The 237190-nt window shown below is 42.8% G+C and overlaps 8 protein-coding genes across 27 annotated transcripts; 5 read left to right on the top strand and 3 right to left on the bottom strand.

Moving 5' to 3' along the window:
* Nucleotides 1–2765: 2765 nt before the first annotated feature.
* Nucleotides 2766–28811, bottom strand: CCP110 (centriolar coiled-coil protein 110). Of its 9 annotated transcripts, XR_006572537.1 has the most exons (16): nt 28627–28811; nt 25607–25777; nt 23054–23182; nt 19549–21166; nt 18299–18426; nt 17266–17470; nt 16450–16586; nt 15874–15990; nt 14384–14485; nt 14064–14180; nt 13447–13526; nt 12353–12415; nt 10478–10537; nt 9797–9879; nt 3990–4115; nt 2766–3810 (listed from the first exon to the last, which is right to left on the bottom strand). XR_006572537.1 is itself a non-coding variant. In XM_044980549.1 (15 exons), the coding sequence occupies exons 2-15, from the start codon at nt 25742–25744 to the stop codon at nt 3758–3760; spliced, it is 3030 nt and encodes a 1009-aa protein (XP_044836484.1). In that variant the 5' UTR covers nt 25745–25777; nt 28627–28809; the 3' UTR covers nt 2766–3757. The 9 variants fall into 9 exon arrangements, 8 of the variants coding, with proteins under 8 accessions (XP_044836484.1, XP_044836485.1, XP_044836487.1 ...); XM_044980549.1 differs by lacking the exon at nt 3990–4115 and having other exon boundaries at nt 28627–28809; XM_044980550.1 differs by lacking the exon at nt 3990–4115 and having other exon boundaries at nt 25607–25756; nt 28627–28809.
* Nucleotides 28812–30845: 2034 nt separating this feature from the next.
* Nucleotides 30846–40015, top strand: GDE1 (glycerophosphodiester phosphodiesterase 1). Its single transcript, XM_044980763.1, has 6 exons — nt 30846–31157; nt 32582–32757; nt 33592–33697; nt 34510–34602; nt 35717–35928; nt 36614–40015. Exons 1-6 carry the CDS (start codon nt 30921–30923, stop codon nt 36759–36761), a joined length of 972 nt encoding a protein of 323 aa, XP_044836698.1. The 5' UTR covers nt 30846–30920; the 3' UTR covers nt 36762–40015.
* A 2258-nt stretch (nt 40016–42273) lies between these two features.
* On the bottom strand, nt 42274–95205 carry TMC5 (transmembrane channel like 5). Of its 8 annotated transcripts, none has more exons than XM_044980519.1 (24): nt 95142–95205; nt 88738–88865; nt 75425–75592; nt 74417–74607; nt 73533–73640; nt 72981–73097; nt 71463–71562; nt 66138–66228; nt 65522–65770; nt 63998–64149; nt 63211–63355; nt 60416–60571; nt 59721–59884; nt 58685–58763; nt 58010–58107; nt 57539–57634; nt 55388–55463; nt 54232–54365; nt 52490–52663; nt 50900–50978; nt 48104–48202; nt 44428–44529; nt 44043–44085; nt 42274–43032 (listed from the first exon to the last, which is right to left on the bottom strand). In XM_044980519.1, exons 3-24 carry the CDS (start codon nt 75496–75498, stop codon nt 42917–42919), a joined length of 2643 nt encoding a protein of 880 aa, XP_044836454.1. In that variant the 5' UTR covers nt 75499–75592; nt 88738–88865; nt 95142–95205; the 3' UTR covers nt 42274–42916. The 8 variants fall into 8 exon arrangements, with proteins under 8 accessions (XP_044836454.1, XP_044836453.1, XP_044836451.1 ...); XM_044980518.1 differs by having other exon boundaries at nt 95138–95204; XM_044980516.1 differs by lacking the exon at nt 95142–95205 and adding an exon at nt 95109–95132.
* A 1915-nt stretch (nt 95206–97120) lies between these two features.
* Nucleotides 97121–123773, top strand: TMC7 (transmembrane channel like 7). Of its 2 annotated transcripts, XM_044980090.1 has the most exons (16): nt 97121–97431; nt 100681–100936; nt 106681–106829; nt 109544–109711; nt 109871–109956; nt 110462–110607; nt 111506–111653; nt 113626–113799; nt 114726–114883; nt 115806–115920; nt 116573–116670; nt 116960–117143; nt 118058–118188; nt 119221–119376; nt 120819–120897; nt 122342–123773. In XM_044980090.1, exons 1-16 carry the CDS (start codon nt 97389–97391, stop codon nt 122399–122401), a joined length of 2151 nt encoding a protein of 716 aa, XP_044836025.1. In that variant the 5' UTR covers nt 97121–97388; the 3' UTR covers nt 122402–123773. The 2 variants fall into 2 exon arrangements, with proteins under 2 accessions (XP_044836025.1, XP_044836026.1); XM_044980091.1 differs by lacking the exons at nt 97121–97431; nt 100681–100936 and adding an exon at nt 105296–105411 and having other exon boundaries at nt 122342–123772.
* A 2686-nt stretch (nt 123774–126459) lies between these two features.
* Nucleotides 126460–144974, bottom strand: LOC123344186. 3 transcript variants are annotated; one of them, XM_044980087.1, is made up of 10 exons: nt 144884–144974; nt 143510–143600; nt 139879–140058; nt 139457–139506; nt 138232–138349; nt 135335–135492; nt 133182–133282; nt 130724–132132; nt 128757–128896; nt 126460–128017 (listed from the first exon to the last, which is right to left on the bottom strand). In XM_044980087.1, the coding sequence occupies exons 1-10, from the start codon at nt 144970–144972 to the stop codon at nt 127912–127914; spliced, it is 2442 nt and encodes an 813-aa protein (XP_044836022.1). In that variant the 5' UTR covers nt 144973–144974; the 3' UTR covers nt 126460–127911. The 3 variants fall into 3 exon arrangements, with proteins under 3 accessions (XP_044836022.1, XP_044836023.1, XP_044836024.1); XM_044980088.1 differs by having other exon boundaries at nt 133182–133258; XM_044980089.1 differs by lacking the exon at nt 144884–144974 and adding an exon at nt 144822–144842.
* Nucleotides 144975–145115: 141 nt separating this feature from the next.
* On the top strand, nt 145116–152969 carry COQ7 (coenzyme Q7, hydroxylase). The gene is made up of 6 exons (XM_044978806.1): nt 145116–145241; nt 146256–146455; nt 148012–148126; nt 148210–148349; nt 151474–151542; nt 152326–152969. The coding sequence occupies exons 1-6, from the start codon at nt 145172–145174 to the stop codon at nt 152401–152403; spliced, it is 672 nt and encodes a 223-aa protein (XP_044834741.1). The 5' UTR covers nt 145116–145171; the 3' UTR covers nt 152404–152969.
* A 31663-nt stretch (nt 152970–184632) lies between these two features.
* Nucleotides 184633–193715, top strand: LOC123344330 (palmitoleoyl-protein carboxylesterase notum2-like). 2 transcript variants are annotated; one of them, XM_044980420.1, is made up of 11 exons: nt 184633–184946; nt 185043–185095; nt 185354–185449; nt 186537–186597; nt 187132–187190; nt 187259–187361; nt 188505–188696; nt 189262–189362; nt 189703–189850; nt 190849–190896; nt 191434–193715. In XM_044980420.1, exons 1-11 carry the CDS (start codon nt 184633–184635, stop codon nt 191735–191737), a joined length of 1479 nt encoding a protein of 492 aa, XP_044836355.1. In that variant the 3' UTR covers nt 191738–193715. The 2 variants fall into 2 exon arrangements, 1 of the variants encoding a protein (XP_044836355.1); XR_006572522.1 differs by lacking the exons at nt 184633–184946; nt 185043–185095; nt 185354–185449; ... (3 more) ...; nt 188505–188696; nt 189703–189850 and having other exon boundaries at nt 189261–189362; nt 191434–191530.
* Nucleotides 193716–211398: 17683 nt separating this feature from the next.
* ITPRIPL2 (ITPRIP like 2) lies at nt 211399–217342 on the top strand. Its single transcript, XM_044978608.1, has one exon. The coding sequence runs from the start codon at nt 211696–211698 to the stop codon at nt 213247–213249; it is 1554 nt and encodes a 517-aa protein (XP_044834543.1). The 5' UTR covers nt 211399–211695; the 3' UTR covers nt 213250–217342.
* The last annotated feature ends 19848 nt before the right edge of the window (nt 217343–237190 follow it).

Genomic DNA, 237190 nt, shown 5'->3' with positions numbered 1-237190 from the left:
AGAACCGGCAGCTCATGGGCACAGCACCGGAGCAGCAGTTTGACTCCCGTGCCTTGTGGTAGGCGTTCAGCAGCTCTTTCACTTTGACCCTGCACTGCAGTGTCCTGGTCATGGCCCCTTTCTGTCATGCATTGTGAAATCTGTCCGTAGGTATCATAATTCCTATGGCTGGAGTGCAGCTGGGACTGGACAGCCTCCTCTCCCCAAATGCTGATGAGGTCCAGCAGCTTGGCATTGCTCCAAGAGGGGGGAATCGCTTGGTGCGTGGAGCAGGCATGGTTACCTGGAAAGATATACTGAGACCACTGTACACATCACTGAGCAAACAGCAAGGGGACTTTCAAACTTCGAAAGGAATTTACGGAGTGGGGATGACAGTTGGTCACCCGAGGACAGGGCAGTAGAGTTCAAACCAATGATCAGAGAGGCAAGAACAGGCATTGTGGGACACCTCCCACAGGCCAAATGCAGCACTGTAATTGACCACACTGTCTACGCTGGCTCTGTACCTCCAGCGCAGAAAGCTGTACGCCCCTCATCAGGGTGGATTTTTTTTTACAGCGCTGCAACTGCGCAGTTTTTGCACACTAAGTGGCTTGGCAGTGTTTACATCTCGGGAGTTACAAAGCAGAAAACTGCTTTACTGCGAAGGAACTTGCCAGTGTAGACAATGCCACACATGGAACTGTCATTTGTATTCAATAAACACCGTAATTGCCCATCAATTCCCATTTTAATTATGAAGGAGTGTTTTTGCAATCATCTTCTGCAATTGAATTTACACAGCCTAATTCTCAGCTGGTATAATTCAACACAGCTTCACTTGCATAAGTGGAGCTATACCAATTTACATCAGATGAGGCTCTGACCCATAAGCTCACCATGAATACCACACAGTTAGGCAAGTTGTGTCTCTCTGGCTTTAAGCATAAAATATATATTGTTCATATTGCATCATTCTCCCACATTTTGTAATTAATCATTCAGAATAAGCAGCAATTTAAGGGTCCAATCCTGCATTGTTTAAACAACCAGAATGCTCTCTGAAGTCACAGGAGTTAAGTGCAAAAGGAATGCAGGACTCGGAAGCAGTGTCATATCAAATTGGTGATGCTATAATGTTGCTGCTTCTTAAATTTCAACTCTTTGATTTCAAAATAATTTGGATGCCTTGGCCCTGTATTATTTCAAGTCCGCTTTCTCCTGAATGTCTCACGTGTTTATTTAATCCAGAAAAATGCAAATATTTAAAGATTAAAAAAGTTTATTTTGCAGTATATTTAACAAAAGGGGCAAGACTAGTGAAAATGAAATAAAGTACAAAAAATAAATATACACTTTATAATGACATTACATTCCACAAAAATAAAGTGAATTGAAAATTAAATATGTATAAATAAATACAAAATATATCAAATTACAAAAACAAATTCTGGCACTTGTCAAGAAGGCCTTATGAAAGTTAAACAAATTTTGCTATGATATTTTAGTACACAGACTTTGAAACATTCTTAAAGTAAAAAAGGTTTAGATACGAAATCTTAACAAAAAGTTGAACATTCATTTTTTAAATATTTAGACTAAACCTACTTTTTAAGTATTGCCTCAAATGCCAATTAACAGTACAGAAAACATCTACAATCAATTTTTAGCACTAACATACAACAGCAAGTAAGCCAGTCTAAACTTGCAACCTGCAAGGTAGTCTAGAATTCTTAATAAAATATGATGCATTTCACTTGTCATTCTAACTTAGTCTTGTAGAGGAAAACATTTCAAGAATAATAAACAGAGTAATGGAAAATTTAAGAACAAAAATTAAGTTTTGAAAATGACTAGGAATCCAAGAAGTTCAGATTATCATAATAAATCTTTGTATTACGGTGGGAAACTAAAGAACAATAGTGTTTAAAACAGATAGGTGCAGGTCTTCAGCTGGTGTAAAGTAACACCAGCTGAGGATCTGCCTCAGAGCCTTCAAATAAGATCACAGTACACAACCACTGAGTAGTCTGTTAATCCTCTAAATATTTCTTCGTATTAGCATTGCCTCTTTTTCAAGTACATGTCTGGCTCAGTTTAAAATACTGCATGATAAGTAACATTTGCTTATAATAATGCAACAAAAGGTACAGGATAAGGTATTAATTTGTAGATGCAAACCATAACTTGTAGGTTAAAGGCCATCCCCAAACAAGTTCTGTTAATTCATACATGCATTTTTGTATTAAGGCATTTTTCCTTCCACCTATTTAATTTTTATATTGAGATATTTAATGAATATTGATAATATTTTGGGTCAAGTCTGCTGTTATACCAATGCCCACCTGGATTAACTTCACCAAAGTTAAGAGTTGTAGCAAACACATACTAGTGAAACAGTAAAATTTGACATTTTCATTAAATACGTACCCTTTATTTTGTTTAAACAGTCCTCCTCTCTACCACCCTTAAAGCTGTGGGGATCAGAAGTATACTATTGACTGAATAATACATGCCTTTAAGGATGGATATACACAGGGGCAAGATTTTCTCTATTTTATTTGAAAACCAAAGAAAGATTCAAAGAAGCTTATTATCAAGATTAAAATTAAAGAGAGAGGCTGCTTAGTAAAGAAGCATATTCATAATGGCTGAAATAGCCAAAAAGACAGGGGCAAACAGGAACACGTGTTTTAGAAGTTAAGTCTTGCAAAGTTTTAGGGACTCAGAACATGGTGCTTGGATCTGTTACTGATGACAGTATTTTTTTTTTCTTTTTTTATAAAAAAACTGTTCCAAGTTACTTGTTTAGACAGTAAAGTAGATCTAGGAATGTCAAAAATAAAACCTTAAGACACATAATGGTATGAAACAGTCATCTGTATGACTGCTGAGGACAATTAAAGGCTTTCCTTTTAGAACTCTTGTACAGTGTCATAGAATTGCTACATCTTAATTATACTTCATCTTGATCAAAATGTAGTTTGGAATTAGAAAATGCAGTAAACAGTATGGAGGAAAAATTGCCTGGAATGTTTCATCATAGTGGCCTAAATTCACCACCCATGAGAACAGGTGCGACTTCATTCATGTAAATAGAATTGCACATTTATGCCAGCAATTAACTCAGATCCATGTCTGCAAACAGTCAACAGAAATGAGTAACAATATCTGTCATTAGTATTTAAATTGAGAGGTTAGCACATTCATATGTAATGATACACTTAGTGATGCTGCTCTCAAACAGACACAGAGGAAAAACGCGCAGTATTGTTACAGTTGAATAAATTATCTTTTCTACTTCTCTAATTTTAGGGTAAAAGGCTAAAATATGTACACATAGGAAATCAGTTATACAGACTAATGTGTATGAACTGCAATTGTAAATATATTTCCTATAGTACAAAAAAGTGCATGACATACTGTATATAAGTCAGAGAGATGGCAAAAAGATACAAATAAACAATGTTGCACTATATTCTTTTCTACAACAGAGCATTTTGAATGTGGACATATGTCTGCAGTAATCTGAACAACAGGTTTGTAACATGCAATTTGTTTTCATGAGTAGAAGAACTGAACTTATTTGTAGCCCTCTTCATTACTTTAACATCATTCCATAAAAACCTATGTCCTTAAAATATGCAAAATATGTTAAATGTGTACATTTGTCAATTCAAAGCATACATATAGGAGATGCAAGATCTGAACCAATGCTGAAGAGACTATTGCATTAAAATAGCCTTTTTTTTTTATCCGAGTGAGTGCTGACGTCTTAAATTGTCACAACATTTGGCTTCTTTCTTTGGATTCTTCCTGCATATACTCCTAAAAATAGAGCAGAAACAAAAAGTTAACATTCATGATTGTGACTGTTCTTTTTATAAAAGAATTGTCCAATAAAACCCCAAAAACGTAAGGACAAGAATACACAAACTTGTTCAAATATGCTTTTAAATAGATTTTAAAATTAACATTTTTCATAATTTATTCTATATCTCAAATACCTTAAAATGTATGAATAAAACAGGTTATTCGAGTTGTAAAAAGGCTTGTAAATAACTATACATTATAGCATTTTCTTCCTCAGTAAGTGTTCCCCTTGCTTTCCTGCTACTCCAAAACACCTATAACTGCAATATATAAATTTTAAAAAGATTAGAAAACTTGAAATGATGATGGTTTCTATATTGTACTATAACACTTGATTACATAACATTAGCTAAGCATTTTAACTACTATGGGTCATTTAACTATTCTAAACTGCCTAACTCTTCACTATTATACAATGAATATCTACCATCATTTTAATACATTACATCCCTATAAGGCAAATATACAAGAAACTCATTCCTCCTCACCACCCCAACTCCCACCCTCAAAGGCAGAAAAATCTTAAGAACCACCCAAGAAAGACAGACTGAGCAAGAACAATGCAAAGCATAAATGCACAACCTAAATACATTAGCGTTTTAAATTTTAATTGTAGTATTTCAGTAAATTATTTATGGGCTTGATCTCCCTCACCCTCAAATATCCATGCACAGAGGAAACCCTCTGCATGTAAAAGGGAACGGGAGTTCAGCCCCTCCACAGCATCCCTTTCACCCCACCCCATGGAGTCCACACAAGGTGAGGAGTGAAACCTAAGCAGGTCAGAGGGAAGCAGTTGGTAGACCAGGAGCAAGGTGCACATTCTTCTCCCAGTGTCTCTATTTTAATTTTCACAAATCAACTCCCCTTCAACCCCACTTTCACCAAGACAGCTGCAGACGAGTTGTCATCCTGGTAGCACAGCTCCAATGGAGATGAGGGAGGGGATGGAAAAATAGAACACCTTCATGAAGATGGTCCTAGCTTCCTGCAACATCATCCAGTTTATTTCAAGGGGATGAGGACGCAAACCCTCCTTTCGCCACCACCAAACAAACAAGAGAAGGAACTATGAGGAGATCCTCTTGGAAATTTCCTCCCCAAAGCTCCTCTAACAGGTTTTACTATAGGAACAGGTGAGGTGAACATACAGTAAGAGGGTATGTTTTCCCTTTAGCTCTAATGTAGCTAGCAAAACTACCTGAGGTGTTACATCCATGCCAAGAAGGAGGCTATAGACCTAAGCAAACTAGAACAAAGATAGGGAAAATATACAAGTCAGAGAATACTCGAATCCTAATAACAAACTGTCTTTTCAGGAAATAATTTATTACAGGTCTCTGAGCTGAAATTTGCAACCAGACTAAGTTTTTGTGTTCATTCGTTCGTGTTTTCTCTCTCTCTCGCTATATAGCTATATCTATCTATCTAAAGATACAGCTAAAGGTAACATAAAATCCCTCCTTTACCTGTAAGGGGTTAAGAAGCTCAAATAACCTAGTTGGCACCTGACCAGAAGGACCAACAGGGAAAGAAGATACTTTCAAATCGGGGTGGGGGGGTGGGGAGGGGAGGGTCGGGGGTCAGGGGGAAGCTCTGTGTGTGTTCCCTCTTGAGACAAAGAGAGAGGGACCATGCAGGTAAAACAGCTCCTACTGAAATGATACATCTAAAATGACAGAAATTGTAGTATAATTGTAGTAAGGAAATGCATTAGATTATCTTTAGTTTTAGCTTGTGAATTTTCCCTATGCTAAGAGGGAGGTTTATTCTTGTTTTGTAACTTTAAACTTAAGCCTAGAGGGGAATCCTCTGTGTTTTAAGTCTTTTTATTACCATTTAAAATTACTTTCCATCCTGATTTTACTGAGGTACCTTCTTTTATTATTTATTATTATTAAAAAAAAAAAAAAGTAAAGTCCTTCTTTTAAGAACCTGATGGGTTTTTAGGACACTAAAAACCCAAGGGTCTGGTCTGTGCTCACCTTCTTAGCCTATCTGATGGGTATATTATTCTCAAGCCTCCCCAGGAAAGGGGGTGAAGGGGCTTAGGGGGACAGGGCTCCAAGTGGCCCCTCCCTGAATGTTAGTTTAAATCACTTGGTGGCAGCAATACTGTCCAAGGATAAGGGAAGGAATGTGTGCCTTGGGGAAGTTTTTAACCTAAGCTGGTAGAATATAAACTTAGGGGGTCTTTCATGTAGGTCTCCACATCTGTACCCCAGAGTTCAGACAGGGGAGGGAACCCTGACAAAAGCCATCAGAGTCCTTCTTCCACTAAGGATCTGAGTCACATTTTAGCTTATGCCTCTATAAAGAGAGATATCTCAATTTTGTGAATCTAGAAGAATTCCACCATGCTGGGAACAAGCATGTTTCAAGATTAGCTCAGTTGTTGCAAGCTCCTGGGCAAAGGGCTAGACTTCAACATTTTCCAGACACCTGTGTAGCAAAATATGCACAGTGCTCAGCAGTGAGCTGAAAGGGTGGGAAGGGGAGTGGAGAAAGGCCAAGTCTTAGGTACTTGCATGAAATCCACTGTATAGGATGATGCGAGTAGATGCCATTTTTAGTATGTTCTGTTACTCTGACTGGCAGCAAGGAGAAGTGGATACTTATGGGTGCTTAAGAGCTGCACTTATAAGAAACAGAGCAAGGCAGCTTCGGAAATTCTAAAGGTCTTACCACATCAGTACCTCGTCACAAAAGTGTTCTTGCCGACCCAGCAACGTGCAATACCTGCACCCCTCAGCTTACCCATGGTCCAATAAGATGAAGTAACAGGGCTGATGAGCATGGTGCCTTATCAGTGCCTCAACACTACACTCTCAACCCTCATGTGCACACTACATGGATCAAAGCCTACATTCAGGAAATAAACTGACAGTTTTGACTACATTCACCAATGATCTGGATTTTACCTTTAAAAAACAAAAAGCAGTCTTATTTCCCATTAAAATCAATTTACACAACAATTAATAGCCATGAGTGTATGTGAGAGAGAAAGAGTATATAGAAAGATTATTTTACTTATCCTTATGGAAAACTCTTAGAGAATTCAGTAGGAATGAAACCAATTAGGCTATATAGAAATTTAGTACGAGTCCACAGAATTTATTACAAATTCATCTTTTTATAGTTTAACCCTGTATAGAATTCAAGGGATATATATATAAAAGAGATACAATTCTATATTAAACGTCTGTGTATGTGATAGTTAGAGAACTGCAAAAACAAAAATTATAAAAAAGTTACTCCTTTTCTAACAATTTCTCTAAGACATTTCCTTAAGGTTTTGGCTTTTAGTCTATACTCCCAACCTACATACTTGATGGAAAAAGTAGAAAGCTATTTATTGTTTCTCTGCTGTTAAGTGTACCAGCTATATTCAGCAGAAGTGCAACTCTAGATTTCAAAACATGCCCAATATGTTTAGATAATCCAGTTTAAAAAACAAAACAAAAAACCCAACCCTTTCTCTTAAAGAAGATAGAAGTGGGCACGTAGATCCAGAATTAGAGGAGTTAGACACTTAATTTGAAATTGAGTTTTTTTCCAAAGCTCAATATTAAAGGCAAAAGTAGGACACAACAAAAACTGAAGTGTTCAATTAGATGTCCTAAATGAAAAATTATTTTGTGTACTAGAGGGGAAAAGATATTCAATCAGTGGTTGTAATTAGGAGAGAAAGACCAAGATTTGGAGCTGGAATTTCAAATGATGAAGTCAGGAAAAAAAAAAAGGAGGAAAGAGTAGATGGGCTGATACATGAGCATTTCACGTCTAGTGATATACATTCAAGTTCCGATTGGGTCAGAAGTAAGATTAAGTCTGATTGCCACATCCTAGCCCCAACAAAGCCACCATGCCATTTTCAGTCTGTGCTTAAGCAATGTCAAAAACTAAAACAGCAGGTCAGTACCGGGAAGAAATATGCCTATACTCTGCCTAGACCAAGCCAGGGCTGAGTCTTCATTTTCAGGAGCACAGTCACAAATGTAAGATAAAATATAAGAACGTACATGAATTTGTTTAGCTTTCAATAAAATTTAAAAATATATATATATATATATTTTTTAAAAATATTTTAGTTTATTTGGGCATGACCACTCCTTGGAAACAATCTGTTGCCTCACCCACATTAAACAGTTTACAGTGCATCTTTTGAACACAGTCTGTTATATTCCAAACTCAGGGTGGTTTTTTTTTTTAAATAACTGAATGATTAATTGTTCTGTTAATAATTTGGTAAACTATTCAATTTAGTTCAAACATGTACATAATTCAAGTTTTATTTACATGTATTAATTCAACTTTAAGCTTTTTTAATACTGCACAAATATTCAGATTATTTCTTTTACAGTTGTTAGGGCTTCTTCCAGATAATGATCTGGCAATGCACTGCTGTTAATTTAGTACAGATGGCTATTGCCTGATTTATTATTTGTATTTGGAAGTGCTGATACTACAAATGTCCTGGAAACAGTGATGCTCAAACACTCTAGATGAAATAAGGAGATAGTTATACTACATAACTAAAACCACACCGCTATATAGCCAGTTAGAAACAACTGTCAGATGGCTATTATGAGACATACAGTAATTTTACAGCAATTCATCAAAGGGCCATGAAGGCAGGCCAGACAAAATTTGGAGCCATCATCATAAATGGGATTATTTTCACTGCTGAGTATCAAAATGTCATAAGAAAGTTATGACTAGCTAAAGTAAGCAGGCCAGAATATTGACTCTTCAGAGCATGGTTTCTGTCATTTTAATTGAGTGACCAATTAAAGTCTGACCAATTCCTGACTACCTTGACCTGTGTTTTTGTCAGCTCTCGTTAGCTAAATAGTTAGTATCTGAGCAGTAGGTGGGGAGTTTGAATTTGAACTTGCCCCCTATATGCAACAAGATTGGATAGAAAGATCATACAGAGTTCTATGGCTCACTTTTTGCATCCCAAAAAATTATGGTTTTCCTTCCTGAATAGGATCCCAGATGTTCCTAAATTTTAATAGGTACCCAACCATATAAAATGTATTAATTTTAGAAGTGACTTACATGAATTAAGTTCCTAAATCATATTTCTGTAGTAGATGACAAAGATCAATTGAGGAGAAAGCTTTTACTTTGTTTTAATCAATCACAACTGTTTACATTCAAGTTTTAAAGTGGAAAAGTATTAGAAAATTTTTGCTTCAACTAATATTTTGTTAAGGCATGGAATAGACAAAACCACATCTATGAATAGCTAGGCATTCCGTCCAAACCCCTTTTTATTTTAAAAAAACCCTAACCAACCACTAAACTCCATATCTGGAACTTGGACTACCCCTCATCTAAAACTGACATGCAGAGCGTTGGGTATATCAGAGGAAAAAGGATCATAAATCTTCTTTGTTAATATCAATTATACAGCATAGCATTCTACAAGATGTTTTAAAGTGAAGAATTCATATATTCCTGCTAGTAAATTTTCTGAAAATCCATGTCATGTCCTCTGAGTTTTTCTTTCTGAGGACAAGTCTTCCATAGATTAAGAAATAGGAATAAATGGCATAAAATATAAATATCTGGGTCAGAGTCTAGATCTATCTACTCTAGTTCTGCAGGTCTCTTATGATTAGTGGATTTTTACATATATTACTAAAAATTGCGTATTTTTGGCGATCAGGCATTTGGTGAGAGAAGGAATTTAAGCAGTAACCTTAAACTGTACGTGTCTTTTATAGCATTTGAAAATGTACTATTAAGTTACCCCCATTTTTTGTTTTTATAAACATATATAGAAAGATGGTTGACTTAGTCAAAGTGTATTATAGCAAAGCTACTGCAGCAAGAAAAGGAAAACAAGATATCCCATTTAAATTTTCTTGATACTAGTAACTCACTCATATCTTCGTTTTAAAAGAGATCCAAGAACCCATTTTCTACACACCTGAAGTTGCCTTGTTAGGCACTCTGCTCTCTGAGGACTTCTTTCTATTTTGCTCAACCCCCTTCATTGAGGTCTTAGGGGTTCTAATTAAATATAAAAGAGTTAATAAGTCACTTGCATTAAAATCCAAAGATTGTATCCAATAAAGAAAAACACTATCAAACTGTTCTTGGTATGAAAACATCTGTAAGTGATACAGTGGAGTCTCTTCCAGAATGTGCACTTGTGAAACTCCTATTAATATTACTAGGAATTATGCATATACCTTAATAGGAGAAACTCTCCACGCACACTTTTTTTCTTACTACTCTATTCAAGAAACTGATCTAATGAGTACATGTTGCATTATTTAGGAGGTATGTGTTTTTTATAAAATCATATTTCACTTTCAGTAAGTGGAAGCAAAACTTAATGGAATGAATGTTACAAATACAGATGTCAGAACATAGTGTAAATGAAAAACAGAGAATGAGAGCACTGCATTTTTTCCCTTACAATATAAGAAAAACAAAAGCTAGGAACTTTAAGAACTGTCTCACCATGAATTGTAAGTTAGCCATTTTGCATTTGAACAATATTTGCATTGATGCATCTAGATCTTACTTGGAAATTATTTGATTCAGATATTGCATTTGCTTTCAACCTTTAAGTTGTGCATTAAAACATATACAGTACTCTTACCCTTGCCTGCAAAGAAGCCTATGAATTGGAGTATTTTGTCCTTGATTTGGCTGAAGTACTCTGTTTAAAAACAAAAATCTGTATTAGTGTTGTTTATTTTGTTTCTAAATAAGTTTTATTTTTATATATTGCCTTCCATATTCCAAGAATCCCAAAGAAGCCAGTACAGTGTTTGGTTACATGTTGCCAATGCAGAGAGCATCCAGTTGTGCATGGCAACCATTAAAACTCAAGAAAAGCACTGAAATAGCCTTCAGAGACAGAAAGAAGGAATCTGTTTTACAAGTGTCTATACTAAAGGACTGAACTGTTTCAATTTAGAAACAGAGCAGCTACACATTTCTAGCGCCAATTGTTATTGCAACAGTTCTGTGTGCATACACTTATTACCCTGGTATAGCAGACCCACACACAGCACCTCCTCCAACATTTGCTGTGGCTCTGAGCTGTGGTACTTATCACACGGCTTCCTATAAGAAAGCTGGAGCAAGTTCATACGAGCAATAAATATTTTCACCGATTATATGATGCTGCCCTCCTGTCCCTCCCCCACCCCCCAGTGGTTTATTTGAATTATTGGTTCTGCTTGTAGAGCAACACTCACACACTGTGGGGGCAGAACTACACACGTGCCATGGCAGAGGCCATAACTTGCCCCTGCTGCTCAACAGACTGGCCTGCAGTTCACAATAAATAGCATCAACAACTTCACACGTTGGTTCTTGGGAAGACAGATCTTGCTTTTATTATTTTTGTAATTTGTTTTTAAATTAAATTTTTTGTACAGCTATCAGAGGGTTAGCCATGTTTGTTGCTTTTTACAGATCCAGACTGAGAGTCCTGTGGCACCTTTAAGACTAACAGATGTACTGGAGCATAAGCTTTCGTGGGCATGCATCTGACGAAGTGGGTATTCACCCACGACAGCTTATGCTCCAATACATCTGTTAGTCTTAAAGGTGCTACAGGACTCTCTGTTGCTTTGTACAACTATGTTTGTTTGGGAATGACATGACCAGTGGCTCTTAGTTGTGGTCATGGGATTGTCCTGGGAGGCCCCACTGAAACAGTACAGCTGCAGTGCTTCAGGTTTATCAGACTAACACTGGCACTGTTTGAAATCAAGTGGGCAAAGCTATTTTTAAGATTTGCTCAGAGATGATGCAATCATACCAGTAGAGAGCATACCTGTGAAATGTTTTATGCACTGCTTGTAAAATAGCATACATACATCATTCTAAGCATCTGAACTGGTATTAGCCAATATTCTCTAGTGTAGACAGACGTCATCTGGAAGGCAGCACCTCTAACAGTTCAGCACCTCTAACAGTTCAGTACTAGGATTTATTAACACAGGAGTATAAGATAGTGGCCAGGTGCAAGACATGAATCTCTCTCTCTTTACGATCTAGAGGCAAGAGCGCTACTGAAGCTGGGAGATCTCTTTAAATAACCCCCATTTTGAGACGTTTCTACAGCTTGCTACATGAAGGTTCATGTCTGGGGAAGTGGAGAGAACAATATCATACTGTTTTAAAAATAGCATCAAGCATTTGCTTAAAGATGCTACCACTGCACCCGAACACTTGAGAAACTTGGGAACTGGACCGACTGAGTGAAATAAACACAAACAGACAAGAAAGGTCATGTTTGAGGATATTAATCTTGAGAAACTGAAGCTGGAAAAGTACTATTTATTAACTGTAGGCAAGTGAATAACTTTTCATATAATAGTTTAGCCCTGTGCATTCTCAATTACCCAGGGGCAATGACGACAGGTGACTAGCTGATGGCAAGCAAGCAGTCAATAGACCTAGCATTATAAAACAGTTAAGAACATTTTAGTGTAAATTTAAAAAAGTAATTTTCACTGACCTTGCTTCAGGAGTATTTTGCTTTATGATTAATTTTTTATTTGGCATTCCCATTTCTGCAGCCCTAATGAAACAAAAAAAGTGTAAGTATCCAAATACTTTTAAAACGTTTCTTAAGAAAAAAATTATACAAATTGTCAGACAAGAAGCTATAAAAATAAAAGGAAGCCACCTAAACAGTATTATTGCCACTCTTTTGGCAAAATTATGTACAATACAGACTACACTTTCCAACTGCAACACAAACAGACGCAACTGTCTCCATTATGCCATAAGGCACTCCTACCAACATGCATGCATCTCTTATCATACAAAGCTAATTTTGGAGAAAGCCATGAAAACAACAAAAATAAAGCACTCATGTTTTGCAAACCAACTACAGACTAGTCACATAGGAGTCACTTCATTCATCACTGAAACAGCACTTTAACAGCATACAGCAACATTACACACAGCTCAGGAGACAGTGAAGAATATTATATCAACTGAGACCTAGAGGAAATTTTTGTAGGCAGGACGCAGCTACCTAAATTTAATATAGTCATGGCAGTGGGGCAACCGTTATCTTTCCAAAAGCTGTTATGGATTTTATTGGCAACAAGCAGCAAATTTTACCTTATCGAAAGGATGGCATCTCAGATGGGAGAGAGTTCCCTACAGCCATGGTGCGGCATTGGGTCACTAATGCTAACTCAGCACCAACACCATTAACTGCAGTAATGTGATTCACTTGAGTTGTTACAGCAAATACAGAGGGTATTTGGACAATAATAAACATAAACCATGATTCTGGTGATCAGACTTCTGAGAAAATTAGATAACAGCCAGTAGGTACAGAGAACAAGATGAGTGTTTATCTTGTTTTCAGCAAGGGAACAAATATATTGAATGTCTATATAAAAAAATGCTATTATAAAGAAATAGAATTCAGTACACTTATATAAAAAGGAATCTTACATATAAAGACTTTCTAGCAAATATGAGAGTCTTCCAAAATCTGTAAGAAACCATTTTGCTAAAAGATTCAGCTGTATTCAAACAACAACTTCCTTCCTTCCAATTCTCTCTACCAAAAAATATTAAATACATACATACTTCATGTACTTCTTCCTATCCATAGATTTCTGTGTAGCTGTCGAAAGCGTCACCCTCTCTCGTGGAGTCTTTATTTTAGCCTACAAAAACACAGAAGTGGATACTAATATTTGTTACTATTTTTATTACAGTTGCCCCATCTGACCCACCTTAATTAAAAGATTGTCACTTTTCATTATAAAATCTGCTTTAAAAGATTTAATGCAACTCTTTAGTTTACATGGTGACTAGCTTTTTTTTTTTTTTTTTTTTAAACATTTCAAACTAATTTAAAACAACAACCAAAAAAAGTTATGTCCACCTTTTTTCTTGCTATCAAAATAATTCCATCATTTCTCTCCTCTCCCTCTGAGACAGACACACACATACATTTTGGAAGCATCCAGGCACCAAGTCCCTACTGTAGACTGGAGTCTTTCTGAAAAAGTTTAACTACTGGAGCACCACAGCTAAAGCCACACAATTATCAGGAAAATTGTTTTCGAAAGCTAAGGTTTTATATTTCTTACTGGGTCAGGAAAAAAAAAATCTGTATCTTACTCCAATCACTAACAACAGATACTTAACTAGTGACAAAAATATACATTTTTCTAACTGGATAAAAACTTGGAACATACCATTTGCCTCAGCATTTTCTCTTTGCGAACTTCACGATCATGACGCAGAATATTCATTCTTTCAGATACTTCCATTATAAAGAATATATCATGGATGTCATACAGCGCAGCTCGCAGCTGAAATAAATCAAAGCTTTTATGAAGCTTTCTTGGTGAAACTACATTTTAAAACCCCGTGTCAGCACAAAATGGCCATAGTTAAAATTTTCATTTCAAATATTGACCCTCTGAGGTCTTCAGATATTTCTGTCAGAGATAAAATAATTTCTCTTTTACAATGATGAAGTAATTATAAAAGAAAAGCTTAGAATATACATTACTTGAGCCATCACTCTTTCTTGTAGGGATGCATCTTGCACCGAAACAGTTCCTCTCTTTAAGGGAGCTTCAGACTGAAAATTTTTTATGAACTCCATAGTATCCTAAAAAAATAAAAAGAAAGATTATGTACTATGCTTAATCTTTCACACTGAGTGGAAGTAAATCTCAAACCATTTATACATCTGCTCCCTTAATCTCAAAAGTTCAGAGGAAAAGGATAGTGTAGGCCAGGGATCGGCAACCTTTGGCATGCAGTCCACCAGGGTAAGCCCCCTGGCAGACCGGACCAGTTTGATTACCTGCCAAGTCTGCAGGTTCATCTGATTGCATCTTCCAGTGGCTGCGGTTCGCCACTCCAGGCCAATGGGGACTGCGGGAAGTGGCGGCCAGCACATCCCTCGGGGGCTTACCCTGATGGGCTGTGTGCCAAAGGTTGCCATTCCCTGGTGTAGGCAGAGACTGGAGGTAGCTAAACAGACATGGATTTAACCGCGATTCTCTTAAAAAAAAAAAAAATAGGGCTCTTAGACAATCTCCTCCTTGGCCTTACTCCTGTAACAAAGCAGAAGTAACTTAGCATTCTCACTATTGCAAGATTGGGTTCCCCCTATATGCTGTATCCTGTCTAACATCTTTTACTTTGTACCTACACACACCATTCTCCACACTTGTGCTGTACAGGAGCAACCAATACTAAATATACCACCTTAGACCCAAGAAATATTCAGATTAATGGAGATGGTGTTCCACTTCACCATATTTCCCTACTGCTGCCTTGACGAGCAACAGGAGTCACGGGTTAAATCATTCATCTCTCTTTTCCCTTCTCCACTCCCTTGTCCTTAGCTTCCTCTCCTCATATGAAATTAATCAGAGACAGAGGGGCAGATTGAAGACATTAATAGAATACCTTAGATGATGCCTCTAATTTTAGCATCTAGCTATTTGAAAATTTAGAAAGCTGCAAAATCACAGCACAAGTTTGATACAGGAAACCTCCATACTAACTCAGGATCCAGGAAAAACACAGTTAGATTTAAAGAAGTTTTAAGATAGCAGATATGAAAGTCCGAATAAGGTATATTCTGCCATGCAAGGTTCATTTCAACTGAAAGTCTGCATGCTAGATAATTAAGAATATATCTAAGAAACAATTATCCAACTTCAGTCTGTATTAGAATGGTTTTATAGGTCACTTCAAAAAAAAGCACAGGAAAAGGTACTATTGGGACACTATAAAAAGTGGTATGTACACAGCATGCAATAATTAACACAACTATGTTTTGGGTAGTTAATTCATTCTCTAAAAAGGATAGAGCTATATTACTTATGTAGTAAACTTCATTAGTTAATTCTCAAATTAAATTGAATTTTGTGCTCTGGCGAAAAGTCTAGATCTGATTTGTCAGCTGAAAGGGAGTGGCAGAAACCAACAGGAGGAAGGGGGGAAAAATGCATAAAGCAAGCATCTTTACAGTTATCTCCTTACTTTTACGGTTTGCCTAAGATATTTCAATTTTTCTGTTTGCATGAGCCTACGAGTCAGAAATCCCTTTGCCAAGGCAGTGATCTTACTGAACTTCATTTGCATCTCTGGATTGAAGGCCTTTTAAGAGGGAAAAAAAAAAAGATTAAAATTGAGAGATTTTCTATATCAAATGCAACAAAAGTTCTGAATTTTAATTTCTCAAAATAAATTAAGTTAAATTGATTGCTACTTGTTTAACAAAAATGTCTGTACAGCTATCTTGTATTAACAGCCAGGTATTAAATTTTGCCAAATACACTTTGGCTAGCCAGAACTCCCCAGTATTAATTTGGTTAACAGAATAAAGATGTGGTTACAGGATTAGTTTGCCTGTACTGTAATGAGAAAAATATTGTTCTGCTCTCTTCTTGTGTCTGCTAGTACAAATCCATCTAAGAACTGTGGATCAATTAGTAGTTTTGGATTGGAAGTTATTAATGTGTATCTGCAGTAGTAGTTGTCCTGAAAGAATTAGATGGTTAAGGAAAAAAAAAATTAAAGAAAAAAAGAAAAGCTTAAGTCAATTAATTTTCACACCTGAGACCACCTGGTTCTGGCCCTAATAAGCCTGGATGCTGATATTTTTGACATTCCACTACCAGATGGTCCCCAGAGGTAGAATGGAGCTTCATTTGTTGAACCAAAACTACTGGGCATGGTAGTGTTGGCAAAACCTATATGAAAGCAGAATGTATGATTAAACAAATGAGTACTAAACAGGAAGCCTGTGCACACGAACTACTATTCAAATACTTACACGTCATGCACCAGTTACACACACACACAAATCTAGTTTTATGACCTCTGAAATTTTTTTTTAAATGTACAGAGATAACAGCTAACATTCTATATTAAAACCAAATCTTTCTTGAATTTACTTTACATTGAGATATATATTGGACTAAAATTGCTGCCAGCATTTCCCCTTGTGTTGTATGCGCTATATTCTTATTCAAAATGTAGAAATATCATAATCGAAGTGGAAAAAGGTCCACCACTATGCTAGCGTGTGAAGAAGTCCCCAGTAGATGGCATGTCACAGATAATAAAATGATACTATACCAGATCTTATCCAAAAGGCATATGACCAAGGAAGGTACTTTCAGAATTTTATTACAGTAGTAGTTTCTGATCCTGCAAAGTGGACATAAGCTTGCTAAGACGACTAATAAATTTTACATAGACTGCTAAACAGCAGCTGCAAGGTGCTAACTTTCAGTACTTCCTGGCTAGACTGGATTCCAACCAGTGAAGAAGCAGAGATGCTACCATTATCAATACCATGAACCAGCCAGTACATTTGGGATATTCTCCTTTAAAGTGCCCAGTAAACTTTTAATATTTGCCCCCTACTTTTACCAGTGCTGTTCAAGTTTGTGTTATGGATTGTCTCCACTTGAGTCAGCATTGTTTCCATCAAGCCACTTTCGCTTATTTTTCTCCACTCCAGTTCCATCCCACTGCTAATGGTCATTTTGGGAATTTCTGTGTCTGCTGAAGCACTCTTCTTTCCTTTTAACCTTCTCTCCTGCTCTTCTATCTCCTGCAGATTAAAAGTCTGAAATAAAACCAGATCTTTGATTCTACGTAATGGAATTTAAATACATTTTGAGCAAGCAATTGTATCCTGGCATAAGCTTCAATACAACATAGGCAGTTTAACTACCACCTTTTTTCCCATTTGCGGACCCCTAAAATTTTTTGAAAGGAGGTGCAGACTTTTGGAAATCTTAGATATAGTCTGTGGACCCCCAGGGGTCTGCAGACCACAGGTTGAAAAAATCACTGATCTAAAGGCATCTTAGTTTCCACTAACCTCTATGTAAGAAATGATATAATTGCACTTAAAACAGATGTGCTGAATAAATATACAGCAAGGAACCCAGCAGCTCAGCCTTTCCCAGACAGACACATCTGGCTTCCTATCCCTTTTGGCTGTTTTAATAGATCATGAAGATGTTATGCAAGCCAATACCTGACTATGCAGTAATTGTCTAGCTTTTCCACTATAGGTTTAAGTCCCCATTGCATCTCTTGCCTTTTGCAGTTTGATACGAAAGCATTCATCAATTATACATGTCTCTCCTGGGAATACCCTTTCATCTCTATACTAAAACAGAATAGTCCTAAGCCTCCTGTTTTTGCCGCATGAGTTTTCTCAATGCTCTACATGCTGCTAGCCAGACCAACATGGAAGCTCTGCGAAGGTTTCACACCGTCATTCTTCAAAGAGCTCCCACAAATTCAGACAGATTTATTAAATATCCATCTTGAGTATGACATGCAGAGAAAGACTATATTGTTTCAGTCCCTTATACTAAAATAGCAAGTTGAGCAGTTAACCCTAAACATCTCATCTTAGCATTTTCCTATCTTGTTCCCTCACCTTCTGCAATCTCTCCTGTTCTCTCTCTTGTTCAGCTATCAGTACTGACAGTTGTTGTGCATGCTGCTCTTCAAGTCTCTTTCTCATTTCTTCAAAAGCCAAGAGTTTATTTTTCAAAATCTCTTCTTCTGAAAAGAAAAACAAAAACAAAAAAAACAACACAAAAAAAAACCATGCATCATAAAGAGGGCCGGCTCCAGGTTTTCTGCCGCCCCAAGCAGCAAAAAAAAAAAAAAAAAAAGCCGCAGCAGCACGATTGCACCACTCCACTCTTTGGCGGCAGGTCCTTTGCTCCGAGAGGGACTGAGGGACCCGCCACTGAATTACCGCCGAAGACCCAGATGTGCACCCCAATAGCGGCCAGAGTGTCGCCCCAAGCACCTGCTTCTTTAGCTGGCGCCTGGAGCCGGCCCTGATCATAAAGCATTAATCATATAGTCTTACATTTTCTAAGTGTTCTGCAAGCTAGATAAACAGATCTCTACATTTTCAATACATTTTGCCATTGGGTGTTATACAGCACCGCTGGTATTTCCACAAAAACATAAAGTAGAATATTTTTCTTTTATTTCATATTCACATTTCTGAGATCAGCATATCCATGGATGGGATAGTATAAATGGCACTGACCAATCCCAGATTCAAGCGGTCACATGCAGAGACTAGCTCTGAAAAGAATATGACTACTTGCTTGAGTAAACAAATCATTTATTCCACTTAGTTTTGATAGTTTCCTTTACAGACTTCATTAGAGAAAAATAGACATACACATGACATTTTTATTCTTGAATTGGAAGAACACCAATCCTGGTAATATTGAAGTTACTTGCAGCTGATATTTTAACACACGTATGTTTTTACTTGCAGTGTGCATCTGTTTTCTTACATTTTAAGAACTCAAAAAACTGCTCTACCATAGTCCTGCTCACCATACTCATGCTAGGTGCCCTATTGACCTTTCCCTGGCACACAAGAATTCATTTAGATTTTCTTTCTGTTATTAAAAATTTCACAAGTGTCCCTGTTTCAGAAAAACTTGGTTTACTACAGGGCCTTACTTAATGTTTAGTGGATTAAAAATACAGAAATGTATCCTGTCATTTGATCATAAATGATGCACAAGCTAGGAGACTACTCAAAAAACTAAGGTGCAGATGAAAGACAGTGGCCTATTTTCTAAAAATGAAATTTCTAACTAAAGATAACTTTCCAACTTGGAAAAAGGCTGACTACAGAAAACATTCTCTCACCGTTGGTGCCACTGCCTGAGGTTTCATTCTTGTTACCATAAACAGATCCTATGGGGCATCTTCGGTCTTGCAACCTCCACTTCTCTTGTTCTTCTGTTCCATCTGTTAAAACATATGGGTTGTTCTCTTTCTGTGAGCTATCAATATCTAAATCAAGCCTACGTTTCACTTTTTCAAAACCATTTTCTACAAAATGTTCATTTCCAGAAGAAACATTTGGAGTATCCATTTGCTGATGCTTATTCTGGCTTTGCATCAGTAATGGAGATGGATTTTCTACATCATAAGATTTATTGAGTTCCACGGGTGAATTACTTTTTGTCTTTTCTAATAAATTATCTGGCTTGATTCCATTCATAGCTACGAGCTTTTGAGTCACCATCGACTGACTGACTGCATATGACTCATGCAATTTTGGAGTTACAGTACAAGTAGTACTGTCCGTTTTGTATGGCCTACCATCCAGCTTTCCCTCCATTATGGAAGACACCATCATTCCTTTGCTCTCTAGTTGACTAACGGAATGCATGTGATTTGAAGTCTCTGAAGAATTCTTGTTGACAACATGAGCTTTGCTAGAACAAACTGCAGTGATGTCAGCAGTGAATTTTGGCACAGGTTCAGATGCATTGGTTTGGTCAGTGATATCTTGTATGATCAAGTCAATTGCTCTTCCCTTGTTTAAAGGGCTTAATTCATAGGCATTCACAGGGTTATTGATAACTATGTGTCCCATTGATGAAGGTCTTGGACGTCTTCGGTGCATTTTAGGGCTCATACTTGGCTCCGGGCTGGGTAATTTGGCATAAGAACCTGTAAGGCTTCTGACAATACTACTGTCGTGATCAAAGGTAGAGATATTTTTAAATTCTTCATCTGAATCCGAATCCAAAACTGGGGGTGTTCCAGCTCTTGTAGGTATATCCACTTTAGAAAAGCTGGGTGAAGCTGATGTACTCATGCTATTTATTTGGGCAGAGGCACCCTGGAGAAGAATATTTGATTTATTAAGACTTGGTTTATCAAGTGTCAGAGGAGTACAACTCCTGCCTGTAAACCTCGCTTTCTCTTTCCCAGACACATTTGTTTTAACTGCATCATTTTCTTTATCTGAATGACTTTCATTAACACTTCTTTTTGCATTACTTCTTATGCTACGTCTGGTTTGCTCTCTCTCTATGTACTCCCTAGACTTTTTCAGAAGGTTTTGAAGACTCATTACATAAGGATCAGGTACTTCCTCACCAGCTGGTGGCACCTCCGTATACTCTTGGTTTACATGTGCGTTTGAAGTAGTCATATTTTGTGTTTTATCAGGAGATGTAACCTTTGGGCAAGCAATGTTTTCTGAGAGGTTGCTCTCACTTTGTTCAGGAGGAATATGTTCTTCTGTACTTCTAACCGAGTCTATTCCACTTGATGTAACCTGGATAGCAGTGTCTGCTGGCATAATTTCCAATGTTTTTTCAAGGTCTGTAGTACCACAGCATGCAATAGAACTTGGCAAATTGATGTTTGATAGCATTGTGAAGCCATTTGAGGCTTTTGATTCTGAATTAGAGTGACCACTCTCAGACTCCCACTGATCCAAATCGCTCATACTAGACACCTTTCTGACCTGCAAAGAAAAACTGAAAATTATTATGTCAATTCAGTGTAATAAGCCCTTCTGTTTTCTAATTAAGATTAAGTACATATGCCTTCTGATCTATAAAATTAGATTGCTGTCACTTTAATGCAACATGCATTTTCCAACTTGAACGGAACTATGGCAACCACACTAGTCTACGATGCAGAAGAGGACCTTTCCAACTGGCAAAGGTAATTTGAGGAGAATGCAACAAATATATTTTAATATTTGGTTTAGTCAGAAGCTATCATCATCAGACCAACCACCTACGATAAAATTATATTAAAAGAAAAACAAACAGATATTTGAACATATATTCTTTAAGTAATATTATGGCTGCCAATTAAAGAACAATGTTCAGGACAATAGGATGTTACATAAATGTATCATTGGCGTTTATTCAGACATGTAATTCAAATAACTTCAGCATTAACATTAAATATACTTCAACTCAGATTAACCCATTGCCAATTAAGAGAAGCATTATGCAAAAGAGTACATACATAATTCTCAGTGAAATGTATAGGCATACAAGAAAACCTTTTTGGTTTTATTATGTAACCTGAGCTTGCTTCTGTGGCAAGCAACTGACACACACAAACACAAAAAAGAGCACAGACCATTTAGTATTATCTTCCCCTTTGTATAAATTCATAGTCCTCTTTAGGTATAGGTAACAGTGCAGCTATTGACAATACGGTATTTAAACTGAAGAATAAAAGGTTGTCAGAGCTGTATCAACCTAAGTGCCCATTAACTGCAGGAGGTCTAGAAGACAGCAAACCATTATTTTTGTATTCTCAACATATGCTCCTGGTCTGCCTTTCAAATCCCAAGTCAGGTGATGGTTTCCATGCACACACTAGTAAACAAAACAAGAAGCTCAATAGATTACATTTGCCACCTCAGTAATAAAACTTAAGCCCAATGCAAACTATGCTCAGTTAGCTGGTGGGTTAGTTCAAGGGCTTCATTACATCCTGCTAAAAAACCCAAACTACACTGTTTTAAGAAGCTTATTTAGAAGAAAAAAAAATGTAAAGCAGGGGTTCTCAACCTTTTTCTTTCTAAGCCCGCCCACATGCTATAAAAACTCCACCGCCCGCAACTACTGGTTTTTGGGCCAGCATTAGAGGGCAGCAAGCAGGGCAATTGCCAAGGGCTCCATGCCACAGGGAACCCTACGAAGCTAAGTTGCTCAGGCTTCAGCTCTGGGTGGCGGGGCTTGGGTCACCAGGCTTCAGCCCCATGCAGTGGGGCTTTGGCTTTCTACCTTTGGCCCCAACAAGTCTAATGCCGGCCCTTCTTGGTGGCCCCCCTGAAACCTGCTCATGGCCCCCCAGGGGGCCCCGGATCCCTTGTTGAGAACTACTAATTTAAAGTATCTGCCTGTCTAACCCCTGAGAACAGTCCCATCATTGCACAAGAAAAGATAATTACAATATAAATTTCAAAGCATACACCATCACTAATTTATTTTGCAAAGTTTAGTTTCGGGGGGAAAAGGGGTAATGTCACTAGTTAACGGTTTTTATAGTAGTGACCAGTCGAAGGAAATCTATCTAGCTATTTTAAATGGTGTTATGAAAACAATAACCGTACCACAAAAACTGGCTGATTTCTACAAATACCAAGCTGAGCACGGACCACAACTGAAAACTTAATAACATTATTTAAAACAATTACATGTATTCACTGTAATTGTTCACCAAGTCATACAATATAAATTACTAGCAAATGTTGGTCTAAAGAGAGTAAACTGCTAGTAACTGCAAGTTTATATTAGGGCTCTTACTAGCCTTCAGTGACCCTTGCACTGTATAGAGAAGACATTTTCATACAACAACTAATTAAAAAACCTTGCATCAAACTTGCCTGCACGTTTTCCAGGATCTCCTGAACACGATTCAGTAAAGCTCTTTTCCTGGAATTCAGCTTCCAGATCTCTACATCAAGTGCTTTTTGTTTATCCTGCTGCATTTCCTTTTTTCTCTCAAGACTCAGCTGCAAAACAAAGTATCAGTGACTTTTCTTTATCAAAAAGCAAAATTAAATATAAGAAATATTAAAAAGACTTGATATGTAATGGGAAAGCACATATGTTGTGGAGATTTTATGCAGTTTGAAGATTAGCCTCTTTTTAATCAAACATTTTTGGCAAGACAGGGAAAATTTACTCAACCCACATAAAGCCCAATAATTGGAGCATATGCGTCCGAAGTGCAGAGAGATTTAGCTTTACAGGATCCACTCAACAGTTGATCATGTGGACCCTCTCACTGGCTGGCCTTCCACACCAGACTACGCAGAGCTGGTAAAGAGATCTTTTGAATGGTGTATACAGAGCGCACGAGCACCCAAATGGCCACTCTCACCCCAGTTTCCTACCCGTAAGCCTTGTCTAATTGCTGGTGTCATAGGTCTCACCCCCACTTAGAGCTGTTGGGCTCTAAAATGGGGACCTGCACTGGTTTCCCTCTAAACTAAAATCCTAGTTTAGATCTAGTAAAAGCTGCCACCACCCAATCAGGTATGTGGATTGGGACACAGTCCTTCCCCAAAATCCTTGGGGATCCCAAGAGCCCCAAATCCATGGAGTTCTTACACCCAGGAAAAATAAACCATTCCCCCCTGCTTCCTTCCCCCTCCCTTTTCCTAGGAGAGACACTGGGATCTAACTACAGAGGGATACCTCCCCCTTCTCTTTCCCTGAGAATCCACCCAAGGAAAGACCAACCAAGTCCTTAATAGAAAAGAATTTATTAAAAAATAAAAAAGAAAGTCACTGTCTCTGTAACCAAGATGGAACAATACAGGGTCTAAACTTACCAATCTCTGGAGAGAATTCCCCCTCCTTTCTTTCTCAGTAAAAGCAATAACAGTACAGAATTAAAGAAATTCTTTCAGCAACACACAATTGCAAATGTAGAAATCAAATTATAAGACTAATCCGCCTTTCTAATTAATACTCACTATTGATTAGTAAGAACTACTCCAGGAGAACTTGGAGACATGACTGGCCTCTCTTAGATCCAAAAGAGAACTCTGAGCAAACAAGGAACACAAACAAAGGCTTCCCTCCACAGAGATTTGAAATTATCCTGTCCCTTGATTGGTCCTCTGGTCAGGTGTTTCTCAGGTTACTGAGCTTGTTAACCCTTTCCAGGGAAAAGAGACCTTAACCCTGATCTGTTTATTTATGACAGCTGGGATGTGGGATCTTCACACTGACCCATCATACTATAGGTGAATTTCAGACCCAAACATAGAAGTCCCTTCCAAGGTCTTATAAATCACTCTTCCTGCTCTAGTTTACTTTCTTCTAGCTCCCTTCTTTGTCCTAGAAACAGCATTTGCTGAAATAAAAGAAGTTACAAAGCTAAATTCTCTTTAATCACCTCATGTGTTTTCCCAGTGTTATTTCTTGTTATCCAGTACTATTTTAAACAAGCCCAAATAATGTTAAATAATTGGTAAATCAGCATTTTTTTCAACTGAAAAGAAAGTGTTATAGTAGTAATATTTATCTGGTTTTCCACATGATAAATATACACAAACATACATACATACATAATCTAAGAGTAAGGAAATGTAGTTAGTAGGAATACAAGGCTTGAAAGTAAAAGTTACCCTGTTTACTTTGTGAAATCAGAACCTGGAGTACTCAGTCCTACAACAGAGTAGGAAACAGTTTAAAGGGAGCTGCATCTGCGCTGACACTTTTCTCAGATCCTCACACCACTGAACTAATGTAGCTTTGTTGATACTAGAAGCAACAATGAGAAGATTTCAGAAAACCTTCTGTATAGAAAAAGCCTTGGAGGCACCCTGCTAGAGAACATATATAGCTGTGTTGCAAGTTTGTCTTTGTTTATGCTAGTCAGTTTTATAGCTGTAATTTCCTACTGGTCCAGCTCCACCAGTAGTAGCTGTAGTATCAAGGATCAGTTAAATGACAGCGGTAAAGAATACCTATGCCCTTTTTACACTATAACTTACACTGCTGCTACCCGTTAGAATTCTGTCTATGAAATACACTAAGGTAGATGTGGTGCAAGATAGGTATAGCGGGAGTGGAATATTGTAGAAAGGAGTGTATTATTGAGTGGGGAAGGGCAGCCTTTAGAGAAGAAAGACCATTGGGTATAGCAGGAAGGGAAGAAAAAGAGTCCACCCAGCAGGCATTGCCGAACTCATAAGCACCACAATCTAATTTGTTCAATGACAAATTCTTCTTGTACTACATTGCATGACATTCCCCCTATCCTGCCACCCTTATTTTGGTTTTGAGCCTCAACATTACAGACAAGTACTGGTCTTCTGTACTACTCAAGGTTGGTCATATCTTATCTGGATAGAAATAACTAAACAAAAATGGTTGTCCTCTTCTTTTTTAATACAAATGCCTAATTGGCAAGGGACTCTTACCAGAGGTGAAAGCACAGGAATGCCATGGAATTGAATAAGTGAGATATTCTTCTGAGCAGATGAAGAGGTTTCCCTTTGAATTGACTCTCCTTGGATCCTGGCAAGATGCTTTTCACAGAACTTCTCATAGTCCTCCATCTTAATATTGTGCTGCACACAGAGGAAATATTACTGCCAAGAATACAAAATACAGCAATATACATGACAATCTTGGCTTACAGAATTAGAAAATAAATTGTTCTCTAAAATGTGTTGTTTCTCTGTCTCTCCCACCAGAAACAAACACACACAAAAAACCCAATACTACTACTACTACTTTAATCTGTGCTATTGTCAACCCCAAATTAAATCGTCCCTAAGAGACTGCTGTCTCATAAAGGGCTTGATTCTCCTTGAAATCAATGACAAAACTCCTACTGATTTCAGTGGGAGCAGGACTGGGACCTTAAGCTGCTAAAGAAAGAGGCTTTGAGGTACCAAGTCACTTGTAACCCTTGTTACTCTACAGTTCTCCCTTGACAGAGCCATTCTTTACAACCTTGGCAGTGAAACATCAGAAAAACTAGTACTAAAAATATGATGGTGGCAATGCTGTTATTGTTACTTATGAAGAAAAAAAAGCATGCATTTGATTGAGAATAAGCTGAGAAAACAAACTAACATGTTTAGGCTCAAACTAGCTTTGCTATAGGAAGGTAAGTAAGTTTTTTTTTAAACTAATAGTTTAGAAAATAAACAAAACTATATTGTTTGTGCCCTCAATGCATCTAAGATTAATGCAGTTGTATTGTTTTACAAAAAGTTCATCCTCCCTTGAATGCTTTTTTGGGTGAGGAAAGAAATAGGCAGCTCAATATAAATGTTCATGATGTAAATCACAAGAATAGATGGTTCCCTTCGATTATGATGTACCATAATAGAGATCTGCAATACGGAACGCACTGTCATAAACAAACCACTTAAGTTAACAATAGAAGGCAAACACATATGTCTGCAGGTGCTGTAATTAATCAACACCTGAAACAACCATTTCCAATACAGGTGATTGAGAAGCACTAGTGAGAACCGAGAGGAAAATAATGAATTATATGTCCTGACATGTACATACTGAACCGGTAGAGTTATTCCATTGGTGAATCCTGAGGACATCATAAAGCCATGAAAATTAAAGCCTGAAGGATTTGTACATCACCTGAATCCCATGACAGGTTTTTGCAAGTTTTAAATCTATGTACCTTATTTAACAAAGCACATGGTTAAACAAATAAATCAAAGACATATTGCCCCCATTCTTATCTCTTTACCCCATCTTTCCATCAATGCACAAAATCCTCCTTCCAATCCCCTCCCACTTCCTGATTACATTTGTATGATTTATGTTCTCACAAATATAAAATATGGTTATTTCAAAATCCCCACAGATTACTAGAATCCTAAAATGGAATTATAACCAACATGTACACGTTACTCCCGTTTCCTAATGGTAATGCTATTAGAATCACTGCTGGAATTACAGCTTTACTACAGAGGGCGGGGTACATATCATAAAGTGTTTTGTTAGATCTTCTATACAACAATTTGTGCAATTCTGAGGAGAGAAGTCTGGAAGCTGTGGGCAAAAGTAGTGCCTCTTATTACTGTGAGTTACTTATGATGCAAACCACCTACAACTACATATACAAGGGGAAAATACATTCTTGGGCTGATAAGCAGACCAGGTTAATAACTTGAGTGCACGAGCTCAGAACCAAGGAAGAGAAGAAAATTCTGCTACAACTCCCAAAATTGCTTTTTCCCCTATCCACAGAACTCCCTTTCTTGCACAATATAAATTCACTGTCCTTCTGTGCTAAGTGATTGAAGCACTGCTATCAAAAAACCCAGTCTGAACCCAGTATGTGGGCTTTTCAACTAAAGCCCTCAAATTATTAAGTGTGCAGAGAAGAAATTAAGATTTGAGTCACTGAATCTGTTATGGAGAATACAAAAGCAACCATTCTACTTGTGCTAAAAACTGCTCAGCCAAGAAAAAGAAAATTCTCAGCTGTTAACTGGTCTTGTGAGTTATTTGTTTTCAGGATTGTTGGGGTCAGGAAGTTATTTGGGGCCAGTTCTCTATCACCTCATCTCCCTTCTACCTGATCAGGTCTCACTATGGCAGAACCCCAATGACCTATGTTAAATTTCAGGCTCTCTTGCAAACTGGATGGAACCTGGAAATTCCCCACAAACTATAAAACTGGTTCCATTCAAAACTACCACCAATGCTGATATGGTGGCAGGCCCCATCCAGATTAAAAATTCACAGCCAAGCAGAAACTCAAAAGGAGAAGCAGGACTAGCATGCCTTGTGTTTTTCTCCCTCTCGTTCCTGCCTTCTTCCAAGATGCCCCTCCCATAAGTTTCAAACTGCCTCCTAATTTCCTCGCAGCCCCTATCCCCTCTTCATCCAAATGCCTCCTAAAAGAATTGCTCTTTCTGTGAAGTCCACCAGCACTAACCCACATGAGTCAAATGCCTTCTCCACCCACCCCCAACAGAACAACACTCACCCCCCTCCTCAACTAAAACTTTCCCACTGAGCCTTGTCTCAGCTACAGCTGCCTTTTAGAAAGCAAGCTCCGTGGGACTGAGACTCTTCTTCTTATACAGCGCCGAGCACATAACCAGCTCTGACAAAGGGGCAGCTTTCAGCGGCTGAGGTGGGGCGGGGGGGGACACACGCGCCGGTGCTCCAAGCGCAGCTGTCAGGCCATGACCCCGGGGGCAGAGCCCCCGCCCCCACCACATAACGCTAAAGCATTTTAAACCAGGGGTGACGATCCCCCTCCTCCCTCGGGCTGCCCCCTCCCCCGCTCTGGCAGGTGACCCCCCCCTTACGGAGGTGGCGGCCCCTTCGGTTCAGGCTGGGGGCGGAGGCCCGGAATCAGTCGCACCCCTCAGCCGCAGGGCCCCGGCACACGACTCGGAAAGGTGTCCCAGTCCCCCCGCCAGGGCAGGCTCCGCCCTCAGCCCGGTACCTGCTACGAGGCCGCCAAGGAGCGTGGATACGTTGCTGGCGGGCCCAGCGCACCCAGGTTCCCCGCCAGAGAGCAGCGGGCTCCTGGCAACCGCAAACCTCGCCGCACTCCGCCCCTCTCCCGAGCCTCCCCACCACCCTGCCAGAGCTTCCGGGTGGAGGCGACCAACCGAGCTGCTCAGCCGAGTGACCCAAGATGGAGACTACAAATCCCAGCATGCAACGCTTCCTTGCACCCACTTCCTCACGTAATGTGACTCCGAGGGTTGCATGCTGGGAATGGTAGTTTTATTGGGCCCTAGGCTGCTTGCCTCAATATGGAATAGTGCATGCAAGGATCTGTAGTTTGGGGTGGAGGCTGTACTGTGCTTCCCATTTAAATACGAAGGTGACTCCCATTTTATATCAGGTGTAGGAAATCTTGCTTCCCTTGCTGTTATTCCCAGAATCACCCTGATTCATAGGTGCTGGAACTAGGGGTGTGGGGCATGCCACCGCACCTCCTGGCTTGAAGTTCCATCATATACAGGGTTTGCAGTTTGGGTCAATGGTTCTTAGCATCCCCACTGTACAAATTATTCCAGCATCCCTGGGCTGATTTTCAGTGGAATCTGTGCACAGGTCCTAATAACACTTCAAGGGCCCTGAAACCATCACCATCTTTCACAGCATCACAGTAATGTTCTAGTGGGGTGTCACCGCAGTGCATTTGAGAAGTGATGATATTTTGATAGATATGGTGATAACATGTCAATGCAGCCTTCAGATAGTGGCATCACTCACACTCCAGCTTTATGCTTTCACACAAGTCATCAAACCCTCAGGCTTTCTCTAAAATGTCATCACTTCTATCTGTTCTGCAGCCCTGGGTACAACCAGCTACTAAAGTGTTTAGCAAGCAGGCATGAGGCAGAGCAGGTGGGTTTGAAAAAGACACAGCTGCTGCTCTAGCTCAGGCTAAGTCTGTTTAGGTTTGCAGAAACATTTAATTTCCTGGTTGGGGGTAAGCATAGAGGCTAATAGTTATCATTAGTAGCAAGATCCTTACATCAATTACCACTTTAAATCCCCTGACGCTGCTTTTTTAAATCTTAAAATAACGCAGAACTTATAAAAAGATTTTTAAATACTTTTCTGAGCCACTTAATTAATCATTATAAATTATTTCAGTCCTATATGTGTCTGGCTGGTTTTCTCAGGATACAGCCAGCATTATGACCAACGCTAGGCCGATTACGTTGTGGCTTCAGTGAGCCAGGCATTACTTCAACTAATACCTGAGCTATTCCCAACATTTGTTGATGCAGGAGAAGATGAAAACTCATGACAAAATCGGTTATAATCCAAGAAAAACTGTACCATTGTCTGCAGCATCACTGCAAAACACTTGCATCACCCTGGTTACCAAATGCAGGATTATTATAGGCACTGGCATTGCCAAAATTACAAAATCCAAGTAGTACCAGCCACAATATATTTAGCCTAGAATATACTAAATTGATGGCCAAACCCTGAGAATAACAGCCAGACATACATAGCTGGCTAATTAAATGGAATTGTATCATGACTTTCTCCATGCTCTATGGCAACAAAGGGGAGATTTTCAAAGACACAAATAGGAATTATTCCACCTCTCAAGATTGTTGGTTTTCTTAAAGCTACACCTGCGGAAATCAAATGATTGTATGATAATCTCAGGTTTTGAGTATAAAAAGTAAGTTTCTAGCCCTCACGCTTGCAGAGGAAAGCTTGAATATATGAACAGGGTGCCCCCGTTACAGATGTAGGAAACAGATGACAAAAAGAACCCAATGTGCATTTTTTAATCACGATTTTAAGCTGTTCTGGTGTTTTCTTTTTGCATTCTTGACTTATCGTTTATTGAACATTAGGAGTTGGCGGCAAGATTCCCCTTTGCACCTTTGAACATCCCCCTCCAGACACTTCCAGGAGAGTCTGAGCAGACTCAAGCTCTGCCAGCACCGTGGGACCAGACAACCCGCTTCCAGCCAGGGCCACGCCGCTTCCCCAGATTCTCTCAGACTGTCCTTGAGGATTGGCTGACGGACATAGGCGAGGCGAGCGCTGGATGGTGATTGGCTGGCGATTGCCAGTGGCTGCTGTTGACTGGCTGATGGCCGAGATCCGCTGGAGGTTGATTGGTGGTTAGAAATCGACTGCCGGATGCTGATTGGCTGGTGGGTATCAGCGAGGGTGATTGTGTGATCACGGGGTAAAGGCCCTGGGTCAGCACGGCCGTAGGGGGGGGGGGTCCCCGTTACCCCTCCCGCCGCCATGCTGCTGGGCGCCTTCACGACGCTGCTGGGGGCGCTGCTGGTGCTGAGCCGCAGCCCGATGCTCTCCTGCCTGCTCACGGGCGGCCTCTACCTGGCGCTGCGGCTCCTCAGCCTCGAGCCGGTCTCCCTGCAGCGGGCCCAGCACATCGTGCAGCCCCGCGGCGCCGCCGCCCGCATCGCCCACCGCGGCGGCGGGCACGACGCGCCCGAGAACACGCTGGCGGCCATCAGACAGGTCAGCCACCGGGGGAACCCCCCCTCCCAACTCCCCAGGGACCTCAGGCATGCCCCCCTCGAGCCCCTCCCAGTACACCCCACCTCCTCCGTGCTGAGCCTGGTGCACCCCACGCGCTGCCTGCCCCCAGGAGTGATCCCCGCCCCCCGAGGTATTGCTCCCTCCGTGGGGACCCCGACCTTTGGGAGAGCCCACCCTTTCCAGCAGTCACCAGGCGCACCCAACTGACCCCTCTGCCTCTGCCTTAATCTCTGGGACCCACCGGAGCCCCGCCCCTTTGGGTGCTAGGGGTTACTGTTCTTCACCCCCTGCACCATCTACTTTTCCTCTATCCTTGGCATCCCTGCCCCCCTTTCCTCCTAGAGCCCTACCTACCTGCCAGGGCCAAACTCTTCACTAAAGCCACCCACCCGCTGCGTTTTGCGACCCACCCATACATGCATCCTCTACCCTAAATCCTAGTCTGGTGGGCTGGGGAGGGGAGGCCCTGGAAGTGGGGAGGTTGGAGAGTGAAGTGGGTGGCAGTTCCTGCCCCATGGGGCTGGGCCCTGCTCCCTGGCTTGGCGACCTGGCACATGGGGTCACAGCGCTATTCAGGAGCAGCAGTGGACCATATTTGAGTGAGTGGCATTGTGGCCTAGTGCCTCTCCTATTTGGCAGGGCAGTCAGCCAAACAGGACTGGCACTGCTACTCCATGTACCAGGTTGCAATGCCCAGAGTGGGGAGCTGGGCCCAGTGTTGCAGGACATGAGCCCCCATTATGGTGTGAGTGCATAATGGGCTTATTCTCCACTCTCTGGAACTTTACTGCAACTCACGATCCACCCTTTGGGAAACACTGTTCTAGGGGTCTTCTCAGCTGGAGGTTCCCACCAACTTGAAATTGTCAAGGGTGGGGAGAGATAGAAAATTATGTACAATATGACATTAACAGATGCAAGGCTATCCCAGCTGCTGCCAGGATGGTACCGGGGTGGGCTTTCTACTAGTCCCACCAACTCCAATTTTGGTCATATTTAGACTAAATAGCTCTACTTCCCTTCTCTGCTTTCAAAGCAGCAGCAAATTAAACTGGACCAAATTCCTGTCAGTTTCACTACCTCCCTCAGAGGTCTGAATAATAGAAACTGAAAGAATGGTCTGTTTTCACTTTGCAGTTCTTTGAGAAAGCTATGAACAGCAGAAATAGGTGTGTGGTAAATACTGTGTATTACTTTTTTGCTTTTAAATCCGTTTGGCATAGTAGCGAACAGAATAATCCAACTTTTATTTTGAACTGGATGTGACAAAACATTCTACCAACAATCTTAGAGAATTCTCAATCTTAGAGAATATTAGTAGCCTGGCAACTGTATTAGAATACAAAGTAAGCATTGTAGCACCCATCTTTATATTTAAATAGTTTTTCTTTTTTGTTTTAAAGGCAGCTGAGAATGGAGCCACAGGTGTGGAGCTGGACCTTGAATTCACTGCAGATGGCATTCCCATTCTAATGCATGATGATACAGTAGAAAGGACAACTGATGGGTCTGGGAGTTTACGTGATTTTACGTTTGAAGAAATTAGGAAGCTTAATCCAGCTGCAAAACATAGACTATGGTAAATGATCAGCAATAGTCTGCTAATACTTCTTCTCATTTTTTAAAATGTTTCTACAGTACCAAAACATCCATCCTAAATAAAATTTGATTTTGACCCATCCGTGACTAAAAACCCCTTAAAACTTTTTGACATGCATGTGGTGCCCCTTGTTCTATGATGGAGGCAGATCAGAATCTGTCTCCTTACCCCTTCTTGGAGTGGGAACCATGAAGCAGAACTGAGTGATTTTGATTTTAAGGATGAGATTCTCCAACATCTAATGCATAAGCAGTGTTAACCTCCATTTAATCTTGACCAAACACTTTTTAGGACAGGGTTTGGTCTGAAAAACACTTCATATGTTGGGACTATTGCTACTTTTCAAAACCTGCTAGGGTAGCTATTTCTAAAGTGAATTTTATTGACACATCTCTTAATTAGATTAGCTTATTTAAATGATCATGTGTATCTTTGTATGAATGGTGGGATGACTCATTTTTTCTAAAACATAAGGGTTATACTATTGGAAAGGAATTACTTGGAGTTCTAAAAAGGTCTCAGATCAGACCTTTGATCTTGACATCAGTGTTAATTATCTCCATTCTCACAATATGTAGGCAAAGAAATATATACACTTGCTGGAATATTTACAAGAATAAGTCTCCTAAAATGTTACTGTGAATGATCTATTTTTTTTTTAAGAGGGAGCTCCATTAGTTTATGCATTTGTTGTATTTAATATAATAGACTCTACACCTTAGCACAGTTCAAATGGAATCTTTCCTTCCTCTTTGTTCTTGGAGTTCTCCTGGATTGGATGCATTCCACTGAACTCTTCATACCTTTCTGTAGGAGAGATTTCCGGGGTGAAAAAGTACCAACTTTGAAAGAAGCCGTTATGGAATGTATGCATTATAACCTTATAATCTACTTCGATGTCAAAGGCCATGTAAATCAGGTATTGTTGCTAAGTGCTTCACTCACCATTTCATTGGATTGCTCCCATTGAAGTCTATAGCACTACTCCCTTTAACTTCAGTGAGAGAGGTCTTGGGCCTGTTTTTGCAGAAAGTTAAGTTTGGTTTTATAAAACTGAGACAACTTTTTCATGCTTCATTCTTTCCATTCCATTGCACAAGGACGCTGACAACCATAATTAGAATGTGGCTCACTGACATGTTGGGCTCTGGTAATGTCACAAGCATGCACTGAATCTAAGTGAATGAATAACTGGGTCCTCCCTACCAACTATTTGTGTGGAAGAAGAGAAATCATGATGGGCTGTCCTGCTTGTCTGTAGTTGTTAGCACCATGACATGGGGTACTTTTGGTAGGTAATGGTTTGCTTGTTCATAAACAGTATAGTTTTTCTAACGTGATATATAGAAAAAATGTTTTCTTTCAAAACCGAACCACAGTTAATGCTGCAAACGCTTTATAGCAATAGACCTTGTCTGGGGTTATATATCTCTTAGCTCTTAGTGCACTTCCTGACTATTGAAAGCCTTCTGCATGAGGCAGGCACAGAGTGATAAATACTGTACATCCTTTTATGTTGCAATCTATGAATGTTGCATAACAAACAACATCTACAGCCCTTGAGCTGTAGACAAACTTAAATGCTGCTTTCCTCCTTCCCCTTTCTAATTCCAACCCCTCCAGAAAAAAAAATACGCACTAAAGTGGAGTCTTTCTGTATCCTAATGAACTCTTTTTAAATTTTACCTATGACTACAACATACATTCTGTGTATTTATCTTTCCTTGACAGGCAGTTGATGCCCTAAAACTCCTCTATCTGGAATATCCTCGTTTGTACAACAGTAGCATTGTCTGCTCTTTCATACCAGAGATCGTCTATAAGGTAAAACTTCCTAAAGGCCTATTTCGCTGTTTTAGTTTTATGTACACCATGTCACAATCACTGTAATACACTTCTCCACAAGAGTATACTCATCGTAACTCCAGAGTACATGGGGATCATTCTTAAGTAATTAAGAACACACTTGAAAGTAGGTGTTGAAATGAGGGGAGGACTGGGGTATTCGACTCTCAATCCTCATATACCCCCACTCACCATTGCAACCTTGTCAGACCCTTCCATACTGATTAGATAAATCTTGAATAACTCTCTTCCTCCCCAACCCCAAGAATTACACTGATAAAGGTTCATTAGCTTAAAATTGACACTAAGTGATATTGATGCTGAGGTGCCAAGGTATCTATCAACAGATTACACCTGTGTCAGATTATTATGGAAGTTTAGAATACATTCGAATAAATGGTCTCCTAATTCCCATTATTTGTCAACCCCTTCCTCCATGTGCATGGTTCCCTTGCTCAGCTGTCTATTTCCCTTCCCTTCTCACCTTACAGAATCATAGGCATTCCTGAATTTGTTTCTCTAGTTTTGTCCTCCTCCTTTGAGTCCTTTTTGTTGTACCTTTTGCTATTTTCCTTGCTTCTTCTTTTGCTATCTCCTCTCTCTCTTTACAAACTGGTCTAAATGAAGTAAACTGTCTAGCCTCCTAAACAGCACGCTAAGCTGTATTTATACAGCGACTGAAGTTGGTTGACTTGCTGATACTGACAAGTGTACATTAACTTCTAGCAAGCCAGAATTTGAGGCTGAGGACCCTACCTTACCTTCCTTGCACACCCGTAACTCCCATTGACTTATATGGGAGTCTTGTGTGCACAAGCAATGCAGGATTCAAGCCTTAACATAAGTGTCACTTATTCAATAAAGGGATTACCCAAGGGAAACAATACAGGCACTTACAATAAATAGTTTCAAAACCAGGTTAATCATCATCTTGGAGGAAAAAGAACTCTGCTAGAACTGCAAATTCACAGACTAGTGCCTCTCATTCCTTCAGCTTCAAATGTTCCTGTTTGCAAGTCCGTCTAATCTAGAGTGTAGCCCTGGAATTTTGGCATCGTCTGCTAAGTACAACTTTCTCACCTTGGTCTTCCAGATGCGGCAATCTGATAGGAATGTTGTTACAGCATTAACACACAGGCCCTGGAGCCTTAGTCATTTTGGAGATGGGAAGCCTCGTTTTGATTGCTTTTGGAAGCACTATGGGTATATGATGATGGACATCATTCTGGACTGGAGCCTGCACAACTTCTTGTGGTACCTGTGTGGGGTTTCAGCTTTCCTCATGCAGAAAAATTACATTTCACAGTAAGTGGTAAAGCATAAATTTTCAGGAGGAGCTAACGTAGCCAGAGGTAATCATGTAATAAAATAGGAAGAGGTAAGATGGGACCATGATTTAGAAGAGTATGATGTACGCGAACAGCAGAATCTCTGAGTGTACTGTATGCTATTTTAAACAGGTCTCTTATTCAATAATATATGCAATTTATTTTTTCATATTTATATGTCCTCCCCATTCATATTTTTACCCCCAGTGCTACACCTTAAGTTAAAACAAAGGAGGGAAATTTGTTGCTGTTGCCTTGTTTGTAAAGGGCTGTTGTAGAAAGGTGGAATGCAGAGCCTGGTCCTGCTAGTGAAGGCAGGGGACTGGACTTGATGACCTTTCAAGGTCCCTTCCAGTTCTATGAGATAGGTATATCTCCTTACTAATTAATTAAAAAATAGGCAGTCCGTGGGCCAAATGCAGACCTCCATATGCTTTTGAACAAACACCGAAGTCTTTTTATTTACTTATCGTTTTTTTATTGTTTTCTCTGTAGTCTGGACCTTGACTATATTTGGACCTAGAAATTTGGACCTTGACCAAAAAAAAAAAATTTGACTACCCCTGCTGTGGAGAACATATATTGTATAGGAAAGCTCTTTGCTTTAGCCTGTGTTCATGGTAGTCTTGATCTTCTCCTTACAGTATCTTTATTCTTTACAGAGAGTATGTGAGGCAGTGGTCTTCACGAGGCGTTCAAGTGGTTGGCTGGACAGTGAACACATTTACAGAAAAAATGTACTATGAGAACGTCCTTGAGACCAGCTACATCACAGACAGCTTGGTGGAGGACTGTGATCCTCACTATTAGACTTACACTGTATGGGACTCTTAAATATGCCATCCTGGTTCATGCAGATCTGAGTTCAGCACCAGCGGGTCCAAAGATGCAGAATGAGGCTGCATACATAAGTTGGGTTTTTTTGCTTGTACTGTATGATTGGTTCTTAAATCACTGCAAACCCCTCTGTCACACTACTAGGCCGAGCCACAATCAACATTAGTGCTGAGGAGAAATGTTGCGTGCCTCTGCTATCAGAGGAAATTGCTGTATGGTCTAAAAAGATCAGTTGTGATCAACTGATTTGGTAACTAGTAGTACAGACTAGTTACCTAGGCTTATAAGTCATCTAATCAAACTGTTTCTTTACTTGATTTAACCCTTGATTTTAAGTCAGCAGCAGCTTTTGAATGCCTAATTTTAAACTGTACATTAAACAATCTCCTCCTCAAATAATAGTGTGAGGTACCTCTACCGCAATGTTAAAGAGCAGATGGTAGGTGTATTCCCATACCATAACCTTTTGAATACAATATGGTCAGTTAATATTAGAGAGTGAATATACTTCACTGCTACAGGCTGGAAAGGATGGATATGCTGTACTCTTACAGTATGGAGAGACTATAGCTGTCTCTGGTTTGGGCAAATACTGCACTAAAACGTTGATGGCTGGTGGGTAAACTTGAATATCTCCTTTTACTTCGGTCTTAAACCTGACTTTAAAAAGGGGTGAGGGAGGCTAGAAAGCTTCTTCCTCCTGATGATACTGTAGCTGAATAATTCTTCATAAACACAGGCTGTGGCGCTGCTGTTAGCCAGAGGCTAAGCAGTAGCTGAAACACTTTTTTTTTTTTTTTGGGTGGTGGTTGCTGCTAAATTGTTTGCACAGATAAATGGATAGAAGGGCTCTGTGATAGGGTTCTCTCACCACTCTTGGCACCAAGAGGGATAGCTCAGTGGTGGGGGAGGGATAGCTCAGTGGTTTGAGCATTGGCCCGCTAAACCCAGGGTTGTGAGTTCAATCCTTGAGGGGGCCATTTGGGGATTGGTCCTGCTTTGAGCAGGAGGTTGGACTAGATGATCTCCTGAGGTCCCTTCCAACCTTAATAATCTATGATCTCCTGGCCATCCTGGGATTAGCTCTGCCAGGTGCTGCACCCTCCTCCGCATTCTCTCTGCCCATCTTCTCTCAACCTGCAGCATCTGTCTCTTGGAGCAGCAGCTTCTGGTTTGTGGCTTGGCCTTCCGGCCAGGTCACTAAGTTCCTCTCTTTCCAGGGAAATCACAGTCCTTCCGGATCATCTGTCTGTCTCCAACATCCTGTGTCACTACTCGGTGACTGGTAAGGGAACCCAGGCTCGCCCGCTACACTGGGTTCAAGCCCAGGGACCCTATAACATGCAGCCAAGGCCTGTACTGTCCTATCCCTTGCTGCTGTTTCCGGGGCTTCTTCCTTCACCGCTCGTGCCCATTCTGGGCATTAGTTCTGCCAGGTGCTGCAACCTCCTTAGTGTTCTTTCTACCCCTCTTCTCCAGTCTGTAGCCTCTCTCACTCTCGGAGTGGCAGCTTCCAGTTTGTGGCTTGGCCCTGCAGCCAGGTCGCTAAGTTCCTCCCCTTCCGTGGAAATCACAGTTCTTCTGGACCAGCTGTCTAGCTGACAGCTCCAATGCCCTGTGGCAGGTAGGTGAACCCAAGCCTGCCCTCTACACTGGGTTCCAGCCTAGCAACCCTAATAACATGCATTCAAGGCCTGTATCGTCCTAGCCCTTGCTGCTGTTTCCATGGGCTTCTTCCTACTTATCTGGGTTCACACTTCTGTAAAAATCAAAGTGGTTTAGACTTGTAATAAACAAGTCGGCTAGTTCAGGACTAGTTTTATAGTATGGCAGGTATGCATCATCTAATATGAGTAGCATCCATAAGAGTAGGTTTGATACTTTTCCTAATGGATCAAGACCTACATTAACGTTGTTCTTATTATGAATACCACTAACTGATCAAACTGTTGTAGCTGTACCTTGGGTGGGACCTGTAGGTAGAGGAGAGAAGTCATGAATGGCACAGCTCTGCAAGAAAGATGCATGGGGATAGAACTACTGTAAAATAAGGGTGGTCTGATTTAAATGAGAGAGAGCACACTGAATATTAACCAAGTGTCAGTTTTATACCTTGCCTCCAGAACAAAATGTCACTTCCATGTCATTTAAAAGTAGAGAGACTTAAAACCAATTGTTTACCTGCTGTTGTTGACCATTGAGATGTAGCCGAACATGCTATACCAATAGATGTGTAATTATGTATTTTCAGATACAAAGGGTAATCGCATGCTTTAGCATGCAGGCTAGCCTCTTGCATTAGAGCTCCACCTTTCCCTGTCAGCCCAGATACAGCACTGCACAAGTGGCTAGTCACTTTGTTGAGACTCGGGTGGTGGGAATTGAGTAGTATTCCCTGTCAAAGCTAGAATAGCAAACTAAGAGGATCAATTGACCAGTTCACTCTTTTGTATTTAAATGATGCCTGATACTCATATGCTATGTCACTGTTGGGTGAAATTACTTTCTTCATAGGCTATAGCATATCTCATATGATCAATCAGGGATTAAAATCTACCTCAATAAATTAGGTAAAGTCAGTGTTTTGTGCCCAATAACTAATTGTGTATACAATTCTATAGCACTTGACTCAAATGAAAGCTGCATGTAATGTAGGAACTAACAAGTTGATTAAAGGAAGGATAGGCTCATATGTGGTCATTATAGCAGCAGAAAATAGTGACTAATTGTGTACTGTATCTGTGGTGGGGCAGTAGATTTAAAACACAAAAAAGTTCCCTGCTTAGGAACTTCTATGAACTGACCAAGGTTGCTTATTTTCAAGAGTTACTCTTTCTCAGCCTTACTGGCCTGTCTTCAGCCTAGTCCTTGTTCAAGCCAGCCATTGCACAGTGAATCAAAGGCTGAAGTTGTAAGATATCTCCTGGAGAGTAGCATGGCTGGTAACAGTATAGACATGTATGCGCTGAATCCACTTTTAATAAAATCTCTTCAAGTGACAGTTTGTCCTTTTGTCTTTCATTCAGAGGTCTAGAAAACTTAACTAATGTTAAGCAGAAAGCTTCCTTTCCCCTATCCAGGTTACTAACATGTAGATACTTCTAAATGGATTCTGCTGTAAAACTTGCCTCCTCACTAACTACTCCTAGACTGAGACTAAAGAATCTGTACTAATCTGATCATTGTAAGGTGAGTTGATATGAGCTATTTCATCTGGTAGCCGTCCTTGCACTACTTTCTAATTAAAAGTCATTGAGCTGAATGGCAGTAAGTGAAAAAAGACTAGTCTTCTTTTCTTCTGCCATTATAAACAAACTTCCAAATATAGCTTGCTCCACTGAAGGTTATCTGCTTTCCTCCTGAAGTATTTTGAAACGCTGCCTATCTATGCCATTACCGTAGTGGACAAGATCATTCTCCTTACAGAAGCTGTACTTCAGGTAAGAAGTTGATGACAGCAGATAATTTGTATGATGGTCTCTTAACAGAGCAGTACCCTGGCAGAGTGGAGTTGAGCATCTTTTGGTAAATGGACCTGTGCCCATATGAGCAAGACGTACAGTGGAATGAAAATAGTTCTTTCCCTTAAAGCTGAATGTGCTTTGCAGATAAACAGTTGTAGTTAGACCACTTGATGTGAGTAGGAGCTGCTGTCCCCTAGACCTGTGACTCTCAACCATTCCAGACTATTGTACCCCTTTTAGGAGTCTGATTGTCTTGCATACCCCCAAATTTAACCTCACTTAAACTACTTGCTTACAAAATCAGACATAAAAATACAAGTGTCACCGCACACTATTCCTGACAAATTGCTGACTCTCATTTTAACCATATAATTATAAAATAAAATCAATTGGAATATAAATCTTGTACTTACATTTCAGTATATAGAGCAGTATAAGCAAGTCAGTGTCTGTATGAAATTTAAGTTTGTGCTGACTTTGCTAGTGCTTTTTATGTAGCCTGTTCTAAAACCAGGCAAATGTATGTACCCCCTGGAAGACCTGTGTGTACCCCCAGGAGTATACATACCCCTGGTTGAGCACTACTGCCCTATCGAAGTTTTTGCAGCAGTAGTAGTAACAAGATTTTCCACCATAATTACAATTTGCTATTTACCTATCTCGGCAGCTCATTGATGCACACCATCTAGTACCAGTTTTGCCACTTGGATCTGAGCCCTTGCATTCCATCGGCTGAAAACCTTTTCTTTTGCTTGAACTATGAGCACAGCGTAGGGTGGAAAAAAATATACAGTTGGAATAAAAATAAAATAAAGCAGTTGGAAAACTAGAGGGCAAAGGTAGATGTTTAAAATATACAATGCTGGGCCAATTGAACTGAGTTTGCACCACAGCTTTGGTGATCTCCCACCTGGCCTTTTGCAACTTCTTTCTGGCTAAGTTCCTCTCTCTTGAACCATATGGCATCAAACCTGCAGCTTTTGCTATCCCACGCTGTAGCACCTGCCCATCTACTCTTTGTACCTTCTGACAAAGCTCTACCCCTACTGTCCATCTCCAGCCATGTCCTATTCTCTATCTTAAGCTTAAGGGTGTGACCTTCCCTAACTACTCCAGCACCCCAAGACCAGCAACAACTTTTGCAATCTCCTGCATGCCATGCAGCCCATACTTTCCCATCCCTCCTCAAAAGCCCCATTCTTTTGAATAGCCTTCAAGTGCCAATTCTACTCCTGAGTTACCTTCCTCCACTGCAAAACAAAGCCTAGACTTAAATATGTATGCATCAGGCCCTGGCACCAGGTGTACACTGTATACTTCAGTCTTCCATTGTGTAAACCCAATCCTCTTCCTACACCTTCAGCTGTTGCGTCTCTCCAGCGCTAGCTTAGATTGTAAGCTCCTTGAGGCAGGTATTTGTCTTTTTTTCCTGAAGCCTCAAGCAGACTCGTGCTATTCTATTAGGTAGGAAACAAATATAAAGAAAAAGCAAAACGTGACCCAGGGAAATGAGTTGAGAAGAGGGGGCTGAGCAGGAGTCGTGAAATGACAGTGACGACAGCAGGAGAAGAAATCAATTCCCAGAGAAACAGTTACAACAGTAACCTCACTGAAGGGGAATTCTTAAATTAGGAAAGCAGTTGGAAAACTAGAGGACAAAGGTAGACCTTTAAAAGTATCTAAGAAATGAGAGCCAGATTGAGATGGACAGCATAACCAGGCTAGGGCTCTGCAGGTGGCAAAGACTGCTGCAACAAAAGAAGCAGCGCAACATGCAGCCCAAAAATCACGTTGATAAGACCCCCAACAGATATTTCCGAAGCACACTGGAGTATCTAGGTGCTATTGACCCTTTGTTTACAATTTGTGCTTGTAGCTTAACATGTACTAGGTGGCAGCTGGAATTGCCACAAATATGAAGAGAAAGGATTTCTGTCGTAAGCTGATGTAAGTGGTATGAAGTCATAATACAAATAATACCCACAAAAAAACGCAATTCAGATAACAAGATTAGAGTTTATCACATTATAGCCATTCCAAAATGACGCTTTAACCTCTGTCAAAAAGGGTGCAAAAGATGAGTAATCTTAATTGTGTAGAGAGAGAGGCTGACAGCAGTAGGGTTCACACAAACAGATTTATATTCACTAATCTGTGTCACAATTTACTTTACAAATTGTTTTACATAGGCTAGAATCTTTTTTATTTTATAAATACTTCATTTCTGTTTTTAAAAAATACAGCCTACAGCAGCCAGATCAAAACAAGTCAGATATAAGAATACCATCAAGGCTTCCAGAATTGTAATTTGCATTTGTCATTAGGCACACATTACACTGATACAATTAAAAAATTCCTCCCTAACCTGATGAATGGTGGTCATTTGTTATATTTCAGCAAGAGATTTCATAGATGCTAGAGAGGTCTGCTATTATCAAGATTTCATTTTTTTAAAACAAAATAGTACAGTGCATTTACTATGAAATTATAAAATTTTAACTGCAATTGATAAAGTGCATTTTCTGATGTGTTCTTGCTTTAATTTTTTTCCTTAGCTTATTTGAAAAAGTCAGTCATTTCCAATGGGTTTCCAACCATTAGTGCAAAACTGACGTTTACTGGAAGTACTTCTAGCGATTAGTATGCATAATTGCTTCATACAGTTCATGGTCTAAAGTCCTCGTCATCGTTGTCCTCCATTTCCCATTCAGCCTGTTGTCTGGCTCTCAGAGCCAACGCCAGTGTCTCAGAAATCCCTGGTTGGCGTCCTTCTTCTTCTGCTTTTAGCAAAGGAAGTAAGATGGACTTGGTGAGTGCATATATAACAATGTTAGCCCTCCATTTGTAAGAAAGTGCCTATGCTGGTAAATTAAACCATCTCTCAAGTACAAGGAAGATACATGTGTGTGCAAGCCAGATCAAGCTCATGTGTGAGATTTCATGCCTGTCTTGCTTCTGGCTGTATGAAAATTCTAGGACACCATACACACTAAGCCCTGATCTACACTGGGGGAGGGCGGGGGGGGAAATCGATCTAAGTTACACAACTTCAGCTATGTGAATAACATAGCTGAAGTTGATGTACTTAGATTGACTTACTGTGGTGTCTTCACCATGGTGAGTCGACTGCTGCCGCTCCCCCGTTGACTCTGTTTGCACCTCTTGTGGCACTGGAGTACAGGAGTCGATGGAAGTGTGCTCAGGGGTCAATTTATCGTGTCTAGACTAGATGCGATAAATCGATCCCGGCTGGATCGATCGCTGCCCACCGATTCGGCGGGTAGTGTAGACATACCCTTAATAACCCTCTTTGAAACAAATGCAAAGGGAAGTACAACCCTTACTGATACAGTATTCCCTCCAGGCCTACTCCCCTAAGAGGACATGAGGTTTCATTTGTTTCAAGGAATTCACTTTTCAGGTACACAAGTCTGCCACCACGTTTCAAAATTAGCCATTGATTTTGGATGCCCAGTTTGACACAGCTTGGGCCTGATTTTCAGAGGTGCTAAGCTCACACAGCTCCCATTGACATCAAGTAGAGCTAAGGGCGTACCCTAGTGGAGCCCAAGATGTATAGTCGAGCACTCAAAAACTGAGGCATGAATACCCAATGTCCACTTCTGAAGATGTTGGCTTTAATGGTCTAATCTGATTATTTGTTCCTACCCTTCATCGGAGGAAGACAGAATTCTGTAGCCATTATGGTACTTTGACCTACTGCATTTCAAAATCTTACTGAGCTGAACTTCTGTGAGTTGTTTTCTCTGTGTTGAGAGTTATTACTTACCAGGAGACAGGCTCGTCTTTTCTGGTATCCCAGCAGAGGAGGACTGAAAACAAAATTCACAATAAATCAGAATATTTACTTCCATGTTTTCCCACCATTATGCCTGTTACCTTACATTTAAAAGCAAACTTAGATCACTTAGACAAACATATCCTTTGCTTCTGCCAACCTTATGTGGCTTTGTGAAGAACTAGTTGGGTTTTGTTCTGAAAGCTTTTCTTGATACATTTTTATATTAAAAATAGTTTTTGAGGTGGGTGGATAATGGTGTCTGCAAACTGCGGCGGTCCTATTATCATCACAACATCCACATGAAAACTACTATCTTCCATACAAGTACCCTGTAGAGTGTAGACTGACCCTTTTCTTGGCTGGCTTAGCATACCTCAACATAGAAGTCTCTTCCATTTCTCCCAAATGGCCTTTCTAGGGAGGCTGTCATTTGCGGAGCAGCTCGTCTATATGGCTGGTACGAAGATGAACTCCTCTGGAAGACAGCATGTCAGATTAGCAACACGTACATACCTACGACTGTAGCTGTTCTGTGGATACTATTCCTCCCTCACCCCAAGCTCCAAGTATGTAGCCTATTTCTCAGCGCCCTATTTCCCCCAGCTCCACCTGCAGTGTGTTTTGGCACCTACATTTGCAAGGGGGCTAGCCCAGTCACAGGCAAATGCATATTTTGGAAGCTATTAACATTTTTCTAGGTGTTAGGGAGGGCTATATGCTCACATCCTCACTCCAGGACTGCTCATGTAGGCAGATGCCCTGTCACCAGGCAGTTGTCATTCACTGCAATTGCTCACTTAACCCTGAAGCGCACACATTTCTCTCAAACAGAGAGCATGAACTCACAGCCAGTCATCATAAGATTTTAACAGAGTCCCTTGCTAGATTTTTACATGTCCTGGGTTCAGGCTGGCTGGAAATACTAGGAGAATTAGCATCAGAGATGCAATTTTAAAAACAAAAACAAACCAAAAAAACCAATGACATCTTCTAAGTCTCCAAAAAGCATTAGGTTCAATTTGACTTTGGTGTGTCATCTACTCTTGTTTTATCCAAAGAGGTTCATCCAACTCCTGGGTTGCTCTATGCATCCCTCTTGGCAGAGAAAGGGTCACGACACTGTTTTTATGTTATTGTCCTCAGAGCTGATCAATACTAGATGCCTTTATTAAAAAACAAACAAACAAACAAAAAAACAGTAGGAAGAGCAAGATACAGCCTACAAGAGAAAAGTGGCTCTGGGGGAGTAGAAGGGTGGAGTTCCCTGTCTTTATCATATATTAATAATAAAGCACACACACATCTGTCAGGGACAGGGCTGTCCAGCTCAAGCAGACATACATGTTTTTAGAAGGTCTAAAAAAGAAAATCTTGGTGGATTCAATCCCTGATTAGCCTTAATCTATCCATGAAGATAGGATGCTGAAAGCAGAGGGCAGCCCCAACAAAGAATTCAATCCTGCCCCAAAGAAATCAGTAGAATTTTCACTATTAGACTTTAATAGGAACAAGCACAGTGCACTGGGGAGAGAAAAGAAAAATAAACCATCTCCTTATGTGAAGCACTGAGCGAGGCTATTCCTGCCATAACAAGTTAGAGAACCACCCTCAAAACATTTTATAGAGTCATAGAAATTGCAGGGCTGTAAGGGACCTTAAGAGGTCATCTAATCCAGCCCCCTGCACTAAGCCAGGACTAAGTAAATTTAGACCACCCCAACAGGTGTTTGTCTAACCTGCTCTGAAAAATCCTCCAGTGGCAGGGGTTCCACAACCTTCCTTAATACCCTGTTCCAGTATTTAACAATCCTTATTTCCTTATAGTTAGAAAGTTTTCCCCTATATCTCACCACAATCTCTCTTGGTGCAGATTAAGGTCATTACTTCTTCTCCCTTCAGTGGACGTGGAGAACACATCGGTCACCATCCTCTTTATAACAGCCCTCAACCTATTTGAAGACTTATCAGGTCCCCTGCACTTGGCTTTCTTTTCTCGGGAATAAACATACCCAGTGTTTTTAAAACTTTCCTTGTAGGTCAGGTTTTCTAAACCTTTTCTCATGTTTGTTGCTCTCCTCTGGACTCTTTCCAATTTGTCCACATCTTTCTTAAAGTGTGGTGACAAAAACTGAACTCAATACTCAAGCTGAGGCCACACCAGTGCCAAATAGAGCAGATCAATTACCTCTGATGTCTTATATACAACACTCCTGTTAATATACCCAAGAATTATATTAGCCTTTTCTGCAGCTGTATCACATTGTTGGCTCATATTCAATTTGTGATCCACTACAACCCCCAGGTCCTTTTTGAGCAGTACTGCTTGCCTGACCAATTATTCCCCATTTTGTACTTGGGCAGATTGATTTTTTTCTTCCTAGGTGTAATACTTTGCACTTGTCTTCACTGAATTTAATCTGTTGACTTCAAACCCATTCTGTAATTTATCAAGGTCATTTTGAACTCTAATCCTGTCCTCCAAAGTGCTTTGAGTTCATTAGCTTAGGGACAGGTATCTCCAGCTGTCTGGGAGACAATATTAACAGGCCTGCTTAGGCAAGTTAGTGCCTTTTATTCAAGAATTGGTGCTACAAAGTTTTATTGGGCTCCTGTCTCCATCTTGTGGAGATACTGAGAAATAACAATAGTGCTTTTGGCATGCACTGTACAGAACCCTTTGTCAAATAATCTCAAAGGCAGGTGAATCTCATAACTCCCAATTTTCAGATGGAGAAACTGAGGCACAGATGTCCATTACTTGCCCAAAGCCACCCAGCAAGTCAGGAATAGAATTCAGATCTCAGCTCCCAGTTCCTTGCTCTTACCACTATGCTATGCTCATGGTCTGTCTCCTGTTTTCTGGATTGGCATATTTGGCCCTCTAGAGTTACACTGACAATTCATCGGTTACCACAAGAATCTTTTATTGCTTTAGATACAAATAACTAGGTGGAATAGAAGAGCACTGTGCATTGTAGAGGAAAGACATCAGAACTTGGGCATCTGCACTAGAAGCCGTAGCAAGTAGCCTGCTCTGACTATGCTGCTTGAGAATTTGGATGCACTGAGCTTCCTGAGATAAAAAGAGTTTATTTTCCTCTGTGTGTCTTTGGGCTCTTTTCCTTTGTTTTCTTTTTTATTATTTTTTTTAGCTTGCTTCCCTTTCTTTCGGGTGGCTTTGTGGGGGGTGATGTAGGAAGAGAGGGGAATCTGTAAAGAAAAGCAGAATGGCTGTAACAGAGAAACAAGTGGTCTTAGCATTAAAGAGCCCAGAGAAGAGTTTTGAAGATAGGGGAGAACACAGGATGTGATTAACCAGCACTTGAGACCAGCACAATGGTAGAAGGAAATTAGACAGGAATATTCCTGTCTTATTTCAGAGCTCCATCCATCTATCCCAGCAGGATACTGAGTGACACTACACAAGGAGCGGAACACAGGATAGCACATCAACATCAGAACAACTCTCCTGGGCTGAATCCGCTCCAGGGACAGACTCTTACCTTGGCTTTGTCTAGGCTAGGAAAAAAGGGTCCTTTTTTCAAGTCAAATTAGCTCAGTTGAGCTCATTTAAAGATTGAAAACCCCACTTCAGGCTAACCTTCACCTACTAAATTCAAGCCAAAAGGTATTAAAAACTCTCCATGTTCACGTTGAATGGGGTTTTCTGTGGAGTTATAAGCTCCTGTGACCTAACTCAGTTGGGGGTGAGGGGGAAAGCACCTTTTCCCCTAGTCTAGAGGAGGCCTGAGAATGGATGAGCCCTTTTGTGACTGTCATGTCTACATTAGCAAGGTTTTCCTTTGGCTTTGTAAACACCAACAGGGAGGTTGTCTTTACTTGAGATTTGGACCTTAGGCTGATCCCCTGGGTAAATTACAAGTGCATTAGCATTGTCCAGACTAGCTTTTGCAAAGGTGTTAACAACTAGAGTGGCTGTACCCCCAAATGGTGATTGATTTATAAAATCAGCAGTTCATAGATAGTGTTCCCTTCTGGCCTTGTGATCATTTATCTAAAGAATGTGAACAACACAGAAACACCCACACCTTTGAACTGACCTCTTGTTGTTCTCCTTTTGGTGGGTCTAGTTTTGATGTCTGCAGTGCACGTAGTTTATTAAGTAAAAACATTTTATCCTTTCCTTCCTACAATAAAGAAAAAAAAATGAATGTTGTTATCTTGAATGTACATATCATTCCTAATGCAATCGCAGGGCTTGTCTACACAGGGAAATTGAACAGGATAGTAATTACAATCAAAGTTGAATAATTGTGGAATAAAATCACATTTATTCCAGAATATCATGCCCACAAAAGAGAGTTATAGTGGCACAGCTATAACAGAAATTGACTGGCATATGTATAGCAGAATAATTTCCCAGAGTAGATAAGACCCAAGTTATTCTAACTCCATTAGTCAAAACTTATCTCTAGATGGGCTGTGTGACATTGCACTCCATAATGTTTTATGGAAATATGCTTATGAGTGTAAATATGATGTAACTGGAATATGCTTCATGCAAAAGGTCTCTTGTAAGGTATCAGAATAAAGGTTATAACCTACTGAATAGTCCTCTTATTTGTATGCATGTATCATCCTTGTATCTGAAGCTAGGAATATGAAGTATAACTCTGAGGTCATATTGTAATTAGGCAAAGTTGGGCCATTAATGGTTGCTTAGAATCTTGATGGCTCCCATTGACTAGGACAATTGGTTGTAAATGGTTTATTTACCAGCAAGCCTTCCTGCATATGTGCCTGCCAGCCCTGGAAGAATGGAAGGGGTCTCACAATGACATGTGACCATGTCACCTGATACTGGAATCTATCTTAAACCTCATACTTTTCCATTTATAACGAGGGGTGGGGACCCAGAGAAACAAAAGATTCACACCTTGTGCTATAGATATAAAGGGAGGGAACCAAACAAAGGGAGCTTCCAGTCATAAGAAAACCCCTAGTTTCCACCTAAGATGTCTGCTAGAACGGACAAGGACATTGCCAGGGGAAAGGATTGGGCCCAGAATAGGAAGGAGTCTAGTCTTTGAAAGAAGCTTTTTGGAACATCTCTGAGGGTGAGATATTATCTGTAATCAGTTTCTTAATGTATTAGGCTTAGATTTGCGTGTTTTGTTTTATTTTGCTTGGTAACTCACTTTGTGTTCTGTCTGTTATTACTTGAAACCACTTAAATCCTACTTTTTATACTTCATAAAAATCACTTTTGTTTATTGATAAACCCAGAGTAAGTGATTAATACCTGGGGGAGCAAACAGCTGTGTATTTCTCTCTATCAGTGTTATAGAGGGCGGGCAATTTATGAGTTTACCCTATATAAGCCTTTTACAGAGTAAAATGAATTTATTTGGGGTTTGGGAGCTGGGTGTCTGGGTGCTGGAGATAGGTGACCTGCTGAGCAGTTTTTGGTTAAAGTCTGCAGCTTTGAAGGCATGGACCAGATCTGGGCCTGTGTTGCAGCAGGCTAGCGTGTCTGGCTCAATAAGACAGGATTCTGGAGTCCCAAGCTGGCAGGGAAAATGGGCTCAGAGGTAATCTCAGCACATCAGGTGACAGTCCCAAGGGGGTCTCTGTGACCAAACCAGTCACAGGTTTACTGAGGAGGCAGGGAGAGATGCAGCCTGAAGCACTAGCTTTCCCAAAGCCAGCTGAGAGAATGCAGAAGAGGAAGTTGTTACGCATATAGTTACATTCTCAAATCCTGCAGGAATCTGATTAAACAGATTACGTAGCTACCCTGCAGGGGAGGTGGCGCAGGGTGAGGAGAGATAAAATCATCTCCTCCAGCTGCAGGCAGGCAGACAGGAAGCCTGCAGTACAGCCCCTCTGCAGTCACTACTCTACCCAACAGGCTGGCTCTTTCTGCCTCCAGTGGGGTTGACTTGGCCACTAGAACAGATCCAGTGGTGCCCACATGTCAGTACATTCAGAGCCAGCATGGAGCCTACCTCCCTGGCACATGACAATTCTTATTCTCGTGCCCAAGGAGCATACACAGGACCTTCGCCAACTGCTGAATTTCACCGAAGGTGACTTCTACACAGACTTTACATGCAGAAAATAGGCCCCACATCCCAGCTTCAGAAAGTGAGTCAGCTCTGGCAGCCCCTGTCCTCCCCCTAGCAAGCCAGCCAGCTCTCCAGACTAACCAAATCCTGCTTAGCCAAAAGTCTCAGGGATGGGGGCGCATGACCCAAAACTTTCACACAACTCAAGGTGCTACTCTAAGTCTGTCTTTATTGTCACAAAAGCCTTTGGGACGATGAACTTCAGACCCCTCCTCACACATACCAAGCAAAAAGCATAAAAATAATATTTACAAAAGTAAAACTAATTGTACTTTTATTTTTACACAAAAAAATATAAAAAAAAATAAAGTGACTGCTCGGTGGTGTTTTTTACAACACCCAGGTTTTACTGTCCTCTTAGGCATTAGGATTAATGGGAATGGTGTTTTCACTGAAAAGGCTAAACCCACCAATTCAATTTCTGTCTATTTAGAAACCAAATCTAACAAAGACACACAGTTTGCAGAGCTGGATCAGACTACTAGTTCCTGAAAGTACCATATGCTGACACCCAGCCGTCTGACACCACACCTCTGTGGAAACAAACCATTTCCTTGCTCTGCATAACCTTAAAATAAACTGCATACCAGGTTGATTAGTCAAGTGTGTTTAGGAGGTTAATTTCCTCTTCTCACTTGTGCCAAAACAGAAACCTCTCTGCCTGCAAGCGTCAAATGCAATGGACATGAGGAAACCAGCTAACATGTTTGCTGCCTGTCTTTTTTTAATTAATAGAAATCTGAAAAACAAACTTACATTAATAATTTGCTCATGCAGGAGTCTGACCATTATCCTTCTTCCTTCTATTATTTGCCAGTAAAGATATGTGATAATTCTGAAAGGAAAAGAAAGTTCAGCACACGAGTATTTATATTCGGGTGATGCTTCTCTTCCGAATCACTGTCAAACAAGAAGAGATCGTGTTCACTTTACACAATGATTACTCATAAGTAATATGCAGCGTTGTTATAAAAGATATTACCTCACCCACTGTGCCCCAGACAAATATTAAATGGGTCAGAAGTTCTATTGGGAAAGACCCAAAGCTGTATGGGCTCTGACACAAATACAAGGCAGGCGGGCAGGTCAACACCACAAGGTACCTTTTAGTTCTAGCCAGGAATCCATTGTGTTCAACCAACCTTGTACCAGTTGTTGGCACTGTCCCTCCCCTTCCCCTGCCAATTAATGAACCTTAATAACTATCACATAGAGGCAAATCCTGGTTCTACTGGAATCTCTTCGAGTTTTGTTATTGAGTTTTATGGGATCAGGATTCGACTCTTAGAAGGGATTGTGCTTGGACTATGAGACTGGGAGCAATGACTCATCTACTATTCCCAGTTTTCCTGCTGCTTTATGGAGACTTGGGCAAACCCCATAACTGCTTTGGGAGAGCTTTTCAAAGGCACAAATGGCAGTTAGGAGCCAAGGGGAATTACGTGCCAAAGCCAGGTCTATACTAGGCCATGTCTACACTAGGAGTGCTTTGCTGGTATATAGGAATGCTAGTAAGATAGCAAAGGGGTCCTCGTGCCGATGCAGCTATACCAACCTACCAGTGCTTTGTTCTGGTACAGCAGTTAACCAAGCTTTTCAGGTAAAAAAGCACAGTGTTGCTGGTATAACTACACCTACAATAGGGGCTTCTTCTGGCACAGGCTATGCTGGCCACAAATCACACCCCTGACATAGCTAGACCAGCAGAAGTCTGTAGTGTAGACATAGACCAGGTCATTATAAAGTTTTGCTGGCGTAGCTACGTTGGTTGGCAGCGTGTGGAGGTGGTGGGATGGAGGGGGGGGGGAAATCACACCCCTAACTGACATAGCTCTGCCAGCAAAACCCAGTGAAGATCAGCTTGTATCAGCAAATGAACTCCTCTTGTTAATATACGCTGCATCTCTGGCACTAAAAGGCTTTGCAGTGTTGGCTAGTCCACAGCCTAGAAAACATGTACTGGTTCCAGCTACCCCAACAAACCCTCCTAGTATATAGACAGTCTATAGCTAATAACTAGTTCCTTGAAACAAAAGAAGCTATGCTAGCAAAAAGACCCCCTTCCCCTACCACCCATAACTGCATCTACACTAGGGTTTTTGCTGGTATAAAAATGTCACCAAAAATAAAATACCCTCTAATCAACATTACTATACTGGCAAAAGTTCCTCGTGTAGACCCGGCCAGTCATTTGGACCTTTGAAAATCTGCCAATAAATATATTTATTGTTTCCACCAATGAAGCTTTAAAGTTTCCTTTGAGTTTTCATCACAGAGAATGAACGCCTCATGAAGAAGTTTCCTTCACTTTCTCTCCCCCACTCAGTTTCATTTATGGACACTTACAGGACGATGACAGTGAGGATGAAGAAGAAATGCACGCTTCCAATTAAATTATGATAAATCCACACCACCCATTTTGAGCTGGAATAGCTGTCCAATATGTGTATCCACCCAGAAATGGCATCAATTATGGAGGTCAAGCCTTGGAACGGACCACACTGTTTAGAAGGCGTCCGCCTGGAAAAACAAGACAAAGTATGTTTTTTTTAAAGTGCCAGTTCATTTCCTCTGGGCCTCTATACCCTCACCCTTGGGTTAGTTATACTCATTGCCACAGAGTACTAGGTCTTCTTGGGAGACCGCATGCAGTTCAACTCACTGAAGTGTAACTGCCTGAACAAATCTTAACTGATAGAGGGCTTGCTCCATGAGTCCCCGGCCAATAGCATGGGCCCAGTTGACTATCTCAGCAGAGACACAAGACCCTCTCACAGTAGATCAGTGGGCAGCACTGCCTTTCAGCTGCCAATCTCTAGCTAGTTATAACAAGTTAATTGCCATAGTAGAGGCTACATAGATTTTGCAGTAGACTTATGAATGTAAGAAACCACTGCTTTTACAGATGCATTATGCATGCTTAATAAAAACCACAACACTACCACCTTGCTTTTCTGCCCCATTTTTGTAGAAGAATATTCAGATAAGATTTTTGGTAAAAACAGGATGTGACTCAGCCCTTAGCAAAAGCAATAATTTTCAGACTAAAAATAAAAAGGTCTTAGCATTCATGAGGTAGGTTACTAAAGGTTTCTGTTTGTGATAAGGTGGATGGTTTGGTTTGCAGAGACTGGAATGGAGCCAAGCCATGCAAATCTGAATTGAGTGAAACCTCCCAGTGTTTATGAAGATCTACTAGGAAACATCCCACTTGAACCCTTATTTCTAGGCCTGCCCTTGATCTTAAGTCACTTTTTGATAGCTAGCAAGCAAGGCTGCTGTATTGGGTGCAAGAGAGAAGAGGAAATGGGTTTGTCACAGAAACTTCTGAGAGAAAGAAAGAGAGGTGGGAGAGCCAGACTGTCACAGCAAATGTTCCATTTAATAACCAAACCAAACACAAGCCACCAAACAGAGGTTTGCAACTCATCTGATTTTTCATATAAGGAGTTTTCTGCCTCCACACATCTTGCATTGTTTCTTGGGCTGCCTTTTGTTCCTCCAGGTGGGAGAGCAGAAGTGAATGTAGGGAAAATGGACAAACAGGAATAGCAGCTTCTATTTATCATACCTACATGGCTCCCATTACCATAGTATCTGAGCGCCTCACACAGTCTTTAGTGCATTTATCCTCACACTACGCTGTGAAGCAGGGAAATTCTACTCTCTCTCATTTTACAGATGAGAGACCTGAGGCAAAGGGACACCATGTGACTTGCCTGAAATCACAGAGGAAGTCTGTGGCAGAGGAAAGAAATGAACCTGGTTTACCCATGTCACAGGCCAGTACCAACCTTCCTCTGCTTCCTTCTCATCCCTCAGATCTTTGAGGGGAGCTGCACGGTCTCAATTCCACTCTCTTTCAATAGTCGAGCACAGCTTTCAAGGGATTAACTTCAAATCTGAGTTTGCAATAGTGTTCTTTAGAGTCCTGAACAGTTTATGAGTAACACTCAAAACCTTTCAGTGGAAGACAATGAAGATTTCTCTTCAGTATGTATTAAAATATCTCCACCCTGTTTGGTTTCTGATTAAGGTGTAATTCAGTTTAGAGATAGTGAAGACTGAATGCTGATGCTCTTTCCTACCTCCAGATAGTGACCGCCATTACAGACAGGACTCCAGTAAAGGAAGGGAAAAACAGCAGAAAAATGAAGAGCGTTGTCATCTGAGAAGCCCTCCAGACTTTGCGAGGTGGTTGGCAATTCCTCATCAGACTGACCTTTAAAAAAAGATGCACGCACACACGCACACACACACAGATGGAGTTGTGTTACATGCCACTTAAATAACTGTGTTTCACTCAATCCCATTGAAATTGCTAGCAAATTCATAGGAATAGCATTCATCAACAGTTTCCAAACAGCACTTCCAGCAACAAATATACTACATCATTATAAGGTACAGCCTTTCAAATAGTGAGAGGCAAAACAAGATTCTGTTGGTCAGGATTTTGAAAATCAGACTAGGGGGCATTTCACCTGAACCCCAAAGTTCAAGGGAGTTTTGATCAATAGTACAATTCTACTTTCAAGACCACAAAACATTTAATATTTGTTGAGTTTGAGAAAAACTCACTAGAAGTTAACTTCTCCTCTATGCTATGGCAGTAGACTCAGGCCTGGTCTATACTTACAATTTAGATTAATTTAGCTACATTGCTCAGGGGTATGAAAAAATTCACATCCCGAGTGCCATAGTTAAGCTAACCTCGCCCACTGGTATAGATGTGGCTAGGTCAATGGAACAGTTCTTCCATTGATCTCGCTACTACTGCTTGGGGAGGTGGATTACCTACAAATCAACAGAAACCCCACTTCTGTCAATGTAGGATACATTACAGCATCACAGCTGCAGCAGTAGCACTCATAGTGTAGACACAGTCTAAGTGTTCAATTATTGAAAATAGTACAGTCACACATACAACAACGGGGGGACTTCTGGTTTTGGCTGGTGTGTGTTGTGTCACACCCACCCACCCATGCTTTCATTTCACTACTTCATTCTCTGCACCTGACAAATTTTGCCCTTAACCTCTCTTTTTGCCCCCTGAAGAACTTTTTCTGTAAAGGCAGGACAGAGATATAGTATCATTCAAGGCTCCTGACAGTAATGATCCATGTTTCAAGAAGCTGAAGCTTCCACCTTGCTCCTGAAAACTCAGGTAAGAATGTGCTCTTGCTGAGATGTTGGACTAGTTAGGGTTCACGGTTCTTGAAGAAGAGAAAATATAAAGCTCCTTACCTTTTTTACATAAAATATAATAAAAAATGATATAATCTGCATGGCTGGCATTAAAGGTGCGAAGAAGATGCCAATCCTACAAGAAAAAAAAATGTAGGGGAGAAAGAGTCCAAAAATGTATGAAAACTCAGTCTGTAACAATAAGTAAAACTTGTTATAGGTCAATTAACCTTTTAAATATTATACTTAAAATAAAGCAAAACATTTGCAATATTCTTTTAGAATCTGGAAAACAGATTTCCTTCCTTATTCTGTCGCTCATCAGACAGATTCCTTCCCAACTTGTTGCTAACACCATTTGATATTAGAAAAGCTTTGATAGTGATGCTACTTCAGTAGGGAAGTAAGACATAATATCAAAGACCCAGGATGCTCCTTCCTACAACCTCCTTCCACCCCCAAGTTTTCAGTTGTAGCCAGAAAGAAGACTACTTTGTGTAGGTCCTGCATAAAATCACTGTTGTTAGTTTTACTTCAATTCTGCAGCAGTGGTGCTGGAACATTTTTAGTAGTGGGGGTGCTGAAAGCCAGCACCCTTACCCCTGCCTCCCCCCACTGCTGAGGCTCGGAGCAGGGCTGTGTCTCTGTGAGGGGGCGGCCCAGACAGGAGTAAGGGGGACCAAGGCCACAGCTGGGGGCAGGCGTGGGGCCAGGAGTGGAGCCCCGGGCAGGGGCCAGCAGCGAGGACCCCACGTGCGGGGCCAAGAGCACAGCCCCAGCTGTGCGGACAGGGTGGGGCCCCTGGAGTGGAGCCCTAGGAGCAGGGAGCCAGGTGCAGGGCCCTTGGCATAGGACCAGCAGCCGGGGAGCAGGGTCGGCATCCAGGGCCCCAGGAGAAGAGCCCCGGGTGCGGGGCTGGGAGGCAGGCCCTGGGAGCGAAGGCCTGGGAGCAGGGGGTGGGGCTGGGTGTGGGGCCCTGGGGGCTGGGCCAGTAGCTGGGGAGCAGGGCCAGTAGCCAGGGCCCCAGGAGCAGAGCCCTGGGTGCGGGGCCAGCAGCCAGGACCCAAGCCCCAGGTGAGGTGAGGGGTTGGGGAGCAGAGTGTGGGCGGAGGGCTGGGCCAGGGCATATGCACAGGAAGCACCCCCAGGTTTTTGCTCAGAGTCAGCGGCTGGGGAGTGAGGCGCAGTGCCAGTGGCGCCGCATAAAACCTGGGGGTGCTGCAGCACCCCCTACACCTCTACTTCCCGCATTCTGCAGAGTGGGAATGACAAAAAACAGGGTGTGTGTGTGTCTTTAAGTTACAATTTTAACAAAAGGTAGATTAAAATGTCTTTCTATCAAGGTTTTTATACCATTCTTACCATTGTGGTAGCCAAGCATTTGTAAATGTGGTCACAGTTCAGGGCAAATGCATCTGTATTCCCTCTCCGTGGTTCACCAAGGGACCCGCTCTGGGCTCTGAGCTCCCAGCCGTCGTCTCTCTTGGGCAGAGACCCATGTCTCTCTCCCTCCTGACTGGCATTTATCCAGACTGCACAGTCCTTTGCCTACGCTGTATTATTCCTAGCAAAGCCAGACTGCCTACCCAGGCCTCAGTCTGTGCTTTGCTTTCTTGCTGAAAGCTATGACCAGTGTATTACCAGCAATTACAGGTTACCACACAGCTTTTTTTAAGCAAAACACACTTATTCTTAAGGTGAAAGCACTACAGAGAAAACATATTAAAAACAATAAAGGAGTCTACACACATGCTAATAAGCTTTACCCTCCACCCTCCCCAGAGAGAGATCATCCGCAACTCCAACAACGGCTCTGGTAAAAGTCAGTCCTTCAAACCCCACAAAGGGTTTTCCTGTGGTTACAAGTTCACAGTGGCCTTAGCTCAGAACTAGCCGAGCCAAGAATAGGTCAGTCCTTCCTTTATACAGCTTGGGCCTTTGATCATGACATTCTGGGAAGAGTAATCAGGAAACAGGGTATAGCTTCAAAAGACTAGGTTACATACAATCCCAGCCCACAATAATAGATCAATCATTCATTTAATACAATGAACCCTAAGCTACTGAAACTTAATTCAATGAGGTCTCCCCGGGCAATTTCCTGCCATATTCTTATCTGTCGCAAACGTCGTCATCAGGCTGTTTTTTATAGTGGCTCTGTAGGAATAAATACTAATATCTTACAGCAGGTATGAATGAGTCATCACTTACCAGGCCAAAGTCTGTGTGTAGATCAAGTCTAAAACATTTCGTGCAATATCAAATTCTGGCACTCCAAGTTTTTTGCAACATTTAGTTCCAATGATTCTGAAAATGACACAAAATCATTAACTATAGAACTGGAACAATCTTTCCTGCATATAAGTAACAATGACTAACTATATATGGATCTATATTAATAGTGTATTATGAAAAAGTGTGCACCGTTTGTCAGTTAGGCAGCAAATGGAAGAATAAGCACATATCTGTGTTTGACAAAATTCTGATGTTCATGAATATGCTGCATGGATGACAGAAGCCAAAGAACTTTTTCATTTGAGCCAAGAGTTATGCTATATAGGATGAAGCAGCTAAAATTTAAATGTAAAAATACTTCTCTATCAGATAATGGGTACAAACTGAGCATTAATTTAAAATGTTGCTATCATATCAGTAAGAATGTAATCTAGAAATCGCACTCACCTTCGTACAAATTCTCCAAAGAAAGAACCAAGCAAGCAAAATATGAAGTCAATCACAATGAGACGGTAGATATCTTGGCCAACTAGGCTTTCCCAGCACTTTTAAGAGAGGAAAATAGAGGGTGTATTTAATTCAAATCTCTCTGTCTAGTGCATGAACTTCTGAACCTTGATCCAAAGCTCACAGAAAGAGAAACGGAACAACTTCAGGAGGCTCTGGCTCAGACCCTTGTTCACTCTAGTTTCCCTCCCCCTCAGACAGCCTCCCAAAACAACTGCAGTGAGGATATAGCTCAGAAATGTGCTCAGATCCAGTACAATGGAATTCATCATTGTCTCTGTCTATACAGTGAGCTGTAGCTAGTTCTGACCTAAGCTGGATGAATAATGTCATACTATGACTTTTTTCCCCACAACAGTTGTTTCTCCAAAGATTCCTGGATCCAGCTGAAGAATGTCAAGGCCACAATTCCTTCCCTCTCTTAAGAGGCCACGTATAGCCCTCTGCACTGGGCAAATTTCATCCCAACAGTCTGCCACCTTTCACACACCTTTTCCTCCAATGATCACATATTTCCTGATGTTTAGACAAAATATCATGAAAGTGGTTTAAGGCTAATTCCTGACCCTGTGTTTTATGGCAAAGATTTGTACACACGAGTGAGCAGAACTTTACCTCTTTCTCTGATGTAGCCACGTCGTTAAGCCAGTAGTAGCAGAGGATTCCAATTATTGATATTTTCAGACAAATGTTTCTACAAAGAAGAAGTAACTATATTGATTCCTATTAAACAAACATGGAGGGATGTGACATCAGTTGCACATCACTCCCTTCTCATGCATTTGATTCTGTGAAACATGTTGCAAGTGAGATGTGTGACATTCCATGTGGGAGAAAGGCAGCAGTATTTGCACATTGTCCTACACTAGTGATGTCAGTTTTAAAGTATAGTGCAGCTCCACTTGGCCAGCTTTAGAAGACACTCTCGGTGGAGCAGGGATGAACAGGGCTGCCCGGGGGGGGGGGGGAGGAAGTGGGGCAATTTGCCCCAGGCCCCGGGCCCCGCAGGGGCCCCCACAAGAGTTTTTTGGGGCCCCTGGAGCGGGGTCCTTCACTCGCTCTGGGGGCCCTGGAAAACTCTCGTGGGGCCCGGGCCCCCAGAGCTTCTTCCACTCCGGGTCTTTGGGGGCAATTCGGCAGCGGGGGTCCTTCCGCTCTGGGACCCGCCGCCAAAGTGCCCCCAAGACCCACAGCGCGGGGTCCTTCTGTCCCAGGACCCACCGCCGAAGTGCCGTGTCTTCAGCAGCAATTTGGCAGCAGGGGCCCCTCGCCGCCAAAGACCCCAGGCCCCCTGAATCCTCTGGGCGGCCCTGGGGATGATGGTACTTTGTATTGCTGTAACCAACCCTCCCTCCATTTTCCATCTTTCCCACACTGGGGTCTGCACCACAGGCTGAGCAAAGTCCAGTGTATCAGGATATGTCTGAGAGGGAAACAATACACTTGCCTCCACTGAGGCTGTGGCACTGTAGTGAGCTCCAAGTACATAACAGGCAGCATTAGAGGTGGAGTCACGAGTCCTTTGAATGGAGTGACTGCCCTGATGCATAGCAGGCTGCTGCTTTCAGTACTCTTTCGTCATGGGACAGAAAAAGTGCGGCCAGCTTCAGGCAGCTCGTGCGGCTAACTAGGAGAGGATGGAACTGGATACCTGATAACAGTGGTGTAGAGCTGATGTCTGGGATACTGGAATTTCTCTATGAGTCCAAACAAGGCAAAGCAGAAGGGGATGAGGAGGTTGAGGAGAGACACAACAATGGGCAGCACTAGTGTGGCAGCCTCGTTTTCCAGCTCACTTTTGTTACCTTCCAGGAGCTTAAAGGGAAAGAAAAATAAAGCGTAAGAGAGTCTCCCCTCAGAATGGTCTTTGTGGAACAGATTGTACCCCGCGCTGCCTGCATGCTCTTGGAGAGTCATGGCTCTGCATTTAACCTATGCTGTCACGCTTTCATATTCCCCATCCTGCTAGGATGGACCTCTGCACCCATACAGGCAAGGCGATGGCACTCGCAGATCCGAGTGCAGTACTGGGGCCTTAGAGTGCATCAGAGATAGGTAAGGAGATACATTTTCTGTCTTTTCATTGTTTGTCTTTGTAGTACCTAGCAGACTAAAGCTACTGGAATCCAAACTAAGCAATTCTTCCTGCTGCCTTCTAGGCCTTGATTATTTAAGCTAGTATTAAGTTATGGAAGGTTATATCAGCCTATTGGCAGAAGCAACACCTATGCTGCCTTATTGTCTTTCAAGCCTTAACCATGAACAGTCATTAGCACTCAAGAGTCCAGCATACCAATGTTGAAGCTTGTGTTTCCAGGGTAGCAGTTTACCAAACTTGGTCCTTACCTGTAGATTATTTCTTGAGAGGAAGTAAACACCAGCACAACAAGCAGCTGCTATTCCCAAGGAAGCCACCCAAACCAACAGATGAACAGCGATACGAGCAATTCTCTGCTTCAGAGAAAGGTTCAGTACCTCGAGGGTCACTTCAGACAGGGATTCCTGCAATCAAACACTTGCTAATTAGGCATAGGGCTTAGTCAATAACAACAACAACAACAACATCTAGCTCTTACCTAGTGCTATTGAGCAATAGATCTCAAAGAGATTTACAAAGGTTGTTGGTATCATTTACCCACATTTTACAGATGGGGAAACTGAGGCATAGAGAGGGGCAGTGACTTGACCAATGTCTCCGACAGACTAGTGGCCAGCCCAGGAATAGAACCCAGGTGTGACACATGGCCAGAAAGGGTTAAGCAGCTCGCAGGCTAATTGATGCAGATTCAACCTTTAGAGACATGTTAGAAAAGTATGTCAATGGTAATTAGGGCCACTCCATGTTAGATAGGCTAGAACTTTAAAATGCAAACTTGTATTGTTACGAATACTAATTGTATGCGTTTACTTATATCTTGTTAGATGTTAGCCATGTAAACAGACAGTTCCTGTCTATTACTCTAGGTATTGATTCAGAGATCAAAAGGGAATATTAACATTTAGATAAATCTTGGGTGAAATAATGTCATTGTCTATATGTCTCTTTAAAGTTTGTGATAAACTGCTGAATGGATAAATTACTTTATGTTAATCCATGTAGTTAATTACCCATGATGTTTGGGAAGCAGGTGGTTACATTCAAAAGCTTATTGTTCACCCAGGACTGTATGGTCAAGAGGCTGCTAGACATGGGCGGCTCCAGGCCCCAGCACGCCAAGCGCGTGCTTGGGGCGGCAAGCCGCGGGGAGCGCTCTGCCGGTGCCATGAGGGCGGCAGGCAGGCTGCCCTCGGCGGCTTGCCTGCGGAGGGTCCGCTGGTCCCGCGGCTTCAGTGGACCTCCTGCAGGCGTGCCTGTGGGAGGTCCTCCGAAGCTGCGGGACCAGCGGACCCTCCGCAGGCAAGCCGCCGGAGGCAGCCTGCCTGCCATACTTGGGGCAGCAAAATCCCGAGAGCCGCCCCTGCTGCTAGAAAACTGTATAAAAGACTCTTGGGACCTGATCCTTTCATTTCAGATCTGCTTGATGCTTTATGCAGGGGAAGCTTAAGTCATAAAACTGAGCTCTCCAGTCCCACCTGGATCACCCGGAATACGAACATTGGACTATAACCTGTGAACTAAGTCTGAAAGAACTCTTTGCAAGTACAAAGCTCACCATCTCTGTTATAAAACTGAACTTAGAATTGTACTCATGTCTGTATGTATACTGATCTTTTAACCAATATTCTCTCTCTTTTCCTTTTTTTAATAAATTTCAGTTTAGTTAATAAGAACTGGCTGTCAGCGTCTATTTGGGTAAAATCTGAAATCTTCATTAAGAAGATTTGGAGGTAATGTGTCAAATCCTTTAGGATTGGTAGAACTTTCTTATATGATGAATAAGATTTTCAGTAATCTTCATCATATCTGATCTGGGTGGAAGCCCAAGGCTGGGTTGTTATAAGGGAACTGTGCAACCAGTGAAGTATTGCAGAAGCTGTTTTACGTTGGCTTGGTAAATCTAAGCATTGAGATATCCACTGGCTTTGGGGATTGTCTGCCACATTCTTTGCAGTTTGCCCTAATTCAGTAACATCAGGGTGGCCCCCTAGTACTTCAGTCACACCGGTCTCCTAAATCCCAGGCCAGTGCTCTCTCCACACCTGTCTTAAGTGACCACTCAAGGGACAGAATACAGGTAATCTCTTAGGGCTGGTTTCCACTACGGGAAGATCAATGCTGCTACAATGGATACAGCAGGGATCTATTTAGTGGGTCGAGTGAAGACCCGCTAGATCGACAGCAGAGCGCTCTCCAGCCGACCCCGGTACTCCATCTCTCTGAGAAGAGAAAGGGAATTCAACTGGAGAGCGTCTCCCATCGATGCAGCGCAGTGAAGACACCGAGGTAAGTCGATCTAAGCTACGTCGAATCCAGCTACATTATTCACATAGCTGGAGTAGCGTAACTTAGGTCGACTTACCCCGGTAGTGAAGACAAGCCCTTAGTGCAGGCAGCACAATTGTACTCACTATGTTTGGGGCACACTCTTGTACAAGTTTCATCATACTTCATAGTTAGGGCTACAGCTCCCAACGGTGCCTACTTAGGTAGAACTAAGTGATCCAATACCAAGAAAACCAAACCCACAATGATAAAAAAGGCCAAAAATAAAGGAAAAAACACGAGCTGGGGCAAGGCACCGTTCGTTCATGTGCACAGCCATATAGGATATGCCACAATGAGGGACAGAAGCATGTTATATGGAAACAATCTCAGTTAAATCAGCAGTATGCTAGATAATGCCAGGCAAAGAGCAGTGTGTTCCCCCCATCTTCTAGCTTAAGGCCACCGTTTGGCTGCAGGGCTGAAAAAAAAAATAGAGCTGGGCAAATATCCATGCCAGAGTTGTAGAGATTCAATAGCCAGGGCAAAAAAGAAGTAGCTAGAAAAAAAATTCCTTTAGAAATATGTTGCTAAGCCAATGGCAGGTAAGTAAATGGCTTATAACAGAAAACCTTCACATAGCCAACTGGTGGGGCAGGAAGAAGTCGGATCTCTGAAGTATCCGATGGCACTTTCTTGAGCAAGTCATACATTCAAACTGGGAGTTCGATCTGCTCACACGGGGAGAGGATTTCTTTCCGACCCATTAATTCTGTACCTTTATTTGCGTACTGAGATTGCTTTGCTTCAGTTTCACAGCTTTCCCATTGGTTATATTGAAGTCCCAGATGCAGAGAAGCTTGGCAGCACTTCCAGAGTAAGTCTGAGGATTGATGAAGTTCTTACGGAAGGACTTTGCCATGCTGCAGTAGAAGTTACATGCAGGAGATCAGTATTAGGGAAATGCAGGGAGTCTTTGAGAGGAAAGACCCAAACAGCGTGGGGGAACAGAAATCAGTCTTGCAAACTACAGAAATCTACCTTCCTTGATTTGTGAATGTAGAGTTCAGTTACAATCACTCCCCTTTCCCTTTATGGTCAGGTCTCCTTACATACCCTGCTACTTCCTGCCTTCTTTTCCCCTATTCCATGTCAGCAATGGCTGCGTCTGAAAGGCCATTTCAATGCAGCAAATCACTCGTGGAAGTTATGGACAGTAGCATTCATAACAGGGGATTACACTCAGCTGACTGAGCCAGAATTCTTCTGGGGGCCATTGGTGGTTCTGCAGTGATTCTGCACCCTGTCTGGTGGGTCTGGCAGCACTTTGGACACTACGTAGCCCTAAACTGGGGAAATTTGATGCCAGTGTCTTTAATTGCACCAGATTCTATTACTACTAGCAGGAACTAGAAACAGGAATTTGTCAACAGCAGCACGTCCAAATTAGTGGCCAGGGATATTATTACTACTGCTAGTAGACTCTCTTAAAATGTGAATAGCATTTTTGTCTTCATACAAATATATCCATTTTAAAGTGAAGGAGGAATATATAGTTATTGTACCTGTACACCAAGCTAAAGAAGCAGATGATGAAATAAATCCCAATAGTGAAAATATAGGCCAGCTGCATGTTATAGGAAGAATTGTTCTCAGTTTTTGTGATTGTAGAGTTGGTGTAAAAACCGTAGTAGAGCACTGTTTGTTTAAAATAACCCTAAAATGATATGGAAATTGGGTTAGCACTCAAAAGACATGCTGTTGACTGAATAAAGTGGAGTACTCAAGGATCTGATCCTGCAAAACTTGATTGACAGGAATAGACCCATTCATCCCAATGAGATCACTCTTGCTAGTAAGGTTTTTGCAGGATTAGGCCCTCCTTTCCCCCCCAACTACTGATCACAATTTTACAGGTGCCAAGTGCTTGTTGGGGCCAATGAAGCACCCCTCCTTTTCCTAGAAATCAATGTGAGGAGCTGCAGGCGCACAACACCTTGAAGGAGTGGACCTTAGTTAGAATTATTGCAACTGGCATTAGATCAAAGGTTATTTGGCCACCTTTCCGAGGAAGCAGTTGGTAAATACTTTAATCCCTTATTGCTATACTTTTACTTTGCATCCAGAAACTTAGGAGCACAACAGTTTTACAACTGAAGACTGAGAACTGTTAACTGAAATGCACAAATGCAACATTGCAAGAGAATTCCATCAGGAATGTTCATATTTACCCTTCTTAAAAAAACAACATGGCATCCTCACATTGAGAAGGTCTTAGCTACCAGTCTGGGTTATTATTTCACTAGATAGACCCCCGCCCCCATATGCGTACAGTGGAAATGATGCAACTTTCTTGTAAAGGTCAGGCGTGGAAAAAACTAACCTCCCCAAAAATGGAACAGCTCCTCCTCTCTACAAACCAATCAGTAGCTTAGTGTCAGTAAAATTAGCACAGTATGGGATACTGGGATGTTTTCCTTTAGGCTTTTCTTCCCCCAAAAAATACTTAGGTATTTAGGCCCTGATGGTGTAGAGATCTTAGCACAGATTTAAAGGTCCATTCGAGTAATGCCCTGCTGACTTCAACACATCTCTATGCAAAGATTTGCCCAGCTCCTTGCAAAAATCAAGAATTCAGTGCTTATGAAATGTGCCAGGTTCACAGCATTAGAAACTGAAATCCTTTAACATATCTGCAGAGGAAGGATAGCATGGGAAGATTCACTGCTGACAGTGTCTTAGGATAATACAGAAGGGGTTAAAGGATAATGCAGTCTCCATGCCTATTCAATCGCTCACTGAGAGGCTGTCAAAAAGGCACCAAGCAGTTTTTGAATAGGACACAAATGCTCTAGGAATTAGAGTGAGATCAATTAATATCATACAGGCTACTGGGCAGCTTATGGAACTATAAGCCAAACTAAAATTTCTACAGTGACCAGAAGAAAATAAGAGCACTGTTAAAACTTCCACCACTCCACCCAGCTGTTACTAGAAAATACTTGTGGCTGTTTTTTTACATTAGGATGATTTTATAAAATGTATCTCTTGTATACAGTACTAGTTTGGGCCCTCTTCTACATACTTACAGCCCCGGTGAGAAGCTCCAGACCGGTGAACGAAAGGTTATTTGGTCCTGATGCAATAAGCTGTGGGATTGTTATGAAGCTGAAGTTTACAAGGAATGAGAAGATGTTGAAAGTCAGTAACCACTTCAGAAAAACAAAATAGGAAAGAACACTGGTTCCAAACTTGCCACCGATGACTTTCAGAGTCTTCTGCCATAGTTGCAATAAGTGCAAATATTCCGAGAGGCCATTTTTAAATCGCTGATAGGACTAATATTAGAAGGAGATAGAAATATGTTCATTAACAGGCAATCTGATACTGCACATGTTACATAGTATTCAAATTAAAGTCACACAAGACAATCCCACATTTCTCATATTTGCGTTTTTAAATTAGGAACATTTTCCCTCCTTCACTTTCTTCTCCTTTGTAGGATGCCTTTCCTTGCCTTGAGCTCTTAAATGCTACCACAATCCAACTTAATAAATAAATAAAATAAGAGTGCCCTGGTTCTTTGGCCTATTGGCAAGTAAAGGTAACACAAGGGAATATGCTATGCAATTCTGGAGTTAGCAACGAGATCTTAGTTTAAAAGAGTTTAACCCAACTTGTGTGAACAAGGCAGGTTACACTTACCAAGGCTGTTTTGTACAGACACTGTGTACAACAGTTAATCTGAGTACTGGAGCTCACAGATTTTTTGGTTTTCTCCATGAGAATTTTATTCCTGTGGAACAGCATGGAGGAGGGTGATTAAAACAATGAAAAACGTCTCATTTAACATACCACATTGTGTTTAACAGACTCCTGCAAACATAAATGTTATGCACGTGCTCAGGAGCACTGCTGGGCAGGATATGGCCAGCGTATACTTTTGAGAGTTTGAAAATTTTTACCATCCTAAATCTGGACAAGAGGTCAACATCACAAAAAGTTTAGCTAGCTGAAAAAGCCCCCCCCCCCCAAATAATAAACAAATAATTTTTAGTGTGGGTCAATCAAAACATTTTATTTTAATTTCAAGATTTTTAAAACCAATGCTTTCAGTCTAATTAGTTTCACATTTCAAAACAGAAAGTTGTTTCAACCAGAGCAAAAAATCAGAATTTTTCATTAAAATGGTCAGAAAAAATCATTTTGACATTTAAAAAAAAAACTTAAAAAAAAAATTTCAGGTTGGAAAATTCATCTAGAAATCAACCTGGTTTTGAAAAAACAGTTTTTAGTTTTGACAAGGCAGCATTTTTCTGAAAAAAAAAAGATAATCAAAAAATTCCCAGCCAGCTCTACTCAGTAGCAGCCAAAAAGTTACTAAAATGTGGACTTTAGGGAGAGCACTTTGCTGTTTGTCTCTCTGTTAACTGGCAATCTGCCTCAGGACAGACAAGTCTGGTGCCAATCTAGCCTCCTTGCATCTAACACCTGCTTATTGTTGGTGATGGGCTTTGGATATCCTCTAAAATATCTGGGCCTGACTGTTATAAAAAGGCAGTCAGCTGCGAACCAGCTGAGCAGCGAACAGCAGAGAGGCAAACAGAAGGAGTTCGCCTGGAGAGAGCTCTTAGAAGGAAGAGACCATGGATGCTGAGCAATCCGCCGTTGTGACCTGCACAGGATGCGCCATGTTCGTCTTCCTTCCACAGGATAGGAGCGACTTTGTCTGTACCAAGTGCAAGCTGATCTCCATCTTGGAAGAGAAGATTCAAGGTCTGGAGAAACGAATAACAACCCTGCATTCCATAAAAGAAAATGAGGATTTCCTGGATAGACGTCAGGATCAGCTGCAGCGGGCACAACGTTCTGAAGATTCAGAGCAGGCTACGCAGCGGGGACAGAAGGCCAGCGAGGATAAGTGGCGGCATGTGACTTCCAGAAGGGGAAAGAGTACCAGAAACATCCATGTACCAGAAAACACAGATACAGGTGAGCAACCGTTTTCATGTTCTCTCCACAGGTATTAGTGCAGAGAGTGGAGTGGATGATGCACCTGAGGGAACAGAGCAGAAGGAGACTCCACTGATTGGAAGGCATGAGATGCACCTTCCTAGGGATGGGGGTTCCACGACCACCACTCCCAAGAGGAGGAGGAGGGTGGTGGTGGTCGGGGACTCTCTCCTCAGGGGGACTGAGTCATCTATCTGCCGCCCTGACCGGGAGAACCGAGAGGTGTGCTGCTTGCCAGGGGCTAGGATTCACGATGTGACGGAGAGACTGCCGAGACTCATCCAGCCCTCGGATCGCTACCCCTTCCTGCTTCTCCACGTGGGCACAAATGATACTGCCAAGAATGACCTTGAGCGTATCACTGCAGACTACGTGGCTCTGGGAAGAAGGATAAAGGAGTTTGAGGCGCAAGTGGTGTTCTCATCTATCCTCCCTGTGGCAGGAAAAGGCCAGGGTAGAGACCGTCGAATCGTGGAAATCAACGAATGGCTACGCAGATGGTGTCGGAGAGAAGGGTTTGGATTCTTTGACAATGGGATGGTCTTCCAAGAAGAAGGATTGCTAGGCAGAGACGGGCTCCACCTCACGAAGAGAGGGAAGAGCATCTTTGCAAGCAGGCTGGCTAACCTAGTGAGGAGGGCTTTAAACTAGGTTCACCGGGGGAAGGAGACCAAAGCCCCGAGGTAAGTGGGGATGTGGGATACCGGGAGGAAGCACAAGCAGGAGATTACAAGAGGGGAGGACTCCTGTCTCAGACCAAGAAAGCGGGACAATCAGCGGGTTATCTTAAATGCCTATACACTAATGCAAGAAGCCTGGGGAACAAGCAGGGAGAACTAGAAGTCCTGGCACAGTCAGGGAATTATGATGTAATTGGAATAACAGAGACTTGGTGGGATAACTCACATGATTGGTGTACTGTCATGGATGGATATAAACTGTTCAGGAAGGACAGAAAAGGTGGGGGAGTTGCGTTGTACGTAAGAGAGCAGTATGACTGCTCAGAGCTCCAGTATGAAACTGCAGAAAAACCTGAGTGTCTCTGGATTAAATTTAGAAGTATGAACAACAAGGGTAATGTCGTGGTGGGAGTCTGCTACAGACCACCGGACCAGGGGGATGAGGTGGACGAGGCTTTCTTCCAGCAACTAACAGAAGTTGCTAGATCACAGGCCCTGGTTCTCATGGGTGACTTTAATCACCCCGATATCTGCTGGGAGAGCAATACAGCAGTGCACAGACAATCTAGGAAGTTTCTGGAAAGTGTAGGGGACAATTTCCTGGTGCAAGTGCTGGAGGAACCAACTAGGGGAAAAGCTCTTCTTGACCTGCTGCTCACAAACAGGGAAGAAATAGTAGAGGAAGCAATAGTGGAGGCATTGACCATGAGATGGTCGAGTTCAGGATCCTGACACAAGGAAAAAGGGAAAACAGTAGAACAGAGACCCTGGACTTCAGAAAAGCAGACTTTGACTCCCTCAGGGAACTGATGGGCAAGGTCCCCTGGGAGAATAACATGACAGGGAAAGGAGTCGAGGGAAGCTGGCTGTATTTCAAAGAAACCTTATTGAGGTTGCAGGAACAAACCATCCCGATGTGTAGGAAGAGAAGTAAATATGGCAGGCGACCAGCTTGGCTTAACAGTGAAATCCTTGCTCGTCTTAAACACAAAAGAACAGCTTACAAGAAGTGGAAGATTGGACAAATAACCAGGGAGGAGTATAAAAGTATTGTTCAGGCATGCAGGAGTGAAATCAGGAAGGCCAAATCACACTTGGAGTTGCAGCTAGCCGGAGATGTTAGGAGTAACAAGAAGGGTTTCTTTAGGTATGTTAGCAACAGGAAGAAAGTCAAGGAAAGTGTGGGCCCCTTGCTGAATGAGGGAGGGAACCTAGTGACAGAGGATGTGGAGAAAGCTAGTGTACTCAATGCTTTTTTTGCCTCTGTCTTCACAGACAAGGTCAGCTCCCAGACAGCTGCACTGTGCAGCACGGTATGGGGAGGAGGTGACCAGCTCTCTGTGGAGAAAGAAGTAGTTCGGGGCTATTTAGGAAAGCTAGACGAGCACAAGTCCATGGGGCCGGATGCGCTGCATCCGAGGGTGCTAAAGGAGTTGGCCGATGAGATTGCAGAGCCATTGGCCATTATCTTTGAAAAATCATGGCGATCGGGGGAGGTCCCGGATGACTGGAAAAAAGCTAATGTAGTGCCCATCTTTAAAAAAGGGAAGAAGGAAGATCCAGGGAACTACAGGCCAGTCAGTCTCACCTCAGTCCCTGGAAAAATCATGGAACAGGTCCTCAAGGAATCAATCCTGAACCACTTAAAGGAGGGGAAAGTGATCAGGAACAGTCAGCATGGATTCACCAAGGGCAAGTCATGCCTGACTAACCTAATTGCCTTCTATGACGAGATAACCGGCTCTGTGGATGAGGGGAAAGCAGTGGATGTACTATTTCTGGATTTTAGCAAAGCTTTTGATACAGTCTCCCACAGTATTCTTGCCAGCAAGTTAAAGAAGTCTGGGCTGGATGAATGGACGGTAAGGTGGATAGAAAACTGGCTAGATGGTCGGGCTCAACGGGTAGTGATCAATGGTTCCATGTCTAGATGGCAGCCGGTATCAAGTGGAGTGCCCCAAGGGTCGGTGCTGGGTCCGGTTTTGTTCAATATCTTCATTAACGATCTGGAGGATGGTGTGGACTGCACCCTTAGCAAGTTTGCAGATGACACTAAACTGGGAGGAGTGGTTGATACGCTGGAGGGTAGGGATAGGATACAGAGGGACCTAGACAAATTAGAGGATTGGGCCAAAAGAAATATGATGAGGTTCAACAAGGACAAGTGCAGAGTCCTGCACTTAGGACGGAAGAATCCCATGCACTGCTACAGACTAGGGACCGAATGGCTGGGTAGCAGTTCTGCAGAAAAGGACCTAGGGGTTACGGTGGACGAAAAGCTGAATATGAGTCAACAGTGTGCCCTTGTTGCCAAGAAGGCTAATGGCATTTTGGGTTGTATAAGTAGGGGCATTTCCAGCAGATCAAGGGATGTGATCATCCCCCTCTACTCAGCACTGGTGAGGCCTCATTTGGAGTACTGTGTCCAGTTTTGGGCCCCACACTACAAGAAGGATGTGGATAAATTGGAGAGAGTCCAGCGGAGGGCAACAAAAATGATTAGGGGGCTGGAGCACATGACTTATGAGGAGAGGCTGAGGGAACTGGGATTGTTTAGTCTGCAGAAGAGAAGAATGAGGGGGGATTTGATAGCTGCTTTCAACTACCTGAAAGGGGGTTCCAAAGAGGATGGATCTAGACTGTTCTCAGTGGTAGAAGATGACAGAACAAGGAGTAATGGTCTCAAGTTGCAGAGGGGGAGGTTTAGGTTGGATATTAGGAAAAACTTTTTCACTAGTAGGGTGGTGAAGAACTGGAATGGGTTACCTAGGGAGGTAGTGGAATCTCCTTCCTTAGAGGTTTTTAAGGTCAGGCTTGACAAAGCCCTGGCTGGGATGATTTAGTTGGGTTTGGTCCTGCTTTGAGCAGGGGGTTGGACTAGATGACCTCCTGAGGTCCCTTCCAACCCTGAGATTCTATGATTCTATGATAAAATGGCTCTGATAGTGATAAATCAGCCATTACTTTCAACCTCTTTTGCTTGGCCTCTTCTCCACTCTTATTGCTGAAAACTTTTGAAACTCTTAAACACCACAATCCACATTTCGTCTGACATTTCTTATATAAACAGAACAGGATATTGCTGTCAAGGAGAGGAAACATTGCTCCCATCCAACAAAAATGCACATCCTGCCATCCTTACTGAATGCTGATTTGCCTTGTAAGATGCTACTTTAAAACAGGTTATTAATATAAGTTATTTTCCAGTTGTTTTGTTCCATAATTGACAGAGAATCTAGTGAGGAAATATGCAGACGCCTGCATTTGTTAAGCAGATGCCAGAAACAGTATGTGTATTCACATTAGTACTAAGCTGTAATAAACATTCTGCTTTTACCTGATGTCTCTCTTTTCTTTCATGGTCTTTGGTGTCTTCTGGATTGCTTTCACTCTCTCTCTGCTGGACATGCTTGCAAGATTTTTGATCAACTTTTCTTCTGTAGGTAGAATGTACAAAAAAAAATTATATCCATCCAGAACTTTGTATAATAACATCTTAACTTTCATACAAAGAATGAGAGGAGGAAGACTGGAAATAAGACATCCAATATGCTACCAAGACTCAGCTAAACTATGGGAAATTGAGAGCTAGTGATAGCTAGCAGTGGTATTGCACTAAATATTCTTCGTTTTCTGGAATGAATGTTTCTGTAATACAGAAACATTGGGAGAATACGGTTTTTAATGCGTTAAAAAATAATTCATATCCAGTGATGGGTTACTGTTAGTACAATGGGCTGCAATACAAAATAAGCAAAAACATTGACTCAAGCTTTCCAAAAAGGTTCTTACTCGCTGTTTTTTCTAGTGGGGTTTTGGTTTCTATATTTTCATAAAAAACAGACAGTGAACTGAAAATTAATTCTGTTTAAAAAAGATTTGTAGTTAGTAGTAGTGTGTAAATTTAGTGCTAATGGAAACAAATTGTACTTTTGCTGAAAAGCTTTTTAGATATGGTGCTCTGATCTGTTATTTTGAGGCTTATTATGCGTTTTAATAATTGTCAGTTTAAGAGAGTCACTTGAATGTGAATCTAAAAATGTAAAATAGCATCAGCTAGGGGCAGGGGCAGCTCTAGGTATTTTGCCGCCCCGAGCACGGCAGGCAGGCTGCCTTCGGCGTCTTGCCTGCAGGAGGTCCTCGGTCCCGTGGATTCGGCGGCACACCTGCGGGAGGTCCGCCGAAGTCGCGGGACCAGCGGACCCTCCGCAGGCATGCCGCCGAAGGCAACCTGCCTGCCGCCCTCGCGGCAACCGGCAGAGCGCCCCCCGTGGCTTGCCGCCCCAGGTACGCGCTTGGCGTGTTGGTGCCTGGAGCCACCCCTGGCTAGAGGCATAAAAGCCATGTCTACACTAGGAAAAATGGTGTAGTTTAAAAACATGTCAGGTAGCATGTTCATTAACACATTAAAATTCTAGTGTAGATTAAACAGTTATCATTTTAACCCATGTTAGCCAGGCACAATAAAACCTTGTGGGGAGCTTAAGATTTACCGCAACCAGTTAACATGTGTTAGAACTACAACTTGCCTTATCTAGATAGGATTTTAGCACAATTAATGAACATGTTAGCTAACATGTCAGATATACATCTTATTTCCTAGTGAAGACAAGGCCAAATATTGCAAAACACAACCATGTCAGGCTTTTACACTCAACTCTTGCTAATGTATTTAGCAAGCCCAATCCTCAGCACTCCTACTGTTTCACAGCTGGGTTTCTCTAGTGTAGAGAATGCCATTTGTGGCAAGTTGTTTCAAGTTCTTTTGTGGTTCTATATTGGCTATCGAGGCCTTCCACATTTTTCTGGGATAAGAATATATGTAAATCCCCCACCATTTCTCTAAGTACCTTACCTTGTTTATATTTGTCTTTGTCATATGTTTCTGCATTTGAGTCTAGACTGAGAAGGCTGGAAGGCATCCTGTAGACCAGGTCAGCTTGTCTTCTGTTGTATCTCTGACTGAAGCTACCTGAACAAGACACACTTTTTAGTGAACTAAGAAATGTAATGCCAATTTGCTTAGCCAGTCCTGTTCATTACGCATTCACTTTCCACGTAGTCCAGCTAAGTAAAGAATACCCATCCACCCACATTTGATGTGTAATTTTTCAGACTTGAAAACCGAACTTTAAAAGGCCAGACTGGGTTCCGGGAAGCTCTGATACAATGAAGTAGTGTTGTCAAGAAATATTTTGATATTTAATGGTGACTAGGATTCAGTGAGGACTCCTGGACAATCAGACACCTGAACTAAATAAAGAACCTTCCACATTCATTAGTATGAAATATCTTTTCAAGGGATAAAGTTTGGTTAGTTTAAGCCTAAGAAAGCTGTCAACCTCCTTTGGAGATTAAAGTTTCAATGTTCTGATTGGCCATTCCATCTTTGCACCTTAAGCCTTACCTCCATCAGACATATCAGAAGCTCTGCGTACGTAAGGACCATCCCCGGCATGAAAGGTGGAGGGAGATGTGTATGGTAATTCTGGCTCATACTCAAATGCAGGATTAGCTGTTACAGGGAAAAACAGAAGCATTAAGCCACAAAGAAATGTTTAAAACTGTTCACGGAAGATTGGGTTTGTTGATATAGTAATAAACTCAGTGCTACTGTGCATAGCACGATAGATCCTCGAATTATTCTCGTCCCTCGTTCTAATACTGTACACCGATTTAAAATAAATTATTATATTGTATAGTATAGTTACACCATGCCGTAGACTACTGAAAGGCAAACTTAGTGATGCTAGCTGCCTACATTTTCAAGAGTGGCTAGTGATTGTGGGAGTCTCAATTTTTGGAGGCTCAACATAAAAGACATCATTAAGGTACCTGATTTTCAGAAAGTGCTCCAAAAAAACAAAAACAAAAAAACAGGCCTCATTAAGGCGTCTCAAGTTGGGCACCCAGAAAAGAAAGCACCCAAAACCCACTAATGTCTTTTTAAAATGTAGGTAACTAATGTTAACGTTCTGTTTTCCCCCCCCTCCCAAGTACAACATAAGAAAAAATAAAACTCTGGAGTGACAGGATGGAAATAATCCTTGCTACAATGTTCTTTTTTTAAAAAAAACTAAGGGTTTTCCTCCCTCTCATTTTGCCCACAAAGATGTTACATTTTAGTTTCCTAAGAGGGACACTTCTATAAAACACACTCTGGCCTGATCCTGCCTTGAATGTACAGCTCCTTTAGAAATCAAGCTGAGCAGGTATTTGGATCAACCTCAGGAACCGACCTCCAAAATACTGTCTATTACATATAGGATTTTGGTATGTGGAATTACATACTATGTGGATTTCCATATGGATTTGTGTTGGGCCTCGATGAGCTGTGGCTGTATCGGAAGCCAGGCTGCATTGAGGCCATTGGATAATCCTGGTTTCTTTGTCCTCTTCCACCTTCATAGGAATCGTACAACGAGTCATCATCCAGGGAGGAATCATGAAGGTTTTGGAGAAAGGATGAATTCCTTTCTCTGCTGCGTGAGCAAACAAACAAAAAGGAGGGACTACCAGTGACCAAAAAGGTAAGATATATCTATTTACCTTTGTTTCTAGATTTGCAGTATTCAAACAATTTTTTGATATAAATAAGTTATGTATCATCTTACTTTACCACATTTTAAAACATTTTCATAATATACAATCCTTAGAATCAAAGCTCTGACATAATCGCCAATCATGAACTGAATTAAAGAGACTAAAACTTCACTCCCGCTGAAGTCAGTGGGAGGACCACTCAAACTAAGTATATGCATAAGCATTTCTAAAATAGGGCTCCAAGCATGCAGCAAACTTTTTGGCTGTACTTTGCTCAAAAATTGATGAAACCAACAAATCCCTGGTACCTGCAACTATAAATCCTGGGACATATTAATTTAAAGTGTAAAATAATAACAGAGCCACTATGACAAATGTAGAAATGTCAAAATACAGACAGAGTAGTTGAGATATGATTGAACCAACTACTGTTGGTGCAAGGTACAAGTTTTGAATGACCCAGAGCTCTTCAGACCTGTACTTTCCACCAACAGAAGTTGGTCCAGTAAAAGATATTACCTCACCTAACTTGTCTCTCTCATATCCTGGGACCTACATGGCTAAAACAACACTGCAAAAGACAGACTCCACAGACATTCTCAGACAAGAACTAAGGAGTGATTAAAATGAATGGCAAAAATAGAACTGGTAACAAGTTCCATTCCCCCCATCCCCCATGAGTTCTAAATATTCAATTTCCTTTATTACCAACAGTATTATTGTTCAGAACTTTTATAAATTATTACTCAAACTTACCTTCTGTCAATCTCCAATGTCTCTGAGTAGTGATAGTCTGGGTTTTCAAAGGCTTCATTATAGTGATAAGTCATGATGAATCTGATTCCTTGATTGTGGGGGAGAAATCTTCTTTACCCAAAGTCTTTATTGCTTCAGTATTATATTAGTGGGTTATTCATTTTGAATCTAATAAAAGACAAAAATTAGATCCAATAGATTTTCTGCCTAGTAGCAAGGAACAAAAAGAATAGATGTCAGCGTCTGAACAAGACAAAAAATGGCTTTATTCTTCCTGGAGTAATAATGAATAAAGCAATAAGAATAAGCTCTGTATAAATGGAGAACAGTCTAAAGGAGTATAGCATCATCTGGGTCCTATTTACCCTCTGGACAACATTTATTTACTGGTAGTTACAAAGTTAGCAAATTTCACTATGTAGAAATACAAGCCCTTATCTAAAATTAAAGCACAAGACTTTAACATAAAGATTTTGTGTAAAAATTTTTTCCCAACATTTTGACAACACAGAAACCACTTTTTAAAAAGATACATAACAAACCAATGATCCCTGATCTACAGACTGATCCTGTTTCTCTTTAGGTACATTTCACTGATTTCAAACCGGAGCCCAATTCCTGCAATTGGCACAGCTATAGAGATTTTCATCTGGAGATCTGAAGAGTCTTGTAGAGAGGTGGTTAAGTATAGCTGGCTATGTCTTCACTGCTTTAAAAAGGTAGGTTTTTACATTGAGGTAACTACCTCACTGTACAATCCTAATGAGACAAGACACTGTAGTTTTTGTTTGTAGCTAGTTGAGGTCAACCCTGAGGGGAGGGAGTATACTCATTGGATAATAGAAACATAGGGTAAAGGCCCAGCACCCCCACAAAAATATCCATGTTTATGTGAAAATAAATGAGTACAAAAGACAACTGTAGTATAATATATTATATCATGTTTTAGTATTGTGTATTATATCATGATCAAGTCACACCGCTATATCCAGATGAATGCCTTCAAGTACCTGGCAATAAAAACTATATTAAGCAATTTAAATATATTCTGAAGTTGCCCATCCCACTTTGCAAACAATTACTGACTGGAATCTGATATTTGCCCACAAGAGACTATAAACATAAGCACTTAATGCTAAACTTTTCATGTTGTTCCGGTAACAATCCCACAGATACCAAGATAGACCAAAGATTGCAAGAGCCTTAAAGTAACATATTAAGCCAGTAATCAGCTGACCAAATTAATCAGTTATGCAAGTGTACATATGTATATATATAAAATCCAGAACCAAATCCTTCCCTTGGCAGAAGACAAAATGGGGGTTTTGCTTGAGGAAAGATTGAATCCCAATTATTAATATAATAGTGAGAATTTTTCTTTGACAACACTTGATAAATAAGTTTTTTTAAGAACTGGTGTGTGCTAGATAAAAAAATAGTCTACCAGTTTTTTAGTAATTAGCAAATTCACCCCACACCCAACTTAAAAGCATAGGGTTTAAAAGAATTGCCAGGTTTACAGTATAGTCACAGCCTTCTGAGCAGAGCTGGCTGGAAAACAGAATTTCCCTCGCATAAAAAAAACTTAAAAGTTGCGGGGGGGAGACACCTTTGTTTTCATTCAGGACAAAAAGTCAAAAATTAGTAATTTTTCACAAGAAGAATATTATTTTTTTTAGAATTTGATTTGGGAGAACCAAATCAGCATTTTCCAACAAAAGACTGTTCTGTTGGAAAAATTTTGACCAACTCTACTTCTGAGACATACAGTGCTCTTGGAAAGGCAACAAAAGATTCCTTCACAGCAAGCCTACCTCCCCATGGGAAAAGGTCAGCCAGACACAAAAACCCACATACCACCTCTTCTTTTTGCTCCCCCTAAAAAATAAAGCTCAGCCATGAGGACTTGCAGAGCAGCCCTGAGAGACAAACTCATAAAAGGTAGGTCCCATGCCCCACAGCTCTCCATTCCATTCTGTTTAGGTTCTGCTAGTGCAACCAGTACCAAGATCCCTCCATGAATTTCCAGGAGGAGCTGGTGTGGAATGGGGCCCAGGCCATTGCCTTTTCACCAAGGTTCATTAGAGAGGAAGTGTGGGTTCATCATCAGGCCATGTGACGCCTTCCTTCTCTTTGACCTCTGATGTGGTCTCTCAGTCAGCAGGAGCTAAATATTTTTACACTAGTCTAACTTCGAAAATTCTTCTCTGATTGAATGAATCTTCACAGGAGAACAACTACTGTTTGGGAGAGGGGAGGGGAGGGATAGGAAGGGAAAGGGAGTGGCGGGGGAGATTAAGAGGCATTACTGAGTCACTCAGGAAGTCTTGACTTTACAGAGAGGAAGGCTGGTCCAGTGGTTAGGGCCCTAGTCTAGGATTCAAGAAACCTGAGTTTAAGTCTTTTTTCCACCAGACTCCCTATTTGATAGTCAGAAAGTCACTTGTGTCTCAATGCCTTTGTGTTTCATCCCTAAAATAGGAATAATAGCAATTTGTTACCTCATAGACCTGTTGCAAGGCTAAATACATTAAAGGCTGGGGGATGCTCACATACTATGGTAATGGGGGCCATATAAGATGGATAGACAGCCATTAGGGAGTGGACACTTTCCTTTCAATCAGTAAATAGCCTCTGGGGTTACACAGTTCAGGAACTTCAGAGCCTTTTGTAGGCAACAGGCTCATTTTTTCTGGGTCAAGATACAAGAGAATAGCCATATTTTCCTCCCTCCCTCTAAAACGCATGTAGTAAGGCAGCTCCAGGACCTAGTTCTGCAGATATGGGGATTTCCTTCTGTAGACACTAATCCTCAGGTAGAATGTTAATCACACAGGAAGGTGTTAGTAAACATGCACATCCAGTCTTATCAAGTTTCAAACAAATTACTTAAAGCGTGACCAAGTGCTGCCCTTATACTCCTAGCAGTGTCAGATTATAGTTATACAAATCCTGAAGATAAAAAAAGAAGCCAATCTAGAAGCTAACTTGAAGATCTTTTTTTTTTAAAGCCAATAATAGTAGTTTGAACTATAAGGAACTACTACAGTATATTTTACTTAATAACCAAGCACAAAAGCAATGCCAGTCATCCAAGAACCACTAATATTTGATATAGCAGATTAAACTACGCCCTTTCCTACAAGTAGCCTTTAGTTTATATAAGGCCCGGCTCGTTCTTTCCTTATTGTCACCCTCTGAGTTTTTATATTATGGATTACTTTTCTGTTTAATATACTCTACCCAGTTCCATATGGAAAGATCTCTCATGACTAGCACATTTTAATTAGTTTGTCAGTCTGAAATTGATATTAAAAGAGATTAATATTGTGACAGGGCATCAGGTTGTAGGATTCTACACTGCACTTCTGCTGACTCACCAGATCAGGCAAGTCCTATTTGACCCAACACAGTGGTATCTAATGGAGTGTCTCTCTCTCTGAAGCAAAATAACTAGGGACAAAACCAGTCAGACCCTGTGAGATAAAACTCTAAGAGGAAGCCAGGCTCTGGTAAGCACTTAAGCTGAAGTTTATGCAAGATAACCATGAAAAAAGGCTGATTCATGGACCACAGATGTCTGTGGGAACTTTATCAATTACGTAAGTGGGTGGAGGACTAGGTCCATAGCAACAAATGCTGTGACTTGACTTTCCCTCAGGATCTGGTTTTATTTACACTGTCTGGTGTATCTGAGACCTTGACGTCATTTTCACTATTACACTGGACCATTGTTTCAAGATAGATAGAGCCTGAATTGTTTATGTTATGAAAGATCCAGTGACTTCACAACGGATAGCTAGTTTTAGTGGCAATCAATTTGATTATGATAAGCGAGAGATAAGTGTCATGAGAGGGAAAGTGAGTCCGGATTTCAGCACAGTTCAGCAGCCAAGCCTTATTCAGAAAAGCACTTAAATGTGGTTAACCTTAAGCATATGATTAAGTCCTTGTGATAGACCCAAACCAGTGGGGTACAGGAGTCTGGTAGAGGGCAAATATACTGGTCACTGGATGAGTAGTTTTCTGTTCCCTGAGTGACCAGAGCAGGGGCTGCACTAGAGTAATCAGGAACCTGCTAGAACCAATTAAGCAGACAGGCTGATTAGAACACCTGCAGCCAATCAAGGCAGGCTAATCAGGGCACCTGGGTTTAAAAAGGAGCTCACTCCAGTCAGTCAGGGGGAGCCAGAGGAGAGGAAGTGTGTGAGGAGCTGAGAGTGAGAGGGTGTGCTGTTGGAGGACTAAGGAGTACAAGTGTTATCAGACACCAGGAGGAAGGTCCTGTGGTGAGGAGAAAGAAGGTGTTTGGAGGAGGCCATGGGGAAGTAGCCCAGGGAGTTGTAGCTGTCATGCACCTGTTACAGGAGGCACTATAGACAGCTGCAATCCACAGGGCCCTGGGCTGGAACCTGGAGTAGAGGGTGGGCCTGGGTTCCTCCCAACTCCTGATCAGACACAGGAGTTGACCCAGATGGTGGGGAAGATCACTGAGGTGAGCAAATCTGCCAATAAGCGCAGGACCCACCAATGGGGGGAGGGATAGCTCAGTGGTTTGAGCATTGGCCTGCTAAACCCAGGGTTGTGAGTTCAATCTTTGAGGGGGCCACTTAGGGATCTGGGGCAAAAATTGGTCCTGCTAGTGAAGGCAGGGGGCTGGACTTGATGACCTTTCAAGGTCCCTTCCAGTTCTAGGAGATTGGCATATCTACAATTATTACCTTTATTACCTTTAAGGTAGAGGAGGAACTTTGTCACAACCCTATTGACTTCTACAAGACTAAAACAGGCTCTTTAGAATTATTTGTTGAACAGGAGTGGATATAAGCAACATACACAAATTTACTAAATTTCATGAAGACCACAATATTCTGCTCCCACACATATAGACTCCCCATCCCAAAAAGTAAAGCCTCTACACATTTATAATTCTTACAGCTAAACTTACATTTTGAAGTCATTTTCAGTTGTCTAGAAACTAGAGATTCTTCTAGAAATAGACTTCTTTTTTTTAATCTGTCTCTTGCTTCCTTGATGCTTTAATTTTTGACTTAACATGTTTCCAGACTGGCAGGAGCAAGTCAGTGCAGCCAGCTGACTGATATACAATGGCAGGGTGGGAGAGAAAAACATGGCCAATCTTCATAGATCAAGCACAGTGCAAATGGCTAGGTTTTCATAAGCACAGTAAGCAAGATTCAGACACTGTACCACTGCTTGCCATGCCTACCCAGACTTCACCTACCACACACACAGTCTGAGAAGATAATCCTGGAGGTGGTGCAGCATAGATTATAGGACATGAGAGTTATATCTCATGCACTAATGTTGTTTCCCTCATTGTTTTTGGACTGTTGAGTTAACCATCATTGTAATATTGAATTTGAAAATCTACAGTAGCATGGTCCTTTCCTTGCCATTCCACAAGGATGTGTGCACATATGCACACGTGTGTTTTTAAGGCACTGTCATAACTCATACTTCAGCCACTCCAGATATGTGGACATTTTCCAAATTTGATTCAAATGGGGTTTGCAGAGTTGGGTGCTCTCTGGAAAGGACCCAATAGCCCAAGGGTGCTGCACCTTGCATCACCAGGCCTAAACTGGGGCAATTACAGAAGGCCACTGGATCACAGCTCAACCACAACACCACCTCCCTGAGCAATCAGCTAGCAAGGGCTCCTACTGAGATGGCCTGATTCTTTGGTCACATGACATGAGACAGGCCCAGCTAATCAAATTCATACCATATGATCTATTCCAACGCACCAGACTAGAACCCAATGCAGCATGATAGTAGCATGACACTACCCAATTTTGAGGTTCTTGCAGTAACTCTTGAAGATTTTGCAAAGCACTGGAATGCATGTGCTTTTTCCTCTTCATGTCCAGAGCTAAGGTCTATTCCATACTCCATTACTGACTGAGGATTGACAGTAAAATGGTTATCCGCCCCTATACTGTGGACTGTTTATCCCCTTCTTCCATTTTCAACTCTGGCTAGCTGCCACGCTATGCCATGCTTACTTTGCCCTGCATTGCGTAGTAATATCCTCAGTATCAATATAACAGAATGGCATTGAAAAGTAACTTCTCTGTATGCAAATATCAAATTTTTGGTATACTTTGATCAAGAGCAGAGTCCATGCAACCCATTAGTTTTTGCTTTTATTAAACATTACTACTGTATATTTATGTTTACTGATTTGATGGGAACAGAATGATTTTTCAGGAGATGCCTGGGACCTTCAGCATCAAGACACAGGCCTCTGTGACTTAAGCCAAAGGAATAACTCCACTAAACCAGTTCTGACTATTATCCTCTGTAGACCCCAGCATGTGACACCTGCTATTTTTCTTCCCTAATGTCTTTAAAAGAAACTCCAGGAGAACCTCAGAGTTACGAACACCAGAGTATGACCTGACCAGTCAACCACACACCTCATTTGGAACTAGAAGTACGCAATGAAGCAGCAGCAGAGACCAAACAAAAAAGCAAATACAGCATAGTACTGTGTTAAATGTAAACTACTGAAAAAATAATTTAAAAAAATTTGACAAGGTAAGGAAACTGTTTCTGTGCTTGTTTCATTTAAATTAAGATGGTTAAAAGCATCATTTTTCTTTTGCATACTAAAGTTTCAAAGCTGTATTAAGTCAATGTAATGTTGTAAACTTTTGAAAGAACCACCATAATGTTTTGTTCAGAGTTGCAAACATTTCAGAGTTACGAACAACCTCCATTTCTGAGGTGTTCGTAACTCTGAGATTCTATTGCATAAGGCATCTACAAAAAACTCAACCCATTGTAGCCAATTATTTTAGTTTATTATCTATTTATTGTGTGATGTTATCATATATATTCATTGTATGTTAAGTAGAATGAATTTGTAGGATTATAAAAGAATATGATTGATCAGCATTGAGTGGAACCAAGTATTAAACATGAGTAAGACAAGCTGAAATCCAAGAACCTGTAGGTTGATGCCTGCAAGACTTTAGCTTAGCTATGTTAGGCTTTGGAAACAAGAAATGATGACATAAGTGACCAGAAAATAATCCGATGCTTTAAGATTATGGGAAAAGAAGTACCAAGTGGTAATATTGCACAAAATTACCCAGAAGATTAATATTACATCATAAAAATAGTTTAAAGGCGCATCTGTCTTAGGCATGTGTCTTAACCACAGGATACAGGTTGTGTCAGTGCTAATGAAAACAAAGGGAACTTACACAGCTTATAGAAAATTGAGGTCTCTTAAGTTTCTAGGGGACACAAACCGATAAGAGAAAAAAGGGTTGACACTTCTATGGACATGCGCAGAATGTAGGTATAGCCAGAATCATATTGTAAAAAGGGGATGCCCAGAACAGGAAAACTGAGCTCCCTATGGGAGACTCCAGCAGGAACCCTCCCTCTACTGATGATCAAGCCATGGGAGACCCATCAGACCCTAACACTATTGTTAAGGATGTGAGTATAACTATATTTGCAACTTGTGCATAGGTCTGTATAGAATTTCTATATGCTTGGGTAATCATAATTTTCATAGTAACTTTAATAAAACGTAAAATAGACTAGACTTTGTACTGGTGAATGCATGTGTGCTCCTAGAGACTCACTCTAAAGAAAGTAGCAGAGGTGACTTTCACTCTGTTAAGCTTGAAACTGTAGCCGCCAGAGCCAAACCCACAGCAGTGTAACACCACATTACAGAATTCACTTTAAATAAAATAAAAGGCTACACCATTCCGTGCCAACTTCCTCTGATTGGGGAAAAAGGGGTCCTAAAATGTTATAACTATTAACATTAGAAATAGCCAAACTGAAAGGTAGGGTGATGCATCAGACAGGAAAAGAGATTTGTATGAGTAAGAAATTGTGAATCCTGCGAGGAGAGCGATTTCTGCTAAAGAATCAGAAGGAAGATCAGTTGAATCTTGTGCTGTGCCCCTACTTACAGAACTCAAAAGACTTTATCCAGCCCATAATTAGATCAAACCAGCTATGATTATTTCCAAGGCACTCATCACGGTTATATCTAGGATCACATGCAAGTAAGAGTCTGTTCCAAACTATGCACTGATGCAAGCTATGAAGCAGAACAGAACTGAGTCTGCATTTAAAAATAAATAGTAATCTTGCAACTCCTACTTTCCACTAGCCAGCACTGACAGCTACAGTCAACAGAATACTGTTCTTAGAAGAAACTGGGTTTGGACAAAAGAAAATGAAAGTTTGGAATGAGAACTATACACGGAAAGACACATCATAGTACAACAATATGGTAAAAAGTCTTAACTATTGTATGTTTAATTTTAATAGAATGGTTCCTTTTGTTTTGCATCAGCTTCTTTATTCTGCACTGGTAAGGTAAGCCTAACCAATTTTGTTGCCAGTTTCAGATTATAATTTAATGAGATGTATCCGTTTCAAGAGCCTCATCATCTAGTCCAATTGAAAAGACCAATGTAAATTAAAGAAGTTATAATTTGATAAGAATGGTAAAGACATTTACTGCCTTCAAGCTTCAAAAGATACCTTTCCCAAGGTCCTTTATAGAATGATTTAACCTCACTACTGTGTGGCTACCTCTGGGAGTTAATTTATTTTCAAAATTAAAACATCAGACTCCAGTGGGGAGGAAACACACACACACACCCAATATGTTGTAATGAATGAGTTCAGAAGTGATTTCAGTACATAGAAAACCGTTTTGTAACAGAAACTATCCACTTGTCAGCTATTTCTGTCCACTTCCTTGTATCCAGTTTCTCAGACAACAAAATGTAATTGCGTTTTAAAAGGAGACATGAGTACTGAAAATACAGTGTAACACATTGGTGAGTGCATTACCCATCCCCCTCTGCACCCAGTCCACAGAGGATACAAATCTGTTACAGCCCCAGCTAGAAAGACTAAGGGCAGGTCTACACTAAGGGCGGGGGTCGAACTAGGGTACGCAAGTTCAGCTGTGTGATTAGCGTAGCTGAACTCGAAGTACCCTAGTTCGAACTACTTACCCGTCCAGACGCCGTGGGATCGAAGTCCGCGGCTCCAAGGTCGACTCCGCCACCGCCGTTTGCAGTGGTGGAGTACCGGAGTCGACCGGAGCGCGTGGGGAGTTCGAACTATCGCGTCCAGATTAGACGCGATAGTTCGAACTCCGAGAAATCGAACTCACCGCGTCGACCCAGCAGGTAAGTGTAGACTAGCCCTTAGTTCCACCTTGAGCTATGTAGCTGCTTGTGCTTTTAGCTCTGTAGGTCCAGTACAGTAACTGTAATATCATACTACCAAGGGTAATTTGATTAACAATCCCTTTCTGGGCAAAGGATAAGTGTCTGTACAAATTAAGTCAGACTGCACTGTATAGGATGTTCACATTGCAGTAACAAATATGTCATTGTCAAACTACAGGGCTGCAGTGGCTAACCAACTTTGGCAAATGAACAGGTGCTATTCCAGTGAATCAAGGTCTCTCAGACTAAAGCAGTCAAAGCGTTTGCACCAAAGTCTGAGTGTTTTGATTGGATCCTCTACTTACGTGTTTCTCAGCCTTCTCTGGTCGGTGACCCCTTATTCAAAGTCAACAAATTGCACACTCCCCTTATATTTACTATTAAAGCAAAAGTAAAACATACCTTTTTAAAAAATATCACTGATAATCAGAAGCCTACCTAATTTTTGTACGTGTGTGAGGCTGGTAGAGAGTATCTGACCTTGAAGGGTAAAGAGTGTGTAAGAGCAAGATATTCTTTGCTATCTACTGTAATAAAACTCAGTGCCTTCTGACCTCCTGGGGGGAGGTTGCAACCCACCAGATGAGAAACACTGCTCTACATTAACCTGTAACTAGGGGCTAGATTTCTGTACCCGTTGAATGGTACCTCACTCTACAAGTAGTCCCACTGAAGTCAGGGGAACTAACTGAAGTCAACTGCTACTATTCTGCAGTAAGGGTATCAGACTCTGTCCCTTAAGAACATACTGGGTCAGACCAAAGGTCCAGCTAGCCCAGTATCCTGTCTTCCAACAGTGGCCAATAGCAGGTGCCCCAGAGGGAATGAACAGAACAAATAATCATCAAGTGATTCAGCCCCTGTCGCCCATTCCCAGCTTCTGGCAAACAGAGGCCAGGGACACCATCCCTGCCTATCCTGGCCAATAGCCATTGATGGACCTACCCTTCATGAATGTATTGAGTTCTTTTTTGAAACCTGTTACAGTCTTGTCCTTTACAACATCCTCTGGCAAGGAGCGATTATTTAAAAATGAATGCACAGGAGTTAACATCTAGAGTGGGGAGGAAAATTGCTGCAGCTTATTCAGCAAGGACCCAGTCCTGCTCCAACTGAAGTCTTGCCACTGACTCCAATACAAGCAGGATCAAACCTCAGTGGAGTCATTGCCCTGGAGACCTTTTGTGTCGTTAATAGAATCATAGAGTTTAAGGCCAGAAGGGATCACCAGATGATCATCTAGTCCAGTAGTTCTTAAACTGTGGGCCATGACCCCATTTTAATAGGGTCGCCGGGGCTGGTGTTAGACTTGTGGAGCCTGGGGCTGAAACCAAAGTCCAAGCCCTGCCACCCTCCTGGCTTTGCCCTCCGCCCCAGGCAACAGGGCTCAGGCTTCAGCCTTTGCCCTCCCGCTCATGGCAGTGGGGATCGGGCTTCAGTCCCCCTTCCCAGAGTCGTGTAGTAATTTTTATTGTCAGAAGGGGGTCGCAGTGGAATGAAGTTTGAGAACCCCTGATCTAGTCTGACCTCCTGTATAGCAGGCTACCAACAGCACCAGCATGGATCTACATTTCCATGTTAGCTCCTAGTCTAAAAAAGGCAGAACATTTCACTGAGCGTATAGGATACAGAGGTTTTTTTGGTCCATCTAAGTTAATATCAAGGTTTAGAAGCCAGTGTTAGCTTTTTAAATTTAACATTCAGATAATCTGTCCTACCTGTTTCATGGAGGCCTTCATCCAATTTTTTTATAATATTTTGCATGTGTTTACATCTTGCTGTGAGCTAGAGAATGAACTTTATAGCACTTACGTACATTTTCATATGAAGCTCAGTACTACTCCATATTTGACTTGTAAAATATCCTGGTGTACATTGACCTCTAACTTTCTGCTCTCCCTCCCTCTCTAGACATATAGAGAGGGAGAGAGAGTGTGTAAAATATAATGAACTTCTAAACCACTGAAAATAGCAACAGAAATCACCTATCCACAACAACCAGAGCCCTCAGATCCCTGCATGGTCTTGAGAGCCGGGTAAACTTTACTGATTGTTGCTGGCAACAGCTATAAACCTGCTCTAATTCAATAAAATTTCCTTATCACTGGTGGTCAGAACTTTCCCCATCAACCCAATTTATTCCTTTCACTTCCTCATGGGTCAACAGGTCCAAAGTTTAGCAAAGCAGCGTTTAGATGGTTGCCTTGGTGTGGCACGAACTGGAATGACAGAGTCTCAAGTTAACAGCTTGGACCGAGCTTTCGGCCAAGAGTTCTAGAGCGGGTCTCCTTCCCGGAGACAGGAAGGTCAGAGCCAAACTCTGCTGCCGCCACCTATCCACAGAGGGGATGCCCCGCCGGAGTAAGCTGAGGGGCGTTGGGGGAAGAGCGCGGAGGAGAGAGGCAGAGAGAAGCCTCTGTAACTTACCCAGGAGGTGGGCTGGGACCCGCTCTCCGGGCTGCAGCCCTGCACCGCGCAGAGGGCGGGATGGAGCCGCCGCCGGCCCAGTCACAGCGGGGATCCGAGCCCCCCGGCTGGCAGAGCAGAGCGGAGCGCGCTTCTCCCGCACCAGCAGAGCCGCTACTCCCGGAAATCCAGCAGGACTCGCTGGCCGCTCGCACCTCCCGGGGGAGGGGAGTGAATCGCTCCGCTGGCCGCCGGGCGGCGTTCAGAGCAGGCGGGCGCTTTGCTCGGGACACCCGAAGCTGCCCTCGGGTGGGTGGCTGCGCTCTGCAGCCGGGCGCCCTGGCTGAGGCTCCTGCCGCGGGGACTTGTGCTGCTCGCCCAGGGCCAGGGTTAGGGCGCGATCAGTAACCCCCCAAAAGCGAGCTTAGCGGGGGAAAGGGGGAATTCTAACACGGGCTGGAACCCTAGTGTGGACGGCACTGTGGCTGTTTAACATGTAAGTGCCCACGTGCTGGGTGGGCACCTTGCAGGGGGGCGGCCGGGTCTGTAGTCTGGGGCTAGACCAGGGTGGGCAAACTTTTTGGCCCGAGGGCCACATCTGGGTGTGAAAATTGTATGACAGGCCGTGAATGCTCACAGAATTGGGGGCTGGGGTGCGGGAGGGGTGAGGGCTCCCGCTGGGGGTGTGGGCTCTAGGGTGGGGCTGGAGATGAGAGGTTGGGGGTGCAGGAAGGTACTTCGAAGACTGGGACCGAGGGGTTCAGAGGGTGGGACGGGGATCACGGCTGGGGCAGGGGGCTGGGGTGGAGGAGGGGGTGCAGGGGTGCAGGCTCCAGGCAGCACTTACCTCAAGCAGCTCCCAGAAACAGCCGCATGTCCCCGTCCAGCTCCTACTTGGAGCCATGGCCAGGCAGCTCTGTGTGCTGCCCTGTCTGCAGGCACTGCCCCTGCAGCTCTCATTGGCTGCAGTTCCTGCCAATGGGAGCTGCAGGGGTGGCACTTGGGACGGGGGCAGCATGCAGAGCCCCTTGGCTGCCCCTACATGTAGGAGCCAGAGGGGGGACATGCCACTGCTTCTGGGAGCCATGCAGGGTGGGGCAAGCCCCTGACCCCACTCCCTGGCTGGAGCGGCGGAGTGGAGCAAGCCCCTGACCCAGGCCAGTGTAACCACTAGGCAAACTAGGTGGCTGCCTAGGGCATCAAGATTTGGGGGTGCCAAAAAGCGGTATCCAGCATCAGGGGAGTCAGCTGAGCGGGGCAGGGAGGGGAGCGAGGCCTCCATAACAAACCCACCCCCGCAGCGAGGGGCGCTGTGCAGGACGGTCAGTGGGAGCCTGCGGTGGAGCAAGGAGGAGACAGCCGGCCGGGCGCGGCGACCAGCGTGGCTGAGGGACGGAGCCGTTGGGGGAGGCCGGACGTGGTCCTGAGCTCAGGTGAGCTTCACCCTCCAATGTGCCGCACTTGGGGCCGGGCGCAGCTGCCTCCTGGGGCCAGGGAAAGTGAAACTAAACTCTGCAGTGCAACAGAGGGGAAAGACCTGGTGCAGGTGCCACTTCCAAACACACATGTTAACACATGTTCGAACACATCCTTTATCCTGAAGACCAGGCCTCTGAGTCTTGGTGCTGGGCCCACTTTGTAATGCTTGGCGCTGGGGTTTACCTTGGCTGTATTTTGTTTTCTGCAGTGGTGGGGTTCTCTTTTCTCACCGTCTGAAGGTGTGCTGGCTGATTCTGTAGCTGAAGGGCCAATGCTCGATGCCAAGTATGTTCTGTATTTCATGGAGACTTCTGAAACATATTCATATAGTTTGATGTATAACATTATACAAAAAAGTGCTTCTGTTAGGTGCCTGTTCCCAGGGTGCTTTCCATAGTATTCAATTAAAAAACTGATTAAGTTTAGCTAAACAGAGGCCCCATGCTGCAGGGATGCAGCTGTGCCTGAAAGCAGCTCACTGCAGGTTGGGGATAATAGTACAATTCTCCCCCTGCTATGACTTATTTTCTCTCTTCCTTTTAAATCTCTCTTAAGAATGCCATTAACTCATTACTAAACTGCAAAGACTTACACACTTGTGTAACTTTACTGAACACTGTATGCCCAAAGATCATAGAGTGAGTCTGGATCAGAGTTAGGAAAAGAACCCAGAAGTTCTGAAAAACATTTCTGTACGCATGGCAAAAAGATAGCACGACAGGCACAAAAATAGGTCATTCAAGTCCTACGGGCTTTACAAAAAAGTGCAGAATTAGTTATTGCCTTGAAAAATTTATAATCCAAACAGATTGAATTGTCTCTTCATTCAAGTTCTGTCTGCTCATGAATGTGTTCTATCCACCATTCCTCACCCACTGACATCAACAGGAGCATTGCCACTGACTTAAATGGGAGTGAGTCTTAGGGTTGCCAGGTGTCCAGTTTTTTACCAGAACGCCGGGTCGGAAAGGAACCTTGGAGGCTCCAGTCAGTGCTGCTGACCAGGCCATTAAAAATCCAGTTGTCATGGGGCTGGCAGACTCCCTACTTGGCTTTGCATGGCTCCCTGGAAGCAGCAACATGTCCCTGCTGCTCCTAGATGTAGGAACAGCAGGGGGGCTCCATGCACTGCCCCTGCCCTGACCCAAGTTCTGGCTCCGCGGCTCCCATTGGCTGGGAACTGTGACCAATGGAGCTGCGGGGGCAGTGCCTGCAGGTGGAGGCAGCGCACAGAGCCACCTGGCCATGCCTCCACCTAGGATCCAAGGGATATGTTCCCACTTGCGAGGAGCCACCCGAGGTGAGTGTCACCCAGATCTGGCACCCTGAAACCCCTACTGCACCACAACCTGCAGCCCTGAGCCCGCTCCTGCCCCCAAATCCCTCATCCCTGGCCCATGCTGAAGCCTTCACCCACTCTTGCATCTCAAGCCCCTACCCCAGCCTGTGAAAATAAGCAAGCAACAGAGGGACGGGGGATGGAGTGAGCAGGGGGCAGGACCTCAGTGCAGGGATGGGGCCTCGGGGAAGGGGTAGGGCAGGGGTGCAGTTAAAAAGTTGGTAACCTTAGAGTAAGATCAGGACCCAAAAGAGTCAGCTTAATAAATTCTGCCTTCTGCCATATACAAGTGCATTATAACAGGGTAGTCATTTGGATGGCTGAGCTAAATAAGACAATGAGGGCAAATTTTCCCCTTTCTTCCTTTAAGACTCAAATCCACAAATGTAAACTCTGAGAAGTGGGGCAAAGTAGGTTGAGAGGTGTCTTCTTTAGCTGTTTTTTTTTAAAATATTATTAACATCAAAAAAACTTTTCATCTAAGCTGCCAAGGATTTGAAAACGTTATGTTTCTAAACAGATTAAAATTACAGGTCAGTTTATTTAATACACCTTTTATGATGCATCAGCTACTTGTATTTGATTCAATTCTGTTTGTTAATATAAATACATTTGAACATTAATGAGTCTGAAAGCATTCAATAAAGAATTAGAATAAAATACATATTTTACTTGAAATGAATGATCCAATAACATTTGACTGCAAGACTCTAGCTTACTCAGATACAGACAGCAAAGTTACTTTGGAATAATGGCTCCTACCTGTAGAATTTAGTGCTGGTTCTGTTCTTCATATTATTTGTATAATGGCAGTGCTAGAGGCTCAGCTGAGATCAGGGCTGCAGTGAGCTAGGACTGTACACACACACCGTGAAACAGACCCTACCCCCAAAGAGCTTACAGTCAAAATAGACACAAAAGGTAGAGAAAGTGGAAACAACTTGTCCAAAGTCAGAAACAGAGCCAGGAATAGAACCCAGGTTCCCTGAACCATGTTCAGTGTCCTATCCACTAGACGACACTGTCTCTGTTCTTAAACATTCTATTATTAAGTATGTATATTATCCTAGCCATTAGATCTTTTTGTTAGCATGGCATGAGGTACCCTTTTAACAAGAGGACAGGGAGAATTTTTACAAGTACCTTTTGAAAGTCTAAGGAAGAGTTAAGCTCTTTGCTCAACTGGAAAACTGTGACTTCTATAAATATTTGGATGAAAGAATAACTAGCAACCTTGAATAGTCAGTACAGGGTTGCCTGACATACATGATAAATTATGTGACATGCAGTTCTAAAGGGCTCCTGAGGCTTTGTTCTGATGGCAGAGGTTTATTTTGGCTGGTTACCAACCTGTTGGTGCTTTTACAAGCTTCTGAGATGGCTAAGGTATGTTTATGTTGCATTAGATGCGCTTATTACATATACTGTTTTTAAATAAAATTTTAGAGTTATGCCATAAAAATACACCTTTCTTAAGGTCACATTCTTAGTATGATTGTAAAGCACTAGCCTGTAGCTATGTTGTACCACCAAATTAGGAACTGCTCTCACGCTGAACAAACTACACGCTAAAGCAAGGGAGTAGTGGGACTGAATGAAAAAAGGGTGAAGGACTGACCTATGTTGAGAAGTTCACTTGAAAGAATTTGATTTTTTTTCAGTGTTGTATTGTGAAAGAACCACCAGAGAAAGAATGTCCCCTGCAATCTGGTGGCTGCTGCTGGATGGAGATTCAGCCCTGTGATGACAAAGCACACTGCAACAGGAGAGTCTATGGTCAGCAGTCATTCAAACTCCTCTTTACTTGAGCCATTGGGGAAAAGTGTGTCGTACCAATAATGTGGAAAAAGTGAGAACACCTCTGCTTTTGGAGCCTACGAATCCATGGAGTACCATTTAAAGTGATTTCAGATGCATGGCTTTTCTCCTATAGCCCCACCTGGCAGAATCCTGTCTGGGGATTGGTCCTGCTCTGAGCAGGGGGTGGGACTAGATGACCTCCTGAGGTCCCTTCCAACCCTGATATTCTATGATTCTAAGGCTGCTGTGATAATTGTATAGAGCTGGACAAAACATTTAAAATTTCTACATTTTCCAATAAAAAGGGACAATTTTCCACTAAAATGTGTTCCTTTTCAACCAACTCTATAATTTAAAGAATGATTTTAGCGGGGCATTAACCTGATAATTTTGTGTCATGTGGAAAGTTATGCTTTTCTGGGAAGTTCAGAAGGATGGTGTTTTAAATTAGCAGTTGCACTGTTTCTTCCATTCAGGAAATTGTTCTTAGTGCTAAGAAAAGTAATATGTATAGAAAGAAATTCTTTATGATAAAGATATAATTGGTAGTATCATTATTAGACTGTAGGCTCTTCAGGGCGGGTACCATGTCTTATTCTATGTTTGCTCAATTCGTAGCACAATGGGCATTAATTCTTGTTTGGTTCCTAGCCACTACCACAGTAAAAGTGAATTATTAGGTAACTATGGCACAAGTAGCCTCTAGTGTACATACTGTGGAGTTAGGACAAGAGCTGGGCAATAGCAGTGAAACCATTTTTCAACAATACCAATAAGAAGCTTCATTCTATGTGATCTCAAACTTCCTGAAATGGATTGGAGATTATCCACAGTTCAACATCTAAAAGGTGATGTGCTGTCAACAGCAGGAATCAAACCCAGGATCTCAAGATCTCAATGCAGGAGCCTCACTTAAGCTACAATGCAGCTTTGTTAGCTCAGAACCACTAGGCAGATTCTCAGAAGTTTACTACCCTACCACAAGAGGGGGCCAAAGAGCCACGCTGTTGTACTTACACACACAAAGAGTTGTTTCCATCCAGAAGTTTCCATCTGTGAAAACACATACGTGTGCAATGCACTTTAAAAAGCTCCAAGAGGAGGAAGAAAACTGCCCTTTGTGAAATCTAGTCAGAAGCTCAGCTCTGATAGTCATTTGGAGGCCTTGGGCCACTTAAAATACACTCTTTTTCCTAGGGCAGAGGCATTAACACGTTTCTCTCAACCAGGTAACGTGTTAAAGCTACAACTTGCTTTGACTACATTAGGATGTCCACACACTTTTTCACCTAGCCGAGTCAACATCTCTATCTGTTATCCCCATTTTAGACATGGGGAAAACTGATTGCCTTATCTACTTCATAGAGTAGCTTGAAGATTAGTTAGTGTTCATAAAGTAATTTGAAAACATGTATTTGGTACTGCTGAGGTAACCAATCACAAGTGGAAGATCTATGAAGTTTCTCTTTCCATCTGTGATTCATTACCACCTCATCATCCTGAAAGCCTAGAGCATTACCCCGTGGTAACTCACTCATGTTTGCTACAGAGAGTCAATCAGAAAGGTATGTTTAGCTATTAGAATGCAGTCAGTACAATTAGAAATTCTCTGACTAGAATCTCTTTCACAAATGATATGGCAGGATTTAGCACAAGTTTCATTTTACTTTAAATTAATATACAGTATTTTTCTTTTCCTCTTCCAGGTAACTTTCATAAATCTAATTATGAAGTATTCCAGAAAATAAGTCCTCTGTGCAAAGCTGAGCACAGGATTAAAGGAAAACTTTCAGGTCAAATATAATATAAACATTTCCTTACCTCTGCTACCAACTCTAGTTTATATTAAAGCTAAAAGATCAAATATTATTTTCAAGGTTTGTTTCCTTGTACCATTCCATCAACGGAGACAGAAAAACTGTCTCACGTCTGTTTTATAAAGTTTTTACTCAGTTTCACAGATACTTTTATTTAAACCCAATGCTGCACTGTTTCCATTGTAACTCTGCAGGAGAATACTTTAAAGGGTCCACCTGATCAGAGTAAATTGCAGAATTAAGGACTCATTGCTTGATAAAATTTGACCTAGAATTTGGGGTTTGCAAGAATAAGTTTTACAAAACCTAAGATCAATACACTGAAAACATTAAAAATCTGTTTGGCCTATTCTTAGTTTCATGTTTATACTATCTGCTTCTTTGCAGTCATGAAAGCTGTCATAACTATAAAGGGAAGGGTAACAACCCTCCTGTATACAATACTATAAAATCCCTCCTGGCCAGAGGCACCAAAATCCTTTTATCTGTAAAGGGTTAAGAAGCTCAGGTAACCTGGCTGACTCCTGACCCAAAGGACTAATAAGGGGACAAGATACTTTCAAATCTTGGGGAGCGGGGGAAAGGCTTTTGTTTGTGCTCTTTTTTGGTGGTGTTCGCTCTTAGGACTAAGAGGGACCGGACATCAATCCATGTTTTCCATTTCTTTCTGAACAAGTCTCTCATATTTCAAACTTGTAAGTAACAGCCAGGCAAGTTACAACAAAACAGGGATAAACCTCCCTCTAGCAACTTGTGAATCTTACCTTTGCTAGAGGGAGGTTTATCCCTGTTTTGTTGTAACTTTGAAATTAAGGCTAGAGGGGGTTCCTCTGGGCTCTTTGAATCTGATTACCCTGTAAAGTTATTTTCCATCCTGATTTTACAGAGATGATTTTTACATTTTCTTTTTAATAAAATCCTTCTTTTAAGAACCGGACTGAGTTTTCCATTGTCCAAAGACCCAGGGAGGCTTGGGGGAGGGGATATTTTGGGGGAAGAGGAACTCCAAGTGGTCCTGTCCCTGTTTCTTGTTAAATCATTTGGTGGTGGCAGCGTACCAGTTTTAACCTAAGCTGGTAGAAATAAGCTTAGGGGGCTTTCATGCGAGTCCCCACATCTGTACCCTAGAGTTCAGAGTGGGGAAGGAACCCTGATAAAAGCATAAATAGATCAGGTACAGTACACCCTTTCTGAGACAGTGATCACAAGCATTTGCTAGTGCCTATAAAATACTAGACATTCTTTATAAACGCACAGCTGAACAAGAAGGAAGTTGTTACATCAGATTAATATTTAAAAATACAGTCTGTGGGGTTGTTGCTGCTATACAAACGTACAAAAAGGTTTCAAAGACAAAAGTTTGCAGCTATCCCTGAATACTTTTCAGTGTCCAGGTTAATTTAGAACAATTCTGGAGTCAAGATAATTCACTAGAGTTTAGTCATTTTTTCTTTCCTTCTACTGTTAAAAGGTAGTGCACTGGTACTGTTTATACACATCCAGGTGTCCTTCACTATTAGGAGCAATCTTCTTAAAACAAGCTATTTTGTCCAGTATAATAAATTAAATGAACAGTAACAAACTAAACAATTCCTTACAGTGCTTAAGATTTTCTAATCAAGTTTACCTACTCCTTGAGTCAGCTGGGTCAAGCCCCTTCCAGAGGCTTTTTGGGCCCTCCTCACACATGTGTTCTCTAGATGATGTAATTTCATTGGCCATTACTGGGGATTTTAATACCTTAGGTAGATCCCAGAAACCACCTTTTTAAAGGTACACTGTCCTTATTTCCCTATAAGACAAAAATCATTAATAAAAACTCATCAGAGAAAAGCTACTCATGTTCCAAAGCTTGAGTCAGTGAGTTTATTCCAGACGTGTCCAGCTGGCAGCGCTAGTGAGCTAGCTACCTGGGGCCAACTATCACTTTGTTGTTTCCTGGATTTCTGGCAGGTCACTCCACTCTGCTGACTTCTAACTCCCTGCTCTGATGGGTTTTAGGGTCTGAAGGCCCACTATCCATCCTAACTGTCCCTTATGTGAGCTGGCTTTCTCTTTGGAGGAAAATATACCCAGCAGAGAGACCCAAATTCTCAGAAGGAAAGAGAAAAAATAGAGCTGGAGATGAAATGCTGGAAGCTGAGTATCTCATGACACAGGCAAGATTCCTCCAAAAGATTCCTCCACTAGCACTAGACAGTGCTACCCTGACTATTTAGGCATTACTGACCTCTGGGACAAGGGAAATAAGGGCCGAGATCTAATCCCTCTCCCTTTCTTCAAAAGCCTCCACTCTGAGCTCCCTTAGGAGTCTCAAAGGTCCACATTAGAGCCTCAGATTTGACCCATATAACTTTGTTTTCCCACCCATCCCCAATTCCAGCTGAACTCCTAACAAAACTCTTAGATCCCAAGATAAGGAAGGGTGCCAGATCCTAGTCTGTTAAACGGGAAGGTTATGTTGGGTACAATGAATAGGAATTTGCTGGGAAAGGTACAGTTTGCTGTTCCAGTGACTATGGGATTTCCTTGTGACCTCTTCCAAGTAGGCAAGGCACTGCAGGAGACAGAGAAAACTTTCTCTGGGTCTGAAGTAATTTAGTCCAGCCTGATTTTTCACATGGTTTTGAATTTCATAATTGGGCAGGGCGCCTCTCAGTCTGTACAGACAGACAGACAGACACTGTATGGGCAGGACACCTCCCAGGCTGTACAGACAACACATACTGGGCAGCATGAGCATCCCCCTCAGTCTGTACAGACAGACACACACTGTATGGGCAGGATGCCCCTCAGGCTGTGCAGACAGACACACTGCGTGGGCAGGACGCCCCTCGGGCTGTACAGACAGACACACACTGGGCAGCATGAGCACCCCGGGCAGCACCCCCCATGGTCTGTGCAGACAGACACACGCTGCGCGACACACACTGTATGGGCAGGATGCCCCTCAGGCTGTGCAGACAGACACACTGCGTGGGCAGGACGCCCCTCGGGCTGTACAGACAGACACACACTGGGCAGCATGAGCACCCCGGGCAGCACCCCCCATGGTCTGTGCAGACAGACACACACTGTATGGGCAGGATGCCCCTCAGGCTGTACAGACAGACACGCTGTGCGGGCAGCACCCCCCATGGTCTGTGCAGACAGACACACGCTGCGCGGGCAGCACACCCCCGACCCCTCTGTCTGTGCAGACAGACAGACACACTGTACGGGGAGCACGCCCCTCAGGCTGTGCAGACAGACACACGCTCTGCGGGCAGCACCCCACGGTCTGTGCAGACAGACACACGCTCTGCGGGCAGCACCCCACGGTCTGTACAGACAGACACACGCTCTGCGGGCAGCACCCCCCGGTCTGTACAGACAGACACACGCTCTGCGGGCAGCACCCCCCGGTCTGTACAGACAGACACACGCTCTGCGGGCAGCACCCCCCGGTCTGTACAGACAGACACACGCTCTGCGGGCAGCACCCCACGGTCTGTACAGACAGACAGACACGCCGTGCGAGCAGGACGCCCCTCAGGCTGGACAGACAGACACGGTGGGGGAAACGCAAGACTAGGACTAGCTTTATTTCCTCTTCCTGCCGAGGGGCCGCTAGGCTGCACAGGTACCTATTTCCAGCCTGGCCTGCGGAGGGGGCCCTGCTGCGGACCCCGGCCGCCCGTGCAGACTAGAGCAGAGACGTGCCCGGCTGAGGGGCGCGTGGGGGTGCGGGACCGGGCCCTCTCTCCCTCCCTCCGCACTGACTGCACAAGCCACTCGGCTGCGCGCGTCTCGTCGGCTCTGTGACGCCCGGAAATTGGAACCCCCGCCCGGGCCGCGGCTCCTGCTTCTCCGGCGGCAGCGGCAGCGGCAGCGGCAGCATGAGCGAGCCCCTGGGGTCGCCCGGCGGCAGCGATGATGACGGTGAGCGGGGGGGAGCCAGGCCGAGCGGAAGGGCCCTGCGGCCAGGTGCCGAGGGCGGCGGGGGGGGGGGGCAGACGCCCCGCTGCGGCGCTGGGGGGACACCGGCGCCCGGGCGCGCCGGGCTGGCTGCGGAGCAGCCTGCGAGACCCGCGCCGCGGGGGCCCGGCGGGGCCGGGGCCGGGCGGCGCCGCAGGGCCCGGGGTTGCGCTCGGCCGTGGGAACAGCTCGGGCCGCGCGCTCCCTGGCGGACGCTCAGCCTGACCGGCTGGGCTGAGAGCCGGGCTGGGACACGCGTGGGCCGGTTAACGCTGGCTCCCGGCGGCCTCTCGGCTCCGGTCTCTCACGCTTCGGGTTCTTCATTTACGCAGCTTGAAAACAGGGAGACTCCGAGCCAGTCAGGCGGGAGGAGAAGGGTTATTCTGGGCAACGCGGTGGGGCTGGGGCTCCTCCCGCCTGTACCCCAGTGGGAAGTGGGTGTCAAGTGCAGCGGAGGGTGCGTTTGTGCAGCGCCTAGCACCGCGGGGCCCTGGGCCAGGAGTGGGGCTCCTAGGTTCTGCGGTACTGCTCTACAACCACTAATGAATCAGCATGGGAGTGTTTTACGCCCCTGGGTGTTGCACTGGTGTGAAGGACTGCAGGAGGCAAGGAAGAGCCAGGTCCTTTGTTTCTTTCACTAGGACTCTGGAGGTGCCTCTTCGCCATGGAGAATATTTATGGAAACTCTGAGTAAAAGAGTGTGTTCAAGAAGCTGTGATTGTCAGTTGTTTGCTGTGAAAGTTGCACATGTAAATTTGAGAGCAGAATTTAACCTCAAGAAAGAGTGGACAGTCCCGGATGTCACAGTTCAGGGCAATTGCGCCTATATTCCCTCTCTGGTCTACCAATGGCACCCACTTAAATGTTTCTGGCTCTCAGCTGTCACCTTTCTGGGGCAGAGACCTGGATCTCTCCTCTTGCCAGGGTTATTTCCAGATTGCATGGTCCCTTGCCCTACAGTGTCCTATCCCAAGGAAGCCAGACTGTCTAAACAAGCCAGTGTCTGCAGTCTCCTTCCTCTCCAGTGGCTATGAACATATTAATAGCCAGCGGTTGAAAGTTACCACACAGCTCATTCTAAGTAAGCACCATTATTCTTAAGGTGAAAACAGTACAGAGAAAACATAATACAACAATAAATGCATGCAAAAAAGCTTACCCGAGATCACCCTTTCCCCCTCCCCCAGGTGTCAGTCTTTCAAAACCCACAACTGGCTTTTCCCCAGGCGTACAAATTCATAGCTGTCTCAATCAGAATCCAGACTGGACAGATCAGCCTGTTTCTGGATACAGCTCAGGGCAGTGATCTCCAGCCTCCAAGAGCAGGTAATCAGCAGACAATCACCCTCTCCTTAGGGCTTAGCTTCAAAGGGCTGGGTTTTTGCATTATCAGAGGTGGGGAGTTTGCATTAACTTCTCCCTTGATATGCCCAGGAAATCCACTTCACATTTATTGTCTCAAAAGCCCACTCTTGTCTAGTACCATTTTAATATAGTCCTTTGAACTTCCAGGCTTTGCATCTCATCTCCCCCCCTAGAGATGTTGCATACAATCCCGGCCCACCATACATAAACTTTGCAATAGATACACTAGGGTTTTTAAAGATATTGCAGGAAATTGCCATATCTGGCACACTATCTACCTTATGGAAAGCTACCATGTTGCAGTCAAGTACAATACTGTTGCCTGGTCTGTTGATTGATTGATTAGAATCCCTAATTTAACATTTGGTTGTTTGGCAAGGTCCTGTCTCAAGATCAGAACCAGAGTTATTAGTTGAGAAGCCTGATGTGCATGGAAGAGACACTCATACTTAAGAAAGGCCTTTTTAATGTGCTTTAGTTTTATTAGCATAATTAACAAAATCACAAACACTCCAACCCAGCAAAGTAGATAGAAGTAATACAGAATGGTCCAAATGTTTGGGATCTAGTTCATTTGTATATGCAGACCATCCCTCATGTAAAAACCCAAAGTACTAGTCATCATTCACATCCTCCTCCTCCTTATCACCACCACCACCAGTGGTCATCACCCTGGCATCTGCCCCAGCATGCAGGCCAGGATACATCTTTTATATTGTGTTATGCTGACTCCCACTATGCCTAATGTATACCCAGTAGGGGTTTCAGCCTCTTTTCCTCATCTGTATTTCCTCATCCTGGGGTGCTCTTCTCCCATAGGTTACTAGGCCTTTTACCTCAAGATTATCAGAGTATATGTCAGTTAGTTACCATGTCATTCTTATGGTCAGACATCTGCTGATGTTCCTAATTTAAAATATCTACCGCTGATATCAGCTGGCATCTTGTGGTCCTGTCAGCAATTTAATCGTATTTGTTTATTGCAGCATTCTAGCTTGTGATATCTTATGGTCTAGGGAGATTCCTGGTTAGCTGCTTATGCTACAGCTTTTTGGGCCTTATGCCTCAATTAGTTTTGCTAAGCTATTGTCTTGCAGGCGATGAGGTTTGTAGGCTCATTGTGTTACTTCCTTAACTTACACTTACACCTTACCTAGCAGATGCCTATACTTATAGGCTGTAGACCAGTAGGTCCTGATGTGGCTAAAATACAGTTTGGTCTTGAAGTGTAGATGGGACCAAATTATGCTGCTGAATCTTGCTGTGGAGTTGGACTTTGCAGGGCTGTAGCATGATTTGTAGCATCCTTTATCTTTTCAAACTCCTTGTGCCAGCTGTACTTTCACTGCCTAGAGCAGGGGTAGGCAACCTATGGCACGCGTGCCAAAGGCGGCACGCGAGCTGATTTTCAGTGGCACTCTCACTGCCCAGGTCCTGGCCACCAGTCCACTGGGCTCTGCATTTTAATTTAATTTTAAATTAAGTTTCTTAAACATTTTTAAAACCTTATTTACTTTACATACAACAATAGTTTGGTTATATATTATAGACTTCTAGAAAGAGACTTTCTAAAAACATTAACATGTATTACTGGCATGCGAAACCTTAAAGTAGAGTGAATAAATGAAGATTCGGCACACCACTGCTGAAAGGTTGCTGACCCCTGGCCTAGAGCATCCATTTAACACCTTTCCACCCTCATGATGCTGAAAGGATTTTTGTAATTTGCAGCAGTGCTCTTTCTCCCTATGGGTTATTGTACATTCCCTACCCCTGGTATCATTAGTTGTATTTTGACTATATTTTACACTTAAGTTCATTTGCTTCCTCTTTTTTTTTTTTTGGCAGAAGTCTTCCTTCCTTATGCAAATAATACATCACCATCTGTTACCTTTCTGCAAGAATTGCCTAGTTATCAGTCCATTTTAAGGCGGAGACCTTCTGCTGGAGGAACACAAGATAGACGGCAAAACAATCATGGCTTTGCGAGACCCCCTGCTGCAGAGAAAAGAGATATTGCAGAAAGAACAGGAGTGGAAAGTGAGGCTGTGGTTCGATCGATAAGAGAATATGCATCAAGTATTCCGGAGAAGAGAAGACTAAGGTTGGATCAGTAGACTGTTTTTTTTTTTTAATGTTACCTTTTTCTAAATCTGTGCAGTGTACGTGCCAGGGAGAGCTGAAATGGTGTAAGACTCAAGCCCACTTCCTAGATTCTTGCACCATACCAAATATTGCAGCTGTCTAGCCTTTTTTAATTTTTTTTTCCAAAATGTAGTATATTAAAATCCATTCTATCAAATAGAGATTTTCAAAGATCACTACGGGTCTAATTGTGACCTCCTGGCTTACACTGGTGAGCAGTTATTCACAAGAAAAGTCCCAATGACTTCATTCTGGCCTGAGGTGAGGAATAATTGCAGGGAATTAAAGAAAGGGGTGGGTGAATCAAAGAGCAGGTGAACTATCATGACTGCTAAGTCTGGCTCCCCCTGCTCCATCTCATCAAACACAAATACTGTTCTACGTTCCTAAAGCCCTTCATGGCTTATCTCCCTCCTGCCTATCATCTCTTATGCATAGTTGGGAAGAGGGATAGCTCAGTGGTTTGAGCATTGGCCTGCTAAACCCAGGGTTGTGAGCTCAATCCTTGAGGGGAGCACTTAGGGATCTGGGGCAAAATCAGTACTTGGTCCTGCTAGTGAAGGCAGGGGGCTGGACTAGATGACCTTTCGGGGTCCCTTCCACTTCTAGGAGATTGGTATATCTCCATATATTACTGTTGAGATGTTGACTCCCCTCTGCTCTGCCAACAGTACCAGTCTTAATTGCCACTTTATCACATTGTCCAATAAGCCCCTTTGTGCTTTCTCACATGCTGCCCCCTGTGCTCATGGATAGAGCTCTCCATAAACATCTGCAAAGCCACCTCATTGTCTTCCTTCAAACCCCTCCTCAAACTCTGCTCTGTGATGAAGCCTACAAAAAGCTTGGCAGCTGGTGGGCAGTGACACTGCTTATCGTGCTGTTTGTAATCATTTCTTGTGTGTCCCCTCACTTCCATTGTCTCTTGTCTTTCTATGCAGTTTGTAAACTCTTTAGGTCAGGGACCACTTTTTTGTCGTGTGCTTGTAAAGCACTGTCACCAGATGGCTGGCCATGTAAGGGGAGTTGTGCCCTCCTCCCATCTGTGACTAATAAGCTGCTTCCCAGCTGAGGCTGGGAGACCAGAGATCAGCTGATAGATCCCTGATCCTCACAAAGACCAGCGGGAGCTACTGGGAGTAGGAAGGTTCCTGCAGGAGTCCTAAACAAGACCTAGTTTAGATATGACTCTCTCAGGTGGCTCGCCTGCAGAGTGTAATCCTGTGGGGAGCAGCCCAGGAAGTAGAAGGGAGTGGAGAGGTCCACCTTGACTCCCAGTGTATGGGACTCCAATGACCTGTGGAGTGTAATTCTATAGGGAGTAGGTAGGCCTCTGCAGGAGAGCCTGGGCCAAGGAGAAAAGGGCATGGGTGACGCTCTCCTCAAGGCTCTCAGAACCATAAGCCACAGTGTTATCTCTCTGCCTTAGCAAGAGTAAGCGTTGCTGGAGCTTAGACTGTGTGTCCGCTGCCAGCCACATCAGTCTGTTCACTTCACCAGCAAACTCCTCGAGACTTTGCTAGTCTTAACCTTGCCTCGCAGGTAACAATCAGTGCATCCCAGCTCCCGAGTTACCCAGAGTGGTCAGTCCCTCTCACTGGACACACACAGAATTAAGTTCGCTGTCTCCAAAGAGACAATGTATATGCTGGCCTGTTACATTCACCAAGGACTCGTGCTATACATCAACGTAACAGCACTGAGATAAACTTATTCTTAGTTTTAGTATAAATTATTAATAAAGAACAGATTTAAGTGATACTAATCAAGAAAAAGAGAGATGGGTATGGTTGCAAAGAAAACACACTTTCTAGTGACTAAAACTTAATTTGAGCAAGTTACAATCTTTGTCTAAGCAGTTTTATATGGTACCTTACTCGATACACATTTATAATACAATATTATTGTACAAGCTCATTTGATTCAATTGCTCGTTCTTGGAGGTTCAGACCTCCTGTTCTCCCCCTATGCACTTGTGCAATTTGCAGTTACATTACATGTGATTGATATGGCAGAACAGCAACCAAGCCAGGATGTTCAGTAATGATAAGTGATATTCCTGTTGTTATTAAGTGCCCCAGAAAACTGGACATCAAACTTTCATAGTGTTGAGAACTGCATAGCCTCATCTCCATCTAAAATGGAGACCAAATGCGGCCTATGTCATTCTCCAGAGTGCCTGTTGGAACGCTATGTGCTGGGGCCTGTAGTCTCTGCAAGCTGCCGTCCTTTGAGAGTAGTTGGAGCTACAGTTAGAGATGAGGTCAGCTGTAGTCTATTCATTTAATGCAAATTTAGGTTCAGCTCTTGGTTTCCTGCCAAACTACCAATTCAGCTTCCAGCTGAGTAGAGCAAGGAAACTGTACTGACTACAGAACATGTCGGACTGTGTGTTGCTATCTTTGATCTATAAAATCATATATAGAGGTCTGTAAAATCATGACTGGTGTGGAGAAAGTAAATAAGGAAGTAACAAAGAGTCCTGTGGCACCTTAAAGACTAACGGATGTATTGGAATATAAGCTTTTGTGGGTGAATGTCCACTTCATCAGACGCATGTGAGGAATAAGGAAGTGTTATTTACTCCTTCTCATAACACAAGAACTAGGGGTTACCAAATGAAATTAATAGGCAGCAGGTTTAAAACAAAAGGAAGTATTTCTTCACGCAATGCACAGTCAGCCTGTGGAACTCCTTGCCAGAGTATGTTGTAAAGGCCAAGACTATAAAAGGGTTCAAAAAAGAACTACATTCGTTCATGGAGGATAGGTCCATCAATGGCTATTAGCTGGGATGGACAGGGATGGTGTCCCTAGCCTCTGTTTGCCAGAAGCTGGGAATGGCGACGGGATGGATCACTTGGTGATTACCTGTTCTGTTCATTCACTCTGGGGCACCTGACGTTAGCCACTGTTGGAAGACAGGATATGGGGCTATATGGACCTTTGGTCTGACCCAGTGTAGCCGTTCTTATGGTCCTGATACTACAAATGAGCCTGTGAGTAATTCAGTGGGGCTACTTGTGAACAAAGCCACTCACAAGCATATATATTTGGAAGATCAGAGCCTTTATTTGCTACTCTTGCATAGCATCGTTGTGAATGCTGTATGCTGCCTTTGCTCCATGAGAGCATAGGTTGAGGGGATACAAGGCTTCTGAATTTCAGTGGGGGGGTTTTGTGCCAAGCCTTAACTTTTTGTATTTAGGTTTCTTCATTGCCAATTTTTGTGAATATATAAATTTATATTTTTAAAAAAAAATCATATCTCAATCCATTGAATTTAGAATTTTTTCTTGCTGCTCAGAGTTCCCAATGCTCCACCCATTGCTAGCTATGGTATTGTTTTGCCATGGCAAATTTTCACTTATGGTGCCAAAAGCTATCCCGAGTCACTGAAAAAGGTTTAAATGTTATAGAATAGCTTGTGTATACTACTTCTTTTTCATGCTGGCTGGAACATATAACTAGAGCTGGTCAGTTTTCCAGTGGAACAGTTTTCTGTTGGAAAATGCTGATTTGACAACTTCAAAATGTTGGGTGGAAATAAACCTTGTCCAAATTTTTGTGGGAAATTACTGAAGTATTTCATTTTGACTATTATATAATTTATGATAAAGTGAAAATATTTTGATCTCATTGAAAGTAAATGTTTTTGGGATATTTCATTTTGCAGAAATTATCAGATTTTGACTTTTCATTCTGATTTGGGATGAAACCAAATTTCAAAATCTCAAAATTTCCTATGGGATGGAAATTCTGAATTTCAACCAGCTCTCCTTATAACATTAAAATAGACAAAAAGCTAAATATTTTATAAATCTGAGAACATATTAAAATTTGTAAAGAACCTTGGTATTCACAACCATCTTTTATATCAATCAGTTGCATTAAAGTTGCTGTTTCTTGGCCTTTTGGCTGATATTAAGTAGAATAGCAGTTTAATATTTGACATATCTGTTAGGGATTGTAGCTCATGCTTTCAGGGGGATGGATTTGTATTTTCATGAGTCTTTTCTCTCTCTAATTTCTATAACCCTCATGATAATTTTTCCATTGGGCTGAAATAAACAAACCTGTCTACTAACAGAAATACAGTAAGCTTTCCCTGCATTCCTCCAATGTTCCCCTATGGACCTGCTTCGGCAGCACTGTTGAATAGTCCCAAAGTAAATGCGATTGATTGGCGCAGAGCTTTTTGTTATCAAATATAACCAGTTAAAGGGAGTGTTCCTTTTATTGCTAATGTAAATGGCAGTTACATGTGGCTGTGTGTTGTGGAATTAACGGATCCCTATATTCCCCCCCCCCTTTTTAAGGGGGTTTTAATGTCCAACCAACTACATTCTTGGCAGAGCTGGAAGTGAGAGGTTTTAAAAAACACAAGTGGCCTCATACGTTCTTAAATTTTACCAAGGGAAGCTATCCTCCTTTGGTAAGCATTTTTTGAAAAGCTCCTTTTTTTGTGCATTTTTAATAAATTTACTTGCCTCCTCCCACCCCAAATCTGGCAAAAATAGCTTTGGGGTGGAGAGAATATCATCCTTTACTGACAGTAAGAAAGAAATCACTTGACTCTCTGAATTATTAACCCCCTGTACCAGCTCACTTGGTCACTAAATCAGGCATAACTGAAAATTTAAAAATATTGGTGCCAGAAGAGAGCTGCTGTCTTCAAATGGCAGCCCTGGGAAATGATTCCTCCTTCATGGCTCTTTCATTTCACTGTTAATTTAAAATTGTTTTGAAGAGAATGCAGTCCTAGAAGATGAATTACGAATATGCAGTCTTTTCTACAGATGGCAGCCCTGATACTGTCTGCATTAGGAAAACTGTTTCAGCTAAACTGCTTTTAAGACTGGTTAGACACACAGTGTATACCAATTATTAAACAATATAAAGTGGCCTGATCCATTTTTACTGAGTCTGATTTAAGATAGGTCAGGTCATATAAATAGTATGTAGCCGGGGCAGTGGGAGAGACTAGCTGCCCTGAGTATGATCCTGTCTAAGACTCTAGGCATGTACTCAGAGCAGTTAGCCCCTCATGCTGCCATGGCTTCACTCGGTTTTTAGCACCCTAGTCAATCAGAGCTAGCATGGGTATGTCTCACTGAGCTGAAATTTAGACCTCAGGCTTGAAGTGTAGATGTACCCCAGGTGTTCTAAACTGGTTTTTCAGAACCATTTTGAAACCAGTTTAGTAAAAACAGGATAGGCTGTCTTAAATTGTTTAATAATGGGTCTGTACTGTGGCTCTAACCAGTTCTAAAAGTGGTTAAAATATCCCCAATGTAGACAGGCCACAAGTGATATTAATGATGAGAAAGATTAAGAAGTGAGGTTGCTGAACCGTTGGAATGTTCCTACCCCAGTTATTTGCCCTGTCTCACAAGGTGGCACTAGTTGTCATTGGATTGTCCCATTTTTAGTTTACAGTAAGGGAGACAAATTATTCTGAAGCTGAACAGGAGAGATTTATTAGCCATTTTTGTTTTATATTTTAAATGAAGGGTACAGTACCGGAGCCTTTGGTTGAAACCTGACTTGTTCCCATATAGCTTAAGTGGGCCAACCTGTGTACATTACTATTCTTTATTTGTATTGTGGTGCCAGGCCATGTATGTGTGTGTACACACTCCCCCCCCCCAAAAAAAACCTGTCCCTATGACTGGAAGTTTATTTTAATTTATATTTTTACTAGGGACATCCAGGAGGCTAATGTAAAATATTTATCTGGATGGGATCAGTTGAAGCAGACCAGGAATAAATCATGGAAAAAATTCCTAGATGAAACCAAGGAGCTGTCGTCTTACTTGGAACTTTGGAGAAATGACATTCATAGTATTGAGGGTATTACCCCTTTTATACTTCCATTTTCTGTTTTATCTTGCTATTAAGTGTGCACTATTTTTAATATGTAGATCAGTGTATGTGTGTGTTTTGCTCAGAAAATAAGTTTGCCTGTCCCAGAGACTGAAGTCTACAGAATAGGTACACCATGGCACAGTCGACATGAGTGCAAATGTCCATACGCTGCCCTGATAAGGTTTCTTAGCCTTGACTCCATGCCCATTCAAACATTTGCACCTTACATGAGTCTAAGCTGGTGCAACTTTCACCTTCTACTGGCCCCCTGGGTATAAGTTATCCTGCTTCAATCTTGCAACCCCTTACTGTCATTTATTGTGCACCTTTCCCTCACATATTACCTTTAAATTTGGCACATTGAGTTTGAGGGAGTAAATTACATGCTAAGAGACTGGAAGAGAGAGGTATTAGGGTTGTACTAGGAAAAGCAAGTAATTGGGATAAGTTAAAGTTCCCCCTAACCTGTTTATACCTCCAGATAGCTCCCTGGAACTAAATTAGGCTAAATTAGATTTCCATATGCTCACTCAGATTCAAGAGCGTGTTCAGAAGTGATATGTAAGGGAATGTAAATGGCACCTCAGTAAGTGGGTGTGAGTCTGAATGGGAGAGAGTCTAAATTAATGACAGGTTTCAGAGTAGCAGCCGTGTTAGTCTGTATCGGCAAAAAGAACAGGAGTGCTTGTGGCACCTTAGAGACTAACAAATTTATTTCAGCATAAGCTTTCATTAGCTACAGCTCACTTCTTCGGATGCATAGCATGGAACACACAGACAGGAGATATTTATACATACAGAGAACATGAAAAGGTGGAAGTACACATACCAACTGGAAGAGGCCAATCAATTGAGATGAGCTATCATCAGCAGGAGAAAAAAAACTTTTGAAGTGATAATCGAGATGACCCATAGAAGGTGTGAGGAGAACTTAACATGGGGAAATAGATTCAATTAGTGTAATGACCCAACCATTCCCAGTCTCTGTTTAAACCTAATTAACTAATTTGCATATTAATTCGAGTTCTATCAAGCATTCTTAAAACTACAGTTCCCAAATGCTGAAGTGAAAAAACAGATTGACAGAGCCAGAAGAGTACCCAGAAGCCACCTACTACAGGACAGGCCCAACAAAAAAAATAACAGAACGCCACTAGCCGTCACCTTCAGCCCCCAACTAAAACCTCTCCAGCGCATCATCAAAGATCTACAACCTATCCTTAAAGATGATCCCTCACTCTCACAGATCTTGGGAGACAGACCAGTCCTCGCTTACAGACAGCCTCCCAACCTGAAGCAAATACTCAACAGCAACTGCACACTATACAACATAAACACTAACCCAGGAACCTATCCTTGCAACAAAGCCCGATGCCAGCTCTGTCCACATATCTATTCAAGTGACACCATCATAGGACCTAATCACATCAGCCACGCCATCAGGGGCTCGTTCACCTGCACATCTACCAACGTGATATATGCCATCATGTGCCAGCAATGCCTCTCTGCCATGTACATTGGCCAAACCGGACAGTCTCTACGCAAAAGAATAAATGGACACAAATCTGACATCAGGAATCATAACATTCAAAAACCAGTGGGAGAACACTTCAACCTCTCTAACCACTCAGGTATCAGAGGGGTAGCCGTGTTAGTCTGGATCTGTAAAAGCAGCAAAGAATCCTGTGGCACCTTATAGACTAACAGACGTTTTGGAGCATTAGCTTTCGTGGGTGAATACCCACTTCGTCGGATGCAAGTCTAACCACTCAGTGACAGACTTGAAGGTGGCAATTTTGCAACAAAAAACTTCAAAAACAGGCTCCAAAGAGAGACTGCTGAACTCGAATTAATATGCAAATTAGATACAATTAACTTAGGTTTAAACAGATACTGGGAATGGTTGGGTCATTACACTAATTGAATCTATTTCCCTATGTTAAGTTCTCCTCACACCTTCTATGGGTCATCTCGATTATACCTTCAAAGGTTTTTTTTCTCCTGCTGATGATAGCTCATCTCAATTGATTGTCCTTTTCCAGTTGGTATGCATACTTCCACTTTTTCATGTTCTCTGTATGTATAAATATCTCCTGTCTGTGTGTTCCATTCTGTGCATCCGAAGAAGTGGGCTGTAGCCCACGAAAGCTTATGCTGAAATAAATTTGTTAGTCTCTAAGGTGCCACAAGTACTCCTGTTCTTTTTTTTAAATTAATGTAATTTTATGTTGACTGACCCAGAAGAATGTGTAAATGACACCAGTTTAGATTCCATTAAACGTACTTAGATTTGAGATCAAATTCAAAGAGGAATCTGTGTTCCCTCCCCTCCCCCCCGTTTTTTTTTTTTTTTTTTTTTTTGCAGGTTGCTGTGTTGTGTGGACACAGTTAATAGTTAAAGGTATAGAGTAACATCTCTAGTCAGCCTTTTAAATATATATACTAATATTTATAAATTCCCTGACAGATCAATACAGATGTGTCAGATGAAAACTAGTTGAAAAGAGACACTGAGTCAGATTCTCATTTAATTTACATCATTGTAAATCTAGAGTAACAATACTAGCTTCAGTGGCATGCCTCCAGATTTCCCCATATGTAACTGAGATCAGATTCAGGACCCTTTGCCTTTAATGTTGTTTTATATTCACAGTGATTTTTTTCATTATGATTGGTGACATTTTCTTTTCTGTTCCCAGGGAAGTTTGGCACTGGTATCAAGTCCTATTTCTCCTTCCTGCGTTTCCTGGTGCTGTTAAATTTTATAATCTTTGTTCTGATGTTCAGTTTTATAACACTTCCAAGCACCATTTCTCAATATGGAGTTCTCAACAGTAGCTATGTTAAAGTTTCTCCAAAAGGCATAGGTAAACATCCTTACAATAGTCTACTATTGTTTATGTCAAGCGTTTTAAAGGGGAGATAAGTGTTTGACTGTAGAAGTTATGTTTGAACTACCATGGTCTCATGGTAAAGTGGAAAATTACTACTTTCCCAGTGACTTTTATTCTGTCTTCCTTTTGCAGAGCCACAATGCACAATTTATACAATTAGTGGTACTAAAGGACTCGTTTACTTCTATACTTACATAATAGATCTGCTCTCTGGCACTGTGAGTAATTAGATTGAATTGTTTTACTTTTCTAAATCCAAAGTTAACACATGTAAAATACAAAGGAGTTTTGCTAGGAGAATAATTTTTCACATTGGTTTTGAAAATGATGCTGCATATACATCAGTGGAGATAAAGTTGTAATCTTTGTATGCAACAAGCAGCTGCCTGCTGGTGGGTCAGGAGACCTGGCTGGTCACATGCTGCAGTCACTCATCCTCATTGCCAGCTGCTATTTTGCACTGAAAGGAGCTTTAAAAATATTACTTCTGCCGCTGCCAGTGGAAGGCATGTGTTGTGAGTGGAAGGGGAAGTGGGTCCATGAGGTAGGTAATCTCTCTAACAAAACATGGTTCACACCGCAAAAACTTGGGAACCACAAACTTGTTGCGGCTTGTTTGGGGCCCTATATAGCAATCTTTGTTTCATTGTACTAAGCTCTTTGCAAAACCATGTTTACTGTCTGAGTGATTAATAATGTTATGTGCATTTCATCCTGTCACAGGGTTTCCTTGAAATGACGAGTCTGTTTTATGGATATTACAGAATAGATATGGTACATTTCAATGCCATTAAATACAATCTACCACTTGCGTACTTGCTGACTACACTTGTGTATCTCTCATTAAGTCTTATCTGGATAGTGAAAAGGTAAAGACAACTTTTGGTAACTTCTATTTACTGCTTCATATTGTACAGTTCACTTTCTATCCCAGTATATAGGAAACACAGTGAATTATTCTTGGACTTCCATTGATATGGAAATAGTGTAGCATCAGCTAAATCCCTTCTGAGAACTCATGGTGTTTTCTTCTTCCAAAAATGTATTGATACAGAGCAAGTGAAATAAAAAATTCATTCTACTGGCTGCTTTCCAGGGGATCATTCAGCCTTTGATGTGGGCTGAAGCAAAAACTTTAGGTCTGTGATGCAGACTCAAGTGAACGAATAAAGCTGAATATTGACTAGGCTGAATAAATCTAGCTTCTGGATTTATGATCTTACAAGCCCTGGTATGGAGGTTATGATAATGATGTCTGAAGTCCTTATCTGTGTTGTCTTGAGCTGTTAGGATTTTTTTTTTAATATAATGCATGGGAAGCTAAGAATTTTTACTATTTTTAATAAAGTTGAAATACATTTTTGTGCAAAGGTAGTGTGAGTTGGAGAGGGAAGAAACTGGCAAAACAGAAGACCGCATGGACACTGTGTAACCAGAGTCTGTGTATTTTTGGAAGTATATGTGGTTGCTAAGAGTTGAGGGGACTCTGAAATCCATTTGTGAACTACACAAAACCTTAGTTTTCCTGGGTTACAATGACTTCAAGCTTTTTTTTTTTTTCTTATCTTAGGCCTTACTGAGAGAGCTTAGATGAAAAAATTGGTAACAGATGCTTGTGCTGATTTAATGTGTGTCAACTAGTAGAGATTTGCTTTCTGCTATATAGATTTTGAAAGGGCAGAAAGAAAAAATGTAGAAATCATGGTTCCTCAAGTTTTTGGTAAGATTGTTAATGAATTAACAAGGGTCTGCAATATGTTTTATTAGGTCTGTGGAAGGATTTAAACAAAGCTTTGTACGGGAGGAAGATCCATTTCAGAGTTACTGCAACAAAATCTTTGCAGGCTGGGACTTCTGCATTACAGACCTGAATGCTTCCCGGCTAAAACATAGTAGTTTAAAATATGAACTAAAAGTAAGTAACTGTTTTTGTTTTTTCCTTTGTATCCTATTTCACCTTGCTGCACTTCAGAGTGGCTAATAAGACATGTGCATAGCTTTGCAGATAATTGGGATAGGGCTAGGAAGATTAAAGAAGCATGCACACATTGAGAGAGAGTGTGTGTGTGTGTGTGAGATCCCACATCCTATTGCATGCTCTTCTGGACTACATAGGGGTCTGTTGCAACGCTGGCAGGATCAGTACTGAGGTTCAGGGCCTTTCCCCATCCAGCCCATGCTTCTCTTGTTGTCTTCTTGCTCACATTCCAGTCATTCTTCCTGTGCTAGTCTCTACTTATCCCAACAGGAAAGCTATTGATTGTGGGGTTGAAAGGTTGCAACATTGTAGGAAGCTCCTTGGTCAGAATAAAGAGCAGCAGCAGTTTACCTTACAGTTTATTTGCCAACCGCGACACTGCTGCTTTAAAAAACACACCCCTGTTTTCAATCAGGTGTTTCAGTGACACATGCACATGTGCAGAAAATAGGATTCAAACCTCCAAATAGGTTCTCAACAGTAGAAGAGGTTTTCTACAGACAGCGGGGGGCTATAAGGCATTTCTGATTAAAATCAGTATTATTCTGCCTTTTCCCCACACACATTTGCTGCTATTTGTGTGGTAAAATGACCTTTGGAGAGAAATCTACCACTTATCGCCTTACTCCTCCTCTTTCTTATCCATTTTGAATACTGAGACAGTGTGTGTAATGCCATTAAACAATAGCTATTGTTTGTCTGTACATCACAAAATATAACACCCACGTTTTTCGTCTCTTTTAAGACCAGATTAATATGTTACCATAAATCCAGGGCCTCAGTTAGTTTCATTCCAGTGTGGAGAAAATAAGATGGCAGCCACTCAGGTCACAAATCAAAGCTTCCTTCATCCTAGTGGTGATGTCATTTCCAATGAAAGTCTTGATTCTAGTCACGAATACATGGGGGTGCAACGTAACGTGTCCGTGCATGTTACCATTATTCCGTCAGTCAAGCAGAGCACACAGTGTGAACAGAACCAGCCCCTCCCTTGCTTCCCATATCCTGAGTCTCATGCTGAATGAGCCTGGAGGCTGGATTAACATCTCCCTTAGAGGTGGCCCTTTCAGATCATCCTTGATGTGCAATAATGGGATGATGTGTGAATGCCGTACTTGTTCTGGGGATGGAAAGTGAACTTCACTAAGGTTATCTGCCTTAAATTCCCTTTGAGTTTTAATATATTACATCAAGTATAAATGAAAATGCCCCTGTTAGGGTGAGTTATCTTTTATAGTCAGTTCATGAGACTAACTCCCATTGATATTAACAGTGTTAAGATTATTACTGTGTTTGTTTTTGCAGTGCCCAAAAGTTTGCCAGGGGTTTTCATAGAACAAATTAAAAACTCAGCTCCTTGCCCCAAAGAGCTTACTATTTAATTATCTGATGAGATGGTGTAGATGAGTGTTTCACATTCGGTAGGTTCTGACCCCCACGTGGGGTCACAAAGCATTGAAAATGTTATTGCAATCTAAAGCAAAGAATTTCATTCCTCCACTCTCCTCACAGCCTGACTTTTAAAAGTCAAGTATTCCTGTCAACCTCTTGAAACCCACACAGAAATAGACTATATAGGCTTATCCTTGTTATCGTTGGTACATATTTTACTCTTATTGTAAATGTAAAATGGTCACAAAGATTTTTTACTTTGAAGAAGGGGTTGCCAACCTGAAAAGGATGAAAAACACGGGGTTAGGGGATTTACATTGGGATATATACTCGTTCAGAACCCATTGAAGTCAATGGAAAAACTTCTTCAATAAGTTTTGGATCAGGCTGCAAATGTGTGCACCTTAAGAACAAGATATATCTCTTTGTCTTAATCAGATGTTCCAGGTGCTGATGACACATTTCCCTCTGCATCAGAGGACTGTACATTTCAATATGAATTTTCTTTGATTTATAGACAGACTTGGAGGAAGAAAGACTAAGGCAAAAAAAAGCTCGCAGGACAACAGAAGAAAAGCTGCGCATCTACTGTCTACGAATATTTTTAAATATCTTTGTTCTTGCACTTTTGTCAGGATGCTTTTACTCTATCTATAAAGCAACCGTCTACTCACAAGAAAATATTTCCAATGTAAGTCTTAGACAGGACATGAGAATAAATCCTGGCAGTGTGCTGATGATCAAAGTATGCTTGGCAAATAAGGTGAAGAATTGTAAAGGAATGGAGTGGTTTGGTCTGATGCAACATTCTCTTGCATAGCATCTTCCATACAAAGGGGATCCCGAAGCACTCTTCAGTTCATTGATTAGTTGGCAGCAAATGGGGAGTGGAATCAAGAGGTATATGCAAGAGAGAAAAGCGACGTCTTCAAATGAGACAGTTACTAATGTGGGGAGACACAGGAAAGTTGTTCCAGGGGTAGGCACTCCATGGAGAAGAAAAAGGTTCTTGCACCAACAGTGGCCAGATTTTTTTTTTGACATGACAGAGAGAAGGCCAGTGCTCGGCAAACAGGAAGAGGAGGGAAAGAGGGCCTGTATAGACAAAAGGCCATGCAAGGTTTTAAATACAAAGGGTGAAATCCTGGCAGGAGTTTTGCCTTTGTCTTCATTAGGGCCAAGATTTCACCCAAGGAGTTCAGGATCCTAAAATGATTGGGAAGCCAGGGGAGTTGTGTGAGGCAGGGGAAGGGAAAGAGCTGAGACACAGCTGTGCTTTTTATGCATCGGTATAAAAGCTGGCGGTGGCATTCTGCATGTACTTGGACTTAGGGAGGCCTTGGGGGAGCAGTCATGGTGTTCCAAGTATGCAGGGATGATGGCTTGGATGCACATTTTGGAAGGGATGGGGACAAGGCAATGCTGTGTATTGACAGTGGTGCAGAGGTGCCAGTAGGCAAATTTGTAGTCTCTGGAGAGGTGGGTGGAGAAAGAGAGATCAGAGTGAAAGATGATGCCAGAGTTCTGGACAGCTGAGGCCAATGGGAAGCCTGAGCAGAGAACAGGAACAGAGAAGTTTTTGTGTGTGTTACACTTCTCACCTCTCATCCCATGTAGGTCATCAGCAAGATGACGTTTGAGGGTAATCTCTTCGTGCAATACTTGCCTTCTATAGTGATCACCCTGGCCAACTTTATTGCGCCTCTGTTTTTTTCATATATCATCAGATTTGAAGAGTATTCACCAGCCTTTGAGATCAGGTTAACACTTATGCGGTAAGAGTGTTTATTATTATCGTCACAAGCTTTTCTAAGGCGCTGATCGTGGTGGCACATGGGTGCTCTTTTCATAGGTTAAAATGGTCCCAGGCAGCAACATCTCAAATTAGGGAGCAGCTATATTGTAGCTCCTCACAGCAGCCAACCTGGCTTCCTTGGGAAGGCCCAGGATAGCAGAGATAGCAGGACTTCTGTGACTGCATTTTTTCATTTCTGGAAACAATCCACGACTGTGTCTGTGGATGTAAGGACAATGTCGTCATTTCCTCATCTTCGTCCCCCCAGCTGGGTGGTCTGTGGCGGGGCTGGTTCTGGGGGCTCACCCTGATATAAATGGGTGGTAGGACAGAGATACAGTCTTGGCACAGTTCTTAGTAGTGCAGGAGAAATGTTCACACTGTCCCTCTGTACAGCAGCTATTCCACAGGACAGCAACAGAGGGTGCAGTCATCAGCTTCACTTATGTTACTGTCTTGCATTAGTAGAGCTAGAGCAGCACAAGGCCCAGCACAAAGTGGAAGTTAAGTACTTTATGCCAAAAGATAGTGCAGGATAAGCACGCAAAGAGCTGGGAGTTGGTGACCTGAAGCAGTTAGAGAATGGCAGCCCTAGGACGGTGGCTGTCCCAAAGCCTACATTTGAAATGACTGTGCTCTAGGACATAACGTAAGCAAAACACTGACCTACTGTGTTCCAAAGTGGGGAAGAGTCAAAGAAGCTTAATGTTATTGAAACGGAAATAAAACCTATGTTAACTCATTGGCTTATTCTTCAGTTAAAGCTGTGTGAAATGCCTTTGTATTAAGGGCCTGATCCAACACCCTGTTACACTTAATAGACTCTCATTGCCAGTTGGATCGGGCTCTACACTTGTGACTTTTCTGAGGGGTTAGAGCGTGGGGTTTTGTCATTTCTCCAGGTGTGTCTTTGTGCGGCTGGCCAACATTGGCGTTCTCTTGTTTTCACTGGGGAATCGAATCGTATGTGCTAATGAAAAGTGTAAGGCCTGTGGATACAATTACGAACTCTACCCAGTAAGCAGATTTTGTGTTTAATCAATCGGAACGACCAAATAAAGATACCTTTGTACATGCTTTGCTTGCGTGTCAGGGTCTCAGAATTGATGTTCACTTTGAGACATGCTTATCTTTAATGTCCTCCAAGAGAGGCTTTAGTTTTCCTTGCGATATATCTCCTGCATCTACTGGGAGCTGACAATCGGCTGCCCCTCTTTAGTTGTGGGCTGTGAATCAGGACTTGGGTTGCTGTGCAGGGTTGGGGGAGAGAGAGAGTTAGCACTACATATTATTGCTCAGTGTAAATCAGTGAAGTTCTTAAATCTGTGTATGGCTTGTTTTCCTTTTAGGGCAACATTGCGATTCCATTGGAGCCAGTGGGACAGATCCTCAGCTGGTGTAGATCTGTCTCATTGGAGCTATGAACATTAACACCAGCTAAGGCTCAGACCCAACAGCATTATTGCATTTGATACCAATGGGCCCAAGGTTTGGTCCTTTTAAAATGTTTATGGGTTATAGGGCAATAATAATTAATAAAAAAAAATTGGAAACATGGCTAGGAGTTCACTATTATGGCAGTGATTTTGAAGTTAGCTGTGTTTTCTGACCGATTTCTGTAGTTGCTGTTTGTTCTTCTAATCCTGTTTTCCTTCTTTATTTTTTTCAGTGCTGGGAATCTCGAGTTGGGCAGGAGATGTATAAGCTGATGATTTTTGATTTCATAATAATTTTTGCTGTGGCGGTGTTTGTTGACTTTCCTAGAAAGTGAGTATTCGCTCCCATTGAACATGCTTACTCCTGTTTCTCTACTTTTCTCACCAGCTCTTCCATTTTAAAATAAGACCAATTATAAAATTACCAAATTGCTAAATAAAATACCTGCTCAATTGCACACTTGCCTGCCTATGGAATTCGGTTTCTTCAGATGTCATTGTGTTACAACTTTTGTCTACTGCTTTTAATGTTACTTTTCTCGTTACTCTGACTATATATTTAAAAGGTTGTGGAGTTCAGTTCAGTCTCACTGCTTGAGACCTAGTGTTTTGTTTTTTAGGTTGTTAGTTACCTATTGCTCTTATAAACCGATTCAGTGGTGCGGGCTGCAGAAATTTCAAATTCCTGAAAATGTACTGGAAATTGTTTACGGGCAGACAATCTGCTGGATTGGAACCTTTTATTCACCACTTCTTCCTGCTATAGCAACTGTAAAATATTTTATCGTCTTTTACATTAAAAAGGTAATGAAGGTTTATGGTAAGTGGAAGTAAATTGTTTACTTCTCTGGGACTCTTGTACTTGCAGAAGATAGAAATAGTAAAATACTAAGGGTGCAGTGTACTGGAAATGAAATAACATGGTGTCCTCTTTGGGGTGGTTTTATGGTGATGTTTTTTGTTTAAAAATAAAAGTAGATATTTCACTTTGAAATGATCTAGAAAATGACTGTTTAATGTCATGCCCATCAGTTAATTTGTCCATTTTATAAGAAACTGTTGCTTCGTGATGCAGTTAATTTATACCTTTTTGCCGGTGGTTTATTTACCAAAATGAGACTTCAGAGCAAGGAAAGGATTTTGCCAAGATGGCATATATTCAGTTCAATCAACACAATGGAAATCCGAGACTTTGTTTAAGAAGTGTCAGTTCTATGGGCCTTTTGTCTCAGAAGTTGTGAAATCGGACCAGACCAGCTTAGATTCATTCCTTTTGAGCAGGAAATCCCGGCTGGCATTTTCATATTTTGCAGAGATTTATGTGACTTGTTGGGATTTTTGGATTCAAAACCTAAGGCCCCGATCCTGCAATATACTCCACACAGGCAGGACTCCACTGCAGTCAGTGGGCCTGTACGCAGTCAGAGGGATCTGTGGCTGGATTGGGGCCAAGGCTCTAAAAGCAACTGTAGGTGATTCCTCTTGAGAAGATGCAAACCCAAGATGGTGGCTGGTATTTGGCTTCTTCTGAAATATAAAACATTCTGACTTCAGCTTCAGGGAGCCCATTGATGTCAAAGGGAGCAGGATTGAGCCCTTAATATTTGGGGCCAGAGGAGGGGGATGGGCTAGGCTAGGGTAGACATCGACCTACTGGAAAAATAAATGGTTGAGATCTGTTTCTCCCTCCCGCACCTCCCCCCCTTCTTCTTCACCAGATAAGTTTGATGCATACATGTAGACCTTCCAAGAAGTCTGTCAGAGCATCAAGCTCTAATTTCTTCTTCCTGGCGGTGCTGTTGATTGGGCTTATCTTGGCTTTTATTCCCTTGGGACTCAGCATGACACGGTAAATAATGGTTTAATATTTATAAAGTTTATTATATTGCTTTAATGTAAAGGGATTTTTTTTAACTCGAGTAGGGATGCCTCAAGTGGTGGGTCTGGCTTTCATAAAACAAGTCACGGTTGCTTGCTCGCTCGCGCTCTCTCTCTCTCCCCCTCCCTCTCTTGAGGGGAGTGGGGGCGAGAAGGAGAAGAATAAAAGTTTAATTTGTCCTCCCCTGTGCTGGGAAAAGACATGCATCCAAACGTTCCAAACACAAATACCCCAAAGTCAAAATTCAGGTTCTCCAGCCTGGCCTTCAGTCCTCCAAGGTTTAGCCTCAACTCAGGAAAATTAACTGTGCCAGAACTTGGGTTCAGGAGGCTGGTAGCATCTAGTGTTTGAATTACACCCCTTTCTCCCAAACCTCATGAGAGCTTTTTAAAAAATGTTTTGGCTCTTGTCTGGTTCTGATTGGCTGCAGACACTGCTTTCCTCAAGAAGCTTCACTGGCCTTTCAGGATTAAACCAGGGCAATTATCCCTGGCTTTTCTGACATCTTGTTAAGACAATCCAACCGGTGTCAGCACTCTTTAATGCTCATTTGATCATGAAAAGGAAGTGAGAAAGGAACTCGACAGAAAAATGCTGCTGCATAGAAATAAATAAAGCTGAGGGAAGAAAGATATGTAAGGAGGGAGGAAGACAAGATGACCTTTCATACTGCATTTGTAGTACATTCACTCACTTAATCGTACCACATGCAAAATAATGAGTTTTCTAGACCACAGAAACCTCTCCGAACATATACACCCCACAAAGCACCAGACCATCCTGTCACCAACCATTTTGGAAATAAAAGTTAGAAGAAAATATACCTGCATAGAATTAAAAAGTAATTACTTACTTGTGCACTAGTAACTTTTTTGTTTTAAAATAACTCATTTTAATATAAACAAGGGCACTTTGACTTATGGAAACAAATAAGAATGGGATCCCCTGTTGCCTTGTTATATCTTTCTATGTGACATCTCTTTTATGTTGCTTTTTCAATAGCATCCGCTCCTCTAAAGCATGTGGGCCATTCGTTAATTTTAACCGTTCGTGGGATGTTGTTCCACATACAGTGGAAGGGTTTCCGGGAGCTCTGCAGAAGGTCCTTAATGGTATAGCTTCAGAAGCATTTGCAGTGCCTTTCTTTGTGGTTATCTGGTGAGTGTTGCTGAGTTTGGTGGTGCCCTTTAAGTTTTGTTGTCCTCCGTGTAGTTGTATGATTTAGTTCTCTGTTAATTAAACGGATGTGAAACATTTTTTATACCCAATTTTCTTTGCCTAGGGAGATGGAAGGCTTCAGATTTTGTATTAAAACCTTCAGCTTTTGTCTCTTTTCATTATCTGCATTCTTCTCTCGTCTCCTAGTTGTCCAGATGACCAACATCGCAGCTTCCTATCTCTCTTCCCAAAACATTAGCTGCTAGCCATTCTGCAAACTGGCATGTTGTAAGCAGAGGGCAGTTTCCCCCACAGAATTGCACCTGTGTAATGCATCTGGCCTTCCAGTTTAGGAAACCAAAGTCCCAAGGTTGCTACTTGGTCTCCAGATAGGCCAGTCCACAGAGTAGAGTTTAATTTTATGTCACTGTTTCATTGATCTTGAGAGGCTTGTGCACTGGGGTTCTGTATAACTTGTGCAATTATTAAAACCACCAAGTATATTTGAATGTTCACCCCAGGCCCTGATTCTTGAAGGTTTAATTTTAAGCACATGCTTAAGTGCTTTCCTGAATTGGGTCTGCAGTTTTGTACTCCCAAGACTTCAAGTCTTATTTTTTATGTCCTTAATACTCTCAGAATGTTTTTAATACATGGTCACTAACTCCCTATGACATGTTTGCTAGTAGGTGGTTACCATAAATTTTAATTATTTGGAAGAAAAACCATTTCAGTTCTCAGACAGGCAAGCAGTTTCAGCATCCAGTTTCCTGCTACCTCCTTTGCTCCTTTCATGGAGTGAATCTCATTCTGAATCATTTACAAGGGCAGTATCCTACAGTAAGCCCACAGGAATTGATATACCATTGATGTGACTACAGATCAAGGGCTAAAAACTGGAGAAGAGGGAAATTAGAGAACTACTTGTTTAAACTCAGCTTCTCAGGGAGCAGCCCCTCAGGGCACGGAAGGTGCTGATAGTCCATGGACGGGAACAGAGCCCCTCTAACCACACAGAAGTGTAGAGACCCGGGGGGGAGGGTGCCACTACAGATCTCAGAACAGCTTCAAGAGGCCCCACCTTCCATGCACCCTGAGTGCCTCTTCCTGCTGACAGGAGAAATCCCTCAACAGCTCTGTTGCCACAGGCTGCTTCAGTCATGGCTGTCCCCTACCCATCCCAGCTGTATGTTGAGTCTTCAGTAGTTTGGGTTTTCCATCACAATGCTTAGTTCATAGGCACTGGAACGAGGGGTGCTGCTGACTGAAGTGGTTTCCATTCAATCCAGGGTTTACAGTTTGGTTCACTGGCTCTCAGCACCCCCACTATACACATTGTTCCAGCACCCCCGGCTTAGTTTGGTGTACACTATAACTCTCTGTTTTTCTGAATAGTTCTCTGTGTATGATGGTAACATATTATACAAATTTCCTGTTTGCAGCCTCATTATGTTCTATTTCATTGCCTTGGCTGGAGCACATAAACGGGTCGTTGATCAGCTCAGGGAACAATTGGTTATGGTAAGATCTCGTACAATGTCTTCATTTCTACCTCCCGTCCCAAGTTTTTCAGTTGTGTTGCACTAGAAATCAAGCATGCAAAGAAACCAGCTGTTTTCTTGCTCCCTTTTATTTCTCTTTTATATAGCCAGGTATAATGAGAACAAGAGTGTATAAGTACCTTCACAGGGAGAAAATACAGGGTACTAAAGGGCTCTTTAATCTTGCAAGAGTTTAAAGGAATAATAAGAACCAATTGCTAGAATCTGAAGCTAGACAGATTCTATTAGAAATAAGGCAACTCCCCCCCACTAAATTTAACATCTCTTTATGTCTTCAAATCAAGCCTGAATGCCTTTCTGGAAGAGATGCTTTACTCAGACACAGGGTATTGTGTGCAATACGGGGGTAACTGGGTGAAATTCTATGGCCCATGTGATACAGTATATCAGACTAGATGATCTAATGATCCCTTCTGATCTTCAATTATTAATCTCTGAAAACTGTAATTAAGACAGAAAAATAGGAGGTGTCAAGTGACTGACCCCATCTTAGGCAGACTATTTCCTTTGGGGATTTTATTAATGTTCTTGCTAAGAATGTTTCTTAGCCCCAAGCAGAGAATAAATCTGATTGCCATATATACATATTCCATTCTATTTTATATCACTGCTCTTTGCAAGTACTATGTATGCAAAAAAATACTGTGATATCTGACTTTGAGCAGAGTTTCCAAATCTGCATTTACTAATACAGCTCCACATGCCTATATATTATTAGTTATTATTATTATATGTCTGTATTACGATAGCATGAAATTGGGCCCTGTTCTACTAGGAATAGTTTTAAAATAACTAACTTGAGAAACTACTGATGAGTAGGGCTCAGACATTCCACATAGAATCAAACCATTCCCAGAGCTTTGGGGATTTGCAAGCATGAACATAGCATCCACACGTACCTGTAGTAATGTGCTCTTTGGAGATTAGCATTATCCTGGTTGGAGCAAGGTTTTCTCTTGAAGAGTGCAAGCAGAGCTTCAGTCAATGACTATTACACTTTGTAGTGCATGCCCCTGCATGTATATCTAAGGATGGACTCCAGCTTTTGGTATTTAAACTTTGATTGTGTCTGAGAAGGGCATGTGTGTTAATGTATATTGGGGGTGGAATTTTCAAAAGCCCCTGAGTGATTGAGGAGCACACGTGTCATTGAAAGTCAATAGGATTTGTGCTCGTAAGTCACATATGTGCTTTTGAAAAGGAAACAGTGCTAACTCATGTTAAAATTACAATTGCCTTGTCTTTACTAGGGATATACCATGTGGTAGTTACCATGTGGTAACAACCCACCTTTTTTCCTAGTGAAGAAGAAGTGAATGTGACTTATACGTATAGATAGATTGGAGAAACAGAATGTCATTTTCAAATATATTTATTGTCTTTTATTTTAACTGTCTTTTTAGGAGAGTCGTGACAAACAGTTCCTAATCAGAAAGTTAACAGAAGCTCAGAAGCGTAGTTGAAAAACCTCCAAAAGGAAATTGTGTGAGATGGGTTTTGACATTTTGAGACTTTACAGAACCACTAGATACAGCAGGAACAAACATAACAATCTGTAGGATCTTGAAAACTGAATCACTAACTAGGATCCGGATCTTTCAAACAATTTTGTGCATGCTTAACTTTAAGAACACAAGTAATCCTACAGCTTCAATGGGACTACTTGTGCTTAAAGTTAAGAATGTGCACAAATGTTTTCAGGATTGTGGCCTTAACCTGTTTGTACCATATTAACTCTGCACAGAAACTCTCTGGTAGGACTATTTATGCTGTTAGGGTTTAAGATTGTCAGTGTTTACATTAAACCCCTATTTTTAGGGGGTTTTAGATTGCTCTAAAAATGTGCTCTGAGCTGAAACTTTGCCTGTGAAGTGTCTTTGCCCAGAAACCATTTGAAATATCAGTTTATAAATTATGCTGTGGGAGTAGAGGGGGTCGGGGGAGAATAGGAATTGCTAGTTTCACACATTTCCAACTAACTTCTCTTTTAAAACTGAAGTGTTGGAGGCATCTAGGTTGCTATGCTGAATTAGCACATTGGGGAGGAACAAATAAAATTTGTATTCATTTAAGTAGATTTCCTCAATATTTTTAGTATGTAGACTTAGAGCTTTTCTCTGAAACAGCTATTATGGTCCGTCTCATCCATGGTACACTGGAAATTTGGCCCTAAGAGTTTCAGAAGCAAAATACAAAGAAAGGAATTTTGAACAAACACTGGGGAAAAACCCACTGGGGACAGATCCTCAATTGGTGTAAATCAGTGTAGTGAAACTGAAGTAAATGGAGCTAAGCCAGTTTACACCAGCTGGGGATTTGGCCCTGATTTTATGCCGGTAATGTACTGTTACTCAAATTTTGTTCTGAACAAGTTTTGAATGTTCTAGTGCCTTTCTGGCTTAACTCTCAGGTGTACATATTTTAAAGCAAATAAGTAGCAACTTTGCAATACAACATTTGGAAACATTTATACTCTTATATGCCAGTACCTATTAAATGCACTACTTTTTTTTTTTAAACAAGAACTGTATTTTTATGAAAGAGTAATTTCCAAATACTCTACCAGATTTCATTATTTGAAGAATGTGCTTCCATTGCTTAGAGTTTTCTATAGTGCATTGTATGTATGTATGCGTATGTTACTTGAACTCTGTAGAGGATAATTTGGAACATATTACACAATAGCAATAAGTATTTATGCAAGTCTCTAATGTACTGTTAATCTTTAATATGAGAGATCCTGTATCTTTATGACTGTATATCTTGGAATGTTTCATTTTTAAAAAATTAACATGCATTAAACAACTTTGAATCTTATCTAGTGTATGAACATTTTTAAAAAATAGTTAATTTTATTGAACATTTCAAGGCCAATTTACACCAGCTGAGATCCTGTTCCTTTATTATTTCTTAAGCTTTTAAAATATACTTTCCTTTAAAGAAAATGAATATGCTATGTATTTTGTGAAGAAGTTTTAAAAAATATTCCCTAATAGCTGGCTCTGCAAACTCAATACAGGATCTGAGGGTATGTCTGCATTGGAGTTAGAAGTTGTAAATTTCACCCAGAGGAGACCTATCCATGCTAGTTCTGATCAAACTAGCATTCTAAAAATAGCAATGTAGCCACAGCTGTGGAGAGGCTAAGGCACCTGAGTATGAGCCCATCCGAGACCATCAGTCTTAGTTATGAAATCCCCCCCAAAATTCATGTAACAATAGGTTTTGTCCTGATGCAGAGTAAAATACTAGTTATTTTTATAATCAACAGCGCCATGGTATTTAAAGTTATTTTTTAAAAGATTTAATTGCTAAAACTTTTAAAAAACTTATTTAAAATGCTGTTTATCTATTATAAAGTAACAGTGAAAATAAGTTGGGTTCACAAAACACTTCTTTAAACTGCTTAGGCTTATATTAAATACTACCTCTTCTTGTCATAAGGAATTGCTCTTTTTCACCATTTCAGAATATACTAATAAGGCTGCAAAACTTAAGCACAGAGCTTACTTGCCAAATCTGCTTTAAATCTAAAGCTAAAAATAAAATCTTTACCACATTTAAATGTTTGTGCACTTTGCGGGGGAAAGAATCGCATGAGTCAAACCATGTTAAAATGTTATGAGAATTGAATATCACCATTTCCAAGTCAGTTTCAGCTCTGAAGAAACTAACAGAAGGATTGATCCTGTACAAATAAAGGCAATATGAGTTTTACCACAGACTTCAGGGCCAGGGCCTAATTGGATCTGGATTACTCTTGTGTTCAGTGAATCTCACTTAAGATGCACACTTTTACTAAATGCTTGGCTTTTAGTGCTAACAAGTTTGAAAATCTGGGTTACATTTAAGGCAACATGATGTTATTGTGTCACTTCCATTGGGCTGGCTTCCATAGGCATCATTAGCATCTACAGGGAAGTCAGTCTGCACTGCTGAAGCCTCGTTGTCTAGAGCTAACTGTAATGACAATGAGCAACAGCTTTGACATCTGTTCTAAAAATTTAAAAAAAAATGCATCATATTTATACTCAGTTGAGAACGAAGTAACTGTCTTGGAAGGGAATTAAGAGCATTTGTGTCTTTCTATTTTATCTCCACTTCATGTGGTTCTAGGAAATATCCTATCTGATTCCTGTACCCCTTTCCCACAGTGGTATAAAAATAAGTCTTTCCTTGGAGTAATTTTATCGCTTTAAAAAATCCAGTTGACTGGTAGGAAATATTTTTATTATAAATTACAAATATATTGGGCTTTTTAATACACTGATTATCAGAGAGACAGTAAATTTACAGTAATTTACAGGCCAACACAATACTTACTAGTAATATAATTGACAGTAATTTTCTTTCAAAACAGGAAATTCCATTGAAAGAATGTGTATTTCACAAAAGGTAAAAATGAATAATTGTGACCACAGTCCTGCAAAGACATGCTTAGCTTTCCCAGTGTGAGCTGTCCTGCTAAAGGCAGGGGACAATTCAATGCACAAAGTTAAGTATGCTAGTACGCGTAGTCATGGTAGTAAAGTTAAGCACATATGTAAGTCTTTGCAAGCTCAGGCTCTGTGGGCCTAATCATGCAAGCTCTCTGAATGTAGACCTCTCAGTGAAATCAATGGGAGTTCTGTGCATGAAAGACTCGCAGGAGCAGACCCAATCATGGTGCCACTTTGATTTTTTTGTATACACTTTTACTCCTGGGGGAATTCTGCACAGGCACAGAATTCAGGTCCCTCTGCAGATTCTTTTGCTTCTCAGTGGAAAATGATAGGGAAGCAAAGAGAATCTGCATGAATGGTCATGTGCCCACGTGGTTTCTGGCAGGCGTAGTTTGGGGAGGCATTGCTCCCCCAAACAGAGGTGAGATGGGGGTAGCACAGGGGGTCAGATGCCACTGCCACCCCTCATTCCTTTGAGCGCAGAGCTGCCTGACTGAAGAAGGGTTCAGCTCTGGCTTCTGACTCTACAGCTGGATGCCGCCTCCTGGGTCCTCATGCTGGTTGTGCTCCTCTGGTGCGTGTTGGGAGCCTTCCTGTTTTGTGTACAAGGGGGAGTGCCTGTGGCGGGGCATGGCAGAGGTGGGAGGAAGAGGCAATGGGGGAGAAAGATGTGGTACTGAGGGGAGGGAGGCAGGGGACAGTGGGGAGAGGAAGGGGGAGAGGATGAGGCGGGGACAATGGAGAGGGGAGTGGGGAGAGTGAAGAGAAGGAGAATGGAGTCTGGCATGTGGTGTCCCCTTGGTGGTGGCGGCGGCAGCAGCAGCAGCTGGGGCTTTCCTGTTTAAGCAGGCCCATCGAATGCCCCATCCTTCCTGCACCTGGACCACCCTGACAAGCAGGACTTTGGAGCTGTGCTCCACTCCAGCTCCAGGCAAAAACCTGCAGCTCCACTGCTCTGGAGCTGCTCTGTGCTCCAGGTCTGGGCTCTGCTCCAAAGCCCTGCTGAAAAGCCCCTGCAACCAACTGCACCTGGATCCCCACGCCACCAAGCCCCACTCCCCCAGCACCCGGACCCCTCCCCATTGAGCCTCCCCCCGCACGGACCCCCCCATCAAGCACCAACCACCTTCACCTGGACGCCCTTGCAGAATCCCATTGCCCCTGCACCCAGAAACACCCCCCATGAGCCTTTGTGCATCCAGATCCTCCAATGAGCTGCCTGCACCCAGATTACCCCACACACAACCCTCTCACTCCGCTCCTGGATCTCCCCACACTAAGCCCCTCCACACTTGGCTTCTGCCAGGCTGAGCCTGCCTGGTGCAGAGGGGCAGGGCCTGGCCTTTGTTAGGGTGGGTGCAACCCCACCGTCGAGTCTATTGCGGGGGGTCTGCAGGGTGATCTCCCACCTTGATGCAGCCAGGGGCCTGTGGTCCCCGCTCCCATGCTTGAGCCTCCACATTTATTTGTTGACAAATAAAATGTGCAGAATTTTTAGTTTTCTGGTGCAAAATTCCCTCAGATGTAACACTTTGTGCAGGTGTGTGTGTCACAAATATTACACTTTTAAAGTAAATACTATTTAGACCCCCAGTCCTGTAGGCTGAGCTAAGCATGCAGACCCTTAAACCTGCACAAAGCCCTAGTGAAGTCAGTGAAGCTCTGCATGAGTGCAGAGGTTTCCTCACATGTCTCATCTTGCATGACTGGGTTTTTAGTTGCACATCATTACAATAGCTTTCAAAAGGAGTTGGCATGATGTGCAGTTGTCCTAATTTAGCTGGCAATATGTAACTTAATTCAGTAGAAATCAGCATAGCTGTATGTGGTGCACTTTATCTAATTTTAAAAGCATAATCAATTATTCATTACAGCTTAAATTAACGTAGGGCTTGATTCTGGTCACAACAGGCACATGGCGTTCTGTCAAAGTCCCTTGATGAAGTTTTGCAACAAAACAGAGTCGTTAAACATAACTGAGGTGGGCTGTGTGTGACGGCAAAAAGTGAGAAGAATCATAAGTAGTTTACAAAAGGAAAAGTCATGACGTAGGGAGAAATGCTGGCCCCGTTGAAATCAAAGGCAAAACTTCACTGACTTGAATGAGACCTGGATATCACCCACTGTGATAATTAAGAAGTTATAGGAAGTTGAGAGGCCAAATATCCTTTATTTTTCAATATTTTTTTTAAATGTAGTAATATTTAATGGTTTAAAGACATTTAAAAATCCCATAATCCACTACACTATCCATTAAATGTATGGAGGCTTGTTTGGTAGCAGCTGACTGGGGAGATCAAGAACATGATTTTTTTGTGAGAACTCAGTCATGTTTTTTGTCACAAAAGTGAGAAATATTGTGCCTTAACTAGTGCAATGTATGATGCCTTAAAGCAACAGATACCATTACATACCTACTAACAGAGAAGGAAACACCATAATATTTGTATATGGTATCTGTTCTGGCTCTGGCATCTTAAGTTTAATTTTAAGCGTTTTTTATTCTAACAGTTTACTACTGACCTGATAAGTTATGTACTAACGTAATGTGGAAAATGACAGAAATACAGTACTTGACTGGTATTGACACTCTTAAGTGCATGATCCATATTTGCTCTCCCTTCTTCATCTGTGGAACTGTATGAAAATCAGTGACATAGATTTAATGCATCATAGCACTGCTTGACAGAGACTGATGCATCGATATGAGCTGAGCAGACTTAAGACTTGTCTACATTACCCGCTGGATCGACGGGCAGTGATCGATACAACAGGGGTGGATCTATTGTGTCTAGCCTAGATGCAATAAATCGACTGCCAAGTGCTCTCCTGTCGACTTGCTGCCGTGAAGACACCGCAGTAAGTAGATCTAAATACATCTAATTCATACAGCTGAAGTTGCGTAACTTAGATCCATTTCCCCCCCTCCCACCCAGTGTACACCAGGCCTGAGACTCAGCCCAGACAAGACCGAGATAATGCCTATACAGAGGATGAAGCAAACTGAGGAAATGGCAGAAATTATATCAGTGTCTCTGATTAATGGCATATCTTGGTTTGGTTGGGGAATTTGTTGGATCCTGAGGGGTTGGTTTCTGGATGTCCAGACAGCAATTTAGATTGTAAGTGCCTTGGGGCAGAATAAGTAATATTCATTCTTATCTTGCACTTGAGAGGGGTCTTACATTTTCTCTTGTGAATTTGAACCATCCCATTGTTATCCATGATTTTACCATCAGGTGAGACTACTGCAATGCTATAAAAAGGAAGGCATCATCAGGTCCCCAATATTTAATACCAACTCAAAGATGTGGATCCCTGAAATGGAAACTAAAGACCTATTCTGGTTCTTTTCAGGTAGAATAAATATTAATACCTGAAATGGAAGGAGTCTGTCTGAGAGAGCCTCTCAGAGGTGCTAATCTTCTGCATTTCCTCTAGAACTCTTTGATCAAGATGGCCTGTGCTGGAGTCTGAGTTTTCCTCCTCTTTTAGGTCAACACAATTGTTTTCTTCCTAAGATGACAAAAATGGAATTATACCTGTTAAAGATTTTCCTCCTTGAAATGTGTGTTTTAAATTAGACTTGATGGGCTGTCATTGCAATTGTTATAATTTCACATTGTCCAGGACAGTTGCATTGTCATCATTTGGGTTCTGTTGTAATAACTGGGCCTAACATTTTACTCTACCTGTGAGCTCAACTTTAAAAACTATGTGAAAGTTCATAAGATGTCACAATAACCTACAATAAATGTTGATGGGGAAAAGGTACAACAAGGAGACAGAAAAACTAAATTAGCCTGAACAAAAGGGCCTACTGATATGGTTCAAGGATTGTTAAAATCAAACTTGGTAAAAACAGATGATGTGAAACCGGAAATTAATTAACCGGTGTGGGAGATATTAGGCCTAAATTAAGGTCCCTAAAGATACTTTAACATAACATGGAAGAACAGAAAGAGGCTACTGGAGTGAACTTTACCATACAGCAGCCACCCCCACCATCTCCTGGGATCCCAAACCTTCTTTGTCCTAATCCTGAGAGACGGCCTGACCAGACTGGGCCAAAGAGTGAGACTCAGATACCATCGCTACCTCTACTGGATCCAGCTGAATCCCAAACACCACGTGGGATGAAATGGGATCAGATTTTGACCAAAGCAGCTTCAGCTCATCACTACTAAAACCTTCTCTTTTACGCAAAAGGACAGTTTTAACCATCTCTAATACCATCTAAGAGACCGTGAAAAAGGGGGGGTTTCCTTCTAAACCGTTCTCCAGCTAAAGTGAAAGGGAACAAGAAATGTTGTTAAAATGAAAGCCTTATTTAATATTTTACATTTCAAATGCTTTAACTGCTTTTCTTTCTTTGCTATATCTTTAATAAAAGGTTGAAAGGATTTTTAATGGTATATGCCATGGTACAAAGCAGGCTGAGGTCTCTGTATACCAAACCCTGACCCTGTTTAATGTTGAACAGTGACTGAGTTATGTTAACACCTTTTAGCTCATATATTCCCTCTACTTTAATACATCAGTTCATAAGTCCTCTAGATGCACTATGGTGCCAATGGAATATTATTTCACTGAACTATGTCAACAGAAGTGCATGGGACCACATAAAGATACTGGTTTCTTTAGATAGGAGATACTGTTTGCTGAAATTGTATCTGCCATTCAGAGTAAGAGTGAGGGCTAAAAAGCTGCTCTGTGTGAGCACTTCCTCCAATTTTTCTGGGTGGATTTTATGCTAAGAGCACTAATTAGGGCAGGTGCTGGTCAATCTTTGACACATATGATTTGCCAATTAAGCTCTTGTCCTGAATGGTGACACCTCTATTATGCCAATCCTAAACCCTTGGAGCAGACTGCCACTCATGCTGAATTATGTTGCTGTTTGAGATTTTCCCCGTCTCCATGATGGTGTGTGTATAATAGGAAACCTTGTAGCCAGAATTCACTACCAGTGGCAGCAATAGTGAAAGCTGTTGTGCGGCTAGGACTCAGGGGTTTTTACTACTGTGTCATCTGACCCTAGGATGTAGTGGTGGTGAATTAAGGCTATAGAGTTTGCAAGTGTAGACAGGCTGTAGAAACTAGTGTGAGAAACTCTTTTTCTGAATCCCTCACTAATTTAAGTATTTCCAAAGATGTTTAAAGGCTATTTTTACATCCAGGCTGTTAATTTTACATGTCACGTTTGGTCTAATATGATTTAAGCAGCCAATTTACAACTTTTTCTTTAAAGGGGGTTTCAAATGGAAACAGAAACTGTTGCCTACTTAAAAAAGCACTCAAGAGTTTTGTTACATTAATAACATCATTTCACCAAGCTCTTACCATCTGTTCATGTACGTCATATAATGATCCAAGACTCAGGCTATCAGATACAGATGATACAGTGAACTCCTCTTCTGACTGTTGGTTCTCTAATGCACCTAAAATACTTGTTACTGTCACAGATGAATCTGAGAAACTGTCTTGTTCTTCATCAGATGTTTCAGATATAAAGTTAGGTTGTTCTTCTGCACAGGTGCAACAACACTGAACCTTCTGTGGGATGTGTGCCAATTGCCAACCACATGGGTCTGTTAAAATAATGTCACTTGTATGTACATTACTGATAGTATCCTGAACCTTCTTGTCTCCTGTGGATTCATTAAGGATGAAAAGCTGGTTAGATAATTGTTGTATACTTTTGTTTTCAAAACTGCTGTCCAAATCTTTAGGCTCAGATGCAGTTGAAGTAGGTGATGCATCTTGCTCCATTTCCAGGAAAACTTGATGTAAAAAGGAAGGTGCTCCAAGTGTGACCCTAGAAAGGTGTTCTTCATTTTCATTCTCTGGAAGTTGTGTCACAGTCCCTAAAGATTTACTTTCTGAAGCAATGGTTTGAATTCCATAGTCACTTGTTATGTTACAACTATTCAAGTTTACACAGCTACATTTCTGTTCAGTATTTCTGGAAAACGGCAATGGACCTTGGAAATGGACCTTATGGGATTCAGTATTTTTTCCTGTAGCTAATTCACACAAATCTTTCTTCTTTTTTTCGTGCTGGTTACTTTGAGGTCTCTGATGAAGGCTGTTACTTGTGTTATTTTGGCTGTAGTGAATGCCACATTTAAGAGCCACAACAGAAGCTGTTTGTTCTCCCGTGTTTTCATTTATGATTGGGGTTTGTGCATTTGTGGAAACAGTATGAATTATTTTCTCATTTAATTCCCTGTTTCCTTCACTATTTTTTCTTTCTTTTTGATGTAGTGGCATATTCCTGGAGTTCTCCATTGGCCTTCCCTGTGAAAGCTTGCTAGACTTACTGCCTCTGATGCCTGAATGCTTTCTACTAGGCACCTGGGCTGACTTTTGCCTTTTCAATTCAAATGACTTATAGAGCCACCTAGAGATGCATTTATTTTTCTGAGAGTGAGCAAAACTTGTCATGCCTGATATACGGCCAGTACTTGGCTCTGTATCTTGGCATTCAGACATCACTGAAGAGCTGCACAAGGCAGAGGACGCTCCTTCATTAAGCACATTTTTTTTAGAAGCTTTACTTCTGTCAGTTCGTTGTTCATAAGGAGGTACGGTACTTAAGTACAATGAATTTAAATCACTTGTTCTTGTAGAAGTTTTAGAAAATACACTCTTATGTTTAGATGAATTACTGGAAATATTAGATGATCTCTCAACTCTGACCCGTCCATTTACATTTCTACTGTTTTTTTCTTTCTTGTCTTTGTTCGTATCTAAAGTAGACAACATATTTTTAATGACTAATTTTAATATTTATTTAACAAAAAATCCCTCATTCCCTGGCACTTTACTATTATTTTAAAACACAACAATAAAATGGATCAAACAAATATAGTCTACTAAAAGTGAATGGAAAAGTCAAGAGGGAAAAGGACAAGTTGCAAAGTAGATAATTAGAAGTCATGACAAGAAAGGACAAAGTGTTTATCAGAGAGAAATCAAGACGAGAATGAACTTTCAGAAGAGATTTGAAGAAAATCTGATGTAAAAGACTGAATCAGAAGAGGGAGCAGTACAAAGGGGCAGAGCACATATTAGGAAGTAACAGAACAGGAAAAGAATCTCTTGCAATATGTACTTTGGATAATATGATGTTAGACCAAGGTGTGTGTGAGTCTGTTAGAAGTTTGGCAACAAAGGTTATATCTACACAGCAGCTGGGATAGCACTTCCCAGTGTGGGTAGTCAGACGCACACTGGCTCTGGTTGAGCGAACACCCTAAAAATAGCAGTGTGGCCACAGTGGCAAAGGCTGGGACTAGCTACCTGAATACATACCCAGGGGTTGCACAGGTTTGTACTCTAGTAACAAGCCCGAGTTGCTGCCCATGCCACCGTGGCCACATTACTGTTTTGTAGCACACTAACTCAAGCAGAGCTAGCTTGTTTACCCGCATTGGGACGCACACTCCCAGCTGCTGTGCAGATACACCCCAAAATAAAAAATAAGTTAAATTCCTCTCCTGCTTATCTGAGATGGATTCTGCACCTCCAATGTTATTGTTTTAACAGTAAAGGTGTCAAAAGAATACCTGAAAAATGTAACTTAATCATTTGCAAACTTGCAATTGTGTTTAGAAACAATTTCAGTACCTTCTAAGACCAACTGCTACAATAATTTAGCCTGCTAACAATCCAGGAATCAGCCATGCATTTTCATATGGCTTACTTGGTTATTCTTTGAGATTTTTCATTGCAGGCAACAGCTGTTTTCTAAGACATGGTGAAAAGGATCGAAAAGTATATTAAGAATGTAACTTACTTTTCCCATAATCATTCCTTGGATTTTCTTGGATAAAGTCAGCATTTGATTCTTCTAATTTGTTCGTTTCCCATGTACTTTTAAAACAGAATACATCAGTGCTATGAGAAGTATAAAATAACTGTTTCAAAACAAAATCAAGATGACTTGTCATACTTAATGAGATTTATAGTCTTGTTCATTATTTTTCCTGTCTTTTCTAATGTACCTATTCTCTGTATCAGATTGTCTCTCCTCATACAGTACTGTACACTGACTCTCAATCAATGACTTATAGAAAAGTCTTTATATCTTTTACTGCTTTGCATGATAGCTATAATACACAGCATAACAAAAATAAGCAATTTGGCATGTTAATTATTTCTCAATCTCTGGAAAGGAACAATAACTCCCTTAATTCGGAAGGGCAATCTTAGAAACTTGTTTTCCTACAATCAAAAGCTCATTTAATTATAAGGATTTTGTTTTTATGCAATCAGACTAGACTGACTTCGGTTTCTAAATATAACTAGGAATCACAATAGAATGAAAAGCAGTGATTGCTGAATTGATCAGGCCCGATCGAGCATCTCTCTGCCAGTGTCAAAGAGAAAAGAGTGTGAATTCTAATATAGGACTTGGGTTAGACGCCACACACCACAAGCTGCATACAAATACGATTTAGCCAAATTATTTGGGGACCTGAGAATATTTCAGTAAATGGGCATTTGGACAGTGAGGGACTCTACATCATGGGAAAGGTCCTTTTTAATTTCCCCCCAGATAATCAGGGTTTTGATAAACTAGGTTTGACTGTACTATGGTAGTAAATGTCCTTCTGATTCACTGAATAATTTAATAATCCCAGTGATCTCTGTACATCCCAACTACTGTATAAACATATCCACTCATACAGCATATGAGATCACAGCAGGCAGGCACAGCTTTATCTCATGTATAGATAGGATCTATATTAAGTATAACTTGATTAATATCAATTATTTAATGTTACACAGCCTGATTCTGCTCTCTTTATCCCAGTGTAAAACAGGCCTAGTATCAAGGAAATCCATGGATTTACATTAGTTCACAATTGGTCAAAATGAAAGGAAAATCAAACCAATAATGACCATTTTAAAAAGAAACGGAAATAGGTGGACATTTACTACTAAAATAACAAGGTATGTGAAATATAGGGCCTACAGAACTTGAGCAAGCGCTTTTAAAACACCTATTGGTGTCTAATCCCATGCCGAATTTTTTTAGTTGACATGCCCCAGCACAATAAAACCTAAAATCTTTTAATGCAACAGTCAAAGCCACAATTGCATCCACAGCAAACAGTTGATCAAAACCCTGTTTCCTGTGCCTAGGTTCCTCCGTTTTGTCTGCATGACTTCTGTAAATTAAAGTGCACCATTGTGCTGTGTGCAACCACAAGGATTTGATCAACATGTGGTCACTGCCTCAGGGTGTGATTTGTTATCAAGTTATTTTGGTATTTGTGATCTGAAGTTAGAATGTCAGACAGTCTTTTAGAAAGAGGAAAGATCTGTTTTGCTTTTGCTTAGGGTCAGACACTGAGCATTCGAAACTTCTATTAATAAAAGCTTCTCTGAAACATGAGATGTGCTAATGTAGAAGTTACCTAGTTTCAAATGGGAGACGGTGGGGACTATATAAAGATTCTCTCTTACATACATTTCATATAAAAAATCTGGGCCTCTAAAACTTTCAATAAGAGACCAGTCCTCCACATTACATTTGACATGATCTACCATGCTTGGAAAGACTTATGATTGTGAGAAGTTTCTCTCAGTAATGCTGCCTTTCTACAGCTGGCCTCTTTATAATTTATAGGATATCTTGTGGATTAAATACTCCAAACATATTTCCTCTAATTGTTTTGATAAAGTTTGGGTGGGACAAATGTCAATAAGTCTGATAACACAAATAGGGTAATTTAACAGAAAAGGTTCAGCTAACTTTAAAAATTAGAAAGCTATAAAGAAATCCTACTCTCACATCTGATACAAATTTCCAATCTGATCCTCTAAAATGTGAAAGTGCTGTAAATGTTTAAAACAGCGTAAAAAAGATAGAGTATAAAATTATAGGCTATCATAATTTCACTCAGCTGTGCTGCTGAAAATCTCTCTGAATTGTTTTCACACCTCTTAGCTTCATAATCATGGGGATCTGGAGAGATCACAAGAGGAGGTGCACACTGCTTGTAGTAATGGTCCAATCTTTGAACATTTTTAGCTTCTTTCCTCTTCTGGGTTGAGGCACAGTCTGGCTTCTTTATTTCCTCCGAAGAGATTTCACAAGTCTGAGAAGAAGATGTGTAATTATATTAACAGAAATCTTTACAAATTGAGTTTGCTACAGGTAAACTATTAGTTCATAAACATTTCTCCATTAATTTTGTAGTCAGCACAAGCAATAATAGTTTTAACCACTTTTTCTCTTCCAAGGCTTACATGTTATCTATTTAATCCTCACAGTATTCTTGTGAGATAGGGCAGCGTTATTCTCACTTTCACAAGGGGGAACTTGTAGATGCAGAGAGAGAGTATGTCTTGCTTAATGTTTTAGCAGGAATCTGTGTCACAGCCAGGATTAGAACTGAGGAAATCCTGGCTCCCAGGCCTGTGCTCAGGCCCACACACTAACATTCCAAGCTTGATTCTCCTTTAAAGTGGGTGCAGATAATTTACACTCACTTACATTTTAAGGCCACTTTACACTGTCATAGAGACAGAGTTTAAGGCCAGAAGGGACCACCATATCATCTAGTTTGCCTGTATATCACAGGCCACCGCCACCCATCCACGCACTAAACCCAACAACTGAAATTAGACCAGTGTAATACAGCCCATAGCAGACTAGACTATTAGGGGAATAAGGACAACCCAGGAAATTAATAGAGCAAATAATCAAACAGTCAATTTGCAAACAACTAGAAGATAATAAAGGTGATAACAGTCAATATGGATTTGTCAAGAACAAATCATGTCAAACAAACCTAATACCCCTTTTTGACAGGGTAACAAGCCTTGTAGATGGGGGAAAGTGGTAGATGTTGTATATCTCGACTTTAGTAAGGCTTTTGATACTGTCTCACATTACCTTCTTGTAAACAAATTAGGGAAACATAACTTAGAAGGAGCTACTATAAGGTGGGTGCATAACTGGTTGGAAAACAGTTCCCAGAGAGTAATCATCAGTGGTTCACAGTCAAGCTGGAAGGGCATATCACATGAGGTCCTGCAGGGATCAGTTCTAGGACTGGTTCTGTTCAATATCTTACTCAATGATTTAGATAATGGCATAGAGAGTATACTTATAAAGTCTGCGGACGATATCAAGCTGGGAGGGGTTGCAAGTGCTTTGGAGGATAGGATTAAAATTCAAAATGATCTGGAAAAACTGGAGAAATGGTCTACAGTAAACAGGATGAAATTCAATAAGGACAAATGCAAAGTACTCCACTTAGGAAGGAACAATCAATTGCACACGTACAAAATGGAAATGACTGCCTAGGAAGGAGTAGTGTGGAAAGGGATCTGGGGGTCATAGTGGATCACCAACTAAATGTGAATCAACAGTATAACACTGTTGCAAAAAACAGTGAATGTCATTCTAGGATGTATCAGCAGGAGTGTTGTAAGCAAGACACAAGAAGTAATTATTCCGCTCTACTCCACACTGATAAGGCCTCAACTGAGGTATTGTGTCCGGTTCTGGGAGCCACATTTCAGGAAAGTTGTGGACAAATTGGAGAAAGTCCAGAGGACAGCAACAAAAATGATGGAAAGATCTAGAAAACGTGACCTATGAAGGAAGACTGAAAAATTGGGTTTTTTTAGTCTGCAGAAGAGAAAACTGAGGGGGAACATGATCATAGTTTTCAAGTACATAAAAGGTTGTTACAAGGAGGTGGGAGAAAAATTGTTTTCCTTAAACTCTGAGGATAGGACAAGTAATGGGCTTAAATTGTAGCAAGGAAGGTTAGGTTGGACATTAGGAAAAACTTCCTAAATGTCAAGATAGTTAAGCACTGGAACAAACTGCCTAGGGAGGCTGTGGAATCTCCGTCACTAGAGGTTTTTAAGAGCAGGTTAGACAAACACCTCTTTGGAGTAGTCTAGTTATTACTTAGTCCTGATGGAGTGCAGGGGACTGGACTAGATGACCTATTAATCATCCTTCCAGTCCTATAATTCTATGTGCCACAGGCAGAGAATAGGAGGGACCATGGTGCACCAGTGCCCGAGGCCCCCGCAGTGGTTGGGAAATGATTAAGTGAGATAAACTAATCCTAGCAAGTGACCTGCTATATATATACAAAATATTCTACATTGGTCAGTCTGTTTGATGTGTTATGGTCAAAAGTTTCACATAGGGATAAATTAATGAATTGATTGATGAGGTGCTGGCTTCAAATGTCAGCACCTCTGAAAATCAGGTCACTTATTTCAATACTTAAATTCATACTTATTGGCCTGATCCAGAATCTGTTAAATCAACTGAAAAAACTCAGATTCATTTAAACAGGCTTTTATCAAATCTTATGTTTGACAAGTGGTTTTGCTTTTGTTGTAGTATAAATGTAGAACCCAGTATGTTGTCCTTGACTTTATTTGAAATAAAGACTGTACAGAGACAAAAGAATTGATATAATTGTATGGTGTTTTTTAAATAAGCTGAGGATCAGGGAAGGTGAGGTTTATTTACTATAAAAGAGTCTCTCCCTGGGCAGCTGTCTATTTCTTCATTCTGATGCAAGCTGACCATCCCTTGATAGGATGGCCCCGGTCCAATTAGTCTGTTTCACTGTAGAGAGCGGAAGGTCATGGGTATTTTCAACTGGAGGTGGTCTGGTATGATTTTATGGAGCAGCAAAAGCCTTTGGCTAAATTCTGCTCTCAGTAACATGGATTTACAGTCAGAGTGCAAAATTTGATCCTTTATCATTGCAATTTATGGGGAACTTGTTAAAGTGCAACAGTCGAAAATGTTCTGTTACCTCTTTAATGATCAAAGTAGCATGACCTGCATTACTTACCGCCGCAACAATTAGCTTTGAAGCTGATGAAATGAGCCTCATGACTTCTTCTTGTGATGTGTATGGGGGAGGAGGAAATTGAGATAGTCTGGAAGGGAAGCTGTGCAACTTCTTTGTTCTAGTTAAACATGAAGAATATATTTTAATCCATGTTGAAAGAAAATTCTATACATATCAATAGGATATAATATACCACGTGTTTGGGATTGTCAGGATTGTAAATAAATTGCCATGATTTCAAAACAGGCAGACTGCTGTGAATATGGTGAAATGTATTACATTATTCTATGAGCTGTTATGCAAAGGTTTGTATGTGGACATTTTGAAGCTGTGGTATAAAATAAACTAGCTTCTCAATAGTTTCTGTTTTATTAACTAAATTGCAGTCATGGAAATGATTATTTTACCTGAAGTTATAAACTGGATTTCTGTGCTATGGTTTCAGAGATTATTTTTACATTTATGTTTCTGTTGGGAAAAGAATAGGGAGAGCCCAGCACTTGATTTGATCCTTATGGAGAGAGGTCTGTTTTGTATTTCTATACATGATGATCCATGTCTCCTCTTCCTGTCCTTTTACACAGAGATTGCCAGCACCCAGGGCCGGCTCCAGGCCCCAGCACACCAAGCGCGTGCTTGGGGCGGCATGCTGCGGGGGGCGCTCTGCCGGTCGCTGGGAGGGTGGCAGACGGCTCCGGTGGACCTCCCGCAGGCGTGCCTGCGGATGCTCCACCGGAGCCGCGGGACCAGCGACCATCAGAGCGCCCCCCCCGCGGCGTGCCGCGGTGCTTGGGGCGGCGAAATTGCTAGAGCCGCCCCTGCCAGCACCCTTCCTGCTTGCGGCTGTTTATCGGGATTTAGGTTCATGAGTGAATTATGCTCCATAGAGCAATGCCAGTCTAAAGGCTCTTCCATGCAATTTTCAGATTTTCTCCCACCCAGTTATTCTATGCTCACCATTTCCTTCATACATACACTTCTCAAACCTCCCCACAGCCACCACTACAATATTCCTCTTCCAGCAAAGATAAGTCAGTGGCACTTCTACTCCATCTGGAAACTCATCAACCTGACTTTCTTAAGCTACAGTTACTCCCATAACTCAAGCTTCAGTGGCTTAGGAGTCATACCTGGGTCTGCAGTGTAGCAGTATATTGCACTGCTGATGTATGTGGGCTGGCCCAAGACAAATGCTTAGTAGAATTTACTGTGATTTATACATTACCTTTTTGTACTCCTTGCTAAGACCGGGAAAGGTCTGTCAGTTACAACATCCTTCAAAAACAAACAAACATATTATTGCATTTATTTAATGCAACTCTGACTGTAATTGTTATCTTCTTCAGAGAGACTTTAGTAAAGCAGCAGAATAGCTCATGTCTCTCCTAATTATTTTCAGGTTTTTTTCTAAACTATTAAAACAGGAACTTTCTTTATCAAATTGCTTTTGTGCTTGTTCATAACATTACTTTTTATTGTAGTGATTTTAGCAGGCCTATCTTCATAGCAGCTAGATGCAACCTTAAATTACTTTAATGACATACACGTCTGACAGAAGGGGAAAATTAAAAGCAAAAATTAAACTTCTGTGTTTGTATTTGAACAGGAAAATAATTTATATGTATAAAGAAGAACATTAAGTGTTACTTGTGCCATTTTCTTTTTTATTATCTTAATTTCCTGTTGTCTTTCTGGGTTGCTCTGTAATTTTCTTTCGCATTCTTCAGAATTTCCTGTATACATTCGAAGAGATGCTTCGAATTTACAATCTGTAAAATTATGCTTGAGACACTGATCATATTTTTGTTCAGCTAAGCTTCCAGGATGCTGTAATAAATAAAAATGGTAGAAAATTATGGGTAAAATATGGATATTTACAGAAGGAAAGTCAATTTTAATCCATGTAGATAATTACTTATTTAAGAAAGACATTCATTTTACATGGTACAGTAACACACAAAAATGCATACCTTAGTCACCAAACTCCTGATTCAGGAAATTATTTAATAACATGCTTAACACTGTGTATATGCTTAAGTCCTACATACCTCAGTCCCTTATATTTACACACATATGCTTGTTATTTTCTGAACATGGATGCTCCCCTGAACCTTCACGCAAACTGTACACTTGTGTTTGCAAGACAGGTAAACCATAACTACTCACTAAGGATTGCTCTATTTAAAAAAAAAAAATCAGCAGTACAATAAAGGCTCTTGTTAAACCTTAGTATAGAAAGCATGTTGATGATATGATGCATAAAATATTAGATAGATTCTACTTAGCAGCTTTTCATCTAAGAATTAAAAAATATTATACAAGCATTCATTCATTGACTTTCCTAAGGGCAAAACACTAAGTCAGCGCCAGAACTGGCAATAGAATTCCGAAGTCCTATTTTCACTCATGCTTGAGTCATCATATCACTGTCCTCTGGCATTACCTAGGGTCCAGTCCTGCAAACAAACACTTTCACATGTCAGTAACTTTATATCGGCAAGTCATTCTGTTGCACTCAGTGGAAGTAATTGTGCACTTATTCATGCCCATGAACGTAAGAGTTTGCAAGATCTGTGCCTGCCTTTGTGTTACTGCATAGCAGATGGGAGATTAATGAAGGTAATTCACATTAACACAGAATGTGCATGTAAATTTCTATGCAGCAGTGGGAAAATAAATGTCACTCTACAAAAGAATTTCTATACATTTTCACAGGAAAAGTTATACATTTTTCCTCTGGCTTGTTAGAGATTTCCTCATTGTGCAGCAAAGAGGGTGTGACAAACTAACAAGTAATTCAGTGTAGTGTGCAAAGTACACTTCCTCATTAAAATAAAATACAGTGAAAACCCTGTTCTTCCAACTTATCAGGTGTCTAAGTAGCATCAATTTACAAACTGGCAAACTATGATGATTAGTTGTTCTATTTGTTTAAGGACTCTCAGAAAAAGTTTTATATAACCTAGCAAACCTGCAACATAAGATGTAACCAAAGGGGAAAAAACCTTCTCAATAAGGAATGCAGTTTCCAAAGCGAATCTGGAATTGTGGATTCCTTAAAATTTCCAACCGTTCCACTAGCAGTGCAGCTTCATCAGAGATAGTAATGGAGGTGTGGAGGGGGGCTGGCTACTGGTGTTTTAACTGGCTACTGTGTTGTCTTACCCAGCTCAGGAGAGGTCTCCGAGACATGGTGGTTCAAATGCCAGTAGCAACCTTTACCCTGTCTATTCTAATCACGGTTGCTACCACCCAGTGGTATTTCTAGCAATAGAAAATATTAAGAAAAATGTTAGTGTGGACAAGACCTGGGATTTCTTAATTTTATATTGTTGAACAGCAAATACCATGCCTTCCATTTGGTCTTGGTTTTATTTTGGTCTTAACTTTTATTCACAAAAGTTATTTACTTTGTGTTTGTTTCTTTGTTTTTGAAAAGGCAAATATGTTATGAAGTGTCCAACTTTGGGGCAGAGAGATGGGGTCAGAGTTACTGATACTAAGGAGAGCTAGAAATTTTCTGACACAAATGTTCTTTTTGTGCTGGTGGAAATAAAACATGATAAATATTGTGATGATCTGAGTGGTGAGTTAAAGAAGGCATGCACCACTTCTGGTAGGGATCAGTACTTGGGCCTGATTAAGGAAAGCTATTAAGTACATGTTTAAGTTCCAGTGATGCCAATGGGACTTAAACACAAGCTTAAAGTCAAGCATATGCTCGGGGTGCTTTCCTGAATCGGAACCTTGGTTAGCCCCAGATTTTGTATAGGATCCCTTGATAGCTGAAATATCAGGTATACATACAGCTTTGATGAGGTACTACAGTATCTGCAGATAATTTACGACCCTGGAAATTTAGTCTGTCCAAATGTCTGATATCTTCTACAAGGTACAGCCAAAAGCAGCATATGCTTGCTCCTCAGAATACAATACATACATACTACAGCTCAAATTCTGCTTAGATTTAGATTCCTTGCAACTTCACTGAAGTCATTAAGGATGCATGTAACCCAATCTTTAGTATTAAAAGGACTTCAAAACATGACTCTCTGGACTAGGTAATAGATAATTGGTGCATAAGAAGGTTCCACTTCTTATGCTCAATTTAATTTTACATGGAATTAAATATTTATATGGATTTGTTTTTATAAGAACATAAGAATGGTTATACTGGTCAGACTAATGGTCCATCTAACCCAGTATCCAGTCATCCAACAGCGGCCAGTGCCAGATGCTTCAGGGGGAATGAACAGAACAGGGCAATTATTGAGTAACCTATCCCCTATCATACAGTCCCAGCTTCTGGCAGTCAGAGGTTTAAGGACACCCAGAGCATAAGGTTGCATCCCTGGCCATCTTGGCTAATAGCTACTGATGGACCTATCCTCCATGAACGTATCTAATTCTTTTATGAAACCAGTTATACTTTTGGCCTTCACAGCATTCCCTGGTAACAAATTTAATAGGTGGACTGTGCATTGGGTGAAGAAGTACTTTTTTTATGTTTGATTTAACCCTGCTGCCTGTTAAATTTCATTAGGTGACTCCTGGTTTGTGTGTTATGTGGATGGATAATTAACACTTCCCTATTCACTTTCTTCACACCATTCATGATTTTATAGACCACTATATCATATCCCCCCTTAATCATCTCTTTTCTAAGAATAATAGTCTAAGCTTATACAGTAATATTGTGAATATTTCTAAGGCTAAATAAAATATTCAGTACCCTCACATGTGTACGAGTTAAATAATCAATCACCAGTTGCAGTATCTAGTATATCCTCTAGCAAGGGACTATATTCTGGTCTTGCAGGGAGAAGGATTTGATGATGTGGTAGATTTTTTTTCCATCATAAATTACCACAACCCAAAAGAGAAAAGAAAAGCATACATCTTCTAGTAACCTTAACGGTCCTCAATTTCAGACAGGAGATATTTATGCATCCGAAGAAGTGAGCTTTAGCTCACGAAAGCTCATGCTACAATAAATTTGTTAGTCTTTAAGGTGCCACAAGTACTCCTGTTTTTTTAGGTCAGACTTATTTCTTCAGCATTTCTTGGGCTTCATTAGTTCATGCAGATCCTGATCCTGCACTGACATTCACTCAGGCAGACCCCTGTGTCTGCACAGAGCCCCACTGATACTACGTTGCATCTTATGTTGACTTCAGTTGGAGTCTGCATGGACTCAGGGATCCATCAAGGGACAGTGTGGTGCAGGATTGGAGCCTCTAGCCCTTTAAAAACAATATGCATTTCAGAAAATACTTACCATATAGAAACTGGAACTTTCAGCCTCATTCCTGCTTGCTCCTGATAAATCAAAACTATCTTCTTTTCTTTGAATGTCAATGTAATATTTTCTACACAAAACATATTTTCCAGTTTCAGTAAAAGAAAAATAGAAAGTGGGATGGGCAAACTTTTTGGAGTTTGGGATCTTGTGAATCTCTTGCCTATTTCTTAGAGTTGTAAATCTAGTTCATGTTATACGACTATTTCAGCTCTAATTTAAGTTCATCTTTCCACTCACATCCCCAAGAGTTATTCCATTTAAAAACAAAAATATAGTTTTCTAGCAAAAAAGAAGCCTGTGCTATTTATTAGAGACAGAAGCACTCACTTCCTTAAGGTGTTCGTCAGCACCCGACAAAAAAGTTAGGCTTGCACGAACAGGAGCCTCTGTATACAGTATATACAGAGAGGCTGTGTTACTAGTAGTATTGGATTCTTATACTCTGTTCCCCTTTTCAAATTGCTCCCTAAGCAAAATGTTAACCCAGTAACATTTTACTTTGAGCTGAAGTATTGAACAATACTAGAGATAATTTGACCTATTTCTAACACTAATCCATAGCCATTTACTCCCCCCATCTCTGTTCACCCCTCTCCTAGTCACCACTCACTGTTTGTCTTCTACCAGGCACTAACCACCCATTCCCACTCATTTGTCCCCCTTGTACTCATGCACAACACCCGTGTGCACTTCCCTTACATATATATCTATACATCTCCCATGTACTCCATGTTCATGCACAAACCCCATACCTAGACACTGTTCATCCAAATACACACCCTCGGATACCTCATATCCATATACCGCCCATGCACCAACTGTAACCAGGCATCCTCATATTCCTGAGTAACCACACGGTCCTGATGCCTATAATGCAACCATCATACTCATATGCTTGAAACCCCATCCCCATCTATCCCTGGGCAACCCCATATCCACTCATCGCCCTATCCTATGCACCCCCCCTATTCTGATGCACTCATCATAGACCCCTAAGCTCATGCTCCCTCCATGTGCCTCCCATACTCATGCAATATCCATGCGTAACCCACACACCGTCTGGCAGTGGTGTTCTGTCCTATCTAGTGGTGCCACGACCACTTAGAGAAAGAGATTAATGAGTTTGCTCTACAGCCTTAGCTAACAAGCAGTTGGCTTTTAGCTCATGATGACCAGGGTCTGTCGACGTTACACATGCACGTTGTAACCCGCAACCCTCTATTCCCAGTCCCACCCCATATCCAGGTGCTCTCCTGCACCCCCATCACCCCCCTGGAGCCCCGCTCACCAACGCACCCGCCACCCTGCTCCCCATATGCACGCGTTCCTCTCTCCCTCCCCGCCCCTTACAGTCTATGAGCCACGGAGCGGGTGAGGCCCCTGGTGGAGAGGGAGACCCGCCCCGCCATATCCCCGCAGCAGGCTGCACAGTCCCGCATTCTGGTTGCCATGGCAGCCAGAGGGACGCTCGCCTGTGATTGACAGTACTTCTCTCCAATGGGGAGGAGGCCATAGGGGCCGAGGAGCCAATCGGAGCGGCACAGGGGCGGGAAGGTTATACGTCATATTTGAGCGAGCCTTCTGGATACGTCGTCACTCCGCGCCGAGGTGAGACGGTTCCAGGCCCGGGTCAGGGCTATGGAGGCAGTCGTGACTCCGGCCGTGAGGGGGGTGCGCGCGGGCTGCCGGTGTCTCCGCTACGGGGCAGGTATGGGGGGGTTTCGCGCAGGGGTCACCCCCTCACTTGGGATCACAACTTCCCCCTTTCATGGCAAAAGTGGGGTACCCTCTTCCCGGGTCACGTTCCGGGTCATTCCATCTCTGCCACTTTCTGGGGTCAGGCCCCCCATGTCCCCTCCCGTCCCTGGCTTCACCCCTTCCTCCAATGTGTTATTGCCTTCTGGGGTCACTCCTCCATCCCCTTCTTGGGGTCACCGAATGAAATTAATAGGCAGCAGGTTTAAAACAAACAAAAGGAAGTATTTTTTCACACAACGCGTGGTCAACCTGTGGAACTCTTTGCCAGAGGATGTTGTGAAGGACAAGACTATAACAGGGTTGAAAAAAGAACTAGATAAATTCATGGAGGATGGGTCCCTCAATGGCTATTAGCCAGGATGGGCAGGGATGGTGTCCCTACCCTCTGTTTGCCAGAGGCTGGGAATGTGTGACAGGGAATGGATCACTTGATGATTATCTGTTCTGTTCATTCCCTCTGGGTCACTTGGCATTGGCCACTGTCGGAAGACAGGATACTGGGCTAGATGGACCTTTGGTCTGACCCAGTATGGCCATTGTTATGGGGTCACCCCTTCCAGTCATACTCTGTCCCCTTGCAGTTTTACAGTCATCTCCACCCTCTCTTATCCCCACTCTGGGGTCACCTCCCACCAGCCCATCCCGTTCCAGGGTCATCCATCACCCTTGCTTCATCCCCACTCCTGGGGTCATCAGAGCCCCTTTCATGCTAATCTCCCATATCCCACTTTCACCCTAAGATCACCTGTCATCTATTCCCCTTTTCCATTCCTGATCAGAATCCCTCCCCCCACATCACACTGGAGTCATGTATCACAAAGGGGTAAGTAAGTAGGTACAACATTGAGTAAATGGTGTGTGCACTTCGTGTTAAGTGTTTGTATGGATATTTTATTAAGACTGACCTCACTTTCAGTGGTGGTAGAGAATTATAGCTCACATGAGTTGTATCTCTGTTTGACAGGTTCTGAAAGAAAATGGAGTTTGCAGTCAAAACAGACTTCTGTCAGATTTTGTAGTACTGGAATGACCTTGGACAACATCAACAAGCCAGCCATAGATCGCATAATCAGGGTGGATCATGCAGGGGAGTATGGGGCGAATCGTATTTATGCTGGGCAAATGGCTGTGCTAGGTAGAACTACAGTAGGGCCAGTCATTCAGGTTAGTATGTGTGGTCTAACTTCATCTTATCTTTATGCTTCTTATATACTCGAAGACATATTCTTTATCTGAAGTACAATAAAATAAATTACAAGGCTATAATTGAAGGTTTGCAATATTTACTTTAAAACAACTGGTCTTACAAAAGCTCTTCCTATGGTAAAGTATAAGTATGACACATAACATAGTGATCGGATTGGCTGATGAGTAGGGCCATACCAAATTCATGGTTCATTTTGGTCAATTTCACGGTCATAGGATTTTTAAAATCATAAATTTCGTGATTTCATCTATTTAAATCTGAAATTTCATGGTATTTTAATAGTAGTTGTAAATGACCCAAAAAAGAATTGTGGGGGGGTTACAAGGTTATTGTATGGGCGGGTTGCGGTACTGCTATTCTTACTTCTGTGCTGCTGCTGGTGGCAGCGCTGCCTTCAGAGCTGGACAACTGGAGAGCGGCAGCTGCTGGCTGGGATCCCAGCTCTGAAGGCAGAGCCGCTGCCAGCAGCAGCAGCACAGAAGTAAGGATCACATGGTATGATATTGCCACCCTTGCTTCTGTGCTGCTGCCTGCAGAGCTGGGCACTCAGTCAGCAGCAGCCACTCTCCAGTCGCCCAGCTCTGGTATGATATTGCTATCTTTACGTATGCACTGCTGCTGGTAGGGCGCTGCCTTCAGAGCTGGGCACCCCGGCAACAGCAGCCGCTCTTCAACTGCACAGCTCTGAAGGCATCGCAGAAGTAAGGGTGGCGATACCACAGTTCCCCTAAAATAAACTTGCAGCCTCTCTTCAACTCCCTTTTGGGTCAGGACTCCCAGTTTGAGAAGCGCTGGTCTCCCCTGTGAAATCTGTATAGTATAGGGTAAAAGCACACAAAAGACCAAATTTCATGGGAGGGGACCAGATTTCACGGTCCATGACATGTTTTTCATGGTGATTAATTTGGTAGGGCCCAACTGCTGAGTGAATCATAGACATGCTGTTGTTGCAATGGTGTGACAAAGGCTTCATCATTATGTTATAGGTGCCAAGATTCCTGTAAAATAAAACTCATTTTATATGAAAAAAAGGAATGAGAGAAAGCTGTGAAATAACTGTTCATATTCCCTTTTCCCAAAATGTTAACTAATTACTGACTATAAATAGGTTTTAACAAAACCTAATAGTAAAGTTTTAACAAATCTGACCCATACTCTTCCTCTTAATTCGTCAACTTTCATTCTTGCTTCTTCTGTTGTCATCATTTCCTAATTTTTCAGTCCTCATAGAGTTTTCTATGTTAGACAGGACCTGAATTTCTAATGTAAAAGCAAGAAAGAGGGGGAAGAAGACACACAACCCATCCCTACCTGCGCACCTTTCAGGCCCTGTTTATGTATCCTAGAGAAAAACCAGTCACAAGCCAATTTAATTTATTTCGTAGATCACCTTTAAAAATCAAATTAAAATTAGCATGAATGAAGTTAACATCCACTGAATTTTTTTCTCTACATTTATAGTTAATGCCTTATTTTCTATTATGTTTTTTCTGTAATTTTATTTCTGTTGCAGCAAATGTGGGATCAAGAAAAGGACCATCTGAAAAAGTTTAATGAGTTAATGGTCACATTTAGAGTTCGACCTACTGTTTTATTGCCTTTTTGGAATGTTGCAGGGTTTGCTTTAGGTGAGTGCATGGTCTTATTGATGTTGTTATTAATAATGTAGGTTGGAATGTTTTGTTTGAATTAATTTGTTTGATAATTACAGGTGCTGGAACTGCTTTACTTGGAAAAGAAGGTGCAATGGCTTGCACTGTGGCAGTGGAAGAGAGCATATCAGAGCATTATAACAACCAGATCAGAACACTAATGGAGGAGGATCCAGAAAAATACAAAGAATTATTGCAGGTTTGTGAATGTGGTTTAAAGGTATTTCACATATTCTCTGAACAGTATATTGAGACAGTATTTTTCAAATGACATAAATATGGCATTTGGATTTGCAGCAGATTATTTTCTCACTGCTAGTTCAGAACACCAAAGGCAGTGAAACACTCAAAATGAAAAGTGTTATGTTTCAATTAGCTGTTGGATTAAATGTAAATATCTGAGACCACAGCTACACAGCCCATTTCTAGTAGTTGCAATCTGTTTTTTGATGAGGACAGAAGAGGCAGCCTATGGTGCCCAAACATTTTAATTTAATGGGAGGGACTAGAGAAAAAGAAAATGAACAAATTGTTATAATGTACCATGTGGCATGTTTTGGTTATACCGGGTATGACAATATCATTGCAACTCCAGATACCTTGGAGACTTTGAGAGCAGTTGATCTCTCACCTTCACTTAGACTAGGAAAGTGGTTCCTAATCCTTTAAAATTTAACACTTTTGGACCACAGTCCTGAATTGAGCTCCTAATGGGCAAACAACTGTGCATGTGCATAGCCCTGTTGATTTCAATAGGAGGCCTACCTGTGAGGAGCTTGTTATAAGGTCAGGGCCTAAGAACTCAGTTGTAACAACCCATTGACCACTACTGCCTAGTCAGTTATACATGGGCTGACCTGCGGTGGAGGTTGGGCTGCTCCAGATCCCAGTCTCATAGTCCCAAGACTGAGATTTGAATTAGCCCAAACTCTGTTGTTGTTTAGCATCTGCAAGACTAGGTGAGAGATGAGCTGTGAGCACAAAGGTACTATGTTAAAAAAAGCTGGTTTGTGTACCAGTAAAAATACAAGACAAAACAACGACACTGAATGCAAGAGCAGGATAGAGCGAGTATCAAGAACTCAAATTGTCCAGCAGAGTAAAATGTTCTAACTTTGATGTCTGAAGACCCTGAGCATGTCTTTGGCAAAAGTGTATTTTATTTTTCTTTTGATTTATACAAATATAAAAAGAGGAGCCTACACAGAGCCCTATATGAGGAAAACTGTCATGTATGATAGAAAAATCTCACACCATTAGTTCAAATGTTTTGCTTGAAGGTATTTGGTTTAATCATTTCTGCAATCTGTACTTCACAAAGGAGAAAATTTTGCATTTTATACCCAGCTCATAGCTTGAGTCCTAGTTCTTTCTCTTCTGATCCTGAAAGTTGTTCCATACAGGGGGAAACTTGAATCCACTGGAGCCCCATGGACTTGCGCGATTAAAAAAGAGAATATAGTTTATTTAAATATTTTTGGATGTTGTCTACATTTTCAAATATTTTTATTTCGATTACAACACAGAATACAAAGTGTACAGTGCTCACTTTATATTTATTTTTTATTACAATTATTTGCCCTGTAAAAAAATAGTATTTTTCAATTCACCTAATACAAGTACTGTAGTACAGTCTCTTTATCATGCAAGTTGAACTTACAAATGTAGAATTATGTACAAAAAATAACTGCATTCAAAAATAAAAATGTCAGACTTTAGACTAGAGCCTATAAATCCACTCAGTCCTACTTCTTATTCAGCCAATTGCATAGACAAGTTTGTTTACATTTGCAGGCGATAATGCTGCCTGCTTCTTGTTCACAATGTCACCTGAAAGTGAAAACAGGCATTCCCATGGCATTGTTGTAGCCGGCGTTGTAAGATATTTGTGTGCCAGATGCGCTGAAGATTCATATGTCCCTTCATGCTCCAACCACCATTCCAGGGGACATTCGTCCAGGCTGATGACAGGTTCTGCTCAATAACAATGCAAAACAGTGTGGACTGATGCATGTTCATTTTCATCATCTGAGTCAGATGCAACCAGCAGAAGGTTGATTTTCTTTTTTGGTGTTTTGGGTTCTGTGGTTTCCGCATCTGAGTGGTGTTCTTTTAAGATTTCTGAAAGCATGCTCCATACCTTGTCCCTCTCAGATTTTGAAAGGCACTTCAGCTTCTTAAACCGTAGGTCAAGTGCTGTAGCTATCTTTAGAAATCTGACATTGGTACCTTCTTTGCCTTTTGTCAAATCTGCAGTGAAAGTGTTCTTAAAATGAACAACATGTGCTGCGTCATCATCTGAGACTGCTATAACATGAAATATATGTCAGAATGCAGGTAAAATAAGAACAGGGGACATACAATTCTCCCCCAAGGAATTCAGTCAGAAATTTTATTAATGCATTATTTTTTTAACAAGCATCATCAACATGGAAGCATGTCTTCCGGAATGGTGGCCGAAGCATGAACGGGCATATGTACGTTTAGCATATATGCCTCGTAAATACTTTGCAGTGCCAACTACAAAAGTGCCATGCAAGTGCCTGTTCTCACTTTCTGGTGACATGGTAAATAAGAAGAGGGCAGCATTATCTCCTGCAAATGTAAACAAACTTATTTGTCTTAGCGATTGGCTGAGCAAGAAGTAGGGCTGAGTGGAGTTATAGGCTCTGAAGTTTTACTTTTTTTTTTTCTGAGTGCAATTATGTAACAAAAAATCTACATTTGGAAGTTGCACTTTCACGACAGAGATTGCACTTGTATGAGGTGAATTGAAAAATATTTCTTTTGTTTATCATTTTATAGTGCAAATATTTATAATAAAAAAAATACACTTTGATTTCAATTATAACACAATACTATATATATATATATATATATATATATATATATGAGAAAATGTAGAAAAAGATTAAAAATATTTAATAAATTTCAATTGGTATTCTGTTGTTTAGAGTGAGATTAAAACTGTGATTAATAGCGATTAATTTTTTTAATCGTGATAAAACATTTTGAGTTAATCGTATGAGTTAACTGCGATTAATTGGCAGCCCTATTTTCTGTATAGTTCCAAAAACATAGCATGAGCTTCTTTATTTCAGAAGTTGTTTCCTCATACACCATAGCTATAGGTTCTTCTAACTAGAAATTGTGGGGAAGGGATTTTTCAAAAGCATTCAGTTTCCTGCAGGTCTTGACCTCGGATATTGTCCCTCGGGTGATGATGTGGCCAGAAGTATGTGGTTTCTGTACAGTTTTGTCATCTTGATGATTGATGTGTAGGTGAAAACTGTTACTAATCTGCTACCGTTTCTTTTAAAAAGATAATAAAGAAGTTCCGAGATGAGGAGCTGGAGCACCATGATGTAGGGCTTGACCACAATGCAGAATTGGTAGGCATAGAGCATTTATTCATTGCTGTTGATCATTGCTATGCATCTGGTTGTGACGGTCTCTTTGTGCAAATGAAAGTATAGCGCATGCGTAGGAAAATAACAGTGCAACAATTCTTTATTCTTTCTCGGGAGGCAGGTATAAGATAACACTGATGGCGCCTTCACCAGTATCTGAAATAATGCTGAATTTTTTTCCAGCAACTGAGTAGCATCCCATTGTGCTGCTGTTAAAACTAGTTCTTTGTTCCTAGCTAACTAGTTCAACACTGCTTTTGTTTTTTCAAATCATAGCTTAATTTGAGTTTTCTTAAAAGATCAGATTAATAAATGAGCCTTTTGTCAGATAGAGTAATCTATCCCTTTCAGTCTTGGGAATCCAGATATCACCCTGATATACCAAACACAGTTTACCATATTGATTTAGGATGAAACTCTGGACCAAATTCTTCCTTCTCGTAATGCCTCATGAGCTCTGTGTAGTCCCTCTACTGTTTTCCCATCTCTATGTGGGGGACCTGAAAGAGTTCTGTTATGTAGAGGGAAGGGGCATATTTTTCTCACATACAATATATTTAAGTGCAAGGTAAGGCTTTTTAATTAAAAAAAAAAAGAGGCTATTTTTCCTGTTCTGAGAAAGCAATATTGTTTCTCTAATGTAGATGAAAACAAATCTTTATATATTTAATATTTTTTTAATTAAATGCATGCCTTGTTACCACAAATCTATTTTTTTAATTAAGACTTCATCCAATGACTAATTATCATCTTTCTCTTTTATAGGCACCAGCTTATTCACTTTTGAAGACTGCTATACAAATTGGATGTAAAGCTGCAATATTTTTATCAGAGCGAATTTAGCACTCTATTTTTCAATAATATAAAAGATTATGGTATTAAATTAAGACTTAACCAGTGCACTTGTGAAATTATGTGAAACTAATAGATATTTTTTTACAGTAACTGACTCTTTTTTTTTCTTCTTTTTATAAAGGCTCTGATTCTGCCAGTCTTACTTATGCTAAGTAGTATCTTGCTCAACAGGTATTTTCATCGAAATTAGTGGGGCTACATGTGGAGTAATATACTTACAGTGTGAGTATGGATGGTAGAATTGGGTTCTTATTGACTAAATCTAAAATGAAATTAAAAGGCTGTTTTTTAACCAAAAAAAAATCTGTTGGTTTTGCAAGTATTCACAAGGTGGCAGTAAAGCGTGTTTATGTAATAGTATATACATTTAGTATTAGTCTTCTGTACTTCTACAGACTTTTAAAAATGAGCTAAACCTTCAATTTAATTTAAAACAATACATTTAGCACGGATTATTTTCTGAGTTTTATTTTCAGGGAAAGTAAATCAAGTTCTGGTACGAATATTTCCCTCATATGTCTCAAATAAAGGTCTGTTATATCAATGAAATAGAGCCCTGTAATGACTTTCAACTTTGTATTCTTCTTGGGCCTGATTCTGAAGTTTAGTCAAAAATTCCCTTTGTTCTGAATGTGTACAGAAAAAGTCGACCCTATATACTTGACTTAAAGCAGAAGACGACAGATACTAGCTGCAATTAGCAACAGTGTTTCTTTTCATGAGTTTTAGCTCTTCCTATCCTATCTCTTCCCAGGTCTTCTATGGCATTGATTGGATAGAGACATGCCAGCTTTCACAGTGCAAGGGAAGAGGGTTCCACAAACCTCTTAAAAGCACCCTAGCATGAGAGCAATTGAAATAAACCAGACAAAATTCTGACTGCATCTTTCACAAGAAGTGCATACTGTCAATGCCTGGTGATGACAGAGAAATACAGACCACACCGTGCAATAATGCAGTTGGTATATCTTAAACTGGAGGGATCCCTCCAGTTTGTACAGCAGAAGTACAGATTTTACAAAACTCCTTTCTAGAGCCCTGGGATGGAGACAGTTAATGGCCTCAAGTGGCCAAACAGTAGGATTGGGATTTGAATTTCCTCATGCGTCACTTCCAGATGAGACCGGTACAGCTTGTTTAGTAGGGGACTACTCACACAATAAAGGAGATGGACAGGATCTTGGGCCAGGTAGTGTCCAATGTTCCTTCTGCCTAAAGCACCTCCTGCTCATTCTTCCATTGTCACTGTCTCCTAGGGAAGGTGTGATCAAAAAGAAAACTTTAAAGGGAATTTGGCAGTTTTTTTTCACACACACAGAGTCCTTTTAAACATTTTATAGTTTAATAATGAGTCAGGCCAATTTAATGCTACTTATGGCAGAGTGACCTCTGCAGCGTTTAAGCAAAATCACTTCCGGAATGTATGCCAGTTAGATGTGCTGACCTATTGCTATAAAATCATTTGAGGTCACTGTTAAATTTGTGTTAAAGTGCAAGTTTGAAGCTGGGATACGTATTGATTTTGGTTGTCTGTTGGAGATAGGCTTTCACTTCTATCAATAGTGTTGTATGAAAATGGAAAGGAATGTAAAAGTCTTTCCTCTTAAATCATGGAAACAAAAAATTAGGGTTATGGGTGGAGGGAGTGTGTCCTGTTCCAACCTTACCTGCCACTAAACATAGTTCTTGTTCGCTAATCTAGTTTCCATCCTTTCTGTTGAATGGAGAGCATTTATCTTGTTTGCCAGATTAGAAATAGAATCCTTTTGTTGTTCAAGATTAAAAGTTGTAGGATATCAAGCCCTGTTTCTTACAGACAAACCAAACAGTGGTGGAGAAGTGATTGAAAAGCTGGCTCACAAGTGTTGGGAAGGTAGCATTTTTTCATGACTTCTTTGCAAAGGTGGGAATCGCAAGGTGAGAAACAGAATATCTCAGAGGTACTGCTCATGCCACTGTTGTTGAAGTGTTGTTAGCATTACCAACGTAAAACCTCTTTTACAGGGGGCTTGTAACGCATCTGTAAAAATTCATTCCTAACTAAAACTTGGCATTTAAGGTTTTTGCAAGAGGATGATTTCCCTACCACCTCTCCCCCCCCCCGCCTTTAAATTTGGTCAAAAAAAGTATATCTTCAAATAGAAACTTTTTGTATGCTCCCTATCACTGGTCACAATGGCTCTTTATATAAACAGCAACAACAAAACCATCTAATTGGACAGGCAGTGAGATAAATTCTGTTCTTAGCTAACCAGTGTAGAACTCCATTGACTTCTAATGACTGGAAGTAGACATCACTGAAGTCATTTACATTGTTTAAACAAAGTATAATTTGGTCACAGTCAGGGCCGGCTCCAGGCACCAGCCGACCAAGTACCTGCTTGGGGTGGCACCTTGGGTCAGGGCGGTGCTCGGGTGTTTTTTTGATTCGGGGCAGCGCTGAAGGGTTTGGGGTTTTTTTTTGTTTCGGCGGGGTGGCGCTCGGGGGGGTGGGGCTTGGCACAGTGCTGGGAGGGCACGGGCTTGGGGCGGTGTGGCGCTTGGAGGAGGGGTGGGGGCGCGGTGCTTGGAGGGGGCGGGGTGGCGCTTGGGGGTAGGGCTTTGGGCAGCATGATGCTGGGAGAGGGGGCTTGCGTGGCACTTGGGGGCGGGGCTTCGAGCAGCACGGCGCTGGGGGTTGGGGGCTTGCGCGGTGCTTGGGGGCGGGGCTTTGGGTGGTGTGCTGGGGGGTGGGGCTTCGGGCGGCGCAGCACTGGGGGCGGGGAGTTTGGGGGCAGGGATCTTCTTTTTTGCTTGGGGCGGCAAAAAAGTTAGAGCTGGCCCTGGTCATAGTCCTTAGTCTCTTCACTCACCCACTCGACACATTGTCTTTAACTCATCTAAATCACTGAGTTGATGGGGAGTGGGAGTACAAGGAAGTAAACTGTTCCAAGGGACTTCTTGGCTGAACCCCAGGAAGCTGTGACTAGCACAGATGTGACTTACATTAGTATTGAGGTAATGGTGTTCTCTGCCCTGGTTAGTGCATTGATTTGATGTAAATGTTTGCCTACAATGGAATCTAGATCTCCTGGTTCTATTCTCTATCCACTGGCTCATTCTGCCTTCGTGTGCTCATCTGCTCAGTAGGGAGAAGATTTTTTTAAACACTTGCTCATTGGCAGACCTGTTGGATCGGTGTTCTTGACATGTTCCATATTGTACCCTGTACTTGACATGCACATTCTGCAGGAATATTGCACACATTATCAAGTTGTTTTTCTTAAAATTCTTAGCTCAGGCTTACCTATACTTTGAAATTTACTGAAATAAGTATTGTGGAATCATTATTTTGGTGTAAGGCCCTGGAATAAGAGTGCTTTTTTCTGATTTAGCTTAATCCACTATAATCCTTTTCCCTTTACAGCCTGATTAGTTCAAAACTTGTTAGTATTTAAGATGTCTATGAAGTCACAAAGCAGAACACTTACATGTGGATTTTAGGACACGTGAAATGAATAGGCATCATTCATCATAAAAACATCAACTCTGCAGGCTAATAGTCTAATTTTGGAGATCCTGCAAGACCGGGCTTCCCAGCAATTTGTGGAAATTTTTGATTTACCAGAAAGTGTCTTTTCCATTGGAAAATCATTCTGATAGAAGAGTCCCAACCAGCGGTAGAAATTGCCTTTTTGGCTGTTAGATGATCATTATAAGCAAGTCCATGAAACAGTGATATTCCCCAATCTGGTATAGGTAGTGTTAAATCTGCCTTTTGTCATCATAGATAGTTCTAACAGGTGTTTTGCTGCTATGGAGTTAAATTATTATTGGCTTGTTAGTACTTCAGCAAGCTGTATCGTTCTTTACTTCTAGGCGTGTGTCACTTTTATAGGTGCAGAGTTCTTTATTGCTTGTCAAAACTTCAAAAAGATCATTGCAAGAGTAACCTCCCGTTTGATCCTCACAGCTGAAAGCTCCACTGTTCATTGTGAGGGATGGATAATCACATCAGTCACTAGGAACTGGCTGCTGGGATTGCTGCATTTTTCATGGCTGCCGTGTGGTAATTGGCTCTGCTCAGAGGCAGGCGTACATTGGGTCTGTGTTTAGCTGGTGACTAGAGATTATAATTTTAGCTTGGAATGTTGATTTTAGATGGAAGTGTTGTTTAGGAGATTTTAATTATTTTAAAAAAAACCCTTCTATTTTTTAAGCTGTAAGATTGTTCTGTAAAGTGTTCTTTGCAGTGATTCACCATACACCACAACCTGGATAATTTTTACACAGATGCAGGATTACAGCCACCCAACTGTTTTATTGGGGCAAGAATCCCGTTTGATGGTTTACTCTATAAGGATTGATGGAATAAAATGAGCTGCCAGGCAGCTTGGAGGGAGAACGTTGGTCAACTGACTGATCACTGTTGCCAGCTTGGGCGGATTTCATAATGGTCTTTTGCTCTCAGCTACTGGTAATGGCATTACAACACTCTTCCCTCTGGCTTCATCCTCATGGGTCACTTTAGTTTACTAATGACATGTGAGAGGTGAAGCGGCTAGAGCACAAGTGACAGGAATCTTGGTCTGAGCCTCAGCAATTGCGTCATAAAGGTTTGAAGTCTCATGTTGTGACTGTGCTTAAGGCAAATGTAGTGGTTTTTATCCCCTATCTGCTCTTGATGAGATGAGTGTGACCTTCTTTATCTGGTGCTGACCTTGCTGGGGTTATCCACAAATTTATCACCTCAAGATTAGACTATTGTAAGGTGCTGTACCTGGGGCTACATGATGAAACTATCCTAGATACTGAAGCTAATGCAGAATAGGGCCACTCACCTACTAGATGTGTGAGCAGCGAACACATCACCAGGACACTGTACTTACGTTTACTGTCAGTAAGCTTCCAGGTGGAGTTAGAGGCGTTGGCTTTAACCTGTGAAGGTTTAGGTGGTTTGCGATGTGATTACTCTAAGGGACAGCCTGCCTCCCTAAGTGAAACTGCTGCAGGCGCAATCAATGAAGATCCTTGAATTGGAGCCCTCTTGTCTTGAAAGAGAGGAGGCGGCTGGCAGGGCATTTGTTGTGAAGTGTCCTCACCTTCGGAATTCACAGCCTCCTGGTTGATAGAACCCAGACTTTTTAATCATTTGGACGTGTTGCAAAGCCCATCTTTTCTCTTGGCCATTTGGGAAAGAGGCAAGTTAATGTGATGGGGTATGTTGAGTGTGGGTGGGACTTGTCAATAAGCTTCTCATAGACTTGTAAAAGGTTGTATTAAATATTATTTTAAAATTGTGATGTACCTAGAGTTTGGGTTAGGAACTGATTAAAATAAAATGTTGGAAAGTGAGATTGGATCCATGTGACTAAATGGTTGCTAATGTTGTCAGTGAGAGAAGTAAAATTCTACTGTACTATAAGACACCCTGTCAGTTATTACATTGATCAAAATGTCCTTGCTTTTAAAGATTATTTGTTCAAAATAAGATATTTTAAGCATGACTTCATCACTCTTGTCATAGATCATTCACTATAAAATAAGATTACAAAGTACATTTGCTAAAATGTAAAACCAAAAACATACCTGTAAATATCTCAAGAATTCCAGAACAAGAGACTTATAGTATCACAACATATGCATTTACTTACCTATGTAAGAAACAAATACAACTTTTAAAAAATGATCACCACGTTGAATGCTCTATTCTAAAAGCCTATAAATACTGGATATTAAGGCCTTTTTGTTATTTAGAAATTGCTGCAGGAAAACAATGGCAAATATACAATCAAAGTTAGGAATTTACAAAGAAGTTTATTATTATTATTATTATTTTATTATTTATTATTAATATAAAAGTGATAACTCCCCCGAGTCAGACAATCTCCTGGTCCCCCAGCCATTATGTCAGGACTTAAAGCTAGACAAGGCATGGTGTAGTGCTTTCATAGGTATTATTCTTTTCTAAGACCAATATTCTCAAAGAAACAGGTTTGTACAGAGATTCTCTGAACCTGTTTGTGTTATTAAGCTGTCATGGAATTTGCTTCTGAATTATACAGACAACGTGGTGTTCTGGTCGCACTTGAGATGTGGGTGGCCTCTGAGGACAGAGGACATTGCACACTGCACCCTTACAGCAAAAACATGTCAGCGACAAAACACTTCTTTTTTAACACATTTGGGTTGACTGAGGGATGGAAACATCAAAGGACAGGAAACCTCAGCGCAAAGTCAATCTCTTTGCTCATGTCTGTACTAACAGTGGAAGAATTCACACCAAATACACTGTCATGAATGGCTGAAAACAATATACTACATTCAGTTTAATACAGTGCATTAAAGTACATCCCTGTCTAGGTTGTCAGACAGTAAAATCATTTCTCTAGCAGTGAGTTTGAATAGTAAACATAGCTCAGAGTGTATGTAATGTGTTAGGTGAATAACTGCTGCTTTATGTACCATAGCAGGATTTCTTACTTCCATGTCTTTAGAGTGGAGCATTTGCACCAGTATATTTAAGATTATGGGCCTGATTCTGCTCTCTTTCACACTGGTTTTCACACCTTGTGCATCCCCATTTATTTCAGTGGAATGACTTCTGATTCTCACTAGCGTACCCTATTTTTAGACTTTTGTTATTAAAAACTTGTGTGGGGGATTGTAACATGGCTATACAAAAGGTTAGGGATGGTGCAAAGGGAAACACTGTAGAGGGGTACTCAGATACATTTAATTTGATCTGTGCCTCAGCTTGGATTTTGTGATAATTATACAGCTGCCATGAGTCTGTGGTATTTTCTTCTTCTTTATGCTTTTCAGCCATTAGCATTAGCCAATTTCTGATAGCTGTTCAGCCTTCAACGGCAGGCAGAGGGCAAATAGATTTCTAAGCCCTCGTTGTGTGCTGTGTAGTCCTGTTACACCATTTATGCACAAACGGACTCTGTGGTCAGGCTCATCTTTTGTTTAACAGAGCAAAACGGATTGGATTAGTGCAGATGCCTCACAAATATCCGAAAAATGGAGTGGGATTGTTTCTAGGAAGTAGCTTGGCTGACTGGCCACTGTTTCACCTCATGTGGCTACTTTCAACTGTCTCTTGGGTTACAATATATACCTCTTTGGCTCTTGTAATAAAATTATAGGGACCTATGCAAACGTGCCATGGGATCCAAACCCTTGCATTTGAAATACAAATGGTTTCCATGAGGACAAGGCAACTGGACACTCTTATAATAATTTAGGGCCTAATCATCATTCTCCCCTCAAATGGGAAGGGTTTCTCATCCTTCAGTGGGGAGAAGGGACATAGTTTACAAAACTTTGACTGCACAGCATGCATGGGTTAATGCAGCTTAGCTGCTGCTCTCCTTACCTGCTCCCAGCTCAGTTTCTGCCAGCCTTTACTGCTTTCCACCATCCTCATTGGGAGTGGATATCTGGCCCCCACTCTTGAAAGGTGCGCCACAAACCAGGGGCCTAATTAATACCACCGGCCAGGAAGCTAATTACAGACCCCAGTGTTGCTGTTGTGGTAACACATATTCTGATGTGTCCTGCTCCAAAGCTGTCAAAATATGCCCTCGCTGCAGCCGCTGCTGTTCATGCTGCAGGAGGAAGACCAAGCCAAGGAAAGCAAACAGGCAATTCTGAGCTGAGTATTGTGTATCGGGAAGGATGATTTTTTAGAACTTAAAACAGCTTCTTGGCCTAGTCTCTCCTCAGAAGCAAATCCAAACACGTTGTGTACAGGGCCTGTAGGATGTCTTGTCATATGCAAGACTGGGAAGATAACATGGTTATTTGAGATACTAGCTTGATAAAAATGATATATAAGGGGTCCAGTTCTCAGCTGGTGTAAGTTGTCTTAGTTTCCTTGACCTTAGTGGAGCTGAAGTTTATACCAGCTGAGGTAGAATCTACCGTGTGCAATATTTATAATACAGTGGTGATTGCTCACCTACGACCAAAGCTGTAGGTACTCACTCTCTGAGCAAAGCTATACCTGTTGCTTTTTGTCTGCAGACCAGCCTCCTATTTTCAGTATATTACACTCCATAAATGGATGCGATTTTTGTGTGTTACTAAAGAGCACTCAAAACTTGTAAGAGTTAACAAACAGGAATTAAAACTAATCAGAACTTTTTTTTATGATACATAGAAAATGAGTGTCTCACTCTGTTAATGATCTCTGAACTTATTGAGCATAAAATTGACCAAAATGTGCCCAACAAATATCTTGAAAGAAATCTTGTCTAGTAGGTCTCTTTGATGAAAACTCCATAGCTGTAATTTAAAATACTATTGCACTGTTGGTGGCAACAGTTACATGGCTTCACCTAGGGAATATCTTGCTCTCATTCTAATTTATATTTCTTGTGATCTTTCTTGTGATCTTTCCGTCAGTCTTATGTAGATATATCTAATTTATTTATCCCATGCTTATCACCATAGTAACTCAATCAGTAGGAGTCTTGCCATTGGTTTTAACAGTAACAAGCCTAGGCCTTATGGTTTGTGTATGTATTTGTATTTTCTCAAAGTATTTAGAAAATCATGGGCTACAGGACCAAATTCTACACTGACTATGGGCAAAACTCCCATTAGCCTCCTGTGAGATGTAAGTCAGGGTAAAATGTAAGGAGAATTTGACCCATGTAGTTTGTTGCTTATGTACTGTACTGTTTGTATGATACTAGTGTTTGGCTTCGCCAGTTAGGACGAGTAGGGGTCTCCTGTTTGTCTGACATTTATACATTGGAACTTGTAGTCAGTGTGCACAAAGGGTTGGAGAAAAATTATCTCCTAGTAAATACTTTTTCTGGGAGATGAGATTCTGTCCACAGTGCTCCTGCTGCAGGTTATTAACTAAATAGTGTGTTGCCATGGTTGGCTTTTCTGAGATAGGTGCATGAAGGAGGGTTTCATACATAACTGTATAGGGCCCCCCCTACTGTCCTGGCAAAGGAAGGTTTGTAAACACAATGGAGATTTAAGGGCCACATTGTGGTTGGCCCCTGAATATATGTGTGTGTGAGACAGACAGACAGACAAGGTGAGTGCAAAGAGTTTTCCCCTTCCTTATACCCTCCCACTATGGCCAGCCATAATCACAGCCCCATTGTTCTCCTGAGTGCAGGCACTGCTCCCTGATAATACCTCCCTGGTGGGACAAGGGGGCATGGGAAAGAGGCTACGACATAGCATCTTTTGTAATACTAGTGGGAGGAGTTGTGGAGGGCAGTACATGTACAATGGACACACTTCCCTATATGATGGTTTGATGCGGTCTGAGCTGCAGACTGGAACCTAGAAAGCCCTGAGTTTTAATCTTGATTTTGCTACAGGTTGCTTTGTGGGCTTATGCAAGTCATGTGGAGCTGCACCATCCCATCAGAGGCACCAGACATGCCTCGCTGATCTCTCCAGCATGCAGGGAGCATGCAACCGCTACTTACACCCCTTTATGGTGTCGCAAACTCCTTGCAAGGCAGCCACTGAGAGCTTTAAATGTATGACAACCATTTTTTGCCACTAGGTTCAGAGCTATGGCATTCAACCTACGTGAATTCCTCAGCCGTTTTCAGTTCATGTAAACAACAATGCCTAAAATGGACGAGCCAAAAATAGAGACCAGTTCCAAGGAGAGATGTGTGAGGGGTGTTCATTTAACAAAAAGCAAAAAGGAGCCTTTAATTCAGTTTTTTCTGCAGTGCATTAGAACCATAGTATGAAGTCAGGGTCAGAGAGTGCTGACAGCTTTACAGCGGCAGTTGTATTCACAAGCAACCAGATAGTCAGTTTAATGCTCTTCAGAGATTTTTATTTTTTGAGTTCTGCATTTAGAACTATCGTCCCAATCCAAAATCCATTGATTGATGCCACTGGGTGTTGGAAGAGCCTCGATAGGTGGGATTTTTCAAAAGTGCCTAAGTAAATTGGAAGCACAAATCCCAGTAGAGGTCTATAGAATTTGTGTTTCTAAGTCATTTAGGTGTTTTTTTTAAATTCCACCTTCTATTACTATCTTACAACAGAGAACCCATGTCGTCTTAGTAGCAGGGGTAGCATGGAAAATCTAAACAGAGCAAGGAAATGTGTGTATCCATGTCCAATAATCCTGCTTACATGACATAATTTTGACTTAGTCAAGATGCAGGGTAAAATTCAAGTACTAATTGTTGTTAATATTTAAATATTAATTACCACTTAATATTATTTTTAGTACTAAATTTCTTCATTTTACAAATTAAGGCCCTGATCCTGCATACACTTGTGCTCAATACTTAACTTTAAGCACATAAGAGAGGGGCATTGTCTAATATCCTGGGTCCGACACAGCTACAACACCGCTGCATGTATTTAAGCACATGAGCATTCCCATGGAAGCTAATGATACTTAGAAGTTAAGCATGTTTGTGAGGCTTTGCAGGATCGAGGTCTAAGGCCTTGATCCTTCATATGGCTGTGTAGGGCTCTGTTACTGCATTTTGCCCCATCAGATCCAGTGGGACTTCTTGGCTGTGTATCCCTTTGCAGTTCCAGGCCTACTGTACTAAGAGAAGATCTCTGCCTGGAAAACTGTCTAAGCAAAACCAGGAGGCAATGCACACCTCCTGTTATGCCCAACTCCCCACTTGCGCACAATGAGACACTCCTTAATAATTTATGGTAGGGAGCAATTTCAATTGAAATGAAGTGAGAAGTGCCACCCCCAAATCTATTACACGCCAAATGATTCCCAGGGTTTTCTAAGCTGAGTGCCCCCTTTTCCCATGTTCATGAGCTACAGGGGGTGGTGGCAGATTGATTTATGTGGGTGTGCGTGTGCCTTGTTTCTGATGGTCCATTAATTTTATTTGTATTCCCTGCATTATGGCTGAGTAAACACTGAAGCCCAGATCAGCCGAGGTGGATTTGCACATGGAGGGGACACTCTGTGCTTGGATCCTCACCTTCCTTTGGTGTGTGCGTGCATGTGCATGCTCTCTCCTCGATGGGGGCTGGGGACTTGGCCAGGCATAGAGTTGAGGGGAGGAGGCTGTTCTCCAGGGCAGCAAGCCTGTTCTCCTCCTGGATAAATCTGTGTCTCCTCTCCCCGGCTATTACTATTACTTTTTCAGCCAATGGCAGGGCAGCTCCTGCTGGTACTCTGCTGTGCTGCCAGAGACGAAGGGTCTAGCAGAGCCACGAGCTATGGCTGCAGGATAGTTCCTGTTGCAGCACAGAGGCGCAAGGTTCCTGCAGCTTTCAAAATCCACAGCCCCTAAGTACTTCTCAACAGAGGGAACAAAGCAAGGGAAACTTAGAGTTCTCCTCTTGTACCTTAGCCCTTCCTGTGGGTTTTTCTATGGAAGATAGCGATTAACCACATGTAAATAAGTGAGTCACTGCCAGGGCACAAGTTGTTCTATACGATCATTATAAGAAGCAAGCAGCTATTGAATAATAGAAGTGCCAACTCCAAACACTGTTGCTTCTTGCCCTGTTGCCCATTGCTTCTTGTCCTATCCTTGTTAATGAGAACAATTTTTCCCCTCTTCCTTGTAACAACCTTTTATGTACTTGAAAACTGTTGTCATGTCCTCTGTCTTCTTTGCTCCAGACTAAACAAACCCAATTTTTTCAATCTTCCCTCATGTTTTCTAGACCTTTAATAGTTTTTGTTGCTCTTCTCTGGACTTTCTCCAGTTTGTCCACATAGTTCATATGTGATGCTTCAACAATGACCTCGCTGCTCCACTGCACATTCCTCTTTTATACTAACTTGGTTGACCACTGGATTTAGACTTTGCTAAATCAGTTAAATTCAAACACATTTATTCTCACTGTGCTTTGGGGGAAAAAAATCAGAATTTAAAAGACCGAGTACCACAGTGAGATCCTCTTAGTTGTACTAAGTAATGCCTTACTCTGCAAGTCGCTCTATTGACTCTTTGTGGAGTAAGGTGTTATTCAAAGTGAATAAGGATATCACAATCTGATACTAAATAAATATTAAACTAATGGACATTTTAAGATGCCCATGTAATATTCGTTCCTCTTTAAGAATATTGCATTTTTGCACAATGTTGTTCCTTGTGCTTTTGTGGATCACTGTATTGTGTTTGCAAAACACACTTTAAAATCCGTCTAAAACTCCTTTGGATTTTTAAAAACTCTAGCCTCCATTGAATTCCTACCATGTGTCTCCCTTCTTAATGACGTGTCAATTCCTCTCTTCCATGGTGAAAAACGAATAGTCTCAAAGACTGCCCGCAGCTCCAGAGAGAGGAAAATAAAGCTAGATGCTTTCCTAAGACCAATGCCTGAATGCTGAAGAGACAATGGTAATTGTCTCTTTCATGAGACCGCTGCAAATTCCCTCACACTGAAGGTGTCATGGATTGCTTGGTATTCAGCACCAGCCTCTTGTTTATCCATAGTGGACAACCCTAACATATGTTTAGCAAAGGTCACCTTCTGTTACTGAAGTGTCACTGAAGGTGTCTCCTCATGTCACACTGCAGTCCTTATTTATAAATGTGAGCTCAAGGGGACTATGGCACCATGCAGAGCTCCTGCCCTAGAGTCAGCAGTCATGGAATTAAGCTTTTCTGCTCACTGCGCCTGAGCAGGCAGAGATGCTTGGGATAATAACTCCTGATGGAAGGCTCATGTAGGGCTCAGCAAGGAACGTAAGCATGTGCCTAACTCTGAGCTTATGAGAAGCCACCTTAAAGTCAATGTGAGTGTTTACATGTGTAAAGTTAGGCATGTGCTTAAGTGCCTTGCAGAACTGGGTCCTTAGGAGTGGAAAGTCTGACCATGGAACTAAACCATGGCACTAAAATCATTTCTCCAGATACTGTGCACTGTTAGAGCACTTAACAAGTGCTTTTCTATGTGTTTACATCATCAAAGCAAAGCTCTAACTTGAGAGGCAAGAAAAAGGATGTGATCTCATGGTCTTTTAAATGTTATCTGTGGCCTATGCTGCAGTTATTCATAATATTGTGGCTGGGTTTATGATGTGAACAGCACCAGTTTCATTTTTTGGGTGGGGGACTGAGAACAGAAATAGATAATTACCACGTTGCTATGACCATATGCTCAAGTGGATTAAATGCAAAACACAATTCAGCTTTAATGCTAGAGCTGCAACTAGTGCCTCACCAGAGTTGTTGAGATGGTCTAGTACTAATACATCAAACCCCTATAGCCCCTTTGTTCTGAGGATCTCAAAATGCTGTATTACCAGGGTTAATTATGTCTCACAACTTCCCCATGAAGGAAGGGGAATTATTCGCCTTATTTTACAGACGGGTTAAGTAAGGTAAACAGCAGTGTATAAGCCCTTGATCTAGCAAAACATTTAAGCACATGTGTCAAAGTTCCTTCCCCACTCTGAACTCTGGGGTACAGCTGTAGGGACCTGCATGAAAGGCCCCCTAAGCTTATTTTTACCAGCGTAGGTTAAAAACTTTCCCCAAGGCCAGGGGCGGCTCTAGGAATTTGGCCGCCCCAAGCAGTCATGCCTGCGGGAGGTGCACCGGAGCCGCGGAGGGTCCGCTGGTTCCGCGGCTCCAGGGGACCTCCCGCAGCTGCGGAGGGTTCGCTGGTCCCGCGGCTCCAGTGGAGCATCCGCAGGCATGACTGAGGGAGGTCCACCAGAGCCGCGGAACCAGCGGACCCTCCGCAGTCATGCCTGTGGGAGGTCCGCTGGTCCCGCGGCTCCGGTGCACCTCCTGCAGGCATGACTGCGGACGGTCCGCCGGACCCGCCTGCCGCCCTGCCAGCAAAATGCTGCCCCAAGCGCGCGCTTGGCGTGCTGGGGTCTGGAGCCGGCCCTGCCCAAGGCGCAAATTCCACCTTGGCTTAAACATACGCTGCCACCACCAAGTGATTTAGACAAAGAATCAGGGAAAGGACCACTTGGAGTCCTATTCCCCCAAGCCCTGCACCCCCTTTCCTGGGGAAGGCTTGAGAATAATATTCTCCCCAATTGGTACAGGTGAACACAGACCAAACCCTTGGATCTTAAGAACAATGAAAAATCAATTGGGTTCTTAAAAGAAGAATTTTAATTAAAGAAAAGGTAAAAGAATCACCTCTGTAAAATCAGGATGGTAAGTACTTTACAGAATAACAAAAGATTCAAAAACACAGAGAATTTCCCCTCTAGGCAAAACTTTAAAGTTACAAAAACAGGGATAAACCCCCCTCTTAGCACAGGGAAAATTCACACGCTAAAACAAAAGATAACCTAACGCATTTCTTTGCTATTACTTACTATTTCTGCAATATTAGATGCTTAGTTTATATATGGCTTAGGGAAATGTATTTTCCCTGCCCTGGTTCCTTGTTGATCTGGGAGACACAGACAAAATACCTTCCCCCATAGATTTGAAAGTATCTATTTCCCTTATTGGTCCTTTTGGTCAGGTGCCACCCAGGTTATGAGAGCGTCTTAACCCTTTACAGGTAAAAGAGGAATTAACCCTTTACAGGGTAAAGGGGGATTTTATGCTACCCTTAGCTGTATGTTTATGACAACATGTTTGACTATAAACATGTGAGTATTTCCATTGACTTCAGTAGCGCAACTTGCATGCTTAAAGTTAAGCATATGCTTAAGTGCTTTGCTGAATCAGGGCCTAAATGCCTCGCCCAAGGTCATGCAGTAAGTTAGTGGAGTAGCTGGAAACAGAACTCCGGAGGAGTGAGCCCTGACTCCTAGTCTTCTGCGCTAGCTTTGGCTGTGGAGCTAGAAGGGCCACCTGGGCCATGGCCCAACCACTTTTTGGCCCATAGAGCCCAACTCCAGGAAGGTGATCTGGTGGAATCAGGGCTAGGAAGGGGGTGGGGCAAGGTTGGGGAAGGGCCCCAGCTGCACTCTGTGACCCGTGTCAGCAGGCCAAGGTGGGGAGCTGGCCCAGCCCTGTGGGACAGAAGCCGCTGAAGGGTGAGTGCAGGGTGGGCTCGCTCTCCGACCCCCGCCCTATGCCTCTGACACTCTGGAGGCAAGACCTGACCCCTCCCTGTGTGGCTCCCCCACTTGGTGCACCGAGCTCGACTACACAATAACAGTGTTCAAACCTTACAGCTTTAGAGACAACTCATATTTTCTCATACAGCCAAAGGAGAACTGCAGGACCTACAACGACCACAGTAGAGATGAGAGAATACTGCTCACTTATGCATCCTGAATAGCCAAGTCACAGCCCTGGCCAAAGTGTGCAAATAAATTAATGGAATGACTAATAATGAATGAGGATAAATATCCCCCAACACACACTTGTGTCACTAATTTCCCCCCACTATTGTACTCTCACCTGGGCAGGATATTGAAAGGCAACTTGCAGGCTTTTGTGGGATCTGAAAGTAATTTTTACAATACGATTACTGTCATGTCGCTTCATTCTGCTCTGTTTATGAGAGAACCAGACTCTACGGGATATTTGCCACATAGGGAGGCCCTTATTTTGTCTTTCAAAACTAAGTGACAAACATAATTTTGTTTATAAATAATGTGAGAATCTGATAACAAGCATAAAGGGATAATGCATCAGAAAGCAATTCTCTTTTATTGGAGAGCTGAGACTTGAAGAATAAAAAAGCCTGCTGAATTAGTTCACAGGCACACTGGTTGTATTTGCTTATCACTTGTCATAAATACAAAAAACAGTGCACAAGCTACTCATTCATCAGAATTCAGAACATATGTTCCTCTCCTGCAGATGCTACATGAACCATAATGTTTATTGAAGGTTTTAGATTGCAACTTGCAACAAGATTTTGTCTTGTCAACAAGGCTTTATGAGTAACCTTGAGCATCCAGTGAATTGTTATATAATCCATGGAAGAATTTCAAACAGAACAGGTGAAAGGTTTTCAATCTGCATGCTATCTAACAACTACTAACTACTTAAGCAACCATCAGAGTCAACCTCATGTCTTACATGAATAGAAGGGTTATGAAAATATTAGGATAAAAGTGTGTACTCTTACATTATTGCTCTTGGAAAATCTTGTAAAAGTAATAGGTCTTTTCAACCCATCAGTATATCTTTCCATCAATGCCTCATTCTTCCTCTGCAATATCTGTTTGTCACTGGAATAAAAGAGATGAGAATTGTGAGTGTCTTGTCACAGTTTACATATCACTCAGTTAGTGACAAGGAAATCTACTAATCAATTTTTCCTCTGTACATTTTCCCTTTTGTTGTCAATAATGCATTTGATGCCATTTCTACATTCTTAAGAGGCATTGTGACATAAGCTCCATTTCTTTCTTTCTTTCTTAGTAAATATCATTATTCAGTCTGGTATGTGACTGTAGAAGCATTTCATATAATGGATTAAATTTGTCACACTCACTTTACAACATTTGTCCTCCTGGTTTATTGCTAAAACTTGTTTCACTTTTGAAAACATTTTTCCTTTGCAGGCCAGAAAAATTAAAAAGACAAATTGCATCAATGAGCTGTTGTCTGGTGTATGGGAAAGGTAGCATTAAAGCCACCAAGGGAGGAAAGCTTAATGCATTCGATTTTCACCTCTGGAGACCAGGGATTAAATCATGAATGTGGCCATTTCATCCCAGTTTCTACTGAACATTTATTTACATCAGAAACCTACTAGCAATCTGGTGAAATTTGCTATGATTGGCAATTATTATTATTAATAATGTATTATTATGCCAAATCCTGAAGATCTTGCTCAGTGTTTACTCAGACAAAACTCTCTGACTCATGAATTACCTGACATTTAAGATCTTATTCACAGTGTCAGACTTATATGCAGTATACAGTAATTTACCATTCAAACAATCTGAATTGAAAATGTGTTAATATAGTTAATATGCCAGGACGTATCTCCCATTAATGGCCTTCAGTGAAGTGATTGACACATGTTGGCTTGCATCCGAAGAAGTGGGTATTCACCCACGAAAGCTCATGCTGCAAAACGTCTGTTAGTCTATAAGGTGCCACAGGATTCTTTGCTGCTTCTACAGAACCAGACTAACACGGCTACCCCTCTGATACTTGACATGTTGGCTTGTTTTCTTTTGGTAACTATTAAAGATAGAGATGAGCTGAACAACACCCTGGATCCAAATCCCTTTAATCTTTTGGAAAATTTTGGAACTGGATCCAAATTTTGCAGCTTGTGCCCACCTCTGTTTAAAATGCAAAGACATTGGCATTGCAGAAATGTTTAGAACTGTCTCCGCTTTCCAGCTGTTTGATTTGAGTTGTCCTAAGGAACATTGATGTGTTCTGCTTCTTTTTTACTTTGCCAGGCACCTGTTGAGTGCAGTTTTGTATGAAATTCATATTACTTTGCTTTCCTTGGCTTCAAGAATCACTTGCTTTACTGTAGAAGGTGCTCTGTAGCTTCTGAGGGAAACAAACATGATTATGTTGACGGACATGTACAACTGTAATGATATTATATTGGGTTGTATTCTTTTATTCTTTCTATAACCACTTTAAAGACTTTTACTGAACAGAATGAATTATTAGTGCAGGTGTTATTGCAGCAATTGATTTTTTCACATATAAATGGATGAAAGGATCTATACTAATCATTTGGATGTGTGTGCCTCTTAAATAATGCCATATATCTCTACCACAGCTGCATAATATATTTTTTATTTAAACTAAAGTATAGTGTTAAAGATTACTATGTAAGAACTGTTGGGCTCCATGTGCAATCTACAACAGATTGCACGTGAATGTACACAGAGCCATGGGCAATCAATGACATATTACATATGACTAGATCACATGCAGTTGATGGATTATATGTGAATCTATACAGAAACAAAGGCAATCTATGATGTTACATGCCACTGTACACAGAGCCATGTGCAAGCAATGACCGATTATGACTGACAGTACTATTTCACGAAACTTTGATCCAATGCATGGTTCCCTTTGACTTTACCACAGGGTAACTGCCTATATGGCCAGCAGTCCAGCACATAATAAAAAGGCCACTTTGTGCCCAGAGTTATACCCCATGCGATCCTGTTTGAACCAATGGGTTTGAGTGGGATGCTAGTCAGGGCAGAATTGGGCCTGGTGTAGTCACACCGTCAATCACTCTGACACGGATAGAGGTCCCAGTGCAGATTTCTCCTGGAGTCATTCAATCTAGATCTGGCCAGGGCACAAGCAGAGAACCGGCCGGGTTTCAGATTTCATTACAGACTCAAAACTCAGCCCAGGTTTTGGTGAAAGGCTGACTAAGGTTCAACAACCTGTCAAGTGAACCTTGGGTGAACTTGGGCTGATTTATGGGGCCAGATCCTGACTTGTTCCAGACTCTCTGTGCTGCTCTGACGCGCCTTGGCTGTAGAATGGCCCTGTTAGGGTTCCCTCCCCACTTTGAAGTCTAGGGTACAAATGTGGGGACCCGCATGAAAGACCTCTTAAGCTTATTTCTACCAGCTTAGGTTAAAAACTTTCCCAAGTCACAAATTCTTCCTTGCCCTTGGATAGTATGCTGCCACCACCAAGTGAGGTAGACAAAGATTTAGGGAAAGGACCACTTGGAGTTTGTTTCCCCCAAATATCCCCCCAAGCCCCTTTACCTGCTTTCCTGGGGAGGCTTGAGAGTAACCAAGGTGAGCACTTAGCTGTATGTTTATAACAGGCCCCTTACATGCAGTTGCAGCCGGCTGTAATTTAGAGCAGCCATGATGAACCCAGCAAGCCTCAGCTTCAGGGGAGAGCAAAGGTTGGAAGCTGCCTTTGCTCATTCATGCTCCTTTCTCACCTTCCCCCTTAGACTGTGCTGGGGGAGCTCTGGTGCAGCTGAGGGTCTGAGCCTTTGAGTTTCACATTGCAATATGTTCAGCAGAACAAAGCACGTGGCAGACGAATGCCCCTGTTAGATGCTGCAGCTCACTACTCACTGCCATGCAGCTTCAAGCAATTCTGAGAGTGCTGTTTTAATGCTCACCTCAATGTCAAGCCTTCCCTTCATTTTGTTGAGCATCCTTAATGCGAGCACCCTCTGAGTTGCTCCAGAGCAGCAAACACAGGCAGAAACAAGACTCAGACCAAACAAGAACTACGTAAAAGTCCAGCTAAGTCAATAAAATTGTGCCTTGGATTTTAAAATAGCCACTTATAATCCCCCAAGGGTGAAGAATTCCCTCGTGAGCAAAGGACTGAGCAGTGAATGACCTTGTCCAAATACATGGCATTTTTAACAGGCTAGATGGAACAGAACAAAAGGCTCATCCAGCTACGCTCGGGGACCAGTAAATCATTCAAATAACTTGACAAAAGACAATCCAGAGACGTATAACTATTAATGAAACCTTACAATGGCTGTGTTGTTTGCTTGCATGTTTTAGACAGATTCTAAAGTTCAAGAGGGACTAAGAGTTTGCACTGTTGAATTGTCCAAATATATGTATGAGACTTTAACCTTTCTATGGTTAGTGTAATTATAATTAGTCCTGTCTTCATTTTAGTGAACATAGAACCATTTTCTTTAATGTTTTATGCACTTGGTAGTGAGTGTGGTTGTTGTTTTATGCTCCAAATTTGCACAGTTCAAAGATAAACCACTCAATTATGCTAAACACTGAAACAATGATGTGACTTCATTTCAGGTATGGTATGAACATTTGTGAACAAGGGGTTCTGGCTGCATTTGCGAAATGGAATGATGGATTTACAGCTGTTTGTTCATTCCTTAGATATGTTAAGTATCTGCTGAAGAACAGATCAGTAGTTTTAGGAAGACAAATGGGAATTTTGCATGCAGACAATACAAAGACAGCAGAAAACTGATTGATTAGCCTACTACTATCTTCAGGTTTTAGGAGCTCAAACCTAGAAATGAGGTGAATGGGTTGATTTCTAATGCCTAAACAGAACACAATATACAGCACCCAAGAGCAGTTTCTCTTGTGAAGTTTGTAGTTGGTAGCATTTCAAACATAGCATCGGAGTGGAATTAAACATTTTATTTTTCTATCCAATCACTGGCCTAAGTAGCGGCACAAGAGTTGATTGATCTATAAAACCTACAGAAGCATCTCATACAGTTTATGCTTTAGGCAATGTTTTTCTCTTGCTATGGTGTACAGAGCCTAGCACAACAGGGGCCCAAATTGTCTTGGGGTCTTTGCACACTACTGCAATACCAGTAAATAAATACATGTCATAATCATATTTAATAATGATTTCAGGTAGGATTTCCAAAAGGAGCTTAAGGGAATTAAGCACCTAACTCCAATGGAAATTCAGTGCAGGTGGGAGCCTCATTCCTTTAGGGCCGAACCTTAGCTTTGGCACAAGCCCTGAACAAGGGGAGCATGTTGTTGCACTGCCCACGGAGGGAGTAAACTGAGCTGTATGCAGCATATGTTCCTTGGTGCACACTGGCACCAGGATGCTGGCCTGGCTGGTGCAGTTACAGTAGTGGGGTGGAGCCAATGCTCCTGCCTTTTCTCTCTAAGGCCTTGTCTACACTACAGGACTATTTCGAATCTACTTAATTCGAATTTGTGGATTCGACCTTATGAAGTCGAATTTGTGTATCCATACTAAATACACTAATTCGAACTTCTGAGTCCACATTAACGGGGCCGGCGTCGACTTTCGAAGCGGTGCACTGTGGGAAGCTATCCCACAGTTCCCGCAGTTCCCGCTGCCCATTGGAATGCTGGGTAGAGCCCCCAATGCCTGCTGGGGGAAAAAATGTGTCGAGGGTGGTTTTGGGTAACTGTCGTCATTGAACCGTCAATCACGCCCTCACTCCCTCCCTCCCTGAAAGCGCCTGCGGGCAATCTGTTCGTGCACTTTTCTGGTCAGTGACAGCGTGGACGCCACAGCACTGCAAGCATGGAGCCCGCTGCGATCCTCGCCGTTTTCTCCTCCTCGCACTTTATCGTCCACCTCTTCCACATTCAGCTGCTGAGAAATTGGGCTACTTTTCAATGGTTCTGCAAGCACTGGGGGACCATAGGGGACGTTTTACCAACATGAACGTCGTATGGCCGGGCAAGGTTCCTGATGCGTGTGTTCTCAGGAACTGTGGGCTGCTCAGACGCCTGCTGGAAGGTAGTTTCTTCCCGTACCACGAAATAACTGTTGTGGATGTGCATTTGCCTATAGTGATCCTCGGTGACCCAGCCTGCCCGCTAATGCACTTGCTCATGAAGCCCTATACAGGCGCCTGGGACAGCGACAAGGAACTCTTTAAATACCAGCGAGCAGCGTGACCTGTGACTGTTCAGTTTCTTTACAGAGAAGCTGAACCTGCCCCTGTTTCTTTACCCAGTTACTGTTGACTCTCCTCTTCGGTTAAATACCCCGTTCTCCCCGTTTCCTCCACTTCCAAGACAAGTGTAAAAATAAAATACATGTCACACTGTTACTGAGGAGAGGTTTCTTTATTCATGACTTTTCGTTAAAGGGTCGAAACTGGAACGCAGACTGCGGTGGGTAGGGTGTGCGCTGATGTAAAGACCGCCTCTAAACTCAAGGAATGACAGGCTCCTGCTCCTACAGCGGTCCGCATTGCCGGACTGCTTGTTTCAACGGAGCCTGCCATCCCTCCTTTTTGGGATTCTGTGTGCGGGGGGCTATGTGGCCTTGTGGCGGAGGAGGACGGATACAGATTCCTCTGCTGCGTGACTCAGCGGTCCACGACAAGGACCGCTGTATAAGATCTGTACCTGCCCTCTCCCGCTAAAAAGTCACATCCCCACCGCCCACACAGAACCTGGAAACCACCTCCCATACCGACCACGGTGCCTGCTGACTGCACTGTGTGTGTTACCCGCTGCTGATCCGGCCCCCGTGTCTGTACCCTGCGAAAGGTGCCTGTCCTATGCAATTAGCAACGCACTTCCCCACGCACCCCATTCAAACACAGTCTTCAGTGAAGAAACATGACGGAAACAGTACTTAACAGCAAAGTATTTTTATTACTTAAGTACACAGTTATGGGATGGGACTGGGATTGGGACTTGTTTGAGTCCGGAAGGGAAGGACTTATGCAAACGTAGGGTAGGAGAGCTTTTGGTTACTTGAGCACTCTGCTGGGGTGCAGTGACAGTATTCACGGCCCAGGGCGGGCATCCTCCTGGTTATTTGAGGTGAGGGGGGAATGTGACTTTGTGGCGGGGGAGGGCAGTTGCAGAGATACTGCCGGGGGCTCTGTCCTGCAGCGGTCCTGCAGAACATACACAAGTCGCCGGAGCGTGTCCGTTTGCTCCCTCAGTAGTACAAGCATTGCTTGAGTCGCCTGCTTGTGTTCCTCACGCCACCTCTCCTCCCATTCGCTGTGTGAGCGCTGGTACAGAGAGACTTTCTCCCTCCACTGCCTCTGCTGGTCTGCCTCGGCTAGGTAGCAGCCCACACATTCATCGAAAATCGTGTCCCTTGTCTTTTTCTTTCGCCGCCTAATCTTCGCCAGCCTCTGCGAGGTGGATGCTGTGGCAGGTCTGGAGACAGTGGAAGCTGTGAGATGGGAAACAGTTAGTTAATTCCTTGCAATGATACTTTTTTGCGAACAATTAACTGAGTCTAGGCTGTCTCTGTGAATTTTTTGTTGAGACCCCTGTGCCTGCTGTTGCACAAATCATTTGCGCGGTGGATTCTGGGTACATGTCGCCAGTCATTCCTTCCTCCGGGAAAGCAATGGCAGACAATCATTTCGAGCACGTTTTCCATGAAATGCCCTGGCACACGCCATAGCGTGGCAACAATGGACCCTATTTTGCCTTTTGTATATGTCACCGTATGTGTACTGGATGCCGCTGACAGAGGCGGACCAGCAGCGCTACACAGCAGCATGCTTATGCTTTTGCATGACAGCAGCGATGGTTACCAGGCATACTGCACCGTCTACCATACCATGAACTGGTAAGAAGACGGTAATAAGATGGTCATGGTTACCTGTCCTTTTGCACTGCGCCATTTGGTGCTGTCATAAGTGCCCCTGGTCGATCAGCCAGGGGCGCAAAAGCAAAATTTGGGAATGACTCCCCGAGTCAATCCCTCCTTTTTGGGTATCTAAAAATAGAATCAGTCCTGCCTAGATTATGGGCAAGTGTACTAGAGAACCACTGTATCATACAACCAGAGACCACAGCTGCTCTCTGTCCAATCCTGCATAAATTTTGAGCTGAACGCTATTCACAGGGTGTGCTCCTGAAACAACCCCAGCTGTTCATTCCGTTCTTCCCCCAGCCTTCCTGGGTTCCAATACCATTGTCCCCCCACTTGTGTGATGAAGTAATATAGAATGCATGAACAAGACACAGGTAGTCGTTTGTGAGAAATGAGTGGAAGGAAGCCTCCAGCTGCAATGATAGTCCAGAGATGACATTAAGGGGTGTGGAGGAGGGAGCCACTCATCCCTCTGCTAGTCCAGGGGCAATTGAATCTTTTCTTTACAATGAAGGGTGGGGGCTGATGGAGCTCAGCCCCCTGTTGCAATGATGAGGACGGTTACCAGCCATACTGCACCATCTACCATGAAAAATTAGCAACAGGCGGCCTTGACCGACCGGTCCCAAGCAAGTTGGTACGGTTGTCATGGTTACCAGCCCTTTTGCACTGCCCCATGTGCCAATAGGCTGATGATGAGGATGGATTTCCATCTTATTGTACCATCAGCCATCCATAGCGTGGGGGGAGCAAGGATGTTGGTGTTGAGTGCTGCACCATCGCGTCTATCTGCAGCATTCAGTACAGATACGGTGACATGTAAAAGAGTCAACAGAGGATTGTTTTCCCTTTAACTTCTGGGGGTCGGGGGGCTGCGTAAATTGCCGAGCTATGCCCCGACCCACCGCGGACACTGTGTTTGACCCTAGAAGCATTTGGAGATCAGCCAAGAATGCAAATGCTTTTCGGAGACAGCAGGAACTGTGGGATACCTTGCGTCCTCGTTCCCCCCTCCCTCCATGAGCGTCCATTTGATTCTTTGGCTTTCCGTTACGCTCGTCACGCAGCTGCGTGCTGAGTCTGTGCTATGCCGTCTGTCCGTTTATTTATTAAAAATACTTTGGACCAGGCGTAACGTAACATTTCTTCCCCTACTTAGATGCAGGAGTCTCCGAGCGAGATCACCGTGAGGACGGGCACTGAAGGAGATAGAGAGCGCATGCTGCGTGAAATCTAGCACGAACCACGGACCTATGCAGCCGTGCTCTGGGAGGCAGTGCTCCCTGAATACCGCGTGAAAGCCTCGCGCGGAAAAGTGTGCTACCACGGAGCACCCAATAAGGCAGCTCTCCCCAGGAACCTCCTGCTGATGCTTATCGATTAACGGCAGGAGAGCTTCGTGGCATTCTCCCAGGAGGATTTCTGTTCTATCACCATATATACAGAGACCTCCTTTTCACACACTTCAGATTCCTGTTATATTAAGAATAAAAGTTAACATGGTTAAAGCACTTACCGACAGATCCTACCCCTGATTCAGGATCCGGGTTCCTGGCCGGGGAGGGTTGGTAGGGGATCTCCGTGACGGTGATGAATAGATCCTGGCTGTCGGGGAAACCAGCGTTGTAAGCGCTATCGCCTGCCTCGTCCTCCACAAACCCTTCCTCATCTTCCCCGTCCGTGAACATCGTCGAGGAACTGTCCGTCGACACTGTCCCATCATCAGAGTCCATGGTCACTGGTGGGGCAGTGGTGGCAGGCTCCGTAGCGTCCGTTGGCCGCTTTGATTTTTTGGTAGGCTTGTCTGGGGTCCTTGATTTTCACGCGGCGCTGCGTTGCATGACGGCTGTATCCTCTGTCTGGATCATGGCTTTGGAGACCTTCTCGTAGGTCTTTGCATTCCGTTCGTTGGAGCGCAGCTCCGAAAGCACAGACTCCTCGCCCCACACACCGATCAGATCGAAGAGTTCCCGGTCAGTCTATGCCGGGTCCCTCTTTCTATTCAGAGATTACATGAACTCCTCTGCTGGAGAGCTCTGCATTGCTGCCGGTGCTGCGGAGCTCGCCCCGATGTGCAACCAGAACGTCAGATTCAAACCGCCCAGACAGGAAAATGAATTCAAATTTTCGCGGGTCATTTCCTGTGTGGCTGGGCAGAGAATCCAAGCTCGGGCTGCTGTCCAGAGCGTCAACAGAGTGGTGCAGTGTGGGATAGCTCCCGGAGCTACTAAGTTCGATTTGCATCCACACCTAGCCTAATTCGAACTAGCCATGTCGAATTTAGCGTTACTCCACCTGCCGGGGTGGAGTACCAAATTCGAACTAAAGAACCCTCTAGTTCGAATTAAATGGCTTCCTGGTGTGGACGGTTGAGCGGTTAGTTCGAATTAACGCTGCTAAATTCGAATTAAAGTCCTAGTGTAGACCAGGCCTAAGTTCTAGCCCCTCTCACTCACCTGTGCGAGGGGGGATATAGCAATTTTGTGGGGTCTGCTTCCCCTCCTACGAGCTGTCCGTGATGCCGGTAAAGCGTTCCCCTACGCTTCTCTTGCACCACGCTACTGGGTCACCATCTGGACCTTAGGCTGTTTTGAAAATCCCAGGCTGAATGCAGAGGGGTTGGCTGACTTGATTAGCTATTAAGTGATAGTGATAGTACTAAGCATTAAGGACTTCATTTCTCTCTCTATCACATGAAGAAATGTTTACTTTAATTTGTGACAGTCTGTTTACAAAATCTACAATCCAAACTAAAGGCCCAATCCTCCGGCCTGTACTCAGGCAAAATTCCCACTAAAGGCAACACTCCTGAAGAAGCCGCCAGTGGTCAGTCTGGCTGAATAAGGTCCTAAAACATTGCTAAAGTGGTGGGTTAAGTCAGCACAGTCGATTAGAGTGGGGTGCGCACATCAAGGGGTAAACTGAGCCCAAAGTTTGGCTCACCTGCTGGTTTAGCGCCATCACTTAACTCCTGCACCTATGCTCAAAACTGTACTGCTGCCATCAGCAAGGAAAGAGGTGCACACAGATGTTTTAGCCAGATGTTTTTGTTGTTAAATTAAACCAGCCCGTTGCCTCCCTGTGCTATAGGAGCAAGTGAAAATAATGAGTAGACAGTCTATTATGAGCATGACGTGTTATTGTATATTTCAACCTCATCAGACCTATTTAGAAGTGAATGGGGCCAGATTTTATGCTGCCAGGAACCTAACAAATGCATACAGACCACTACACCAAAGGTCACCCTACCTATTCTGTGTTATGTAGTAGCAAAACCAGGTTGGGACTAGGTGAAAGTAGGATGAAACGCTTTAATGCAAAGAGGATTAAGATCCAGTCAGCTCCACAAAGCATCAGTCACTCATTATGCTGAATGTGACAGTGTGTCAACAAAGAACTGCCTGTAAGAGGAAACTGATGCATGACAGGCATTAACAAATGCAAAGCCAGCTCCTAACTCAAAAAGTATGCCTCGCTGACAGGTCATAGATAGCCGACCCGAATAAACAGATCACAGATAAAGACAGGTGCAGAAAAGCCACCCACAAAAGGAATGACAGAGTGTGAAAAAGGGTTTGGGTGAGTGTGCTTCAAGAAATGATTTGTTCAAATGTGATCGTCTCTAGTGTGGCCCTGAGCCCCTGCTAAAGGATGAGGAGCAATGCATCAGAGTGCACCATTGTCAGGATACAACCATCTATAGAGGAGAGTCTGCATGGAAGACAAACAGGGTCCCCTCTAATGGAAAACTCCCCATAACCTGTTCAAATATTATACTGATGGATATGGCATGACATTGATTTACATTTGAAGGGCTGACGTGGTTCACAGGACCGATGCAGGCGCTCTGCGCAGGAGTGGATTTCATGCTGAGTTTTTTCTCCAGGCTTAGTGGGAGGAGAGGGGGAGGGAGAAGAGAGAGAGCGAGAGAGAACACTAGACTGGGGATTTGGGAGACAGGTAATCTATTCCTAGCTCTGCCCCAGATTGCTAGGTGACCTTGGGCAAGTCATTTCTCCTCGTACCTCAGTTTTCCCATCTGTAAAATGGAGCTAATAATACTGAACTCCTTTGCTATCTAGAGGTAGAAAGCTCTATAGAAGAGCTAGCTATTTTGATTATTTTATTATTTCCATTGATGATTGTCTGAGTAAGGACTATGTAAGAACTACCGTATATAACCTTTCATTTGTTGGCTCATGGGAAAATAGTGAATTAGACTAACCACCTTTATTGTGAGGAGACCTTTTTATTGGTCAATCTTTATTCGGCTCCTTTTGTGACCATGTCTTTGTCTAATGCTGTGATTTGAGTGTGAGTTCTCTATTTAAGGAGACAATCTTTGAAACACTTCGATATTTTGAAATCCATTTGTATTTGGGACGTTATAGATGTTAATATCTGGCAGCACATTAGAGCGGAGAGTGCCTGGAATAATGCATCGTGGCTGTTGAAAAACCTCCTCTCCAAACACTCCTGCCTAGGGTGAAGAGCTTAATAAGATTCAAGGCAGTGATCTCCAAAGACATCAGCAGCACCATACCCAGCAAAAGGGCTCAGTGGTATCCCCTGCTGTGCAGGTGAGTGCCTGCAGCAAGCTCACAGGAGCTACTGCCGTCGGGGCGGCTCTAGCTTTTTTGCCGCCCCAAGCATGGCAGTCAGGAAGCCTTCGGCGGCGCGACTGCGGGAGGTCCCCCGGTCCCGCGGATTCAGCAGCTTGCCTGCGGGAGGTCCGCCGGTCCCGCGGCTTCGGCGTACCCACCGCCGAATTGCTGCCAAATCCTCAGGACTGGCGGACCTCCTGCAGGCAAGCCACCGAAGGCTCCCTGACTGCCGCCCTCGCAGGGACCAGCGGGGTGCCCCCTGCGGCTTACTGCCCCAGGCACGCGCTTGCTGCGCTGGTGCCTGGAGCCGCCGCTGACTGCAGTTAGCTCCAGTATGCATGGAACTGGGCTGGTTTGGTCAAATCTGAATGTGCACCTTTCCCCTTCCTCAACGCCTGGTTGCAAGGGGGCTGTTGTTGACGGGGGACCCCTTTGTCAGTGGACCTAGGCAGGGCCTCTCTCCTTCTCTATTTACTGCTGGGTTTGGGAGCAGGTAAATCTTTAGCCTCAGGGGGCCACTTGCTGCTGTCTGCTTCTCCTTGGCTGACAAGGACAAAGCTGTTTCCCAGGATGAAAACAACTAAGTCAGGTCACGCCTCTTTTTACAAGCCTCCCCCAGCCGACTGAATGTCATTCCCCCACAGACATCAGGCTCCTCACAAAATCCCTGTATCCAGTGGAGTCTGTGACTATGCCAGAAAAGCAGAAAACATAGGCAGGAATGTAATCCCCAGCACTGCTGGGACAGAGCAAGCCGTCTCCACCACAGCTGCAGAGCCTGGGAAGCTCATGGAGTCTTCATAGGCCAGCTGCCATGGTGCCCCGGGGGGAGGGCCTTTGCTTGGTTATCTGGAGTGGCAGCGTTTAGACTTGCCTTTCATCCCAAAGTTAGTGAGCCAAATGCATGTTAGGGTACAAACTCGGCAAGCAATTCTGCAGCCGGCTGGGAGGTGAGTTCTGCAGCCAGGGGATCCTGGGATGCACAGGCTCCGGGGATACTGAATTAGGAGCGCACTTGACAAATGTTTTAATTCTTTATTATTATCATTTGTCTAGATGCCCCAATCAGCATCAGGGTTCTATTGTGTAAACAAATGAAAAACACAGCACATGCTGAGAGTGCCCATCTCATCAACAATACATTTTGCAGGTATCAGTGCATGGGCACAAAAAGACACGTGAAACAGGCGTGAAAACTCATGACTAGCATCAAGGATCGATCTTTTTCTCCCTCATTATCTGTGTGCGACATCGTGCCTAACCCCTTGCATATGTTCCATAGCTTCCTCTTTCATCCCACTGAACTTTTCTGTTGAGATTGTTTTACTTTGTTTTTAAAATGACACTTAAACTGATGCAAAGAAAATGAACCACGGTGATTTCTTCTACAAAAGAGAAATGACATCTGCCTTTGGCTGAGGTGATTGGTTAGAAGGCCTAGGTTCGCATTCTGCCACCAGAGTTGTAAAAATGTCTTGCTGGCAGCCATCAAACCAAATCAGAAGATCTAGGGTGGATTCTCAACTCCCTTTGTCCCTTGTTCCTTAATGTTAATGAAGTGCAGCTGCAGTGTATGCAGTGTATAAAGCCCTGAGTTTTAGTATGCGGAATGCAGTGATGCTGCTTGTGTTATGATCAGGAAGGAAATACTGTGTATGAGAAACTATAAAACCAGCAAAATCAAGGACAATGGAGCAGTAGGTGGAGGACATTTCATAAGTACATAGAATGCAAATACAGCCAGGCAGGTTTGGGTAGGTGGATCTCCCGCACCCTTTCATTTCTGAGAACCAGCCTTGCTGTAAATTTACAGGGCAGCCCAGGTCACATCCTGTTGCTGTTGGGTTCAGCCCTTAACATACTACTTCCACTTATGAACCTCAGTGAGTCTCAGGAAAGTGGCTGCTGTGCCAGGAGAGAAACCTGCACCCATGGATGGAGTGCTTGTTCCATTGACTTATTAGCATATTGGGAGAATGAAGGGCCATATTTTGAGATGTCGAGGCATGAAGCCAAGTAAGATATTCTGTCCAGGCATCAATCTGATCATCAGAACTCAACAGAAGTTGTCTATGAGAGAGACACCTCTCCTTGGAGAGGAGGGGCTATAGATATGCTTGAAAGTAAAGGGATAAAGTTTATGGAACAAGGTGAGTGGGGAGATTGCTTCAGCTCGTCAGTGATGCTACATGAAGGGGATTTTGGGGGCCTTGTGTTCAGACTTCCCTTGTGGGGACCACTTCTGTGAGTAGTGAAGTAATCACACCTATTGAGTCCTTAGCTTCTCTGCTGAGGATGTCAGTAAGGCAGCCAACTGTGTGGAGGATTTTGTAATGTTCACACCTGTTCACAAGACCTGCACTGACCCGTCCTCAGCACAACTCATTTCTTTGAGGCCACAAAACAACCATCAGGTAGAAATGTCCTTCCGGTTGGTACAAACCTGGGCTGAACTTTAGTGGTGAGATATAGATGAAATAGGCACATTTGCCCCTTTCCAGACACTGAAGCCTTTTAGTCTCTTCTTGGCTCATTAGCTTTTTTGGTGACCAATTGCCGGGTCACATCACTTAAGCAAGAGGGTAGCTTCACTGAAGCCAAAAGAGCTGTTGTTAAAAATGCAGTTGAAGCTCCCCATGGTTCTGTCTATTGGCTGGCTGTACAGTCACCCGAACTGCAGAGCAGGCAGATGAAAACCTTCATCTCTGGAGATAGTCAAATTTCATGAACTATTTCACCCCATCTATCTCCATATGGCATCTGACACATCACCCACTGAGAGAGGATCCTCAGGAAAAAGCAACCTAGAGAAATAAATGATGTGATCACTCCATCTAAGCATCTCAGCACTGGACCAGCAAGTCCCTTTGATGGATGTGGATGGCCTGCATTGAATTTCATGGATGGGTGAGGGGAGCAAGCTGCACTCATAATTCCCTTTAGGGACCAATGAGTCACTCTGTAACTATCCGAAAAATATGTCTGCTAGTTTCAAATAGACTGTGTTTTCTTTCACAATGTTCATCTCCTCTCCAGTCAGTGATGGTTATTTCCTGCATGCTCCATGGAGGATAAGTTTTTCCATCTCAGCTAAGGGTAAGAGCACAGAGTTTTCCTTTCTTTTTCCAATTCACTAAATGGAAGGGAGGAAGAAATATTTATACTGGACTAGAAGTTTAGCTTATGATGTAGATTTTTATAACCAGTTGGGTCTGTGACACTGAACGCTCTTTTCTGTCTTGATGACCTTCCACCTGATCAAGGAACACAGACTGTATTTTACAAAATGGAATAAAACAGAGGTTAGGGTATGTTCTGACGTTCTTTTTTTCCTCTTAGTTCTGTGACCAAATGACTTGATTCTGATCTCACTCAAGTTTTACACTGGTGTATCTCTACTGAATTCAGTAAAACCTGTGTTAGCAAACCTTCATTCAAATTATGAGTGGTTGTTCGACCGTGTTCCTGTCCTTTATTATGAATTATTTGTTAATAGGTTTTTTCATACAAATTTTTGGGGGTTGGCTGTTCCTCATACAAACATCTGTATTTACATGAATACAAAATTATCCATCATTTTTTGTTATTTATAATTCATTATTCTGTTTTAAAACTTTCAATCATCCAATCAGGGAGCTGAAGCAATACCATGTCACAGAGGTGACCAATCACACAGCCCAATTAACAATGACTAGCAAATATTGAAGGTGATCAGTACTCAAGTAACCCATTGGTTCAAAGTTGTTCATCCAACGTATCTGATGAATAGTTACAAATAACAAATACATTTGCAGAAATCTGAATTGGTTCATGACTGATTCATTTAAAAAAAGGGGAATAACTTCATCAGATCATTTATTCATAATGAATAATTCAACTAGCTCTAATATATTTAAGAACAATATTTTATGATTTCCACGCCAATACTCTATAAATCTGACAAAAACATGAACAAGAGGAAAGATACAGTATTTACTGAAAAAGTTGAAAGGCTGATGCTGAGGTTGTTTGATGAGACAGCGAGTTGAAAGCTTTTACCAAGTTCAAATGTAGCCCCTAGCATTTCTTATGCATGAAACAATTAAAAATCATCCCACAGAGGAGAATTGCCAAAGCTTATATAATCAGATCATACCCTCTCCCACCCTCCGAAAAGCAGCAAGCAAAATGGGGATAAAATTATAGAAATTTTAAGTATGTAACTTTCAAGATCAAAGTGCTTGCAAGGAAATCTTGAAACTTATTCAGCATGGGGTGTGATTAGTTTCTTCAGCCCCTGTCATCTGCCCAACCTTGGCGTTAGAAATATGTTCCATATGAGGACAATATAAAGTTCACTGGGGAGCTGTGATCTGAGCACAAGTATTATTTCTGGCTGGGTAACAACTCCTCTTGGGCTTCCAATCCACGCTCTTCATTCTTTGGCCATCAGAGACTTACCTTCCCTATGATATTGCACTTGTTATAATGGTTCAGCTGAAGATCAGCAACTGACCAGCATTCTTTAAGGTATGTGATGCTATTTCAGCTTTGTGGTGTCCTCTCTATAGTGTAGTAACATGCGTGTGTCTATGCCTGTGAACATGGCTAGGTCCATTCCTTGCTGGTTTAATTCTTCTCAACACTGTCTTTCTTAAACCTCACTTTCTTCAGATTTTCATGTTGCCCTTTTATTACACCATGGGTTTATTCTTTGTCTGTTCAATCAGGAGGAGGCAGTCACTATGAAGATCCCAGGGGCGTTGGTGGCTTTGTTACTCCTGGGAGAAGTGGTGTCTCAAAGCAAACGTAATTCCAAAGCTCACGTGAAGACTCCTGCCCAGAATCGAAAGGGCCCTAACCCAAGTGGGGAACTGGAGCGCACTGCTGCTGAGGAAGATGTCTTTGTGGGAGTTCTTCCTCCTATGGAAGATGCCTTGGCATCACAGCTCAGAAGTGCCGCTCTCACTCCTTGGCATGCTCAGAAGGCACCTGAGGACATGAAACTTTTCTTTCTGAAGAACCCCCTGATCACCTGCAATGATGGGACCACAGCTGGGTAATGATCACGCCAGAACTCGCCTGCTTTTCACAAGCAGTGTAATGGGAAAAAATAGTCTGATTTGTGTTTACTCTCCTTCTCCACCATTTGCAGGTATTACTTAAGGGAGCACAAAGGGAGCAAGAGGTGGATCATATTCTTAGAAGGTACAGTAAGAAATGACAATGCAGTGATGAAGCAAGGTATTGTGAAGACAAGTTGGGCTTGATTCTGCACGCACATTCATCCATCAGTGTAACTCCAGTGATTTCAGTGCAGTTACTTCTGATTTACACCAGTGTGAGATGTGAATAGAGTGTTAAGAATCAAAGATGACATTGACTGAATGGTACAGTCAAAAATAAATTTTAATTCAATCAGATGCGATATGAAGGTTTTAAGACAATCTTCTTGCTCCCATTCAGGTGGCTGGTGCTGTTATAATAAAGAAACATGTGATACCAGATATAAAAATATCCGTCGCTTAATGAGCTCATCTGAGTGGCCTCAAACAAAGAAAGGTACTTGCCGCAATTGTTGTATTATTCCTTTCTTTCATACGGCTCTGTGAAAAGACAAGGGGATGGATTCTGCTCTCAGCTAAACAGGTGCAAGTCTGGAATGACTCTGTTGAAGTGAGTGGAGTTACTCTGGGTTTATGCTGATTCTGAGCAGAGAGGAAAATCAGGCTTTATGTTCCTGGCTGTGATTTCAGAATGTAACTCCTATAACTGTGATACATCAGGACTAGATTTCCATTGGAAGCAGGTAAAGAATCCTCCTTGTGGGGAGGCCTCTGAAGAAACCTGCATGAGAGAAGTTAGTTTTTTAGGCAGGATTTGAAGGAGGAAAGGGAGTGTGTTTTCAGCAGGTCAGGCATGGGCATGTCCCATAGGGTGACCAGACAGCAAATGTGAAAAATCAGGACAGGGGGTGGGCGGCAATAGGAGCCTATATAAGAAAAAGACCCCAAAATCGGGACTGTCCCTATAAAATTGGGACATCTGGTCACCCTAATGTCCCAAGCACAATGGGGGGGTGGCATAAAAGAAGGCCAAAAACTGCGTGGAAGAAAGAGACAAAGGATTTGATCCTGCCAGCTGCTGAGCACTATGGCAAAACACTTCAACACGGGCTTCACTTTAGGCTTGTGAGTGGATCTGTTGAGGTACAGTAAGATGGTATTACACGCATGCTTACATGCTTTCCTGGCTTGGGTCAGTGTGCAGCCAAAGGGAGCAGATAGGAGAAATGCTGGAGAGAAGCATAAGGAATAGGCAGAAGTTTTGAGAAGAGTGATGGAGCCCAAACTTAATGTGGAATGAGAGGGATGGCCTCGGAATACTTGGTCCTGCCTCAGCACAGGGGGATGACTAGATGGCCTGTTGAGGTCCCTTCCAGCCCTACGCTTCTGTGATTCTAGAGGGAGAGGGTGACATGGGTGGGTGACAGCCTGGGAAGAAGGTGAGACAGGAGGGGAAGCTGTGAGATCCTTACAGGGATTATGCCTGCTTCTCGAATCTGGAAAAACTGCTGGTCTTGGTCTGGTTTTCTGAGACTGTGTTCAGTACAACATGTCTCTTTTGTGTTGTGTGTCTGTGACTCTAGGGACAGGCATTTTGTCTGCCCAGATGGAGGAGAGCCCTCACTGGTGGAACGCCAATGCAGTGTAAGGACCTTCCCAGGTGCTGTACTACCACTTACATTTCACAGCAGCTTCTGGCCAGTTACTGCTCTGACTGTTAATTACAAATGACACCAAGTGACACCTCCTGTACTCTACGGGTAACCGTGTGGCTCCCCTTGAAAGGACTGTGAGGTGCTAAAGTAAAGAGGGTTGGAACTCAGCTGCCACAGCCGGAGGGTGGGGATATGTAGTGACTCACTTTCATGTAACCTAATCTCACATCACTCATGGGGCAAAGCCATGGATCAGTGGTTCTCAGCCTTTTCCAAACAGGGATCCTCCTGCCGTCTAGCTAGGATCTAGCCAAGATCCTCCTCTCATTTAGCAGCATGGGAAAGGAAAGGTGGTAGCTACTCCCTCACACTTGTTTGTAACTGCATGCTGGGAACCTCTGTCTGAGATAATCCCAATGCTGAGGAGGTGATGTGGTGGGAAAGGAGTAGGAGTTTTTCCGGTCTATTCAAGGACTTTCTGATGACCATAACTATGTGCCTTTCCTTTGCTACCTCTGTCTAGGTTTGTGCCTTATTGCTCGAGTGATATCTGGAGTGGAACTTTGCCCAAGTCACGGCAAGGTAGGCAGCCATCTTTATGCCACTCCCCGCTTCTAGCAGATAGTGTTAACTCTGACTTTTTCTTCTAGCAGACTATGCCTTCATGGGAGCGCTAATTATCCAGGAGGTGATTAAAGACCTGGTTCCTAAGGGAATTAAGAAAGCTAAAGTGGTCCTGCTTGCTGGGGAAAGGTAAGGATGGGCCCAAAGTGAGAAGTTCTTAAAACCCTTCTAAGTGGTGTCATTAACTGCTTGTGCTTCAGTGGTACCCAGAGGCCCTAACCGAGATCAGGGCCCCTTTGTGCTAGGCACTGAACAAACACATGGTAAGAGACAAGAGCTTACAATCCAAATAGACCAGACAGACAGGAAAGAGAGGTACAAATTGTTGAAGTGACTTGCCTGAGGTCACACAGCAGATCAGTGGTAGAGGTGGGAACAGGATGTAGTCTCCAGGGTCGTGGACAACACTATCTTTCTGAGCACGCTACCATTGCAAACATGTCCTGTACTAAATCTTGGGCTAGCAAGGCCTCAGCTGAATCTATCAAGGAAGGTTTCTTTTACTTATTTCTCACAGATTACACAGTAATGCGCCAAACCGTGACAACTTACAACAGCAGTCAGGTTCTGGAGAACTGCACCGGCTCCATACTGCAGTGTTTTCTGTGTAAGGGATGTTGAGTGGCCCCATTGAAAGGAGTTAGTGCTCTCGGGGCCTGCTCCAAAGTCCACACTGAAGTCGATGGAAAGACTGAAAAGCTGTGGCACTTGAAACTGGACCGGGGGCTGATTGTTGAAATCAGTGGGAGTCAGGCCACATTCAAGCCATTAGAACCCCATCACAGTGGGCACTGACTGCTCTTGGTCTCTGCAGAGAGGTCATGGAGTGAATGGGCACGAAGCCTTAGATAGTCCTTTTTGCCCGAGTCTGTAGCACGTTGACAAGGCAGTGTGGGGAAGCTGGAGCCACTGCTACCTAGGCAGCATCAGTCCTGCAGAGAAGCAAAGGGCGTTGATGTCCAGGGCTGTCTATTGAGCGCTATACAGTTTTAGCAAAAATAACTAAATAAAAGCAGAGGGAATAAAGGAGGCAATACCTGCACCTCCCTTAGCTTTCCAGTTAACTTCAAATACTTCTGTCCAAAAGCCCTTTGTTCCCACTACATCTCTGGTAGGAACAGTCAGCAGGAGGTGGGATTACAATGATAGTGGGCTTTAAAGTGACTACAATGCACTGCTTCCATTTCCTGTATTTGCCGCGGAAAGAGTGCCTTACGCACAAGCAAGGCTCCGTCTGGGGACCCAGATAACGGATGCCTTTCTTCTTTTCAGTGCTGGTGGGACTGGTGTGCTACTGAACCTAGAGAGGGTGGCGGCCCTTCTGGAGGAGCTGGAAGCTGAGGCAGTCCAGGTCAGAGGACTTGTTGACTCTGGCTGGTTCCTGGACATTAAACATCCAAGACAATCTGACTGTTCAGATGCTGCCTCTTGTGCCCCAGTGGGTGCAATCAAGAAAGGACTCAGGTACTTGAGCCTGTGGATTGTAACCTTGGGGTGTTTTTTGCTATGCCTGCAAAATTTGTGTCCGTAAAATGATTCAAATATGAGTTCTTGCACCGCTGGTTACCCGATCTGCACCTTCGGTCAGGTAGCGAGGGGCACAAGCACTTGGACTGGCATCTGGAATTAAACTGTGCATGTCAATCTTGCAGCTGCATCTTGCAACCCCAAAACGGAAAATAACCTGCTGCAAATGTACCTCTCTGTGAAGGTCTTATAGTCTAGCTGATCATTATCATGAACTGAAAGTTACCTAGCTTTACTGGCCATCACAACACCTTTAGGAAGAAAATGTTCAAAAGAAGAAAATGTTAGGGATTGCTGTGTTCAAAAGGAGAGAGCTTCCCTCGGGCTGAACAATATGCCATGTATTCCTTATGCTGGATGTATTGTGTTCTTCTCACACAAACAATTGGTTTTATTTGGGACAAGACATGTAGCTTTTATTTTATCTTGTTTTTTTTTTACATATTAAAGCTAACACCACCTCTCTCTTTCCCACTAATGTTTTCTGGCCATGGCTTTTTAGGATGTGGAATGGAATCCTTCCAGAAAAATGTAAACAGCAGTTCAAGAGAGTTAACGAGTGGCAGTGCTTCCTTGGGTATAGATTGTATTCATCCTTGAAATGTAAGTTCATCTTCTCTCTGAGTTTGGCTCTGATCCTGCACTGACATTTATTGGGGCTGGACTTTCAGCGGTGCTCAGCATCCAACAGCTCCTATGGTGCATAGTGGGAGTGGAGCATTTCTGAAGCTCTTTGGGGCTGGGACCATATTTTTGTTCTGGGTTTGTGCAGTGCCTAGAACAACGAGATTCTGGTCTATGAGTGGGCTCATGGGCACTAGCATAATCAGCATTAGCCTCTAGCTACTGGTGGTTTTTTGGAGCTGCGGGATCTGGCCCTGTAGCTAATGTCAAATACTGACTTAATCTACAACTTTCTAGGGTGCCCTTCTTTCTTTTGCAGCTCCAGTTTTTGTGGTTCAGTGGCTGTTTGATGAGGAACAGCTGAAATTAGAAAATATCCATCTTGGAAGTCAGTTCCTAACAGAAAATCAATGGAACTACCTACAAAACCTTGGGCGAGAACTTAGGAACTCATTGCGTGATGTCCCGTCAGTATTACACTACTTTGTGTTGAATAAAATACCAAAGGTTAACCATCATAGGGGGCCAACTGAAGACAGAATTTGGTCTTATAAAATGAAATGAGGTTACATATGCTCACCATCTAATACCCTCCTGCTAATTACCGAGCCTGCAGAAATGTAACACTTGTTAGATGAGCTAATCTGGGCATCAACTATTAGCATTCCATTGAAATCTTATTTTATGTGTTTTTCTAAAAATCCGGGCTTGTGTGTGATTGTGATACAACTGGATAGTATCTGACGACCACTGGACTACTTGAGATAAGGCTTGTCTACATGATGGGGTAATGCATTATATGGGGGTGTGGTTTCTAAAGTGCACTGATGTGTTGTCCATTAATTGTTCTGTAGACCCTTCCAGCAGGCTCTCCATGGACCAATTCATGCCCAACATGTTAATGTGCTTTAGAAATCACACACCCCTGGAGCACATTGCCCCACTGTGTAGACAAGACCTAAAAAAGTACTACTCAAAGGGGCAGATCCTCAGCTAGTGTAAATAGTTCAGGGGTCAAATAGTTTAGGGTTCAAAAAAGAATTAGACAAGTTCATGAAGGGTAGGTCCATCAATGGCTATTAACCAGGATGGGCTGGGATGGTGTCCCTAGCCTGTTTGGAAATGAGCAACAGGGGATGGTGCACTTGATGATTGCCTGTTCTGTTCATTCCCTCTGAAGCACCTGGCATTAGCCACTGTCAGAAAACAGGATTCTGGACTAGCTGGACTTTTGGTCTGACCCAGTATGGCCATTCTTATGTAGTCTGAGTTTCACAGAGCTCTGACAGTTCACACTAGATGAGAACCTGGCCCTCTGTGAGCAAGGGTGTCACAACCCTGTTCACAGAAGTCAGTGGCAGTGGGCTGGTCCCTTTAAAGTCCTATATAAATATACAAAGGATGTTTTCACTAGGACGGGCAGAGGGTATGTCGTGTCACTTGTCTGTGTTTCCCTTTCTCATAGAGCTGTGTTTGCCCCTGCATGTCTGTCTCACATGCTGATTACAAAAAGGTGAGCAAAGATGCTTTCTTCATTTCCTTACCCTACTAGATGTCACCGAAGAGGATTAAATGTCTGTTCATCTTTCGAGTATTAGGTCATGTTGTTAGTTCTCAGCGTGACTCTGTCTAACAAATATTGTCTGTCTACACACCTCTTCAGCGCTCCCCTCAGCCTGCTGCCCCTTTGTGGGTTGTCTGCAGGAATCTCATTGCTTAGGTGGATTTCTGCAGCTGTTGAGCAAAATGAAACAAATCAGTGCTGATGCATTACAATCCTGCAAATTCTTATAGCTCGGCTAGTGCTTATGGTCATGAAGGTTCAACTACTCCAATGGGACTACTCAAGTATTAAGTGCTGTGCCCAGTTGTGGTTGCAGGATCAGGCCCCAAGTTAATATTCCTACTAATATGAATTATATAATAATAATAATCAGCGAAGGAAAATCAGAACAAGAAGTCTCTCTCTTGAGCTAGCCCCATCTCTATGGATTATTTCTCAATTTAATCACTTGTTGGTAATCATCTTCCTCCTCTTCTTGTATTGTAGCTACTGGCTGAAATTTCAAGTGAAGGGCATTTCTTTGGCCAGAGCCTTGCAGTGCTGGGAGAAGAGCCTTCAAGACAGCAATAAAGCCCCAAAGATCCCCATGAGAAGTTGTCCCTTCCATCTGATTGATAACTGTCCATGGCCTCATTGCAACCCCACCTGCTCAGTTCTGCATGACCATGGCACAGGCCAAGAAGTGAACTTCATGCAGACTTTATTCAGGATGCGGCTTGATGTCCACAGGAAAGCTCAGGAGCTCAAATCAGGCCCCAGTCAACTGGGAATGCTCAGTAATGGTGGCTAATGCATAAGCTTGACATCCATGTGGGTTAATTGTAGCTTAATGTCAAACAATGCTGATGTTGAGCAAAAGTCAAGGGTTTCCGTAGAGTTTAGGCACATATTGGGATGTTATGGTTGTAATGACTGATGTTTATGTCAATCTTACCTTGTACTGCTGCTGTTTCAATCGGGTGAACTCACAGCTTCACTTGTACTCCACTGCATTTGACATAAGTCGCAGTACGGTTTGGAGGCTGCTACATACTTTAGGGATTTTTTGAGGGATGGGCCAAACAAGGATGATTGTTGAACAATCTTCATTCACTTCCCTTTACACTCTGACTGAATACCATCAGATTGCTAGGAGGTTAGCTGAATGGAGTCTTAATTTTGTAGGATAACCGACGAAAGTCTGATTTCCTGTTTTCATTTTAGCGCCATTTACTGCTGCTGAGACTATTAATAAAATGAGGAGTATGAACAAAATATTGACCAAGTTTCCAAGGGCTTTGACTCATTAGGATGAATTACTCTCAGTCAGATTGATCCCTCCTGTAGAAAAGCCCAGGAGAGCAGGCCGTTCAGACTGTGCAGAGTTGCTTCACTCAGTTCCCCCATGTTCCCCAATCAAGGGAGGAGGTTTGCCTCCTTGTGGAATGAACATGGGACTCCTCCCACAGACACAGAGAAAGCCACGCAGAGTGGGGCTGATGCACACCAGGCCACCAGGGCTTTCCACACGGAAGCCTTGTATCTCTACCCTAGCTCTGGGTGGTTGGGTGGTCGGATGTTCTATACCTCTACCCCAGCTCCTGGACTGCACAGCTTTATTGGCACCATACTCCCAGGACTAGCCCTGGAAACTCTCCCTTACAATAAGTGTATGTGGGCTCATAACACATAGGGGCTTTGTAACAAAATGAATGCAGCCACAGCAGGAGCACTGCCAGCTTTTTTGCTGCCCTAGGTGGCAGAAGGGCCCGTCCCTGAAATGCCGCCCCCAACAGAGGCGGCAGAAGATTCTGCCCCCAAAATGCCACCCCTGACAGAGAAGGCAGAAGGTCCAGCCTTCGCGGTCATTGCCCCCCAAATGTTAGCGCCCTAGGCGACTGCCTACATCGCCTAATGGGTTGTGTCAGCCCTGAGCTACAGGCTACGACAATAAAGTCATGGCTTACTGAAGCTCCTTCCTCAGTAACTTTTGAATCCCTCCTAACTTTTCCCTGTGCGGGATTTCCCTCTAATAAGACCTTTCTGCCTAGCACGCCTTTAAATTTGTTCGAGCCAACCAGCTGCAGCCCCACAGTGGTCATTTTGCAAATGGCTGTTGATTGCTGTAGCATCATCTCTTCTAGCTGGTCAGTGCTCTGGGTTCCTGTTGTTTTGTTTCTCCAGTTCTTTCTTGTTCCTGAGAAGAATGGCACTTCATGACAGATACATCAGATCGCTCACAGATTCCCTGTGGGGCTTTGATGATGGGGGAATAATGGCCTAGCCCCCGCCCTGCTGCTGGCCTTTCACCAGATCTGCCCCATCCCTTCTGAGCTGGGGAAGCTGTTGTATTTTGGTACTCGAACCTCCCAGCCACTTTTAATGGTTTAGTGTTGTACGTGCCAGGGTCACATTAATGCCTTTGACTTTCTAGGCCCATTTATTCCACCAAAATTAATGAACCAAATCCTGGGAGTGGGCTAACCCATATGTAGCTCTTGGGGTGAGGTCTGGCTCTCTGCATGTTTTGCCCAGTGCTTAATTTGTGCCAGGCCTTGACAGGGCTGAGCCCGGCACCTTTAGGCTTAGCACCTCTGGACTTCCTGCATCAGTTATGAAAGTAAAAAAACCTACCTGAGCCCCAGCACCTCTTGCATTACAAATTAAGCTCCGGTTTCACCCCAGTGTTTGTTTAAAGCTGGGTGCTTTGTATCTGTGGGATCGTGGTTAAAACCTTTGGGGAAGACTCTTATAATAGTTCAGTTTTGTTCTTAACATTGAATGACTTATTTGGTGAGGCATTGCTCCCTAGCTGTTAACTCACCCGGTTATTTATTGTAAGTGCTCAGTCAAATTGCATTAGACTGTTCACACTTTTGACTTACGGTATTTCACATTTTTTTCCTACGGCCTGATCCTGCTGAACGCCCTTTACAGAGAGTGCAGTGACTTCAACTCCTGTTGACTCCAGTTAGGAGCTGAGGATGTGCAGTACCTTGCAGGATTGGGCCCTTACTTATGCAGTCAGATTTCATGAGCCATTACTGTGATGAGAGGTTTCCCAGATGGGAGAAAGTTTCTTATATAAACTAAATGCTATCTGCCCCACTGGAATGAGTGAAATTCATATGGCTCTTTAGAGGTCCTTTATTTATGTCTATGTAAGATGTTTTGAAGCTGATATTAATGGTGTGTACTCTAGTGTAGTATGTTTGGTGTTATGAGAAACCATCAAAGGGTTGGTTTGTACCAGATTATCAGTAAAGATTCATTTAGATGGAAGTCTTTGCCAAAGGCTGTGTGATCCTGCAGGTTATTACATCGTTAAGGGTCACAGTTTCTAAAAGCGGGTGAACGTGTCCCATTGGGGAACAAAAATGGGCACAAAGCATAGGCTGGGCACTCAGGGGATTTCCAAAGGGGCGTGTTAAAAGCACCCCAGACCGCCTGCACCCGAGGTACAGCTGGGCTGTAGTGATGGAGCTGGTTTCTCCCCAGGGATTTTCAGGCTGCCTCTGAGACAGTTGAGCATAACTCAGACCCTGCCCCCTTGGCCCCCGCAAGCAGCCAGACCAAGGGGCAATAGAAAGTCATCACTTTACATTGTTTTTTAAAACACCTATGGGAAAAGTTGGGGCTCCATCTGCATGGCAAGGTAAAGGGGACACCACTCCCCCTGGTGGGTCAGCGGCAGCAGGAATCAGACCTAGGGCCTCTGGATGTAAAAACATGAGCAGCTACTGCTTGAGCGTAAACCGCCAGCTGTGGTCACCGTCATAGGCTGCAGAGGCTCATCAGCCTGTGTATGTGACCCAGCTACCACTAGAGGGGGACAGAGCACTGCACTAGGTGGGTGGGGGTTACATAAAAGTCCAAATTACATGCTGTCCAGACCACCAGACAGACACACACACACACATGAAACACACACACTAGAAAACACTTCCGCCACTGGGGGCTGTCCAGATGGTTTGGATCTGGCAGGACGAGTGTTTCCATCTGTCCTGTTCCATCTTTTGTCTTTTCTTGGTTTTCCCAGTCCCACTGCTATGTTCAGAATCATCCCCATGTCTCTGCTCCTGTCTAGCACCTCCTGAACTTGATGTATGAGCCATGCCGAGGGGTGTTGTTCTCGAACTGGGGTTTTACATGGATTTGTCAGCATCTGAGGCTGGTTCCCTATTAGGTAATAACCAAAGTTGCTACCCCCTCAATGCTCCTGGGAGTCCGCTGTGCAAATATTAACGTGAGTTTATTTGTAATTGAATAACGTATAAAGACATTTCTAGCCCGTAGGAGCAAGGTGGGCTACAGTAAAAGCATTATACCAGTTGTGCATTTGCAGCCTGTTAGCAGTGCTTGTATAAGCACAAAGCCTGGGGCTTGATGGCCAGTGCTACATTATTGTTTGATCTCTCAAAGTGAGATTTCCTAACTGCGCCAGCAGACAAACTCTGTGAGCAGAGCGAATGGAGAGTGATGCCCAGGCTGGGCAGAGTGCAGACTTTCCACCAGACGGCGCTCACCTCTAGCAAATAGATTTCCCCTCTCACAACTGCTGTGTGAGAAGAAAACCGTGCAGTGCACAGGGCTGAATTGTGGCGCTGACTTTTGGAGAGATCCTGTGATGATAATACACTGACACTTCTTTGCAGGAGCACAGGGTGGTGGGGAGGGGATAATTGTTGTCTGGATTTGGCTGTGGTTGGCCTCTCTCTCTGGGGAGCCTGACTCTGGCACGTACGATGTCTGTCCTTGTCTGGGTGTAACTTGGTCTGGGATTTTGCATTTCACTGCCTCATTCAGAAACTCCGGTAATCCCCCAAAGCCACATGGTCACATTCCCAGTGTTGGTGCCATCGCTGTGGTTATTTTCCCCTTAGTGATAACACCAATGAGCCACTTATCCTCCTGGGCTCATGGGAACATTCATGCAGCCCAATCTGCCCAGGACTGAGCAGAGTAGGGCATGCTCAGAGCATATCATGAGAGAGCAAGAGCTCAGCTACTTTTGTGGCACAATCATCCACAGGCCCCAGATCGTGCAGTGATCCCTCCGTGGGGAAGAAAAGGGTGGGTGCATGGCAAGGAATATGCATCATCCCCCCTTCCCTGTCCTCACAAAAATTTTGGGAAACGTTGATACTGGATCCAGGCTCTTAATATTTCTGTTCAGCTGTTCACCCTCCTTCCCTCTGCCATTTTGCTTGTGTGTCATTAGACACGAAGACATAGGTGGCCAGGAGTCAGTGTGGAAGCACAGGGCCTTCATGCAGGCCCTATGGGCTATATAGATTTCATGGCATCCTTGAGATCTAAGGGCATAATGGAAGAATTTGAAAGACACCTGAGGAGCATGATTTCCTGACATTTCTCCCTTCCCCCCCCTCCCCCAGGCTCCCTCCCCGGTGTTTTCCCATGCGGTGGGAGTGATCTGGCCCAGAATTATGATGATAATTGTTAGTAATGATAGCAGAACTGGGATCATCTTATGATGCATTACAAACTAACAGCTTGTTTCCCGCAGTGTGTGTTCTGTCTGACTTTGTGTGCTTTATTTCGATGAAGTCTCATCTTCTCAGTCTGCTGCTGCAGCCTATTACAAAGCTCCAGCTCAAATCTAATGGCCAGTCTAATGGTAAAGCAAAGTTAAAAGAGACAGCTATTCTAATGAGCAACACTCTCCTAGTTGCCTCTAATTCTGTACCAGAGTGTCCTCCAAGGCAGATGAGAGGCAGCTTATTGTTGTTACCAGCTGCTGCTCTGCCATCGCTGCTACAGCCAAGATGGATGTTAACAGAAGGTTGCAGTCTTGGTGAAACCAGTGAAAACTCACATCTCAAAGTTTGTGTGATATGAGTGAGGGCTTTTGTCTAGTCGCCTTGAATTTGTTTTTCAAAGTGGAAGACAGTTTTTGTCATGGTTAAGGTGACAACGCTCCTTGAAGAGCTGTTTGACTTGCAAAAAGAGTGAGATAAATTCACAAATGTGCCCCTGCATTGAATTTTTACATGTGCTGGTGACAATGATGACCCTCTGCCCTGGAATAAATATTGTACTTGTGGATACTTGGGGGAAGAAGAAGAAGAAGAAGGGGTGTGTGTGTGTGTGTGTGTCCGTCCGTCCGTCCGATCCCTGATGACTGGGACTCTCCTTAGACCAATCCTCCCTGAAGACTAGCCTGGGATCAGTTCAGGCTGGGGAAGGAGTATATCTGGTGGTAAGAGCAGAGGGATTGGGAAGTAGGAATCTTGGCTTTTACTCCAAACTCTGCCACTGATTCATTCTCTAATCTGTGTGAAATCACAAATTCTTGACCACTTGCAATATCAAATAATAGCACTGTCATCAGAACCCTGCCCCCAGATTCAAACCTCTCTTTTCCATTCTGGCAGGCCACTAATCCCGCCTGACAATGAGAGAGCTGTGACATCAGAGGGGCCAATCCTGTGAGGGACCATGTGCCCTCCATTCCCACTTATTTCATGACTGTGACACATTGATGAATGTCTTTGACATGTGACTGTAATTCCTCAGACTCCAGACTCCACAGGGACTGAGTGAAAGTCACACTGCACCTCATAGGATTGGGCCCTGAAACCACATCAATGAGAGAAAAATATAGCTGTCATTAGCAGCATTGTTAACTGAAAGGAAACTGGCGTTGCCAGAAACAGCTGTGATGAAAAACAAATGCATCCCAGATACACAGGCTTGGAGTAGGGATGGGTGCTCTGTGGATTCATGCTGCCCCAGGCAACAGTTTCCAGTAAAACCTCCCAGCCATTTCAGGGCTGCTTTTCACTCTTGTTTCCCAGCAGGGAGGCTAATGCACAGCGGCATGGTCCTGTGAGCACAAACTAGCCCAAAGGATATGAGTGTTTGTCATCCCTGGGGCCTCTTGCACAAGAATAACTTGGGATTTCAGCACAGAAGTAGAGTAGTGGTTTCTGTGCACATAGGAGCAATGTGGGATTACTCAGCTGAGAATCATATTCCTGTGTGGATGGGAGTAACCTTGAATTTCAACTCATAGGACTGAACTAGACTCTTTAACTCATCAGCTGTAGCAACTTTCAGTATCTTGCTTTTTTCCTTCTTCTTCCTTTCCCTCACCTACATTAAACTTCCACTGGTGCTCTCAGCTACATATGGCATTCAAAGACACCGGCTCTCATCCTTTAACCAGCGCTTCACTTAAAACCGTTCCTGGCATAGTAATGTCCATTGGCGTGTGATTTGTTTGACATTTCCATATCAGCAAAAGCCCTGGGACATATGCAGTTATACTGGCAAAAGCACTGTTTCGTTAGTATAGATTATTTTGTCCAGGGAACCAGTTTAAGCATCTACACTATAAGATTTTGCTAATATAGCTATACTGGTATAACTATACCGGCAAACCCTTTCTATCAAGGGTGTGTGCAGGAATTTAAATTTGACCACTTTTGCACACTCCTTGCCCTGCCGATTATTGCGGGGGGCCTTGCCCCTGCTTGTGCATGTCCCTGCTTTCTAGCGTAGACTGGGCCTTAGATATACTTGAATTACTTCAAGACAGGTGAAGAGAATCATTTGCGTATCTGTATAGGAGGAATGTGTGTTGCTATCAAGAGAGTTGGGGGCATGTTAGTCTGTACACAAGGGTCACTGGTGAACGTATGCGTTCAGCCAAAGAGCATTACTTCCCCGCAAAACACTGGGCAACCTTTGAGCCTGATTCTACTGTTACTTGTAACCATGAAAATCAGGAGCAGCTCCCTTGGTGTAAAGCCAATGTGAGAGGAGACTCGGATTCTATTTGTCTGACAGATCTGCTTGGGAATGGTGTCCGTAGCCTCTGTTTGTCAGGGGGTGGAGATGGATGGCAGGAGAGAGATCACTTGATCATTACCTGTTAGGTTCACTCACTGTCAGTAGACCAGGCTGGATGGACCCAGTATGGCCATTCTTATGCTTTTCATAGCTTTCCTAGTTTTTTAAAATGTTCTAGTAATGCTGAAGTTGGGCAACAAGCCAGAAAAAGCAGGAAGTTGAGACTAAACTCCGTCTAGTTAAACAATGCAAACTCCTAAAGTAGATGCATTTAAACTGGTTTAACCTTCATTTAAATTGCTTCACTTTTCATCAGCAATTTGCTAGACTAAGATCAATTGGTTTAAACAATGGTTAAACTGGTTTAACTGCATCTATATTTGCATTGAACTAGATTAATTTTGAATTGATCTAGTTAAACTAGTTTACCTTTTCTAGTTTAGACAAGGCTTTAGTTTTAACTTTAAATTTCCTATTTTTTCTTTGGCTTATCGAAATGTTACATATTATGTCTTCATTTCCTATTACAGATGGTCAACCAATCTTCAGTTAGACACAAGTGTGTATGCCTGCAAACTGAGTATTAGTAATAACCATGATCTGAATCAACTATTGCATTTCCATATTTCTCATAAAAAATTTCCATGATCCCTAAAGTAAATACCTCCATTTGCAATTACTGTTAATCCCCTTTCTCTGTGACAGCTGTGTATTTGCTCCCCAGGGCTTTTTTCCTTCTCCTGCTGCAGCATTTAACTTTGTTCCGGATATCAGCATCTTAAGCTTTAAAAGGGCCACACTGATCATATTTCACAGTGCCCAGGGTTTTGAAGATGGTTTCCAATTTTTATTAATGTAGATATTGTCCGTTTCTGTTCCCTTTATACAGTTCATTGCTTAGGATCGCTGGAAACAGGTGGGCAGGGCTTCCTGCACAACAATAGGTAACAATTAAATATCCCACATTCAGCTCTGTAGGAGGAGCTGAGTCTTTTTTACCCAAAAGTTTCCAGGCAAAGTTTCCTAGAATGTTTATTTAAAGTGAAACAGTAAGTGCTGGCTTCGAGGTGAGCCAGCTGCTGTTTGCACTGTTCATCTGTGCATGGTGTTGGAGTTTGTAAGGATACTTTTGAACAAGGGATCAGAGTATGAATTGCTCCTCAAGCCTGTGCTTTTAAACCAAGGAAATACTGGATTGGGTTACTCATGATTTATAGAATAAATCCAGGTCCAGTTATGGGCAAGCATAAGTCTTTGCGAATAAGCATTATAAGGCCAGTGAAATCTGGAGCATCGCAGAGATAGCTAGTGAACAAACAGACTATGGCGGGTGGCAAGAATATACCCAGAGGTGAAAGTAAGCCGGTCCGGTCCGGTGTACCGGCAAGAGCCAGTGTGCTGTGCCGGACCGCATCGGCTTCTGCGGTGGGGATTTAAAGGGCTTGGGTTGGGGAGACCCAAGCCTTTTAAATCCCGGCCTGCAGCTCCGGTGGCTGGGCTGGGGCTAGCATTTAAAGTGCTCCTCCGAGCTTCCTGCTGTGGCGGGAAGCCCGGAGGAGCCCTTTAAATTCTGGCCCTGGCCCGCCGTGGCGGCTGGGCCGGGCGGTGGGGAACTCAGAGGAGCCCTTTAAATCCTGGCCCCGGCCCTGGCCCATAGCTCTGGCGGCTGGGCTGGGGCCGGGATTTAAAGGGCTCCTCCGAGCTCCCCACTGCGGCAGGAAGCCCGGAGGAGCCCTTTAAATCCTGCCTGCAGCTTTGGCGGGCGGGCTGGGGCCAGCATTTAAAGGGCCCAGAGCTCCACGGTGGCTGGAGCCTCAGGTCCTTTAGTTCGCCCTGGGGGCTACCAGCCCCCTCTGCAGCTGGGAGCCCCCCAGGACTCCAGCCGTACCGGTAAGTCCTGTGAGTTACTTTCATCCCTGAATATACCCTTTATTAAACAGGAGAATGGGTTAAAAGAAAAATGGCAGTAACCTCTCCACTCCCAAACCCCTGTGAGTGATACTGTCCAAGCAACACACTGACTCTCTTCAACCCTGGCCACAGAGTGCTGCGTGGAGATGGTCTCCTGCAAACCTGCTGTTCTTGTAAACCAAGTCCTCTTATCTGATGCAGTGATGGAGATGGATTGAGCTATTAAAACAGAAAGGCTTCAAATCTGAACCAATGGCAGGTTCTGTTTGTTCACATTGTCATGAATAGTGTTTGTGTTGTGTGAGTATGTCTCAGTAGAAGCTCACAGGCTATGGAGGGACTAGGTCCAAGGAGCTGCAGATAATGCTAGTGCCACCACTAGAGACAGAATACCACACACTGAGGGGGTGCGGGTTACAGCACTGTAATTCTGTTTTAGAACAGTACATGTAAAACAGACCCCAACGTGAGTCTGAGTACTGAAGGTGAGGTGAAGGGATTATTTTCTTCTCCTCTAGCATAGAACGTAAGTAGGATCCTTGGATAAATGATAGTTCAGGTAATGTATGATATCATGTTGTATAAAGTAATGAATTAAAAACAAACCCCCAAGGCATAACTGCAGAATGACATCATGAAACGATGCCATTCAAATAGATAGGCAAAGTGGCAGTCTGAAATAAAGGGATGGAGATTTTTACTTAAAACACTATGACCACTCTAATTTTGATACTATCTACCATCAGGCATTGTTAAGTTGCCTGCAGGAGCAGATGGAGTGGTCCTTAGATTACTCTGGTCCTGGGTGAGGTCACAGATGGTAGTGCTGAGCAGTGGGTCTTTCTCCCAGAAGTCTCTTACTCATCTGGCATAGCCAGAGTTCTATTTGGTCACTCTGACCAATTCAATGTGCACAAAGTGCCACTAGAGGGAACTGTGAGATGTTTTGGGCTACAGTATGCTGATACATCAGACCCCGATTCTACAGCTCCTTTCCTTTCCGGCATCTGACTGTGATGGATCTGGGTGAGAATGAACGGGCTGCATGAGACAGACCAGGAGGTCCTTGGTAAAGGGACGCATGTAGAGGAATGCACTGGGGCAGTGTCTATACCATCTCTTGAGGCTGCATGAGTGTGTTTTGCCAAAATGGTCCATTGCTTTGGGGCCCTATTGGATTCATTGCTGTTCCTGGATTCTCTGCCATTGGGAGTGGTCCATAATTCCTTTTATTTATGGCTGGCTTGTAGGCAGCAGCCTTTCCCCTCAATCTAGATCAGGGGTTGTCAACTTTCAGCAGTGGTGTGCCGAGTCTTCATTTATTCACTCCAATTCAAGGTTTCGGTGCCAGTAATACATTTTAACATTTTTAGAAGGTCTCTTTCTATAAATTTATAATATACAGGAGTGTCTCTAGATATTTTGCCGCCCCAAGCATAGCAGGCAGGCTGCCTTTGGTGGCTTGCCTGTGGGAGGTCCCCAGTCCCGCGTATTCGGCGGCACGCCTGCGGGAGGTCCCCTGAAGCCGCGGGACCAGCAGACCCTCCGCAGGCATGCCGCCAAAGGCAACATGCCTGCTGCCCTCGCAGCGACTGGCAGAGCACCCCCCACGGCTTACCGCCCCAGGCACATGCTTGGCATGCTGGTGCCTGGAGCCGCCTCTGATAATATATAACTAAATTATTGGTGTATGTAAACTAAATAAGGTTTTTAAAATGTTTAAGAAACTTGATTTAAAATTAAATTAAAATGCAGAGCCCCCCGGGCTGGTGGCCAGGACCCAGGCAGTGTGAATACCACTGAAAATCAGCTCGTGTGCCGCAGGTTGCCTACCCCTGATCTAGATACTGCAGTGACAACCAGGACCTTGTTCAGTTCTAGCCTGGGCTGCTGCAATTTTCTCCACCTTTGGGCTTCCTGTAAAGTCTACCAAAAAGTTCCCATTAGTGCAAAAGGTTTGTGGACCAGCCTCTCATGCAAAGTCACCCCAGGCTGCTTTGAAACGCTGTTTGCAAACCTCTTGGTGAGCCTTTGCCCAGGTTTCGGGCCTGGAGCAAAACCTGAAGCCAGATGAAATGTGCTGCATGTGAGGGTGCAAGTTTTGTACAACTCTTTTATTACCTCTCGAAAGAGCAAAGGCTCCTGAAGTCTGGGCCTGCAGCTGGCCAGTTACTCAATAGCCTGGCAGTCAAGCGGGATCATCCAAAACAGCACCGAAAAGGCTGTCTCAGACAAGGGAACTATGCAAACAAGGGTACATTTGCTTTCCTAGGGCTGTATTCCTTTTGCTATCTGTGGGGCATGGTGCAATGGGAGCTGTTTGAAGGGAGGGGGCCGAGGCAATAAGCAGCACGGATTATTATTACTACGCGTTTGTAAAGAGCTGTGTCAATTTACCATGCGATTAGTGTTAATAATTAATGAATGTTACAGTACTGTCCAAAATGTTATCCCTGGGGGAGGGAAGTCAGAGGCTGGAGGATGAGGAGGGAGGGTTTTGACAACTAAAATGTGATTGGACCACATGTCAAGGTGTCAGGTGAGTCATTGCAGGCTACTAGGTGCTGGATGTGTGCTGGTAAGACGTGCTGACCAGGTAGGGTTTCCCAAAAAGCAGGGCCTTATCAGGCCAAAGACTTGGCACAGAGTCCTGAGTTAGGAGGCATACATGTTTGTTTGCTCCTCTGCATGTTGCATTTTTATTCTAAAAGTGTCTCAGAGAAAGCAGAATTTGGTTTCATGCAGTATATTTGTAGGTAGCCTTTTGCCCTGTCATCTGGTCAGCTGCATGCATACAACTCTCACTGAGAAAGGAATATCATTATACAAATAATGGGATAAAAAAAGATCTGAAACGTGCTGAGGTGGGTAGGCTGCTTCACAAGTTTTCTGGACTTGTGTTTTATATTTTTTAGGGTGATCACAAGATTTAACATGTGAAACAGGTTCTTATCAAACAGTACACAAGAATATCCCTCTGCTCTCCTAGATGTTTGTTTTGTATATGCTGCTTTGTAGAGAAATGTAGGAAAATGTGAAACAAGAGGGGGAAAAATCCCATAGATGCTTTTTCATTTCCAGTTTGGTTTCAAGACCTGCCAATAGTGGTGGAACTGCTCGTATTTTGAGATCAGGACTGTGACATCAAAGGTACCATAACTGCCAGGCCACATGCTCTTGACTGTACTGCACTGTAACATTACTGGGATTTTTTTTTGTTATAATGCTATAAAAATTGTTTGTGGGTGTGTTCCTAGGCTTTAAAAAAGCATAGTTTCAGGCTACAGTATCCCAGTCAGGAAACATAAGCCTCTCCTTGTGAAATATGATTTTTTCACTAACTAGAAGTAAGATTTTATTTTATATAGAAGTGCATTGGAGGTGTTCTTGATGTTTTTCTTTTCTTTGGTACTTGTGTGTTTTGAGTCCCTTCCCCTCTGACTTCTTAAACTGAGACTTCCTGATTGTTTACTGAATTTTCAATGTCTGCTCACCTACATCTTTTAAACATCTACATCTTTCCTCTCTGCCAGTGCAGCCAAAGACTTCAGATCAACACTCAACTGCAGCTAAATCACAATAATACAATAAGAGCTTCGCCCTCTGGAATTAAACCACAAAGCAGAGCCATAAATAGAAGCTTTTTATACTTCAGCAAGCAGTCTGAAAATTCAGTAAACAAACAGAAAGCAGCTCGGAATATGCCAGGGGACGATGTTCCTGGCTAAACTGATACCTGTGAATGAGTTAGCACATTTCTAGCAAGAACCATATTTAAATGCTATCTGCTAAAATGATGCTAACAAGTTTTCAAATCCCTGTATAGAAAGGGTCAAATGTCTAACCCCCCCCCCCACAAAGTTAGAGAATATATAGTCCTGTAGTCAGGAGAAACACTCAGCAACAGAGAAACTACTCTGTGCACAAAAAGCATTGTTGTTCTGCATAGTGAAAAATCCAGACCAACTCAGTTCCTGAGTTTGTCAGTCAATATGTGGCGGAGTTTTACTATGGTCTTGAAACTGCACCTTCTGATCTTCACAGACCTAAAACTTTAAGGGCTAGAGAAGCTCACTTGAGTCCCCACTCCAAGCATGCTGTGGTAGAGGTGTTATTATTTACTATTTGTGTTACTGAAGGGCCTATGATCCCTAGTTATAGACCAGGTCTTCTCAGCTCTTTTCTCTGAGCAGGTGAAAATGCCTCTCAGTCTCAAGTCATCAAAAACATAACAGCAGTCGATACCTAAAAGAACCAGGAATTCAGTTTTAAAACAGTCAGTTTTACAGCCGGCAAGTCCCAGCATTCCTCAGAGTTCACTTAGCTTGCTAGCCTATTCAAATGTCAGGCTCAGCTACCTATGGGCACATTTACTAATGTCTGTAAAGAACTTTATATTGATGACACAGGCATAAATTTCCAGAGCTGGCAGGAGAAAAAGTGCAGGTGGAGGAGAAAATCAGCCAGTACTTGGTGTTCAAAAGTAAAAACAAAAAACATCTGTGGGCCAAAGAACAAGTTCTGTGGGAAAGATAATAATCCTTGGCAATCAATCAACAGCTGTGTCATCTATCTGAGCAGTCATATATAATTCAGGTGTCTGGAGACATGGGGTGTATATACACTACGGAGCCCGTGGCAGCGTAGCTGTCGGAATAGCCTGCTTGTGTTGATGCAGCCTACACCAACAGAAGTTTTTCTGTCCGTGTAGGAACACCATTTCCCTGAATAACTTTAGTTACATCAACAGAAACATTTTTCCATTGGCACAGCTGCATCTACACGGGGGTTGTGTTGCCATAGCTATGCCAAAGGTGTGGTTTTTGCGCACCTGGACTGATGTAGCTATGCCGATGTAACTTTTAAGTGTAGAACAAGCATTTGTGAGCTTTATACCTCTCAAATACTTATCTCAGATAAGCTGCACGTAGAGTTGCTGGAAGCACCAGACGTTTAGTTGCCAACACGAGCTCAGAAATCCAGCCACCATGGGGTGCTTACCCATCACTGAAGGATGCCAAAAGTGTGACACAAAGAAATACAGCTCTGAAGAGATCAGCGATACCCACAGAATCATGAGGGAGAAGATCAGACAAAGGAATCACAGAAGCATTTAAGCACTAATAACTTAAGTTTCTTTTGTGAGAAATAACATTACAGGTAAGATCTTCTTCCAGAGAACCAGGGGTATTGCTATAGATCATGCCTGAGGACAGAAAGGTTGAGAAAACTATGTAAAAAGCTTACTCATAACTGTGGGGTTTTTTAGTGCAAACTGTGTATATATGTGAACTGAACACTGTGGTTTTATTGGTATCAAATTGCATTATATATTATTTAGCCTGAGGCTGTTACTTCATCTTTGCCAGACCACACATCCTCTTTATCTTATTGTTTCTGCACTGGCAGCCGGAGCTAGTGTAATTACATATGCAGGAGTGTCATTCTCCCACCAAGTATGATTAGTGAGTCTCCTTTCCTTCTGTCTTGCTCTCCAGCCTTCCCCCCACTACAATTTATCAGAGAGCTCTTGGACAATACTTGTCTCCAGAAGCTACCTATGGCTGTCCCTCATGTCCTGCCTAGTAGATCTTTCCAGGGGGTGACAGCCAGTTGAAGCTGGCTGTGTGTCATCCCTTGAGGATTTCATAGAGGTGATGATGAGCATGTTCTTGCATCTGTCTAAGTACAATGGAGAGGCAGCCACGCTGGTGGAGATATGGATTGCCTTCCTCACCATTGTGAGTTTTCCAACTGCTATCAGGCCATTCATCGCATGCATGTTTATTGCAATCATCCTGCCTTCAGGTCAGGTGGACATGCTTCCCAATCAAAAGTGTTTTGCAGCATAAATATGCAAATGATCTGTGATGCCAATTGCATGATATGTGCATATGCATCCCTTCCCAGAAGCAGCAATGACCCTCACATATTTGAATCATATGCTCCTAAGGCTTCTCTCACATAATGGGGCTCAGAGCAAGAATGGTTATTCATGGGGTGTGTGGTCGGCCTTTGTTAATTGCTGGGTTGTTTGGGAACTGGGCGTGGTGCTGCTGTCATGATGCTGTTCTGGGCCTACATACCCACTGGAGAACATCTGCTTGGTGGCTTCCCATATCTTTGACTGTTGTGTACCATTATCATGAGCAACTTCGTTCTGCTTCTGGCATGTGGTCCAGCTTACTCAACTGTGCTAGTAACTGCAATGTCCTGTCTCACATGTTTACAGTGGTTCTAACCAGTCCTGTTACGTCAGAAGCATGGCTAGTACTTCCCTGTGTGAGGTGCATGTCTGTTTTCAGGGATGTTGACTTTATTCCTTGCAGTTCTGCAAATGACAGTGCCTGTCCTCTGCTCTTGTATTTGATGACTCCATTCCCCAATACTGCCACTACGGGAGAGTGGGCGTATAGGGCTGCTCAGAGGAGAATAAGGAGGAAGATTGAAAGAGCATGTGGGAATTCAAAGATTCATTTCAAGGCCCTATGCTACATGGGATAGAGGGCAGGATTCAATTATGGCAAAGTGTGTAAATTTGGGTGGGGGACATGTATGGTGCACAGCATCAAGGGCCAGCAGAATGTCTCCCTTGTCAATACGTGCAGCCCCATGTCATATTGACTGTGTGTCTCGGGGATTATGTCATGGGACTGGCTACTCACTGTACCTAGTGGCACCTGGGGATTTGCATGTGAGGTGCTGTGGTTACGTCAACCCTCCAACTTTCTCACATAGCTTTGTGAGCGGCTAAACAGTTGTCTCGCTTTTTTTATTTGGCTTGGCATGCTCAAATTGGAGTGGTGGGGGTGTGCCTCAAGACATGTGCGGGCAGGCCCTGCTGGATTTACCACTGCCCTCCCAGAGTGAAGCCACAAGAGGTGAATCAACCCCACTCTTCATGGTTCTCTCATTCCACACATTCCAGTCCTGAATTGCAAGTAGCTGTGCAAGGTGCTCACTACACTCTGTGACTGCTCCAAACTACCTTCTTGTGCAACTTCCTGTATCAAGTTCTGAGTATATATCTTTGCTGAATCAAAGGCGGAGTTGGCTCATAAGGTTCTTTTAGATGGGTATTGTTGAAATCTGTGCTGCAGGAACAAGTGCCGTAGCAACTGACTGCTCTCAGCCATCAGGCCTACAATAGGCAAGGAAGGGTTCATAATATAAATTATGAACTAGTCAATAAATTAATAACTGCTCCCAAAGTCCTCTCCTTTCCCTTCAGGATGTCAGTATGTGAGCAATTTGGGCACAGTAAAAACTGAGAGCAAGTCTTGTGTCACTCAGACTGAGAATTTAACAGAACAAGGTTGTGACAAGAGGCATTATCAGGAGCAGTTATTAATATTGTAATAAATCTGGAGCTCCCTAGGAACAGCAGTTGTCACTGTGCTGCACATCAATCACTGAAACCTTCACAGTGGTAGTAGGGATAGAACTCAGTGCCTTCCGTTGCAAGAGCACAGGTCTCTAACTTCTGAAGTTAAGGAGAAACACTGTTAGCTATTAGCACAGTAGAACAGGGCCGCCCGGGGGGTGGGGGGGAGGGCAAGTGGAGAAATTTTCCCCAGGCCCCGGGCCACACAGGGGCCCCCACGAGAATGTCGAAGGCTCCCCCCGCCTCTGCCTTCCCCCATCCCCCGGCGCCTCAACGCACTGCGTCTAGGAGTGGCCCTGGACAGAGCTAAAGTGGCGTGGCTTGGGCAGGCCCAGAGCGCCTCCCGCTCAGAGCCACATGATAAGGGGGTGGGGCTGCGAGCTCATGTCCTGATGGAGCTAGGCCGCTGCAGCGCTGTCCAGGGGCTAGGGCAGCTCCTGGACGCGGCATGCTGAGGCTCCGGGAGAGGGGGGAGTCAGGAGTAAGCAGCATGGTAAGCCCCTCTGAGCCGGACACCCCCCTGACCACCAGCTCTGAGCCCAGCCCCTCTGAGCAGGGCAAACCCCGACCCCATCCCCCCACAGCCCTGACCCCCAGCTCTGAGGCCAGCCCATCTGAGCCGGGCAACCCCCAACCCCATCCCCCCGCAGCCCTGACCCCCAGCTCTGAGCATAGCCCCGCTGAGCCAGGCACCCCTTGACCCCTTCCCAGGGCCGCCCAGAGGGGGGGGCAAAGGGGGCAATTTGCCCCGGGCCCCGGGCTCCGCAGGGGCCCCCAAGAGAAGAGCGGAGGCTCCCGCCTCCGCCCCTCTCCTGGAGCCTCAGCGCATCAAGCGCCGAGTCTCCGGCCGAGCCCCTGAGCCCCGCCCCGCTCAGAGCGGCGTGGGGAGGGGGCGGGGCAGCTGCCTCCGCTCGGCGTGGAGCTCACAGCCCTGCCCCCTCACCACACGGCTCTGAGCGGCACGAAGCTCAGGCCCCGAGACGCGCTCGGGTAAGAGGCCGGGGCCGGGGGGGGGGAAGCGGGACCCGCCGGGGCCGGGCCCGGGCCGGGGAAGCGGGACCCGCCGGGGCTGGGCCGGGGCGGGGGGGGGGAAGCGGGACCCGCCGGGGCCGGGGTGGGGGTGGGAAGCGGGACCGGCCGGGGCCGGGCTGGGGCGGGGGGGGGGGGGGGAAGCGGGACCGGCCGGGGCCGAAGCGCAGCCCAGTCTTCGGCGGCGGGGGGCCCCATCTGTTCCGGGACCCGCCATCTAAGTGCCCCGAAGGCCCGCGGCGGGGACCCCCCCCGCCACCGAATTACCGCCGAAGACTGGGCTGCGCTTCGGCGGCGGGTCCCGCTTCGGCGGTAATTCGGCGGCGGGGGGCTCCCGCCGCGGGTCTTCGGGGCACTTTGGCGGCGGGTCCCGGAACGGAAGGGCCCCCCGCCACCGAAGACCCCGGGCCCCCGGAATCCTCTGGGCGGCCCTGCCCCTTCCACCCACAGCTCTGAGCCCAGCCCCTGTGAACCAGGCACCCCCCGACCCAGAGCCCACCTCCCCACCAGCCCTGGACAACAGCAGCACCATCCCAGGCAGTGACAGCCCATTGGCACCAACCATCGCCATCACCCAGCGACAGCCCATTATGTAATTGCAAATGTATACATACCATTAAAGCATTTAATGTTTTTAAATCATGTATTTCGTGTATACCTCTACCCGATATAACACGAATTCGGATATAATGCGGTAAAGCAGTGCTCCGGGGGGCGGGGCTGTGCACTCCAGTGGATCAAAGCAAGTTCGATATAACACGGTTTCACCTATAATGCGGTAAGACTTTTTGGCTCCTGAGGACAGCGTTATATCGAGGTAGAGGTGTATTTTCAAATACATGATACTATAGTATTGCAACTTTTTTTTATGGAAGGGGCCCCAAAATTGCTTTGCCCCTGCCCCCCTGAATCCTCAGAGCGGGCCTGCAGTAGAACCTGTGACAAACAGTTGAAGACTTCTGTGGTGATGACAATGCAGTAGTGACAGTGCACACACGCCTAGTTCATGACACGCTAGTTATATAGATTTGCAAGTTTTAATTTATTTTGAATGTTTGTATTTTTGTTAACTAAATTTTTCTTAATGTGATGTGGAATATGAAAACAGTATTAAAATATTATTTAAATAGTCTGTAAAAATCTAAACTGGCCTGGTACTGATTTTCACCCAGATTCTACAGATCAAACTCCATTATTTTTCTGTAAGAATAGAACTGTGTTGATTTACACCAGCTGAGGATCCGGCCCTCTAAAGCAACCATGCTGCTGATTTTTTTACAGTGCTCTTCTCTTACATCTTTGCTGGTAAGTGAGCCTGGCATGTTGGCTTCATGACAGTAAAGCAAGTTGATTAGCAAGGTTCTCACTGTACCAGGGTATGTGCTGGACAGATTATTTGAACAAATCTGTTTGAACTGTCTCTCATCAACCTATGCCTTATTTTTTTAAAGTACATTTATCTAAAAAAAACCCAACTAAATTATTTCAAAATAGATTAAATGGTATTAAAACTATTGTACAGAGAGTTCCTACTATGAATCTTTTGCTGTCTTGTTTCTGGTTTGGTCTTTGATCACTTGGTGTTTAAGAAATGGGAACAATGCCAATGTTGAAAGTTTGAGAACTAGGAACTGCATCCGTTAAAGTTTTGAATGAAGAAGCCCCTGGACAAAAACTGTCAATGGGTTCTTCTGACGACAACGCCTTCACTTCGGAGAGGAAAAGGGAAGTGAGGAGGAGGGGCTGTTCCTTCTCTCCCACCCCAGTGCCCTAGCTTGGGGCAGGCAAACCGCGGGGCTTGTGACTACACCCCGAGGCCTGATCCCGCTTTCCTCTGGCCAAAACCACTGGCATTTCCTCTGAGCTCACACAATAAATGACGCGGCCCCTTTTCCCCTCGGAAGAGGAAGCTTCGGAGCTAAGTAACGGGTGGGGGAGAAGGACTGGACTAAGGAAGCACAACAGCAGGGGCGAGGGGGCGGTGAGTGCGTGTCCCGGGATAGGAGGCCGAAGCAGACAGGGGGGAAGGGGGCTGGGTGCGTGTCCCGGGACGGAAGGCAGGCGGGGGAAGGCGGCTGGCGGCGCACCCCAGGGGTGGAGCAGGACTCGGAGGAGGCGGCGGCGGCTGGCAGGGCGCACCCCAGGGGCTGGAGCGGGACCCGGAGGCGGCGGCTGGCAGGGCGCACCCCGGGGCTGGAGCGGGACCCGGAGGCGGCTGGCTGGCAGGGCGCACCCCAGGGGCTGGAGCGGGACTCGGAGGAGGCTGGCAGGGCGCACCCCGGGGCTGGAGCAGGACTCGGAGGAGGTAGCTGGCTGGCAGGGCGCACCCCAGGGGCTGGAGCGGGACTCGGAGGAGGTGGCTGGCAGGGCGCACCCCAGAGGCTGGAGCGGGACCCGGAGAAGTCTGACTGGCTGTCCCGGGACTGGAGCTGGGAGTGGGGGAAGAGCGCTCGGTGGGAGGAGCTGGCACGCCGGGAGCGGCAGTGGGTCTAGGGCAGCCGGCAGGGGGGTGTCTGTCCCGACTCCCGGAGCTGGGGGAGGCTGGTGAGTGGGGTGGCGGGCGCCCCCTGCATGCGGAGGCCGGGGGGCGCTGCCGCAGCCGGTACCATGGGCTGAGCTCCCGCCGCACCATGACCGTCTACACCCTGAACCTGCGCGTCTTCTGGCCGCTGGTGACTTGCCTGTGCACGGCCCTCGTCTGCCTCTACCAGGCCGTGCGAAGCAGGGCGGGCGCCCCGGACTCGGACAGCGCCCCGGACTCGGGCTCCGTCCCGCTGCTCAAGGGCTCCGCGCTGCTGCTACTGGGCTTCCTGTTGCTCCGCTACTGCGCCTCCCGCAGCGGCGGCGGGGAGTGCGGCCCACGGCCCCGAGCCGCATGCAGCGCCCGCGGCCCCGAGGCGCCGCCGAGCAGCGCTGCCCGCCGGAGCCTGCTGGAGAGCTTCTACGAGCAGCAGCTGCGCCTCTCCCCGCACGTGCTGGGCCACAGTAAGGCGCACGTGAGCCGCATCGTGGGCGAGCTGGTTCGGGCGGCCAAGGCGCAGGGGCTGCAGCCGGGGTCCCTGACCCCCACCCTGCGCGGGGACTTCGTGCAGATCGGCAGCGCCTACGAGCAGCACAAGGTCCGCAGCCCGGACTGCTTCGACATCCTGGTGCCGCTGCGGCTGCCGCCGCGCCTGGAGCTGGAGCTCCGCTGCCTGGGCGCCGAGGAGCCGGGGCTGGCCCCGGAGCTGCGCAGCGCCTTCACCTGCGCCCTGAAGGCCCCGCAAGGGGCCGCCTGGCCCCGGGGCTACCGGCCCTTCAGCGAGGGCTTCTGCGTGGAGCTGCAGGGCAGGCGCTACCTGTCCTCGGCCCTGGTGCTGCGCTGGTTCCAGGGCCACGTGCAGCGGTGCCTGGGCGCCGTGCTCTACCGGCTGCAGGAGCGCTGCCGCATCAGCCTGGCCGCCTGCCCGGGCCGCCAGCTCACCCTGCACATCCTGCCGCGCTCCGACTACGTCTGCTGCCACATCTCCATGGCCGTGCGCCTCATCCCCGCCATCCCCCTGGGGGACTCGCTCTATCTCATCGCCCTGCAGCCCGGCGCCAGGAAAGCCCAGCCCGCCGCTGCCCGCCCCCTGCAGGCCCTCTGGGGGCTCAACGTCTCCAAGCAGGAGCAGCGGCTGCTGAGCTGGCTCAGGGAGCAGACCCCGGCCAACTCCTGCCACCTCAAGTGCCTGCAGCTCCTCAAGGGGCTCCGGGACCTGCGCGGCCGGGGCTTGGAGCAGCCCTTCGGCGCCCAGTGGAGCCGCGTCCTCTCCTCCTACATCCTCAAGACCGCGCTCTTCTCCCTGTTGCTCCGGGGGCCCTGGCAAGCCTGGGAGGAGCAGTTCCTGGCGGAGCGGCTGGAGGACCTGGTGCTGTACCTCAGGGACTGCCTGCAGAAGCGGGTGCTGATGCATTTCTTCTTGGGCAACGCCAGCGTCCCCGAGGCGGTGCCGGTGCCTAAGCTCCTGAAGGAAGCTGCCCCCGTCAATCTGCTGGCGGCCTTTGACGCCCCTACGCTAGACTTGGCCGCCTTCCAGCTGCTGAACACCTGGAACCAGGCTCCTAAGATCATCCGAATGTACAGTAGCCCAAGGTACTTGAGGAAGAGCCCCACGTTGTGTAAGCACATCACCGACACCGGCCAAGAGTCCCAAAGCAACTGAGCACCACCTGGGGCGTTTCTCAGTGCCTTTGGGGCATGCACTGTGAGGCCAAAGTACCTACCTGTGTTAGGAACCTGGCAAGCAGTTTACTAGCTAAGGGAGATCTACCTGCCTGACAGCATCAAATGGGCATCTGTGTTTGTTTCCCTAGTCCTGGTGATCTGGGAAATCCAAAGATCAAAATTTAAGAGTAAGAAATACCGATGCTTTAAGATCTTAATAGCTTTGTAATGATGATTAGTCATGGAGAAACTATGAAACTTCCAGGAAAGTGCCTTAATTAGAAAGCACTATAATAACCACTTGTAAACCTAATTTAGTACCAGAGTTATAGAGGGGTTCACACTGATGAATTTGGAATGTCAACTTCAAGTTTAGTCACAAAAGTGACCCTGTCCAGAGCTTTCTTTTAATGCAAAAGATAATCAGGATCAAAGATCAATGGCATGGAAAAAGTTAGTGTGACAAGGTACTTTTTTGAGGTGGTGGAGGAGGAACCAAGTGTGTTTCTTGATCCTTAAACACAGATCGAAATATTTATTCAATGAGACACTCATAGGTGGTTGTCTGTGTGATTTATTATACTGTGCTAAATAATATGCAAATTAATATAAAATTAAATTATGAGGCGTGACATTAAAACCTATTTGACAAAAGTATGAAGAATTTAGTTGTACATTTGTGTTAAAATGAAGGTCGTGCTGGAAGATTAAAATATAATTATACAGCTCACAAATGAAAGAACAATAATAGCACTTTATTTCCATAAAGGCCTTCATTTTATGGTAATTGGCTGCACTAAATATTTAGTTTGAACATAGAAGAGGCATTCATTTTTTTTATTAAAAATGGATGGATGTGTAAATCCTCCTAAGCATTCTGACTTGGTTGTTAGACCTGAAGCATTTTTCTTCCTTAAAAGTTGCTGTACTGTAATAACTACCAAACCTCCCCCATACCGTATTTGCTATAGTATGAAATTTAAAATAACTCCAAAAATGTAGAGGTGTAAACTAGCTGCTGCACCCACATGTTCTTCACTGATAGGTCAGTAAGGTCCCTTAGTGGATCAGCTAACCAAACTCTTGAACTGTGGCAGCACTATGGTGTGCAGCAAACCAGGAGATACCAGAAGCGAGAGATAGTAGTTGTAGTGCAGCAAATATTTTTTTGTAAAAATAATATTTCAGGGTGCCTTAAAGTTCCTAAAACTTGGGACAAATTCATGGTACAGTAAGTACTTATTAACTTCGATGTCCCTTTAACGTTAACACCAGCCCGATAATTTCCATGTGTAGATAGATTATTTGAGAATACCTCATACAACTTCTCAATTGATCTGTAATGAGCGCTTACTGTCTTTGAATAGTATACATTAATAGTTTAGTTTTTGGATTTTCGCTGAGAAAATACATTTGACCTTATGGGCCATTGCTGCATTAAACTATAGTATGTAGAAAAGGATTAGAAAGTTTCTATTTCATATGCTCTTTAAAAGTGTGCTTAATTTCTGATATAAATAGTTAAAAACTAGTGAACCAAATGCATCACAGTTTGTCTGCAAAATTACACATTCTAAGCAATCCAAACTTTAATGTAATACAAAATACATTGCCACAGATTCTGAGACCGCATCCTTGACAATTAAAAGTATTAAGGCACCAAGCCTGTAATTGAATTTTTCATGTGCGTAAGGTTAAGCATGTGCCTGATTGTTTGCAGGATTGGGTCTTATGTGGACAGTCTGCTGTGCTTAATTTTAAATCGGTAAATGAATCGGGGACAGCAGGGAATTTTTGGAATAATTTAAAATGTTAAAATTTCATAATATTGCTCCGTATTTATTATGCCGGTGTTCTCTGTCTGTAGTCGTACATGATAGAAAATAGCAAACTTTTAAAAGCAAGCACAAAGCTTCATAAAACCTAGTTTACTAAACTGAAAATTTCTCCAGTTTTAGATGATGTTTCCTTGTATTTGGGTTTTAAACGACTTTTGCCGACTTATTTTCAGGTAATTTAGCACCTAAGTGTCACTTTCTCAAGTTTGGTTATTTTTACATGGAGCGTTGGTTCTCTCTTTGGGCAAATACAAAAGGCTTGTTTATGTGTAGTCTTGACCTCTGTGCTCATCATGTGGACATTAGTAGGCCAAAATGTTTACTGTTTTGCAGACTTGTATTGGGTTGCCAATTCTCCAGGATTGTCCTGGAGTGCCCAGCATTTAAAGATTGTCATGTGATGAAATCTCTAGGAATACGTCCAACCAAAATTGGCAGCCCTAGTACCTACAAGGAGTGCTGTTCTGCAGTCCTGGAGTCAGCAGGAGTTTTGCCTGAGAAAGGGCTAGAGAATCAGGCCCAAGGTATTGTGGTTGCCTGGAGCACTTAATACACATTTAGTTCAACAGTTAATTCTGGCAACATGGTTACTTAGTGAACTACCTGTTTGTTTACATTAGTGTGTAACACTTTTTTTTTTCTTCAAGAGGGACCATGTACATTTTGGTGTATGTTCCTTACTGGCTTATATAACACATGGAAACCTATTAGATTTAATACAACTTTCTTATTGCTGTTAAGCGCTGATACTACAAAGGGAAAGTTACATCAAGAAATGCATTATAAGAAGGGAGTTTGGGGAATATAAATAGTTTGAAAGTGAAACTTGAAAGTTGGGGGAAAGGACAAATGAGGAGGAGCAGAAACGCTTGGTGAAAGAGCAGTGCAGGTAATCCAGAGGACACAGACACAGATGGAGGAATCCTGTAGAAGGGTCATGGAAGATTTGGCTTGAGGTGGGGGGAAAAGTGATTTATATGCATTTTGGATGCATGGTTTAACATGGTTAAAACAAGGCTACAATTGTGGCGGGGCTCCACACCCATGTTCCCGTCAACTGCAAAACTCCCATTGATTTAGACTTACTAACAACTTCAGATCAAGCTGATCTTTAATGGGAGCTTTTGCTGCATAAGGTGAGATTATGTTCCTGGTGACACAAGCAAACCAAGGCCCTAATCCTGCAAATACTTATGCACCTGCTTTAACTTCAGTCACATGAGTAGTCCTATTGAAGTCGATGAGGCTATTTACATGAGTAAAATTAAGTTTGCACTCAGCTGATGCAGGATCGGAGACTGAAATTCTCTACTGAACAGCAATTCTGGTCTGTACATTTGGGGTATTGGTTGGTATTTCCTGTGTCTATAATGCCTAAGTTCATAGATATACTTACTATGTTTGACTAAAGTGACTATTGAAAATTGGGTCCATTAGACTATTAATGTCATTCTATGCCAAATGAAATGTGGTGGTGCAAATACTAGTTTCTGGTGCTATCTTTAGGGTCGTATCCTGCAAACATGCACATGCAGAATTTGACCAATGTGAGTAACTCATTGACGCTTTCTCCCCTCATGGGAGTGCTCACGTGAGTAAAGTTCCATGCATGTATTTGCAGGATTGGAGCCTTAATTGTTACAATGTAATGTAGGCTGAGCATGATAGTTTGTGTATTTAAATTAAAAATGAAATACAGAAAGAAACACGTGTTTCTTAGACACTACTGTGTATTTTAACTACATAACAATTTTTTAAGGACTTAGTATAATCAAGGCTGGTGTCACTTTTTTGGGGAAAAGCTACATCTAAAAACAGAATAAATTGAGATGTGCATATGAAGTTTTGGCACTGCATATCTATTTTCCCCATGTATTAAAAATTATAGTGTTAATTGTTAAGTTCGTAACACTTCTTAAATGAGACCTTGATTAAATGACTAAAGCATTCCTCTTTTTTCACTTTTGGATCTTCTTGCAAAGCAATCCAAACTAAATGTCTGTTTGAAATGGACATTCATGGTACAATTATTTTTGCTGATTAATAATCAGACCAAAGATTTAACTAAGTGTTGTTCAGCTGCTATTGTTTTAAGAAAGTGTTTATATGCTTAAAATGTTAGCCTGTTTGAAACAAATGTTCACAAACTCTTCTTCTATTTAATATCCAAATACATGTGCACTTTTATTGTCTCAGCAAAAAGTTGGAGTTTTTGTTACTTTTTAATATTTCACTGTATATTAATAAATAGCTGTTTTGAAACCTACGTGCCTCAGTGATTCTGTGGCTAAAGGTAACTTCTCTATCAAGTAGAATTTACTCAAATAGCCACGAACCTCATACGGTATTACCTAAGAGTGAAATCCTGGTGACTGCAGGAGGCTCCTCTGCATGTGGGAAGACCTGTCCTGATGGCACGCTCCTTGGGACTATGAATAAGGATGCTGTGGAAGGACCACGAGAGAGGTTGGAGTTTGGGCAATAGATCCACACACTGTTTGGGTCCATTGCCAGAATTTCATGCACGAGGATGCAGACTAGGCCAAGAATGCTGCTGTGTTGTAGTAGCACTGGCTACACTGTTTTCAGGTTTGGGAGGGGGCCAGTTCTGTTTTACTGATTGGGTCCCCACACAAAGCCTGCTTGCTTTTTTTAAAATATGGAGGTATACCTATCTCATAGAGCTGGAAGGGACCTTGAAAGGTCATAGAGTCCAGTCCCCTGCCTTCACAGCAGGACCAAGTATTGTCCCTGACAGATTTTTGCCCCAGATCCCTAAATGGGCCTCTCAAGGATTGAATTCACAACTCTGGGTTTAACAGGCCAATGCTCAAACCACTGAGCTATCTCTTTCCCCTTGGGATTTGCACAGAGGCTTAGGACGTCACTCCTATGCACAGAACTTTGTGCAAGCTATATAGGAGTTGTGTGTCTGTTTCAGAGTTACAAACTGCCTGGGCCTTATTTTGCCATTGTTTAACATGGACAACTTCCACTGAAGCTAGTGGGAGTTGTATGTGGGTGAATGGGAGGATATCCTCCCTCATTCATCTTACATATGATGCTAAAACCATATTTTTGTTGCTTGTGCCAATGTACTCTATTAGAGAATGGGATCAATAAGATCTGAACCTTTCATATATTAAAATACAAGTTAAACTTAAGATAATTCATCTGAAGTATTTTCCCCATCCCCTCCCCACAAATAAAAGCTTCTGTAGGGAAAAAAAATCGAGTAGTTCAAGAACGCATTTTATAAAGCACTGAGGAATGTTCAGCCAATTGGATTACTCAGTTGACTGAACTGACTGGTAGCTCGCTAGCAAAGATGTTTTCTTGTGCCCTTATTGCACATTCAGTGATCAAAGTTTGAGGAGAGTATTTGGATTTGTTTCCTTTTAATTAACGTCCTGAAGTGATTACATTGGTCACTGTGTATGCTTATCTCCACCCACCCAAAGACACTCATGCTTGGTGCTAAAGAAAAGTCTGTCTGTGTCCAACCCATAGAAGAAATTGTTTTAAAATCTTTTCATCCATGTGAAAATATCAACCTTGTAATGCAGACAAGTTCGGCAGTGACTTGCTGATTAGCTACTGGTAATGTAAGTTACAGGTGCCTGAAGGAAAAAGGATTTTCTTATGCATTCAGAACCACTCAAACAGGAGACTTTTGCAGTTTGCTCTTTTAGGCTACTTCCTTCTGTACCTTCTTATTAAACATGTGGGAAAACTTGACAGGTACACAATGGGGCTGAAATTTCACAAACGTTATGTAGTTAACAGGTGAGAGATGAATAGCTCTGTTTCCAATCAGATCATGAAAATCAAGATACATAGATCTTCAAAAATATAATGGAGGAAATAGTTAGTGTTTGATCATGCTATGTATTCACTGCAGTACTCACTGATATTCTAGGGTACAGCTCTCCATCCATTTGAAGGCTTTTGGTGACTCCTGTTCTAATGGGTACGTAATTTAATACCCCAAGATCTAAAGAGTTGAATCTCTCTGTGGATCTGTTTGTGAATGAGGTTTCTATATCCATGTTTCTAGTAGGTATGGTTAGCGTTTAACTTATACAGTACCTATGCCCATATGTGGAAGTGTCTATTTAAGCATGTTTGTGCCTAACATGTCTTATTTTGCTTATGTGCCCCAAACATGATATTAAACCATCAATCTTCCACTGAAACTTATCAATACAGTAGAACGTAATTTGGTTTTTAGCTCTGCATGTAAATTGCAGGACTGATTGATATCCACATAACACTCTGTGCTTTCTGTCTGAGACTGTCAAAAGTTCACTACAAACATTGATGCCTTTAAGCTTCTTTCTACCCTACCCCTAAAGTAGTATCATTCCCCCTTTAACAGGTGGGGAAACAGCTTCAGGAAGGTAAGCGATTTGCACTGTCTCACAAGAGGACTGTTGCAGACCTGGAAATTGAATATGTATTTCTTGACTCCTATACTTTCTCTTTAAAACAAAACACTTCTACAAAAAGGGTCAGTTCTTTTCTTTAGCTTGGCATTGTCCCAGTGGGCTTCAGCCTGTATTTGAATGGTGCCCACAAGTGTGGTAGATGCATCCCAATCAATATAAAAAGTCATGATCACTGGCAGAAGGAGCTTATAAATAATTTGCAACCAGGGGAGTAACTAATAGGGAGATTAGGAGGTGGGAAGATATGGGCAAGCTTGCTAAGGTTATATGGTTACTTAGTGAAGGCTATGGGTTAGAGTAAAAGATGAGGAAAAATAAGGTAGACAGCTGATTAAACCATTTCTTAACACGCTTGCTCTTTAGTTTCAAGCAGTGGAAACGATGATAAATACTGGGCAAAGAAAGTTTGATTGTATCTAGATCCTGTTAATAAAGTTTATTGGGCCAGAGGGTATAAGGGGAGGGCAGCCCTTGGCTCTTATTCTTGCCAATCTTGTTTTGAATTAAAACTCTGAAATGTTTTAACCTGTCTTTGGATGGAGTGTTTGGAAAACAAGAAGTATTAATCATTCTTGGATTATGACTGGTGGACGATATCCAGTACAATAGTACTGTGTATTCACTTTTTAAATGTAGCGAGCTCTACAAATAAAGAGCTGTGCATTTCCATTAGGCTTGCGCACATTTAAAATGTTGGGTTGTTTAATTCTTGTCGGCATGACCAATATAGACATTCCACTTCCTGTATAAGTAAGCGCTGGAACAACAGCTATAGAGGAAATGAATCATTCCTCTATTTCTGTGTCAAAAAACATCTGAGCACTGTACAATACATTTATGAATCTTTTTTATGGCATTTCTTTTAAATTCCTCCTCTACTAGAATCCCATTTACCTGTAAAAATATATGTATAAAAGAAGGGGGGGGAAAGCCCCTCATGTGCCTGTTTAATAGGGCTGATTCAAAAAGTTTAGGCAAACTTGGTTTCTACGATGAGGCAATCTCAGGGTGCTTCCCCTGAGATAGTGGTTGCTTCAGGCAGTGCTCTGCTCTCCTTCCTGTGAATGGATTCCTATTTAAAAAAAGAGACAGTACTGCAGTGATATACTATAGAGTATGTTTGCTGAGTATAGATTAAAGTGCATTATTTTGAGCATCTTATCTCCTCTTGGAGGCTTGTTTGTCTCTCTCTAGATTTGAAAAGAGGAAGCTCAAACTAGTCAAAGGATTATGAATCATGAATGCTTCTCAAAGTAATCTTTCTACCCAGACTGTAAATACTTTCACAGAAACTATTTTAGCTGCTCAGCCATCTCTGCTTTACAAAAGCTATTGAAATGTTCCGAATAATAGATGAATCTCCAGAATATCAGAGTTTAGGAGTCTGAACCTCTCAATCCATTTTTCCTAATTTTTAAAATGATTTTTTTCACTCTTGTATGCTGTGATAGGAGTTGATAGCCTAAATCTGTTTCTTCTTTCATATTTCTTGTACTGCTGTATGGTGGTTCATAGGCACGTAAACTGTGTATGTGCTTTGTTTTGGGGACTCTTATTTCATTCTGTGTTTATACAACACCCAGCACACTGGGGCCCTGGTCCATGACTGGGGCTCTGCAGTGCTACCACAATGCAAATAATAAGAATATAACAACTCATATTGTGGTGATGGACGTGATATAACTGATAAATAGAATTTTACACTAACCTATGTTTGGTGGGAAATAGGCATGAATAAATGACTAAGGGCTTGGCTACACTTGCAAGTTGCAGCGCTGGTGGAGGCTTTCCAGCGCTGCAATTAGTAACTGTCCACACCTGCAAGGCACATCCAGTGCTGCAACTCCCTGGCTGCTGCGCTGGCTGAACACCTGGTCTGCTTGGGGAATAAGCATTGCAGCGCTGGTGATCCAGCGCTGCTCGTGAAGTGTGGCCACACACCAGCGCTTTAATTGGCCTCCAGAGTATTAGGAGATATCCCAGAATGCTTTTAACTAAATTACTCTCTTTGTTTTGTTATGCAGCCTCTCTTTGTTTTGTTGTGAACGAGCTCCGCGCGGAGCTCCGTTGCCGGTGCTGCTTATCTAAAAAACAAACAGAGCTCCTGTTTGCTGTGATCAATCTGTACCTGGCTGTAAACAATCAAATGAGAGGCAGGCAGGGAGGGAGTGAAACAGCGGGGAGTCATGTTGGCTGCAGGCTGTTTGCAATTAAGAGTTAAGACTCAGGGGTTGGAAACATTTTCTGATTTTTTCAAGACAGGAAGCTAAACACACAGTGTTGGCTCCAAAAATCCACTCTCTCTCTCTCCCCCCGCTCCCTGTCACACTAGACCCCACTCCACCCCCCTCTTTTGAAAAGCACGTTGTTGCCACTTGAACGCTGGGATAGCTGCCCATAATGCATCACTCCCAACAGCGCTGCAAATGCTGCAAATGTGGCCACACACCAGCGCTGTTCCTGTACAGCTGCACGACCAGCGCTGCAACTACCAGCGCTGCAACTTTCAAGTGTAGCCAAGCCCTTAGGCTAAAAGTGGGGAGAGAGAGTCAGAGTTTCTGGCTTATATTCCCAGTTCTACAAGTAACTGACTTTAGACAAAAGCGGCAAAGAGTTCTGTGGCCTCTTATAGACTAACAAACGTATTGGAGCATGAGCTTTCGTGGGTGACATGCATCCGACGAAGTGGGTATTCACCCACGAAAGCTCATGCTCCAATACGTTTGTTAGTCTATAAGGTGCCACAGGACTCTTTGCTGCTTTTACAGATCCAGACTAACATGGCTACCCCTCTGATACTTGACTTTAGACAGGGATTTCTGTGCCTCAGTTTTCCTTTCTGCATAATGGGTATAATACTTCTACTGAGGGTTGTAATTAGGCTGAATTAATATCTATGAAGAACTTTGAGAGCCTTGGAAGAAAGGTGCTACTGAAGTGCAAAATATTATTATAGATATAAGGCTGGAATTAATGCTAGTGGAGCATGTTGAAATCCTCAGGTGGATGGCACTATTCAAAAGCAAAGTATTATTACTAATGTTTAATTCTTTAAAACATTTTGTGATCCAAATTGTATGGAAGGTGCTATACAAAGTGAGCATCGCTGAGGTAAATTTAATGACAACTGTTTTATAGATTTAATCCAGGAGTTTCCTGAGGTGTCACAGGAAAAGTACTGGAACACAGACCTGCTGGCTCCCAGGGTCATGCTTTGACCACTAGACTATGCTCATTCATGAAACTGTGTGTGTATGTGGGGGGGGGTGTTAGAATTTCTATTTCAATGATTAGACAACTGGTATTTCTAGTGATTCCTTCTCATTCTGTAGGAGGGAAGAGGAAGGATTGCTACATGAAGTTGTATTTCCCCTTTCTCTGTTTAATAGGTGGAGTTGGAGGGGGGAATACTGCAAAAACACATATTGAGTACGGTGCCTGTGTTTGCATTTGAGTTACATTCACTCAAATGGTTGCAGCAAGCACATCTTAAGCTAGCACACTCCAGTATCTGTGCTGTAAATGGTATTTTTTTTATATCGGGCAGGATACTGCCTGATAGAGCAGTGGGATGGATCTTCCTGATCCCCTCACTAGTGCCCTGGCATAGAGGCAGCTAAAGAAAGCAGATCAGGATCTGGCCATGACTTTTGCTTCAGGGACCTCTCGTGCACACAATTAGTTTACGTGATTTGGAGAAGAGAAGTTTAAATTTAAACCCTACAGCCTGTCAATACATCTTAGAGACAAGGTGGGTGAGGTAATCTCTTTTATTGGCCCAGCTTCTGTGGGTGAGAGAGACAAGCTTTCAAGCTTATACACAGCTCTTCTTCAGGTGTGGGAAACATTTGTAAATAAATCTTACAGCAGCCTATGATTCTTTGGGGGCTGGGTTGGGGCAGTGGGTTTGGAATGAAAGAGGCCTTGGGCAAAGCCTGTGCACATCCCCAAGGACAAGGATTAATGCTTTCTAAAAGTCCCTCCTCTTACTCTTATGATGCTACCTGCCCCTGCGGGTCGTCTACAGAGTATTTTGGCCCAAGCGAGAGCAGGTCTTCCAGCCTGGGCCAGCAGACTCTGGGTATCGGGGCTCATACTACTGCTCTAAAAACAGCTTTATGGGCAGTGCTTTGAAATGCAGGCTCGGGTTGGAGGTCCTTAGGCTTCAGAGCCCGAGCCTTGACTTCAAAGCACTATCTGTATGGCTATTCTGGGAGCACTAGGGCAAGCCCCACTGCCCCAAGTCTGTTAACCAGGGCTGGGAGACTTGCTCTAAAAAGCTGGGTAGACATATTCTGCAAGCCCTCTTCCTGACTGCAAGTTAGGCTGAGCCAATCAGAGCAGTAGCAAAACCCAGTGACGTATGTGAGCAACTTCTTAGGCTGTAAGCTCCTAGAGTAAAACCTTGCTCCTACTAAAGTTAACGGAAGCTTTTCCATATATTTCAGTGGGTCAAGGATCAGCTCCATAGCTGCTAACTATGGAGGGAGCAGAAATGTAAAAAGCTTTCAGAAGATAGCTATAATAGAGCCATTTAAAAACCTTGAAGAACAGTGCTATCCCCTATTTTATATAGGTTCTTATATCTCCTTCATCAGCGTAGCATCTGAGCTCCTTTCAGTAGTGCATTATCTGTCAGGTGTGGTGTATTTTTTCTCTCATCCTCTTCCCACGAGTACAACTGTCTGTGTGTGTTTGGTTTTGGGGAGATTTTTTTTTTTAAAGTTACACACCATTTTCTGTGTGTTTTGAGGAGGCAGGTCAAAGAAGTGTACCTTGCACCGGGAGCAGAAGATGGTGAGGTTTGTGATGGTGCGTAGTCCCTGTGGGAGTTCATTCCACAGTCTCAAACTGACCCCTGAGAAAACTGTCTTCTGCACAGACAAGCTTCATCCTTATGGCAAAAGTGCTATTGTGCCAAAGGAGAGGAGTTGTCAGTCATGGTCTCCATCCTGCAGCCTTATGTGATCTTCTGGATATGCTGCACCCAGACAATTGAGTGCCTTTAAGAGCAGGAGCAAGTCCTTAAAATGTGACCGTTCTAGTGTGGAATGTGGAGAACTGGGGTGATGTGCTCATGGTTGTCTGTGCTGCTGAGATGATGCACTGCAGCATTCTGTATGAGTTGGGGTTTCCTAAGGGCTGATGGCTTCATGTCCAGGTATTTCATATTGCTGTAGTCCAGATAGGAGGTGTTGAAGGTGTGTATAATAAGCCAGGTCATTACCCATCCTGTTGTGATGGAGCCTCCTAGCTAACCAGAGAGGGTAGAAAGCAGCATCCTTGAGTAATGCTATATGAAAGGTTAATGTCGGCAAGGAATCCAGAAGCATCTCAAACTACTGACTGAATTGGCCAGGGCTGGTTGTTTCCTAAGTGGGAAATGTGTTACAGTGCACCCCTGGGACAACAGTAATGTATAATGTTATGAGCTAGTGCTTTAGGCACATCTGGAGAAAACACTCTTTGTTCTGCTGAGGCCCATCCTAAATACGGGGGAAGTGCAGCTTCTTTGTGGCATTAGCTATTGTATTTTGTAGATATTCCTTTGGAAGCCAGAGAAACTCCAGTTAGAAATGGGGCACAAATTTATAAAAGTGAGAGTGATTAACCGTTGGAATAAACTACCAAGGGAAGTTGTGGATTCTCCATTTCTTGATGTCTTCAGATCAAAACTGGATGCCTTTCTGGAAGGTATGCTGTAGCCAAACACAAGTCACTGGGCTCAGTGTCAGGCTGACTCCGGGAAATGTAATGGCCTGGGATATACAGAAGGCCAAACGTTCATAGACAGCCTCTATGAATCTACAAATGTTGATATTTCAGTAGAAGAGCATGTAGGCTATGGAAGGAGTGAAGAGGCTATTAAAAAATAAGCATAGCTGCCGTGCGCTGGAATGTTCCTCTGAAGTGCTCCTTTGTGAGAGGGCACTCTGAGGAACTCAATGGGATCTCAGCGCAGCAGGTCGTTTTAGCCGCAGTGCTGTCTCCTCAAGTGCAAAGATTATGTGCAGCTCTAGCAATCACCCGTCTACTAGATGGTTTGAAATTTGCTTTTTGAAATGCCTCTTAATGTAATGAAACCCTTGTTAATGTTTTCAATACATAATGCACATAGACCAACAATTTTCAGTGCTCCTACATTGCCTTGAGAAAGAGTTGCCTATGTTGTTGCAGTGCAATATAGCCTTATAGTCAAGCAAATCTTAATAGGAGCTAAGTATTTATTGTTTATTGTCATAAGGTATGCCGACACTGCAGTCTGAGGTGTGATAGACATACTCATGCTAGCTTTGCCTGTGCTATCATGGCTAAACTAGCAGTGTAGGTGCAGCAGGATGGGCTTCAGTGCAGGCTGTATGTGGGGGACCCTGGGCATGTACTTACATTGCGAGCCCATGCTGTTGCAGCACCACTGCTATTTTTCACTGTGATGGCCTGGGTAAAGTTACCAGAAGTATGCCAGCCTGTGACAATCACACCTGAGATTGCAGTGTAGACATACCCTTACATGTGATGATCCAAAGATGGCACAGAATTTGCTGCTATGTGAACTACAAGAGAAACAAGTGGATGAATTAAAAAAAGAATGAAGGACGCACGTGGGGGGCAGTAAGGAAGGAAATAACATGAAAACAGAAGCAGCCCGATCCAGTTAAATTGGTGTAAATCTGGAATAACTCAACTGATGTCCATGAAATTGTCTCAGTTTTACACCCCTATAAATGGGATTGGAGCTGCCCTAGATATAGACTTTTCTATTTATTTTTTTGAGTAGTCTCAGAATAAAAGCAAATTTGGGGGGCTCAAATTTTCATAGCTGAAATATTTTGAGTCTGTAACTTTTCATGGAAAAATAGATCACATCTGGGTTCTATATTCTGCTTATCTGACACTTCCCCTGCAGTTTCAACTGGAAAAAGCATTTTTCTGGTCCTGTCCTTAGCTGCTGCTGTGTCCCCTCAACCAGCTGCCGCCATCCACCTAGAAATGGCTGCCTTTCAAAGGGTGGTGAAGTGATATTTCTAGAGACAGGGTCCTTGTTACAAGTGCAGGGCTCTTCCTGAAGTCAAAGAGAACACTGTGAACACAGGATTTAGCCCTAGTTTGTGTCTGCTTGTGAAGTGCTTAGACAATATTCTATTTGAGTACATGTCTCTGTTATCCTTAGCAATGAACACTGCTGCCCCTCACTTTCTCATGCTCTCTCCCACCTCTGGTCTCAGCCTCCCTGAACTCAAGGGATCATTATGGTTACAGCACAGACAGAGATCAGAGAGTGGAATGCTGCTTGCCAGACTTGTGGGTAGAGGAGCAGAAAGTGTATGTCAGATGGATAATGTGTTGCTTGAATCAAAGCCTGAAGATTGGATATAAAGTAACATGAAAGATAAGTTGAGTTATATGCAGTATGGGAATGTGTTTGTTGCTTGAGAGTGGCCTGTATGTGTATTTTCAGGGGCTCTTATGTTGTGCATTTTCTTTTTTTTCAGTGATTTGTATAAATTTGCAGAGGTGGAAGTGGGAATAAAGCCTTTGTGAAGAGGGGACGCTATGGGGATAGGCTTCTTCCTCCAAAATACTTTGATAATCTTTTGGTGGATTCTGGTGCATTCTAAAGGCCTGGACCACATGATTTCACCCTGGATGCGTTAAATGCATTTCTCCCATTTGTGAGGTGGGTTGGAATTCTATTTCATTCTACTTAGTCTAATCGGGCATTCACTTCAGACAGTTCATTTAAACCAGCAATTTGTTAGCAGGGAGGGTCCCTCCAACAATCTTGCTAAGATCCAGGGAAGGGTCTTTACTAATATTAACTGTCTTTTTCCCTGTGAGGTACGTGTGTAGTTGCCCATTTCTCACTGATGGGGATATTGGAAGGAGGAATACAGAGTTTACTTAGGGGTATGGGAGGAATTGGAGGACAAGATTCAATGTTCACTAAGGAGAAGCTTTGAGAGCTGCTCAGGTGATTTTATAAAATGTTTTCAAATAAAGACTGCCTTTCTGGGACATGATTTAGTCAAACACCAGTCATTGGGCTCAATATAGGAGTACCTGGGTAAAATTCTGTGGCCACCGACTAGATGATCTAATGATCCCTCCTGACTCAAAAATCTAAGAATAAAAGTTCCTTTGGTTAGAAGTTGAGATGAACTTCAATTGCAAAATTCAATTCTGGATCCAAAGTTTAGAGGCATTTGGATATGGGATTTTGGTCAGCCCATGATGAAGATGGGGTTGGCTACAACGTGTCAATCCAAATCTGAACTTTCAGGTCTTAACACTGAACTTTTGGAGAGTTTGGTTTGGGTCCATCTCCAGTTAAGTTCCATAAGCTTCATGAACTGAAGTTTGTACTCCAAAAGAACTTGGCCAGTTTCCTTTAATTCTGTTTGTTTTGGCTTTACAGCCTACTTACCTGTTGAACTTAGTGACATTTGCCTGAGTAAGGATTGCGTGAGAACTGCAGGATTTGGTCTCAAATATTTATTTGACATCAGGCCCAGATAAGACGGGGCAGGGTAAAAAAGAAAAGAGCATACTCAGTGTATTATTTCCTGAATACTTGACAAAATTGCAGTCCTTCAGAAAAATAGAGTACAAGAAATATTCAGTAACAATTTGTGTCATAGATGTACTGAGTACAATATTATATAATAAAAGCTTTGTCTTTAAATGAAGCATTTGTGTTTTGCACATCTGCTTGGTAGGATAATAGTGAGACACTAGTAATTGAGTCTGCTAGGAAGACATGAGATAATATTAAAAATCTTTTTATTATAAACTACTCTTGCGTTTTACCATCTGTTTATTTTTAAAGTAAACTTGCGTGCATCTCCGATATGAGAGTGATTTGACGTTGTCAACTGATTAATCCTATTAAGTGCCTAGAAGCAGGTGTATTTGTGAAGCTCCAGAGCGACATGAGTTAAATCTTCTGTTTTTGGCAATCATTTAAGGATTTTTCTCACTACAATTTATTTTTTCATATTCTGCAGCTTAAAATATCTTTTGACAAATTCCCCCATTTCATAGTTGTGCAGTCCAATTATAAAGATTTTGCTGGGTTGGTTTAAAAAAATAATATATACGTAAACATTTTACATGATTTTCCATATAATAAAGTGATTGCTCCATATGAGGCCCTGTGGTTTTATGCTAACCAGTATTTTTAAGTCACTGTTGGAGTCGAGAAAATCTAATATTCTCTATTCTGTTCCTCTTTTTTGAGTCTGTTTTAATAATAATGATTTTTATATGTTCTTATTAATTAGAAAGGAATTATTTGAAAGAATGACTTATTAAATAGGAATGAATGGGAATTAAACAGAATGAGTATCTTATTGTAATAAATACTTTTCACATATTTTAGGAGAGAGAAATATTCTGCTAAGATGAGTCAGCAGTAAGTCTATAATATATAACCAAAAATTCTTCAGAGTTATTCTACTGTTTATCCACCAGACTTTAAATGGATGATCTTAAGCGAATTCAATGGGGACAGGTCTATTCTCTCCTTAATGAGAGTAGATGAATAATACCTATCTCTTGTATAGTGCTTTCATCTGTAGATCTCAAAGTGCTTCACAATCTCTAATGTATTTATCCTCATGATGCCCTGTGAGGTAGGGAAATATTATTATCCCCATTTTACAGATAAGGAACTGAGGCTGAGTGAGTTGCCCAAGGTCACACAAGAAGTCTGTGGCACAACAGAGAATTGAACCGTATCTCCCACCATCCTAGCCCCTAGCCCTGGAGGATAGTCTGTTTTATGGCTAAAGTGCTAGCCTGAGAATCAGGAGATCTGGATTCTGTTCCTTGGGCTTGTCTACGTAGTGCTGCAAAGGACATCAGAGGGGTGTGATTTGCGAAGCACTCTAATGCGCTGCATTCTAACTGCCCCATGTAGCTTGCTGGCATGCTCTCAAAGGAACCTAGTTTCCATTAATGTACTTGCACAAGTGCCGGCTGCCAAATTTCCCTGGGGGTGCTCAAACCCTGCTTAGACCCCACCCCCTCTCCACCCCTTCCCTCAAGCCCCCACCTCTTCCCGCCCCCACTCTGCCCCACCCCTTTGCTGCCTTTTCTTGCCCAGTTCTGCCCCTTCCCCTGAGCATGCCCCCATTCCTGCTTCTCCCCCTCCTGTAGCATGCGAGAGGTGCCGGGAGGAACAGCTGATCCACAGTGGGCAGGAGGCCCTGTGAGGGAGGGGGAGGAGTTGATCTGTGGGGCAGCCAGAGGGTGGGAGGCGTTGCGGGGGGGAAGGGAGCTGCCAGACGGTGCTGAGCACCCACAGAGTCAGCGCCTATGTGTATTTGTAAAGCACAGTAACGTGCTGCATTCCAATTGCCCCTCATAGACTCAGCTAGCATGCTCTAAAGGTTGCCTCGTCTGCTTTAAAGTAGTCATGTTAACACAAACTAGGCGCTCTTTAGCAGTAACAGTGCAGCACATTAGATCGCTTTACAAATCACATCCTTCTGTACACTTCATTGCTGCTGTGTAGACAAGCTCCTACTTCTTCCAAAGGCTTGCTGTTTGACAGAGGGAAAGTTACTCAAGGTTTGATCCTCAAAACTGCTGAATGGTCTCAACTCCAGTTGGCAGGACTGAGGCTATGATCCTCAAAGGTATTTAGGTGCTGAAATCCCATGGGAAATCTATGGGAGTTAGGCGCCTGAATATCTTTGGGGAACTGGATTTGAGCCCTTAACCTGGCATCTGTATGACTGTTTTCCTATCTTTAAATGAGGATAATGCTTATCTACCTCATAGAGAGAGACTAATGTTTGCAAAGTCTGTTGGGGGGATGGATAGCTCAGTGGTTTGAGCATTGGCCTGTTAAAACCAGGGTTGTGAGTTCAATCCTTAAGGAGCCATTTGGGGAACTGGGGTAAAAATCTGGGGATTGGTCCTGCTTTGAGCAGGGTTGGACTAGATGACCTCCTGAGGTCCCTTCCAACCCTGATATTCTATGAAACACTGTATCAATTGAAAGTATTATAAAAATGGGTCCGACTTCCAGGGGAGGTTTGTCAGAGTGTGGGATATGCAGACAATATTGTGTTCAGATTTTTCTTGATTTATACTAAAAAAAAGCATCTGGCCATTGTTTACCAACAATTAGACACACAATCCTTAAAACCTTTACAAATCCTTAAAACCAAATCTAGCCGCCTATATCCTCAACCCTTGCAGCTTGACTAAATCAGCCATAAACATAACGAATCATAAAGTAAATTGAGCAAAAATAAGTTTGTGAGAATACATGGGCTTCTGCAGCATCCCCTCCAGGTCAACAGATTCAGGCTATTTTGGACCAAAAGGGGAGGTGGGCGTTCCAAAGTGGAAGAGCCTTCTTGGGAAAGCACCATCAGCAGCCCCCTCTCTTAATCCAGTGGAGCCCTGTCATGAGCTCTTCTACTGACAGGGATGCAGCAGTATGGCATGAAGAGAGAAGTGGGGGCAGGTCTTGGAAGTAGACAGGGCTCGTGTCATTCAGGTTTAGGCTTTACTAGAAAATTAGATGATGGTAGAACATGACCTCTGAGTCATGTTAACAAACATGTTAAAAATGACTTCGCAGTCAATGTAGATGGGGGCAAGTTGTGTTGAACATTGTCAGCTGCTCAGGCTTAACCCTATGGTTTCAGTTGCTCACACTGCGTTCAATACAACGGGCCCTTTTTACATTGACTATTGCTAAGTTATGGTCAATATCATGTTAGTTAACATGACTCTGCAAGGTCTAGTTCTAACACAACCTAAGTTTCTAGTGAAGACCAGCACTTAGGTACACGTTCCTTCACAAGTATTTGTGTTTTATGTACTCGGTAAAGCAATATACAGAACATACTTCCTAAAGGGACATGCTTTAGGAGTGGCTGTGTGCTTTTGGCTGCGTTTTCAAACTCTGCTCCAGCATCATTCAATAACGGTGCTCAACAGAACGTATGTTAAGGACAGAATAGAAAGCGTGTATGAGGGGAAGAGCGTAATTGTGATTATACAGTGCACACCAGTACATTATAAATGACAGGCAGTGGGGATCTGAGGTTTTTAGATCAAATTTAGGCCCTTCATCTGGAGACTTAAAGAAAAGAGAAAAATGTGCTTTTACTGATACTGCCAATTAGGGAGTTGACAGGTGGCCTGATAATAATCCAGATGCACTGCAGAAGATGTGGAAGCAGCAGAGGCTGTTTCTGAAGCAAAGCAGAATAGTGCGTTAGAGGGCACAATAAAAGAACAGGAGGAGAGCAGGCAGTCTGGCGGCTAATTCTTTATTATGTTTTCAAGAGGCAAGTAGAATGTGAGGGATGCAAAAGACGCAACAAAAAAGAGAAACGGGTGGGCAGATAATATTAAACTAGAAAGGAATAATGCTGAGGAAAATTACAGAGAAGAACAACAGGGGCAAAATAAATATAAAGAACAGCTGGCTATTACCTTCAGGGCATAAGCAAAGGAGCATGTGAAATGGGATCTCAGATCTGCAAGTGTGTGTATTCGTGGGTATAGACAGTGTCATTGGAGTAACTTAGAGACTGTTAAGACAGAAGACCAGGTGACTTGTGGAACTGGGCTATACTGTCTTTGCCCTCTAGGCCACCTCTTCAAATCCATCCACTTCAGATCTACTGACTTCAGTTCAGTTCCCAGTAGACGTCACAAAAGTCACCATCACAATGATCGTGGCACCTCCATTCACAGTTTCAGTGCAGAGAGGTCAAGGCTTTGCATGGGCTGTGTAGAGTATGCCGTATTGCGGGGGCTAAGTAGAAGCATGGACTGCCTTGGCTTCTTGCAGAACCCTGGATTCTGGTTCTTGCAGAACCTCAGGATTTGAGGCTGAATCCCCTGCTCATTCTGAGGGATATGGGGGCAACCTCTCCCTGCTCCAAAGGGAGTGAGCTGATGGAAATTGTGTCAGCTCCATGGCCATTCTTATGGATGGGAAATAGGGAGAAAGGACTGCACAGTGGTTGGGGCATTAGTCTGGTACTTGGAAGTCCCAGGTTAAAGTCCTTGATCTGCCCAGGCTTCTTGGATGACTTTGGGCAAGTCACACAGGCTACATCTGCCTAGATTATGGCAGCCTGCAGCAGAGAGCTGCCCAGCCCAGCCAGGTCCACACTTGGGCTTGTGCTAGTGTGTTAAAAATAGCTGTGTAAACAGTGCTTTGGAGTTACAGCTCTAGCTGGAGCTTGGGACACAACCTTCCTCCTTAGGCTTCAGAGCCTGAGCTCCAGCCCAAGCTGCAATGTATACACAGCCATTGTCTGTCGACCTGGCCTGGGAATCTCACTGCTGCAGCCTGTATAGATGTACCCATGGTATCTCTGGGCCTCAGTTCCCCACCTGTAAAATGGGGACAACAGTCTTTCCTACCTCACAGGGTGCTGTGAAGATAAATACTTTAAAGATTGGGAAGTGCTCAGATACTACAGTAATGGAGGCATATAAATAATAACATGGTAATGGCAGCATATAAATACCTAGTACTGACTTGAAGTAGAAGCTGCAAACACCTGGATACGTAAAGGCCAAGTGAGCAGCTGAGGGAGAACTATGCTGCAGTGAAACCCTGCCGGCAGCAGAGCATGTTACTCAACAAGCCTCTGGAACAGGGGATATAAATAAAAAGTTGGCATTGCTAGAGGAGATAGGCTGCGGTGCAGTGAAGCTAGACCTGTCACCGTGGCAGAATCAAGCCCTTTCAAGGGCTGCCAAGAGAAGTGGGCAAGCACCATCTCCAGTGGTTTGCCATTTTAAAAAATAGCTAGAGATAGGCGGCTTATTTTAAGACATAGTGCTAGCAGATTATTTCAGCAGGCTCAACAGTAAGGTAACTATGATAAGGGCTCAGCATGGGAAAAGCAGCGTAAGACCTCCCATCTTATCTTGGACAGACACTTTACTCCCTTACTCAGCCCACTGCTGTGTCAGTGAATGCTGCCAATCCCTCTTGGTAAGATTCAAACAAAGTAGCCAGCTGATTCTCATCTTTGCCACCTTCAGTTTGACACTCACCTTTTGCGGTTTACTTACTTGTGCTGCTTTAATGGCAGCAGGCTAGAAACTGGTTTCTAGCTTGGGTTTGGTATGTTTTAAATACATATTTTCAACACATCTACCGCTGAGTCAGATATGCCTAGTTAACATATGAACCAGTTGCTATACTAGAGGCAGGGTTCGCTTCCCTATTGTGATGGGAACTCTGACTCAAGCACATATTCAGAGATATTCAGTCGTGGCTTACTATGGGCCTGATTCTCCATGAAAATCAGTGTCAATGTCAAACTCACATAGAACCACTGATTTAACTGGAGGTACTCTTGATATGCACCAATACAAGTGAAAAGAGAATATGGCCAATTGTGTGGAAGTAACTTTTAAAATAGAAAACTTAACATAGTTTATTTAGAAGTTAAAAATACTGGATTTTCAAGCGTGTATATATTACAGGCACGTTCTGTACATGAGAAGGTACAAAGTACATGTTATAAAATATACAGTATGACACATTTCATGCAGCACAGGGAGTCTAAAGGTTATGTTGCCATCCTGTGAAATGGAGCTATTTATACTGAATGCTGTACGAGCTGAGCTTAATCAGCGTACCAGCCAAATGCAGACTTGTAATTAAAGTTTACAATAAATACTTGCCTACTGTTTAGAACCCAATTTATTCTCTGGACTATAACTGTGTCCATATGTAAAATTTCTCTATCATATCATGGAAGAATCTAATATAGGAACCTTTTTAAGTAGTCAGTCACCATTGTGAAAAGTTCCTATATATGGATTCCAATACTTGTGGATATTTTTTAAAACTGGAAATGTGTCTTTGTCTCAGGGTTTTAGACTGCTGCCCATCATCATAGCATTTGGGTGCCTTTCACAGAAAATAAACAACAATAGCAAAGGCCCTAATGGATTTCATGGAGTCTTTCCCTTTTTGGGGTCAAACTGTTTATAGTTTATAAGTATATAAAGCACTTGAGGGGACTTTTGCCTAAGTAGGAGCAAGAGGAATAATCCCACAGATTTACAAAATATACGACTGTCTCATCTTTTACCTACAAAATGTGTCTCTCTCTTCCCCAGCCCCATTCTTATATTCTTTTAAAAAAAATACATATATATATGTCCTGCATTTTCAGGGTGTGTGTATATATATATATATGTGTGTGTACCCTGAAAATGCAGGACACCAGTACATGTGATGGGACATTTACATAATGTCACGTATTCTGGTTTAATGTGACTCACTGCCTGATGGTTTCATAAGTTGAAAACTATTTTAAAGATGTAAGCCTTTCTTTACTGTATTGTGATAGGGAAAAACGTCATCTATTGTAAGCCCCATTAAGGCGGCAGTGAGTCGAGATGAAAAGAGTGAAACTATTCAAAGTAAAGGCTGACATTTTAAATGCTGAGACTTAGAAATATGTTAGTTGTAGAATAAAAAATTCTATTAAACATGTAGTAAAAATTGAGAAATGCCATGCACCACAACTTAACTGTGTGCTCTGCACCACCCAAAACGAGAATGAGAGAGAAGTGATTACATTTCAACTATGGGAATTTTGCTTCTAAAACAGGAGCTGCCTTCAGGAGGAAAAGAAATAGTTATTAAAAGAAACCTCGGGCCCATTGCCAATGTAGACAGTGAGGGTGTTGCCATCGTCTTCAGTGAGAGCAGAAACAAGCCCTTAAATATAAACTCAAGTGCTGAAGTCTCCTATAGCAATGCTGCACCTGAGGGACACTCTCTCATTATGCAGGAAGCTATAGTGGTCCACGTATCTATGTTGCCTAGAATTTTAATCATTTCTTTGGAGAGCTCCAGTTCCTCCAGAGTTTGCAGCAGGAGATTGAAATGTGGCAGGGTGATAATCCTGAGGTGAGGGATTTGCCACTTGAGGTCTCCATGAAAACCTGTACCAACTGGGCCTAGTTCTAAACAGCTGACAATCACTATTTCCCATCCGTGTTGTGCTTAGCGGGTTTGCGGACAGCTCAATGTTCCATCAGCACATAGGCCACCCTGGTGTATCACTTCAGCCTGCCACATGCAGCTGAAATTCTGGACAAGCCCTGGGCAAAATGGTTTTATCATCTTTCTCCTCTTCCCCTTCAAAACACCCTTTGGTGCAGAGGAAGGTGCACTGGATTAAGAACCAGGAGACCACCATTTCAAGTCACTACTTCTACTGTCTGATGGCAATAATTCTGTCCCTTCACAACTCTTACTAAGGATTGAGAGATTACACTAGCTCGGAATAGGGCCCATGTATCTAATATGACAGAACCAAGTCTCATCCCATTAGCTACACTGTTTCTCAGAATCTGCCATATCTAAGTAGTCATCTATGCTCTGTAAAATGGGTCTACTCATGGATATGTAACCCACTGTTACAATGTGTTATGCATCCTCCTCTAGTAGTTGGTACATGGGCAATAACAGCCTATTCCTGCTGCCTGTTGTTGTGGTTCCAGTAGCAAAGATTTGTCCAGGGTCCAGTGAAAATTCCTGTAAGGGTGTACCAGAGCTCAGCTGGAGTGTCACAGGGAACCACAGGCAGGAGACTTAAATTAGAGCTTCCCTAAGCCAAGGCCATAATTTGGGATGTGCAAAGGTGGCACTCAAGAAGTGAGCCCAGAATCTGGCACAGAATACCCCCCCCCTTGTTGCTGGAAGGCAAAAGTAAGATGCTTTTCTTTGCAAGACACTAACCCTACTCCCAGCTAGGCATAGAGAAATCTGGCCCTTGGTTTCCAGGGCTGGAGCACCCATGGAAAAAAATTGGTGGGTGCTCAGCATCCACCGGCAGCTCCCTGCCCCGCCCCCCGCTCCAGCTTACTTTCACCTCTGCCTCCGCCTCCTCTGCAAGTGCACCACCGCGTTCTGCTTCTCCCCCCTCCCTTCCTGTGCTTGCGGTGCGAAACAGCTGATTCATGGGGCAGGGAGGGAGGGGGGGAATGCAGCAAGCTGGGGGAAGAGGCAGGGGCAGGGATTTGGGGAAGGGATCCAATAGGGGCGGGGAAAGAGTGGAGTCAGGGCGGGGCCAGGGGCGGGGGCACGGGCACCCACTGGCACTGGAGAAAGTTGGCACCTATGGAGCCTGCGGCCTGCGCCACTTCACCGTTCCCAGCCAATGGGAGCTGCGGGAACTGCGGCCACTGGGAGCTGTGGGCGGCCGTGCAAATGTAAACAAACTGGTGGCCCACTAGCAGATTACCCTGACAGGCCGCAGGCTGCTCACCACTGGTCTAGACTGATCACTAAATGAGGTCTCTGTTAAGACTTATCCTTCTCCACTCCCACTCCAATTAGGTTTAAGTCTAGTTGAGCACCTCATATGTCCTTGTTTTTTGTGGCTTGCATTTTAGTTAGTTATAGTCTGTTTAGGAACATCAGACTTGCTATAATAGAGCAGATCATTGGTCCACGTAGTCTGATATCCTGCCTCCAGCAACAGTCTTCATCAGAAAGTTAAAAAAAAATCCTAATGAGGTATTATATGTGATGTTATAGATGGCTAAAATTTCCTTCCTTATCCTTTCCACTTATCCTTATATGATGTGATTTTTAAGATTTCGTTATCCTTATTTTAGCTTGTGAACTAATGTTCAT

This window comes from Mauremys mutica, chromosome 11 (genome assembly GCF_020497125.1).
Source record: "Mauremys mutica isolate MM-2020 ecotype Southern chromosome 11, ASM2049712v1, whole genome shotgun sequence".
NCBI classification, from domain to species: Eukaryota; Metazoa; Chordata; order Testudines; family Geoemydidae; genus Mauremys; species Mauremys mutica.
Note: the sequence above shows the minus strand (reverse complement) of the source record. Positions and strands in the feature narration are given on the sequence as shown.

Excerpts from the sequence above, each read along its gene's own strand:
- LOC123344186 (XM_044980087.1), bottom strand. The coding sequence starts at position 144,972 with ATGCGGGACTGTGCAGCCTGCTGCGGGGATATGGCGGGGCGGGTCTCC. Across the intron at positions 139,507-139,878 it reads TAAAAAAGAAAATGGCACAA|GATGTTGTAACTGACAGACC; the intron begins GTAACACTTAAT and ends TTGTTTTTGAAG. Across the intron at positions 132,133-133,181 it reads AAGGAATGATTATGGGAAAA|ATACGAACAAAGACAAGAAA; the intron begins GTAAGTTACATT and ends TGTCTACTTTAG.
- CCP110 (XM_044980549.1), bottom strand. The coding sequence starts at position 25,744 with ATGGAGGACTATGAGAAGTTCTGTGAAAAGCATCTTGCCAGGATCCAA. Across the intron at positions 9,880-10,477 it reads AGGCTTCTTTGCAGGCAAGG|AACCCCTAAGACCTCAATGA; the intron begins GTAAGAGTACTG and ends ATATTTAATTAG. Across the intron at positions 3,811-9,796 it reads GCCTAACAAGGCAACTTCAG|GAGTATATGCAGGAAGAATC; the intron begins GTGTGTAGAAAA and ends CTCTATTTTTAG.
- TMC5 (XM_044980519.1), bottom strand. The coding sequence starts at position 75,498 with ATGACTTATCACTATAATGAAGCCTTTGAAAACCCAGACTATCACTAC. Across the intron at positions 65,771-66,137 it reads GTCTGTACAAAACAGCCTTG|TCCTATCAGCGATTTAAAAA; the intron begins GTAAGTGTAACC and ends TTCTAATATTAG. Across the intron at positions 54,366-55,387 it reads TTATATTTTATGTAAAAAAG|GTCAGTCTGATGAGGAATTG; the intron begins GTAAGGAGCTTT and ends CTTTTTTTAAAG.
- COQ7 (XM_044978806.1), top strand. The coding sequence starts at position 145,172 with ATGGAGGCAGTCGTGACTCCGGCCGTGAGGGGGGTGCGCGCGGGCTGC. Across the intron at positions 148,127-148,209 it reads TGTTGCAGGGTTTGCTTTAG|GTGCTGGAACTGCTTTACTT; the intron begins GTGAGTGCATGG and ends TGATAATTACAG. Across the intron at positions 151,543-152,325 it reads TTGACCACAATGCAGAATTG|GCACCAGCTTATTCACTTTT; the intron begins GTAGGCATAGAG and ends TCTCTTTTATAG.
- TMC7 (XM_044980090.1), top strand. The coding sequence starts at position 97,389 with ATGAGCGAGCCCCTGGGGTCGCCCGGCGGCAGCGATGATGACG. Across the intron at positions 97,432-100,680 it reads CGGCGGCAGCGATGATGACG|AAGTCTTCCTTCCTTATGCA; the intron begins GTGAGCGGGGGG and ends TTTTTTTGGCAG. Across the intron at positions 119,377-120,818 it reads CCTTTCTTTGTGGTTATCTG|CCTCATTATGTTCTATTTCA; the intron begins GTGAGTGTTGCT and ends TCCTGTTTGCAG.
- ITPRIPL2 (XM_044978608.1), top strand. The coding sequence starts at position 211,696 with ATGACCGTCTACACCCTGAACCTGCGCGTCTTCTGGCCGCTGGTGACT.
- LOC123344330 (XM_044980420.1), top strand. The coding sequence starts at position 184,633 with ATGAAGATCCCAGGGGCGTTGGTGGCTTTGTTACTCCTGGGAGAAGTG. Across the intron at positions 185,096-185,353 it reads GTGGATCATATTCTTAGAAG|GTGGCTGGTGCTGTTATAAT; the intron begins GTACAGTAAGAA and ends GCTCCCATTCAG. Across the intron at positions 187,191-187,258 it reads TTTGCCCAAGTCACGGCAAG|CAGACTATGCCTTCATGGGA; the intron begins GTAGGCAGCCAT and ends TTTTTCTTCTAG.
- GDE1 (XM_044980763.1), top strand. The coding sequence starts at position 30,921 with ATGCTGCTGGGCGCCTTCACGACGCTGCTGGGGGCGCTGCTGGTGCTG. Across the intron at positions 31,158-32,581 it reads CGCTGGCGGCCATCAGACAG|GCAGCTGAGAATGGAGCCAC; the intron begins GTCAGCCACCGG and ends TTTGTTTTAAAG. Across the intron at positions 34,603-35,716 it reads TACCAGAGATCGTCTATAAG|ATGCGGCAATCTGATAGGAA; the intron begins GTAAAACTTCCT and ends TTGGTCTTCCAG.